At 45.8% G+C, this 288,358-nt stretch overlaps 2 protein-coding genes across 5 annotated transcripts; one reads left to right on the top strand and one right to left on the bottom strand.

Annotated features, from left to right (window-relative positions):
* Positions 1–62,244: 62,244 nt before the first annotated feature.
* Positions 62,245–265,235, bottom strand: LOC308359310 (S-adenosyl-L-methionine-dependent tRNA 4-demethylwyosine synthase TYW1-like). Of its 4 annotated transcripts, none has more exons than XM_080830285.1 (16): positions 264,981–265,231; positions 263,294–263,421; positions 262,555–262,692; positions 256,399–256,500; positions 254,506–254,700; positions 252,455–252,676; positions 246,503–246,625; positions 230,504–230,618; positions 225,994–226,046; positions 185,932–186,050; positions 167,894–168,003; positions 156,103–156,280; positions 139,625–139,760; positions 94,380–94,490; positions 85,573–85,740; positions 62,245–63,219 (listed from the first exon to the last, which is right to left on the bottom strand). In XM_080830285.1, exons 1-16 carry the CDS (start codon positions 264,982–264,984, stop codon positions 62,998–63,000), a joined length of 2,124 nt encoding a protein of 707 aa, XP_080686411.1. In that variant the 5' UTR covers positions 264,985–265,231; the 3' UTR covers positions 62,245–62,997. The 4 variants fall into 4 exon arrangements, with proteins under 4 accessions (XP_080686411.1, XP_080686413.1, XP_080686414.1 ...); XM_080830286.1 differs by lacking the exon at positions 62,245–63,219 and adding an exon at positions 84,511–85,501 and having other exon boundaries at positions 264,981–265,235; XM_080830287.1 differs by lacking the exons at positions 185,932–186,050; positions 225,994–226,046; positions 230,504–230,618; ... (5 more) ...; positions 263,294–263,421; positions 264,981–265,231 and adding an exon at positions 181,650–181,765.
* Positions 265,236–265,354: 119 nt separating this feature from the next.
* SBDS (SBDS ribosome maturation factor) lies at positions 265,355–273,413 on the top strand. The gene is made up of 5 exons (XM_080831108.1): positions 265,355–266,211; positions 266,686–266,815; positions 268,664–268,864; positions 270,833–270,997; positions 272,679–273,413. Exons 1-5 carry the CDS (start codon positions 266,084–266,086, stop codon positions 272,805–272,807), a joined length of 753 nt encoding a protein of 250 aa, XP_080687234.1. The 5' UTR covers positions 265,355–266,083; the 3' UTR covers positions 272,808–273,413.
* The last annotated feature ends 14,945 nt before the right edge of the window (positions 273,414–288,358 follow it).

The raw sequence follows: 288,358 nt of genomic DNA, 5'->3' as shown, positions 1-288,358 counted from the left end.
CTGTATGTTAATTATACCTCAATTAAAAATAAATTAAATAAGTAAAGAAATAGAAAAAATAAAAAATAAATAAAAATGACATAGATAGTTATCACTTAAGAGAACTGGAATGAAATTCCACAGTCAAATATCACAGATGATGTGTCACAAACCACTTTAAAACCAACTGACTGAAAACAATGATAGTCATTTTTCTCTCTCATACTATCCATGAGTCGGGAATTCAGGAGTGGCTCAGTTGAATGTGTCTGGATCAGGGTCTCTTGTGGGGTCGTAATCAAATGTCTGCTGGGCCTGCGATCATCTGAAGGTTTGACTGGGGCTGGACAGTTACAAGCTCAGGCTGGCCAGCCTGTTCCTCTCCACGTGCTCTCCCACAGGATCATCTGAGAGTCCTTAGCACATGGGGCTGGCTTCTCCCAGAGTGAATAATGCAGGACACCCAGCTGTAAACTGCAATGCCTTCTATGACCCGGTCCCAGCAGTCACCTGCCACGACTTGCATCTCAGTACGTCGGTCGCACAGCCAGTCCCGGTTCAGCGTGGGAGGGCCCTACACGAGGACTTGAATGCCAGGAGGCAGGAATCATTGAGGCCCATCTTGGAGGCTGGCTACCCTGTCACTCTTCAGTTTTTCTTCCACTTACCAACCTGAAGGTCAAAACCCAAATTCCCGGCTGTTGTTTGAGTCACATTTTTCAACCTCTGCCAGGTGTCCATCCAGCCTCTGCCTGACTCCTTGTGTGCGGGAGCTCAAGAACCTCAGATGGTGCCGACCCTGTGAGAGCTCCGAACCTCAGATGGTGCCGACCCTGTGAGAGCTCCTTCGCAGACTGTCACTTCCTCCTCCGTGCCTGACCTGCAAATATTTAAAAATAACAACCGCGTTCCTCTGGGGAACATTGATTGAGACCTACTCCGCACTAGAGCCATTGTGTTAGCAGCCGGGAATACTGCAGTGAACAAGACACAGTCTTTGCCTCCAGAGAGCTCATTGTGCTTTAGCTTCCTCGGTCTGTTCCAGCAAGCACGTGCCGCACCCCATGAGCAAGGGGTCCCTTGTCTTCTCTATACCTGGTCTCAGAGAAATCTCTTCTTTTTTAGCCAAAGTTCTTCTGGAGGAGATAATAAATAAGAGAGAACAAAACTCAAATTGTTTCAAGATACCAGATAAATGTGAATAAGAATTAGGATGGCAAAGTTTTTCTGAATCAAGACAAATATTTATTGTTCTCAAATCATTGAACAGTACATCAAAAACGGAACATAATTAAAAAGTGAAAAAAATAAAATAAAAAAATAAAAGACTGGAAGCTAATATGTAGAACACAACAGATTTCTGGCATCCTTCCTTAAGTCTTATTATAATTCAAGTTTTTTTCTGTAGATTACTTTCAATTTCCATATCATCTGCAAATAATTCAAGTTTTGTTTCTTGTTTTCCATTTCAAGTACCTCATCTTTTCCTGTTGTTTTGTTGCGTTTGTTAGGACCTCTAGTCTGTGGATAGAAGTAATGATAGTGGACGTCACTACTTTATTTCTTAATTCTCTTTTCTTCCAGCTCTAAATAATGGCAGGGTGCCTTCTATCAGACAAAACCCACTTGCTCATAACAATTATAAATTATGAAGAAAATATTAAAACACTTGCATAATATCCTTAGAAAGTCACCGAAAGCATGCAGAAATTAGGGGGATAAAGGCTTGGGAGAATGGAAGTAAACTTTGTGAGATTCACCTCTGACTAGCTTTTCTCCTGAAGGCACTCGCTGGTCTGCCCGAGGAATGAGAACTGGAATTCAAGTAAAAAGCAACAGTCTTCATGCTGAAGAGTCAAATTTGAAAGCTGGGAGCCGCCAGAGAAGCTTGCAATTGAGAGGGGAGGGAGAGATGGAAAGGAGGGAGCTGTAAAATCTCCACATAAACACTCCACAAGTTCTTGCTGGATTTGAAAATGCAGATGCAAAGGGAAAACTGCACCGAGACCAGAAGAAAAGAAGAGCTCGAAGGTGGAAAATGCTGAGCAGGAATTTCGGGTAGAAAGATAGACGTCGGGGCTCAACTCTCCCCAAATTAGAGGAGTGTGGCGAACACTTTAGACTCCTAAAAGAATTCTAAAAGGATCATGCCCTGGGGTTAAGAAGCATAACCCAGGACTAAGAGCAAAATTAAAACGAATCCACCGTAACAAAGCCTAGAGCCAAGCCGCCGCAAAATCCAGGTGACCTGCCCGCGGATCTGCTAGACGTCCTAGGACAACACGTCAACAGTCTTCAGGAGAAGATAACAGAATCCAGGTTCTCTATAATGTGTCAATATACGGGCATACCTCACAGACATTGCAGGCTTTGTTCTAGACTGTTTAAAGTTAATATCATGAGAACGCAAATATCATGATAAACTGAGTCAAATTAATTTTTTTATTTTTCAGTGCATATAAAAGTTATGTTACATTAAGCTGAAGTCTATTAAGTGTGCAAAGGCATTATGTCTTTAAAAAAGTGAGTACTTTAGTTGAAGAATGTTTTATTGTTGGGACACCTGGGTGGCTCCATGGCTTAAGCCTCTGCCTTCAGCTCAGGTCGTGGTCTCAGGGTCCTGGGATCGAGCCCCACATCGGGCTCTCTGCTCAGCGGGGAGCCTGCTTCCCCTGCCCCCGCCTGCCTCTCTGCCTACTTGTGATCTCTGTCTGTCAAATAAATGAATAAAATCTTTTTTAAAAAAAAAGAATACTTTATTGTTAAAAATGTTAATCATCTGAGCTTTCAGCACGTCAAAATCGCTGATCACAGATCACTATAACAAATATGATAATAATGAAAAAGTTTGAAATATGGTGCAATAACCAAAATATGATGCAGAGACATGAAGTGAGAAAATGCTGTTGGAAAAATGACACCAATAGACTTGCTTTGTATGGGATTACCACAATCCCTCATTTTGTAAAAAATGCAGGATCTGCAAAGTGTAATAAAGCAAAGCTCAATAAAATAAAGTGTGCCTGTGCAATAAAAAATAGTATACATGTGAAAGAGTAAGAAAATATGAAGACAAGTCAAGAGAAGGAAAAAGTCAATAAAAAGATCCACATTTAGGATTCAGGATGAAAAGACTTTAAATAAGTGATAAAGGCTAAAGGATTTTACAAGAAAAAAAACGGATATAATAAGTGAGGAGATGAAGAATCTCGGAAAAGATATGGAAACTCAAAAAGTACCAAGTAGAAGGACGCCTGCGTGGCTCAGTCAGTTAAGCGTCTGCCTTCGGCTCAGGTCGTGATCCCAGCGTCCTGGGATTTAGTCCCTTCTGGGGCTCCCTGCTCAGCGGGATGTCTGCTTCTCCCTCTGCCTGCCGTTCCCCCTGCTTGTATGCTCTCTCTCTGCCAAACAAATGAATAAAATCTTTTTTTAAAAGTACCAAGTAAAAACCTTAGAACTGAAAGATTTAATATATGAAATTTTTAAAAATTCATAGAATGAGATTAACAGAAAATTGGATGGGGGAGGAAGAATAAAGATTACTGATTTAAAGACAAACAAGTAGAAATGACCCAAAAATGAATCAGAGACAGTATTTAAAAAGAGAGATAAGGGGCACCTGGGTGGCTCAGTGGGTTAAAGCCTCTGCCTTTGGCTCAGGTCATGATCCCAGGGTCCTGGGATCGAGAGCCGCATTGGGCTCCTTGCCCAGCAGAGTCTGCTTCCCCTCTCTCTCTCTGACCCTCTTCTCCGCTTGTTCGTTCTCTTTCTCCCTCTCTCTCTCTCTCAAAAAAATTTCCTTAATTCAAAAAAATAAAAAGAGATAAATAGAACCTTGATATCAATATTACCAAATACAGCGACAATATCCAACAACCTGATGTATGTGTAATTGGAGTGTCAGAAGAAGGAAAGAGAATAAGAAATACAAAATACTTGAAAGAAATAGTAGCAAAATTTTTCCAAATTTAATTATCAGCATCGAATGTTGTATATAAGAAGCTTAACAAGCCTGCAAAAAGAATCAACACCAAAAACAAACAAAACCAACCTACACTTAGCCACACCATAGATAAAAATTTAGGTTAAATAGAAAATCTTGAAAGCAGACAGACAGAGAGGACAAATTACATCCAGGGAAACAATAATACAAACACTTTACTTCTCACCCAATAAACGGCTCCGTCCCTCCCCACTCTCTCTCTTTAAAATAAATGAATAAAAATCTTTTTTTTAAAAAAAAGGCAAAAGAGCAATATCCACTAAGTTCTAAGAAAAAAAAAAGTGTGCCTCATCCAATAAACAGAGCCCAGAAGACAATGAAATAACATCTCTGACCTGTGGGAAGAAAAACTGTCCACTTAGATGTCTATACCCAGTAGAACTATTTTTCAAAACTGAAAGCAAATAAAGATACTTTCAGATAAATTAAGAGATGGTTTGTTGGGGCGCCTGGGTTGTGGCTCAGTGGGTTAAGCCTCTGCCTTCAGCTCAGGTCATGATCCCAGGGTCCTGGATCGAGCCCCGCATCGGGCTCTCTGCTCAGCAGAGAGCCTGCTTCCTCTCTCTCTGCCTGCTCTCTGCCTACTTGTGATCTCTCTCTTGTGTCAAATAAATAAATAAAATCTTAAAAAAAAAAAAAAGAGATGGTTTGTTGTCAGCCGACCCGTATCACAAACAGTGCTAGAAAATGTTCTTTAAGCTGGAGGGAGATAATCCTATTGGGAATCTGAATCTACCGAAAGGAATGAGACATACTGGAAATGGTTAATAAGTAGGCAAATATACAAGGATAGTTGTTTCTATAAGGAAGGATTTTTTAACAGTCCAGCATTAACTATAATTTTTGCTATAAATTTCCAGCTATAATTTTTTGTACTTCTCTTTTATCGACTTCACGGAGCCACTCTCAGAACACGTCTGCCCTTCCCTGCCAATCTGCCCTTGCTAGATAGATAACCTCCAAATCCTGTGACCCCTGGTCCCTATGTATTTAATTTAATTTTTAACACGTTGTTTAATTTAACATTTAACATCTTGTTTCTTAAAATAAAAAATGCCTAAAGCAAACATGAAAACCTGTTAGTATCTACTAATTTTGGGTGGCGAGGCACTGGTTTTACTATTTATTATTTGTGCATTTCTATATTTAAAAACTACCTGTTAAAAATTTCTAGTTATTTCCATTTCAGAGTCACTATGTATGAGTTAATTTATCTTAAACTTTTTTCTCAAAATAACAACTTATAAGAATGTTCATAGGAAAACATTCAAAAGAACACCCGAATTATCATTTCATTTATTTGTGATAATGAGGAATTAGTTAAAAATAATTTTTTTGCGTTGGTGATGAAAACAAAATTCATTAATAAATATTCTCAGGACTTCTCTCTTCTTTTTTACCTGCTGAAGACAATGCTGTCTTTCCTCTCTGCCCACACCTTACGACAAGAGCTTTGGTGATATAAAACCAGGAGAATGGGTAGAAAGACGCCAGAACAGGACAGATAAGATGCTTGGAGATTAGTCCGGGGAAGAGTGAAGAATTGAGTGGTTTACTTCGGAGTAGTCAGCGGTGTCAGGAAACTGAAGCACAAAGAAAAGGATATTCTAGAAACTGTGGCTGTGGGTTATGAGTGGCTCCATTACAATATTGTTAAATGATGTTAGTAAACATCGAAATTACTTTTTAATTGCTGACTCTGCTTCTTTGTCAGTACTTAGGGCCTCAAGATTTATTTGCATTACATGTTCATAAATTATTGAAATTTATTTCCCTGCTGTTTCCTGAAGAAACGTTGGGAGGGAGAGTCAAAATATTACATTCTCATTGCTGAGTTGCTTAGTGATGGGGGAAGTGATGAGATTCAGAATCTTCAGAACATACTATAATCGAAGTCTAAAAGTACAAGGTTTCTTAAACACGCAAGCGCTTTGACATATCTTTCAAACTGTGACATCCTCCGTACTTACTACAAATATGTGTGCGCATACATATACCCATGTATGATGTTTAATGTATTTTATATATATTCGTAGTGCAAACACTTTACCGTATCTCTGTTAACTACTATAAAAAAAATTCTATGGTGAAAAAATTTATATTTAGATTTACCAGCTGGACTCCGGGTAGATGATCCCAATTTTGTTGGCAACATCCAAAGCATCACAGTCTGGAGCCTGCTGAACATATGCCTTCTTTTCTCCACCAGACCTGATCAGGGTGTTGACCTTGGCCATGTCAATGTCATAAGGCTTCGTCACAACCTGTTAGATCTGGCGCTGGTAGGCCTTGACATCTAAAATGAGCACAAGTGTACTGTTGTCTCCTACTTTCTTCATGGCTGACTTGGTAGTTAGGGGGGCCTTGATGACGGCACAGTGGTCAAGCTTGTTTCTCTTAGGGATGCTCTTTTGAGGATATCTGGGCTGCCTTTGGAGACGCAGGGTCTTGCGCCATCGGAGGGTAGGTGACACACAGATCTTCTTTCTGCGTGTGTGTGACAGTGGAAGCCTTTCAGCGCTGCCTTCTTGACCGTCAGAGCTTTGGTTGGGCTTTAGCTTTGGGGGAAGAGGGGCTTCCTTCTTCACCTTTGGCACCATCTTCATGAAAACGTACACATTCAAAAATTCAAAATAAATCTCCCATCCCCAATCCTTGCTCTACACAGTAAATGCTTTCACCATTTTGTAGCTGTGTGTGTACATGTATTTACCTACTATTGCTTGATTTTTCATTCAGGTATTAAACATAGACTTCCTAATACAGAAGATGAGAATTTAACATTCTTACAAATCTTCCCTCATCCTCCTAATAGAGTTACAGTTTTGGGTTAAATCAATATTCAATGCCAATATGAAAGTTATTCATGGCGGAGTGGTGTACTACAGAAACAATTTCTCTCTTATGTAACATTTTCTCTACCTCAGAGTTAAAAATGATTGTCTCATTAGTTCATTTGCTTATTTTCTATACCGTCAATCACTGTATATAATTATATAACCACAACTATGGGTTATTCTATGTGGCAAATGGGGGGCACCAGCACCATTCAATGCATTCATTAAAGCCTGCTGTTTTCCTTTTTTAAATTAATATATAACGCAGTATTTGTTTCAGGGGTACAGATCTGTGACTCCTCAGTCTTACATAATTCACAGCACTCACCATAGCACATACCTTCCCCAATGTCCATAACCCATGCACCCTATGCCTCCCACCCACCCCCAGGAACCCTCAGTTTGTTTCCTGAGATTAAGAGTCTCTTATGGTTTGTCTTCCTCCCAATCCCATCTTGTTTCATTTTTTCCCTCCCCACCCCCCATGACCCCCCTTGTTGCCTCTCAAATTCCTCATATCAGAGAGATCATATGATAATTGTCTTTCTCTGATTGACTTGCTTCACTTAGCATAATACCTTCTAGTTCCAACCCATCATTGCAAATGGAAAGATTTCATTTTTGATGGCTGCATAGTATTCCAGTGTATATATACACCACTCTTCTTTATCCATTCATCTGTTGATGGACATCTAAATTCTTTCCATAGTTTGAGTATTGTGGACATTGTTGCTATAAACATTTGGGTGCACGTGCCCCTTTGGATCACTATATTTGTATCTTTATGGTAAATACCCAGTAGTGTGATTGCTGAGTCATAGGGTAGCTTTATTTTCAACTTTTTGAGGAACCTCCATGCTGTTTTCCAGAGTGGCTGCACCAGCTTGCATTCCCACCAACAGTGTAGGAGGGTTGCCCTTTCTCCACATCCTCTCCAGCATCTGTCATTTCCTGACTCGTTAATTTTAGCCATTCTGACTGGTGTGAGGTAGTATCTCACTGTGATTTTGATTTGTATTTCCCTGATGCCGAGTGATGTGGAGCACTTTTTCATGTGTCTGTTGGCCATTTGGATGTCTTCTTTGCAGAAATGTCTGTTCATGTCCTCTGCCCATTTCTTGACTGGACTATTTGTTCTTTGGGTGTTGAGTTTGATAAGTTCTTTACAGATTTTGGATACTAGCCCTTTATCTGATATATCATTTGCAAATATCTTTTCTCATTCTGTCAATTGTCTTTTGGTTTTGTTGACTGTTTCCTTTGCTGTGCAAAAGCTTTTGATCGTGATGAAATCCCAATAGTTCATTTTTGCCCTTGCTTCTGTTGCCTTTGGTGATGTTCCTAGGAAGAAGTTGCTGCGGTTGAGGTCAAAGAGGTTGCTGCCTGTGTTCTCCTCAAGGATTTGGATGAATTCCTGTCTCAAATTGAGGTCTTTCATCCATTTTTAGTCTATTTTCATATGTGGTGTGAGGAAATAGTCCAGTTTCATTCTTCTGCATGTGGCTGTCCGATTTTCCCAACACCATTTGTTGAAGAGACTGTCTTTTTTCCATTGGACATTCTTTCCTGCTTTGTCAAAAATTAGTTGACCATAGAGTTGAAGGTCCATTTCTGGGCTCTCTGTTCTGTTCCACTGATCTGTGTGTCTGTTTTTGTGCCAGCACCATACTGTCTTGATGATGACAGCTTTGTAATGGATCTTGAAGTCTGGAATTGTGATGCTGCTAACTTTGGTTTTCTTTTATAATATTCCTCTGGCTATTTTGTGTCTATTCTGATTCCATATAAATTTGAGGATTAATTGTTTCATTTCCTTGAGAAAAGTTGATGGTATTTTGATAGGGATTGCATTAAACATATAGATTGCTCTAGGTAGGGGTGCCTGGATGGCTCAGTCATTAAGCATCTGCCTTCAGCTCAGGTCATGATCCCAGGGTCCTGGGATCAAGCCCCACATTGGGCTCCTAGCTCAGCAGGGAGCCTGCTTCTCCTTCTCCCACTCCCTCTGATTGTGTTTCCTCTCTCACTTTGTCTCTCTTTCTGTGAAATAAATAAATAAAATCTTCAAAAAAAAAAAAAAAAGATTACTCTAGGTAGCATAGACATTTTCACAATATTTGTTCTTCTGATCCATGAGCATGAAATGTTTTTCCATTTCTTTGTGCCTTCCTCAATTTCTTTCATTAGTACCTTATAGTTTCCTGAGTACAGATTCTTAGCCTCTTTGGTTAGGTTTATTCCTATGTATCTTATGGTTTTGTGTGCAATTATAAATGGGATTGACTCCTTAATTTCTCTTTCTTCTGTCTTTATATTGGTGTATAGAAATGCAACTGATTTCTGTGCATTGATTTTATATCCTGACACTTTACTGAATTCCTGTATGAATTCTAGCAATTTTGGAGTGGAGTCCTTTGGGTTTTCCACAGAAAGTATCATATCATCTGCAAAGAGTGAGAATTTGACTTCTTCTTTGTTGATTCAGATGCTTTTTCTTTCTTTTTGTTGTCTGATTACTGAGGCTAGGACTTCTAGTACTATGTAGAATAGCAGCAGTGAGAGTGTACAGTCCTGCCATGTTCCTGACCTTAGGGGAAAAGCTCTCAGTTTTTCTCCATTCAGAATGATATTTGCTGCGGGTTTTTCATAGATGGCTTTGATGATATTGAGGTGTGTAGCCTCTATCCCTACACTTTGAAGAGTTTTGATCAAGAAAGGGTGCTGTACTTTGTCAAATGCTTTTTCAGCATCTATTTAGAGTATCATATGGTTCTTGTTCTTTCTTTTATTAATGTATTGTATCACATTGATTGATTTGTAGATATGGAACCAACCTTGCAGCCCAGGAATAAATCCCACTTGGTCGTGGTGAATAATCCTTTTAATATACTGTTGGATCCTATTGACTAATATTTTGGTGAGAATTTTCACATCTGTGTTCATCAAGGAATTTGGTCTGTAGTTCTCCTTTTTGATAGGGTTTTTGTCTAGTTTTGGGATCAAGGTAATGCTGGCCTCATAAAATGAGTTTGGAAGTTTTCCTTCCATTTCTATTTTTGGAACAATTTCAGGAGAATAGGTATTAATTCTTCTTTAAATATTTTGTAGAATTCCCCTGGAAAGCCATCTGACCCTGGTCCCTTGTAAGTTGGGAGATTTTTGATGACTGCTTCAATCTCCTTACTGGTTATGGGTCTGTTCGGGTTTTCTATTTCTTCCTGTTAATATATATGTCTCTAAGAATGCATCCATTTCTTCCAGATCGTCAAATTTGCTGGTGTATAGTTGCTTGTAATATGTTCTTATAATTCTTTGTATTTCTTTGGTGTTGGTTGTGATCTCTCCTCTTTCATCCATGATTTTATTTGGGTCCTTTCTCTTTTCTTTTTGGTAAGTCTGGCCGGGGGTTATCAATCTTATTAATTCTTTCAAAGAACCAGCTCCTAGTTTTGTTGATCTATCCTACTGTTCTTTGGTTTCTATTTCATTGGTTTCTGCTCTGATATTTATTATTTCTCTTCCCCTGCTGGGTTTAGGCTTCCTTTGCTCTTCTTTCTCCAGCTCTTTGGGTGTAGGGTGAGGTTGTGTATTTGAGACATTTCTTGTTTCTTGCAAAAGACTTGTATTGCTATAAACTTTCCTCTCGGGACCACTTTTGCTGTGTCCCAAAGATTTTGAACAGTTGTGTTTTCATTTTCATTTGTTTCCATGATTTTTAAAAATTCTTCTTTAATTTCCTGGTTGACCCATTCATTCTTTAGTAAGATGCTCTTAGCCTCCATGTATTTGAGGTCTTTCCAACTTTCCTCTTGTGATGGAGTTCTAGCTTCAGAGTATATTTCTACCATTGTAGTTTATAGATTTCTTGTCCCAAACTGCTTTTAGGATTTTCTCTTTGTCACTGAGAATTGTAAATTTTACTATTAGATTATGGGGTATTGACCTATTTTTGGTGATTTTGAGGGGGGTTCTCCGTGCCTCCTGTATTTTGATGCTTGTTCCCTACCCCAAATTAGGGAAATTCTTTGCTACAATTTGCTCCAATATACCTTCTGCCCCCCCCTTTCTTCTTCTGCTGGGATCCCAATTATTCTAATATTGTTTCATCTTATGGTGTCACTTATCTCTCGAATTCTCCCCTTGTGGTCCAGTGGTTGTTTATCTCTTTTTTTTTCAGCTTCTTTATTCTCTGTCATTTGGTCTTCTAGATCACTAATTCTCTCTTCTGCCTCATTTATCCTAGCAAGGAGAGCCTCCTTGCTAGGAATGAAGATGGCGGCTGCCCAGTTTCCGGCCAGGAGTAGCCAAGAGCTGAGGCCACTCCTCAGTGCGCCCTCGGAGAAAAGCGGTCCATCACTCCCGGCTCCCTGGTCTCCGCCACACTCCGAGCTCTCGGGCCTGGGACCGCGCGGTCTCCGTCTCCGGCGCGGCCCCGTCTGGAGTCCGCAAACCCGCAGCTTCCCGCGGCGCAGTCCTGCCCGCTCCTCCCGGAGAAGGACGGTGAGTGTCCCCGGGTCCGCCGCATGCGGGGTCCCTGCGTGGAGAGCCATGGCCCGACTGTGCCTCAGATCACGGTTTAAGGTGACCCCGAGCTGGGAGCCCACTGGTTGGCTCCATCTCTGCCACTGGCTTCCCTCCTCTGGTACCTGGGGATCTGCCATACTCAGACACCCTTGGTCTTTCTGTGACCCCGTGGGTCCTAAGACCACTCTGTCTCCATGAGGGCTCCACACCTTAGCCTCTGCAGCGATGTCCCTCCTTGGAGCTGACTTCTAAAAGTTCTGATTTTGTGCTCTGCCGCCTGCTGGGAGCCAGCCCCTCCCCCCAGGTCTGTCTTCCCCTCGCTTCAGATTCACTTCTCCGCATGTCCCGCCTTCCAGAAAGTGGTCACTTTTCTGTTCCTAGAATTGCTGCTGCTCTTCTCCCCTCCGATCTCCTGTCGGGTTTGTGTTCAGAACGGCTGGATAACCATGTAGCTGAACTCCCGGGACGCCATGACATTTAGGTCTCCTACTGCTCCACCATCTTGCTCCTCCTCTTTAACCTCCTCCTTTCATGGCAGCACCCGGCCCAGTGTTTCTGAGCCCAGATTCCATTTTGATCAACCTCTTCAAGGAGCAACTCTTCAATGTTCTGCAAAGGTAAGCAGTCACCAAAGCTGGGGGGTTTGGGAGGGAATATGGAGATCCAAATTCTTCCTGTAGACTTTCCACCAATCCTCCTATTTCGAACCGGAGCTGAACCCCATCTTCAGAGACACCTACCGCCTTCTGAAGGTTGAGTCGAGCCTCTGTAAGCTTGAGTTTCATTTTTTCCCCTTAATTTGCCAAATTCCTTTCCATTCATTCTTCTATCCAGATTCCCAAATTTTGTTCCTATCGTGACTTTTCTTGAAAACTGACTAACCTCGTCCCAGTAACCTTCTCTGACTCTGTTTCCCAATCTATTAAACGTGTCACACTCTCCCTTACAGCGCCCAGGCACAGGTCCTGCTGCGTCCTTGCTCTCCACAGTCATCTCAGCCACCATGTCTGTAAGAGTCTCTGAGGGCCATGGCCAGAGCCGGGGGTGTTCTGGAAAAGCTAGTGCTTCACCGGAGCTGTCAGTCAAGGCAGAAACACATTGGTCTATTAATGACCCACAGAGAATTTCACAGAAAAAAAAAAGGGTTTCCTTTTTTTTTTTATTACTGCTCTTTTCCCCAAGAGTTCTAGGAACAAATTCAGTCACCCACAGAGGGGATGAAGGAGGGAGAAGAGAAGAGGGTGATAAACAAAAGGGAGAAAGGGAAATGGGGTGTGGGGGGGACACAAGGCAAGCTGCCTATTGTCCTGCTGTGTCCTTGTCCTTGTTCTCCATTGGGGCGCCTTCTTCTGTCATAGAGGTGCCAAGTCCCAGGTGGGTAGCCCCACGTCAAGGTCAACTCCCTGGGTGTTCCTTTCAGGCTCAAGAAACTCCACAACACAAAGGTAAAGATTATGACAGCAAACTAATTACTCCCCTTGACTTGGTGGGACATAAATCTCTTTTGTCTTTGATTCTTCTTACCCTCTCCCTGATGAGTCTATTTTCATGATGAAGTATCATTCCATAGGCTCAGTTGGCTGATGGATTATGAAACTCACAAGACTAACCCCAGTGAGTTCTTTGAAGTGGATCAAAACACAGCCTTTGTAAAAATTGATGTCTTCTGGGTTCCCTGTTTCAAGGTTGGCAGCATAATTTACCTCCATAATATAGGTCTTCACTTGGTAGTTCAAATTGCTTCACCTCTGTCTGCAAATCAATTTCCTGCTCCCTTCCAGAACAGCTCACAGCACTCCCTTGTCCCACTATCTCTTTCCACACATACATGGAACTTGTGGGAGCTGGCCCTATGGCTCTCAGGTCATGGAAGGAAAGTGGGGGGTGAGGCCAGTCATTCCAGCCTACCCCAATATGGAGATTCAAGGAAAAATACTTTGGAGAGGAAAATGGGTTATAAAGGGGTAGCAATTGGGAGCTGAGAATAGGGAATAGGGTCATATCTTCTGTCTTCTGGGGCATTAAGAAAAGTCAGTCTTGTTTATCACCAGTTGCCAGACTCTGCTGATGGCTGAGTGGAGAGATTTTAGAGGGTTTGAGGATTGGGATGAAAATCCACTCAAATAGCCATGTTGGAGTTTATTACCCTCCTAGCATGCCTTTGAGAGGTCTCCCTGGGAGTCAGATATGCTAAGGCAAATCTTGAGAAACAGAATGGGGCTGGTATGAAGTTAATCTCACTTCTGTCAAGCTCCTTCAGAATTTGTCCAACATTTTACAGGTGAAACCTCAGTACCGCATCCCAAGATACTCCATCTTCCCCAGATCCAGGGGATCTGATATCAGGAAATGATAAAAATAGCTTTAAACCATCACTTGGTATCACCACAAATTTTTTCCAGAAAAATAAGCTTATGAGCATGTGGGAGGAAGGAGAAGCCAAGCATCATACTTGTTAATCTAAGAAAATTTGCAAGAACAGCAGGTAGCTCCACGAACAGTATATGTAGGTGAAGTTCTAAAAAACACAGCATGAACCAACAAACTCTCTCACTAATGGAACAAAAAACAAAAGCCCAAAGTCATCAGGATTGAAGTATCCCTTGATAAGTCTCACCTCAGTGGTATTGAATAAGTAGACAAAAATAAGTAAGGATATAAAAAATTAACATTGTAATTTTTTAAAAATCATGTACTTTTGGGGTATGAATTAAATTTAACCCCAATAATAGAATATCCATTTTCTCGAGCACACAAGGAGTATTCACAAGAATAGATCATATTGTGTAACAAAAAAAATCAGTAAATAATAATAAACTTCAAATGGAAAAATAATTTCCACAAAACCACCAGAAAATAAAAACTATGAGAGGCAACTAGCCCTACCAAATATTAAAATATACCACAAAGTTTTGGTAATTCAAATAGTGTAGTATTGGTACCTGAATAGAAAAACAGACCTGTGAGCTAGAACAGAATATCCAGAAATAGATACAAGTACATGTGGAATTTCAGTGTAAGATAAAAGTGACATCTCAAATCACTGGAGCGAATATGGACTTTTTCTTGAGTGTTTTTATCAGGAGAGGTTAATTTGTTTAAGGTCTTTTCAGTGTTTATGGAGATAATCACATGAAACTTTTTGTTTACATTTCTTTTTTAAAAAGATTTTATTTATTTGACAGAGAGAGACACAGTGAGAGAGGGAACACAAGCAGGGGGAGTGGGAGAGGGAGAAACAGGCTTCCTGCTGAGCAGGGAGTCCAATGTGGGGCTTGATCCCAGGACCCAGGACCCCAGGATCATGACCCAAGCCGAAGGCAGATGCTTAATGGCTGAGCCACCCGGGCACCCCTTTGTTTACATTTCTTAATGTTGTATATTACACCATGAATTTTTAAATATTGAACCAACCTTGCATTCCTGAAATAAATCTCACGTGGCCATGGTATGTCCTTTTCTTAGTGTGGTATTGGATCCTTTATGCTAGTATTTTGTAGAGAGCATTCAAATAAGTATTCGTAAGTTATTTAGGCCTTTAATTTTAAAATTTATATTATCTTTACCAAGTTTTGGTATCAATGTTATACTTCATGCAAATAATTAGCAGAAAAAATTTTAAAGGCAAATTTACTCCCTAGATTTCTCTTTTATCTTTGTAGAATATTCAATATTGAAATATATAGGACTTTCCTGGATTGCCTCTTTATATCTGAAATAGATCTTACCTTATTTATTCTCTAATTCCTTGTCTGGGTCTTAAGGTCTTATTCTGCATAATATCTGGCCTCTCTTATGGTATTAATTTAGAATTATATAATTTATCTTTTCACTAAATTACCTATTTTTTCTGGGTTTTCTTGTTCCATTTATTTATCTCGGTCTTGGTCTTATATTCAAAGATCCTGAATCGTCATTCGCAGCTATGAAAAAGAGATTACGTTACTTGAGAAGGAAAGCTGATCTTATTTCTTCTGATGCTGGTTGGTTTATATCTCTGGGCTACCTTTCCCCTACTACTCTAGAAATGTGGACAAAGGAATAACACACACCCTTCACTTTTCGTGCATGGGTGCTGCTCAGACAGTCTGCACCTTCAGAAGAGCCTCCATGAGGAGAGTTTCACACCAGGACTGTGACTCCAAGCTAGTTTGATCATACAGCCTTATCAGTAAAAGCTTTAAAATCTGCACACAACTTCAACCTATGCATATTTATTCCATTTTAAATTCCATGTACAACTGTACTAGGTTATTATGCACGTAAAAATGCATAAATAGAAATTGTAAAAGGATCTGCCAGAGATTCAGCAAATATGATACATAATTTAAAAAATGTATTTGTAATGCTACAAAAGTGTTTTTCTTTGCTACCTGCAATAAAAGATCGCAGCAAAGAAGCTTCCATGTGGAAATCTGACATGATTATTATTATTTTCCCCTGGTGAAAAGTGCTGGCTTTGCTATCTTCTTGTGGTGGATCGTCCTTTTTGATTAGGGTTATCTTTGATCTGTGGTGTCTTTGAAGAAAATATTTGAGGACCGTTGTCCATTTTGTGAGGGTTTTGTGAGCTTTAACTAGATAATGTAATCCATGTATCCATCCGACAAGCCAATAGTAGATTGCAATAGGCCACAATGTTCTGAAAGTGAATAATTGAGGGCACTGAGGACTTCTGCTGTCCTTATTCCCAGATTTTCTTCAGGAGTCCTCGTGTGGCACCCATGACCCAGGACCCATGACGGCCAGACGCAGGCAGAACTTGAGGGTCCTGGACTCAATGGCAAATATTCGCAGAGCTTAATTTTTTTTAATTTTCATAAAAGTGGATATAAATGAAAGTCCTAATACTTCCCTCTCCCAGGGTGGTGGATTGCCTCGAACGTCAGCTGGGATGCATGTTTTCCTCTTTGGAGACTGGACTCTAGGATGCAGACACCCTCAGGAGGGACCTTACTGTTCTCAAGCAGGTTATTAAGTTTCCTTTCACCTTTGGTCAAAGTCTGTTTCTTCTCCCTCTAGCTGCCCTCTTCCCATTCAGCAAGATTCAACCACAAATATTCTTTAGGAAACGATAACAACAGGGACCCTGACACGGGGCTGGTACTTTCCGGTTTTTCACAGACTTCACTACTCCCTACTGTCCGAGGCTTAGTCCCAGGTTTGCATTTCCCACCCCTGCTTCCAAGTTCAGTTCTTCTGGTTTTAACCAGGCGGCAAGCGTCATTGTTTCCGTGGGCTGGTGCATCCAATCATTTATTCATTTATTCTGCAAACCCTGATTGAGTACCTGCTACGTGTCGGTCATTCTAAGCACAAGGTAATGAACCAGACGAAGTCTCTGCTCTTCCAGATCTTCCGTTCCAGATAAGGAAGGAGGTGATGGAGGTGTGGGTGGTAAAATGAAAAATTAAGAGAGAAAGAAGAAAGAGCGATCGTAGAGGGATTCTTCTAGACCAGTTGGGCAAGAAGGCCTTTCTGAGAGGCGACATTTGAGCAGAGACTGAGAAGTAAGGGATTGAGTTATGTGAGTGTCTTGGGGAGAACGTTCCAGGCAGGGGAAGCCGCGAGTGCGATATCCCTGAAATGGGAATATGCCTGACGTGTCTCAGCAGTGTCGAGGAGGCCAGTGTGGCCGAGGTGGAGCAGTCAGTCAGAGCTGTAAGAAATGCCATCCAAGAGGCTGACTGTTTAAGGGAAGAGATCCCATAAAGTCCTAAACACAGTGGTAGAAAGTTCGTATTTTATGGTGACTGATATGGAACGTCATTCAAAAGGTCTTCAGCCAAAAAGTTGATATGGTCAACTTACTTGCTAAAAAGTTCACTCCAGGGGCGCCTGGGTGGCTCAGCAGGTTAAAGCCTCTGCCTTCGGCTCAGGTCATGATCTCAGGGTCCTGGGATCGAGCCCTGAATCGGACTCTCTGCTCAGCAGGGATCCTGCTTCTCCGTCTCTCTCTGCCTGCCTCTCTGCCTACTGGTGATCTCTGTCAAATAAATAAATAAAATCTTTTAAAAAAAATAAAAAGTTCACTCTGATTGCTCTGCAGAAAAGTACGCTTTGGGGCACAGATGGGAAAAGGAAACCAAGTACCATATTTTTTCAACTCGAAGACACACGTTGTTTTCACATTTAAACTTTTTTCAAATCAATGTATATCTTCAGTTGAAGACTCACAACCTGTCTTGGCCAAAGGTACAGATCGCATAGTTGCCCTGTCCCAAACACACACAGATATTGGAAGTGTCTGCATCGATACCTCTCAAACAAGTGTCAATATCTTATAAGAAAAATGTGACAGCACAAGCCATGGAAAGCAAAGGATCGAGGGAAAGGGGATGAGATGAACGAGAGACGCCGAACGGCATTCTCGAATGAGAAGAAAAGGTGGGCTAGCTCAACTGCCTTTTTTGCAGAAATTGATAAACTGATTTTAAAATTCGTATGAAAATTCCAGAAGACCCAGAATAGGCTAAACAATCTTTAAAAAGAACAATTGGCGGAACTATATCTCCTGATTTAAAAAACTTATTACAATGTTGGCATCGTAAGTTTTTCCAGTAAGTGGCCTGGAATTGAGAGTAGACAGATCAATGGAAGAGAATTGAGATACGCCCCCCCCGCCCCACCCCCAAATCTCTACATTTACAGTCAATTGATTTTCAACAAAGATGTCGAGAAAATTCAATGAAAAAGAGTAGTTTTTTCAACAAATGGTGCTGGGAGAATTTTCTATTACATTAAAAAAAAAGATAAATTTGGAGCCCTTCCTAACACTGTATACACAAATCAAATGAAGCATATCTGAATATAGGAGCTAAAACTCTAAAATTCTTAAAAGATATAAGAGAAAATCCTCATGATCTTGGGTTATGCAATGTTTTTCTTAGGTAAATGACACCAAAAGTACAAGCAACTAAGTAAAAGTAGGTAAATTGGCTTTCGTCAAAATGAAAAACTCGAGTTACAAATGGGACCATTAGTAAGGTAAACAATGGAGTGGCAGGAAATGTTTGCTAATCCCATAGCTCGTTAAAACTTGTGTCTAGAATATTTATTATTGATTTTATTTTTCATTCCAGTATAGTTAACACGCAGTGCTATACTAGTTTCAGGTGTCCAATGTGGTGATGCAGCAATCTGACCCACTACTCAGTGTTCATCACCATCAAGTGCACCATCGCCTATTTGACCCCTCCCTCCCCCACCCCCCCTCTGGTAACCGTCAGTGTGTTCTCTATAGTCTGTGTGGTTTTTTTTCTTGATTTGTTTCGCTTTCTTTTTTTTTCCCCCCTTTGCTCATTTGTTTCTGAGTGGAGGTACCTGGGTGGCTCAGTCGGTTAAGCCTCTGCCTTCAGCTCAGGTCATGATCCCAGAGTCCTCGGACCAGCCAGAGGCCAGGCTCCCTGTTCCGAGGGAGATTCTCCTTCTCCTTCTCCCTCTGCTCCCTCCCTCCCCCACTTGAGCTACCTCTCAAATAAATAAATCTTTTTTTTAAAAAATTCCACATATGCGGCACCTGTGTGGCTCAGTTAGCTGGGATCAAGTCGTGATCGCAGGGTTCTGGGATCGAGCCCCACGGTCAGGCTCCCTGCTCCATGGGGAGCGGCTTCTCCCTCTCCTTCTGCCTCTCCTCCTGCTTGTGCTCTCTTGTTCTATCTCTCAAATAGGTAAATAAATCTTTTTTAAAATAAAATAAAATAAAAATTCCACATATGAGTAAAATCATACGGTATTGGTCTTTGACTAACTCATCTCACTTAGCATGATACCCTCTGGCTCCATCCATGTCATTGCAAATGGCAAGAGCTCGTTCTTTTTCATGGCTGAGTCATATTCCACTGGGTGTGCACCACATCTTCATCATGCAGTCATTCATCGATAGACCCTTGGGAGGTCTCCATCGTCCGGCTGTTATAAATCGTGCTGCAATAAACCCAGGGGTGCGTGTGTCCCTTTGAGTTAGTGTTCGTGTATGCTTCGGGCAAATTCCTAGGAGTGTCATCGTTGGATCATAGGGTCGTTCTATTTTTAATTTTTTGAGGATTCTTCCTACTGTTTTCCGCAGTGGCTACACCAGTTTGCATCCCCACCAACAGTGCAGGAGGGCTCCTTTTTCCCCACATCCTCACCAAAACATGTCGTTTCTTGTGTTGTTGATTTTAGCTGTTCTGACAGGTGTGAGGTGATGCCTCATTGATGTTTGGGTTCGCATTTCCCTGATGGTGATGACGATGAACATCTTCTCATGTGTCCATTGGCCATTGGTATGTTTTCTTTGAAGAAATGTCTGTCCCTGTCTTGTGCCCACTTTTTAAAAAAAGATTTAATTAACTTGTCAGTCTTCTGTCCACTTTTTAATTGCACTATTTGTTTTTGATGTTGAGTTTTTAAGTTATTTATGTATTTTGGATATGAAGCCTTAATCAGGTATTCATTTGTAAACATCTTATTGATTTTTTTTCCTACGCTGCGCAAAAGCTTTCTATTTTGATAGAGTTCCAATACTTTATTTTTGCTTCTGTTTCCCTCACCTCAGGAGACATATCTAGGAAGAAGTTGCTGTAGCTGATGTCAAAGAAGTTTCTGTCTGTGTTCTCTCTTAGGATTTTTATGGTTTATGTCTCACATTTAGTTCTTTAATTTATTTTGAATTTATTTTTGCATATCATGTCAAAAAGGGATCCATTTTCTTTCTTTCGCATGTTGCTATCCATTGGTTGGGAAAATGGGAAAAGGGACTGTCTTTTTTCCCATTGGATATTATTTCCTATTTTGTCAAAGATTCATTGACCACAGAGGTGCGGGTTTATTTCCCAGTTTTCTATTCTGTTCCACTTATCTGTGTGTCTGTTTTTTGTGCTAGTGCCATAGTGTTTTGGCTGCTACAACTTTGTCATACAATTTGAAGTCCGGAATTGTGGTGCTTCCAGCTTTGGGTTTCTTTTTCAAGATTGGTTTGGCTATTCAGGGTCTTTTGCAGTTTCATACAAATTTTAGGATTGTTCCAGCTCTGTGAAAAATGCTGGTGGTATTTTGATAGGGATTGCATTAAATGTGCCGATTGCTTTAGATAATTTAGACACGTTAACAACATCTGTTCTTCCAATCTATGAGCATCAAGGGTTTTTGCATGTCTTCGTGTCTTCCTCAATTTCTTACATCAGTGTTTTGTAGTTTTCAGGATACATGTCTTTCACCTCCATGGTTAGGTTAATTCCTAGGTATCTTACCATTTTTCATGCAGTTGTAAATGGGACTGTTTTCTTGATTTCTTTTTTTGCTACTTTATTATTACTGTATAAAAATGCAACAGATTTCCGTACACGGATTTTGTGTCCTGTGACTTTACTGAATTTGAGTATCAGTTTTACCAGGTTTTTGGTGGAGTCTTTCAGGTTCTCTGTATAGAGCATCAAGTCATCTGCAAATAATGGAAGTTTTATTTCGTCCTTACTGATTTGGATGCCTTCTGTTGTCTGACTGCTGAGGCAAGGACTTCAGTTTTCTGTTGAACAAAAATGACAAGAGTCTTGATCCCGATCTTTGGGGAAAGGCTCTCAGGTTTTCCCTGTTAAGGATGATGTTAGCTGTGGGTTTTTCACAGAGAGCCTGCATTATGTTGAGGTACGTTCCCTCTAAACCTACTTTGTTGAGGGTTTTTATCGTGAATGGATGATGTACTCTGTCAGACGCTTTTTCTACATCTACTGAAACGATCATATGGTTCTTCTCCTTTCTCTCATTGATGGGATGTATCACTTCGACTGAAGCATCAGTACTGAAGTGCCCTTGCAACACAGTCCCAGGGCAACCCAGGAATAAATCCCACTTGATCGTGAATGATTTTTTTTTTTTAATGTATTGTTGGACTCAGTTTGCTGGTATTTTGTTGAGGATTTTTGCACCCTTGTTCATCAGGGATATTGTCGAGTAGTTCTCTTACGGCGGTGTCTTGGTCTGGTTTGGGTATCAGAGGAATGCTGGCCTTAGAGAGTGAATTTGGAAGTCTTTGTGCCTTGTTTATGTTTTGGAAAGTTTGAGAAGAATAGGGATAAACTCTTCCTTAAATGTTAGAAATCCCCCTGAGAAGGCGTCTGGTCCTGAACTTTTGTTTACAGTTTTTTCATTACTGATTCAGTCTCATTGCAGGTCATCAGTCTGTTCAAATTTCCTGTCTTCCTGTTTCAGCTTTGGTAGTTTGTATGTTTCTAGGAATTTGTCTATTTCTTCTAGGTTGTCCCACTTGCTGGCATATAGTTTTCCATAATGTTCTTTCATAACCGTTTGTGTCCCTGTGGTGCGGGACGTTATTTCTCCTCTCTGATTTGTGATTTTACTTACTTGAGTCCTTTCTCTTTTTTTCTTGATAAATCTGGTTGGAGATTTATTGATTTTATTAATTTTTTTCAAAGTCCTGATTTCACTGATCGATTCTATTGTTATTTTGTTTCTATGTGTATTTCTGCTCTAATCTTTATTAATTCCTTCCTTCTGCTGATTTTAGATTTTGTTTGTTCCTTTTCTAGCTCCTTTAAGGTGTAAAGTAAGGTTGTTTAATTGAGATTTTTCTTGCTTCTTGAGGGAGGTCTGTATTGCTATAAATTTTCCTCTTAGAACCACTTTTACAGCACCTGAGAGGTTTGGGACTATTGTGTTCTCACAATCATTTGTTTCCATGTGTGTTTTATTTCTTCTTTTATTTCCTAATTGACCTATTCATTGTTTAGTAGCAGGTTATCTAAACTCCATGTATTTATGGTCTTTCCAGAGTTTTTCTTGTGGTTCACTTCTAGTTTCATTGTGTTCTGGCCAGAGGAGATACATGGTATGATTTCATCCTTCTTGAATCTGGTGAGGCTTGTTATGTGGGCTACTATTATGTGATCCATTCTGGAGAATGTTCCATGTGCACGTGAGAAGAATGTGTATTCTGCTCTTTTAGGATGGAATGTTCTGAACATATCTGTGATGTCTATCTGGTCCAGTGTGCCATTTTCTATATTTGGTTACTCCTATGTTGGATGCATAAATACTTACAATTGTTCTATCTTCTTGTTGTTGTTATGTATCTTCTTCTTCTTTATTATTAATTATATAGGGTTCTTCTTTGTCTATTGTTAATCTTTGTGTTAAAGTCTATTTTGTCCAACATAAGTACTGTTACTCTGGATTTCTTTTGACACCTGTATAATACGTGTTTTTCCATGCCATCACTTTCAACCTGCAGGTGTTTATAGGTCTGAAGTGAGTCCCTTGTAGGCAGCATATGGATGGGTCTTGTCTTTTTATCCATTCTGTCACCCTGTTTCTTTTTATTGGAATGTTTAGTTCAATTACAAAGTAATTATTGATAGATATATATTTACTGTCATTTTATTATTTGTTCTGTGGTTGTTTCTAAAGATTTTCTCGGATCCTTTCTTATCTTTCTCTCTTTCATGGTTTGCTGGTTTTCTTTAGTGATATATTTGGATTTCTTTCTCTTTGTTCTTTGTATATTCATTCATGGTTTTTGATATGTGGTTACCATTAGGTTTTATATATAACATCTTCTGCATGTAACAGTCTATATTTTTTTAAAGATTTATTTTATTTATTTATTTGAGAGAGAGAGAGAGAGAGAAGAGAGAGAGAGCTGGGAGAGGGGCAGAGGAAGAGGATTTCAGGTAGACACTGCACTGAGCCCAAAATGGGGCTTGATCTCATGACCCTGAGTTCATGACCTGAGTCGAAATCAAGACTTGGACACTTACATGACTAGGCCACCCAGGCATCTCTACAGCCGTCTATATTAAGCTGATGGTTATTTAGGTTTGAATCTTTACTCAGCTCTGCTCCATGTTTTAGGTATATGGTGTTATATTCTATATCATTTCACTTTGTGAGTTCCTCGACTGTTTTTTTTTTTTTAACAGAAATATTCATTTTTACTGCCTTTGTGTTTTCTACCTTCATACTATCACTTTTGGACTCTACTTTCCACTCAAAAACTCCTCTTTAATATTTCTTGCAGAACTGGTTTGGTAGTCATGAATCCCTTTAACTTTCGTTTGTCTCGGACGCTCCTTATGTCTCCTTCTACTCTAAATGATAGCCTCGCTGGATAGAGTATTCTTGTTTGCAGACTTTTCCCATTCAGCACTTTGAATATATATCATGTCACTGTTTTCTGGATTGGAAAGTTACCACTGAAAAATCTGGTGATAACCTAATGGAGTTCCCTTTGTATGTAACTCTCTTCTTTTGTCTTACTGATTTTTTTTTATTATTATATTATGTTAGTCACCATATGGTACTTTATTAGTTTTTGATGTAGTGTTCATGATTCATTGTTTGCGTGTAACACCCAGTGCTCCATTCAATATGTTCCCTCCTTAATATCCATCACTGGACTTACCCATCCCTCACCCCACTCCCCTCTAAAAACCTCAGTTTGTTTCCTGGATTCCATAGCCTTTCACGGTTCATCTCCCCCTCTGAATCCCCTCTTCTTCTTTCCCTTTTTTCTCCTAATGTCCTCCATGCTATTCCTTATGTTCCACAAATATGTGAAACCATAATTGACTTTCTCTGCTTGACTTATTTCACTCAGTATAATCTCCTCTAGGCTCATCCATGTTGATGCTAAAACTGGGTATTCATCCTTTCTGATGGCTGAGTAACACTCCATTGTATACATGGACCGTGTCTTCTTTATCCATTCATCTGTTGAAGGGCATCTTTGCTCTTTCCACAGTTTGGCTATTGTGGACATTGCCACTATAAACATTGGGGTGCATATGGCCCTTCTGTTCACTACCCAGTACTGCAATTGCAGGGTCATAGGGTAGCTCTATTTTTTACTTTTTGAGGAACCTCCATACTTTTTTCCAAAGTGGCTGTACCAGTTTGCATTCCCACCAACAGTGTAAGAGGGTTCCCCTTTCTCCACATCCTCTCCAACACATGTTGTTTCTTGCTTTGTCAATTTTTGCCATTCTAACTGGTGTAAGGTAGTATCTCAATGTGGTTTTGATTTGAATTGCCCTGATGGCTAATGATGATGAACATTTCTTCATGTTTCTTAACCATTTGTATCTCTTCATTGGAGAAGTGTCTGTTCATGGTTTCTGCCCATTTTTTGACATGATTATCTGGGGGGGTATGGGGGGCATGTTGAGTTTGAGAAGTTCTTTATGGATCTTGGATATCAGCTCTTTGTCTGTAGTGGGCATTTGCAAGTATCTTCTCCCATTCCGTGGGTTGCCTCTTTGTTTTGTTGACTGTTTCCTTTGCTGTGCAGAAGCTTTTTATCTTGATTAAGTCCCTAAAGTTCATTTTTACTTTTGATTCCCTTGCCTTTGGAGACGTGTCTTGAAAGAAGTTGCTACGGCCAATGTCAAAGAGGTTACTGCCTATGTTCTCCTCTAGGATTCTGAAGGATTCCTGTCTCATGTTAAGGTCTTTTATCCATTTGGAGTTTATCTTTGTGTATGGTATAAGCGAATGGTCGAGTTTCATTCTTCTATATATAGCTGTCCAATTTTCCCAGCATCATTTATTGAAGAGACTGTCTTTTGTCCATTGGATATTTTTTCCTGCTTTGTCAAATATTATTTGACAATAGAGTTGAGGGTCCATGTCTGGGCCCCCTATTCTGTTCCATTGATCTATGTGTCTGTTCTTGTGCCAGTGCCATGCTGTCTTGGTGATCACAGCTTTGTAATATAGCTAAAAATCAGGCAATGTGATTCCCCAGCTTTGTTTTTCTTTTTCAACATTTCCTTGGGATTCAGGGTCTTTTCTGGTTCCACACAAATTTTAGGATTGTTTGTTCCAACTCTTTGAAAAATGCTGATGGCATTTTGATCAGGATGGCATTGAAAGTATAGATTGCTCTGGGCAGTGTAGACATTTTAACAATGTTTATTCTTCCAATCCATGAGCATGGAATATTTTTCCATCTTTTTGTGTCTTCTTTGATTTGTTTCATGAGTGTTCTGAAGTTTCTCGAGTATGGATCATTTGCCTCTTTGGTTAAGTTTATTCCAAGGTATCCTATGGGTTTTCGTGCTTTTATAAATGGAATCAATTCTCTAATTTCTCTTTCTACAGTTTCATTGTTACTGTATAAGAAAGCAACTGATTTTTATGCATTGATTTTGTATCCTGCCACATTACTGAATTGCTGTATGAGTTCTAGTAATTTGGGGGTGGAGTCTTTTGGGTTTTCTGCATAAAGTATCATGTCATCTGCGAAGAGAAAGAGTTTGACTTCTTCTTTGCCAATTTGAATACCTTTTATTTCTTTTCATTGTCTGATTGCGGTTCCTAGGATTTCCAGTACTATGTTGAACAAAAGTGGTGGAGTGGTTATCCTTGTGTTCCTGATCTTAAGGGAAAGGCTCTCAGCTTTCCCCCATTAGAATGATATTTGCTGTGGGTTCTTCATGGATGGAATTTATGGAGTAAATTTATGGAGTACTATCCCTGTACTCCAAAGAGTTTTAACTGGAAAAGGATGAAGTATTTTGTCAAATGTATTTTTCTGCATCAATTGAGAGGACCATGTGGTTCTTCTCTCTTCTCTTATTAATTTTTTTATTACATTGATTTGCAAATGTTGACCCACCCTTGTATCCCAGGGATAAATCCCACCTGGTCATGGTGGATAAACTTTTTAAGGTGCTGTTGGATCCTATTAGCAAGGAGCTTGTTGAGAATTTTGGCATCCATAGCCATCAGGGTTATTGGTCTGAAATTGTCCTTTTTGCCTGGTCTTTGCCTGGTCTTTGCCTGGTTTGGGGATCAAGGTAATGCTGGCCTCATAGAAAGAGTCTGGAAGTTTTCCTTCTGTTTCTATTTTTTGAAACAGCCTCAAGAGAATAGGTATTACTTCTTTTTCAACTGTTTGGTAGAATTTCTCAGGAATCCATCAGATCCTGGACTCTTGTTTTTTGGGAGGTCTTTGATCACTACTTCAATCTTGTTACTGGTTATTGGTCTGTTCAGATTGTCAATTTCTTCCTGTTTTAGTCTTGGAAGTTTATGGGTTTCCAGGAATGTATCCATTTCTTCTAGGTTGCTTAACTTATTAGCATATAGTTGTTGATAATAATTTCTGATGATTGTTTCTGTTTCCTTGGTGGTAGTCATGATGGTAGTCATGATCTCTCCCTTTCATTCATGATTTTATTAATTTGGTTCCTTCCTCTTTTCTTTTGGATAAGTCTAGCCAGTGGTTTATTGATCTTATTAATTATTTCAAAGAACCAGCTTCTAGTTTTGTTGATGTGTTCTACTGCATTTCTGATTTCTAGTTCATTGTTCTCTGCTCTAATCTTAATTATTTCCCTTCTCGTGCAGGGGTTAACCTTAATTTGTTGTTGACCCTCACGTTCTTTAGGGTGTAAAGATAGTTAGTGTATTTGGGATTTTTAAATTTTTTTGAGTGAGGCTTGGATGGTTATGTATTTCCTCCTTAGGACCACCTTTGCCATATCCTATAGGTTTTGGACTGATGTGTTTTTGTTCTCATTGGCTTCCATGAATTGTTTAAGTTCTTCTTTGATTTTCTGGTTGATCCAAACATTCTTTAGCAGGATGCCCTTTAACTTCCAAGTGTCTGAATTCCTTCTAAACTTCTTCTTATGATTGAATTCCAGTTTCAAAGATTGTGGTCTGAGAATATGCAGGGAATAATCTCAGTCTTTTGGTATCAGTTGAGACCTGATTTGTGACCCAGTATGAGGTCTGTTCTGGAGAAACCCCATGTGCACTCAAGAACAATGAGTATTCTGTTGTTTGAGGGCACTTTTTTCCTGCTGGTTGTAAGAACTCATGAGATTTGGCTCCTCTTGCTTTCAAAGCCAAATGTTATGGAGATTCACCTTCTCCATCTGGGGTCTCTGGTATAATACCCTGTTTTTTGCCTTTCTCCACACACCAGCTCTCTCCCCCACCATGGATGGCCACAGTCCGTTTGCTCCCAAACTGTGTCCTTCCTTTCCTACCTTCTTCAAAGGGGCTTCTTCTCTACCATTAGTTGTGGAGTTTGTTCTGCCAGTCTTCCAGTCTTCGGGTCATTTTCTGGGTTGTTTACACTGATGTGAGTGCTATCTAGTTGTGTCTCTGCAATGAGGTGAGCTTAGGGTTTTCCTATTCTGCCATCTTCCCAGGCTTTGTGTATAGATTTAAAAAAAAAAAAAATCTCCACACTCAGTGTGGAGCCCAGTGAAGGGCTTGAATTTATAATCAAGACCAGAGCTGAGATCAAGAGTCAGATGCTTAACCAACTGAGCCACAAGGCACGCTTATTTCCAGAATATTTTAAGAATTCGTACAACTCAATAGTAGAAAGATAAACGATTCAATTAAAAATAGGCAAAGGATCTCTTCTTTCCCCAAAGAAATGGAAAAATGGCCAATAAGCACACAAAACGATGCTGAATATCATTTGTTATCAGGGAAATTCAAATCACAACCACAGTGAGATATTACTTCATATCCATTGGGATGACTATAATCGAAAAGACTGTTAACAACTGTTGACTTGGATGTGGAGAAATCAGAACCCTCATAAATGGCTACTGAGAATACAAGTGGCGCAACCACTTTAACAGTCTAGCAGTTCCTCAAAATACTAAACATACAGTTACCATTTGACCCAGCAATTCTACCCCTAAATGTATGTCAAAGAGAAATGAGCGGGTCTACACTGATTTGAGCTTGAATGTTCATAGCAGTGTTATTCTTAATTATTTTATCAATATACTGTCAAAAAGTGAAGGGAAAACCCAAATGTCTCGACTGGTGAATGAATAAACAAAATATGGCATGAAATACTATTCAGCATTTACTTTTATTGAAATACTACTCAGTAATAAGAGGCAACAAAGTACTGATAAATGTTACAATGTGAATGAACCTCAAAAACATTATGCTCAGGGGTGCCTGGGTGGCTCAGTTGGTTAAGTGTCCAACTCTTGATTTTGGCTCAGGTCATGATCTCAGGGTCAGGAGATCCAACCCCACATCGGGTTCCATGCTGGGTGTGGAGCCTGTTTGAGGCTCTGCTCTATCTCCCTCTTGCCCTCTCTTCCCGCTGGAGCTCTCTCTCTTTCTAAAAAAACAAAGAAAAAACCCCTCACATTATGCTCAATGAAAAAAAAAATCCAGACATATAAAGAATACATATTGTCTAACTCCACTTATACTGAATGTCCAGAAAAAAAACAAATCTATTGAGACAGAAATCAGGAGCTGCCCATAACAGAGGGTAGGAGTCAGGAGTGGATGTAAATAAGCATGAGATTTATTTTGGAGTGATGGGAATGTCCTAAAATTAGAGTATGGCAATGGTTGCACAATTCTGTAAATATACTAAACATCATTTAATTATACATTTGAAATAGATAGGTTTTATATTATGTAAATTACATTTCAAGAAAGCTATTTTTTAAAGTAGATACAATCTATATAATTGCAAAGCCAGTCAAAGAGCCCAGCGCCAATGGCCCTTATACTTTTATGGATTCTTGTTAAAAATGCTGCATCACCTACACTCGTAATGTTTCCCAAAATTGTGGAAAAATCATGCACGTTAATGACTTCTAGTTAAAATGTGATTCAGAAGAGTGGACTCTGATTATGATGAAGTCATATCTGAATCCAATGGTTCTCAAAGTGTGAGACAGCAGCGTCAACTTTGACTGGGAGCTTTACCTTATAACAATGCAGATTTTTGAGCCCCACTGAATCAGACGTCCTAAATCAGGAACTCTGGGGGTGGAGCCCAGGAATCTGTATTTTAACAAACCCTCCAGCTGATACTGATGCAGGCTCAGGTTTGAGAATCAATGTCTTATTGAATTATTTCATTTATATTTTTCTTTCCATGTCTCTGTAAGAGAGAGGACTAAAAATCTATTTCTAAAAATTATTTTGAAAATCATTGTGTGTATATAAACATAAGACTTCTACGTCTTAATAAAGCATTGCATCACCATTTCATTAGGGCTGCCCAAAGAGCCGGTGGCCATGACAGAGAGTGACGTCTCGGGCGGATGAAATCTATAAGCAGGTTATTGCAGTTGGCATTCCGGAGGCGCGGGCACGGCAGGAGGCTGGTCAGCTATGCTGCAGCCGCTCCGCAGCCTGACCTGGAGGTTCTATCTCTCCTCCTTTTCTTGTCCCCCTTCGCGCTGGGCTTGAGACTGCTCTGAGACCCCAGTGAGGACAAGGGCTCCCCATTTTAGCATCTCTTGGACCAAGGCTGCAGAATCTTCCAGCAGTTTCTCCACATCTCTGGTCAGGTTCGTCTCCACCTCTAAAAGCCCACACGACACACACGTCCCCTTGTACTTCTTTAGGCTTGTTTCAGAGGGACTCAAGGGACAAGAAAGACAAATGGGGGTTTAGTCTGACGTCTTGAACAAGAACAGCCGGTCCTTTTCAAGGAATAAATGGGTTTGATGCTATATCAAAACCAAAACAAAACAAGAAAGCAAAAACAAAAAACAGAACTCTGATACCAAATCTGGAAAAGAAAAAAAAAGGAAAAAATCAGAAGGAAGGAAAAATGCTGCCCCAAACTCACCAACAAATGTGGAGTTGAAGAAGTGGCAAACTAATTCCAGCAACACAGTGAGAGTCATGGCCACCTACAGTTTACCCCCGTGATGCAAGACAGTTGAGTTATGATGTTTAATATTGTGAAATGTCACAAAAACTAGGCCCAATAAGAAAAATCACCACGTTTTTCAGAGGAAGGCTCAAGGGGCGCCTGACTGGCTCAGTTGAAAAACCATGTGACTCGATATCCGGGTTGTGTGTTTGAGCCCCATATGGGGTGTAGAGATCACTTTAAAAAAAAAAAAAAAAAAAAAACTTCAAAAAAAGGAGGCCTCAAAGGGCCTGTGCTATTTGATACTTATTCTTGATTAAATACAATAACTAGAATTAAAAGCATTCTCCTTTCGTACGATAACAATTTTAAATCTTAATTAAACACCCAGCTTACAGCATAGAACACTTTTGACTGGGCCATTTCCATAAAAGCAAGAATAATACAAGAGAAGCATGATTACTGTTTTACAGTGTTGTAGGAATTATGCCTGATGCAAAGATATTTGACGCAGGCACAAGTGCATAGCGATAGTAAATATTATCACATATTGTCAAGAGAAGTATTAGCACACATGATCAAATACCTAAAAAACCCAAGTGTGTCAAAAACAAACTGAAAGTTAACAAAAGAATTCACTCAAGGAGGAAGAACTTTTAGAATTAATAATTTTTTATTTAGAAAAAAGTAGAGGGTAGGGAGAGAATCAATTCAAAGCGATAACAAGAAAATATCTAAAATAAATCTAATGGAACTCTTCTCAGAGATATTTAACAGTGTTGAGGTTGGATATATTTTTTTAAAGATTTTATTTATTTATTTATTTGAGAAACAGAGAGAGAGCACAGAGGGAGAGCCAGAGGGGGAAGGGGACTCCCTGCTGAGCAGACCTCGATAGGGGACTCGATCCCAGGACCCTGAGATCATGATCTGAGCTGAAGGCAGATGCTCAACAAATTGACCCACCCGGGTGCCCTGAGGCTGAATGTATTTTTGATGTTGAATTGTATTTGAAAGTTTGTTTTTTACTAAAAAGTGTTATGTATACTCTTAAATAAAAGTCACATAGTTCTACGAGGCTCACCCCAACCCCGATCTCCAAAATCCTGGCACGCGGCTCCCTCTTGGCTTGTCCGTTCCCAGTGTTTCTGTGGACTTCCCACTGCAGAAGACTAGGGTGAGCTCTCGGTCGCGCCCCACACCCACTGCTCCCACACAGCCCTCCCATCCCCCAGGATCACGATGTGCTTCTATCAGACTTGAGGGTAACACCATTCCGTTTACACGGATATTCCCTGTCATGTATTATGAATCCTCTTCCTCTTAGAAACAACTTCTCCTTCCCCTGGAGTTAATACATTTCTTGATTTTTTCATTTCACTTTTCTTATTAGCAGACTTTATTTATTGGAGAAGTTTTAGGTTCTCAGGAAAAAATGAATGGAAAGTACAGAGTTCCCACCTACCCCTACTCTGCACACACAAAGTTTCCCCTATTATTAACATCTTACATTACTGTGGTACATTTGTTAAAATTGATGAGTCAATGCTGATACATTAGTATTATCTAAAGTCCACGGCTTATATTAGACTTCATTCTCATATTGTATAATCAATGGATTTGACATAATGATAGGTGTTCCGCCATCGTAATACTGTACAGAATAGTTTCGCTGCCCCCAACCTGTTCCGCTGCCCCCCACCTGTCCGTCCTTCCTCCTTCCCTCCGAATCCCTGGCAAACACTGATCTTTCTACTCTTCCAGGACAAGGACTTTGCTTGGTGTCTACACTGTTGCGTCCCCAAAGATAGACCAATGCTTGCATCTGCTGGTAGATGAGTGAACGAGAGACCGTGGTGTGGGCCTATTTGCTTTTGTCTCTTCAGTTCTGGGAAATTTTCTGGGACTGTTTCTTTCATTATAGTCACCCCTTTCCCCCTCTATTTATTTCTCTATTTTCTACCTCCAGAACTTCCATCACTGGGATCTTGGACTTCTTCGGGTAATCCTTGAATTTTCTTATCTTATCTTTCCTATTTTCAGACTCTTTTTGCTCTATTTTATGGCAAGTTTCTTAATTTTATCTTCCAAACATTCTACTGAGTTTATCGTGACTTCTATTTTGCTCTTAATTTCCAAGTGTTCCTTTTTGTTCTGAGTGTTCTTTTTTTTAAAATAGCATCCTGTTCTATTCCTGCTTAATGAATGTATTGTGCTCTCTTACCTCTTGGAGATTATTCATGATTGTTCTTTTCAAAGTTTTCTTTTTCCTGAATTGTCTCTGTTTCCTCTGAGGCGCTTGCTGCCTGTTTGTTTGCATTATAATTTTTCAGGTGAGAGCACATTTCCTTAGCCATTAGGTGGGTCTTGGTGTCCTACTCACGTCTAGAAGGTGGGGGCTAAGAAGCCGGTTGGAACCTAGGAATCCCGAGGCCCTGGCCAGGCGTGGAAGGTGGTCTGGCTGGGCTAGTTCACTGGCGATAAGCCTGATGTCAGGATCTTAAGTCTTTCCCCTGGAACGGTCAGGATTCTTAGCAGGACGTTGCCTGTAATACTGGGGCATTGTTAGTAACGCGAGTAAGAGAGGAAGGCTGGCGATGGGTCTCTGCGTTCGGAATATAAATGTTCATTTTGTTTCAGTACCGTTCACCTGCCTCAGTTGAACTAGCGTCTCCCACCCACCACAACACACTTCTCAGGTAGTAAACCCGCAGTTGTGTGCGCGGCTGGGCGGGGCTGGGGGAGAAGCTGTGGGCTACACAGCAGGGTGGGGGCGGGGAGCTGAGCATGCACTTGGCTTTGCTTTCTTCTTTTCTTTTCTTTTTTACTTAACCGCTTAACCAATTGAGCCACCCAGGCATCCCTGATATACTAATATTTTGTTTGTATTTTTATGCCCTTGTTTATGAGGGCTATTGTTCTGTGTGTTTTTTTTTTTCCTCTGTACTGTTTTATCTGGTTTTCCTACTAAGATAATGTTGGCCTTATAAAATGAGTTGGAGAAGGATTTTCTTTCTATTTTCTAGGAAAATGTATATAGAATTGGTGTTTTTTCTTTAAATATTTGGTATAATTCACAACTGAAATCATCTGGACTGGTGCCATGGGCTATGTCCCCTAAAGGTTTATATGTTGATGTCCTAACCCCCAGTACCTCACACCGTGATTTTATTTTGAGACAGGATCTTTAAAGAGGTAATTAAGTTAAAATGAACTCATTAGAGTGTGCCTAATCCAATATGATTGGTATCCTTATAAAAAGAGATTAAGACACAGACATGTATAGGGGGAAGACTGTATTAAGACAGAGGGGGGAGACAGCCATCAGCAAGTCAAGGTGACAGACCCCAGAGGAAACCAACTCCACTAACATCTTGATCTCAGTCTTCTAGCAGCCAGAATTTTAGGAAAATAAATTTGTTTTTTCAGCCACCAGGTCCATGATTCTTTTTATGGTGACCCTAGCATGGGGATTTATTTTTTGGAAGGTTTTAAACTATAAATTCAATGTCTTTAATAGCTATGGGACTATTCAAAGTATCTATTTCATCTTGAATAAGTTTTAGTTGTCTGTAGTTTTTTAAAGAATTGGCCCATTTATCAATAAAATGTATATGTGTATGGATTTTTATGGTGTTTCCTTTTAATTTTTCTAAGTTTGGTTGGGGTGTGGAGTGACGTCTCCACTTTCATTTATAACATTAGTCATTTGTGTCTCTGTCATCTCTGTCAGCCTTGCTAGAAGTTTATTCATTTTACTTATCGTTTCAGAAAACAAGTTACTAGTTTCATTGATTTTTTTCTATTTCTTTATAATTTTATTGATCTCTACTCTTATCTTTATTATTTTCTTCCTTCTGCTTGATTTGGGTTTATTTGGATTTTCTTTTCCCAGTTTCTTGATGTGGAACATTATGCGATTGGTTTGAGATACTTCTTCTCATTCAGTTGAAAAGTACTTTCTCATTTATCTTCTGATTTCTTCTTTGACCCCTGGGTTTTTCAGAAGTATGATATTTAGTTTCCAGATATTTAGAGTTTTCTTTTCTTTCTTTTTTTTTAATTTATTTGACAGACAGAGATCACAAGTAGGCAGAGAGGCAGGCCGAGAGAGAGGAGGAAGCAGGCTCCCCGCTGAGCAGAGAGCCTGACGTGGGCCTCGATCCCAGGACCCTGGGATCATGACCCGAGCCGAAGGCAGAGGCTTTAACCCACTGAGCCACCCAGGCGCCCCTCCAGATATTTAGAGTTTTCTATATCTTTTTCTGTAATTCATTTCTAATTTAATTCCATTGTAATCAGATACTACACGTTGTCTCACTTGTATCTTCCTAAATTTATCAAAACTTCTGGTCCAGAACATGGTTTATCCTAAAAATAATGTGTATTTTATTATTGCAAGGGTCCAGAACATGCCATCTCCAAACATGCCATTCTGGCCAATTGATTATTTTAGGCTAAAGGCACTTGAGAAACTACAGATGACAAGGGCTCTCTGACATTCTCCTTTTCACGTAAAAACAGATCATAAAATTTCCCACGAGAAAGGTACCTTCCATGTACCATGAAGAGAAGAGAATTCTTATCACCAGAGACCTGTACCAACTTAATAAAATAACTTTTATCTTCTGCCAGTTTTCCATCTATTTCCCAGTCACTTGTCCCACAACTTATTGCCCCTGGCCCAAGCCCTTTTTGCCTTGTTACGCTCTCTCTCAATTTATCGTTCTTTGTGTAGAAAGGTACGTAAGCTTTGGGGTCTCACAGCTTTTCCAGGTCTCTATTTTCCATCTGAAGACTCCTGTCTACATGTAAAAGTAGTAATTACATCTGTGTACTTTTTTTCCTGTTAATCTTTCTTATGTCAGTTTAATTCTTAGGTCGGCCACAGAACCCAAGAGGGTAGAAGAGAGTTTTTTCTTCTCGACGCTGTCGTTGGGTCGAGTATTCTATAAATATTAGTTAAGTCAAGTTGATTGATAGTGTTTTCTAAGTTCTTGTACATTCTTACTGATTTTCTGTCTACTCGTTTATCAGTTATTGAGAGGTTGTTGAAGTATCCAACTATAATTGTGGTTATAGCTATTTCTGCCTGCATTGCTATTAGTTTTTGCTTCATAAATTTCAAAGCTCTCTTTTCTAACGCATGGTGCTTAGGATTGTCGTGTCCTGGTCACTGAACTCTTAGTCATTATGAAATGACCTTTTTATCTTTGGTAATATGCTTTGCTCTGAAATCTACTTTGTTTTATACCAATATAATCGTGCTGGGTTTTTTTCATTGGAGTTGGCATGAACTATTTCTTTCATTCTTTTTACTTTTTACTCTTTATTTGTGTCTTTATATTTAAATTTGGTCTCTGGAAGCCACCATTTAGGTAGGTAGAACTAATAGATTATGATTTTTTGTGCAATCTGATCATTCTGCCTTTTAACATGACTTTTATTTAATTGGAGTTTATACTGTTTATATTTACTGTTATTAATGTTCTGGTAGAATTTGATTCATCTGGCTACTTGTTATCTATTTATCTCACATGTTCTCTGTTCTGTTCTCTTCACCCCTGAGGCAAAACCCTTCTTAGCTCTCTACCTGATGCTTTTGTAACTCGTGGGAACAGGAACTACTCCTGGTCCTGTCTGAACTGAGGTTTGCTCTAGCTAAATTCTCAGAGGATCCTTTCCCAATATTAGGTAGTTCCTTACACATACACATCGATCAGAACTCACTGGAGACTGAGTTCCTCTGCCAATCTCTAGCAATTCTCTATCCATGCAGCTCTCTTCTCTCCACTACTTTGCCCCAAAAACTCTGCACATCTTGGTCTCCCTGGATTCCCATCCCTGTAACAAGTCAGGGAGACTGTTGGGGTCCCGATGGGTTCCCCCTCAATGCACCATGGCCTGGAAACTCGCCTTAGACTGCATGCTGGGGTAAGCATAGGGTTTATCTCATTGTTTCTTATCCTTCAAGGATCATCATTCTTCCTTGTCTTATGTCCACTGTCTTGAGAGTCATATCTTATATTTTGTCTGATATTTTGCCAAATTTTTGGTTTTTCAAGTGAGTGGGTGAATCCAATCCCTGCTACTCCCTGCTGACCAATAGCAAAAGTCTGAAAATCAGACACATACAAATGTTATACATAATAAAGGAATCAATAGTAAGGGATAATTATGACATGAATGGTTTTAGAGAAAGCAGGTAAATATATGAGAAAACATCAAATCAGATCTTGATTTATTACGTAACACTAAAATAAACTACAGATAGACAAAAAAGAGTGAAATAAGATTGTTTTTTTAAAAAGATTTTAAAATTTATTTGAGAGAGAGAGCGTGCATGCATGAGCAGGAGGAGGGGCCAACGGGGAAGGAGAGGAAGAGGGAATCTCCAGCAGACTCTGCGCCCAGCGTGGAGCCCAATGGAGGATCCAACCTCCACCCTGCGATCATGACCAAAGCCAAAACCGAGTCGGATGCTTAAACACCTGAGCCACCCAGGCATCCCAAGAGTGAAATAAAATTCTAAACCTCAAAACATGAAATCTTTAAAGGAAACTGTGGATGGCTATGCTCATGATCTCACGTAAGCAAGAACTTCTCAAGTCTAAAGTAATGAAAAGAAGTAGAAGTTATAAAGAAGTTGAAGTATTGAATTTCTTGTTTTTAATAAACTTGCACTTTGGAATAATTTTAGATTTGTAGAAAAGTTGCTAAGATAATCCAAAGAGTTTCCATATACCCATCACCCATTTCCCCCCAAGGTCATCATCATACACTATCATAGTGCTTTGGTCAAAACTGAGAAACTGGGGCGCCTGGGTGGCTCAGTGGGTTAAGCATCTGACTTTGGCTCAGGTCACGATCTCGAGGTCCTGGGATTAAGCCCCGTGTCAGGCTCCCTGCTCAGCTGGAAGCCTGCTTCTCCCTCTCCCTCTGCCCCACCGCCGCCCCCACTTATGCGCACTCGCTCTCTCTCTCTCTCGCAAATAAATATAAAATTTTTTAAAGTGAGAAATTGACATTGGCACATTTCTGTTGACTAAACTCTACATTTTATTTCAACTACAGTTTTTTTACTAACGCTTTTTTTTTTCTATTCAGGATCCAATATATCCAAGTGAAAGCATGTTGCTTTTAAAAGAGTCATATTTTGACTATGTAAAAATCGTCCAGTTCCTTGCTTTAAAATGCATAAACAAAATAGGAAACTGACAAACTACTGAAAAAAAAAGATTTCTAAGGAAACAAAATGTCAATAGCCTTCAAAATGAATTGGTTCTTAAAGTCAATATGTAAAATGCTAACCCGCCAATAAAAAATAGGCGAAGAACACACGCAGATGATTCAAACAGGAAGGACTGCTATATATACTATGTGTAACATAATACAAACAAATAAATATACATAAATATTTTACATATTTTATACATAATGCAGTTATTAAAATTAGGTTTGGGAAGAATATTTGATTGCATGCAAAAAGTGTTCATAATAAATTTAAGTGAAAAACATAGACTCCAAGTTATCATTTCAAATTTTTAAGTTAAAAAGTACATGTTTGGGGGCACCTGGTTGGTTCAGTGGATTGAGTATCTGACTCTTGATTTTGGCTCAGGTCAAGATCTCAGGGTTGTGAGATGGAGCCCTTAAGATCCTGTCTTTCTGGGCACCGGGTGGCTCAGTGGGTTAAGCCTCTGCCTTCGGCTCAGGTCATGATCTCAGGGTCCTGGGATCGAGCCCCGCATCGGGCTCTCTGCTCAGCAGGGAGCCTGCTTCCTCCTCTCTCTCTGCCTGTCTCTCTACCTACTTGTGATCGCTCTCTGTCAAATAAATAAATAAAATCTTTAAAAAAAAAAAAAAAAGACCCCTCTTTCCTTCTCCCTCCGCTTCCCCCTGCTCATGTGCAGGTGCTCTCTCTTCTCTCTAAGAAAAAAAAGGTGCACATCTGTACAAGCATAGAAACTCTGGCCATAGTTATAGCTGGGTTATTGAATTATAAATAGTAACATTTATTGTCATCTTTGTGTTTTTCTATTTTGTATAAATATTGTACAATAAATACGATTTTTTAAAACCTGAATATTTCCTTTTAAAAAGTCCTAATTTCTGCATAACTTTCATGTGGCTTATGGGATTGAAAATACGTTTCTCTTGTTCCAATATCATTTTTGGTCCCAGCGTTCTTGTCTGTTGGGAGCCTTCCTGCTGTGCAAATGATTAAGTGCATAGATTTTCTTTTGAACCAAAAGGAAATGTTTTCAAAAGTTCTTAGGAGATCAGTCCAGAAGAAATGAATTAATTCTCTAAGGAATTACAGGGCCATCTGTGTTTGATGATTTCTCTCTCTCTCCTGCATTTCTCTCTCTTTCCCTATCTCTTTCTCTCCCTCTCTCTCTCATCATCACACTTGGAGCAAAGATCCAAGCCAGACTAGCAGACTAACCTGTTTGGTAGGAAAGAGAACATGTAGTGTGAAGGAGGACGAGGGAAGCCAGGGAGAAATTTCTGAGCCATGAAAAAAGCAGGACTTCAAAGGACCATCTGAGGACAGCTACTGTCCCAGGAATCGGACTGGACTGAGCTGGGCCGAATCCTTACAATATCCTGGAAGAATGATTTTGCCCCACATCATTTAAAAACACATCAAGAGCCAGGTAATTTGGTCAGTGGCTGCAAAACTTAACCTTCCAAATTTGGGGAAATCCCCATGTATATATTGTAGCAGTCCTTGGTTCTCTACATCAGTGTTTCTCAAAGTAGCCTGCAGATCACCAGCGTTAGAATATTCTAGAATTCTGGTTCAGAACACTCCAGAGCCCCACCCTAGACCTACCAAAGGTGAATCTCTGGGCAGTGAAACCTGAGAATCTGGGTTTTAATACACACCAAAAAGTCTAACACACATCAGACTCTGATGGTCCTTTCTTCATTTTCTCCTATTATCCATAAATGAAGGACAACGGGCAAGGCTGGTCGTATGTATAGAGAATTTCATTTTTCATGCATCATTCCATATGTATTTATATTCCATACTATGGGTCAGGCAATGAGCCTAGTCTCATGAGATCACAGTCTGGGAAGTAAAGACGTATCTGCCCATAGTGGGGAGAAATGATTTTCCTTGGGAAGGCTGCATTAGTGAAGATCCATTCAGCCGCAAGCTACAGCATATCCGGCCAAAACCAGCTTTAAATCACAGACATCAATTATCTCTTAAGTCAAAAAGTATAAAGGAAAGGGATTCTGACTTTGGTGAGCAGATCAACAGTATCATCAAGACTCTTGCCCTCTTCGCAGGCAGCCAGAGTGGAGCAAACGTCACCTCCTTTGCCCTAGACATTATATGCCTTTTAACTGAACCCGAGGTCACATTAGCCTTTTTTTTTTTTTTTTTCTGGCAGGCATCTCAACGCCGACTCATTATGATGTCAACTAATGCTCAGGTTTTTTGCGTGTGCTATTTCTTAACCGTTTCACCCTAATGTTTCTTTTGCACAGATTTGGTTTTATTTTGTTGTCTTTTTAAAATTTTAAACTTAATTTAAAAATTAACTTTTCCAAGACGGATCCCCTGCAGGATAGACTTTTTAAAAAAGGAGTCCTCTTCCTACAGAGCTGCACAAAAACTTGAGGCCATCAATCCCGTTCAGCCATACAGCTGAGACCTCAACCTTCGCATCATGTAGTGAGGGAAGAGGGTGCTTCCCCTCTGAACTCGTATGTAGTGAATCCTGCCACCGGCAACAGCAAAGGCTAATCCCCAGCCTCCTGGTCATGTCAGGGCAGAGGCCGATGCCCATTCACCTCAACACAGATCTTGAGCTAGTAGGATGGGGTCAAACCCAAGATTCTATCTGTCCTATGGTTATTTTATCCCGACCTCTGATATGTGAAGTGTGTGTTGCGCCTAATGCTTTTCTCATCATGCTGCTTTAAAAATACATCCACTTGAGAGTGTCATGAGATGAAGATACAGTTTGCAAAACAGAGTACAGGAGAGGAGAGGAGACAGCTACACAGGGAGAGAGCCTCAGAGACCCACAGAAGTTTCCCCTAGAGAATTTAGTCAAATATTGACAAGCCCATCAGCGTGAGCAAAATTACCCAAGGCCAGGGAAGGGAACCACGGAAAGGACCAGAGTGAGCGGCGTCTCGTGCTGACACAGGCCCAGGAATAGGGCCTGTTCCACTAGTCACACTGGAAAAAATTCATCATCTCAGGGGTGTTGGGCAGGGAGTTCAAGAAGGTCTTGCCTCATTATCCTGGACGGAACACTGCTCTGGCTCCACTTAATAAATCTTAAAAGCAAGACCCTAAAGGATCAAAGTGTTTCCAAGTTTCTTAGTTGCATAGCAGAACAAAAGTAAAAAATATAGGAATATAAAAATACCCAGCACTCAATAAGGTAAAATTTACAATATCTTGCATCCAATCAAAGATTACAAAATAAAGATCACAAAAATAAGTAGGAAAACAGGACCCAGACGGATGAGAAAAGGTTAATCAATTAAAAATGATGCAAATGGATGTAACATTGTGTGTTGATTATATTTCAATTTAAAAAACAGCAGATTTTTGGGGGTGCCTGGGTGGCTTGGTGGGTTGAGCCTCTGCCTTCAGCTCAGGTCATGATCTCAGGGTCCTGGGATCGAGCCCCACATTGGGCTCTCTGCTCCGCGGGGAGCCTGCTTCCCCCTCTCTCTGCCTGCCTCTCTGCCTACTTGTGATCCCTCTCTCTCTGTCAAATAAATAAATAAAATCTTAAAAAAAAAAAAAAGCAGACTTTTAAAAAAGAAAAGGAAAGGGGAACCTGGTTGGCTCAGTGGGTTAAAGCATCTGCTTTTGGCTCGGGTCGTGATCCCAGGGTCCTGGGATCGAGTCCCGCATCGGGCTCTCTGCTCGGCGGGGAGCCTGCTTCCTCCTCTCTCTCTCTCTGCCTGCCTCTCTGCCTACCTGTGATCTCTGTCTGTCAAATAAATAAAGAAAATCTTTTAAAAAAAATAAAATAAAAAAGAAAAGGAAAATGACCCAGAACTGACAAAGACATTAGATTTATCAGACAAAGACATTAAAACAGTCATTATAGTTGTATTCTGTAAGTTCAAAAAGTCAAGCAGAGAGATGGGATATATTTTTTTAAAATCCTAGATATGAAAACTATAATGTCTAAGATGAAAAATGCAATGGATGCATTAATGGCAGATTAGAGGTAGTAAAAGAACAGGATACACCTTGCAGACTTAGCAAGAGAGATTATCCAAAATGAAACACACAGAGGAAAAAAAAGAATTTTAAAAAATGAATAGTGCCTCAGTAAGTTGTGCGACAAATTCAAGTGACTAATAATACATGTAACTGTCGTCCCCAAACTGGAGGAAGGGACAGAAAAAATGTTACAGTTTTGGAGATTTAATAGCTGAAAATTAAATTGATTGAAAAAAAACAACTATTAACAAGAAACATGAAGCAAATGGGCAGGTAATCAGAAATGACATTTTTCCAAGGAAGACACACAGATGCTGAACGGGTGCATGAAGAAGTTAACTTCATGTTATTACTAGTCATCTGGGAAGTGCAATTCAGAATCATAATGATGTGTCACCTCAAGGTGTTAGCATGTGTCTCATCACAGACAAACCATAACAAGCGCTGGTAAGGGTGTGGAGAAAAGGCAACGCTATGCGCACCGCAGGCGGCAACGTGGATGGCGCAGCCACTACAGAAAACAGCGCGGGTGGCGGGGCGTCTGGGTGGCTCCGGGGGTTAAAGCCTCAGGTCATGATCTCAGGGTCCTGCATGAGCCCCGAGTCAGGCTCCCTGCTTAGCAGGAAAAGTCTGCTTCTCCCCTCCTCCTGCTCATGCTCTCTCTCTCTCTCACTCTCTTTCAAATAAATAAATAAAAATCTTAAAAAAAATAATAATAATTAATTTTTTTAAAAAGCAAAAAAAAAAAAAAAAAGCAAAAAACCTCGATGACCTAATATTAGGCAGAAATTTCTTAAGTATACCCCGAATGCATAGCCATAAGAGGATAAAATGGATAAATTAAAATTAAAAATTAAAATCTTCTGTTCTTCAGAAGACGCTTAACAAAAAATAAAAAATATTCCACAGACTAAAAAGAAGGTATTCACAGAGCATATGTTTACAAAGTGCTTGTATCCGGAACATTCAATAATAAGCAAACAACCCACTTTTTAAAGTTGGGTAAACGGCTCTGGGGCGCCTGGGTGGCTCAGTGGGTTAAGCCTCTGCCTTCAGCTCAGGTCGTGATCCCGGGGTCCTGGGATCGAGCCCCGCGTCGGGCTCTCTGCTCCGCGGGGAGCCCGCTTCTCCCTCCGCCGCCGCTGCTCCCCCTGCTTGGGCGCTCGCTGTCAAATACAAAAATAAAATCTTAAAAAAAAACAAAAAACAAACTTGAACGTCATCGGAGAAGGCGCGCGTGAGGCGTGTGGCTGGCTCGGTCCGCAGAGCAAGCAACTCAGTGTCCGGTCATGAGTCGAGCCCTGTGGTGGGTGCAGCGATGACTTAAATAAATTTTAAAACTTTTTTAAGAAAGACGTGGGAACGGCCAAAAGGCCGACGGGAGCCCGCTCGGCACCGCCCGTCCCGCCCGCAGCGCAGGCGCGCACCGGGGAGGCGCCGCCACGTGCCCACCGGACGGCAGCGCGCGCGCAGGCGCAGACGCGGAGGCGCGAGGACGGCCGCGCGCAGGCGCAGACGCGGAGGCGCGAGGACGGCCGCGCGCAGGCGCAGACGCGGAGGCGCGAGGACGGCCGCGCGCCGGCGACCGAGGTGGACGAGCGGCCCCCGCGAGGCACCGGGGCTCTGAGGCGGAGGTTTCGTGAACGGACACGACCTCCTCCCCAGACTCTGCACCGTCAAGACGTGCCGCGCGCCCTGGGCCAGCCACAGCCCCGTCGGCGCAGTCACAGCAGGTTCCGGGGCCCCGGGTCAGGGCCCCGCGGACACAACCAGGACTGGCTGGGAACGGGGCTCCAGCACCTCCAGGGTCCCTTTCCTTTGGCCTCACTGTTGGGCTGGGATTTCTCGTCTTCTGATTCCCACCATAAGCCCCCTTGGTTCTCGGGCCTTCGGACTAGGACTGAATTATACCACCAGCTGCCCTGGGTCTCCGGTTTGCACACACAAGATCCCGCACCAGCTCAGCCCCCACAATTGCACGACCTTGTTCCTCTTCTGTAATATAGAGTCTCCTGTTGGCTCTCTTCCTCTTGCGAACCCGACGGTACACCTAGCCTGTGGGCCCACATTGCTTTGCTCCTCCCCTGCTGCCTCAAACCCAAGATCTCTGGCCCAGGGTGCACACACGCAGCAGCAGTCATCGCTCCCATCTGCCCTGGTTTTATTTTGAGTCAGGGGTGAGCACGGAATGTTATCAGGGCATTTCTTTCCAAAGTCCAGTGTTGAAACTTCTCTTTTAAAAAAATCCGGGCATATCTCTTGGGTGATGCAAGTCGACACCAAAAATGAAGTCTCCTGTGCAAGAAGGAAAGGAGGCCCTTGCCAGATCCTTCCCGACAGAAATAGAAGTGGTTTGTCCTGGTTTAGATTCAACAACCTCAAAATACATCTATCAGAGCATCTGGGGCTGCTGGTCCCAAGATGTGAGCGATTCTAGTGACACTCAGGGCAGACCCCTTACCAAGTCACATGTCCAACAAGTGCTACCCAGAAGCTGTGCTCTGTGCGGATCTGGGGGAGCTCTCTAGAGCCCCACATATACGCGAGCTCCTTGGAATCGAACCTTCTCTGAGCAACCTTCTCTCCCCTTTGCCTCCAGCAAGCGGCAGGCCCCCACAACGTTTCCTCATAAATAAGCAGAGTCCCTGGTCTCTGCTCCCTTATGTCTTAGAACATTTTACCATCATTTTCACCGTAGATAGTGAAGCTACAGAAAATACAGTGAGGTTTCCGAGGTCAGAGAAGGAAGTGAAAATTCTCCCTCTGTGCCTCTCCTGTCCCAGGTTGTGTGTTGCTATAGTAATGCAGGGCAAAGACACCAAAGCTGGAGACGGTGACATGATCCAACAGGAAATGGCGTTTTGAAGGTTTCATGCGTCTTCTTTAAGGTGGACTTTTTTCAGAAAGCGAGCGGGGGTCCCATGAACCCAAGGGCTAGGGAGAAAATCTTCGCAGAGTTTCAAATATGTGAATCTGCATCTACTCTCCAGGACAATAAGCACGTGTATCAGTCAGGTTCTGCCGCGGTAGGCCGCAGCGATGGGCACCTCCAGAACTGGAGGAGTCCTGACATACGCACTTTTGTGTCTAATCATGTTACGTGTTGACTTGACTGTGGCTCTGGTCCAAGTGCCTTCATCATTCTAGGGAGACAAGCCAAAGGGGCAGCTCTAGTCTGGGATGGGCCACTTTCTTGGCAAAGCAGGAGAAGGAAAAGAGCTGGAAGAAACTCATCAGTTCTCAAAGCTTCTGCTAGGATAGGCCGTACGTCCTGTTGGCTCGCACGCCATTGACCAAAGTAAGTCCAATAGCCAAGCCTGAAGCCAGGGGGGTGGAGGCAAGTCTACTCCTCCCACAGGGGCAGCTCCAGGGAGGGAGCTGACCTGAGGTGCCCAGAGAGGGGCGGTGAACGTGCCCAATGAATAATATGAAGTCCTGATGACCCCCAGGAGCCATGGTCACTTGACAGGGGACCCTCATCTGCAGACACCACATTTCAGGACAAAAATATCACAGATACTAAAACATTTGGAGGAAAACTGCAATATAGATATTATGACTCATTTAGAATGTTCTCATTCCCGATTGGCATAACTCAAAGGGATAAATTGGTCTGTTCAAACTCAGAAAAACCATTTAGGGCCTTTCAAAATCAAAAGAGGTGCCAAGAAGGCATTTTGAAAGAGGCCATTAATAAAGGACGTGGCAAGTTACCCCTGACTTATTAAAGAAGAGAATGATTTTATAAATGAGTCCATTAAAAAGTATTCATGAGATATTAGGGCTCCGAGAACTGGTTGAATAGGAGGGAATGGAAGATAATTAGGGCAGTTAGAAATCTGTTACTTTGTGAGCTTGCCAAAAGGAAGAATTCCTACAGCCGTTCTCCAACGGGTAGCTCTTCGGCTTTGTAAGAGGCACTGCGAAGTGGAGGGGGGGAAGGCACAGTCCCTGCAGGGGGAGGGGCGGCTCTCGTCTGGTTTATTCCAGTAAAGACCAATACCTGTGCAGTGCACAAAGAAAGGGGCGGCCCCCTCGGATGGCGGCACGCAGGGCCTCTGAGGGGCCATACGTCTCAGCCCGGACCTGAAAGGCAGTCGAGCAAGGGGGAAAGTGAGAGAGTGCTCAAGGCGAAGGCACAGCCAGTGCAAAGGCAGGGATAAAACTGCTCCGCGTTTGGGGGCAGGGCTGCCCGTAGCTGTCCAATGCCTATGTATGAATTAGAAAAGACACCTCCATTAGATAATTTAAGAGTCAGTTAGGGATTTTACTGTGAGCTCCCCTGAGTGTGTACCTGTGACGGTTCACAGGGGAGGGAAGTTTTGGTGGGAAGGCCTCTGTTCTGTGAAAACTAGTACACGTGCATGATGTGAACCTCCTGAATAAGCAGTGGCTTACTCAGTGTGCAACCTGAGCATCTGTACATGCAGGGCCTTGTTGGAAGGACTCAAGCCGGTGGTATGGCTAGACCATAAAGTATATTCATGGGTGGCTGGGCCCTGGGTGTTAGGGGGTGAAGAAGGAAGGAGGAAGTAGTGGTGGGAGATGTGGTTTAAAAGGTGCCTAGAGCCAGACCTGAAAGGCCTTCCACGCCTTCCTGCAGTGGTGGGCCAGGGAAAAGGGGTGTGGCAGCGGCATGTTCAGAAGCTCACTGGGGCTGCAGGGAGGGTGTGAGAGGCTCAGTATGGACCCCCGAATATCCAGGTCCTAATCCCGGGAGCCTGTGAATGTTCCCTTATGTGGCCAGAGGAGCCTTGCAGCTGTGATTAGGGTAAGGATCTTGGAGATAGTCCTGGATCATCCGTGTCATCACGAGCGAGCAAGGGGCAGAGAGAGATTACACTGCAGACGACCGGGGGAGTGTGGGGAGGGGGGGCGGTGGTGACGATGCTGCCACACTGCTTGCCGGCTTCGAAGATGGAGGCAGGGGCCGGGAGCCCAGGGCTGCAGCTCTAGAAATCGGAAAAGACCAAGAAACGGTGCTTCCCGAAGCCTCCAGAAGGACCTAGGTTCCGGCCCCGCGCGGCTGTTTCAGACTTCTGAGCCGCAGAAGGGCAAGGGGATAAACGTGAGACCCCCCGGTTCGTGGCCCCTCGTTGCAACAGCCCCAGAGCATGTCACAGAGGGCAGGTCCCGGAGCAGCCTGGACCAGAGGACTCCGGCTGGGGTAGGAATTCCTGGGCTGCCAGAGAAAATACTAGAACTTGCATTTTTATCTACTTTGTATTTCATCCTTCAAAATGTCTCTGTTGGTGAATGTATTGCAGTTTGCTAGCAATCCGGGCACGCGCACGACTGCAAATGCACACGCGCGTCCGGGTGTGCCCGCTGGAACCGCTTTCTGATAGGGAGGCGCGATCCGTGCCGGCGCGGGGACCCCCCGCCCAGGGGCAGGGAAGGCGGCGGGAGACTTGCAAAGTCCAAACCCAGGGAGAGAAGGGCCTGACCGCAGGCGGTGGCAGCAGCCGTGAGCGACGGCGGAGCGAGCGAGGGTACGGCCGGGCTCTGGAGTCGTAACTAGAGGCAAACCCTTCCAGAGGCCCCCAGGAGCCGACTGGCCGAGCGGGGGCCGGCGGGCACCTCGGGCTGGACAAACGGGCTGGAGCTTCCAAGGAGAAAGCGGGGTGCGCAAGCCCCGCGGGGGCCAGGCTGGAGCCCTGAGGCCACCGTGGGTCGGGGACGGAGAGGGAGAGAGAAGGGGAAGGGCGTCCTCACGGGCTGGAGGAGAGGCAGCGGGGCGGGGGGGGGGTCACTGCAGGTGACAAAGGGGGTTTCTTCCCCTGGCCTTTTTGCTCATCGGAATGGGAACAACGAATCTCCCTTCTGGAGAACCACACGCAGCTGTTATCTGGGGGAAACCGAGGCAGCGAGGCTGGCATCGGGGCTCCCCAAGTGGAGAAATTTCTCTGACGGCTTTTTTCAGCAGAGGGACTGGCGAGAAACACAGCACCCCCGGGAGGCACGGCCGGCCCACCCCTGGGGCTCCGAGGAGCGCGTCGGGATCCCATCGGTCCCGGTCCCGGGAATGGTCCTTACGGGCGGGGCTGACGCCGACCAGCCTCATGCACACACACTGGGTTTTCTTTTTGGGTGTGTTTGTGTGGGGCAAAGCCGCTTGATCTTGTCTTGTTTTCCCATAAAAGTAAACGAACACACGTGAGCTTTAGTGACCAGAACAGTCAAGTGAGTGCATGGGGATGAGGAAGTGATTTCTCTTGGGTTTTTTTTTTTTAAATATTTTTATTTATTTATTTGACAGACAGAGACGACAAGTAGGCAGAGAGGCAGGCAGAGAGAGAGGGAGAAGCAGACTCCCCACTGAGCAGAGAGCCCGATGCGGGGCTCGATCCCAGGACCCTGAGATCAGGACCTGAGCTGAAGGCAGAGACTTAACCCACTGAGCCACTCAGGCGCCCCTTCTCCTGGTCTTTAATGAAACATGTTTTATCCCCCCCACTCTGCCCTACTGCAAACACCATTAATATTCCAGACCCACCCCCACAGCAAGGGTTGTAATTTGATGCCTTACATCAGTATCCGCCCCCCCTTTGGGGGGGGGCGCGGGGAAGAGTGGCCCAAGAAATGACCGATTTGAGATTCTGAGGCACGAACTGCCGTAATTAGGAGGCAGACAGGGTGCACTGCTGCCCATTCCCTGTAAAGGCTTCGGGAATTAAAATCATGGGCTTTTAAAACGAGAGACCGGTGGGGCTCGACTTCGTGGCTGGCGCATTCGTTACAGACAGACCCAGACAGACTCGTGGCCAACGGGTCCCGGAGAGGCCGGATCGAACGTCCCCTCCTGCGGTCCCCTCCGGGCACTCCAGAAGAGGGGCCCCTCGTTACTCGCGGGGACGGGCCCGGGAAGGAGTTCCAGGCACGAGTGTCCCAGCTGTAAACAGCTGGTCCCGTGCGGTGCACGAGCAGGTGTCGTCCCGTCGAACAATGACACGTCCCAGGAGCGCGGGGGGCGGCTGGGCTCGTCTTCTAGCAAAATCCGTCCCCGCTGACCTATCCTCCAAGCTAATCTGCCTTCAAGTAATTCATGCGAGAAAAGTACTCCCGGTTAAACCGTTCTAGACTTCGAGGAACGTGAACCATTCCTTGGACATTGTGTTTGGGTTTTCAAAACAAAAGCCCCGTTTTAGAAACCAGAAAAGAAAGAAAGAGTCCAGGAGCTGCCGGCCATGAGCAGAGGGTCAGGACCAGGAGGACCAGGAGGACCAGGAGGACTGGGAGAGGTTGACTGGGCAGTGACCAAGGAGCTCGTTCAAGGGCCCACAGCTGACCCCTGACCACCGCCCTGCGTCCTGCCAGAGAGGGGCCCCTGAGAGCAGGTGTGGGTGGGACGGGGGGCCCCAGAGCAGGGGACACTGCTGGGGGCAGGGGACGCCTGCTCTGAAAGCCAGATGACGTGTCAACGGACAGCCTTGTGGGTGAGCGACTCCAGCAACCTCCGGCAGCCACACGCCGGTAGGGGCTTCCCCGTACCAAGCGCCGCGTCTCCTACTTGGGTGACCCGGGAGGGGGCAGGGGAGGTGGGGGGAGAAGGGAGGCCCCAAACCTCCCTGCCTCTCGGGCCTGCGGACGGGTGAGCAGCCAGCAATCGTGCGACATCACCTGCGGGCGACCTCGCCATCTCGGCCTTGGAGGGGGTCGCCGGGGCTCCCAGCTCTGTGGCCCACATGTCCCGGCCGCGCAGCGAGCTCTGTCCTCCCCCCGAGTCTGACACATGCACGGGCCCCGCTCCCCGCTCCGCACCAGCTGCTCCTCCCGCACCTTCTCCAGGGCATGACTCCCCGACAGAGGATGGACGGGCCAACCTCTCGCTGGGCCAGAAATGTCCTGGCGGCCCTTCTCCTGTGTCGCTCCCAGGAGGCGGCAGCCGCCGTCGTCCTGCAGCACGAGCCTGGTCTGGGGGGCCTGAGCCTGCGGGTGGGCACCGGGCACAGGCCCAGCCAGGGGGGTGCGAGGACGTCCGTGGGGGCTTCTGGGCTGGGCATCCGCCCCGGAGAGAAGGCCAGAGAGAGCCTGATGCCTTCCTGCCGCGAGCGCGGCTGTCACGCCTGCCCTGTGGTGGCCACGTGGGCGGACAGTCCCACGGGAGGACGGCGGGGACCCCGGACGGGGCAGAGCCGCGGGGCGAGTGCCCGACGCCCCGGCCAGGCCTCCCAGCAGCGACGTGACAAGACGGCTTTGGTGCTCAGGCCCTGGGATGCGGGGTCACTCGCTGCCTGTGCCGGCCACGGAGCCACGCGACCTACCCCCACGACCCCAACCCGGCGGGGACACCTCCGCGCGGCCACCTCCAGCGCCGAGGCCCCCGGGGCCGCCCGCCTCCCGCGCCGTGGGAACTCGGGTCCCACGCGCAGAGTTCACAGGCGCCAGGCTCGCCGGCCTCAGGGACCTCGTGGCTCAAGGTCCCAGGCAGTTCCCGGATCCTCGCAGCGGGGGACACGGCAGCTGGCCCGGGGAAGGGGAGAATCGGGGTTTCACTGACCCAGATGGAACCCGGGAGGCCGGCGCGGAGGCAGAGGAATGTCGCGGAGCAGCAGCAGCCCTGTGGCTGGCCCAGCGCCCCCCCCCCCCGCCCCGGGCTCTGACGCATGTCCTGACCCGTGTTGTCACAAGGGGCAGGGGAGGCCCAGCGACCCGTCGGAAGCCCGCGAGTCCCCCCAGAGGTCGGGAATGTCAGCGCGAGGAGAGGTTTCTCTGGTGCGGGGCCGTCAGAGCAGAAGCGAGCCTCTTTGATGTCCCTCGTAAGCACCGAGTCCCCACGGACCAGCGGCACGAGTGTCCCTTTCTCTGGGAGATCTGGGTGGACCCGAAGTCCCCAGGATGCCGAAGGGACAGGACAGGGCAGGGCAGCCACTCTTTCTGTGACCGGTAAGTGACTTGGGCTTTGAAGGGCCCTATGGTCCCTGTCACAAGCACTCGCGCTGGGACACGCGGCCACAGACAACGCCGAGGGGGCAGGCGCGGCACGGTCCCGCACAGCTTCACTCACGGACACAGATGTGAACGTCATATAATTTTCACATGTCATGGAATAGTTTTCCGGGTTTTCCCCCAACCATGTAAAAACAGAAACCATTCCCGGCTGCAGCCGGACCCAAGTAGGTCACAGGCTGGACTCGGCTCGTGGGCCGACCCCGGGGGTGGAACCCAGGAGGGCATCGCACTCAGGGACGAGGACGTGGAGCAGAGCCGGGGTCTCTCTGATTACGGGGGACTCTGGCCGGGGAAGCTTGAGACGCCCCGGCTGGGGGTGTCACCCGGGGAGGGGAGCGCCGGACCCCGCCGAGTCTGGCCTGGCCCCGTGCCAGCAGCTCTCGGGCCCCCCCGGGCCACATGCCCCCAGCACGGGAAGGTGCGGCCACTCCTCGCCAAGGGAAAGAAGGTGGGGCGGCTTTGTCACCTGCAGCGGGCCCTGCCAGGCCCCGGGGGGATTTCCACGGGTGACCTGGAGTCCCCACGGGGCTAGGAGTGACCCTTCCCTGCGGCAAACAGCCCAGCCTGCGGGGCCCACAGGAGCCTTTCGAGGGCTTGACGTGGACGCGGCCACAGAGGGAAGGTCCCCGAGAACGGGGAGCAGAGACGCTGTGGGGGGCCTCACGGGACAGCGTCCCCTGCAGCAGCCGCAGCAGGCGGGAGACGGCGTCGGGGGTCCGAGACCCTGACTCCCAGGAGAGGCGGCGGCCGGGCGGCGGACTGAGGCTCACACGGATGATGCACCGTTTGTCAGTCCAGACGACTGCAAATGACAGAAGCAGCCCCGAGGAGCCCGAGTCGAAGCCGGTGACCTGTCGGCCCCATAGCTGGGGTGCACGGGAACCCCGGACATGGGGATCCGGCCCGGACCACCCACGTGCCTCTCAGACCCGCTCTGCACGCTGCCGGGACCACGGAGCTGGCGGCTCTGACCTTTCAGGCTCATCGGTTCCGCCCAAAGAGCGAAACGCCTCCTTCCTTCTACTCGAGGCGCAGAAACCCCGGGGGTCCTCCAGCAGGCTCGGCCCGTCCTGCTCACTTCTGGACCCATCGGCGGCCCGCGGAGGCCATCCGTGCCCACCGGGTCACATGGCCAATCTCGGGGCTGAGACGGGGGCAGGTTGAGTGCAGACCCCCTGCTGCAGTGGGTGGGGGCGTCACCGTGGACTGTGCAAGGAAGGGATGCCCCACACGGGCGCCCGGGCCGCTCCCTGCAGGCCCGCAGGGCTTCGTGTGCCTCTGAGTGCAGAGTCGGCGCGGTGGGCGCAGCAGCCAGGGGGCCATCGAGTCCGCTCCGGGGAAGGGCGGAGCCTTCAGAGCCAGGACGCGGGGCGGTGGGTGAACCCCGGGCCGACACGGCTGCCGTCCGTAGACCAAAAGCAAGTGTTTGCAGCCCCAGAAATGGCCTCTGCTTGTGTTCTGGTAAACTCCTATTCATCCCTCAAGACACGGCTCAAAGGCCACGTCCCCTGGGAAGCTCTTCATTCTCTAAGGCCAGGCTGGGGTCTCAGCCCTAGTCCCCGGTTCCCAGAGTGTTTTGGTCTTTACTTTGCCGAATGTTCATCTCTGGTTCATGGGAACCGCTTCTGCCCTCCGCTGAGCAAGGTGGGGGCCGGGTCCTACACAGGGAAGCTCCTCTTCCAGCCCCGGCCCTGAGCAGGTGCCCCACGCCTCTTTGCTGGGTGGAGGAACCGCACAGGCAAGAATAAATCCTCCGCGGCAAATGGAGTCGTTGTGCGCGCTCTTCTCTCCTGACAGACCCCACCTCCCTTCATAGAGGCTGAAAGTGCCGGACGTGCTCTCAGCCTTTTTTGTCACTGGGCTTTGCGGGGTGACGCATTTATGGTTAATAAGACCTAAGGAGAAGTCTGAGGAATCCCCCCCCTTGATTTGTAGAGCAACTGGAGAGAAGAGCCTCTCTTCCTTGTCCTTTTCCTTCCCGTCTTCGAACACGACGGAGCGTGTGATGTCTGGAGCTGTGGCAGCCATCTTGAGCCCATGAGGCAAACAGTCTGGAGATAAAAGCCAACATGCTCAGATGATGCAGTGGGAGGACTGGAATGTGTCTTGGTCTTTGAGTCTTCGTGTTTATTTTCTTATTTATTTTTTAAAGATTTTATTTATTGGGCCACCTGGATGCCTTGGTCAGTTAAGCATCTGCCTTCGGCTCAGGTCATGATGCTTCTCTCACTCCCTCTGCCTGCTGCCCCCCTGCTTGTGTGCTCTCCCTCTCTCTCTCTGTCAAATAAATAAATAAATCTTTAAAAAATGTATTTTATTTGCTTAATTATTTTTGGAGAAAGAGCGTGAGAGAGAGAGTGTGGGTGGAGGGGGCAGAGGGAGAGGGACAGAGACTCTCCAGCGGACTCCCTGCTGGGCGGGGAGTAGGAATCGGGGCGGATCTCATGAGCCCAAGGTCATGACCTGAGCCCAAACCAAGATCAGACGCTGGGCGGACTGAGCCACCCCCGTGCCCCTGATCCTGCCTCTACAGAGGCACCGGCAGCTTCCAGGCTGTTGGGATGAGCTTGTGAGAATGCTCACTGGTAAAGCTGCATCCGGCGGGTGACTCTGCTTCTGTGTGGGGAGCCGGCCGGGGAGCGCGGCGGTGCCGATGGCTGCGGTGCCGCACTCCTCGGTGAACAAGGCCTTTTCCCGCCTAGCCCTCGCCTGGAGAAATGAACAGACCAAACCACCTCAAACTTGAAAATTATTAAAATACAGCCCGTGTTTCGTTTCCAACCATCAGTCACTTCAAGTCAAGTACGAAGTGGATAAAAACGTTCTGTGGCTTGAACATAAACCCAGAGGCGGGCATGCCGGCCTTGCCCCTCTGCTCCCGGGGGCATCGCCCGCTTCCCCAAGGCTCGGCCCGAGGGAGAAACGGGAACAAGGACGCCCCGCCCCAGGCCGGCCGCTCCGTAGTCCACCCCAGTTAGGAATTGCGCAGGGATGTTGGAAAGCTCTGGGCTTAGTTGCCTAAGGTGGAAAAAAAATCAAGGCAAATGTGTACTTTCCGCAGCAATGACGTCATCTGAATCGGTTAATCACGAGCTACAAGGTCAAAAGTTGGGGTTTAGAAACCGAGTAGGAGCTGGCGGGGGGTGAAGGCGAGGGTGGGCATGAGCGGCACAAGCCGCAGCTGGAGCCAAGTTCGCAGAGCCGCAAGCCGCTCCTCGGGACCCGGGGGAGGCGCGGGGGAGAGCAGAGCTAGAGCACGGGCAGCCCCCGCGTGGGTCAGGCTGAGGGGTCTGGATGTGCCTATGGCTTGAAGGAGCCGTAGACGGGTTTAGGTGGAAGGGACGTGGATTCTAGAACCTTCTAGATAAGCATTCTAGAACCTTCCCTTGGGCAGCCTGTTTAGTGGCTGGACAGAAGGAGGGGATGGAAGTTGAGGTGAGGCACAGCGTTGCGGTTCTGACCAGTGCCCATCAATTAAAGCCCGAGTCTGGACAGCGTGGGTCATGCACAGGCCTGGTATACAGGTGGGGCTCAACGAATGAGCACTGTTATAAATTCTGTTTGCAAACTGATGGCTAAACAGAGCACCATGTGCTACCGTGGCCTATCCACGGCCGTGCCTTCCCTCCGGGCTTACCTCCCCGGCTCTCACCTCCAGGTTCTGCCCAACTCAGACGGCCTGGCTTCCCGTACTGAACCCCAGCCCCCATCCCGGCGCGGGGAGCGGAGGCGAACTGTGCCACAGCAGGAGCACGGGTTTCTGGTCACGGGGACAGTCCAGTCAGACCAAGTCAGAGCGAGCCATGTCCGACGTCCCAGGGGCCTTGGGGCCTTCCCCCAGGAGCTGGCATTCCGTGAGACTCAGTAAGTGACAAGGCGTCCAAGGCCACATCCCGTGGGGCTGCAGACGTCACCCCCCACCCCTGCTCAGCCCAGATGTGCCTGAATATACCAGAAGGATGCCCCTGGCCCCCTCTGTGCGCCCTCACTTACCCCTTGGCTGGTGAGACTTGCTAACCCCCTTCTGAGCAGCGGTGCCCGGTCCAGGGCCAGCCCGGGCAGGTCAGAGGATGCCGGGTCTTCCTTGTAGGAGAGGGGAGGGGGTCCAGTCGTTGGAAAGAGCATGTCGACCTTTCAACAGACGGAGTTATTTTATCCCACTTCTCCGGAGCCCATGATCAGAGAATACATTTAGCTTCCTCAATTAGCAGGAGCCGGAAGGCCTTATCTGGGCTTCACGGCGTCCTGATAAGAGTTTGCAAAACCTGGAGCGGGGCTTGCAGAATGATGGCGCGCGCGCATCGCCCCGTCTCGCCAGAAGTGAGTCCGTCTCGCTCCCAGCACATCGCAAGCATCGGGCCTTCTATGAGGTCCGAGGCCCCCACGGGTTTTTCTTTTTCTCCCACGTCGAGACCAGCATCCCCGAAATCCGGGAGAAGAAACCTAATGTCCCGAGGGTCCTTCTACATGAGACGATTCTCTTAGTCCAGAAAACGCAGCGGGTTTACAGCCTTGTTCCGAGCGTCCTCAGAACCGAGGCACGAAATCGCGGGCTCGATCCCGCCGCTCGAAGCGAAATGGTGAAAGACAAAAGCGCTCCCTGTCCGGTCCCGGCGAGATTAGCTCCCGCCGACTTGTATTACGTCACTCGTGCCGGGAGGAGCTCAGCAATTTGTATTTCAGTAAAAAGGGAGAGAAGCCACGGGGCACCCGGAAACAGGGAGAAGGTGAAATCATCGCCGACAAACACGCTGCTCGGAATGTACATTTAACGCCGGCTGAAGGACAGTTTCGATCTCAAGATCTTATTTAAGGGAAACGCTTAGCGGTTTACCCCACAAAGAAGTAGAAAACACGTTTTCCCCAACCCTCGACTGTGTTATTCTCTTAAAGTAACGAGCTCAGTCGTGCGCGGCTTCAGGCGATTCTTGTGTCATTAAGACGACCGGGATTTTGTGTTCTGGGTGTCAGACGTCACGCTGTGTCATAAGCTTCTCGCTGTCAGAAGCCCCTCGGAACCTTCCCCTTGGGGACAGCACCGTCCGCAGAGCAGTGACGGGACATGATGGCCCCGTCCAAAGGGCGTCGTCTGTGATGCTCCTTGGTCGCTGCTCCCTGGCCTGGCCACGGTCAACCACTGTTGTCTTGACCTGCGACCCCCAGCCCCGGCCCCAGGGTGTCTGCGCCTTCCCCTGCCGGTTTGTCCCCTGCCCCCCCTAGCGGACGGACCCGTCTCCGTCCCACCACCACCCGCCGGACCTCCCTGAGGGCCTTTCCCTTCTCCTCGTGTCGTCTCTGCAGCTGACCTCGGCTCTCCTGGAGGCCTTGAGTACAAGCTACGATGACGATTTGCACATTCCACCCCCCCTCCGCCCCCCAAGACTATGCCTGACGCCGCCTCCGCCCTCCCCAGGCAAGTGCTGGGAGACGAAACCCGACAGGAGACGTGAAGGTCTCCCGGGCGTGCGAGATGCTCCGGGAGCCGCCGCACCCGTCCGGCCCGTCGGGCTCACAGCGGAGCTGCAGCGCGGGCGCCGCGGGGCAGGTTTTAGAAAGGGGTGGGGGGGCGAGGAAGTGTAAGCACGAGAGAGAGGGTTGTTCCAGGCAAGACCAGCTTCCCTCGCGGGGACATGCAGGGCGGCTCGCTAGAGGCCACGACCTCCTCTTCCTCTGGGGGGTGGAGAAGCCCGTGACGGAGGCTTCCCGGTGTCAACCAGAAAGTTCCCGACGGAGACGGGAAGATTCACGTTTCTGGGGGAGGCTGGACTGCGGCTGGGTTGAGCATTAAACCCTGGTTTGGTGACTTGGCCTGGCCCCATTTGGGGCCCGCGGTTTGTTCTTTCTTTCTCTCTTTCTTTCTTTTTCTTTCTTTCTTTCCTTCTTTGTTAGAGCGAGCGGGCGAGCACAGGCAGACAGAGTGGGTGGCAGAGGCGGAGGGAGAAGCAGGCTCCCCACCGAGCAAGGAGCCGGATGTGGGACTCGATCCCAGGACACTGGGATCATGACCTGAGCCGAAGGCAGCTGCTTAACCCACTGAGCCACCCAGGCGTCCCCGGCGGTTTTCTTTTTAACAGAAGTCCCGGCCCTGCGTCCACAAACGACCCAGGACGTTCCCCTGGGCCTCCGCCAGGATCACGCGGCCTGAATGACGCTGTCACCCAGCCCGTCTGCCGGCTGGAGACTCAGGAGTCGTCCTGGATGTTCCTTCCCTCCTCCCCACCCTGAACTAACCAATCTGTGCCCAAGCCCTGTCACCTTCCGGGGTCTTGTCCCAATCTCTCCACGGCCCTCCCTACCCACCACCAGGGGCCGCGTGGAAGGGCGAGCCCTGCACAGAGGCCGCAACCCAGGGACCCACCCCCAGCCCCTGTCCCCTAGGTCTCTCCCAGCCGTTCCGCACCGGCGGCTGGGGTGCTTGCTAAAATGCAGATGTGATCACCTCGTTCCTTTGTGTAATTGCTCTTAGGGCCGGGCCTGGCCGACATCTCCCCGAGTCACACCCCACCGTTTCCTGAGTGTCCTGGCCTCTCCCACACCCTCTCCCACACCTCCAGGCACGGTGGCCTTCCCATGGCTACTCGGACCGTGGTCCTCTGCCACCCACAGCCCTCGACGGCGCGCAGTGCTCTACCGCAGCGTCCTGCCCTGCGCCCTCCAGCATCGGGACCCCGCCCGTCCCAGCGCGCTCAGGGCGCGCCGCCCCGACTGGGACCTCCCTCCACCGTCACACTCAGATCGGGACCGGCCCCTCCACAGCACGTGCCGCAGGCTGAAGACTGACATTTATTGTCTGAGTCTCTGTCTTTGACGGCGTCAGCGTCGTAAGGGTAAGAGTTCGTCCCCCTCCTTCTCTCTAACTTGCCGACATCCGCGACCCCTCGGCCGCTGGAGCATGGTCAGGGCTCACTGAGCGTTCGCTGGAGGAATGAGACCCCACCAGCACGGTGTAATGCAACTGGTGTCCTTTCAGGGACCAGTAAATGCAGCCCATTTTACGTTTAGGTTTCCCAGGTTTTGCTATTATGAAATGCTCTAATAAATACCTTTAAACATAAAACTGTTTTTCTCTTTAAATCAGTTTTTCAAAAATAAAGGCTTTTGTGATCTACTGCCGAACTGCTTTTGCAATACTCGTATTCTGCCTTAATGTGATATGGGCATTTTGCTAATTTGATTAAAAAAAAAGATGAGCTTTTCTTCGCAGAAAGTGAAGAGCTGTTCACAGTTTGGAGCTCTGTTTCCTCATCAGTGACAATTCATGTTCTGTAGCCCCTGTTTATTTAACCGGTCAAGTCTTAACATCTGTTTAAGGTTTTATTTATTTATTTCAGAGAGGGAGAGAGAGAGCAAGCGTGAGTGGGGGGCGGGCAGGAGAGGGAGAGGCGGACGCCCCGCTGAGCAGGGAGCCCCCATGTGGGACTTGATCCCGGGACCCCGGGATCCCCGGGATCAGGATCTGAGCCGAAGGCAGACATTTAACAAACTGAGCCAAGTCTTAACATTTTTTAAATGAAACGATGAGATTTTAGCATTAAGGGTTGGTCAGTCTTTTTTTTTTTTTTAATATTTTATTTATTTGACAGAGAGAAATCACAACTAGGCAGAGAGACAGACAGAGAGAGGGGGAAGCAGGTTCCCTGCTGAGCAGAGAGCCCGATGCGGGGCTCGATCCCAGGACCCTGAGATCATGACCTGAGCCGAAGCCAGAGGCTTTAACCCACTGAGCCACCCAGGTGCCCCTGGTCAGTCCTATTTTATGCAAACTGTTTTTCCCAGTTTGTCTTTCTGTGATGTCCTTCTGACCAGTTTTTGTGATGTTTGGTATTATTAGATACGTGAACATATTCTGTAAAGTTTTTGGCCTTTTGAAACTTTGTGAGTTCTTGCATTGTTTTTACATCTGCAAGTTGTTCCGAAAGTGTGTGCTTTCTTAGTGTTCGTATCACCACGAACGTGTTAGGAAACACACTGCTCTCCACCGCACACCTACCGTATCAGGAACCGTGGGGTGTGACCCGAAATCTGTTTTAACAAGGCGTCCAAGTGACTCTCCTGCAGGAGAAAGTTTGGGAGCCCTGGTCAAGAACGGCCTTTTTCACCCAAGGTTTCTCTGGAGCTTTTTGTTTCATTTAAGTCTTCCTAGTATTTAGTATAAAGAACAGAACTGAATTATTTTTCTTCCAAATTCCCATTGATCTATGATGCTTCTCTTATGCTATATTGGTTTTAATACACATTCAGGGTTGGCTATTTTTTTGCAGCTTTATTGATATATATTGATATATGCATGTATTAAAGAATTCGCCCCTGTGAAATGTATAGTAAATGCTCAGTATTTACCCAAAGAAAATGCAAACACTAATTTGGAAAGATATATAGATGCTGTGTGTATTGTAGCTTTATTTACAACAGCCAAGATAATGGAAGCAGCCCAAGCATCCATCAGTAGAAGAATGGATAGAGATGGGAGAGAGAGGGAGATGCCATGGGATAGTACAGAGCCATACACAGGACGAGATCTTGCCTTTTGCAACAACATGGAAGGAACTAGAAGGTATTATGCTGAGTGAGATAAGCCAGAGACAGACAAAGACCACATGACTCATTCATACGTGGAATCGAAAAGAAAATGAATCAACAAAAAGCCGAGTCAGACCTAGAAATGGGGAGAACTAATGGTTGCCAGAGGGAGGGGAGGGGAGATACAGGCTTCTGGCTCCCGAGTGAGTAAGTCACCAGCGTAAGCCGTACAGGGCGGGGAGCGCCGCCGATGGGGCCGTGGTGCAGCCTTGTGTGGCGGCGGCGGGTACCACACCTGCAGGGAGCGGTGCCCTGTGTGCTGTTGTTCGAGGCGTGGACGCCTATAATCATCACAGCTTTCTAGGAAGATAAAATTATAACTCCATTATAACTTAGCATTATAAAATGTCCTTTTTCATCCCCAGTAACTTTTTTTTTTTTGCCTTAAAGTCTGGTTTTTTGATATTAGTGATGAAGTTCTAGTATATAGATGAGGTTTGCTGGGGTGAGGTCCTGAGCCGATGACCAAGAAAGAATTCTTGAGGCATCTTTGGTGCAAAATTATGGTTTATTAAAGCGCCGGACAGGACCCGTGGGCAGGAAGAGCTGCTGCCCGGGGCTGTGAGGGGCGGCAGGTTGTGTACCATGGGGTTGGGGGGAGGTAAGGGAAAGGTTTCAGTAAAACTTTCATATGCTAAAGAGGACCTACAAGATACAGAGGCCAGAGGCCTAGCCATCGCCAAGGTCGTACTGCCCTCTAGCAAGGTATTAACATTAAGATGGGTGGGAGGTTCCTAAAGAATGTCACGTGTGTCCCACCCAGGAGTGGGGGTGGGGGAGGTTGCAAGGGGTCAGCCTTTTGCTTTGTCCTCAGCTGCCTTCTGCTTCCTCGTCATTAGCATAACCATTCTAGCTCTCTGGGTTCTTGCGTCCATGATAAATCTTTTTCCATCTTCTTCAGTCACTGCATCAAAAGTGAATTTTTTTTTTTTTGAAGATTTTATTGGAGAGAGGAGAGAGCATTAGAGTGAGCACGAGCAAATGAGCACGAGGGGGGCAAGAGGCAGAGAGAAAGGGAGCAGGGAGCCCGATGCGGGGCTGGATCCCAGGACCCTGAGATCATGACCTGAGCTGAAGGCAGACAGATGCTTAATGGACTGAGCCACCCAGGCGCCCCTAAAGTGAGTTTCTTATAGACAACGTACAATCTTTGATTTAAAAAAAAATCCGTTTTGCCATTTCTCTTTGGTTGGAGGCATTTAATCCATTTACATAATATATTTACCCATAGGCAGGATGTATGCTTGACAGCTCTGCTATCTGCGTTTTGGATGTCTTAGGTCTTCGTTTTTTTATGCCCCCACCGCCTTCGTGTTAAACAGATACTCTCCAGGACACCGTTTAAGTTCCCTTGCTTGTGATACTGTGATTTATAATAAATACTTGGTCTTTGTCCCTGTTCCTGACACAGAGCTCCTAAAACCCTTGGAATTTCCTAAGTGCTGAGAGCAGAAAAGGCATCTTTTGTTATGTTAATGAAAAACCAGGGGTTTTTGGAAAACCCCTGGGCAACCTACGGATGGGGGCTGGCTGCCAGGGGAACCAACCAGGTGATGAGAGGGTTGGGGCTTTTAATCCAGCCCCCAGAACCTCTGGGGAGGGGAGGAGAGTTCAGTCCCAAAGGCCAACGGCTTAAATCCATCGAGCCTACAAAATAAAGCCTCTGCAGAAACTCAAAAAGCCAGGGTTCAGAGAGCTTTGGGGTTGGTGAACACAAAGTGGCGTTTCAGAGCAGGCGCGGGAAGTCTGGACCCGTTCCCCATCGCCTTGCCCTGTTCTCCAGTTACATCCTTTTACAATTAACCAGTAACCTCGTAAGGAAAACATGCCTCCGAGTCCCGCGAGCTGCTCCGGCAAACGAATCAAACCCAAGGGGAGGATTTGGGAACACGATTTATAGCCAAGGCTCAGAAGCCTTAGCCAACCCGGGCTGGCGACTGGCATCCGAGGGGGGGAGAGGCAGCCTTGTGGGGCCGAGCCCCTAACCCGTGGTGATCTCACCTTGTCTCTGCGCAGACCGCGTCAGGATCTAACGGTGGGAGATGCGCTTGGTGTGGGGGGAAAAGCCCACACAGAGGAATCGGTTAGAGAATCATACTCTTCTCCCATGTTTTTAAAAATTTATTATCTTAGGGGCTGCCCTTGGGATTACAATTAACATCTCAACTTGAAACAATCGACTTTGCATTCCTACTAACTTAATCTCTCCCGCAGGCAGTCAGGGGTTCCTCCAACATGCCTACATCCTCCATACCCGCTGCGCTGTCCCTGTCCTACAAATTACATCCTTACACAGGGAGTCCATCAACACGGCCCCGGAATTCTTGCTTTACAACAGGAGTTACCAAAATACGGTTATACGGTCTTTCACAAAACCTGTGTAGGCACTTTTACGGGTGCTCCTTACTTCCCGTGGTTTTGAGTTCGTGCCCAGGGTCCTTTTCCTCAGAGCCTGAAGGAATCCCACCGTGTTCCCGTGGGGCAGGTTTGCAGGTGAATTCTCTCACTTTTGGTTTACCTGGAAATGTCTTGATTTCTCCTTTATTTTTGAAGGAGGATTTAGACAAAGGATGGTTGGTTGAAAGCCTTTTCTTTTGGCCCTGAAGACGCCACCCCACTGTCTTTTGGCTTCTATGGTTTCTGGTGAGACGTCAACAGTTAATTTTTATTGATTTGTCTCTTAACAGATGATATTCAATTCATTGTGAAGGTCTGGTTCAACATCAAAATCCTTTTTTTAATTTTAAAGATTTTATTTATTTATTTGACAGAGATCACAAGTAGGCAGAGAGGCAGGCAGAGGGAGAGGGGGAAGCAGGCTCCCTGTGGAGCAGAGAGCCCGATGCGGGGCTCGATCCCGGGACCCCGAAATCATGACCTGAGCCGAAGGCAGAGGCTTAACCCACGGAGCCACCCAAGCGCCCTAAATGTCAAAATTCTAAAATTCACTGATTTTAGTCACCTTGCCTATATTTTCTATGTTTGAGAGGGAAAATGGGTCCGCAAGGGTCCTGGCCGTGGTTGAAGGAGGTCGCGGATGGTGCAAGGCCCGGCCTGTTGCGCGGCGGCCCCCGGCTCAGCCCCAGCACTTGCTTTTCTAACCGTCCTGGCACCCGGTGCTCTCGCATCTCCGGTCACTGGACTCCGGCCCCTCTGGTGTCGCGGGATCTCGCCTCAGCGGCCCGCACCGGGGCCGTCTCGGCTGTGTCCTGTGACCGCAACGGGAGCCACACGGAGCGCGGAGGCGCGTCCGAGCAGGACGAGGGGTTCCCGGGACGCGCTGCCCCCGGCCCCGCCGCGCCGCTCGGTACCGACCCGGGCCCGGTTTCCCGCCGAGCGAGCCGGTTCCCTTCTCCGGGACTTTCTCTTCCGCAGGACACGGCGGGCTTCCGAGCCGAGGGGACCGCCACCAAGAGGCCGACCGGGGCAGGGCTGCGAACCCGCGGCGAGGAGCACCTTTAAAATAAACACTCGAGGCAATTCTAGTCTTTAGGAAAGATTTTATTAATTCAATTTTTAGGACAGAGAATTCCTTTAAATAACGAGGACGTTTTAAAAAACTATTCAGTATTTAATGACGTTTTCAATGAGAAAAACCTCGAACCCTAAAAACAGAGTGTGCGCCGCGGGGGCCGCAGGAGGCAAGGGCGGGGCCGAGACCGACTCCCCGAACGCGAACGCGCCCCGTCCAAAGCCCGTCTGGGGGCCCCACGGCTGCGGGCAGCACCGGCAGCGCCCGGGGAAGCGGCGCGACGCCCCGGCCCCCGCTGAGGCGATGCGGTGCGCGCGGGGACGGGGCGGTCAGACCCAGTCCCTGTCCCAGGGGCTGCGACGAGCGGGGACGTCGCGTCCGCCCGGCGGCCCCGAAGCGCGCCCGAGAACCACCGCGGTCTGAGCCACCCCGGGCGTCGGTCCAGAGACCAAGAAGGGCGGGGCGGGGCGGGGCGGGTCCGCTCGCCGGGGGAGGGGCGGGGCGGGTCCGCTCGCGGGGGAGGGGCGGGGCGGGGCGGGTCCGCTCGCGGGGGGGGAGGGGCGGGTCCGCTCGCGGGGGGGGGGGGGGGAAGGGCAGGGGGGGAAGGGCAGGGGGGGAAGGGCGGGGCGGGTCCGCTCGCGGGGGAGGGGCGGGGCGGGGCTTTGGGAAGCAAAGGCGGAGCGGCCGCCCCTCAGCCCCTCAGCCCCGGCCCCGGCCGCGCCCCCGGAGCCGGGCTCCTCCGACGGACCTGGCGGCGCGTCCTCGGAAGGGCCGCGGCCGGGGGGGTGGGGGGGGAGGGGAGAAGCCCCGGGGCCGCCAGCGCCCGCCGTCTCAGCAGCCGGACCCGTCCCGGGGCTTGTTCCTTCTCCGGTGCCGCGCGTCCGCGGGATCAAAGCCTCTTTCGCGCGCCCCGAAGACGGCCCAGGGCGGGGTCCGGGCCGTGTAGTCCCCCGCGCCGAAGCCGGCCGCGCCGCCGCTGTCCTCGTCCCGCCGCACCAGCTCCTGGAAGCGGCCGAAGTCGATCCACGTCCGCCACTCGCCGCCGACCTTAAACTGGAAGGGCCACGGCGGCCGCGTCAGAGGAGAAACCGCCGCGGGACGCAACACCGGCGCCCGGAAAGTTCCGCGAGACGCCGGGACGGCGCCGCCCCCGCCCCCGCCCCCGCCAGAGGACGTGCCCCGGCTCGGACGCCGCGGCGCCGCACCCCAGCCGGGGCGGCCGTCGGGGCGCCCCCCCCACCCCCCCCGGGCCGCGGAGAGAACAAGCCCGGGGCCCCCGTCAGGTTCGCCCCCCGCAGCAGGTTAATTCAGCGGTTTGGGCGGGACCGGGCGTTAACGGAGGCGCCACTTGTCATCGCGGCGAATTCTCTCGGCTGCGTCGGCAGCACGTCGCGGCCCGCTGCGCTGCTAAACGGGGCGGGGTCGCGCGGGAAGCTTGAACCGGTGACGTCCAGTTCTGACCCGCGGCGAAGGCTCCGACCGGCCTAACCTCGTGAACACGGTACCTCGGCAGCGGAAGCCTCGTTAAGAATGTCGATCCACGAAGGGGGAATAACCCAAGTTGCACTCTTTAAAGAAAACTGCTTCTCAAAAGTCACTGTCGAATAATGACCAGGAATGAAGGAAACAGAAAATAAGTCGAGGAAGCTCCGAAGGAACCAGTCATGGACCGGTGAAGGCTTCGGACTCCAAGCCTCCATTCTGGAACTCGTGTGTGTGAATACGTAAGACCCAGAACCCGATTTATAACCAGAAAACTCATTCTGGAAGCCGCTGTCTTCTAAAAACCCTGATGATGAACCAAGTGAAGGAACAATTTCGTGTTCTCGCTGAGAAAAACACGGAAAATGTATAGCTTCCTGGATTCGGAATATTAAAATATGCTGAATTTCAATAACATCTGATTTTTTTACGCAACAGCTAAGAGGTTTCTAGTGGGAAAAAAGCACCAAGTAAATGGCAAAGTTTAGTCTGTCCACGAATCATGACAAATTACCTTCTGATAAGACCGTTCTCTGAGATGCACCCCAGGGGCCTCCGTGAACTCTACACCCCGAGATACAAAACCCACGTCTCCCCGCCGCTTTCCTCCGGGGACAGGCCGCTCTCCTGTCCTCGGCTGCCACCAACGCAAGCGGTCAGCCCTGGTACGGAGCCGCCGAGCTCCGGAGGTAAAGGAGCCGCACCCCGCCCGGACCCCTCACACCCAAACACCGTCCGGTGCCACGACTCCTCGTGAGCAGCGTTTCTGTGGTCCTGACACAGGCCTTGGAACTCAGGCCCTCGTTTCCGGGACCCGGCGACAGTGACCCTGCTGACGGGTCTCCTGATGCCCCGTCTGGCCGGCCCCACCTCCTGCAGACGGAGACTCTGAGCTCGCGCCGCCCAAGCAGAACGAGCCCCGTGACTGGGAGCCTCCAGCGTAAACACCAAACCTCCGTCTGAGGCTCTCCAGGAGCCGACACCCCTCCCACGGGACTCCTGTCCTACTCCCTCCGTCTCACGAACACCCCCTTGTGCCTCACGGCCCCTCACACACGCCCTCTGCTCTGGGAAGTCTTCCCGAATCCCCTAGACGGCGACGGTTCACCTGGCGCAGGACCTCACTCCCGACCTTGGCCAACAACGTACTAGAACTGCTTCTGTAGTGACCTCCCCAGCCCACCCACCCAACACGACTATGGTTGCCTCTGTGACTGTAGCTGACTCATCATTTATGAATTCATGCTGGCACTGCGGGGACACAAGGGCCCAGCCCCTTTCCCCTCACGTCTAACAAATCCAGAAGACCATGTGATGAAGAAAACTTCCACCTACACTACTGATACCTCAAGGGTGCAATTCTGCTGCTGTTGGCACCGTGGCACAGAAAGTGTGGTTTTCGCAGTAGTCACAAGAGGAGGCACCACACTCACACCTTACTGCAACCGGGTGACGCTCCAGCTAGCATAGGAGTAGACGTTGTCACTCCTGTGTGATGGTAAAGGGAGGCCAGTAATGACGGCTACCTTCTCTTCCTCCTGCCTGAGACAGTTATGGAGTGTTAACGATGGCCTTGGCCCAGTCACGGACATTTAAAAAATAACTATAATCTAACGTGGTGTGTTCAGCGAAGTGAGGTTATGCGAGTGCAGAGGAAGATGTGGTAAGTCACTCCCATGCCCCCAGGAGCTTGGCCCTACTAGAAAGGTCCTCGTAGGGGCTCCCTGCTTTGCTTGCTGGGTGAGACAGATAACTGAATTCTCCTCCCATGCCTCTCCCTTCGGACTTTAGATCTTAGGTCCCTTTTTGGATTCTAAAGGCTGACGTTGCAGGGTCCATCGTCCTCGTCTTCCTTTTCCCTCAAACTCCAACCAGCATCATGTGCCACGGGTGTTCCAACAGGGACTAAAAGATTAGCTTAATCTAGAGCAGCAGACTTAAAATCTTTTTTCACCACAACTTACAACAAGAAATGTATTTTGTATCTCAGTCTAGTACACACACACACACACACACGTTCTGGAAACACAACTTTCACAAACCAATGGCAATGATTCATTTAAAAAAAGAAAGACAGACACTTGCAGGAGGCGGCTACGTTCCCTGACCCCTGGTGCGGTGACGATCCGGTCCCCTCTGACCCCTGATGCGGTGACGATCCGGTCCCCTCTGCCGGTGGGATTCTACTCTGGCTTAAAACGGAGGACGCCAGCTGTGCAGACGCAGCAACCGCAAGCTGACGTCTGACCGCGACTGCTAACCTCTAAGAAAAGTGGGTGTATTAGCTGTTCGGTATCTACCGTAACCGGATACCACCGACTGGGTGGCTGACACGGCAGATACTAGTTTTCCAACAGTCCGGAGGCTGGAAGTTGAAGATGAAGCTCCCGGCAGAAGCTGTGGCTTCACTGGTTCCCTCCTCAGTGCGTGTGTGCGGGGGTGTCTCTTCTTAGGAGGATGCCGACCCCACCAGACCAGGGCCCCACCTTTATGACCTTCATTTAACCTTAATTATCTCCTGAGAGCCCTTGTCTTAAATACACACCTGCTGGGGGGTCAGGCCTTCAGCATGTGAGTTCTGAACGGACCGAAATACTCAGTCTAGAACAGTGGGTGACTCTCAACTTAACACCAAGCCACCAGACTCCTAAGACAAAATGAATCTGTTTATGCCCCCTCCGAAGACAATCAGAATAATTTTAAATAATAACTCAGAAAAAGTCAAACTGTTTCCGGAAAAAGGCAGAAGCTGAAAGGGCGAGCGCTGACGCGCCGGTAGAGAGTCGCGCTGAAAGGCAGAGAGGCATAAACAAGAGTAAAACCCCAAATCACAAAATCTGAGGTTCAGTATGCCGAGACGGGAGGTCACCCTGCTTCAGGAACTCCTCAAACCCAACAGTAAGGGAAGAGGCAACTCTACGCAGAATTACAGATAAACTCAGAAGCTCACAGATGATCTCAAAAACACACACAAGCGCAATGAGGTATGGATAAAGTCGGCCCTGGCTGAAAGAGCCGGGCTCCGCGGCCTTGCGGGGCAGGCGGGCCGGTGCTACGGGTCCCACTGTCCACAACAAACGGCAGCTCCCGGGGGTCTTGTTCTCATTATTTTCTCTTTCACAGAGGGAAAATGTCACTGAACAGAAGAATGGCAAATAGATTCTTTACTACTTTAGTGTCTAAAAAGATTCTATCCAAGATGACAGATTAAACAGATTTCACTTCTTGAAATCCCACTAGAGTGACACCGAAGGTGTATCTGAAAGATACATAGACCTGTAAACGTAGAGATCAGGAGAGGAGAAAACAGTATCAAACTTTTAGAAGCTGCAAGGATGACGGATGGGCGGTAACTGGCTTAGCAGACCTGGGGCACTGCATCTTAAGCCAGCAAACAGAAAAATCCTGGATTCGACCTGACTTATGCCTCAGAATTCCCCACAGGCCTGGGAACTGGTGGCACAGTCACCTCGGGAAGTAGGGGCAGAAGAAGCGCCAACCTCAACCCACACCCTCAAAAAAGCCCCAAGACAGAATCCCAAGTTCCCTCCATACCCTGCATATACATACAGCTGAACAGCTGCCCAACCACCCTCCCCAGCAGAAGACAGGAGGCTTATTCTCGTAAGACAGTAAGAGGGAAAACCCATGGACTATGGGATAGCAGGTAGAACTGAGAACAGGGCTATCCTATCAGAAACAAGAGTTCAGAACAGCCCTGCTCCCTGCCCGCTTCCCCACCCCCAATGGTCATGCAGCCTGGGGGAAAAAGGTGACCCTTATGGCCAGCCCAAGAGGACTGACTGAAAAGTACTATTTAGGTTTTCCCAAGGCAATGACTCCGCTAGATTTCTCTAAGATAAAGTCAAGCCCAGTCCATACACTTAGGACTTTCAATACGTTTTTTAGTTTCCCACTTAAATATGAGCAGAGAACTAACAAGAGAACTAAAAGTAAGCCAAAGGGAAAAAGTTAACAGAGTGAAAAGAGCATAGGCAAGGAGAAAACAGCAGACTAAACAAGATAAAAACCCAAACAACTGAACTAAAACAGTTGTCCTCAGAAAAATGAGACAATACCGTATCTACAAAAGAGCACTCAAGGAATGAAAAGAGACTTAGACTTTAAAACTATAGGAGCAAAGATGAAAGATTCACAGTAAAGGAAAGAAAAAAAAATTTAGAGAATTTCCTAGAATATAGAGTAAAAAGAAAACAGGAGAGGAGTTACTAAAAAAATAAATAAAAAAATAAAAGACTTGCCCAAGTGACCTAACTTTATTTTTTTTTAAAGATTTATTTATTTATTTATTTGTCAGAGAGAGCGAGAGAGCAAGAGTGAGCACAGGCAGACAGAGTGAGAAGAAGGCTCCCCGCCGAGCAAGGAGCCCGATGTGGGACTTGATCCCAGGACGCTGGAATCATGACCTGAGCCAAAGGCAGCTGCTTAACCAACTGAGCCACCCAGGTGTCCCAAGAGACCTAACTTTAAAATAACACCAGTTTTTGAAAGAAAGGAGAAAAAACAGCAAGGAGGAAATCCTCAGTGAAATAATCCTGGAAAAACATTTTATGAAGTGAAGGCCCTGAGCTTCCAGATTAAAGGCGGTAGACGAAGGATAAGAACAGTCACACTGCCTGAGGCACATCGCAGTGAAATTTCTAAACAAGGGAGACAAAAGGGGATCCCAGCAAGGGAAATATGGTTATACACAAAGGATTCAGGATCAGAATGCCTGTAGGGTCTCAGAAACCACACGGAGAGCTCCGTGGCGCTGATGCACAGGGGCCAGTGCGTGACAGAGAATTCCATACCCAGCTGAACTATCAATCAAGTGTGTAAGGAGAATACGAACACTGTTAGGAATTTAAGTTCTCAATAAATCGGGCCTTCCGCACACCTTCTCCGGACTCCTCTGGAGCGTGTTTCACCGGAATGAGACAGGGATCCCCAAAATAAGACACCCCACACGGGAGAGAGCTCCAGGAAGGCCCCGTATGGCAGCTGTGTATCCAAAGCAGGTGGGCCAGAAAGCGCCTCTGGGGAGACTCTTCGACATCACTCGGCATCAGGGAAATACAAATCAAAACCACATTGCGATTACCACCTCCCACCAGTCAGAATGGCTAAAATTAACAAGTCAGCAAACGAAAGATCTTGGCGAGGATGCGGAGAAAGGGGAACCCTCCTACGCTGTTGGGAATGCAAGCTGGTGCAGCCACTCTGGGCAACAGTAAGGAGGTTCCTCAAAAAGCTGAAAATAGATATGACCAAGCGATTGCACTACTGGGTATTTACCCCAAAGATAAAAATGTAGTGATCCAAAGGGGCATGTGCACCCCAATGTTTACAGCAGTAACTTCCACGATAGCGAAACCATGGAAAGATCCCAGCTGTCCATGGACAGATGAATGGGATGAAGAGGATGTGGTACACACACACACACACACACACACACACACACACACACAGGAATATTACACAGCCATCAAAAAACGAAAGCCTGCCATTTACAACGACGTAGATAAAACAAGAGGGCATTATGCTGAGTGAAACAAGCCAATCGGAGAAAGACAACTATCATACGATCTCAGTAATGTGGAGTCTGAGAAGCAAAACAGCAGATCATCGGGGAAGAGAGGAACAAACAAAACAGGACAAAACCGGAGAGGGAGACAAACTGTAAGAGACTCAATCATAGGGAACAAACAGGGTTGCTGGAGGGGAGGGGAGTGGAGGGATGGGGTGACTGGGTGATGGACATTAAGGAGGACACGTGATATAATGAGCACTGGGTGTTATGTAAGACTGATGAATCACAGACCTGTACCTCTGAAACCGATAATATACGTTAATTTAACTATTTTATTATTTATTATTTATTTAATATAAACTATTTTAATTGAGTTAAAAGTTTAAAAAATTTTTAAATAAATAAACAGATGAACATGACAGAGAACGCAGCCCATCTGAGAGGAGCTACAGGTGGCAGAGAATTTGAGGGTTCACTTAGCTAAAGAATACAGAAATCTAGACAAAGAAAAAACAAGTAAATATTAACTCTAAGGAAACCAGAAGGCACGCTGGAAACAAACAGCAACCACAGATGACTGCACTGCTCCACAGTGAACAGTGTCCGTCTGGTCCTGTAACGCGGAAGACTCCGGTGCGCGCACAGGGAAGGTGTGGTGAGCAAGGGCAGGGGACGCCTCATCTCGTCTTCCACAGTACGAAGAGACAATGAGAAAAAAAGAGTGAACAGCAGCAATATTAAGCATGTTACTTAGAGACGTAAAGACAAATACCAAAATAATCCCCCAAAAGTTGAAGGTGGTTGTTGCTTGAGAGGAGAAGGAGCTACGTTTGAGGAAAATACGAGGAACTGCTGATTTTTGTAATAAACTTTGACTTTTTAAACTGTCTCTGTAGAATTCTGATAAAACTAAAAAGCAAAATTTTAAGTAGTAACGACCAATCTCTCAATGCCAAGGAAGAGTATTAGCAACCGAACCAACAAACACGGCGGGGAGGAAAGGGGAGGCCCGCACGACAACGGTAGTGGCCACCACGTGTGAAGCGTCCTACTGAGCACGCGGCACTACGTCTGGTTCTCTAGCTTGTGTAACCCCCTTAAACCAAACTCATGTGGTTGGACTCTCATCTTTAATACAAGGGCAAAAGTCCAAAACAGCCAAGTAACAAACATGCCAAGGTCCTATCCTGTGTGTGGAAGAGCCAAGATTCCAATCTGTGGGTGTCCAAGCCCTGTGGTCGTTACGCTATCACACGCCGTTAGCTGTCAAGCCGGAAAAACGACAGAACTCGTCATCACCAGGGGGTCTCTCAAATAGCTCGGAGGGCAAAGAGATTTTTCTCACCCCTGGATCTATTTAAGTGTAATATTCCTAAGTTAACTCCTTTTGCTTAACTGGTCTAAAAGCTACAGGAAATAATCCGTGTGCTCCAAGTTCTTCACGTCCCTCAACCTTCCTCAACATAAAGCGTGCGCGGCGAGCGCCGTGCGGAGAAGCGGTCCACGACTTCTCTACCCACGGACAGCCCAGCAGACTGTCTGCTCCAAGGCAAATGCAGGGAGACGAAAGACTTACATGCAGACCTCAAGCGCTAGCCGGCTCTGCCTTTGAGTGTTCTGTGTTATGTACACAGCTTTCGTCCCTTCTGGCAAAATAATAATTTAAAAAATACAAGTGCCACAGGGAGAGCTATTCCTCCCATTATCTTAACTGGCTCCTAATAGCACAGCAGTCTAGGCGAGCTCACTTCTTGTTTCTGTAGGTGAAGAACTAACCTCCCACTAGTATCAACAGCATCGTCCATACGCAGACGTCTATGCGGAATAGCCACAGCCACATCAAACTCAAAATGCCACAAACAAAAATTCTTACCGTCTGGCCTGTCCATCTTGTGCCTCAACCACGCTGTGCTGAAGTTATACTGGCTCCTACATGATAAATACTGTGTAGCTTCTGGAAAAGCTCTAATCATTCAAAGGCATCTACGTCTACCCAGCCAAGAGTGCAGGAAATCCTGCATCTGAGCCAAAAAGAGCAAATCAAGAGCTACTGATTAATATCACCAGTGGCGACAGTTTGTGCAAATATCCCCGCACATGATACTGTGGTATTCTCTGCTGAAAAGTCAAATCATCAGCACCTTAGGGAAGACCCTTTATTACAGCCCCATTACAGGCAAGGCACTAGTCTAGCTGCCCCGTACCCGTCACTTTATTTAGCCATCACTGTAACCCTGGAAACAGAGTTAACCTCTTCTTCAGATAAGAAACATGAGAAACGGGGAGTCTCGGATTTGAAAATAGACCCAGCGCTTCGCAGTTCAGGAGCTCCCAAGGCCACCTTCACTTCTGTTACCAACCGTAAACTCAGGGGTTCCCGAGACCATCTTCAGTTTGACAAAATCACTAGGAGGACCCACAGAATCCAGTGAAAGCTGTTATAGTCAGTACGGCTCATGACAGCATAAGGACATGGATCAAAATCAGCCAAGGGAAGAGCCGCACGGGGCAGACTTCAGGAGAGCTCCATCCACGGGGTTTCCAGTCGTCCTCTGGAAGAGTGGTCGGAGCTCATCTCAGCCATCAGCGATGTGCAAGAAGTGGCGTGGAGTGTTGCCAGCCTAGGAAGCTCACCTGCACCTTGATGTCCAGAGTTCGTTGTTGTTTTTTAAAGGGGAGGAGGGCAGGAGCGCCTGGAGGGCTCAGTGGGTTAAGCTCTGCCTTCGGCTCAGGTCATGATCTCAGGGTCCTGGGATCGAGCCCCGCATTGGGCTCTCTGCTCAGCGGGGAGTCTGCTTCCCCCCTCTCTCTGCCTGCCTCTCTGCCTACTTCTGATCTGACAAATAAATAAGTAAAATCTTAAAAAAAAAAAAAAAAGGTGGGGGAGGTGGGTGGAGGGGCAGAGGGTGAGGGAGAGAGAATTTAAGCAGCTCCACGCCCAGCAAGGAGCCCTACGTGGGGCTCGATCTCAACCCTGAGATTATGACCCGAGCCAAAACCAAGACTGGGATGCTCAGGCAACTAAGCCATCCAGACACCCTAATGTCCAGAGTTTTGCCTGGGACTTGGTCACCTAGACGTAGTTGATTGTGGCGTGGCTGACAAGGTGCCAGCTCTTGCGAAGGTCAAACAAATACTGTGTCATCTAAAGCCCTAATTTACTTGCTTGGTGGAGACCACCAGGTGTGGTCCAGGGCTCCCCAGTAAACAAAGACACTCTTCACAGGCAGGACATTCCAAAAGCTTGGGAATCACCTCCTAGAAGCTGAGGGCAAAATTCTGCCTTTTCTTTGGGTAAAATTGCAACCAAAACTCAAAGTCCAGGGCACCTGGGTGGCTCAGTTGGTTAAGCGACTGCCTTTAGCTCAGGTCATGATCCCGGAGTCCTGGGATCGAGTCCCACATCAGGCTCCCAGCTCCATGGGGAGTCTGCTTCTCCCTCTGACCTCTCCTCTCATGCTCTCTCACTCTGTCTCTCTCTCGAATAAAACAAAAAAAAACCAAAAAAACAAAAAAAACCCTCAAAGTCCACATACAATGGACAAAGTAGAATAATACAAAAATAAAAAAGAAACCAAACAAAAGAGACTCATACATTTCATTTGAATTTTCACACTCTTGAGAAGTTAAGACCTTAGTGTCAGTTATTTCCCAAGTCTGCTCCCCCAGACATAGTTAACACTTACAAACCAAACCCTGGAAAGTACCGGTTAGAGGATGGCCGAGGGGCCGCCAGGGCTTCCCATAACTCAGAAGTAGATGCGGACTGGGAAGGAGTAGAGGAAATCCCAGGGTAGCTGGAGGGAGAAGTGATTTCGGAACACAAAAAAATAGTGCCATGGTAGTACCTGAATTGCCCAGATACATGAATTTTGTGCTTGACTCCGCAGCTACGACTGTGTTGTTGTTCTCTGGGTGAAAGGAGAGATCACACAGACCGCACAGGGAACCTGACGGCCTGCGACAGTGGAGCGCCGAGCAGAGTCACACCTTTTTCTGAGGAACCACATTCAGAAGCAAAACTACAATACACTTGAATTCTAGATACATATCCAAGTGCAATTAAAAAGTTTTTAACTCTGGAAACTCAGTTTCTGGAATATTAACCTTCCTCTATAATTTTGTTGGAGTTGAGCTAAGTCCTCTCAGCAATGTCACCAAAGTCACCAAAATGCCAATCTTCTCTGACATTTTTCCAAAAGTAATTACTGGAAGCAACCAGGCCTCTGATAAGCATGAGTTCCACACGTATCACAGAAGGTAAAATATTCTGTCATTGGCTTTTGTTAGGAGGAAACTGCATAAGCCCTGAATGGAGACAGACAATTCCCTTCCTACTCCAAGAAAGGAGGGCTCCGGGAAGTGACAGGCCTTCCTTCCCTCCCTCTACAGACTGCAAATTTATATGTCCAAGAGGGAGGAGTCTGTGCGCCTCAAATGCAGCAAAAACTATCTCAGAGCTGACCTTGAAGGCGATCCTTGAAACTGCTTCTTGGTGAGTGGGGTGGGGACCTACGCCGTCTCATCAGACACCTACCTCCGCTTCCCTATCTTGTCTGACTGCTCGTAGCACCTGAGAGACAGTATGCTGTCATGGTCATCGTGTCATTTGTATTTCAAAATATCTGGGATTGAATTCTAATTGTGCTTGTGCTTTCTTAGCCTGAGATATCTCCCTTAGACTATGAAGAAGAATAATATTTATGACTCATAGGATTTTTCCAAAAATTAAATGAATTAATGCATACACAGCATTATCGAAGTGACCTTAATAAATGTTATTGATTGTTGAGTTTATCAGCAGACACGAAACTAAGGAATAATACCAGACAACTCATTAATGGTGAAAGATTCTAGAAGATTATGCTGGAAGACAACAGAATAATATCTGCAAAATGCTAGGAGGAGTTGACAAAGAAGCTATACGGCACATGAAGAACAAAGAGCAAAATGACAGAAGTCCCTTTTGTTTTTAAGTCAGTAATTACTTTAAATGTAAATGGGTAAACTCTCCACTCAAAAAAATCAGAGATTGGCAGAATGGATTCACACACACACATACACACACACACACACACACACACACACACACTCCAACAATATGCTTTCTGTAAGAGCCTTACTTTATATCCAAAGACACACGCAGGTTGAAAATGAAAGGACGGAAAAAGAAATTCTATGCAAACAGCAGCCAAAAGAGAGTAGGAGTGGCAACAGTAATACCACACAAAAGAGGTTTCAAATTAAAAAGATTATAAAACAGAAAGAAGGACAATTTATATTAATTAAAGGTTCAATACAGCAAGACACAATGATTACAAACATTTCCATATCTAGTACCAGATCATCAAAATATACGAAGCAGATACTGGCTGAATTGAAGGGAGGAATAGACAGTTCTACGATAGTAACTGGAGAAGTCAGTATCCCATTCTCAATAAAGGATAAAACAATCAGACAGAAGTATGGAAACAAAGGACTTGAACAACACAATAAATTGGCTGGAACTGAGAAAACAGTCTGCCCAATAACACAAAATACACATTCTTCTCAAGTTTTAATGGGACATTTTCCAGGACAGACCACAATAGTTAGGCCACAAATTAAATCCAAACGGATTTTAAGAGATAAATGTCATATAAAGTATCCCTTTAACCACAATGAAATGAAGTTAAATATCGGTAACAGAAAGAAAACTGGAAAATGCACAAATTTGTGGAGATTAAACAACACGTTCCTAAACAACCAGTCCATCAAAGAAGAAGTCATAAGGGAAATTAACAAATACTTAAGAGACTAAGTGAAAAGGAAAACACAACATACCAAAACTTACGGGACACAGCAAAAGCAATACTAAGAAGGAAATTTATCGCTATAAATGTTTTCTTTAAAAAGTAAGATCTCAAAAAAAAAAAAAAAAAAAAAAAAAAAAAAAAAGTAAGATCTCAAATGAACAATGTATCTTTACAACTTAAGGAATGAGGAAAAAAAAAAACTAAACTAAACCAAACCAAAAGCTAGCAAAAGGATGTAAATAATAATGGTTAGTGCAGAGATGTAATAGAGAATAGAAAAATAGGAAAAAAACAAAAAATAAAACAAGGCACTGAAACCAAAAGCTGGTTCTTCAAAGATATCAACAAAATTGACAAACCTCTGGCCTGACTGAGAAAAAAAGAGAAAAGACTCAAATAACTAAAATCAGAAATGTAGGCAGGGACATTACTACTGATTCTACTGATATAAAAAGGATTATAAAAGATTATTACGAATGTACACCAACAAATTAGATAATCTAGATGAAATGGGCAAATTCCTAGAAACACAAAACCTAATAAGACTAAAGCACAAAGATACAGAAAATACAAGTAGACCAAAACAAGATAAAGACATTACAAGAAAGGAAAACTACAAAACAGTAACTGTCATGAACACATGAAAAAAAAAATCCACAAAATATTAGAAAGTCAAATCCAACAATGCATTAAAACAAATTAAACACCGTGACCAAGTGGGATTTCTTCCAGGTATGCCAAGGCTGGTTCAACATCTGAAAATCAATTAATGTGACCCATCGCACCAACAGCTACAGAAGGAAAACACGATCATACCGATAACTGCAGGAAAAGTCTAGAACAAAAATCCAGACTGATTTATGATTAAAAATTCTCCGCAAACTAGAAACAGAGGTAAATGTCCTCAACCTGATACACATCTACCAGAACCCTACAGAGAACATCATACTTAATGGTTACAAACCAGCTGCTTTCCCACTAAAATCAGAATCAAAGCAGAAATGCCCCCTTTTACCATTTCTTTCTTTCTTTTTTTTTACAACCCCACAGGCGCCCAGGGGGTTCACCTTTTACCATTTCTAATCAACATCAGACTTGAAGTTCTGGCTTAACACAGTAAGATACGAAATGGAAACAAAAGATGCACAGATTGGGAACAGATGCATGGATAACCCCATTAACTGATGTAGAAAAATCCAGAGGGGCGCCTGGGGGGCTCAGTTGGTTAAGAAACTGCCCTTGGCTCAGGTCATGATCCCAGAGTCCCGGGAATAAGTCCCACATCGGGCTCCCAGCCCAGCAGGGAGTCTGCTTCTCCCTCTAACCTCTCCCCTCTCATGTTCTCTCCCATTCTCACTCTCTCTCAAATAAACAAATTATTAAAAAAAAGAAGAAGAAAAATCCAAAGAATCAACAGTAACAAAACATCCTGTGGAACTCAGGTTATTATAGCATGGGTGCAAAATAGGAGGTAATATTCTGAGAAATATTAGCTAATTGCTTTTTCATATACCAGGAATGAACAACTGGAATTTGAAGTTAAAAATACAGTACCATTTACATTAACATCAAAAAATTGAAACACTTACGTATATATCTAACAAGATGTGTATAGGATCTATACACAGGAAAAAAAGGTGAAAGAAGTCATGGAAGATGTAAACAGGAGATATTTCTCATTCACAGATCAGAAGACTGAACTTGTTAGGATGTCAATTTTTCCTAGCTTCAACTGTAGATTCAACTCCATCCCAAACAAGATACTAGCAAGCTAGTTTATAGGTATTAACAAACTGATTGTAAAGTTTACATGAAAAGGCAAAAGACCTAGAATAGCCAACCCAACAGCCAAGATGAACAAGTTGGAGAACTGATACCACCCAATTTCAATAAAGCTAACCAAAGTCACGATTGCATAGTATTGGTGAAAGAACAGACACACAGATCAATGGAACGATACAAAGACCAGAAATAAACCCACACAAGTATAGTCGACGGATACTTGAAAACGTATAATCCAGCATAATGCAGGAAGAACAGTCTTTCCAACAACTTGACATCCACATGCAAAAATCAAACAAACAAACAAAAATCTCAATATAAATCTTACAGCTTTCAGAACAGATCTTAGACCTAAACATATAAAAAAACTACAAAACTTCTAGAAGGTAACATAGGATGAGGTCTAGGTGACCCTGAGTTTAGAATCCTAGCATCATCCATGAAAGAGAAAGTTGATAAGTCAGATTTTATTATAAATGTTTGCTCTGAGAAAGGCAGTTAAGAGAATGAAGAGTCAAATCACAGACTGGAAGGAAATCTTTGCAAAACACATCTGATAAATGGCATGTATCCAAAATATGTAAAGAATACTTAAACCTCAACAATGAGAAAATAATAAACCCCATGAAAAAATAAGCAAAAGATCTGAACAGACACCTCGCTGCAGAAGATGTCCAGGCAGTAAGTAAGCATATGAAAAGATGTTCATTCATCTTTTCACATTATGCACTTTTCAAAACCTTTACAACTTTATAGTACAAATACTGAGCCTTAAAATATGGAATATTTTACATTTGAAATACATACATAAAAATATATGTGAAATATATATAAAATACAAAAATCACTTAGGAGAGGTCGGGGAATCCCAGGGAAAGGTGCGGACTGTGAGAATCTACGTTACAAATGTATGAAGTAACTTCACGAGGGGAGGAAGAGGAAAAGGTGCTGACCTAAGTAATTCTGGAAATAAGCGGAGCTTCCAAGAAGAAAGCCAAAGGACCCCCACACGAGCACTGTGCTCTGGGTTAAAAGTTCTGACACTGCTGTACTCGTATCTTGGAACTGCGCGATTAAGGAAACAGATGGCTGCTATAAGGAGCCAAGTTTCTCACTGTTAGAGGGGGATTTATAAATAAGCAAGAAGCAGCTAGAGTGAGTCCTGCTGGCAATGGATTAGCGTTTGAGACGTTAGCATGTTTAGCTTCATACAGATACAACTGGATGCACGCAGAAATACTCACAGCCATGTGTGTATACAAAGGCTGGAATACACACACAATTTCTTTGCTGTCGTACACCTTTCCGAGGGCATAAAAGAAGAAACAACACCCCAGCAGCACCAAGCACACCTTCGCCCAGACCTTGGCTTCTAACACCACTCTTCGATAAAGGACCCAGGGCTGCGGAGAGAAATGACCGCTTCTGGGACTGGAGCAGAAAATGTGCAGGATGAGCCTGGAACACCTTGTAGAGCCAGAAAGGAAAAGTGCTCAAGACCAAAGACAAAGAAAGCCCTGAGCCCTGATGGGAGCACGGCCAAGGAGCACAAGAGCCCACTGGAAGAGATCCTAGCAGCCAGAGCTAGAATAATTTGAGCGACGAAAGAAATGAAGTCGAACTGGATTATAACCCAAGGTACAAAGTAAATACCATGAGTCCGTACTGCTACAAAAAATGAGTGAATAAATTAAAAACTGGGAAAAAGAGATAAACCATCGAGGATGTGGAACATAACTCCCAGTTCTTACACGTGGGCTGCAGAGAGCAACATCTTTCCGAAGAGTAAATGTACAGAGAAGGGAGGGGAAGAGTAATTTTACAGTGAGAAACCGAACAAACACTACTTCAGTTTGCTGGCCAAGGTCAACATCACTACTTGTAGGTCATGTTGGCAGTATGCATCCCTGATACAAGATGACGAAACTGGCACTTGACCTCTGTGGCTTTCCTCCTAAAAACCCACAACCCAGGTCTTATGAGAAAAACACTGGACAAATTTCAGTAGTGGTGCATCCTACAGAATAGTTCGTGAGTACCCCTCCCCTCAAAGCTGTCAGAGTTATCAAAAACAAGGAAAGTCTGAGAAACTGCCGTAGCCAAGAGGAGCCTGAAGGGACATGCCATTAAATACAACATATTCTTCTGGATGGAACAGAACAGAAAAAGGACATTGGGTAAAACCTAACAAAATCCAAACTGTGGGCTCTGGCGAATCACGGAGCAGCACTGGTCCGCTAGTTGTAACACACGTACTACACCAATGCGAGATGTTCGTAACGAGGCAAATCTAGAGTACAGAGGAACTCTTGGTACTATCTTCTCAATTTTTCCATAAATCCCAAACTGTATGTACTAAGACATGAAATCTATTTTTTAAGTAAGCAATTAAGTTTTAAAACAGTGCTTCGTGGATTTGCGAGCCGCACATGTAACCTACTACTTGGTTTCCGCTGGCAGGGCTCGACTTTAACAGGATATCGCCGATCCGCACAGGGGAAGGACCTCACTGTTTCTACAGTAAAATCATCAAGTGTATTGTATTCATCAAGGTCTCACTCAAGCTTCAGACTGACAGGCCCAAGGTTACCTCTGAACTGCTACTGGAGAGCACAGAGGCAGAGGGGTGACTATCTCCTTATCCCGGCGTTCCTTCCACAGTGGACGGACGGGCCCTCCCCCTGTAGACAGTCTCCCGTGGGCAACTGTACTTATCTCTTTGTCCCTCGAGCTCAACCTTGGAACTAAAACATGCTGACTTACTTACCTTGAGTCTGTGTCTGTTTTCCCTTTGTTCAAAGTCAAAGAAAATCATCGAACTTTCTACTCCCACCCACGAAAGAAACTCCCTCTTATCCAGAAACTCCTTTATCTAGAGTCTAAACATCACTTCCAAATGACAAAACTGTTGTGAAAAAAATAACCATCCATTAAAAAAAAATCCAAGAATTAAGAAATGCTTTGCATGTGACATACTACATGGCAATAACGAGATCACTGTAAATGATGCAAATGACCACCGAGTGTTCTGGGGATGGACAGGGTAATGCGGATTGTAATGGATTCTCCAGAGGCTGGTCCATGTTGTGAAATCTTACTAATTTAACGTAGAATCTTAAAAGGTCATCTGAATGTAAATATTCAACCAATGCTTGAAATCTCTAGAATCTTTTTTTTTTCTTTGAAAGAATTCATCTTACGCTTTGGGCTACATGGTATCCTAGAGAGAATTTAAAATTTTTGAAATGGATAAAGAAAGAAATGCCACAATGGAGGGATTTTCAGTGCTGCACTTGATGGCAATGTTCTTATTTCTGCTAGCCAGCTTTACTAAAATCAGAAAAGTACAGCACCGCAGAGAGGAGAAACTTTCAAAAAGCTTGGACTGGCATCAGATTCCTGCTGCAGAAAAACAGGGAGGAGATGGTGAGCAGGAAAACAAGCGGATTTAACAACCAGCAGGTCAATGATGACCTAAAAAATAGCAAACTCCATAGAATAAATATTTATTGAATAAATGAATGAATGAATAAATAATAAGGAAGTAAAAATGGATCAGAATCAGGAAGGATGATGGAACACTGTCTCTGCTCTCTGAAGCTCAGACAGTGAACAAGGGACGGAGAGGACGGCGACGGGGCCGTCAGTTCTCTACGCGAACACGGAGAACCCGCGGTGTCCCAGGGACTCTGGGAAGTGCTGGGGATGACGCCCTTCGTTCCATGAACCCACAGCTCTTAAAAAGGCAGCCTTATCTCCGCGCACATGGATCCCAGAGAGGTAGCCCCCGAGGAGATCTGTTTTACTGTTTTAAGGAGCAGAAATTCAGCAGGTGAACTGCGGTGGGACAGGTGTGAGTGTCTTTCTGGCAGAAGGGGCATCTTGGGCAAAGGCGGAGGGAAAAAGCAACATGGCGGGACCTTGCAGAGGCCCAGAGAGGGGGCCTGAGACAAAGCTGAAAAGGCCCTGATTGTGAAAGCCATTAAGAATCAAGTCCTTAGGTTTTTCTTTTGCGTTCACTGCGAGATGTCCTGTTTCAAAAATATAGCAGAGAAACAGTAAGCTTGGAATTGGCAGTGTAAACAATGAGGTCGTTAAACAGTCAATACCCACGCTGTTATTTATGAACTAAATGGTTTGTTTTATGGATTCTTCTAGTCTTTGGTTTCATTTTTCTCTTTTTCTGTTTCTTTCCTTGATTTGGTTTTCAGTTATAGCTCTGTTTTTTGTGACCTTAAAAAGGCATCCGTCGGTAACTGCCGGCCTCCTTATTAAGTGGGATCTGATAGGCCCCGACGAGGATCAGACAGGGATGTCTTCATTTAAGTTTCAGGAAAATCTTCCCGGTAACCCTGCAGGGGCAGCCTTGTAACATACTAGGTGACACTTCTAACATTAGCAAAGAAAACCAACTTATATGGAAGTATTGTCCTAAATAATCTGGAATCCACGGTGTACCCAGTGGACTGGTGCTATTGCTCACTGAGGAGACATGAAGCCACAATCTATAAATGTCAACACTGTGGTCACAGACCTCTGCTTCTGGACAACATGGAGGATATGCACGTCTTCCTACTTCTCCCACTATGTGGCTAAAATCCCTGGGTATCATATGCAAAACAAACATAAGACGACTTCAAAGGTAGATAAAAGAAGCCAGACTGGCTATGCATTCCCTGGGCTCTGTCTGTGGCTCTTAATAAGAATCCCGCACTGGGTGCCGGAGCCTAGAAGCCTGGCTGAAGCCCGCAATCCAGAAATACCAAAGGGCACAAACAGTAAACAAACAAACACATCTTAGAGCTCCATGAAAAACCTGCTTTTCTCAGCCGGAGGACCAGGAAAAGGGCACCCTAGCTAGCAGGACAGAAAACTTAAGCAATAACCAACCTAGGCCATGAGAAAAATGCCGGATTCTCACCCCAAGTCAGTCAGCATCTATGGGGGACCCTAGACCTTCGCACCCACCCAGCCACGCTGGGCCGCGCCCTCCCTCCTCGCCACTGGGGAGCTCTCAGAGGAGGTGGAGTGGAGGGTCGGGCCATCCCCCCCCACCCCCGCCCCGTGGTCCCAGGAGCACTGGCCTCACCTGGCTGTAGCGAGGTACCTCACCCCACCCACGCCAGAGTGGGGACGGAGGAAGCTTAGCAGGGAGCCAAGACCCCCCCCCCCCCCGCTGCCTAGGGGCAACGAGGCCCCCACATCCAGTCCGTACTGTCCCTGGGGAGCGGCAACAACGTGGTCCTCCCTTCCTAGTCAGAGTGGGGCAGAGGTTCTGCGGGGACAGCCCAAACCTTCACCCCCGAATTAGCCGTAAGGAGGCACTCCTCCCCCAACAGGTCAATGGAGGCCGAGCGGGGACCCGAACCTTGACATCTGCTTGGTTGAGGTGACACCTGCCCACGACTCACCGAGGAAGACAGAGAGCAGCCTGCACTGAGTGTCTGACCGAGTCCACCATTCTCCCTTCTCTCCCGTCACAGCCTCTGTTTCAGACCCTCGTCACGTCCCCCTTGGACTGCTGGACGATCACAACAGTTTTTAACTGGCTTCTCTGTCTTTTAGTCTTACAGTTCATGCCCCCTAATGTTGCTAAACAAATTTTTCTGAGACCCAAATCTGATTGTGTCACCGTCCGACTTCAAACCCTACAGCGCTGCCCGAGCCGTACAGGAAACGGCACGACTAGGCTTCCACTCGGCACCACCAGCGCCCTTGCCCCTGACCCATCACCCCCCATCCTTTCCCTTCAACCCTTCTTCTGAACTCCGGCCGTAACGAACTACTCGTTGTTCTCCCGACAGGTTAGGCCTCTACACCTCTCCAAGGACCTTTCCTTGTACATTTTTCTGCCTTCATGTCCGTCCTCACTGGGCAGTCACTGGACATCCAGTCAAACAGCAACTCCTCTGGGAAGCCTCTCGTGATGGTACCATATTGTCCCCAGCACACCCCCACCCCCGGTTCTACTCTACTCTTCCGTCATTGCTCTGATTTGTTTTGATAGTTGCCTTTTTTCTTTTTTCTGTTAGATCACTATCGAAGGCAAGGACTGTTTGCTTAACTCATCTTTGCATCCCTAGTACCCAGCACCGTGCCTGACACACCTTGGGTGCTCAAGAAACATTAGCTAACGAGTGTCAGTCTCAGACTGTCTCTTCGTGCTGGTGTGTACCTGGTGGCTCTGCCTGTTACTGCATTTATCACACTGAATTCAGTTGCTTGGTGCCTTCTGGGAACTCCCTGTGGATATGGGCACAACCAAAAGAGAAGCCAGAAGCGTAGAAACGGCAGATTATCTGAAAACGAGTGACAAACCAACAGCTGACTTGTTATCCATGGAATTTAAAAGATAAGAGATTATCTCTATTGTGTTGAAAGGCAACAAATGTCAACCTAGAATTTCATCCCCAGCCAAAATGTTCATTTCCAGACAAACAAGAACGGGATGTCCCATCAGCAGACTCCCACCAAAGCGTATGTTAAAAAGTGTCTTCTGGGGAGAAGGAAAACAGCCCCGTGTGGGGGCCAGAAATGCAGAAAGGAACAGAGAGCAAAACCAAGTTAAAGACGCACGTCCGTCCGACGGCGTCCGGACTCTGTGAGGCAGTCAACGACACTGCTCCTGCCCACTCACAGCTACCGTGCACAACAGCAACAGCACCTGCGCTGGGAAGGGAAACGGGGGTTGATAAGGTGTTCTCAGGTCCCTGCTTTGCAGTCAGAATGCAAAAGTATCCTCCAGCGTCAGACTGCGATTAGTCGAGGACGCACACAGCCATTCCTAGTGCGTCACTACAACAGAAAAGAGTACGTAATTCCAGCCTCTTTAAAGTGAAAGTAAGACCTAACGGTAAGAAGCTGGAGAGGTGCACAGCCCGATCACACTGGGTCCTGAGGTCACACTAAGGATTCTGACTTTGAAGTTAAAAGCAAAGGGAGGTCACTGAAGCGTCTGAGCACGAGAGACCCGTACTCTCTAGCCTCGTACCTACGAAAACACTGAACGAAGAACCAGAAAATAAAATTCAGAGTTTGGCTTTAATTTTTAAGATTTGCTTTGTAAGTTAATTAGCTTTGAAGCTACTTTAATTAACATTTCAAATACCAGGTGGCCTTTATTTCTCTGTTCCTCGACATCCCAGAACATACTCTTCTGTCTAAATATTTAAGTCTGACAGACCACAGGTCAGCTGCATACACTCTCAGCGCAACCAACGCACGCGGGCCTTTTAACCTGGCGTTTGTGAGACTAGAGGAGGTGAAATTTTAATTGAGCAAATCTTGTATTATTAAGTGCTGTTCGGCTAAGAAGCCGTTTGGGAAGCCATGGAAGGTTTCGGGGGAGGATAAGAGGTTCTTTCATGTTCAGATTAAGCCTGACTTTAGTCGCATAAAAAGCACTTATATAAGAAGAGGTACTCCGCTCTTGGCCTTTATTATCTTTTTGGTATTAATTTATCTTGATTGTGATATGACTCACATGCCACGAAACTCAGCATTTTAAAGGGAACAATTCAGGGACTTTGGTATAGTCACAGAGATGGGCAACCGACACCACTCGATAATTCTTGAATATTTCCATCACCCCCGAAGCACACCTGTGCCCGGCGGTGCTCACTTCCCAGCCTGCTCCTCCTCAGTCTCTGGCAACCACCGATCTACTTTCTGTCGCTACGGATTTACCTGGTTTGGACATTTTAGACAAATGGAATCATACGATAGTGCCGTTTCTTTTTTTTTTTTAACCTAGAATAATGTTTTCAGGGTTCATCCATGTCCCCCTTTTTAAAAAAAGCACTTGTTGTGTGGGGCGCCTGGGTGGCTCACTGGGTTAAAGCCTCTGCCTTCGGCTCAGGTCATGATCTCAGGGTCCTGGGATCGAGTCCCGCATCGAGCTCTCTGCTCAGCGGGGAGCCTGCTTCCTCCTCTCTCTCTGCCTGCCTCTCTGCCTACTTGTGATCTCTCTCTGTCAAATAAATAAATAAAATCTTTAAAAAAAAATTTAAAAAGCACTTGTTAATGCAGAACTTGAATAGAAAAGGAGGCAGAGTCATCAAGCAAACCTGACTGTGCTATCATCCCGTCTCAACAGTCATCCTGTCTGATGTGAAATGCTGGCATCTAGCAGCCAACAGCAGGAAAGAATTCTCAAGATATCTTCGTGCAAAAAGGATGGTTTCATTAAGGCAGGCAGACAGGACCTGTGGGCAGAGAGAGCTGCCCTGGGGTTGTGAGCAGTGACTGATCACATATTTTCAAGCTGGGAGGGGGTCAGGGATAGCGTAAATCTCCGAGAAAGTGGGAAGCCAGGTTTCCAGGACCTTGAGGGGCTAGCTGCTGTTAGGATAATGTCATTTAGTCAAGAGAGCCTTCAGCTAGGTACCAGGGGACCGTGTTTGGAAGATGATTACTAACATATATCTCGGGGGCGGAGGGACAGAGAAAAGATGTTTCCAAGGGGATTTTCGATGTTTAAGAAGATTCACAGGACCCTGGAGGTCGGGCTAATGTCAAGCAAAGGCTGCCTCTTGCCTTTAGCAAGGTATTAACATGGAGGCAGTTGAGTTCCTGGAGGACGGTCACCCTGCCTGTCCCAAGGACCTGTCGACGGGCTCTAAGCTGTAAGGCAGTTTAGTGTCTTCCTCTATTTCTTTGGCCTCTGCTCTCCACATCATTACGCACACACCCACTGAGGGCCTCCTGCAGTCGTCTCAGGAAAGGAAGCAAACAGGCGGACGCCCTACAACGAAGGGAGGCGACGCTGAGGAGGAGAAGGAGCGGCTGGAAGAACACGAGCTGGGCTCTGCTTACCCTTTTGTGAGCTATGAGGAGGCAGTTGGAATGTTCGTGCTCACAAGCAATTTCGTAGTCGGGGATCAGATCCACCAAGTCCTGGACAAAGTGCACCACCTCCTCATGCCAGGGCACGTTGGCCATGGTGAGACTGCTGGCTGAGCTCTCTCCACAGTAGGTGACACCCTGCAGAAGCAGCACAACAGTCAGAGGTAAGTACGACCTACGCAACGTCACGGAGCAAGTGCCAGAGCCAGAAAGGCGTCTGGAGATCATCCACCCGACCCCACACCCCAACCCAATCCAATCCAATGCGAAGGTGAAGAACGTAACAGTGACTCAGAGATGATAAACTCTGCTTAGCAGCTCACGCAAGTCGGCGGGAGCTCCCAGGCCGATGCCCTCCCTGCCCCGCGACTGCAGTGCTTGGGTGCCCAGCTTCATGCGGTCACACGCTCTGCTGTCTGGCAACAGCACTGTATTTGAACCAATAACGCATCTTTTCATTCAGATTCCTTGTGCACCATAATAACTTGATTCTCAAGGAACTCTAATCTCCTAGACCAATAACGGAGGCGTGGCCGGCACCCACAGAACTTCAGTAAACACCTTGCACACAATAAGGTGAGGTCCAGTTTCCCAGCCCAGTTTAGGCTTGACGAGGCCGGGACGGCTTCCCTGTGAAGGGCCAGCTGCGGGTCTCTTTGAAATTGTTCCTTAAGGAGATCACTTTGTAACACATTTTGTAAATGGATACACTTACACACAGATTCGTGCCAAACAGGAAATACATTTGGGGCTATGCATACACCCCTTCCACACACTTGCATGTGTAAGCGGGTCTCACCTCTGCAGAAATTCCTGAGTCACACAAATGGAGGAAAATTGCCTTCCTGGTCTTGTGAACGCTCCCCGACAGCCCAGGCATATAGGACCCCAAAGCTCCACAACTAAGTTTCCTGTTTGGTAAGTTACATAATGATACACTTCCTAATGATGAGGGGTATCTTAACTTTGTGGGCTCTTTTTATTCCAGGATCAAACTTTCTTGACAAGTGTTTTGAGTATTCTAGATCTGCTACGACTAAGGAGGGAGTGACTGAAATAAAAAGACATCCACTCACACACTCTCACATATACATGGATACAGATGTGTGCGCGCGCACACACACTCACGTGTACATGGATACAGATGTGCGTGCACACACACACATACATGGATACAAATGTGCACGCACACACGGATACACATGTGCACACACGCGTACACACACATACATGGATACAGATGTGCACACACACACATGGATACAGAGGTGCACATGCATGCACACACATGGATACAGATCTTCGCACACACATATACATGGATACAGATGTGCGCGCACACACACACGCTCTCCCTCACACATACACGGATACAGATGTGCGTGCACACACACACTCTCTCACACATACATGGATACGGACACACACACGCACGCACACACGGAGACTGGAGGAGGTAGGGTGCCACGTTACGAAGAGCCCACGGGTGAGCACTGCAGAGGGCCCCTGACCCTGCAGACAGAGCAGCTGGGAGTTGGCCGGAGACTCCGATGAGCTCTGCAAAATGCGCGACTCCAGATGGCCGTTCAGAAAGGTCACTGGTGCGCTAAACCGAGATGACCTTTGCTGAACACAGACTGGAGGCGACCCAGCTTCGTTGTACTAAACAAGAGCGTCCTCTACCAGCCGATGATTTACAGAATTCATTAAACTGAGCTTGAGATTTAGGTGAATTTTAAAAAGCAAATAATATGTCAGTTTTCAAAGCCTTTAGGTATGGCTGAAAAATTGTACTAAATTTCCCGAAATTTATACAAAACACAGAAATGATTTGCTGGTAGGTCAAATTAGTCAGAAAAATGACTTTATTTCAATTTAAATATGGTTGATGATACGTGAATTATACGAGCAAGCATGTACATAGTAGCAACACAAAGGAGTTCACTTTTCATATTTCAAAAGTTCCTTGAAACAGATTTTAGATTAGATCTTACATTTAGGACAAGGGCTTTGGAAAATATCCGAATATTTCCTGTTCAGCAATAAATCACGAGACGTTAAGCACGGACTTGGCCCGGAACGGCAAGGAGAGAACGAAGGCCACAGCTGCGGTATCGCGCCTTCACGTGACGTCGTCCCGTTCGTCCGCGTGAGGCTTCCCACTTAGCCGAATTCTTGCACCTAGAAGTTCTCACTGTAGCCAGACAAAACCCTCTGGGGTGGCCGTGCGAGCAACTGTCTGAGCCCACCACGGAGCCCCAGAGCTCTCTGTGACAGAAGTGCTACGCGCAGAAACCAGTCCCAGTGAATTGGTCTGTGGGGTCCCCTCTGGGAAGTCCAGCCCCCCCGTCAGTCAGGCCCCCCACGCCCCCACCCCACCGTGCCCCCTTCTCTGCTCTGGCTGCTTCACTCCATCCTGCACTCCAGTCCAACCGACGACTTGCCCCAACGTTGCTCCTGATCACACTTTAGCTAAATTCTAAAAATGCTTCATTTTCTATATCGTAGCTGTCTGCCACCTTCTCACCCCACCACCACCCTGTGCCCACCCCCTCTAGCACCAGCACCAACTCTGTCCCTCACTGCTTTGAGAGAAGAGTGAACTCAAGCAAACGACTGATGGGCACAATGTGGCAACTGAAAAGCCCTCACTTCAGAACCCACAGGCTGAGGAGGAACAAGCAGACCCAAAGAAAGTTCCTGAAGAACAGGTCAACTTGCCCATCTCTGGGTCTGCAGCGAAAAGAATGACCCGCACCCTTGCGCCGCTGCCTCTCAGCTGGATCGCTCTGCTCTAGGACTCGGTCTCCTACTGGCTGCGTGGACGGTTTCCTTGGGGACTCGAGGTCCGTCCGAAGAGCCGTGTTGTGCCAGTCTGACTGTCTGACACTTCAGTTAAGCTGACCGGGTGTCGAAAGGTTTCTGATACTGTCGGTCTCCTTCGGTCTGATGAGAAATGCTGCTTCCTGACTTTTTGCACAATATACTCAAAACATGACACTCTATCCTAAAAAGGTTTCAGCAGCTCTTCCCACAAGAAAACCGGGCCCAGCGTCTCAGCGTGGCACGAGGCCTTCCTACGGGACTGCCCCGCCTCGCATCCAGTCTTTACCGGGCGAAATTTCCCACCACGTCTTCGATCTGTGTTGAGGAACCCTTACTGCATCTGATCCCAAACTCACAGCCTGCACACAGCTCTTACCGATGTATATACTGTATATATACATATATAATACATACACCTAGTAGACATACATCTAATATACATATGTAATGTATAATTACAATTCTCTCTAAATTCCGAGCTTCTGGGGCAAGGGCTACGCCTTGTTCTTCTCTGTACCCCAACCGATCTATACTCCGTGGCCTAAAGATCAAGTCACGTATTCTTTTATATGACGTTAAACTCCAGAACCCTCTTTTGATCTAATAAAAGTTTCATTCCCATTATTCAATCCTTGACGACAGGACATGAAGGAACTGATGAACTCTGGTTCGGGGCCGCTACCGGAGTAAGTGGGTATACTCTTTACCTTTGTGCAAAGAAAGGGAGTGAGGTCAGGCTACGGCATTTGCTTTACAAAATGCATTCTGCAAGGACTGAGCTCTGCAGACAGATCCAGTGCCAAGAGTGTGAAGGAGGTTTAAATCATCTGACAACAAATAATTACTGAGCACTGACTGTTTTCAAGGTGTAATGCAAGGCTGAGGGTAGAAAGACAGTATTTCATTTACAAATGGACTGTGCTAGGAAGTTTCTCGATACAGCAGATGTTTATAACAAGAAACACATTTTCACAAACAAGCAAGCAAATAATGATCACTAAGATTCTTAGGCTAGCAAATAAAGGCCTATTTAAGTCTAATGAAGCTAAAATATATGTTCATTTACAGGGAATAAAACAGAAAAATGTTTCACAAGACTAGCAGTGGCAGAAAAGAGGGAACCAGTATAATAAAGAAATAGCGTCTATTGGTTTAGTTTAAATAAATGTGCTTAATGAAAAGGGATCTAAACATTTACTGAACCCAGGCATATATTATCCCACTGAATTCTCAACACAAACCTATTAAAGTGATACTACCATTCTAATTTTGAGGAAATTTAGGCTCAGAGAGGATCAGTAACCTGCCCCAGGCTACATCAGTACTTTTCAGGAGCGTTATCGAAGTATCAGAGCCTGCTCCTCCCCACTCCCCAGAAGACTCTAGCATGTGGGTGGGGGGGGGACCTCATCTTCCTTATTCATTCATCCGCTGAAGGGTGTCTTGGCTCTTTCCACAGTTTGGCGACTGTGGCCATGGCTGCTATGAACACTGGGGTACAGATGGTCTTTCTTCTCACTACATCTGTATCTTTGGGGTAAATACCCAGCAGTGCAATTGCAGGGTTGTAGGGTATGACGCCTCCATCAGAAAGGATGAACACCCAACTTTTGTATCAACATGGACGGGACTGGAGGAGATTATGCTGAGTGAAATAAGTCAAGCAGAGAGAGTCAATTATCATATGGTTTTGCTTATTTGTGGAGAATAAGGAACAACACAGAGGACACTGGGAGATGGAGAGGAGAAGGGAGGTGGGGGAAATTGGAAGGGGAGATGAACCGTGAGAGACTGTGGAGTCTGAGAAATAAACAGGGTTTGGGAGGAAGGAGAGGGGGTGGGTCCTTAGGTGAGCCTGGTGGTGGGTACTAAGGAGGGCACGTACTGCGTGGAGCACTGGATGTGATGCATAAACAGTGAATCCTGGAACACTGGGGAAAAAAGAAAAAAGACTCCAGCGCGTGCAGACTAGGACAGAGCCCGTACGTGCGCGCACGCCCGCACACACCTGGAAAATACGAGACACGAACAAGTACCGTGGCTGCTTCTACAGGGAGCCCCAGGCCTATCGCTGGCCGAGGGTCAGTCTGTATAACCAATCTCACACCTTCAGGGCATTAGGTGACCCTGAGGTACTGTTAAGGTGTTCATGCCAAGCCCGTGTGAGGGCCAGGCTCTGGGAGACTCCTCGTCTCACGCCAGTGCAGGCGAAGGACAAGCTCCCAGGCACCACCGTGGACCGGCGGGCGGAGTCCGTCCCGATCCGTGCCTTCCCCGAAGCGCGAGGGCTGGTGTCTGGGCTTTAGACCCGACCCGGCGGTGCCGGAGCCACGAAGGACCACCAGGGCGGCCTCTCTCTGTCGAGCCCCCAAGGGACTTCCTTACGGACCGCACAGGTGGCTGTGCTCCCAAAAGTATGTTTAGTTTAACACAGAGACTTCTAAGTGTTTCCGGAGGAATCTGAGGTTACTTAGCCTACCACACCGCTGGCTCCCATCAGATGCTTCTCGGACAGCGCTTGTTTTAAAAACCGCCATTTTAGGAAACTTTTCACTTTAACTAAATAAGATGACAACAATAATGAAAATGTTTTGTCAGACGTTAAACAGTTTAACTCGACTGAACAGGAAAGACCGCCTTCTCCTCTCCTGACTTCATTTCAATCACTGGGATTACAGAAGTAACGCGCGCTCACTGCCCATTCGCAGAGCAAGGACGCGTGAACAATAAAGTCCCTCAGCCTTTCCCTGTCCTTCTTCTAAATACAACCCTGGGAAGAGACTTATATCCTTCCACACTTATCTTATATATAAATATGTCCAAACGTATATGGTTAAAAATCCAATCAAGTATTATTCTAGAACTTGTTCTGCTTCCTCAGCACACTAGACTCTGCAAACATCCGTTTTGCTACTTCAGTTTAAAAGGAAGATCATTAACCTGCGGGACAAACGAGGGCTGAATTTAACAAAGCACGCGATCCAGTCCTCAGCGGCGCAGCTACTGCAACACAGGCCATTTCTGCCTTGGGCCTCCTACAAAGAACGAGCTGATCGCCCCCAGGCTTTCCCCCGATTCAACTGTTACCTGTTAGGGTATATTTTATCATTTACATAAGGCAGTTAAAACTGAGAACAGATGACACGTTTCTCCAAAATTTTTAAGTCAGATCTGTTCAAGTGCCTGATTTTACCTCTGTGGCCTCTGCCTTACTTAATAAGACCATCCATGTCCCAAACAACGTCTCCATGTCGAATGTCGTCCTGTCTCTGGTGCTTTGACCAGGCCCTGCACATGGAGGGAGCTGACAAGTATCTGCCGGATGCGAGGGTCAAACAGCAAAAAGGAACTCTTGTTTGAAAGCAACCATGTCATTACAACATCTCAGCTGTAGCCAAGAGGCTTTATTTCTGAGTTCCAAACTAAAACATCCATCAGAGAATTTCACTATTTACAAAGTAGCCATCTTTCTTTTAAAAAATAATACTGGGTGACTCTTCTCTGTAAACAAGGAAGGAGGGAGAGGAGGAGGGAGGCGGGGAGAAGCGATCGGCCAACTTGCTTTGTAACAGAAGTTTTACCGCAGCCTCACTGGGGGCAGCATTCTCGAATAGCTAAGTCATAAATTAAAACCTCATTAATCCCCGGTGCGGGCCAGGTTTTCCTAGGCTGACACATACACCGCAGATGTAGTCCGCTTCTCCGCATCACCGGGGCTCTTGCCAAGAGCAGCCTTTTAAAATTAAGAGCAATTTCAAAAGAAAAGGGTGTCTCCGACCTGACGAGAGCTGGAGCGCCGCACACTCAGCAACATTTCATGTCTTCCCAGCTCCCCGGCCCCCCGGAATACGGCACCCCAGAACACGGGACTCACTAAAAGAGCCGCGGAACTCAAACACCCCCTCAAATGACGCCGGGTACAGCCGCTTCATGCACACGCGCTGAGGACGGAGCTTTCGGAGACTGGGTGAATTTTCCGGTCACCTTTTGTCATTACGCGGATTCTTAGTTGTCCAAAAAACCCATCTGCCTCGTAGCACTGCACGGCTTTAACACCAGGGCATGCTGACGACCTCCCAATTCCCGCGGCCAGCCCCGCCTCATCCCCGGAGCGGCAGGCTTCTGTAAACGACGGCCTACGGGACCCGCACCTGTGTGCTGGAAAGATCTCTCCAACGACTGCGGCCAACACAGAACTCGTGAAATGACCCGCGCACCCCCGTCCTCCCCCACTGGTCTCTTCCAGCTCAGTAAACTGTTCCACAGCCACACGATCGCTTCGGCCAAAACCCAGGTGCTGTCCTGATTCTGTCTGTTCCTTCACTCCTGCATCTCAGCTGGCAACAAGCTCGGCCGGTTCTACTTCCAGAATCCATCCCAAGGGCACGCACCGCTCTCCAGCGGTATCTCCGACGACCTTCCCAAGCCGCCCCATCTCTTGCTTTATAACTAGTCTAGCTACTCCGACTCTGAACCTCTAATCCATTCAGGACAGCAGCAGGGTGACCTTTTAAAATCACAAATCACATCACATCCCCTCCAGCTTAACATCTTTGCCCAGTACATCTACTATTCAAAAAGCTGACCATGAAATTTAGTATAAAACCCAGTTCTTTTCTTGCTTGGAAGTTCTAACAGAATCCGGCCCCATCCCACCTCTGCGGCTCACCTTGTGTCTCCGCCGACTCAGCTGCCCCACTGAGATCACACGGGACCTCTGGACACTACCTGTGCCAGTGGCCCGGGATGCCCTGACCCCAGGCCTCTGTGTACCGCACTGCTTCTTACTATTTAGGAATCAGTTGTAAAAAAGTCCTCTTCTCCTCAGCAAAACCCCCTTACGAAATCTAAAACAGCCATTCACAATATCTAGCAAAATAGTATCTGCCCTTTGGCACAGAAATCCACTTACAGGAATCCATCCCAAAGAAACACTGGCAAAAGCAGGCCAGAGACAACCAGACATGACTGCCTCCTGCTGAAAGTATAAATACCACCAACCAAATCATCGTGAAATGCAGACACACACACACCTGACCAATCTTCTCTCGATCTAACTGCCAATTTACAGGGAGTACAGGGGGCACAGGAACATGCAGTCAGCAAAATGTGAAATACAGACACAGGAACTAGCCAGGGTAAATAAACCAGATTACTGGTGTGGGAGGTGGGACGGAGGGAAGGAAACACGTGGAGGAGGAACTAACAGGTTAAAAGAAATTTAAGAGAGATAATCCAATTTCAGTCAATGACCCTTATTGGGACCCAGATTCACGAATTCTGTTTAAATAAGAAGAAATAATCGGTCAAGTTTAAAACCTTCTATTTGCGACACTTGCATGACCGTTGTGAACACCGTGCACCGTGAGAACGGTATTCTGAGTAAGTGTTTGAAACGAGTGTCTGTCTTTTAGAGACATCTCCTCAAACAGTTACGGGTGAGTCATACAATGTGGGGCTCTGCTTCCCAGCAACAGGGTAAGGCAGAGAACATGGGTCGGGGTAGAGCCGAACAGGACCGGGGAGGAGCTGACCGCTTCTGGAGCCCGGTGATGACTGGCGGAGGGTCACTGGACCAGTCTCTCTACTTCTGTTTATGTTTGAAATTCTCCATGATAAAAGTCTATTTTAAAGCCAACCAGTTCCTCACTGTAACGCTATTTTATTTCTCAGGACATTCATGTTACGATATAGTTTTTAATTATTCATTTTGTGTTGACTGTCTACCTCTCCATAAACATAAAACCATAAACATAAGCTTTCTAAGAACAAAAGCTTAGTCTTTACTGTTATTATCCCCAATGCCTAGAACAGTGCCAGGCTCTCGATTAATATTCCTGAATGAATAAATAAAACATCTGGGGCCGCCCGTTGAGTTTTAAAAGATGCTAACCTCACGGCGGCCAGCACGGCACCAGGGGCGATACGATGACCGGCCGGCAGGAGCTTACCTTCACCTCGATGAAGTCGGGATTCCCCAGGGACACCAGCTCGGCGTAGGCCTGGAGCTCGTCCGCGTTCCACGCTTTCACCAGAGTCAGTCTGTACACAGTGCGCTGTCGCTACAACAGAGGAAAAGCCAACTTTGTTTTTATCTTGGTGGAAGTCACACCTAGGATGATTTTCATATTACTTCAATGAGGACCCAGCGTATGCAAAACTCAGCACTAACTTCTGTTAAGTCTCCAAGTTATATTTTGTAGGAAGATGAAAAAAATGTATACAATACAGTAAGATTCCTATAAGCCCTTTACAGGCACAGATGCTAGCGTGTATCTTCTCTCACTCTAACCTCGGACACTGCATTAGGCACCCGAATGTTTCCCGACGACGACACACTGATCTAGATTTAGTAAGAAACCGTAAATTGACCGAATGGTTTGAGACGCTGAAAATCAATTCAAATAACCTTCAGGCTCTCAATCACTCAAGTGATTATGGTAAGAATTTCTAATTACTCTGGTCTTCTCTCCTGCCTTCTCGTCCTTTAATGACCTCGCTGGCAGAAAAGGCACATTTCTGAACTGTCAGCGCTGTCACCTGTCAACCACTTAAACAAAAGAGGTGCTGGTTCTCTGAAAGCAAGTAGACAACAGACATCAAAAGCTTTAAAAAGTTTATGCCTCTGACTTTGTAATTCCCTTCCAGGACCCCAGACCAATGTTCAAAGCCTTATTTCAACATCTCAGAACATTCCGTGTAATGGTTTGAAACCTAAAGCAAGCGTGGGGGCATGAGCTAAGACTTGCCTCCAACCCACAGTGTACGGCAAAGGTGCTGTGAAGTACGTGCTTATGTGCCCGTGATTACGTCCGCCTGCAGCAAGTTCCCAGGCAATATCCATGCTTTAAGCAGCAAGGTCTAACATACTTCAGAGAAAAACAAAGTGAGGTGAGAAATGAACAAAATGGTATCAACCTCTCTACTTATGTCTATGTTTGAAGATGTCCGTAATTAGTGAAAAAGAAGAGACACTTGAGATCTTTAATGAAAAAAATCGAATGAACAGTATTAGGCAGCCATACCACAAAACGTTCTCAAAAATTATTTTAAAATACAGTATGTAATAAAGCTTGAAATCAGGCAACGTGATGCCGCCAGTTTTATTTTTGTTTTCCAACATTTCCTTAGCGATTCGGGGTCTCTTCTGATTCCGTACGAATTTTAGGATTATTTGCTCCAGCTCTTTGAAGAATCCCGGTGGAATTCTGATCGGAATGGCATCGAAAAGTATAGATTGCTCTAGGCAGCATAGACGTTTTAACAATGTTTATTCTTCCGATCCAAGAGCATGGAATGGTCTTCCATCTTTTTGTGTCTCCTTCAGTTTCTTTCATGAGTGTTCTGTAGTTCCTCGAGTACAGATCCTTTACCTCTTTGGTTAGGTTTATTCCCAGGTATCTTATGGTTCTTGGTGCTACAGTAAATGGAATCGATTCTCTAATTTCCCTTTCTGTATTTTCATTGTTAGTGTATAAGAAAGCCACTGATTTCTGTACATGGACTTTGTATCCTGCCACGTTACTGAACTGCTGTATCAATGTGTGTTGGAGAGGATGTGGAGACAGGGGAACCCTCTTACACTGTTGGTGGGAATGCAAGTTGGTGCAGCCACTTTGGAAAACACTGTGGAGATTCCTCAAGAAATTAAAAATTGAGCTTCCCTAGGACCCTGCAATTGCACTACTGGGTATTTACCCCAAAGATACAGATGTAGTGAAAAGAAGGACCATCTGTACCCCAATGTTCATAGCAGCCATGGCCACAGTCGCCAAACTGTGGAAAGAACCAAGATGAATGGATAAAGAAGATGTGGTCCATATACACTATGGAGTATGATGCCTCCATCAGAAAGGATGAACACCCAACTTTTGTATCAACAGACGGGACTGGAAGAGATTATGCTGAGTGAAATAAGTCAAGCAGAGAGAGTCAATTATCATACGGTTGCACTTATTTGTGAAGCATAACAAATAACAGGGAGGACATGGGGAGATGGAGAGGAGAAGGGAGTTGAGGGAAATTGGAAGGGGAGATGAACCATGAGAGACTGTGGACTCTGAAAACAACCTGAGGGTTTTGAAGGGGAGGGGGTGGGAGGTTGGGGGAACCAGGTGGTGGGTATTAGGGAGGGCACGGATTGCATGGAGCACTGGGTGTGGTGAAAAAACAATGAATACTGTTACGCTGAAAATAAAATAAAATAAAAAATACAGTATGTGATGCAAGAAAAGACAGGAATCTTCCAGATTCCTCCTACATTGCTAGGATTCACCTAACAAAAATGGCAGAGAACTGCAGACCACGCTCATTTGTACTTCTTACATACATAAAAATCTCACAGAAATTTTAGCAATTAAGATTTGGCACTATGTTAAAAACTCTAGGAAAGCAGGGCGCCTGGGTGGCTTAGTCAGTTGAGTGTCCTGCTCCTGATTTCGGGTTAGGTCAGGATCTCGGGGTCGCAGGATTGAGCCCCACGTCGGGCTCTGTGCTCAGCGAGGAGTCTGCTGGAGATTCTCGCCCTCCCTCTCCCCCTCCCCAGGATCACGCTCTTTCTCTAAAATAAATAAATAAAATCTTGAAAAAAATTCTAGGAAGGTAGGGATGAGTCGTTACATGGTTTAACACAGAAAAATCCACGTGGTCTTCTTCAAGGATACACAAAGATACTTGATGTAACTTAAAAGCCATCCCTAATTTTAAAACAAAACAGAATAAACAAATCAAAGACCATTTGTAACTCAAAAAACCATATTCTTAACACAAAGAAAACACTCCCACAGTCAACAGTCAATGTCACTCGCAGTCATTTAGAAAATACAGGTGTTCGCCCTCAGTCGGACTAACGGGAGGGCGCCCACTCCGTCACGTTTAGCGACGCTTCCCCTGAACATTGAAATCAAAGCAGTACGGCAGGGGAACCAGAATTATTGGGTACTACACAAAAAATAATTACTTGCAAATGAAATAACTGGCCTCCTGGAAACCTGAGAAAGTCAACTAAAAAATTATGCTAAGGAAAAGTGGCCATTTACTAAATAAAAGCATAAAACGAACAGCTCTCCTGGCACAGATTAGTGGAGTAAATATGGGTGCTGGGGCCAGACCGAATCCCAGACCACATACTTAGTTTGCTACCTTTACACCCTGTTCTCAGTTTCTTTTTTTTTTTTTTTTAAGATGTTATGTAATTACTTGAGAGACAGCACAGAGGGAGAGGGAGAAGCAGGCTCCCCGCTGAGCAGGGAGCCCGACGCGGGGCTCGATCCCAGCACCCTGGGACCATGACCTGAGCTGAAGGCAGACGCTCAACCGACTGAGCCACCCAGGCGCCCTGTTCTCAGTTTCGATTCTATGTAAACCGCGGGTCCTGCACAGGAGAAAAAGCGTGAGTCCGCATAGACCTGAGAACCCAGCCTGACAGCGGTAAGTCCTCAACAGTATTAGCTGTTAGACGCCAGCAAAGACCAATTATGAAACGCAAGCAAGGAAAATTTTACTGACACCTGTAAAACACACGTATAAAACACCTCGTAACTAGTTTGTGAAATAACACGGACACTCAAGAAAATAAACTTTTCCGAGAGACCTAAACAAAAACTCACCTACACGGAGAGCCATGATAGATTTATAAACACAACGTTAACTTAGTGGGAGTTTAACATTCCCCTGAACAGACAAAGCGGCGAGAGCACCAGCAGCAGCAGCAGGGGTGAGCAGTTACTCAGCGCTTACCACGAGCCAGCTGCTGTTGCGCGGGCCTAATATCAGAGCGAAGACTCCGGTATTTTCTAATCTTTACCACCGATCATACAAAATCGGTTTATTATCTTCACGTGACAGTTTTGAAATCGAGGCCTAGAGCCGTTGAATCAATTTCCCGAAGTTACACAGCTGGAAAGCAGCAAGGCCGGGACGTGGACCCAAGCAGTCCGGCTCTCTCTCGCTCTGCTGAGCCTTTTCAGAATCATGAAATGAAACATACAAAGAGAAGGGTGTATGGAACCCGCATGTGCGGCGGAGGGGCTGACATAAAGAACACACCCCTTCGGCCACCATTGTTCCCTCTGTCCCCAAGATACCTAATACCCCAGAGGCACATCACAGTTGTAGATTCCCGCCTGTCTGAAATCCACATAAAGGGAACCATGTTCTTTTGTGTCTTGCTTCTGTCACTGAACATGTCTAGGAAACTCCTCCACGTCACCGGAAGTTCACATCTGCTCGTTTTCTTTGTTATCCAGCGTTCCGTTATTTGAATATACAATAATTTACTCACCCTTCCCCCACGGATAGACATCTGGACCATTTCCACTTTTCAGCTGTTACACCTTTATGGCACTGGAGTTTAACTCTGCCTGTTTCGGGAACCTGTATCAAATGCTATGATGTATGTATCTTCTTTTAGGTGTGGCTTCTCCCACAGAAACTGACCTCTGTCATACTGTGCAACGTAGCCGTCCAGATGTCTTCATTCCCGTGTGGTGGTCCATTACATGAATATACTACTGGGGAAAGTTGTCTGTCTGTTCCCAGTTTGGGTCCCTTACAAAATAACATTGCCACCAGCGCTGTTATGCTTAACTCCCGAGATGCACGAGAGCACGTATTTTTCTGGGATGCACCTCGGAGCAGAAATGCTCGGTCTCTGGATAGGCACTCACGCAATTCCGGACCCTGCCAGCCCGGCTTCCAAAGTCACTCCACTTAACTTTCTCCCACAGGGTCTCAGAGTCTCAGCCGTCTCTCTTAGTCACAACACTTGGTGGTGTTAGTCTTTAAACTTTGCCACCCTTGTATTGTTTGATTTTGTATTTGCCTGGTTACTAAAGAAGTTGATTATGTTTCTGGCCACTTGGATGTTAGCTTTTGTGAAGTAGCTGTTCTAGTGTATTAAATATTTCTTTATTGGGCTGTCTTTTTCCTACTGATTTTTTTCCCCAATTCTTTATATATTCTGGCTACAAGAAGGCTATTATAAATGTCTTGGGAATATTTCCACACACTTTATGGCTCTCCTTTTCACTTTCTTCATATCTTTGGATCAGCAGAAGTAACTAATTTTCATACCTTTTTATCTATAACTTACTTACAATCAAATTGCTACAGACAAAGAGAAGCATTATGGGGTTACTGGAAAAGGAGTATTATTGGACTTGATTAGATTAGTTTGTTTCAAATTATCAACTTCACATTCTGGGTTTTGCTGTGTCTATGGGGAGCGTACTCAATGGCATCATTTCAGAGACTTTATTTAAAGTGTTTAAAATTAGTTAAAATAGTTCCTAAGGTCTCTAAAAGAACAAAAGGGTGTTAGACTAGTTAGATTAGATTAAAACAAAAACTATGTGCAGACGTTGCTTGAAAGGTGAAAGCTGGAATTTCCTTTGCAAAGGAAATACTTAAACTTATTTTATTCTTCTTTGTTAAAAAAGAAAAAAGAGTGTAAACTGGATTGTATCCATTTAATTTGAATTAAACTTTTTTTTCAGTTTGGGGATTTAGTACTTTCAATTTGCACAGACTCTAGAATGGTCATTACTACAGAATTCTCTGAATGTGGCATGTTATCTGGTAGGGACAGGTACAGTGTGGTACCATGGAATATAAAAATGAGGATGAAGGTATTTAATTCAGGCAAACAGCTTAGCTACTTGCTGTTTAGTGTTCAATGTTATTTGTAAAATGTCACAATGTGATTTGTCGAAAATGTCAAGAAGTTGGCTTGTTATAATTACACGTATTTTCTGTTAACTTTAAGGGTCTAAGATCCCCCTGACCTGCCCCAGTGGTGCACACAGACACAGCAATATAGGGGGGGCAGGGAGATATCTGAATGTAATAGCACATCAAATGTGGCTGGTCTCTAGCAAGAGACCTCGATGTTCACCTCTAAAATTTAGACCAGATCTTTGTGACAGATTTTAAATTTGTGTTTTAACTTACGATGTTTCCTGGAGGGATGCAATACATCAACTGAAAATACATGGATGAAAAACCGAGGTCAAGATACCAAAGGTAAATGTTAAATGCTTATCCAAGGGGACCGAGGGAGAAAAGGATTAAGTACAAAGCAGAAAAGGCCTGAGTAGTCAGGAAGGACGCGGGAAAGGAGCAGAAGTATAAGATGAAAAAAGAAACATGGTCTGGCACAAGGAAGGGTCTGAGTCCATTTCAGCTACCGTCACCACCACTAGCACCAGCTGCGGCACAAGTCCCCCCGTGTACACGGGTATCCACCAACAGACACTGGGTCCCTCTCTATGCCAGGCGTAATTCTAGCAGCTGGAGATACAGCAGTGAGCAAAGCAAACAAAGTGTGGCTTGTTGTATGACTTACATTCTATTCTGGTAAGTGAACAAAACCAGAGTCAGAAAAAATAGGCCACAGTAGTAATATCAAGAGAGCAGAGGAGCCAGGAGACCAGCAGAGGCAAGCGTCCACCACCACGGCCTTCTGCACCATCTCCTCAATCTACAAAAACCAAAGTGAACGTGGACCAAGTGCATGCTTGTCAAAAAATTAATTCTGAACCGAATGACTTAAAGCAAACAAAACAAAACAAAAATCCTCAAAATTAAAACAATTCCTCAATGATGACTATTGTTTCTAAAAACAAAGGAATATTTTAAAAAATATTTTAAAACCTCTACTAGAAACTGGGCACTCTATCAAACTCCTTAGGAGCCATAACTATTATTGAAATGGTTTTAAACTAAGTTTTGTACTATTTGTGGGAGACAAAACAGAACGTGTCAATCTGATAAGTCAAATAAACAAAGAATGAGAAAATAAATTCAAAGATACAACTCATAAACCGAATGAAATATTCTTTACATTCAAGGCAAACTATTACAGAATTACTCTGAAAATAAATTAAGTAACCAAACAATTTTAACCTTAATGAACAACTAAAAATGCAGATCAAGGAAAGAGGGTAAAGGCATGGTTATAAGACCCAGTGAAGGGGCGCCTGGGTGGCTCAGTGGGTTAAACGTCTGCCTTCGGCTCAGGTCATGATCTCAGGGTCCTGGGATGGAGCCCCACATCGGGCTCTCTGCTCAGTGGGGAGCCTGCTTCCTCCTCTCTCTGCCTGCCTCTCTGCCTGCTTGTGATCTCTATCAAATAAATAAATTAAATATTTAAAAAAAAATTTAAAAAGACTCAGTGAAGAAAATCTGATCCAACAGGAAATCATTAAAGGAACTTAAAGGAACACTCATCAAGCCACTAATAATGTTTACTTCCCAAAAAAGGAGGACAATTGTAGGCTTCTTATATACATTTCTTCTTAAAGATCCAAACACCATGAAGTGTACTAACACACACATTACAAAAGTCTCAGGAGAGCAAAGAAAAAATGGCAAAAGGAATATTTGAAAAAAGAATGCCAATAACTTCAAAAACTTGGTGAAAAACATAAATTCACACATCCAAGAAGCTCAACAAATTCCAAGAAGGATGAACTCAGAGACCCACACTAGGATGCATGATAATGAAACTGTCAAAAGACAAAGAGAACCCTGAAAGCAGCAAGACAGTTATTTATCACGTATGAGACTCCTGACAAGGTCCAGAGCCCACTTCTCACATTTCTCATCGCCAACCATAGCAGTCGGGATGCAACTGGGGAGGTAGTGGGGGGGGGGGTTGTCAATCAGGAATATTTTACCTGGCAAAACTATCCTTCAAAAAATAAAGGAGAAACCAAGCCACTCCCAGAGAAGAAAAGCTGAGGGAGTGCACTGGGAGCAGACCTGCCCGAGGAGAAAGGAAAGGGAGTCAGTCCTTCAGGACAACCGGAAAGGACACCAGACTGTAAATGGAAAGCAAATGAAGAAATACAACTCCAATAAAGGTAACTGCATTGATAAATAGAAAAGCCAGTATTACTCTATTTTTGGTCTGCAACTCCTCTTTTTGTTTCCAAATGTGATCTGAAAGACATGTACATAAAAGAATAACTACAGGGTACCTGGGTGGCTCAGTCATTAAGCGTCTGCCTTCGGCTCAGGTCACGGTCTCAGGGTCCTGGGATCCAGACCTTCACCGGGCTTCCTGCTCTGTGGGGAGCCTGCTTTTCCCTCTCCCCTGGCCTGTGTTCCCTATCTTGCTGTTCCCCTCTCTCTCTCTCTCTCTCTCTCTGTCAAATAAATAAATCTAAAAAAAATCTAAATAAAATCTAAAAAAAAAAAGTCATTACAAATCTATGTTAAATGGGCACACGGTGTATAAAAATGTAAGGTATGAAATTAACAACATAAACGAGGAAGACGGAGTTGTATAGGATCAGTTTTTGTATGTAATTGAAGTTAACCTAGTAGGAATTCAAACTAAACTTAAAAATTAAAGGTCTTTTCTACTATTAAGAAAATAACTGAAAAATATGCAAAAAGGAAAATGAAGAGGGAATCAAAAGGCACACTGGGAAAAAAACCAATCAAACTAAAAAGGGCAGCACTGGAAGAAACGACAAACAAAAGGATGCAAGACATACAGAAAACAAAAGTCATACAAGTCTTCATCATAATCACCTTAAATGTAAGTTGACTAAATTCACCTATTAAAAGACACAATGGATTTTTCTTAAAAAAAACTTAAAGCCTTCTACACTGCCCACAAAATAGGTTCACTTCAGATCCAAAGATACATATTTCTTGAAAGTGAGAGGATGGAAAAATTAGATTCCATGAAAGCAGTAGACAAGAGAGAGCTGGGTGGCTATCCTCCTAACAAACCAAACAGATTTTAAGTAAAGGTTGGTGTAGGAGACAAGAAAGGCCCTTACATATCGATAAGACGGCTAACTCATCCAGCCATAACAATTATAAACATATATGCACCAAGCAACAAGCACACCCAGAGGATCCGCCACAAGATTAACAGCCAGCCTCTCATCAGGAGTATGAACCTTTGGGGTCCAGAGTTCTTCCTGGCGCTCCATCACACTGCTCACATGGCTGATCTTGGGTTTCCAGAACCTCCTGGAGGTTCAGGGTCGTACTTTTAGTTATCAGTTCCTCTGGAGATTGGAACTAATAATGGAATTAGTTAAGAAACTAATAAGGCGCCAAAGCCTCCACCATAAATCATATTTCTAGACTGTCCAGTGGCCAAAGCTCCCATGCAAACAAAGATATTTCTGTCAGGTAGGACATTCCAAGAATCAAGAGATCATCTCCCAGCAGTTGAGGGCAAAAGCCATACATCTGGGCGCATGGGTGGCTCAGTGGGTTAAGCCGCTGCCTTCGGCTCAGGTCATGATCTCAGGGTCCTGGGATCGAGTCCCGCATGGGGCTCTCTGCTCAGCAGGGAGCCTGCTTCCCTCTCTCTCTCTCTCTGCCTGCCTCTCTGTCTACTGTGATCTCTCTCTGTCAAATAAATAAATAAAATCTTTAAAAAAAAAAAAAAGCCATACATCTTAGGTAAAGTTAATTTTTCACTATACGCTAATGGGTCAGAGGAAAAATGAAAAGGGAAAATACTTTGAGATAAATAAAACAAAACTACAACATACCAAAACGTAGAGAAACGGAAAAAGCAGTGCTTGGAGAAAAATTAATAGCTCTAAACACCTACATTAAAAATAAAAAAATCTTAAACATTAACCTAAGTTCACACCTCAAGTACCTAGAAGAGTAAATTAAAACAAAAGCAAAAAGAAAGAAAGAAATACTAGAGAAGAGAACAGAGTAAAAGAGAGAAGGGAGAAATTCTGGAGAAGAAAGAAACCCCAAGCTGGTTCTACGAAAATATCAGCACAATTGACAAACCTGTAACTAGACTGAAAAAGAGAGAAGACACAACTAACACAGAAATGAAGGCGGAGACAATGCTGCCAACCTTGCAGAAATATAAAGGGGTACAAGAGAAGACTGTGAACAACTGTATGCCAACAAATTAGATATAACCTAAATTAAGTGGACAAATTCCTAGAAACACACAAATTGCCAAAAATGACTCACAGAGAAATGGAAAATCTGAACAGACCTGTAACAAGCAAAGAGATTAGATCAGTAATCAAAAAACTCCCAACCAAAAAAAGTCCAGAAACAGATGGCTTCACTGGTGAATTCTGCCAAACATTTCAAGAATAATTCTCCAACTCTTCCCATTAGCAGGAGAAAAGGGAACACTTTTGAACTCCTCTGAGACCACGTTACCTTTGAACCAAAGATATCACAAGAAAAATATCAAGTATCCCTTATGAACATAAATGCCGAAATCCTCAGTAAAATGCTATCACACCAAATCTCACAACGTATTAAAATATTACGCAGCATGAATAAGTGGGATTTATTCCAGGAATGAAAAAGAAACAGACTGCATGAATTCATTTGTATGAAATATCCAGAACAGGTGTATCCTTAGACATAGAAAGCAGATCTGTGGTTGTCAGCAACTGGGTAAGGAGGGTGGCTTACTGGATATAAGACTTTGTTTTGGAATGATGAAATGTTTAGGAACTAGGTAGAGGTACTAACAACATCGTGAATATACTAAGTGCCAGTGAGTTCTTCACTTTAGAATGGCTAACTTTATGTTATTTGAATTTCACCTCAATAAAAAATAAAAAGTTCTTGTCAAAATTCCAGCTGCCCATTTTTCAGCGGGGGGTGGGGGTGGGGGGGCGCGGGTGTCTGGGTGGGGTGATTTTCAAGATGCGTACAGAAATGCATATGGACTCAAAAAGCCAAAATAACTTTGAAAAAGAACAAATCTGGGGGACTCATACTTCCCGATTTCAAGACTCACTCAAAGCTCTAATAACCAAGACTGTGTGACAGTGACATGAGAACGGACACGTGGATCAAGGCAACGGAACTGAGTCCAGAAGGGAACTCACACAGTTACAGACAACTGATCGGACAACCATGTCAAGGCCATTCAATGGAGGAAGAATAGTCCTGAGACAACTGGACATTCACACACAAATGCATGAGGTGGAACCTCTACTTCATACCGTACATGAAAACTAAGTCCAAATTGATCAAAGATCTATACGTAAGAGTTAAGGAAATGAATCTCTTTCAAAAGCACAAGCAACAAATGAAAAAAATAAGTTGAACTTCATCAAAATGAAAAACTTTGGTGCTTCGGCCTGGCGGTTCCTCAGAAAGTGAAACATACAATTACCATAAGACCTAACAATTCCGCTCCTAGGCAGATACACTTGAAAGAACTGGAAACACAGATTCACATGAAAACTTGAACATGAATATTCACAGCCTGTTATTTGTAAGAGCCAAAAGGCGAAACCATCCAATGTCTGTCAGCGGAAGGATGGACAAACAAAATGTACCGTATCCGTACAATGGAGTATGACTCAGCTAGAAACACAAAGGGTGGGGTCCTGATGCAGGCAATTACATGAATGACTCTTGAAAACAATTACGCTGACTAAAAGGAGCCAGACACCATTAAAATGGCATGGAAATAAATAGTGCTAACAGCTGCACAATTTTGTGACTACACTAAAGGCCAGTGAATTTATATACTTTAAAAAGGTAAATTTATGCTCTGTGAATTATATCTCAACTTTTAAAATAAGAAAAAGATTGAACATCTAAGAGCATCTCAGGAAGTCAGAAAGTGGATGGTAATCTAAATATAGGGAAGAAAAAAGGGGTAATAAAAGCAGAAATTAATGTAAGATAAAATACCTATAAAATATGGTGAACTATCAGAAGAACTAATATTGTTAAAATGTCCATAATACCCATAGACACCTACAGTTTCAATACAATCCCTACCAAAATCCCAATGGGATTTCACCAAATCAGAAAAAGCAATCTGAAAATTTGTACGAAACCCCAACAGATCCTCAATAGCCGAAGCCATCTTAAAAAAGAACAAAGCTGGAGGCCTCACATTTCCGCTTTCAAAGTCGACTACAAAGTTACTGTAATCAAACCAGCACGGCACTGGCACAAAGACAGACACATCACCCGATGGAACAAAGAGCCCAGAGTAAACCCCCGCATGGACCGTCAACTAACATTTGACCAGGGAACCAAGAATACTCAACGGGGAAAGGACCGTCTCTCCAGTCAACGGTGGCAGGAAAACTGGATAATCCCGTACAGAGCAATGATCATGGGCCCTTACCTGACAACACTCATAAACATTAACCTGAGACGGATGAAAGACTTAGACATACGACCTGAGACCACAGAACTCCCAGAGGAAAACCCAGAGGAAAAGTTCTCTGACGCTAATCTTAGCAATGACTGTTCGGATATGACAACAAAAGCCCCGGCGGCAGAAGCTAAAACGGATGAATGGGCCTACCTCCAACTAAAAAGCTTCTACAGAATAAAGGAGACCATCCACAAAATGAAAAGACAATCTGCCGAATGGGAGAAGATATTTTACCAACACTTTTCTGATAAGGAGCTAATATCTAAAGAACTCCTACAACTCAGTAACAAAAAACACAATCAGATTTTAGAATGGGCGGAGGAACTGAACAGACATTTTTCCAAAGAAGACGTCCAAATGGCCCACGGATACACGAAAAGATGCTCAACATGAGAGAAATGTACGTCAGACCCACAGCGAGACATCTGCTCGTACGTGTCAGAACAGCTGTCCTAGAGACGGGAAAGGGGACCCTGTTTAGACTGTGGGTTCCGGGAACCGCTAGCGGGAACGTGAACTGGTAGAGTCCCTGTGGAGAGCAGCATGAAGGATTCTCAGGAAATATAAACTACAACTGGCGTACGGCCCAGCAACCCCAGCTCCGGTACATATCCAAAGGAAAGGAAGCAGGATATTCACTATAGTCAACATACAGAAACAACGAAAGCATCCATCAACAGAGGAGCAGTTTACGAACACGTGGTGTCCACACACACACACACACACACACACACACACTGGAGTATCACTCAGCCAGGAGAAAGAAGAAAATACTCCCGTTTGTGAGTAAATGGACAAACAGGGGCCTCAAAGGCATGGTAAGAGATGTAAATTGGAGAAATACAAATACAATTTGTCAACCCTTGGATGACATGGTTTTGAACTGTATGGGTCCACTTACACGTGGATTTTCAGTAAATATATATATACACACAAACACACACACAGTACTATAAATGTATTTTCCCTTCCTTAACATTCTTAGTAATGTTTTCTTTTCTCTAGCTTGCTTTATTGTAAGAATATAATAGAATATATAGAACATTCAAAATACGTATTGGGGGAATTGAAAGTTAATATGCAGATTTCCCACTGCACAGGGAGATGGTACCCTAAACCCCTATGATGTTTAACAGCCAACGGTATGATATCACTTACATGTGGAATTTACAAAAGCTGACTCAAGGAAACAGAGTAGAACGGTGGTTACTAGAGGCCGTAGGGTGGGGAAATTGGAGAGGTATTGGCCAAAGGGTATAAACTTGCAGCTGTAAGATGAATGAGGCTCTGGAGATCTAATGAACAGCGCCGTGATTAATGGTCAACAATATTCTATGTCATACACTTCCAAGTTGCTAAGAGACTAATCTTAAATATTCTCACCATAAAGAAAAAGATAATTATTGGACGTGATGGAAGTGTGAGCTTACACTGCCATGGTTACCATATCATACTATATAAGTGTACCAAATGAACACACCTTAAACGTACAAAATGTCACATGTCAATCATCAAGTATAACTCAACAAAAAAACAGAAATGAGCCACAAGTATGGATATTTGATCTATTACCAAATTGCTACTACAGAACAAGGTAGAAAAGGATATTTTAAATCAACAGTGCTGGTGCAAGGGATGTTCGTGTAGGGGGTTAGAAGCACCGACTTAATGGATTATAGACTTAAATGTGAAAGAGAAACAGAATATTTAGACGACAAGAATCTCATGACTTTCTTGACACAGTTCGAGACACACTCAACAGAAAAGCACGCCTCACGAAGCTGCACTGCATTAAAATTTGCAACTTCTCCTTATCAAGATAGGATAAAAGAGACAAGCCATAGAGTGAAAAAAGATATTTCCTCATATCTACCACATGAAAATAACTTCTACAAACCAATAAGAAAAAAGATAAATGCAAAAGAAATATTGACAAAAGCCATGAATGCCCCTGTATACCCTTGAGTAAGGATGGTTTTTATGATTGAGTGGCAGAGAACACTAACTTGGAAGTAAGCAACCTTCACAAAAGAGGGTATCAAATGACCAGTGAATAGAAATGCAAATAAAATCCACAGGAAAACAGTTTCACAACCACCACTACGACTGACAAAACCAGTTGGTGGCAAGGATGCAAAACAGCCAGTACACACGACCGTTCGGAGAGTGAATTCACACATTACCTTAGAAACTGTTCGGCGTTATTTACTGAAGGTGAATGCACGCACGCCCCACGATGCGGCAAGTGTGCTCCCAGATGCACAGCCGACGCTACTGAGCAGATATACACACCGAAACACCTGTACGGGAGTGTCACTAGTAGATGATTCACGATGGCCACACACTGGAACAGTGTGATGATGCTTCAACAGTGACACAGATAAGGGGCGCCTGGGTGGCTCAGTGGGTTAAGCCTCTGCCTTCGGCTCAGGTCATGATCCCAGGGTCCTGGGATCGAGCCCCACATTAGGCTCTCTGCTTGCAGGGAGCTGCATCCCCCCACCCCCCGCCTGCCTCTCTGCCTACTTGTAATCTCTGTCTGTGTCAAATAAATAAATAAAATCTTTTAAAAAAAAAAAACAGTAACACAGATTAACTGTAGCACGTTCGTATAATGAAACAGAACAATGAAGATGAACGGACTAGAGCTACACACAGCACCATGGGTAAGTCTAACACACACGTGAAGTGAAACATAGTTGATCCTCGAACAACATGGGTTTGTGCCAGGCCGCCTGCTTGTGAATTATTTATGACGTGGCGCTATAAATGTGTTTTCTCTTACGACTTTCCTAATGTTTGCCTTCCCCTAGCTTACTTTGTTATAAGAACACAACACATAATAGCTATCCAAAATATGTGTGAATCGACTGTGTTATCAATAAGGCTTCTGGCCAACAGCAGGCTTTAGTAGCTGGTTTTTGAGGGTAAAGTTATACATGGATTTTCAGCTGCACAAAGGTCAGCGCACCCACCGCAGCACGGCTCAAGGGCCAGCGCTGTACCGTGATTCCATCTCCATAAAGTTCAGAAACAGGGCAAACCGTCTGACAGTGTTAGAAGCCAGTGATTACTGTTAGACAGAAGAGGGCTAATGAGCAGGAGGAGAGATGAACGGTGCCAGAGGGGGGACTCCGACGGTGCTCTTAACACTGCCGCGGCAGTCAGAGGTGCGTTCGTTTCGTAATAATTCACCACGCTGTCCCCTTAAGCTCTGTGCACTTTTCTGTAAGTGTGATAGTGTGATATACTCTAATAATAAATCCTATGAGAAGGACGCCTGGGTGGCTCAGTTGGTTAAGCATCTGCCTTCGGCCCAGGTCATGATCCTGGGGTCCTGGGATCGAGTCCTGCATTGGGCTCCTTGCTCGGCGAGGAGCCTGCTTCTCCCTCTGCCTGCTCTGCCTGTTAAGCCTGCAGCTCTCCGTGCTTCTGCTCTCCCTCTGACAAACAAATAAATAAAAACCTTAAAAAAAAGAACCACCAAAAATAAAATAAAAAATAAATAAATCCTACGAGAGATGAAATAAATACAGAATGCTGGGAAAAGACACTCATTTTTTTAAAGCCCTTATATATTATATACACGAGTGTTCATGGATAAAGTCACATATTTATTTGACTTGAAATATTCCAATGCCTCCTCCACCCCCCAAACACAGCGGGGACAGATGAAACGAGAAATGAAGAGTGCCGACAGTTGTCAAATGAACATGACAGTCACACGGGAATTCATTCGATTATTCTCTTTTCTCTTACGTGTTTTAAAAATCTATAATAAAAAGTTTAAAAATACATAACTATGAGTTAGACAGAATTCTGTTGTTTCTAATTAGGCAGCTTTCAGGGCTACACATTCTGGATAAGGTTATTATATCCCAGGACTACGGTGCTTAATTTCCACGATTTATCTTGACAGTTGCAATTCAAGGCGAACTCGAGTTGAAGCTGTGTCAAAACAAGATAAAACGGTCTCCTAAAATATGGTACTGAGTTACTAGTAATCAAAGAAATGCAAATTGAAGCAGTAATGAGGTACCATTTTGGGTTATCAAATTGGCAAAGATTTTTTAAAATAGCAATATCCAATGCTACAGTTTAGCAAGACAGGCGTACTTGCTCACGGACGGTAAAAGTAGAATCCAGTAAAAACATTTCGGAAAGTAACACAGCAACACGATTAAAGAACCAGAAAAATACTCCAATCTGTTGACCCAATAATTGCACTTCTAAAATTTTCACCTTTGGAAATGATAAAAATTGTGGATAAATACTGATCAATAGCAATGTTCATTCCAGCTTTATTTATAGTTACAAACTCTTAAGCACTTCAATCCCAAGAAAGAGCACGATGATCCATGACACAGCTACTTAACGTCAAAGGCGACGTTTCAGAGCCGCGGTTACGAACCCTGACATAGCACAGAAGCACACTCCTGACAGAAGGAGACGCTCCACGGAGGCGTGATTTTCAGAAAGGGGCAGCAAATGGGAGAGGAACTTGTGTTTTCATACTTATTCCTGTGGAGGGTAACTGGTTTTAGAAGAAAGTTAACGATGAGGGAAATTTTTATGTAATAGTGTTAGATTTTTAAAAGGCTAAAATAAAACAACACTGTACAGGTTTGGAAGGAAATGTAACAAAAGTTGTGGGATCAGAAAACACGTACACACACACATAACCACACACACACACACACACACACACACACACTTTTTAATAGTCCTGAGTCTTGAGACGAGACTGAATCAGCTTAACAGTCTCTTGACATTCCTGATCTCGACTATCCGTAGAGCAGATGCCTTAAACCACAGTCTCCCGGCCAAAGACCAGAAACGTAGTACAGGATCTAGAAGAAGATCTGCCTTAGTTCAGCAGAGCCTCAGGAGACCAGGCCTACCCACCGGGATGCGAGCCGGAGCACCCAGAGTTGAAGGCCCACGTGCCTGCACGAGTCGCCGGCAACAGCAACAAGGAAGGAAGGGCTGGACGTCCTCCGGGCAACAGGGCTAAACAGCAGGACGCTGCTGCCTGCGTGAAGGGGCAGGAGGAGGGGGCAACCGTGCACGTGAGCCACGTGTGCACACGGAACAGACCGCACACGCGGCCACGAGCTGTAGCGCATAAACACGCATACAGGCAAAGGGGCTCATCTCTTGAGAAGCCACAAGAAGAGAAAGCTCAGAAGTGCCAATAAATACGTGAGAGCGGGAAAAAATTCCCATTGCAGGATAAAAAAATTGTAAAAAGGCGGCAATATTTACACTTCAGAAAAGCCTAGGAGTAACACGGAGCTCCACTCTCGGGGGCTTGGGGGCAAGTGGAAGGCGTGGCTCCGGCGGCACGTTAACAGGGGAGTGAGTCCTCACTGCGTGGAAACGGCCCGTGCCGAGACCACGGACACAGAAATTTACAACATGGCAATGCACGGGAAAGGAAGGAGAACAGTAATTTTTTTAAGGATTTTATTTAAGTATTTGACAGAGAGAGATCACAAGCAGGCAGAGAGGCAGGCAGAGAGAGAGGGGGAAGCAGGCTCCCTGCTGAGCAGAGAGCCCGACGCGGGGCTCGATCCCAGGACCCTGAGATCCTGACCTGAGCCGAAGGCAGAGGCTTAAACCCACTGAGCCACCAAGGTGCCCTGAGAATAATAATTTTTTAAAAAAGATAAATAAGGGAGAGAGAATGTAAAGAATAAAGACAAAACAAAAATAAATGAAAGAGAATGAATAAATGGTAAGGTTTCTAGAGGAAGAGAGAGCTGAGCACAGAAATCACAGGGCCACTCTCTGCTTTCCACGAGAGAGAACATCTAGTCTAAAGCCTCCGCCACGAGGCGAAGGAGAGCCATAGCCCATCTACAGAACAGTAAATACAAGTCAGATAAACAACGTCATAAAACTCGGTAAGTAGATCATGTCACTGCCTACACCTGGGAGAACACGCAGACTCCGATCACCGAAGCAACAACATCGACCTGCATGAAGGCGGATACTGACAAAAACGTACGATCTCGTCCCCACAGGCAAGGTCCGTCAACCACCCTGCGGCAGCCGTAAACAGAAGCGCCCGAATCCAGAGGGAACAGGAGACGGTAGGAGGAGGCTCTCAACAGAACCAAAACACATCCTGCAGAACTACTGGAAGTAAGTTTGAAAGGATTATGGAACGGCCAGAAACCACACGTCCTTACATTCAATAAACCCTACAGATCTGCTTCTCCAGAAACATTGCTTGTAACAACTCATGAATTTAAGTCCCCAGTGGTATACACTAAAGGCTCCCTTCCTGGGGAATTAACTGTCCAAATGCAAACACTGCCTAGTTGAGAAAGGTTCAGATCGTGCTAGCCCACCAATTAACCTCCCCGTGCCTAAACTCGGCTGGGGTGGGGGGATGACTCATTAGAAGGTGACTGAGTCTGTGAAGTAAGCCTATAAAATTTCCTCCCTGGAAAGCTTCACAGTGACAAGATGTGCCTGTGTATACAGAACTCTGGCTCATGTCTGACTCATAGGAGAGTGGGTCTGGAACGACAGCACCACGGGCCTGGAAGAAGGGCAGACAGCACTTGCTATACAGATACTAAAATGCCAAAAATCAAGCCTTTCATCCGAAATCCTTACTTATCTAATTCATGTTATTTACCAAATAGTACATATAATGGACATAGGGCCAAAAGGACACTTCAAGTTCATCTCTTGAGCCATCGCACGGCAAAACAGAGGAAACGAAGATCACTGAGTCCCCAGACAGAGCCAGCGGAGAAAACACACGGGAAGCCTTGCGACCAGGGACCGGACCTGGCAGCCTGACAGAGCACCCCGCGAGCAAAAATAACCCCTACTCAAGAAGAGCCTGCAAACAATTTCAGAAGATATGTGGAAACACGACATTCCCCAGAGACAGCCAACATAGCCCACAATTAGAAAATAAATCCCAGCAGAAGAAAATTAAAGTGATAGTGCAGGCAACTTTAACAAGCGATAAATGGAAGATACGACTCCATAAAGACGGCAACTTTCTCAAGTTAGACTACAAATTCAATGCAATTCCAATCAACACCCCAAAGCTGTGTGTGTGTGCGTGGTTGTGCGCGTGAACATGGACAATCTGGCTCTAACATACATATGAAAACGTATCATAAAGGTGCTAAGAATCAGCAATACAATTTTGAAGAAAAGACTGATGAAGGAAGAAGGGTCTTTGGAGCTAAATATCAAGTCTTACAAAGTTACAGTAACCGCGCGGCAGTGGACAGGAAGGAAAAATCCATATAACACAGTAGAAAGTTCAGAAACATCCATGAATATACGAACACATGATTACCACAGGCAGCCACCGCAAATCATGGGGCAGGGAATGAACTACTTAAACAATGGATGCTGCTTCAATCAATTATCAACACAGGGAAAAAGAAACCCTGTTTCATACGATAAACAGCTAGATATGCACACATACACGTGTGTGTGTGTGCGCACGCACGCACACACACAAAGAGATCTTCAGTCCTTAATAAAAAGCATTTGCAAGTTAATGAAAATCACAAACATCTCAAAAGAATGGTTAAGAGCCACAACATGATTTCACAAAAAAATACATACAAATGGTCAAAAAAATATAGCAAATTGTCTTAATACCACAAATAATTAAGTACATATTAACACAATGGACACTGGTTAAAAAAAAGTTCAGGGGCGCCTTGGTGGCTCAGTGGGTTAAGCATCTGCCTTCGGCTCAGGTCATGATCTCAGGGTCCTGGGATCGAGCCCCGCATCGGGCTCTCTGCTCAGCGGGGAGCCTGCTTCCTCCTCTCTCTCTGCCTCTCTGCCTACTTGTGATCTCTGTCTGACAAATAAATAAATAAAATCTTTAAAAAAAAGTTCAAAGCAGCAATGTTCGTAACAGACACAAATTGGAAACAACCTTGATGTTCATCAAAGTTGAATAAATTCAGGAAGTTCTGTGACCTATTTACAGTGAAATTCTACAGGTCAATGATAAAAATTAATTACTGCCACACACAATACCATGGATGAGTTTGATGGGTAAAATGCTACTAAGGAAACTAGGCCAAATAAAGTACATATTTAATGATTCAGAATAGAGGTTTCTAGTGGGGAAGGGCCATGAAGAGACCTTGAGAGTATTAATTATCCAGGTGGATTGACTTCATTTCAAGACTCATCAAGCTGTACACTTAATTAGGACTTGTGTACTTTAGTGATACAGGTTACACTTCAACCAAAAGAAAATTAACATTAAAAATAAGATTTATCAGGGGCACATGGGTGGCTCAGTGGGTTGAGTGTCTGCCTTCGGCTCAGGTCATGACCCCGGGGTCCTGGGACCGAGCCCCGCGTCGGGCTCCTGCTCAGCGGGGAGCCTGCTTCCCTCTTCCTCTGCCCCTGGCTTGTGTTCTCTCTCTCTCTCTCTCAAATAAATAAGTATCTTTAAAAAAAAAAAAAAAAGACTTATCAGAATCCACATAAGACAAGTTTTTTAATAAAGCTGAGTAATGAGAGTATTAATATCTGAAGTTGGTAAAAATGTGCAGAAATGACAAGACCATGTGATACAAACTTACCACAGGGCAAATTTGGCAATATCTATTTAAAATCTCTGTAATTGTAATTTCTTATCCCAAGAATGTCCTTTGTAGAATTTATTCTAAGTAAGTAATCAGAAATGTGAGCAAAGATGTACATAGGTTTTCACAGCAGTATTTAATAGTAGTGGTATTTAATAGTAGATACTATTAAATAGTAGTATTTAATAGTAAAAAAAAACTAATAGCAAACCCACTTGATGAACAACTATGCAGCAAATAAACTCAGTGTAATAGAATATTTACACAAAGGGTCATGACATAGTCTTAAGTGAAAAAAATCAATAACCCAGGCCTTCACTTTAGTAGAGAAGGATGAGCAATTTAACCCTAAGCCAAGTAGAAGAAATAATAAAAATTAGAGCAGAAATCAATGACAGTGAAAAAGAAAACCAATAGAGAAAAAAATCAACAAAACCAAAACACAGTTCTCTGAAGGGACAAAAAAAATAAACTAAAATGGATAAGCCTCTGCTTAGGCTAACCAAGAAAAATGACAGAAAACATAATTTACTAAGATCAAAAATAAAAAGAGGGATCATCACTACTGATCCCATGGACAATAAAATAATAATAAAGGAATACTCAAATAACACTATGCCCACAAATTTGATAACATGGATAAAATGGACAAAATCCTTGAAGATCAAATGCACACAGGAAGAAATCATTTGATTAGGGCTACATATATTAAAGAAATTGAATGAATAATTGATAACCTTCCAGAAAGCGGCAAGCCCAGCTGGGTCCTACCAAACACTGAAGACAGAAATGATATCAATTTACTACAGTCTCTTCTAGAAAACAGAAGCAGAGGCACGACTTCTCAGAATTCTGAGGCCAGTATTACCCTAAAATTAGAACCAGATAAAGGCATTATAAAAAAGGAAAACTGAGGTCAGTATCTCTCCTGAGCATAGATTTAAAAAGAAAACATTAGCAAAGTGAATCTAACAATGTATAAAAATAATTACACACATGCTGAGCAGCTGGGACCTATTTCATGTATCCAAGGCTGGTTCAGTATCCAAAAAGTTCAACATCACACATCAACAGGCTAGTGCAGAAAAACAGTAGTGTAGAGAACCAATGAGTGCAGTAAAGTATCTGACAAAAGCCAGCATTCATTCATGATATAATTCTCAGCAAACTAGGAATAAAGGGGAATTTCCTCAATAACAATAAAGAATATCTATCTACAAAGAGCCCACAGCTAAGACAACACCTCACTGCGGGAAACAGGACACCTTCCCCCAAGACTGGGAGTACAGCAAGGATGTCCCGTCTTGCCGTTCCCATCCAACAAGGTGCCAAAAGACTCAACAAAAGAGAAGAAAAAGAAGTAAAAGGTGTATAAATTGGAAAGAAAGAAATAAAACTATTTTTATGTGCAGATGACATGACTGTCTACGCAGAAAATCTGAAAACAAAAAACAAAACAAAAAAAACCCAAAAACAAAAAAAACACAAAAACCCCCTCCTAGAACTACTAAGTGAGAATGGCAGGACCACAGGGTACAAGATGAACAGACAAGTCAAGTGCTTTCCTAGATACCAGCAATGAGCAACTGGGATTTGAAATTAAAAAAAAATTTTTTAAACAGTATGAAAAAAATTTATTATATAATATATATTTAAAAATTTATTATATAAACCTATATATATAATTATATAAATTATATAAATATATATAAAATTATATAAATCTAATAAAACTATATTCAAGATCAACATCTGATTAAATAAATCAAAGAAAATCTCAATAAAAGGGGAAATGGTCTGTGTTCATGAACTGGAGGACTCAATTCCATTGGGATGTCACTTCCTCCCAGCTTGATGTACAGAGTCAATACAATCTCAACGAAACTCTCAGCAAGCTGCTTCACAAACTGACAAACTGACTGCAGTACACGGGACGGTAAAAGACTTACAACAACTTACACAATTCTAAAGAAGAACAAAGTCGGAGAACTCACACGATCCATTTTCAGGATTTACTAAGAAGCTACAATAGATAAGACAGCATAATATTGGTGAAAGAAGATGAACAGGTCATCAGAACAGCTGAGAAATGGACCCAGACAAATAGAGTCAACTGATCTCTAGCAAAGGAAGAACACAGGCAATTCAACTGAGAAAAGACAGTCTTTTCAACAAAATGGTGCTAGGATATTTGGACGTCCACTGATTGAATGAATGAATGAAAACCTTACACCTTTCACACACACACACAAACACACACACACACACACACACACACAGCCCTAAATGTAGGGGCGCCTGGGTGGCTCAGTCGTTAAGTATCTGCCTCCAGCTCAGGTCATGATACCAGGGTCCTGGGATGGAGCCCCGCATCAGGCTCCCTGCTCGGTGGGACACCTGCTTCTCCCTCTCTTGCTGCCACGTCCCCTACCTGTGCTCAATCTCTCTCTCCTCTCTCTCAAATAAACAAATATATTTTTTAAAAAACCCTAAATGTAGAACACAAATCTACAAAACTTCTAGAAGAAAACACAAGAGAAAATCAACGTGACCTTGGGCTTGGTAAGGAGTTTATAGATTCAATACTAAAAGCATAATCTCAGTAAAAAACTCAGTAAGTTTGACTTTATTAATACTAAAAATTTCTGTTGAGAAAGATGCTGTTAAGGGAATGAGAGACAAACCAGACTGAGAGAAAGTATGCACAAAGCACATATCTGATAAATATTTCATATCCAAAATATACAAGGAACTCTTCATACTCAACAATAAAAAGAACAACTAAGAAATGGGCAAAAGATCTGAACAAACAACCCAAGAAAAAAGACATACAGATGGCAAACAGGCATACTGAAAGACGCTCAACACAATTTACCACTGGAGAACCACAACTTAAAACAACGAGACATAACTACGTGGCTACCGAAAGTTCCCAAACCAAACAACTGATAAGACCAAACGCTGATGAGAACGCCCCGCAACGGGAACTCTCCATTGCTAGGGGAAATGCAAAATGGTACGGCCCCTTTGGAGGACAGCATGAGCAGTTCATTAGAGCACTGAACACAGACTTACCAACCAGCAATGGAGCGCCAAGATACTTACTCAACTAACAGAAACCTGCACGCAAATGTTTATAGCATCTTTATCCATAACCACCAAAGCCTGGAAGCAACCCAGATGTCCCGCAAAGGAGGGTCAGATAATCTGTGGAATATCCACATCATGAAGTACTGCTGATAAAAAGAAATGAGTTACCAGCCATGAAAAGACATGGAGGAATCTTAAATGTATAAATATAAGTGAAAAAAGCCAGTAGGAGAGGGCTCCGTACCATATGATGCCAATTATATGGCACACAGGAAGACACAACTATAGAGTTCAAAGATCAGTGGTCGCCAGGGACTTGGGGGGAGGTGGAGAATTCTGGAGACGTGACACACAGGCGAATTCTGGAGGAGGGAACTTGTTTTATCTGACACTCTAACGGTGGGTCCATGACGATGTGCGGTGATCAAAACCACAGAACTTCACAGCTCGAAGAGAGAATCTTTATTAAGTAGGCTCCATACCCAGCATGGAGCCCAACACGGGGCTGGAACTCATGACCCTGACGTCAAGACCTGAATGCTCAACCAACCGAGCCACCCAAGAACCCCCAGAGAGAATCCTAGTGTATACAAAATTTGGCTCAGTCATCTTCTTCCCAAAAACATCAGACACATTCCAATCAAGGGACTTCTACAGAATACCTGACCAGTGTTCCTAAAAACTTCCAACGCAACGAAAACAAGGGAAGTCTGAAGACAGGCCAGCCAAGAGAAGTCCATGGGGACAAGACTACTAAGTGCAATGTGGGACCCGGGACAGAAAAGGGAAACTGGAATAAAATGTGAATTTGGTGCATCAGTATTAGTTCATGAATTATGACAAATGTACCATCCAACGTAGCACGCGGAGAACAGAGAAACAGTAACAGGGGTGCATGGGAACTGTCCGTGTCGTCTTTGCAACTCTTCGACAGCTCTGAAACTGTTCTGAAGTACAAGTTCGTTAAAAAATAAAAACCTACTCAAGTGCTTCTAACAACAAACAGAAATAATCATCCATCAGCAAACAGTTAAATAACAGCCACACGGGTACAGCTATAAAAGAAGGAGGTAAAATTATCTGTATTCAGACCGAGGTACAAAATGTATTGATAAAAAAGGCAAGCTACAGGCACTGTGGAGAGCGAGATCTGATCTGTATTTTTAAAATTCAAGTAAAGCTTACACGCGCTACATATGTGGATGAAGATGTTCTTTTTGTAAGTAGGCTCCACACCCAATGTGGGGCTCAAACTCACAACGCTGAGGTCAAGTCGGTGGCCTCCACCTAATGAGCCGGGCGGGCACCCCAAAGACGCTTCTACAGTCAACAGAAATGTCTCCGGGAAATGAGATTTAAGGCGTGAAGGGAGTGGGGCTCAAGCAGGGAGGTTTTGGTTTTTATCCTTTTGTATCTTTTATGAGAGTAAATTTGACAAAGTAATTTTTCATCTTAAAAAACACAAAACAGTACATACAATACGATGCCTAAAAAATGCTGGTACGTAAGTGCATATATAACCCTAAGCCGAAAAGGGCGTATACTCCGCAAGTACGGCTTTGGGAGTTTTGGGGAAGCCCAAGAAGTAGAAGACGCGCACCTCCACCACGGTAAGTGTGGATTAAGAGTCAAACTGACTTCTTCCCGGTGAAAAGGGACTGCAGGACAGCCCTGCTGACAGGAAGACGGGAGACAAGGAGGAACGGAGGCTTGAGAACACAGACGGGACGGGCTTCGGGCACCCGGGGTCCCGGGAGCCAGCAGAGAGCAACAGGGGCGCGTGGCTGGAGGCACATTGGGTGAGAAAACAGGGAACAGAGCTCAGGAGGGGAGCGGGGCTGGGGTTGGGGTGCGGGGGGCACAGACAGATATGCTCGAGCAAGATCACGAGACACAAAGCGAGCCCGAGACGGAAGCTTGCGGAACACCCCGAAGACAGGGTCCGAAGAGAGGCCATCGGCGGAGAAGGCGGCGAGGAACAGAAGGAAAATGAGACGCGCGACCCGTCCCAGGACACCAGGGAAGAGAGTTTCAGGACGCGAACGGCAGGCGGGTGAGCAAAGCCGGGCTCAGGAGGACGGAGGGCAGCAGCTGTGGGCGGGACAGCCGGCCAGGCCCCGGCCCCCCAGGGGTAAGTCCAGCCCAGGGCTCGCACACGCGTCCCGCTTGAGGCTTTGGGAATCGAATGGCAACTACTCTCCTCCGCCACCGTAGCAGGAAAGCAGCCACGGACGGGACGGAACCAGCCGCCCGGCTGTGCTCCAGCAAGACTTCATCACGAAAGCAGGTGCGAGGCACGGTTGGGCCAAGAGCTGCACCCACCCCCCCCCACACCCCCCCATACCAGTCTCTCCCATGCTTGCCGGGAAATAACTGCTTTCAGACGCTGCCTCTAGACACAGTAGTCCCCCCCACCCAATCACTAGTTCCCTGTTTGTAAAATTCTACCGCCTGCAGACTCGTATCCTCCTCAACTGTGAACACTCCACGGAGAACGCAGGGGAATTTCTGAACCACTAATAAGGAGGGGGTCACAAAAAAGAGATCTAGGTGTTAGAGAAAAAAGGACAGAAAATAAAAGGTAGAGCAGTGGAGGTTTTTGGATTATAGTCAGGAAAAAGAGTTACAAGGACAAAACAAACCCAGGCCTTAAAATAAACTTTGGAACCTATTAAGAAACAGGAAATTCTAGTTTCGATAAATTCGGGTGAGATCTGGGATAAAGTTAAGCAAAAGTAGCTAACTCTGTGTTAAGGAGAACATTTTAAAATCTGATCAACTAAATGAATTAAATAAAATTTATCCCCAGGCTTTTAATTTCAAGCACCCTACTTATTCTCTGGGTTTCTTAAACCAGATTGAAACCTGAAAGTCAACAATTTAGCCATAAGTCAAAGAGGAAGAAAAAAGCAAAGGCATTATTTACTATGCATGAACACAGAACAAAATAAATTTGCGATTATCATGTGGGTACTGTAGGGGAGTCTGAAAATACTACTGCAAGCAAAGAAGAGAGAAGCAGAAATTAATTTAACAGTACCCATTACTAATTAAAGATTTAGAAAATGTTATTAATATTCTCTATGAACACAGTATTTATAAGGGATTTCACTGATTCACTATAATTTCTGACTTCAATCTAAATTTTGCTTTAAGCGCTAAAGTCTTCAAATGTGACTTTTCCTACTATGTGGACTTTTTAGGATATAATCTTTATACTTTCGGTAAAGAACCCAATGTATTTCAAGTGCGACTCCACTAAGTGGAACCATCTAAAAAAGACGGGCAGGAGGTGGCCTGTGCACTCCTGTCCTCCATCCTGTCCTCAGCCCTACATGCCAACATCCCCAGAAACTGCTGAGCAGAAACCTTGAAACAAGCACTGCTTTTCTCCTGGGAAAGACAGAGAGGCCCCTTCGCTGTGATGGGCTGCAAGTACACAAACGCACCTACATCTGAGGCGTTCTCCGGTGCCTTCAGTGTCTGCCAGATGTTTTCGAAGTACATAAAGTCAAAAGAGGATCATTTTCCACCCGGGGCCAGGACCAGGGGAAAAGAGAAAGGAACAGGGGTCTTGTGAAGGCACTGCGCCAGGTCGGTGTCTCCCGCGGTCTTGAGATGGGACCCCAGGCTCCAAAGCTAGAAGCTATGTCAGAAAGACTCTTAAAACTGGTGGAGATGAAGCTAATAAACTTGAAGGGCTGCTCAAATTCTATTTATGTGGTTTTTAACATTTCAAACTTGTCACAGGCAAAACACCTTTTTCCCCACTGTGTGGCTGGATGACGTGAAGGTGCAAATGACGGGATATAAGTGGTATTTATTCCAGTCCAATATCTCAGGCTAGGAAGAAACTAATGGCATCATTTTTCGTTCCTCCTCTGAAGGTGGCGATTGAGTTTCTGCCACATGTACCGGCTTCTCACGGGCCATGTCCGAGGAGCAGGTTAGCTTCCCGTTGCCATAAATCAAACCGAACTGAGTCTCCACTATCTTCATTTCCCAAATGCACTAATAAAGGTCTTCAAATGTCAGTTTGAGAAAGCACTTCCCTCTCTTGAGTTTCAATAAGCAGAAGAAATTTAGCTTCTGACCATTCTTTTAATTTCCCTTTCCTCCTAACTCTTCTCATAAATCAAACACAATGATTCTCATAAAAAGGTTCAACTCTAATATCCAAGACGGCAATACCTAAGTTAAAATTTTTAAAATGAGCTTTGAGATGAACGGCTTTGAATTATCCCGCGTGAAAGAAATGAGAGGGGATGCAGGCCACAAAGTGGCAGGAAAGAATGCCCACTGGCCTCAGTGACAGAGGACTGATGACTGCTGTGATACCCGTCGGTGGCAGTGGATCACAACCATTTCTAACCCCAGACCACCTCTGACTAACAAGCAAATGTTCCCTTAATATTATCTGAAAATTCAAAATAAATACCAGTAAAAACAAACTGAAAGTGACGGTCATCGTTTCACATGTCTGGGTGCCCTTGTTGTGTCCCCCCCATTTGGCAGGTGAAAATCCATAATATATGCACACTAGGACAAATAACTTTAACCCCCAAATAAGCATCATTAAGTGACCTTAGTTCCAATGTGATGTCCAGGACTATCACTAAAAAAAAAAAAAAAGAATCTTACTAAATACACTGTGCTGAATGAGGATAAACAGTATTACTTGTCTTAACACATACGTCGCAGTAAAGCAAGAATCCTAGACGCCGACGAAACCACTGGTCTAGAAATTACAAATCAAACACACCTCTATTTGAGACGCATAAGATCACGTCTGTCTGCATCTTCCCCTCTACCTCCATGTGCATGCCCAGGCCTCCTCCACTTCAAACCAAGCAACAAATAACACGCCCCGTCCCGAAGAAATCCCAGTTTTGTCTCCTTCGCCTCCCGAGGTACCATTTGCTCTTTGTTCTTCCTACAAACATTAGGCGATCTGCCTTCCGCCTCTACCAAACCACGGAGAATACTCTGGTAATGGGTATTAATAATCTTCCATATGCAAATATTGGGGGACTTTTCCTCCAAATTAGTTGACTTCTTTAATCTTAAATATTTTCTTCTTAAGAAGTTCACTTTGCTGGCACCCGTCTAACATTTGAACGTCACGCTTCAGTGACGTAGACTGCTAGTCACCTGTAACCCCATTCTCCGCGTCCTCCTTACCCAGCAGAATGCCTCCACTATTTAAGGACAACAGTACACTCCCTCAAAGATGGTATTTCCCAACCTCCCTTAGCAGGACGTGCTAAGGGGCCAAGTTTTGGCCAACAAGATGTAAATGCAAGAGTTATACGAATCATCTTAAGAAGGAGATGTGCCCCTTCTTGTATCTGTCCTCACACTGCCCGCTCAGAATGAAGGCCGATGTGATGCCTGGCGCTCTAGGAAGCATTTTTTTTTTAAGAGATTTTATTTATTTATTTGTCTGAGAGAGAGAAGACACAAGCAGGGGGAGCGGCAGGCGGGGGGGGGGGGGGGGAAGCAGGCTCTCCGCTGAGCACAGAGCCCGAGGTGGGACTCAATCCCAGGACCCTGGGATCATCACCTGAGCTGAAGGCAGATGCTTAACTGACTGAGCCACCCAGGCGTCCCTAAATAAATAAAATCTTAAAAAAAAAGAGGGGGGGATGAAATCTTGCCATTTGCAAGGACATGGATGGAGGTAGAGTATTATGCTAAGTGAAAAGTCAGAGAAAGACAAATAACATAGGATTTCACTTTTATGTGGAATTTAAGAAACAAAACAAAGGAGCAAAGGACAAAAAGAAGAAAACCAAGAAAGAGACTCTTAACTAAAGAGCACAAACTGATGGTCACTGGAGGGGGTGAGTGAAACAGGTGACAAGGACAGAGGAGGGCACTTGTCCTGATGACCACTGGGTGTGTACGCACCTGCTCAATCACTGAACTGTAAACCCGAAACTGATAGCACACTGTTAACTAACTGGGATGGAAGTAAAGCCTTAAAAAAAAAAAGTGGCCACAGGAAACACACACCCAAACACACCAAGAACCATCCTTTCCCGGGGCGCCTGGGTGGCTCAACAGGGTAAGCGTCTGCCATCGGCTCAGGTCACGGTCCTGAGGTCCTGGGATCAAGCCCCGCATCAGGCTCCCTGCTCAGCGGGGAGTCAGCAGGGAGTCTGCTTGTCCCTCGTCCTCTCCTACTCCCTCTCCCCATCTCTCTCAAACAAATAAGTGAAATCTTAAAAAACAATGCTTTAGTCAGGCCATTGGTTAATTAAACATCGTGAAACATCCGTAATACAGTCGTCTCCCAGCTAACAGCAGGGACCCGTTCCTGAAACCTAACATCACAGATAAACATGCCAAGGGAGGCATATTTCCCATTGTCTGAAGTGAGAAAAATTAAAATGTTACACATAAAAATCTCCACAGACTTTCTTAAAATGAAAATAAAAGAAGGTCAAATGTCCATAAACATTAATAACTATTGTATCAGTCTGTCATATGCGTTAAACACTAATTCCCGACTTAACAACTGAAAACAAACAAGGTTGGGTGCGCAGCGGAGCGGCCTCCCGCCGGGTGGGCGCCGAGAAGCCAAGCCCCCCGCAGCCACCGGGTGAGCTTTTCAAAGCGTCCGCGCCGGACTCTGGGGAGCTTCCGGCTGCGCCCGGAATGTCCTTCAGGGCTGTCCTTGCATCACCGTTTTGTTTCGAATGCTGTGGTATGTTTTGAAAAAAAAAAACATATAAATTTTGCCCTTGTAAATATCAATTAAAAACACTGTAGCGGAGACTCCTGCGCTCCAGGAAGTGTAGATATTAGAAAGACGTTGTACTGCGAAACCCACGCCCTACGGGGAGACGGTCTATAGGGTGTTCCTGGATTTGGAAGAGGTGTCTCTTCCTATAGCCCTCAAGTGATCTGACGATACAGGAGCCGGAGGTCAAAGGGTGGATAAAATTCTATCAACCTGTAGACAGCTAGATCTTTAAAGCCACTTAATCATTTTTTGAGCCGCAGTCTGTCACTACTGTTCACCATCATTCAAGCCACCATCTACTCAGGGCTGACCTTAATGTACCCCAGGCTTCAGTGAAAGACACTTTCTCAAGTGGAAAACAGCTTTGGCCCGGAAAGTCCTCTGCCCAAGATGCATATTACTCTGTGTATTGGTTACTTAGACCGTCAAATTCTAGAAATTTCTACTGAATACATTATCCACTGCCACGGTGACGACCTATATAAAATTACAGCAAACTTGAAAGACAAAATATAAACTGTTCTTCTCTAATTTTATCATAGATTTTATTTTTAACGAAAACTGGAAAACTTGTTAAAATATCACCCACAACCCCAGAGTGACACAACTATTATGAATGTCTTTGTTCAACATCATTTTTTGGTCAAAAAATTATTTAATTGGAATTTACATTAAAAAATGCTTTTTCACTTTCAAATGACTGGGAGTGGTTTTAGGACCACCAATTTTAACACATTTTTTAAACTCTGGGTATGCCAGGCGCTATAAAGGTGCAGACAGTGAGATCTCTAAGTCCACTTTGCATTTTTTGAGTCAGCACAGATCCGTTGTTGTTTTTTTAAACCACAGTTAAAGAATGCCCAACACTGCCCTTACCTCCTGTCATTCCTCTCTTCGCGCCCCCCCCCCCCGCCCCCGTGCACTCCTGCAGGATGGAGCCTGCGAAGAAGCCTGCAAAGGAGCATCTCCAAGCTCTGCTCTCCTTTCCCACTGGGAATGCACCTTCGCAGGAGTGGGGGCTCTCCGGGAGCGCTGGGCAGCCGGGAGACCAGGGCTGGAGCGAAGCCCACTTGTAACTCTGTTACCCACCTGTGGTCTCTACAGATTAATGCCTTAAGTCCTAACCGGTGGTTAAAGCTCAGACTCCGTTCCCGCCACCTCCTGATCCCAGGGACTCCTTATGGCCTTACGGTCCCTGCGCATCTTCCCAGCACTCGCCACCTCCTGCTGAAACTGTCCGTCCGTCCCCAGAGGACTGCAATTCCTCCATATGGACCATATCCAACTACATCCCCCGGCCTCGCACGGGACAGGAAACAAAGTAAACTCAAAGAAAGAGTCGGCGGAAAGGAGCCCCGTAAAAACAAGCCTGTGAAACGCCGACAATCATTTACAACCAAAAATTATTCTAAGAGGCCCATGACCACTGTTCAAGCCTGAGCTAATCTCATTAGGAAGAGCAGTGCCGTATGGAGCCCGCCCGCACACCCACCGCTGTACTCAGAGTTTCACAAGCGCGGGGTCACTCACTCCCTAAACGCCGGCTGGCGCGCACCGACACCTGTTACCCCCACCCGACCGGTGGGAAGCAAAGGCTCTCCTGGGGCTCGGTGGTTTACCAAGGCCACAGAGCTGGCGTGCGCCCTGGTACAACCAGACACCTCCCTCACGCTCACCTCCTGAAGACGGGAAAGACCCCCCCGCCACGGGGTCCCACCGAATACTCTGCCTAGACACGATGCAGAAACAAGCGCTGTCAGAAAGCCTCAAAAGGGTAAAAACCAAAAAAGCAACAACAAAAGCTGGTGATGGAATCTGAAAGAAAAGTCTCCGTTTCTCCGTAAACACCGCACCGAACGGTAATGAAATAACAAGCTCACGACTGCGGGTGACGAGTGTGAGTCTCGGGGGTATTTTATGTGTTGGGTAGACTGTGTAGGAAGAGCAAATATACACAGTGTCGAACAGTGCTTAAGAGGAAAATACGCGTACATGAGACAACGAACGTCCTCCGTTCTCGAACCCACTATTACCTACAATCGAATCTCTGCTGTCAGGAGCATTTCATTTCCTACAACGCCTTCTCTGCTTGAGCCGAGCCTCAGTAAGGACTGAGAACACTAGAAAGAAAAGGCATGCAAAATAGTATTTATGATCCTTTTCTCTAGAAAAATTGTCTTCCTGGGGCAGCGTCCCCTGGTTCTCCTTTTAAAATAAGCAGGAACACTCTGAAAAGGTACAAACAGGAAAACAGCCGAAGATCTCCCTCCTCCTCAGACACTCGGGTCAAAAAGCAGAAACACTTTTTGTATACAGAACGCCGCACAGTATTTAACTTAACTGGTTCTCTGCCGACGGACATAGAGTTTGCTTCCAATCTTTTGCTGTTGTAAATAATGTCACAATGAATGATCCTGCATATAATCTACTTCATGTGGATGTAACTATGTCTCGGGGTAAATTACCAGATTCGAACCACTCACTCAAAGGGCACATGCATTTTTTATTTTAATAGACAGCATAAAAGCATCCTTCCGAGATGAGGTTGTACCAATTTATGTTCTCACCAGAGATGCAGGAGAGCACTTGCTTCCTCACTGACATTTTTATCTATATTTATGTGCCATTTGTATCTCACTTTCCATGAAGGGTGTGTATCTTTGGCTTATCTCCCTATGGGGTTTATCACTCCTTTACTTAATGATTGGTAATAGCATTTTCATTAAGTTTAAAATACTCTGGTATTTTAAAGTTTCCTAACTTTATTTACTTTATTTTAAACTTTGATTTAGAAATCTTTTTTTAAAAAATATCCCCATCCCAAAACACACTGTCATACAGCTGAGAAATATTCAAGGAAAGAAACGAGAGGGTGGACTAGTATTTTATAAGTTCTAAAGGCAAAAGACAAGGGATCGCTCCCTTCGTACACTAACAGGTCAGGGAAGAATATAATGATTCACAAAGAAAATAATCCTTAAGAGAGAAACAGAACTTCCTTTTCATACGTGATCTTTACAGTTTCTCGTGTTTTGAGACTTAAATTTTTTATTTGGAGATACTGCAAAATACATATGTATGTATTTTATATACATGTAAATAAACATGGAGATAGCACACAAATGTATGCCCACGCATGTTTATAAACGTACGTGTATGTATATGTCTAAATATACTTGCTCCAAGTGTTACAGACGCGTGTTCCACTTTAAAACTCAAGACCAAAAAGGATCCACAGACAATACACACGAAGTAAAGCAACAGAGAAGGTTATGTTCTGAAGACGTCTGCATCAAAACTCTTTTCCGAATTTCCCTCTTGTACTGAATTTCTCCTGCCTCTAAAGAGTTACAGTGCTTTTTCTTTAAAAAAAAAAAAAAAAAGTCATTTCTGGTCTAAACACTGCAAAGCACCCTTCCCCACCTTGAGCGGGTGCCGTAGCACGGAGCACCTGGAGGGCGCTCTGCCAGGCGCGGGATGGCCAGGGTCCCCACATACCTACTCCTGTGGCTTTTGATCCTGGCTGCGGACAACTGTACACACGCCACTGACCTTACCCTTGTCAAATTTTCCTGATCACTTTCAACTGATACTCAGTGGCTAGAAATCAGACCTTCTTTAGGTCTACCAGAGAGTTTGGTGCGGGTGCACAAGGGATGATCTGCCGGCAGTTCCCGCGGATTCTCAGAAATCACTACCTGTCCTTGATGGGCCAGGAGGGCCACCAACTCAGTGCCCCACATTTCCTGTTTGGCACCATACAGACGCCTCGGCTAGACACGACATTTCCCAGGGTTCCCACAGGGCAGGGAGCCCCAGCTGGCCTAAGGCGGCCTGAAGTAGGGGCCCAGAGAATAAATACAGAGGGGTACTGACGGGTACATGGTGATGTCCTGGCCTAGAAGGTCACGCAGGACTTTGTCACCCTCTTGTGACCCACGAAAGCCAAGAGAGCTGCCCAGAGGGTTTCTCAAAAGCCACCTCAACTACGCACGAGAACATGGGCCGATTCCCGATGAGCAGCCGTCTCACGGGTTTCTTGGTCTAAACCGATTTCTCAGTGCCCTGATGACGGATCAAGAAGAGGGACCTGGGGCAGGGGGTGGGGCTCTCCCTGCGGCTGAGATCAGGGCGTCTCAACCCGGGCTGTGACGCCTCTTCAGGGAGGCACTGACCAAGCACACAGTGAGGAAGGCACAGGCCCACCTGGCAAGACGCTGGTGCGGGGGGCTTCATGCCGTCCCCCCACAGGCCGCCTCAGAGGGCTTTTTTAATCCTGGGTCTCAGCGCCCACCTCGAGACACACAGATCTATCCAAGGGGGAGCCGCGATGTTCAGCTCCGCAGACCAAGTCACCGAGCCACCAGCAATGCCTCCCAGAGGCTTGTTTAAACCGGTGATGGTGACGGATGTGGGATTACTGCCCGCCCCCCCAGCTGGAATTCCTTTAATGCGGGCTTAGGAGCATTTTACCCCAGAGAAACAGCAAAGAGCGCTTCCCCATCTCCTGTGAGGTAGGGCGGTCCAGTACACGCTTAAAGAAGTACCGTTCAGAACACTCTGTAACCCGGCACTCAGCATGGGATGAAGAGAAAGTATGAGTCTTAGAAGCAAATACAAAAAAGAAGGGGTGATTGCAGGAGAGGAGGGGTCTGGAGGACTTGATTAGCATCGTCTTTAGTCCCAGCACCTTCCTTTCTAAAACTGGTGGAGGAAGGAGGTCACTGGAACCAACCAATTCTCAACTAAAATCACCTCTAAGAAAACAGGAAAACCTGTAACTCGTCTACCCGCTAAAAGACGTTAGCTTCTGCAGTCAGTCGTGTCTACCTTTTCGTGCTGACCTCACGGTGACGTACGGACACAGCACCCGACCCTCCCTTTCGTCGAAGTGCAGACGACTGCCAGTCGTCCTCGCTCATCGAGCAGCACCCCGAATTACACGTGGTGATGTTGGCTAAATCCAAAAATATTTCCTTCCCAGGTGAAACAACAGGGAACTTATAATTTAATTCGTTATTCAGATCAGATGAAATCTTCCCCCAGCACTAGTGTCTGGGCAAGAGACCATTACAGAACTCCGCAATGATAATGTTTTCACAAACTTTTGCAAACCCATGAAAATCTCCACCTTGTCACATCGTAGAATACAGAAATGCGTCTTACTGCCCCGGTTCACAGAATAAACCAGAGGGGAGAGGTGGTAAGTTTCGGCCGCGGGACTAACTCCTGGCTTCTGGATATGGAGGAGCGGCTTGCGCTCTTTCTGTCTGTCTCCTACTTTCTCAAAAGAATAAACAAAAAACTTTTTTTTTTAGATTTTATTTATTTATTTGACAGAGACACAGCGAGAGAGGGAACACAAGCAGGGGGAGTGGGAGAGGGGGAAGCAGGCTTCCCATCAAGCAGGGAGCCTGATGCGGGGCTCGATCCCAGGACCCTGGGATCACGACCTGAGCCGAAGGCAGATGCTTAATGACTGAGACACCCAGGCGCCCCAATAAATAAGATCTTTTTTTTAAAAAGGGGAGGTTTACAAAAGGAATACCAAGAAGCCAAACAACTTCACAAGCCTCCATTTTATCTGTCTCTACCTCATAACAAATGATCGAAGACAAAGCACAGTGATGCACATGAAGGATTAGCAGTTCTAGAACTCAGCAAGCCGTCATTTCATAAATGTTAGCCATCGGAACTTTATTATTAAACATACAAACTTACAGCAATAATGCTCTCTGCGAGGTCCAATGTCTGCCTTACACGTACTTCAATGCTGAACCTAGCCTCCAGTCTCGCCAGCAGGGCTGGGGAGGTGTAGACGGGGCTGGCCGGGCTGAACACCCCGGGAACTGCTCGGCGATGCCGGACAGAGCCTGTGTGGGCTTTCTGGGCAGACCCCGAGGAGCAAGAGCCCTGGAAGGCAGGACACACTCTACAGAGACACACGGGGAGTTGAAGACCTAAGCACAAACCATAAAGGCTTAAAAATGTTTTAACATTTTAAATAAAAGGCTGGGCGGATGAAGATGTTCGGAAATGACACAGGAGGGAGGGCCGCCCAGCATCGCGAATGTACTAAAAATCACCAGCTTGCGCACTCCGGAATGGAGAATTTCATGGTACACCAATACGTGTCACGTAGAACGGCAACATGAACGGAGAGCATGTGCGTGTCCGTTTCGTCGGATCGGAGAGCTGTTACCCAGCGGCTGCAGGCACCGAGGGGAGATGGCAGACTTAGGTGTGGTTACCCGCATCTTTGTCACCTGGGGGTTTTCTGGACCGGCAGAAACCTGAGCATTTCCCTAGGTTCCCTGACAAACCGGAGGCACCCCCTGCTGGGGCTCACGAAGCGGGACCCATGGGGTCTTTCATTAACCCTGAGCATCTGTTCAACTCTACACAGCCCAAGGTGGTGGTCCCTTCTGGGAACCTGAAAGCCGCACACGTGTGTTCTTATCTTCGTTCCATAAATACTTATTAAATGCGCACGACAGGCCAAGTCTGGTCGGAGGCCCTGAGGGTGCAGCAGGAAACAAGACCATGTCCCTGCTCTCGCGGCTCCTGTCGAACTGGGGAAGAGCCGGACGCAGGCGCCCGCGTCGGGCGGTGACCTGCTCTACGAGAAAGATCGGCGGGAAGAGGGACCGGAGCGCTGCTGAGGGCACCGCCGGCCCGCGGGCGGTCCGCCGAGCGCTCTGACAAGGTGATGTTCGAACGGAGTCTCAAGGAGGTGAGAAAACAAACCCCACCCGTGCCAGGGAGGGAGCATTACTGAAAGAAACACTCCTAAGAACCCCCAAAGCTTGTCTAAACCAGCAGTGGGGAAGTAAGCAAGGCCCGTGAAGGCGGTTACGGAAACGGACCAAAACACGGGACGACGCGCACCCGCTCTAGAGGGACGCGCGGTAAAACCACAGCAGACACCGAGTCAGTTTAAAAAGCCGGCAGTGTCATCTGTTCGTGAGGACAGACCAGGGCAAGTCTCCTACGCCAGTCCCCGAAGCACAGCCGCGTCCGGAGCACGGAGAGGAAAGAAATCCGGCTGCAGACGTGAGCACCTGCAGCGACGCTGCCCGCGGCCGGCCACGGGCCCTGCAGAAACTGCGCCTGCACAGGCGCGCGAGACCCTTCCGTCTACACTCGCGGAGAGCTGGAGACCTCAGAAAACCGAAACGCCCAGCCCCGGGAGAACGAGGGCGACACTGCGTACGGACGGCTACGCAGCCGTTGCAGTGTCTGAGGAAACCTCGGAGCAGATTATTAAACCAACGCGCAGAAGCTGCGGTGCGGCGGACGGGGAGTTACCGCTTCGTGGGCAGTTTGTCTGGGAAGACGGCTCCGGAGATGGACAGCGGTGATGGGCACACAACCATGTGGATGTACTTAGTGCCACTGAACTGTTCGTGTAAGAATGGGTGAAACAGGGAATTTTATTTTTTTCAAATGGTCCCAAGAAAGGACAAGTTGCAGAATGGTATTTATAGGATGATACTATTATGTACAGTTTTAAAATACGGAAAACAGCTGTTCGTGAAGTTGTAAATACGGAGGGAAGAATAGAAACAGCACAGAATGATAAACACGAAATAGGTACTGATCACCCCTGAGAGAGAGGGAAGGAAGCATAACAGAAACGAGGCCCACCGGGACTGCAGCTGAACTTATGGTAGTTTTGCTTCTCAAACTAGATGGCAGTTACGTTGGTCTTTACCGTCTTACTTGCGGTCTCTTCTTCAATGTCCCAAATCAATCTTATACACAAGACTGGTGACAGAGGGCATTATATTTTAAAATACAGACGCGAGCACTCCATGATGTTTTGGATGTTTCTATCTAGATCTTAGGAGGTAGGGACGGTCATGAACCCTATCTCACAGATGAGAAAGCTGAGCCCTGTGTCCGCTACTACACAGCCAGGAGGTGGTAGGAGACAGGATTCAAACCTAGGCGTGTACTGGAATCCCAAGCTCACAACTACCACACCAAGACTCATCACTGGGAAACAACGAAACACACACCAAGAGGGGAGTGGGTCAACGCATTCTGATAGTGTGGCAATTGCGTGTCACAGCGTGATGGGAGCTGGGAGTACCGTGGTGGGCAAGAAGACGTAGACCTTCCACTCCTGAGTGCCGGATGGAGGCCCTGTGGGACATAAACCAGGGAAGGGGAAGGAGGGAGTCATGGAAGGCTGCCAACAGCAAAATTAAACTGTTATATCCATAAAGTAGGCAAAATTAATCTATGGTGACAGAAGTTGATATTTTCAATAAATATTTTAATTGTGGCATTATAAATAAAGAGTACAGTTGTAGAAGTACGTAGGTATGCTCTCATTTTGTAAGTAAAATGCACGCGCGCACGCACACACACGAGTTAGCGCCCCGGAAGACACAACAGTAAGTGTTTTTTATCTTTAGCGTCTGGCGGCATACGAGTCACCTTCTTCCTTCATTACAGTAATATCTATTTGCAAATTGGATTTTAGCAGATATGCTTGGACAATTATCTGATGAAAGGGAACACCTTTAATTTCTTCATTAAATGCTGCCGCGGCTCTTGGTTCAGAAGGTTCACATTCGTTACGGGAGGATCTAGAGTTCGCTCCCCGCGCTTCATCCTCCCCATCCGACCCACTGCACAGTGGCATCTGCACAACTCACTGCCGTCGACTTCCTTGCGACATCGTCGTTGGAGACCAACTGATAAAGCAAGTTTCTTTTTCCTCGTACCTTAACCTTCTCCTTCTCTCTCTCCGGAGCCCGACTGCTTCTCTGAACTGGAGGTAACCTACGTGCTTGTACGGAGCTGCACCAGACCCTACCAAATGCTTCCCAGACTCGCTCTCTCCACGCTCATTTCGAAAGCTTCGACATTGGTTCTCCCCAAGGCTCCTTCTTCGCTCCTCTCTAGACGCTCCTGAACAAGCCCACGCCCTGCTGCCTTCGACCTACCAACCTACTGCCACAGGGAGTCTGTCCCGTGGACGTGCTCGCACGCTAACGCGGCTGAGGCCCCAGCCGTCTGGGCAGTGACCCGACGACCGGATGACCGACGCCGCGACATGAACCCAAGACCCACCACGCTCGTCTTTCCCTGACACAAGCTTGGGTAGAGGTTGGGGCTGGAGGAAACGTGTTTACTACACTTCCAGCCCCCGAGGGAGCCCGTCGGTCTGTGGACACTGGCTTCGGAGGCCACTCCTGGAGAGATCGGGCACGGAAGTCGTGGTCTGACCGCAAAAAGGGCTCCAACCAGGGCATCCTTCCCGTCAAGCGAGGAGAGTGAAACGGCATCAACCCAGGCCACCTGGAATCAACACCCCCGGAGGCCCGTGGAGAGGGCGCGAGGGTTAGAAGGAGGTGGACAGCAAGATAAGGCCTACGAGAGGATGACAAGGAAGAACAGACCAGGCCACAGTCAGACGGACTAAGGCTCAAGGCGGACTTCGGCATCAGTGACGGAGGCGGACGTCAACCAGCTCAGTCCGCGGGGGAACAAGTCGGAACGACGGGGGGACACTCGCTCATCCGAAAGGGGGGGAAGGAGGACGATACGCGATGCCACCGCATCCCAGATCCCCCAGAGGGTAAGACACAATTACGTTCTCCCTCCGTCACGAAGGTAACGAGAACGCCCGCTGAGCACGGCGCGCCCTCTCCGGCTGGGCCTGCCCGAGAAATGACCCAGCGTGTACGTGGCGTCTCCAGGGCAGCAGAGGCCCCGAGGCTGCCTCCCAAGGGCGACGAAGACGGGGACCCGGGGCGCCTGCGTGCCTCAGGCGGCTCCGCGGCCGATTCTCGATTTCGGCTCCGGCCATGACTCAGCGTCCTGAGGCCGAGCCCTGCGCAGGGCGCGGAGAGGTCGACGGGGGCTTCTCTTCCTCCTCCTCTCCCCCCACCCTCCCCTGCTCTGGCGTTCCTAAAAACAAACAAACCTTTATTTAAAAAAAAAAAAAAGACAGGAACCTGACTTACTGTTGGGTCCCCATCATTAAACAAGCGCGAACACGACACACTCTTGGGGCCCCACTGGCCAACGATCAGGAAGCGGAGTGACCAGGGGACACCTCGGTGCTGTCTCCTGCGCGTGTCCCTCGCCGGTAACACACACAGAACACTCTGGTCACCACGTGTGAGGGGCTTCCCCCAGCTGGGCGTCCTACAATTTAACTCATTTCTGTCACTACGGCACACTGTACATGCCCGTGACAAATCCCGGCTGTCACCTATGCTTCTGACCAATGGGCCACAGAAATCAGAGGTTCCCATGACCCTCCCCCACAGATTCAGTTAACTTGCTAAAGCAGCTTACAGAACTCAGGGAAACACTTATGCATACTTGCCAGTTTATTAATGGATACAGAGGAGCAACCAGGTGAGGAGATAGGTGAGACCTGGGGACCAGCCCAGGAACTTCTGTCCCCACAGAGCTGGGGTGTGTTACCCTCCTGGTGTGAATCTGTTCACCAGCCAGGGAGCTCCCCAGGCCCCCGACTAGGATTTTTACGGAGGCTTCTCACAAAGGTCCGATCAATCATTTACTCCATTTCCAGCCCCTCTCCCCTCTCTAGAGAAGTGGGGAGAATTAGCAGAAAATTCCACCCTTCTCATCAGCTCGGTCTGTCTGGTGACCGCCCTCAATCTAGGAGCCACCCAGGAGCCCACCCAGAGTTCCCTCATTAGAACAACGATGGTGCTCGTGGCCTTACCACTCAGGGTCTACCAGGGTTTGAAGAGCCCTATGTTAGGTCTGGGGTCAAAGATGAAATACTAATGCCCCTTGTGTTCTTGCCACTTAGAAAATTGCAAACGTTCTAGGAGTTCTGTGCCAGGAACTGGGTGCAGAAACCAACGTATAAACAGTTTCTAGCATCGCACACCGAGATGGAAGACTAAGCTGTCCTTGACGGGAAGGTCACACAGAAGTATCCATAGCACGGAAACACGCTACGACCTGAGTTTAGCAACAAAAGCAACATATTAAATTGAACGATATATATAAAAAAGCACTCCCCAAAGGATTAAATGTTAGGAGTAGTTGTCTCAAGGTCCTCGATTTACAGGTAACTTCTTTCCTTGCCTCTTTATATTTCTCTTTACTTTCCCCAAATTTCCATAATGAACACATAATGTTCTTATGATCAGGGATAAGGAAGTCAAATATTCAATGTTTGTTTTTTAATCTGCAAATTGTGGGCCACACGGATACCTTGATATCTAAATATTAGACACAAAGCTATGTCAACGTGTAATAAGCCCTTCTTAACCACGAAGCAGTATCGACTCCAATAACACCAGGTCAGAGCACATTCAGATCCGCAGAAAGAGTGGTAATGTTCACGTCTGAGATCCAAGAAAGTGTAATGCAGAAAACTGTTTTTGTTTTTCTTTTCAAACACGAGGTTTCAAGCATACCGCTATTATCGCTTGTCCTACTGGATCTTCACGCTGGCGTAACAGCGTGCCGGCAGAAACACGTCTGGTCACACCGCTGACAAAAGTCTACTGCGAAAGGCAGGCAGTGTTGTCCTGTACAAGATGGATTTCTCTTTTTTCAAAAAAGGACTGTTTGACAAGCAGCTATCGTGGATGGAAATTGAAGCTAACACATTTTTGCTGTGTTATCTTGATGGAATTGCTTTTTAGCTCCCCATACTCAAGTACTAATATATTTGTCTCCTCATATTTGAAACGGAACATTCTGACAAAGGATAAAGATATGGAAGTGTAAACACTATACTTGCCAAGAGTTTAAAAAAAAAAAAAATCCTCCTACCTTCTTCTACTTTGGGTTACATTAGCTCATAAACAGGCTGAAAATCTTGGGACAAATCAAATTTTTCTGTTTAAAACAAGTAACAAGTAACAAAAAGTACACAAGCACTAAAAGCCTAAACAAGTACAAAAGATAATAGTACAGATGTACAGACGTTCTAATTAAAACATCTGAGGGGCGCCTGGGTGGCTCAGTGGGTAAAGCCTCTGCCTTTGGCTCGGGTCATGAACCCAGGGTCCTGGGATCGAGCCCCGCATCGGGCTCTCTGCTCAGCGGGGAGCCTGCTTCCCCCCTCTCTCTGCCTGCCTCTCTGCCTGCTGGTGATCTCTGTCTGTCAAATAAATAAATAAACTCTGTGTTAAAAAAAAAAAATCTGAAAAGTCACTCTTATTTAAAAGTTTTTATTTAAAAACTCAGTGATAACAGATTATAGTCTGACCCTACCTAGTAAGAACAGTTGCAACGTAAGTGTTCTATTTTTGAGTGTTAAGCAGCAGTAAAACAGACCTTTCTTGATAGTATCTACTGTATCAATGATATTAGATATTCAGAAGGAAATAAGAGAGCTATAATTAATTTAAGAAAAGTGTTCAGAGCAGCTTCCTGCCACAGATAACAGATATTCTTTCTTAAATGGCGACGTAAACAATACAATAAGAAACAGGGACTCTAATTGCTACAAAATGCTTAGAATGTGGCCGCCCTGATCTGCCAGCAGACAGTTTCACATTTTTTTCGGCAGGCTCCACACCCAGCACGGAGCCCCACACCAGGCTCGAATTCACGACCCACGAGATCATGACCTGAGCTGAGATCCAGAGTCACGGATGCTGAACCGACGGAGCCACCGAGTGCTCATCTGCGGGCGGATCGTTTCAACAGCCCAAGGAAACCTTTCCAACCAGAGTTACACGGACGCAATAATGATGTTGTGTGTAAAAAGCTCACAGCTTAGAAAATACTGCAGAACTTCAAGTTACTGCGTTACTCTCAGTGAGTCAATCCAAAGTACTCAGAATGAAATGGACATGCAAAGGCTTGTGACTTCGAGATAAGAATGCGTTTTGTGGAAAATTCTGGCCCAAAGAGAAAAGAAGCTATTAAGCCAATCTAGTAAAGCGCACTTCTGGTCTTCCGCAACTGACTCGGAACAGCGCGGCCGACAATCGCAGCCGCGTCCTACGATGCCGGCTCCTGCCTATGCGCATTCCCACTCGCAGGCCACGCAGCTCCCGTCTCGGCCGCAGGTAAAGGCCACAGAGCTAAGCGTGGAGTCCGGAGACAGAGATTTTAGGAGCCCACGAAGCACCCAGCCTGCCCGCCTCATAAATCACCCACCCAGCTTCGTCATTTACAAAGAGTCCAAGACAGATCGGAAACCAAGTGCTGATTCCGTGCTGCCTACAGAACGTCAGCCTTGATCACCAAATCACCAAACACAGGTACGGATTTAACTTCTCAGCACAAAAGTGGGGGAGGGGGAGCTTTCAACATCTGAACGGTCCCGGAAACATGTATGTGCATCTCAGCACTGCGGAGTCCGCTGCGTTTCCACCCATTCGTGCCTCTAAGGATCCCTGTTAAATACCCTGAGGTGTGCTGCGCTAGACCTCGTGGGCAGCTCAGACAGGAGCGAGGAACCCAGCTGAGGAGAAAAGCAGCGAAGGTGAAACAAAAGAAATGATGTGTGTTCACCGAAACAAAACCCAAGGAGAGAGACGGGGACGGCGACCGGCCCCCGGGGAAGGCTTCGAACCTGAGGCGCTCGGGACACCAAGCCCTGTGGGTCACGAAGAACTTCTGCAGGTCAAAGACACGGAAAGAGAGGGTGACCAGGCTCCGGGGAGGGAACCCCAGACTCCAGAAGTGGTGGGCCCATCGGCACGAAGTACGGCCTTCTGAGGCCGGACAGACAAGGGTAAAGGACGTGCCGCGCAAAGGAGAGAGGACGGATGTTCAAAACGCAGATTCTCAAATCCCACTAGGAATGAGAGACTCATTTTTGAAGGTCCTGCGGGTCTCCCCGGTATCTGTTGTGTTTGGGTAAAGGGTCGAGAACTGCGGGGCCAAAGCGAGAGAACAGGAAGGGGGACTGCTACGAGAGAACAACAGAGGGAGAACTAGCGGGAAATACCAACTATCGAGATACGAGGTTAATGGAAAAGAAGAATCAGAGGGCGGCGTGAGGTCTGAAAGAAGAGGAAAGTAAGTATGACGTAAGAGAAGACGTAAGAAAGGGCAAATGCGGGCGCCTGGGTGGCTCAGTCAGTTAAAGCGTCCGCCTTCCGCTCGGGTCACGATCTCCGGGTCCCGGTGGGAAGTCTGCCTCTCGCGCTCTTCTGCTTCCCCTGCTCTCTGTGTCAACGAGCCCTAACCCTGAATCTTTTAAAATAAAATTAAAAAACAAAAGAAAGAAAGGGCAAATGTTGGCAGAGAAAGCCAAAATCTGGACATTCTGAGGTTGCATTCCCTACTGGGTAGGAAATTTGGTCTTAGAAATTCAAGAAAATTAACCTCATATTTGAACATATACAATATTTGCTGGCACATCTTCTAGGGCTGCTACGAGCTGGCTACTTTGCAACATTTTATTAATTAACTTTGGGACCGTGTCTCTGTCTCCCCAAATACGTGAAGGGCAAATTATACATATAAGGCAGAGCGCTACAAACTTAAGAGGAACTCAATAAATATTTATTGAATAATGAAAGTAGAAGGCTAAACAAAGGCTGAAGGTTTTCTTCTTTTTGTATGATTATTATTTTAAAAAGAAAAGGGAAAAAACCCTCTTCTCCACTTCTTTCCTCTCTCTCGCTCTTTTAAAGATGTCACAATTCTTACCTTTGCTGCCAAAGCTTTTAAGCTGTCGAGGAATCTCTGCCAGAAATCCTTGAAGAGTGGGCGGTCGATTTTCTTCAGGCTATCTTTGGTGCTAGCATCCACACTGACATACAGCTGGGTAACTGGTTTGAGGTTCCTTTGTAATTTAAGAAAACAAAAAACGGGAAAAATTATGCCCGTGTCAGGCTTTTTGTGATGTAGAATTTACAGCCTACAGGAGATGGGGTAATGAAACACTGCACAGGTCCACAGGCTTCTGCCTCTCCCAAAGGACGGAAGAAACGATTTTCATAATGTGACAGAATGGGCTGCCCGTTGATTATGTCTAACAGTGACTGGACGCCATTCTTAAGAAACTGAAAGCATTCAATTACTTAAAATTGGCCCCTCTTCAAACACTAGCTTTTAGTGGAAAACAAACAAAATGAGATCTAGCTTCAGGTCAGGCATCATGAGCCCAGGGCAATTCGAAGGGGTCTCAGACTTGGGATTTGCCACGAACTCTGCCACTCGAGCTTTACACGGCGGAAACGCCGCAGCCGGGTGGGGTCTGTGCTGACAGACCACCTCCCACTCTCAGTTCACTGAGGGAGAAGTTTTCAAAGGACCAAGAAACAACCCAAAAAGCTCAAACCTTCTTTGAGCCTCACCTATGCCTTGGAGAGCCAGAGTGGGTTTAAAGTTCAGCCTTGTGGAGGCGAACGATGAACCTAGTCAGGGAGCTTTAAGCAATGTGGAGCTAAAAGAGCAACCAAGCCTTATAAGGGACCAATACCCCCAAGAAGAATGTGTGCGGCAGGTCAGGCTTCTGTGCCTTCTTGGTCGGTCTCCTGAACACCACTCACTCTCCACTACTCAACCTCATGGACTCATTTCATTAAAGTCATTCATCCTTATCTAGTCTACTTGGGAGTTAAAGTCCAGACCGCACGCTTTCCAAAACCTTCCTGTTCTCTCTTCAAATGGGTCCCAGAGGGGCTCTTGGGTGGCTCAGTCAGTTAGGCATCTGCCTTCGGCTCAGGTCATGATCCTAGAGTCCCGGGATCAAGCCCCACATGGGGCTCCCCACTCAGTGAGGAGTCTGCTTCACCCTCTGACTGCCCCCTCTCATGCTCTCTCTCTCTCTTTCTAATAAATTAAAAACAAAAAACAAAAAAGAGTCTCATAATTCACCTTCTTCGATAAATTTGCAACTAGAAAGAAATTTCCCTTTAATAATGCTTTGACCAAATTCTTCACTTAGCTTTCCAGAATTTGTATTTACCCCCAGAATTTATTTATGCATTTTTTGCTTCAAAGTCTATGCACTTTTAAAAACTGAAATATAATTCACATGCCATAAAATTCACCACCAAAGGGGTTTATGGTTTTGTATTTATCAGTATCAGCCTAATCCGTCTCTGAATGTTAAGACCTCGAAGGGCAAGAACCGAATCTCTTTAAAACCAGCCATGCAGGCAGGTCCGTGAAGCTCCTTTGTACTCGACCTTGTTGACTTGAGCTAAACTAACTTTTTAGGGCATGCAGGCCAAACCAATATTTATAACGATCTGGTTAGTAACATATGGAAAAATCAGGAAAAAAACCAAAGTTATTAAGAGTGGAGAAGCTCTGACTGAAATTAAGAAGTGATTAAAATTAAAATACTGGCAGACTCGTTGCTTTAATCTGTCTCCGACACTGGCATACAAAGGGAATCCTTAAAGGTTCAACCCTGTGTCACCACTGAGCAAAGGACATCCATTACTGCAAAGAGAAACAGGAGCGTCCTGCTAATGGCACACTCGGTCCCATCACCCCTCTTGCTGGGGGCCTCCTTAGCAACAGGCAGGCTATGCTACCTTAACTGGACTTTATGTTGTACAGAAAATAAAAGTAGAAGAGACTGTTTTAACGGATACTGCTGGCTATCATTATCTGACACTTACAGGACTTTGTCATAAAGCTGCCTAATGCAAAGTGGGAACCGGCTTGACCTTTTCACTACGCCTTCATAACTACTTAAGATTATGAACAGTAAATTCCAAAGGCCACAGTTATTTTACAAACGTACCTCACTTGCAAAAAAGGAAGCCCTGGACATTAACAGTACCAGTAAGAAATTTTAGTCGGTACTAAAATCTGAGATGCTACGATCAAGGAAGTTTGTACATCTCTTACCAAAGAGCAGAGGAAGCATGAAGAGGAGGAAAAGTCCCCGGGAATTACAGAGCTTATTCCTAAGGGACCCAGAACATGAAAAGTACCTTGGAGAAATATTCTGAGCCTCAAGGATCTTATGTCTGCCTCAGATTGGCCTCTACTCCCCAGGACAAGCAAGAGGTTCTGGGCACAGCCATTTATCTATCACTATTCTATATAGAGATTACATCGTTTTCGTTCCCAAAAAGCAAGAGAATGTTACAACCTTAAAATAATAATAATAATTTGTGTGTGAGAGTCTCACAATGCTGCTGAGAACAATTAAAAAGGACAACAAAATAAAAGGGAAATACAATCCTAAACCCCATCCCCAGTGAAAATACCCAATGAATCTTGGTAAGATTATTGTGACGATCCTTCCTCCTGCTTATTTTAAATCTAATTAAGAACAATCATAAATACAAATGCGCTGACAACTGGACATAAAAATCCCTCTCCCTTTTTTGCCTTTCCATAGAGATTAGCAGACCACTGGCTTGGAAGGTAGAATGAGAACCAATCTCTACAGCAAGGAAAAAAGGAAGAGATTTATGTTTGCAAGAAATCAAACGGCTTAGAGACTAAGTTTGATGCTCCTACTGAACAAAACATATAAAAAAATAACCGAAGTGGTCCAAACATCAACGGCATTAAGACCAGAATGTGGGCTGTTAGTTGCGGCCGAATAATGCAGGAGGAGAAGAGGAAGAGGACGAAGGGGAAGGATTTACCGAGTATTCATCAGGTGCTGGGTGCTCTGTGCTTCACCCTTCTCTTTAGTTCATGAAACCTTCACAGTAAAACAACACGGTAGTCGCTATTTCTTCCAAGTTTAGACACGATGAAACTGAGACTCAAAAGGCTAAGTAGCTTGTTCGAGAATCCCCAAGTATCAATACTGACACCCAAGCTGAGATGGGACCCCAGAGCCTTCTCCCGCAGCCCCGCACCGCAACGCCTCCCTCAGAATGGTCAGTTCACAGACAGTACTGGCTGGCCCTTTGTCAAGGAAAGCCTCACAGCAGTGTTTCTCCAAGTGTGGTCAGGACCACCCGTATCAGAAGCACCTGCAAACTCAGGTTCTGGGGCCTCTCTCAAGAATGAATCCTCTTCTAGGAATGGAGCCTTAGAAAGTGTATTGTTGTATTAGTTTCAAGAACTTCTCCACATCGATCAAGTAAGTTGAAAACACAAATAAATGGGAAGATATCCCATGTTCATGGATCAGAAGAATTAATATGGTGATAATGAAAATGTCTGTTAACACCCAAAGCCATCTACAGATTCAGGGCAATCCCTACTAAATTCCAATGACCCTTTTCACAGAAAGAGAAAAAACAATCCTAAACTTCCTACAGAACCACAAAAGGCTCTGAATAGCCAGAGCAATCCTAATGAAAAAAAAGAACAAAGCAGGAAGCATCGTACTTCCTGATCTGAAACTACAGCACAGAGATACAGTAATAAAAACAGTATGATGTTAACACTCGCATGAAAACACGAACGACATTAAAGCAAACAGACAAATGGAAGAGAATCAGGAATCCCGAGATAAACCCATGTGTATATATAGTCAACAAATATTTGATGAGGGAGCCAAGATCACTCAACGTGGAAAGGGCAGTCTCTTCACCAAATGGTGCTGGGAAAACTGGATATTCACATACAAAAAATGAAACTGGATCCCCGTATCACTCACAAAAGCTAAGTCAAAATGAAGTAAAGACTGAAATATAAGACCCCAAACTGCAAAATTCCTAGACGAAAACACAGGGAAAAGGTCTTTCACCTTGGTCTTGGCGACAGTTTTTGGGTATGACACCAAAAGTGCAGGCAACAACAACAACCAAACCCAAACAAGTGGAAATACACCAGATTAAAGAGCTTCTGCACAGCAAAGTCGGAGAGGCAACCTCCAGAATGGAAGAAAATCTCTGCAAATCGTACGTCTGAATCAGGTTTCATATCCAAAATATGTAAAGAACTCCTACAATTGAAAAGCAAAAAACCTAATCTGATGTTTAAAAATGGGCAAAGGACTAGCACAGACATTTTTCCAAAGGAGACATGCAAGTGGCCAACGGGCGCTTGAAAAGGACCTCAACGTCGCTCGTAAGCAAGGAAATGTCAATCCAAGTACCAGTCCCATAGGGGATTGGCTCTTCTTGAGAAGACAAGAGATGACACGAGCAATGAGGATGTATAGAGGAAAGGGAACCCTGTGCACTGCTGGTGGGAATGTAAATTGGTACAGTCACTATGGAGGCTCCTCAAAAACACTAAAAACAGAACTACCATATGATGCAGCAATCCCACTTCTGGGTGTTTATCCAAAAGAACGAAATCAGTATCTTGAAAAGACATCTGCATCCCCACGTGTACCGTAGCATTATTCACAACAGCCGAGACATGGACACGTGTCTGTCAACAGATGAACGGATAAAGAAAATGCCACATTATTCAGCCATGAGGAAAAGGGAAATTCTGTCATTTGCAACATGACGGATGAACCTGGAGGACATTATGTAAAGTGAGATGAGCCAAATACAGAAAGACAAATGCTGCACGGAACTTACCTGTATTTGGAATCTTTAAAAAGAAAGAGAAAGAAGACATTTTCAATTAGCTGTTTTCTTCCCTGTGTATGGGCCACCACACTCTCACTTCTTTGTCTATTTCATGATTTTTTAAATAAACATTTAACATTTTAAATTATATTATGCACGACTCTGTGTATCAGATACCTCCCAATGCAGGGTTGCCGTTTTTTATTTGTTTGTCGCTGTTTTTGTTGTTATTGAACTACTCTGGTAAATTCTGTAATTCTTTCTTGCGTTTAGCCTGCTTGGTTAGCTCAGTAGTCTGCTAGTGACTGGCCAGAGACAGCCCTAAGTGCCTTCAACCAGTAAGGCTCCCACCTCTGCTGAGGCTTCTGTGTGTCGGGGCAAGCGGAGGTGGGCGGCTGACAAGTCTGCCTCGGTTTGCTTAAGACATCAACATCAGGCAGGGGTGAGAGCATAAAGCCTTGTCATGTCTCCCTGGCAGGCCGGCTTCTAGCTTCCCAGGAATACACAGGAGCTTTTCAAAGTTCCCTATGAATATCTCATTCCCCAGCTTTTCCTTTAATCTCTTCAATCGGTGTCTCGCTTGCCCCAACCATTACCACTGCCTCGGGCAGCTGCGAAGTTGAACAGTTGACGATAACTGGTCCCTAACGAGAACCGCCCCCACCCCTGAGAAAAGCTTCTTCCCTGGACAGGATGAGTGACTTCAATAAAGACAAGCCCCGTGCATGGGCTTCCAGGGGACGGCCACAGAACCGTGTAACGACAGTTCTCTGCAGACGGGACTCTGAAGGAGTCCCCGCTCGGTTCCGCCTCCCCTCCCCCCGCTGCCAGGTGGCTGGTGTTTCCTGGGGCTACAAGCTATTGGGTTTAGGCTACTGCAGCGCTGGGGGAGTGGGAATGGACTAGACATCATGAAGCTTAGGACACGAAACAGGTATTAACGTATCACAAGACTTACTGTCCCCATTGAGATTCAACCATTTTTCTAGAATAAATGCTCCTCAGACTGTTGTGTGTCTTTGGTTAAGAAAAAGTTGATTCTGACCATTTTTGCTAGTGTTCTCACTGCTTTTACGGAGCAGCAGGTTCTGAAGGTCTGTACTCTGTTAATCGGGCTGACATCTATCCCGTAAGCTTCGTATCTATCCCCTCACTACCCATCACAGTATTTCTGACATCCACTGTGACTTCTTGAACCCATAAGTGAATCAGAAGTACACTGATAAATTACAAATATACTAGAATATTCTATTAATCTCTCCGTGTTGATTTATAGTGTGATTCCAGGATGTTCAGGTATCATGCGCTATACGAGTTCAATACTTTGTTGAAACTTGCTATAATGCCCAGCATATGGCCATTAGGTGATTAGTCTACAAGCAAATTCCATGCTCTTGAAAAAAATTATATGCCAAAGTTCCTGGCTCCAATGCTCAATTTCTGTTACACAGGCTAAATGTGTTGCTTTAGGTGTTCAAATCTTCACTACTGCTATTGATTTTAATTTGCTTCTTTTAACAGTTGAAGAGAATTATGTTAAAAACCTACCATCTCTCCTCATAGTTCTTTCAATATTGAGATCATGTTATTGTGTTTACAAGTTTTAAATTGTTAAATTCTTTTATGTTCCCAGTGGGTTTCAAATTTTATTATTAAGAAACATCTACCTTATCTCGAGTAATGATGCCTGTCTTAAAGTACGCTTTGACCAAATTATTACTTAGCCTACCTTTCCAAGAGCGAAACTTCTAAGTGTTTTCATGTATTATCTTGTATACTCACAATGCCACTCTAAGATGGTCACAATTATAAAATCCGTTCACAGGTTAGGAAGCTGGGCCCCGAGAAGTTATTTTCTTGGTGTCACTAAGACAGCAAGAGATTCAGTTAGGATTTGAACCAGATCTCTTCTAGACCAGAGCCCAGCTCTTAACACCTGACTGTATTTCCTCTTTTTTTAGCCTATCTAGACCTGCATATTTATTGTTTTTTAACGATCTTATTTATTTATTTATTTATTAGAAAAAAGGAGAGCATGAGCGGGGGAAGTGGTAGAGGGAGAGGGGGAGGCAGGCTCCCCACTGAGCAGAGAGCCCGATGCGGGGCTCGATCGCAGGACCCTGAGATCATGACCTGAGCCAAAGGCAGACACTTCACCAACCAAGCCACCCAGGCGCCCCTAGACCAGCATATTTCTGAAAGGTACTCTATCAATTCACAGACACAAGAGAAGACTATATTTTAAACTTAACATATTTACTACAAACAAAACAGGCTGGGAGGGGGAGAAAAGCTTCTACTGAAAGGATCAGGTGATATTTATAATCCTCATTTCATTGGAAGCTATTTTCTGTAACCTAAAAAATACAAGAATACTATTTGAGCTAAAAAATACACGAAAACTATTTTTATTAAAATTCATGCATTTCTTCAAACATTCACTAAGCATCTAGTATGGGAAGAGCTATCCAATTTCCAGAGGTTCTCTGACACATATGGTAAATGTCTTAGCAAAAACTAAAAACAAAACATACAGCAAACAAAATCACAGAAATACTGATGGGAGAAGCAAAACAAAGAGCATGCAGTTCACACGCGGCTCCAGAAGAAAGTGCCCAACAGTAAACGAGCAAAGGGCAGCTCCTCTGACAAGTGGCCAGTGACACTCAGCCTTATGGCGGAGACAGCAAAACGGGGAACAGTCTGGCAAACCGAAAACCACAGCTTCATCGCAGGAATAACCATTACCTGGTGTGATATTGTATAGTAAGATATGCTTCCTCATGCTTAGCTCCTGGCATAGAGTTCCTAAAACCCTTGGCATTTCCTGAGTGACAGAGGTGAGAGAAGCATCTCTTGTTACCCATACTAGTCCCCTTCAACCATGAAGACTTACTTTGCTAATGAGGTGACTCCTGCGGGGCCCCTAGATAGCTTCCGGATGGGGCTGGCCGCCCGAAGAACCAACCACGTGACTATAGGGCTGGAACTTTCAGAGCCACCCCCCAACCTCCGGGGAGGGAGGCAGGCTGGGGGTTGAGCTAATCACCAACTGACAAAGACTGACTCAGTCCTGTCCGTGTAACGGAGCCGCCACAAGCCCTCTAACATGACGGGGTTCCCAAGCTTCAGGCTGGTGAACACACTGAGGTACTGGGGGGAGGGGGGAGGACGGGGGTTACTGTGCCTGGAGATGGGATGGAAGTGTAGTGCCCCCCATACCGGGTCCCTTGATCTCTTCCATGTGGCTATTCCTGATCTGTATACTTTGTAATAAACCAATAATGGTCATAAATGGTTGTCCCTGATTTCTGTAAGCGGTTCTAGCCCATCACTGAACTTGAGGAAGGAGTCATGGGAAGCCCCGATCTACAGCTCGTTGGTCAGAAGAACCGGTGCGATCTGGGACGGTGCCCGGTGCCGGAAGTGGGGCACTCTTACCAGACTGAGCCCCTAAGCTACGCAGTCTGCCCGGACACCAGGTAGTGTCATAACCGGACTGGGTCGCAAGACACCCAGCTGGTGTCCGCAGAGAACCGGAGAGCTGCTGGTGTGGAAAAACCCGCACATCCGGTGTCAGAGGGCAGTGAGTGATAAAACCGGCTAAGAGTGAAGTGTTCTGGTATTGGAAAAGCAGCACTTTTTACTTGGCTTCTAATAATTTTTGCCAGAACGTCTTTTCCAAAAGTCAGAAATTCAGATTCTATGCGAAATCTCTGGATGTTAACTGTTGGCCTTAAACAACAAACAAAAAGCTTTTAAACATGGTTCAGGACAAATAAAACCTACTTCTGACCAACTGCCCATCTGAAACCTCTGGGCCTCTCCAGCCATCCCATAAAATTATCTTTTTTTTTTCAATTGAGTTCCTAAAAAATAGGGAATCCCAGCGGTTCAAGGTTAACCTCCTTGACCACTACAGCCCGTTGTGCCATACACTGCACGACAAACACGGCCCTAAACTCCTCCTCTCCCTGTATCCACACCCCTTGCCCCGCAGCTGGGAGTGCCCTCTCAGCTGGGACTTGCTTTGGCCAACGGAAGTGAGTGAGTATGACACGAGCAGAGGCTCACGAGACGCGTACCCTGCCCCCATGTGAGCACGTTCAGACGAGCTTACCGGGAGGTGAGCAGCTACACGAATAGAGGCCATGGCCGCGTAGACCAGCCAGCCCGGCGATCCGCCAACGGACCCACGAACAACACTGAGACCAGCAAAGCCAGCGCACCCAGAATCATGAGCTAAATAAATGGTGGTTACGTTGAGTGACTTGGTTTTAAGATGAGTGACTGTAAGAAAAGGCAACTGACAAGACGCCACGCCCGCTAACGACAGCACTGTAAAACCTCTTGCTTTGCTGCAATTAAGAGAGCCTTTCCTCGAGAGAAAAGGCTTTCATGGTCCAATCACTCCCAGCGCTACTATTAATACTAAGCGTCTCAACGATAAAAGCCCGTGTTGACAAAATCATAAAGCCGCAGGGTCTAACAGCCTTCTCCGCTGCCCAAGGTGGTAGCGTCCGTCCTCCACGTCCTTGAGGACCGCCGCCTGGAGAACGGCCCTCGGCGGGAGAACCGCCGGCACGAAGCCACACGCTCGGGAGCCGGGGCCGGACTGAAATTCTCTTAAGGAAAAGCGTCATGAAAAGGGACGTGGCCTGAACTACACCTGCGTGGGGGTCGAGGGAAGGCCAACGGACAAAGTCAAGAACCTCCTCAGAAGGTAGTACGGTGTGGTGGCACGGCAGTAACTCAGGGGAAAAAAATTTTAATTAAAAAAACAACTTAGCAAACCGCCGATTACCGAGAGCGCATCATTATCGCCCAGAGCGCGCTCAGTGGTAAAACGGCCGCGAGGGGTTCGCTGGCCGGCTCGGCTGCCCGGGCTGACCCGCTGTACGGAAGCGGCGCTACAAACGCTACGGGCAACTTCCCGAAGTCATGGCCGTGAGTCCACAGCCTTGTGGTCCCGAAGAGACGAAGACACCGGAGACAACCGGCATGGGGCGTCCTCCCAACTCGAGGACTAGAACAGGACGATCTGGACTCAAGTACTCCTCCTTCCACGCCCTCCCGGGCCAGGGGGTGAAGTGAGAGGAGGGCACTCAGCTCACAGGTCTGAGAGGCCTCAGGTCGGCAAAGTGTCAGTTGAAAAGGGGGGCGCCTCAGGCCCGTTTTGTTTCACTACTCTATAGCCCAGAGTATCTGAAACTCGTCGTTTCAAATACTGAGTATCGATACTTAGCTAATACTTAGTTACAATACTAGTTGTAACACTTAGTTAATACTCAGTATTAACACATCGTAGTATCTGGCCTGTCAAATCTCAGTGCTCTTCTAACTTTTTCTGAACTACTCACATCACTCTGGGGAAGAGCAGGGGTAGGACAGTCCCCTCCTGTTTCGGGCCCCTAACGCCGGGCACAGACGTCACCGCCACGCCAGCAGGACTGCTGTGCGTCCGAGAAGGCAGCCCCGAACGTCACGCTCTCCGATCCATCTCTGCTGGGGTGTCGTTAACAGAAATTCTCCTCGGATCCTAGCAGTAGCATGCGGAGCCCAGCCATAACTGTGGATCTCAGCTTTGGGTTTTGCCTCCGTCCACACTGGTATTTCAATAAATAACCAGATACGCCAACTCTTTGAGCTCCAAACCTAAAACGGCTCCTTCCCACACATTCTCTCCTTCGCCCAGTAAGGACGTAAGTCAAGAAGGGACGCACGCCCCTGGACCCCGGCACCCTTGATATAGGAGCTTCAAGAGCGCTTTCCAAATCCACACAAAGGAACTTTCCTTCTCTGAGCACTTTCTTTCTTTCTTATTACTCACAGGGTATACCCTTCCGTTTTCTAAAAACTCTTGGGTTCAGCGTCCGAGAAATCTGCTGACTTCTCATGCCCTTGCCCCTGCTACTTCACTTCGTCCTTGCCTCCCTCCCAGTTTACCAGTGCCCACACTGAGCGACTGGTTGAATCAACGCCTTTGTGTCCCATTTTTCACTGACGGCAGTCAAGGCTAGCGTGGACGCTGTGTCGCATCGCGATCCCCGGGCTCCAAGAGGAGGCTCACCAGCAAGAGAGGGGAAGAGAGACCCAAGGACACGTTCTGAGCGCTCGCGACGTGCCAGGCGTTTTGCTGGACACGTGCAAGCACACAGCTTATGTACCGCTCTGTAATCTTCTTCAGTTTGTGACCACTCGCAAGGAGTGCTGTGTGTGCAAACAATGAATCATCTTCTCTGATTACCATTTTGCAGAGAATTACCTACATCCCACTTCTAGCAGATTTATTCTTTTTACATATATATGCCTCAAATTTGGGATAAACTCCCTTTTTGTTGTGTGTATATAAATCCCAACACCTATATCAACTCCTCCCTCATGAGCCATCTAAAAACCCAGGGGTTTTAAACCTAAAAAAATGTTTAAAAAGGAATGGTAACCCACACAAAATTTATACATTGACATTTTAAAAACATTTCCCTTTTAACTTTACCTTTTTATACGACTTCAAAAAGTATTGTTTTAGCTATCCTTGTGACAATGTCACTGGTTTTCTTATTACTTCCCATTAGTCAATTTTAGCCAACTCTGATTTCCTAGGATGCTAAATTTTAGACTCACTTTGTGCGTGCCTGTGTATGATCATTCTTTTTACAAACAATAATGTCTTCTTTATTGAATAAATTGAGCACGTGACACTGTAAGTTTAAGGTGTATAACGCGTTACATTTGTATATTGTCATATGATTGTCAGTAAGATTTATAACGTTACATAATTTAGTACACTATTATTATCTCTATTCATTATACTATGCATTACGTCTCTATGGCTTAGTTACTACTTGTTACAAGTTTGTACCCTTAAACACCACCAATCTTACACCCTCCATCATTCCCTGGTAACCATCATTTACCTTTTTTTTTAACAAATTTAACCTTTTGAGATTCCGCATATAAATGGTATCATACAGTACTTGTCTTTCTCTGACTTGCATTACCATAATGTGCTCAAGGTCCATCCAAGTTGTTGCAAATGGCAGGATATCCTCCTTTCTTATCGGTCAATAATATTTCGTGGTGTATATGTACCACACGGTTTTTACCTGTTCATCTTTTGATGGGCAGTTGGGGTGTCTCCATAGCTTGGCTATTGTGAATGATGCTGCAATAAACATGGAAATACTTATCTCATCAAAATCCTGTTTTCATTTCCTTTGGGTATATATCCAAAAGTGGAGCTGCTGGATCATATGGTAGATCTATTTTTAATTTTTTGAGAAACCTCCATATTCCTCCACATTCTTTTCCATGGTGGCTGCACCAACTTACATTCCCACCAACAAAGTATAAAGGTTCCCTTGTCACCACATCCTCGCCAGCACCTCGCCAGCCTCGTCAGTGACGGCCATTTTAACAAGTGTGAGGTGGCACCTCACTGTGGTTTCGATTTGCATCACCCTGATGATGTGTGATGTTGCGCATTTTTCATGCACCTGTTGGCCATTTTGATGTCCTCTTTGCAAAAATGCCTATTTAGTTCTTCTGCTCACTTTCTGATCAGGTTGTTTTTTGTTGCTAAATCAACCAAGTTCTGGACTTACTTTGGAATGTTCCACATTTGTCCATGAAGTCCGTTTGCTCTGAAGTGTGGTTCAATTCTGCTGTTTCCTTATCGACTCCCTGATCCGTCCACTGCTGAGATTAGGGTATCTGGGTCCTTTACTGCCATCGCATTATTGAGTTGTACCTCAGGATCTCTTAGTATTTGTTTAATGTACTTCGGTGCTTGGGCGCTGGAACTGTACACACAAGTGTTCTATCTTCTTGACGTGCAGATTCACTTACCGTTGTGTGATGACCTTCCTTGTCCCCTGTGACCCTTTGCGACTTGGAGAGAGGGATGCCCCACCTACATTCTTTTGATTCCCACCGCCTGGGTGGTCACCTTCCATCCTCTCACTCTGTGCCTGCTGGTGTCTTCAGAGCTGGAGAAGAGTCTCCTATAGGCAGCATATAGCGGAGTCCTGTGTGGTTTTTGTTGCTGTTGTTTTAAATCCATTCAGCCACTGAATCCATTTAAATCCATTGAGCCCTTGATTGCTGGGTTCAATTTTGGGCGGTTATTGATATGTAATGATTTACTAGTGCCATTTTATCTTCTGCTTTCCCACTGTTTCTCTTTCGTTCTGTTTCTACCTTTGTAAGTTGGTGGTTTCCATGGTGATTTGCTCAGTCTCCCCTCTTCTTTATGTTTCGTGTCTATGCTCTACATTTTTTGCTTGGTGGTTACCGTGAGGATTACGAAAAACACCTCTAGATGAAATAGCCATTTTTTCTGCTGATAGCAATTTATCTTGATTTGCCTATAATTCCATCCTTTTGATTCTTCAGTATTTATTTTAACTATTATGTTCAATTAGCCAACATATAGCACACCGCTAGTTTCTGACGTAGTGTTCAACAATTCACTAGTTGCGTACCCAGTGCTCATCACAACACGTGCCCTCCTTAATACCCAACACCCAGTTACCCCATTCCCCCACCCCCTCCCTTCTGTAGCCCTAAGTTTGGGTCCTGGAGTTCAGCATCTCTCATAGGTTTTCCCTCCCTTTCCCTTATAGTCCTCTGCGCTGTTACATTCCACATATGAGTGAATCCATATGATGATTGTTATTCTTCAACATTTTTGATGTGACAAATTACCTTTTCATGCTGTGATTTTGTTACCAAATGGTGGCAGGTACAATTATTTTTAATATTTTTCCTTTAAACTTTATGCTATAATTAAGGGTTTAATATACTACTGTAAAAAAGAGTTACAGTCTTCTAATTGTCCATTTACCACCTTAATCAGCATTTTGTGTATTTTCACCTTCCCATTTCAGCTTGAAGAGCTCCCTGCAACATATCTTGTAAGGCAGGTCTATTGGTGGTGGACTCCCCTCAGTTGTGGTTTGTCTGGGAAAGCCTTTATCTTTACTTCATATCTGAAGGATAACTTTGCCACATATTCTTGGGAGGCAGTTTTTATCTTTCACTATTTTGAAAAAAATCATTCCACTCTTCACAAGGCTGTAGGGTTTCTGCAGAGAAATCTGCTGAAAGCCTAATGCAGGTTCCTTTGTAAGTTATTGTCTTTTTCCCCCAGGTTGCCTTTTAAATTCTTTACCATTGACTTTTGACAGTTTCAATATAATGTGTCTTAAAGAAGGTCTTTTCACATTGAGATAAGTGTTTTATTAGCTTTGTAGACTTCTCTGTCCAGTTCCTTCCCCGGGTTTGAGAAGTTCTCAGCTCTTATTTCCTTAAATATGCTCTCTGCTCCTTTCTCTCTCTCTTATCCCTCTGGTAAATTCCCTTTCATCTAATGTTGACTCTCCTGATGGAGTCTGATAGTTCTCACAGGGTTTCTTTACTTTCTTAAAATCTTAGTTCTCTCTCCTCTTCCACCTGAATCATTTCTAGATCCCTACCTTCCAGCTCGTGAATTCTCTCTTCCATCTGATCTGCTCTATTTCTAATGCTTTCAAAATGCATTCTTCCTTTCATTTTTTGAGTTTTCCAGCTCCAGAATTTCTGTTTGGTTCTTCATTAGAATTTCAATCTCTTTGGTAAAGTATTTCTTCTATTCACTAATTTTATTCCTGAGGTCATAGTATTGCCTTCATAAGTTTTCTTATAGTTTGCTGAAGTCCATCATAATAGCTAGCTTTGAATTATGTATCATATTGCAATAGTCCGTGTTTTGTGGTTCTGTTACTAGAAAATTGTCATTTTCCTTTTGTGATACCATATTACCATGATTTTTCATAGTATTTCATGACAAGTGCCTCTGCCACCGCATCTAAAGCAGCAAACACCTTTCTTATTTAGGTAAAAGCCTTGTTTAGTTTGATTCTAATAGTTTTAACAGGTTGGTGATTGGAAGCCTTCCTCTTCTCTTCCAGAAGGTGGTGCTGCAGCACAAGCCTTTGGTTTCTCTTAGCAGCGCTGACTCCCCACTAAGGCTGGGAGAGCTCTGCATTTAAAATAAAAGGGGGGAGGGTGGCAGCACAGTGGAAGGTGGGGTGTGCTTAGCACCTAGGCCTTTGGGTGTGCCCCATGATCCTCAAGTAGGGGGTTCCCAGAGCTCCATGGGCACTTTCATCTAAACCCCCTGGGGCAGACAGCAGGGAACATACTGTCCTTCAGTTCTGCGTCTGCCTTCCTCCCTTCCCTTTCATTCCCCCACCTCCCACCCCTCAAGTCACTGCGGTTTCGCAGAGAGAGCAACAGGTTCCCCAGGTCTGTAGCAACCGCTGGCAGCCTCTACCTCCTCTGCCAGAAAGGTGGTGCCGGCTCCCTACCAGACCTGTCCCTGCAGCCTCTGCTGCCTCCCCTCACTCCACTGCCCAATCCACTCACTTTTGGGTGCACACGCGAATGCCTCCCTTGGGTGTTCTGGTGTGCTGTACAGAGGTGCTTTTTTTTTGTTTGGTTACGGGTATCTGATTAGTTGTAAATGGAAGGCAAGAGAAAAGGGGAATGAGGCAGGCCTCCGTGACTCTGACATCACTCCAATACTGTCTTTCTTAAATTTGAAAATTATTTTCTCCTTTTTTTCATGTTATACTTTATTGGTCAGTATTTACAAAACAACTTTGAATTTTAAAAGATCACTGTCTTTTATCCCTCTGTGGAAATTTCCCCAACATTTCACTAGCCATCTCCCGAGAACTTATAGGCACTACACTAGTGACGTGAAGACAAATAAGCAGGGGTCACCGGTCTCAAGCAACTCAGTCTTATGGGGAAAACACAGGAAACTAAGTAAAATTTAATGTTTTTTGGTGTTATAATACGTGCACAGTTCAAGTATAATGCAAAACAAGTCATTTCCAGGCCAGAGAAGATGGTCATCTGCATCTGGAAAGCTTTCCCTCTAAGTCACCCAAACCAACTCAACATCTTACATGTTCAACCTATTCTTTATGGGATCCTCTACCGCTCCAGGGCCCCATAATCCCAGCAGTCAACATGGCCGGAACCCCTCCAGTCATTAACTGGTCCTCGTCTATGCGGGGCTCTCAGAGCCACGCAGCCTGCCAAGCTGATATCTACATCTCCATAATGTCTTTTTTAGGGCTCCTCATTCTCACTGTCTTACTTTCATCTTTATGACTCTTACCTAAACAAACACTCTCCTGTCTAGTTGCCTGCGTTTTGGCTCTCCTGTTTTATATCATGCTAGCAGAATGCTCTGCAGGAAGCAAGATCTTTCCAAAGAACAGCGCTGAAGTCCTCTCCAATCTACCCCCTACCTTTTCAACTTGGTTTCCAGCTGCCAGTCTCTTTCACACACTCTGTGGTCCCGATGAACTATATTTACATAATGGTATCACAAACACCCTAACTTCCTACCTCTCTCAGGAGGTTCTTATTAAAAACTACAGCTTCCTACCTTTTAGATTCCAATTAAACAGTGGCTTCTTTGAGAAGTTTCACCCTTCTGGAAAAAACACTGCATTCTCTTTTGAATTCCCCCAGGAATTAATTTGTGCCTCTATTCTTTTTACTAATGTTACCTTCCCTAATAGAGTGAATTTTTAAGAGTAGGCCCATCTCTCACCCCCTAAAAAACCAACATGTGTATGTAATTAGTAATCAATAAGCCCTTTATGAATACATTAATGCCTTTCCGCCAAACACAGATCCTAGCAGAGTATCTTAATAAGCTGGATGGCTCACCTGATTTCCACAGGGAATTGTGCATTTGTGACCAGGAAACTAGAGATTTTACGCTCGTGGAGTAGAGTCAAAAACCTGTTGATTTCCGGGTACATGATGGGTTCTCCCACCAGGGACAACGCACAGTGCTTTACCCTCATTCCTTCTTCAAAACGTTCTTCTTTGACACCCGGTACTCCTGGAGAACACAGTGAAAAAGAACAAGCTCTAGAAAACATGGGGAAAGAATATCACTTTCACTTTTCTTAATTAAAGATTTTTAATTTTTCTTTTTTTTTTAAAGATTTTATTTATTTATTTGACAGAGAGATCACAAGTAGGCAGAGCAGCAGGCAGAGAGAGGGGGGAAGCAGGCTCCCCGCTGAGCAGAGAGCCTGATGCGGGGCCCGATCCCAGGACTCTAGGATCATGACCTGAGCCAAAGGCAGAGGCTTCACCCACTGAGCCACCCAGATGCCCCAAAGATTTTTAATTTTTCTTAATGGTTCTTTGGTTACAGAAGGCAATTTCATTTTTTAAACCATCCAAATAATACAAAGCAAGGGCCAGGGGAAAGGGCTAGAATTAGTAAATCAGAAAGATCAGGAATCTCACCTTCAGTTCAACCCTAACTAAACTACACGAATATGAGCAGGCGAAGCGAACTCCGTTAGCTAACGATCTGGAATGCGGAACACATCACTTTTCATAATTTGCTTAGCTCTGTATTCTTTCATGTTGGTTTAAGAAAATGAGCTCGAATGTTTATCAACAGCTAAGTGGATAAACAAAATTTAGTGTAAACGTGCAATGAAATATTATTCAGCCTTGCAAAAGGAATGTGGTGCTGACAGGTGACAACACGGACAAGTCTATGCTAAGTGAAAAGAGCCAACACATAGGGATGAACTTAGGATTCCACTTATCTGAGGTCCCCAGAATAGGCTAATTCAGACAGACAGAAAGTGCAAGGTTACCAGAGGCTGGGAAGAGGGAGAAACGAGTGGTTATTTTTTCTTGGGTACAGAACTTCTGTTCTGGATGATGACAAAGTTCTGAAAATTGACAGTGGTCACAGCTGCACAATATCAAGAAAATACCTAATGACACGAACCGTACACTTTACAATGACTGCACTCGTAAATATTGTGTTTTGTATATTTTACGACAATAAAAATATGAGGGGAGGAAGCTGAACTCAGTATAAGGAAAAGTGTCTTCTAGACCCATCATTTCTCCCTTTATTCCACAAGTATTCTGAATTGTGAAACTAAATGGGAGTTGGTCCAAAAGTATACAGGAGAGAAAATGAAGAATCCTGAACTTCCCTTTGGCTGCATGCCGGAATCACCAGGAGTGTCAAAAACTAGATCCACTGCCAAAGACTGTATTTAATCGGGGTGGGTGTAAACCAGGATTACGGGAGTTTTTAAAATTCTTCAAGTGATACTAATATGCAGCCAAGGTCCAAAACCACTGCCTAAACCAGAAGGCCCCACATCTGCTTGCACACTAGACTCACCTGGGAAATCTTAACACTTCCAAACTCCAGACCCCAGCACAGACCAATTAAATCCCAATCCTGGGGGAGAAGAGTTGGCTGCAGGGGCTTTGGAAGCTCCCCAGGTGACTCCACAGTGCAATCAACCTTGGGGACCGCTGGCACACACCACGGGGCCTCAGCCCTCGCTGGACACTGAACTACCTACCCAAAGCACTTCTAAAAATCCCAATGTCAGGGTGCCTGGGTGGCTCAGTGGGTTAAAGCCTCTGCCTTCGGCTCAGGTCACAATCCCAGGGTCCTGAGATCGAGCCCCGCATCAGGCTCTCTGCTCAGCGGGGAGCCTGCTTCCTCCTCTCTCTCTGCCTGCCTCTCTGCCTACTTGTGATCTCTCTCTCTGACAAATAAATAAATAAAATCTTTAAAATTAAAAAAAAAAAATCCCAATGTCCCGATGGTATCCCAAACCAATTAAATCAAAACCTATGGGGATGGGACTCGGGCATTTTTAAAAAACACTCCCCATCCGATCCCCGTGTACACAGTGGGTTGAGAAGAACTGTTCTCCATTCGAATGCAGAAGGCACTCATGACAGTCCCTCAATCTAAGAGAGAATTTGGAAGACTTAAGAGTATAAAAAAGTAAATAAAAATGTATCACCTTTACTTCAGATATTTCTATCAATTAACTCTAGGTTTTTTCCAAAGCATATAGTCTCTGAAGGATAGAGATTCTTCGGGGAGACGAGGGTGGGGGAACCATGTTCATAGTCCCTCTCAGTCACTTACCAGCCACCTTGGAAACATAATTGCCTGAACTGTAACAAGTCCCTACCTCCAAGAACTTTTGTTGCCATTAATTGAGATAATGCATGTCAAAGGCTTTAGCAGAGTGCCTGGTACACCAGAAACATTCACTGAAAATTTATTCCAGTCGTTGTCCTGGTTTCTTACAATGACTGAATCCCAGTCAACATCACCTTAACAACAACAAACCTGGAGAAAATAAATTCAGATTTCACTGCTCATTTGTACCTTAGTTTCCAGGAAGTGATTTTCTTTTACACACACACACACACACACACACACACACTCTCTCTCTCTCTACGTGGAAATAAGCAACTGCAACTAAATATCCAAGAGATCAAGCTAACACAACACAGGCTAAAATCAGAGTAACCTAAATGTGGCAGCTGATGTCTGCTGAGAACGTATTTCACATCAGTATTTTTAAATGAATAATTGATAACTGAAATCTAAGATCTTAAGAATCAAGTTTTTTTAAAAACCTGATTAACTCACTGTATGTTGTCAAAACAACTCAACCATAAGCATAACATTTCCTTTTTATAAAAAACATCATTAACTTTAATTCCCTCAATGAGCAGAAAGCAGAAAGACAGATTTAACCTGCACTGCAAAACTGACCTGAAACTCAGGAACTAGATAACTGAGCACTGGCTAAGCCCTCAGCACGGGAAATCCTGTGTAGCAGGTCTCAATTCTGGCTGTACCACTCGACTGGTTTGCGTTCCTTGGTCAAGCCATTCAACCTCTCTATGCCTGTTCCCTGATCTGCAGTTGGGAATTTTACACACACACACACCCCTCTTTAAAAGAAAAAAAAAAATATATATATATATATATATATATATTCATTCATTCATTTATTTATAGAAAGGGAGAGTATACAAGCAAGGGGAGGGCAAAGGAAGAGGGAGAGAGAGAATCTCAAGCACACCCCATACTGGACGGAGAGCCTGACAGAAGGCTCGATCTCATGACACCGAGATCATGACCTCAGCTAAATCAAGAGCTGGACGCCAACCAACTCAACCACCCGGGCGCCCCCATACGCAACTTCTATAAGAAGTCAATGAAATAAATCCCGAGGACAGCGCCAGGCCCAGCACATAAGCATTCTAAAAATGGCAGCTATATTTAATTTAACAAAATTATGAAAATATTTTTATTTTAATAATTATTTTGTGAATGAAATAAATTCAATCCTTTATTTCAAATACAATGGTAATTCCACTCAACTCAACATACATTTATTGATCACCTGCTATGGGTCAACTAGTGTTCTAGGTAACTTTTCTAAAGTCAATAATTTTATAAGTAATTTCTCTATTTAGAGAAAAAAACCTCTGCCTTTATGAAGTTTATATTCTTATGAGAGAAAGAAAGGAAATATCAAACATAATAAATCTGTAAATTCTACACCACTGTAGTCCAGTAATATGTTCTGAGATGCTGTAAATGTTCTCTGTACAATCTAACACAGCAGCCACCAGCCACATGTGCCTCTTTTTTTTTTAAGATTTTATTTATTTATTTGACAGGGAGAGGGATCACAAGTAGGCAGAGAGGTAGGGAGAGGGCGGGGGCGGGGGGGGAAGCAGGCTCCCCACCGAGCAGAGAGCCCAATGCGGGGCTCGATCCCAGGACCCTGGGATCATGACCTGAGCCGAAGGCAGAGGCTCAACCCACTGAGCCACCCAGGCGCCCCCTCAGGTGACTCTTGAGCACTTAAAATGTGGCCAGTGTGACTGATGATGAACCAGATTTTTTATGTTATTTAATTTTCATTAACTAAAATGTAAAGGGCCATACGTGGCTACTGGCTACCATACAGGATATGCTCATCTTTACTATGCTAGCAGGAGAGAAGCGTGTGGGACAGGAAAGGTGGAGCCGCGTGAAGAAGGTCAAGGGCCCAAAGAAGAGGCGGCCGCCTCCAAGCCAGGGCGGTCTGGAGAAGCTCCCCGGGAAGCTGAGATCTGACCTGAAGAGCTGAGGCTCAGGCCCAGAGAGTAAGAAAGGGCAGAGCACTGTCGGCCGTGGACGGCAGAGCAAAGGCCCTGGGGTGGGAGCAGGCTGGTATGTCCAAGCAACCTGAGAAACACAGGGAGCACTGCAGGCTTTGGAGGAAGGTGCCACGATCTAAATTTCCTTCTGCGTGTTTGGATCGGATTGGCAGCGAAGCTGAGGACAAAGGGGCAAAGAGGCTCATCTGGCAAAAGGCTATTGCGCAACCTCAGCAAGAAATGACGGCGGCTTCCACAGCGATGGTGACAGCCGAGGCCGCAGGAGGAGATCGACCAATGGGATAGCATCAGTAGGACTTTCTAACGGACTGGAGGGAGGATATGAGAGAAGGAGAGGTAATTAATGATCTCTACAAGCTTTTGGCCAGAGCAACAGAGCTGCCACCACCCGGGACAAAGTCTCTAAGGGTAACGGGTTTCACAAGTCAGGAATAACCTCTGTTCAACTGTAGAAGGGTGAAGTTCGATGTGTCTGTTCCCTACGTGTGAAAGAGCGTCCAACGTTCAAGCCTGGAGTCTGGAAGGATGGACTGCATGGAAATAAACATTTCGGCAAACAGATGGTACTTCTATTCCGGGTCTGAGCTAGGGCAGTGAGCGCAGACAGAGAAGTGAACCGGGAGCCAGAAGCCGCGCGTGTCTAGGGCAAGGAAGAGGGGTCATCAGAGGACACAACCGAGGAGCAGCTGGGGAAGGAGGAAAGCGTAAAGCACGGGATCGGCTGTCGCTGTCTCCGAGAGCCTGGACGAAAAAATCAACCTGCCCACTTAGACAGCGACAAAAACAAAAACCAAGACCAAAAAAAAGTCCCCTAAGTAAATCTCCTACAAGAGTAATGATCTTGGGATTTAAAAATTATCTTAATTTTCTCAAAAGTAAAGTGTTGAGAAGAACACGTAAACCCGTGGGTCTCTCCTTCGCAACGGCACGCTTCCATTTCACGGTCACGGCCGGAGGCTATTACGGGGATCTTTCCCAAAACAAGGCCCTCAGGGACTCAGTCACCTGGTTCCTTCACTGTCCTCAAGGAAGTAGGTCAGAAAACAAGACACCCTCTAAATTTCTAATAGCAAAAAGCCCCGGAGCAGGAAGACAGACCACGGAACAGCAAACACTTCATTTCAGTAACAAAGTCAAAGAAGTATTTTTCACATGGGGAGTGTCTGTCTGTCTCTCTCACATACACTCTCTCTCTCTCTCCATTCTCATGTTTCCCTAAGCCTTTCTTCACAACTAAACTCTGCTTTCTTATTCTGATTTTTTCTTTCCTTAGGCAAGTTTCTGACATTTCCCTTATCCTGAACAGCTTCCTGATCCCGGACAAACACGACCGCCGCCAGATTAACTAGGAAGCCTACTTTATCTCCCTCAAAGGTGCCAAAGCAGACACTTAAGACGCCAGAAGTGTCATCCTTCTGTCACAGCAATAAAACCAAGTAACACAAAATTAACACGATATATTGCTCAGCAAAGGGTATCCGTGCCTAATTCTAAAGTGTGGGGCACTTAGACATAAAATACTCTCTTTCTTTGCATAACAATAGTCCCAGGCCAAAGATCTTCCTAGAACCCTCCCAGGTAAATGCCACAGAAGACTTCGATAGAGTCACTTCCACCGTGAGGTTCTCATAAATCACCTTCAGGAACAACTAGCAGGTGGTGCTCTCGTCCTCACCACCCGCACGGCTCTTCGGGACATGCGCTTCAGCATACCCTGTTTGCGAAAACCGTCCGGCGGAGACCCTTACTCATTTATTTATTTCTTCTGCATCACTTCACGTCTAAGTTAAACTGCAGATAAGAGAACATGCCTGCACCTCCCGCGCTGCGGACGAGCCTGACAAGGACTCGACCGCCGCACCGGAGGCGACCTGACGAAGGGCACCTCCAGCCCACTCCGGGACGCTTCTCCTGCTCTGGGAGCGTCTGGGGGGACAGGCGGCCTTCCGAGCAGATGCTGAGCCGCCCTGAAACTCTGACCCACTTGTGATCAATATGAAGTTAATTCTGCATGTGTCTGAAGGGAAAGCTAGTAAAGGTCATGAGAGAAAGCTATTTTAACGATTCAATTACATAACTGAAGAGACAATAATTGCCCTCAGAATTGAGAACAGACGCACAAAAGGGAAACATTTAAAAAAAAATCAGAGTATCGTCAAAATCTGTTCAAGGCTGGCCCCTTCGCTAAAGCTTGACGCTCAGAGGGAAAAAGCAGCAACACGCACAGCAAGTCTCCTGCTCCACAACAACAAAGTCACAAAACGACCAAACCAGACCCGTGGAGAAAGAAGGTAGAAAAGCAGAGAGAACCAAAGGTTTCCGAGCCGGAGCAAGGGGAATCATGAAGGAGTTAAAGCTGAACCTCTAAAGAGACGATGAACGTAGAATATCCAGAATATAACCAACTAAGAAGGAAATAATTGGCTCTGATTCTCTGAAAACTGCCTATAATGTTCCTAGAACATCTCTGTTTAAACCTAAAATCTGTATTCCCACGGATAAAATACCGTTAAAATGGAGATTGAGTTACTGTTCAAACCCCACCACCGAATTCATCAGCAACAACCCTAAGCTACGGTACTACTGAATCTATTTCAGTGGTAACTAGTCAAACTGAATTTTTTTCTCCTATAGGATAGTACAACCCAAATTCTAACCGAGGAAACCAGTAATACTCCATTCCTCATTTTGTTTTGCTTTTCTCAAGCCACCAGAGGGCACAAGGTAAGAGCACCGGCTCTAATGGGGAAACTAATGTGGAGTGGGAGAAAGGGGAACTTTGCTGCAGGGCCTCAGTGAGAACTGTACCCCGAGTAAAGCCACGTCTCCAGACCCACCTCTACTGAGGAGTTCAGGGGCTCACCATTCAGAAAGGACGGGACCTGTTTTACTTATACCCTATCCCCTACGGAAGAATAAAAGACAGAACACAGAGATTTCACTTAATGCAGGAGGCATTCAGGTTTATAAAAAAAAGAGAAAACTTTAGACTAGAACCATTGATAAAGACTGAGCGAAGTTACAAAATCTCATTGCCTGATGACTGTCTACCATAAAGTGAACCACCAAGCATTTGAATGGTTTAGCTTCTGCCAAGAAGAGAGAAAACATAACGAATATTCTGAAATACTAAAATTTCCTAATTTTGCCCACTGTGGGTTTTTTGTTTTTTTTGTTTTTGACAGATCACAAGTAGGCAGAGAGAGAGGGGGGAAGCAGGCTCCCCGCAGAGCAGAGAGCCCGATTCAGGGCTCGATCCCAGGACCCTGGGCTGTGACCTGAGCCAAAGGCAGAGGCTTTAACCCACTGAGCCACCCAGGCGCTCCCATTGTGGTATTTTTTAAAAGAAAACAATTCACATGCTTGTTGAGGGCTGCAGACTACCACTAATTTTGCAGAAGAGCTCTGAATTTTTACAAATTATGTATCTCATCCTTTAATAATTAGAGTTTTTTCTCTTTTAATACTATAGATCACACCCAGGTTTACTATAATTATTACAGCAATAAGACAGATTTTCAAAAAAGTAATGTTTTATTTAAGCTTGGAATGAAATTTGAAAAAGCATTAACAAAGTTACCGTGATCCAAACACTGAAGACCAAGAGAGCTCTCACCCTTCGTGAAAACATAAAATACAATGAATGAAAGTTCCTCTATGCCCACGTGCCTACACGCAGCACACCTTCCAACAGAAACCCGTTTTCTACAACTACTACTACTTTAAAGAAGACCTGCTCGGGCACTTTGAAGAGTGTTGGTGTACAAAGGTCAATCAGTTCCAACTTGAAAACCCTTGTAGAAAATTTATTGTTGATTAAATGAATAGTTGTGCTGACGTGGTAACACTATGTCAAGTAATTAAGATACGAAAAAAGACTCCTTTGGGGAAATTACTAGGGCAAAGTAAATACTCTAGAAAAGGTTTTTTAAGAACGAAGTTGACAGGGGCGCCTGGGTGGCTCAGTGGGTTAAAGACAGCCTGCTTCCTCCTCTCTCTCTGCCTGCCTCTTTGCGAGCTCTCTGTCAAATAAATAAATAAAATCTTAAAAAAAAAAAAAAAAAAAGAATGAAGTTGACAGTCATGGTTGAATTGGGGGGGGGTCGTTCCCTCCTCCTTAGGCATTTTAACCCCAATTCAGGATTCACTTGTCCACAGACAGGCTCTATTCTCTCTCTCTCTCTCCAATCCTTTATCTATCTTCCCTGCTATAAGACAACATGTATTTTTTAAAGCTCTTCTGTTCCTTATCACATGGGAACCGAACGACGAACTGTGAGAGATGCCTACAGACTCAAGTAAGTACGAGGCTGCCAATCAGATACACCTTCTGCACAGGACAAGCCCTTCAAACAGGCGAGGCAGACAACAAAGAACAAGGGCTCCCTGCGTTCGCCTCACACATGCTACTAACATGAGTAAAGTCCGCCCTATGACTTATTCATCACTGATTTCCATTTAAAGTGAATTTGCAAAAATGTTCCTGTCAGAAAAATAACTACCAAAACTCAATTGTCACCCTGCATCAAGGACATCTCCGAATGCAAGAGTGAATGCCTCCTCCTCAGGCTGCTTCGTCCCCACACAAACTGCCTGGGACACAAATCACGCAGGGAGGTCACCAGCTGCCAGCGAATCACGCGCTGTCAGACACCTCGTCCAGCCTCTAAAGGGTACAGCGGGCTCCTTAAGCACTAAAACAACACAAACTTACTAGAATATGAAGATAAATTACTGGCATTTGCCTGGTTCTGATATCAAGATCTGTGATAATTAATTTTATCTGTCAATTTGGCTGAACCACAGTGGCCAGATATTTGGTCCAATATTCTGGATATTTCTGAGATGGTGTCTTTTGGATGATTAACATTTAAATCAGTGAACCTGGAATAAAAGCAGACTGCCCTCTGTAAGGCAGGTGATCCTCATCCTGTCGGTTGAAGGCTTTAATAAAACAGAGGCGACCTTGACCAAGCAAGAAAGGATTCTGCCAGCGGACTGACTCTGGAGCTGAACGCTTCCCTAAGTCTCCAGCATCCGGTCTACTCCAAACCGACATCATCCCGTGAGCCTGTTCCCCAAATCATCTCTCTCTCAATCTCTATACACACACACACACGCACGCACGCACGCACGCACACGCACGCACCCCATTCTGCTGTTTCTCCAGGGAACTCTGACCAACACATTATCCAAAAGAAAACAAGACTTTGCCTTGAAGTTTTTAAGAAGGCACATGATTTGTCTGAAGATCAATAATCAGTATTAACCAAATCAACAACGAGTGCTGCTAGTCAGATACCAGAACGTGGAAACTTGGTTCTTCACCAGTGTCATGTAATTTTCCTAAACACTGATAAGAGACACTGCTTTATCCACAAAAGAGAAAGTAATTTGTTTAAAAAAAAAAAAGTGCTTGAGACTAAAAGTCAAGATTCACATTTAAATATTTATTAGCATCTTCGCAGATGTACAAAAGTAAGTCCGCACGTACACAGACACACACGAATATGTACAGGTCCACATTCCTTAGAAAACTCATGAAGAATAAAATAAAGGTGTAATTATTGACTGATTATCCTTAATAAATCATTACTGATTAATCTGCATTTGCATTACCTTTCTCAATTTCTCGTAAGAAATAACGGAGCTATAATAAGCTATATACTTGGTCTGCAGCCCCGGTTCCTGGCACAACGCTCCTAAAACCCTTGGGATCTCCTGAGTGAAAGCGGTGTCTTTAGTCATTCAGAAGGAGCCCCTGTGGAGCACACCCGAGCTAATGAGGTGACTCAGGGCCCCTAAATGGCCTCAGGACAGGGCTGGTCCCCAGAGACACAAGCGATTGATTAGAGGGCTGGAATCTTCAACCACAGACACCGAGCTCCGGGAAGGGGAGAAGCGCTCCATATGAGGCTCCATACAAACTCCTGAGCAGTAGGAGTTGAGCTTCCAGGCTGGTGAGCGCCTCCGTGTGCCGGGAGGGTGATGCACGCCAGGTCCCCTGAGACAGAAGCTCCTGCACTTGCAGACTCTGCCCGACGCTACCTCTTCCTCTGGCCGTCCCTCTGAATCCTCCGTAAAACCCTCTATAAGAAATTGGTGAGTCCGCTAAGTGTAAATAAATGTTTCTCTGCATCCCGTGAGCCGCTCCAGTAAATTAACCCTATCTGAACAGGAGGTAGCAGGAACCTGCCGTTTACAGCCAGTCACTCAGAAGCGCAGGGAACAACCCGGGCTGGACATCGGGGTCTGACGTGGGGCAGTCTTACAGGACCGAACCCTCACCTGTGCGGTCGGGTGCTACCTCCAGAGTGTTACAACTGAATTAAATTTATAGGCCACCCAGCCAGGGTCTACTGAGAACTGAAGACACTAGCTCAGTGGCCTAGAAACTTAAACACACACACACACACACACTTACCAGAAGTACTTTAATCTCAAGGAGTGACCTGACAAATTTCTTCACATAAGAGAATCATCTGATCTTCAAAATGATAATTACTGGGGTTTATAAGGACTCCCACATATGAAGTTAGCACCACAAAAGTGTCTCTATCAACACAACCTTGGTTAAGATTCGTGTTTTATTGTGGCATAGCGAAGGAAAAGGAACATAGAGGAGAGAAGGACTTCCAAGTGGTAGCTGGAGACAGACACACGGATTTCTCAGGGAACCTAACAAATTTCAGCGCAGCATAGGCAGCTATCACTCTACGAAGCCAACACTTTGCAAGTCCACCATATCTATCTACAGCAACGGGCCTCAAAGTGGGGTCTCCAGTTCACAACATCAACACCACCTGCAAAGGTTCAGAAGTGCACACCCTTGGGCCCCACCTCCAGACCTACTGAACCAATCTCTGGAAAAGGAAGCCAGGAATCTGTTTTAACAAGCTTTCCAGCTAATTCTGATGCTCACTAAAGCCTGAGAACCAGTAACCTCCAGTAAAGTATATACCTCTTAGTATAAAACAGAACTGAATCAGGAAATACTAGAAATCCTGAGTGGCAGAATTTTCACATTACTATGAATCACATGATATTAATAGAATCCCTCCTTTTTATAAGTCATTTAATCAAAAATGCTTTCCCAATACTACATTACTGATAATATTTAAGATTCTTCCAATGATCTAAACTTTCCATTCATTAAGCTGCTTTGTGCTTACCAAGACAGAACAGTATCAAGAATTTTTAGGAAGGATGACGATACGCTCCCAGGAAAACTTACAGGCTGAGTGTGCAATATTTTAAATTGTTAAGCTCTGAATGAAATTTTTTTAGTTCTTCCATCATATGGGACATAAAAGTTGTCAGTAAAAACCAAAAAAGCCAAAATGCATGTAATATTTCTACGAAGTTTTCACTTCCCTATATGAAAATTTGCCAGTGGGAACAAAATCCTGTGAAAGAGGCAACTCCTCAGCCAATTTAATTCACATTAATTAGCATTCCTTTGTAGAGGGCAGATAAATACCTTTAAACTGCTTGATCATGTTCTGATGGTTTTCAATGGCTTCCTGTAGGATCATTTCAGGCTGGTCCATCTTCCACCGCCACTCGGTGCCCACCGGATTGGTGTGGTGCCTGAGAAGAGGAGGCAAGAGTTCTAAAGGACTCTGGAGTGACATCTCAGCGCGTCATCTACTACGCGGTAGCAGTAAAACCATAAAGTCACAGTAGTGAAACCATAAAGTCACAACATCAGGGTTGGTTTCCCCCTAAGAGTTTAGCTGTTTATAGCAGTATTTTCTGGCTTAGCCCATGAGATCTAGCGGAGAAGGCTGGTTGGAGAAGTGCCTGGCTGAGACTGGGGTTCAACAGGACAGTCAGAAACGCGCAACCCTTCCTTCCACTCACCGCCACCAGGCTAACGAGCATCCATTAAATGCTAACAGAATGTTCCTGGAAGAGGTCCAAAACCACAGTAATTGACCCTCTCTGAGAGGCAGCCCAGCTGAACACCTAACGCTTAGGATGGACGAGGCGTGAGGAGAAAACTGTCACAGCAGCCCCAGGCCACACGTCCAGCATCGCCTAATGGGATGGTAAAGCCAGTGGTAGGACGAGGTTAGCACAGAAACACAAGTCTCAGCTCGAGCCCAGCTCCTGACCCGATGAACCTCAACTCCGAAGAGAGAGGCCAAGCAGAAGGGAAAGGTGAACCGATTTCCAGACGCAGAATCGCCGCGCACCTCAGTCTCTGACGTGATAGATAAGAAGTCTGACTTTAAACAACAGAAAACAGGAGGCACAGAAAAACAACACATTTCCAACAAAGCAGTCGGCAGAACCAAAGTCCCGACGCAAGTGCTTGAAGTATGTGACGGGGAGTTTTTACAACAATCACTACTGTGTTAAAAGCCCTAACAGAAAAGGTGGGTAACATGGAAGATCAGATGCGTAAATTCAGCAGAGACGGAAACTGTAACAAAGAAAATGTTAAATATGAAAAAACGGGCTACTGACAGGTTCAGCAGTGACTAGTAACAGCTGAGGACCAAGAGTAAAAAAAAAACAAACTTGGAGACTGGTGCAAATAAGCCAACAAAAACACAACGTTTTCTTTCTTAAGTGGGAAAAAAGGGACACAGCGCCCGAGAGCTGGGGGACAACAAGAATGGGCCCGAGATACACATACTTGGAATCCCAGAAGGAAAGCAGAGATAACGAAGCAGAGAAATAGTCGAAAAATAATCGCTCACCGTTTTTCACAGATAATGAAAAACCACCACAGATCCAAGAAGCTCACAGAACCACCAGGACATTTTAAAAATAAAAAACAACCTAAAAATACCAATCCAAATGATGAAAACAAAAGATATTGATATCTTTATATCTTTAAGTTAGAGGGGAAAAAGACACATTACATGAGAGCGGAGATTAAAAATTACATGTGACAACTCATCAGAAAACAGCTGAAACCACAACGACGCATCCGAGAAGCCAACAGAGACAACACTCACCAACCAGAATTCTAAACCCAGAGAGAGTATCTTTCAGAAACGGAAAAGTTTGCACACAAAATCTAAGAGATTTCCTTCTCAACAACCTACGTTACAAGAGATGTTAAAGGGAATTGCTCAGACTAAAGAAACATACAGTAGACAGAAACCTGAATCTGTACAAAGAAATAATGAGCCCTGGGAAAGGGGGAGGAAAAGGAACAAATATTTACCTTTTTTACCTTTAATTGCCCTAAAAATAACTGACAGTGTAAGTAAAAAAGAGTAATGACGTACTGTGTGTTTATAACTTACGTAAAAGTTATGCCAACAAAAGCCAAAGATGGTCGAGGGGAAGAATACACACTGTTGTAAAATCCTGAAACTACACATGCCATGGTGTGTCATCTGAAGGTAGACTCGGGTTGACTGAAGATGTGCACTGTAAACCCCAGGAGAATCTCTAAAATACTTTCAAGGTTTATAAAGAACAAATCAATACTGGGCATAAAATAAAATAAAACAAAATAAAATAAAATAAAACAGTGACTAGTGACTAGTAACATATATTGAGTATTTAAAATACTCAATTAACAAGAGAGCAGGCAGGACAATGAAAAACAACACAGAGACTAGAAAACAACAAATGTAAAATTTCACCGAACCATACTGACAATCAGTCTCAACACCAGTTAAAGGATATTATCAGGTTAAAATATAAGACCTGAAGGAAAAAAAAATAGGAGTGCCTGGGTGCTCTGTCAGTTAAGCGTCTGACTCTTGGTTTTGGCTCAGGTCATGATCTCAGCGTTGTGAGATCAAGCCCCACGTCAGGCTCGGTGCTCAGCCTGGAGTTGGCTTGGGGATTCTCTCTCTTGCTCCTTCCCCCACTCTCTCTTTCTCTTTCTCTCTCTCTAATAAATAAATAAATCTGAACACACACACACACACACACCTTAGACCTTACTATATGGGGCCAGCATCACTCAAATACAAAAACCATATTAAGATGTTATAAAGAAAACTACAGATCCACACCTTCCATGAACAGAGACAGAAACCTAAAAAAGTAAAACAAATGAAGACCCTAGGCAAACTGAATGCAGGAACACGTGAAAAGGAAAATGCGTCACAACCAAGTAATTTATCCCAGCAATAGCAAGGTTGGTTCAGCAAAAATCAATCACTCGATAGAAGCATCTAATAAAATTCAACATCCATTCATGACAAAAACTCGCAGCAAATTAAAAATAAAAGGGGATTTCCTTAATTTTATGAAGGGGATTAAAAAAAAAATCCTCACAGCTAATGTCAGACTTAATGGTGAAAGAATGAATGTTTTCCTCTTAATATCTGAAACATTGTAAAAACGTCCTTTCTACTACTCCTAGACAACATGTAAACCCTAGTCAGTGAAATGAAGCCAGAAAAGGGAATAAAACTTTCTCTTCACAAATGACATGTTTGTCCACATAAAAATTCAAAAGAATCTACAAAAAACAGACTGGACCTAATGAGAACTAGTAAGGGAGCCTAACAAGTGCCTAAGATATGTGATCAACACACAAAAATCAACTGTCTTTATTACACATAAGAATGTGTGGAATTGGCCAAAGAGAGACTCACAGATCAACAAGGCAAATGAAACCAGAAACGCAACCAACATATGTTATCAACTGAGTTTTGACAAAGGCGCAAAGGCCATTCAAGGGAGAAAGAATAATCCGTCCGATAAATGGTGCTAGAACAACCGATATCCAAAAGGTAGAACAAAAACAAAACAAAAACAAACCACTTCTGTCCCTACCTTGAACGTCCTCAGGAATAAGACAAACTGACAGCGTGCACGCCCCGGTAGGTCTGATGTACTGAGAACACTACTGCTTCACACAAAATACCCATAATCTCATTCTAATTATGAAAAGATATCAAATAGATAATGAAATGATATACTGAAAATATATCAAATATATAATGAAAGTATATCAAGGAGGAACCTTCTCCAAATACCTGACCAGTATTTTTCAAAAGTGTCAAAACCATAAGGGACTGTCACAGGCTGGAGAAGACAGACACAGAGCAACTAGAGGCAACGTAGGGTACTAGAGTAGATCCTCGAACGGTTTAGAAAGAACAGTAACGGCAAATCTGGCAAAATCTCAACAGTTTCCAGTTTCATTAATAGTATTTTATCTATTGTAACTGACAAGAAATGTTAATTTCCTGGTTGTCGTAACTGTCCCATCATCAGGGAAGATACTAGCATTACAGGAAGGCGAATGAAGGGTATACCAGAACTCTCTACACAACCTGTCGCATAAGGAAAGGTTTTCTTCCCTTGCAACTCTAACCCTCGTTGAAAACACAGGAAGGAAGTACTCATACTCAATACTGATTCACAACTTGATATAACTTGTGTCCAAAATAATAAAAATAAAAATGCAAAACATATGTACAGTGGAGTACTAATCACACAGCCAGCTATAATAACAAAAAAAGACACCTATCTCGACAAGCACTGAGTAATGTATAAAATTGCTGAATCACTTGGGGCACCTGGTGACTGTCGGTTAAGCCTCTGACTCTTGATTTTGGCTCAGGTCATAATCTCAGTGTTGTGAGATCAAGCCCCACTACAGGCTCCATGCTGGGTATAGTGGCCTCCTTAAATTCTCTCACTCCTTCTCCCTCTGCCCCCTCCCCCCATGATCACACTCCAAAAAAAATATCATTGAATCATTATACTGTACACATGAAACTCATACAATACTATACGTTCATTATACTTCAATTTTGAAAAAGAAAAAATTATATTTAAAAAAATTAAACCCCCCAAAAAAATAAAAATTAAAAAAATTAAAAAATTAAACCCAACTTGACTATGGTCTTTTGTCATTTTTTGATGCATTGTTGTTTCATTGTTTTTTGATGCTGGGCTCTGGGTTTTTTGTTTGTTTCTTTGTTTGTCTGTTTGTTTGTTTTGTTTTAGGAGGGAGAGGGCAAGTGCCTGGAGTGGGGGCCGGCCGTGTAGCGCAGGGAGAAGGAGAGACAGAATCTTAAGGAGGCTCCTCCTCAGCACGGAGCCCCACACAGGGCTCGATCTCACCACCCTGACATCATGATCTGAGCTGAAATCAGGAGTCAGACACTTAACCAACTGAGCCACTCCGGTGCCCCAGACTCCGTATTTTAATGTACTGTTCAGGATTTTACGCCCATACTAATGAGTGAAACTGCACTGCAATTTTTGTTCTCCACGCTGTTCTCTGGGCTGGTATCAAGGTTACATTAGTTTCTTAAAATTATTTTACAAGGGTTCCTTTTTCCTTTGCTTTCTGGAGAACTCCTTTTCCTTGAGTGTTTGCTAGAACTTACTTATAAAACCATCTACGTCTGGCTTCTTTCTGATAATGGTTTGTAACGACTGATTCCATTACTTTAGTGATTACGGAAGTACTCAAAATGACACTCTTCTTGAATTACTTTTGAAAATCTAAATTTACAAGGAATTTAGAAAATGGGAACAGGCTAATGATTTCCAGGGATTAGGAGCTGGGAGGACAAAGGAGTAGGTATAGCTATCAAGAGGTAACAAAAAGGAAAAGGTCTGTGTTTTGATTGTGGTTTTAGATATGCAATTCTAAACAGATGATACAATTGTATTGAACTACACACATACACCCATCACACAAATGAGTGCATTTAAAACTGGTAAAATCTGAATAAACTCCATAGATGTATTAAAATAAATAAATTTACAAGGAATTTTATATTTCCAAATTTTCAAGTATTGATTAATTAGTTAATAAATCAATGAATATTAACTAATTAAAAGACTAAATCCTTGAGACATCTATAATTACAAATATCATCTTTCATTAGTTAATATTATTTATTCCCTCTCTCCTTTTTTGATCTTATACATATAATTTTAGATAAAACTTCTACCAATTTCAATTATATCTGATTGATAATATTGCCACACACAATACCACCTAATCACCAGTTCTTTAAGATTTTGTTCTTCAGATCTATTTATTTACTGTTTATCTTCTACCAGAGCAAAAAGAGAACATCAAAAAATTAAGGGGAACAGTTTAAGTTCATTTGCCTTAAAACAAACAACAAAGCATATCCAGATCAAAAAAATAAAAAAACAACAGAGTGAAAAGGTAACCTGTGAAAGGTGCAGATATTTACAAACTAGATAAGGGGTTAATATCCAAAATATATATAGGATCCCATTAACGCAACAGCAAATAATATTAATAATAACTCAATTTTAAAATGGGCAAAGGAGGGGCACCTGGGCTCAGTGGGTTAAGGCCTGTGCCTTCGGCTCAGGTCATGATCTCAGGGTCCTGGGATCAAGCCCCGCATCGGGCTCTCTGCTCAGCGGGGAGCCTGCTTCCCTTCCTTTCTCTCTGTCTGCCTTTCTGCCTACTTGTGATCTCTGTCTGTCAAATAAATAAATAAAATTTTTAAAATTAAAAAAAAAATCTTTAAAGTAAATAAAATTAAAATAAAATGGGCAAAGGACTTGACATTTCTCCAAAGAAGACCTACAAATGACCAACAGGTATATCAAAAGATGCTCAGTATCACGAATCACCAGGGAAATACAAAGCAAAATCACAGTAAGATATCACCTCATACCCACTGCTATGGCCATTATCAGAAAAAATAATAAAAATAAAATAAAATAAAATAATACACATTGGCAAGCATATGGAGAAATTAGAATCCTTATGCACTATTAGAATGAAAAATGGTGTTACCACTATGGAAAGCAGTCTGGAAGTTTCTAAAAATAATTAAAAAGAGAAAAAATATGATACAGCAATCCCACTTCTGTGTCTTTGTACAAAAGATTTAAAAACAGAATCTCAAAGAGAGACGTTCACTCCCATGTTTATTGCAGTAGATGTGTGACTGAAGAAAATGTGCCACGTACATGCAATGGAATACTATTCAGCCTTGAAAAAGAAGGAAATCCTGCCATACGTATGTGACATATGGATTAACCTAGGGACATCATGCTAAAACGAAATAAGCTAGCCGCAGGAGGACAAACACCGCATGATACCACCTAGACGGAGCCTACAGAAGAGTCGAACACACAGAGGCAGGGAGCAAGATGGTGGCTGCCAGGGGCTAGAGGAGGCGCAAAAGGGAAATTGCTGTTTAACAAATACAAAGTTTCAGTTACATTAGATTCAAGTTCTGGAGAGCTGCTAGACCATATTATGACGAACCATACTGTATTGTACGAACCATACTGTATTGTACACTTAAAATTCTGTGACGAGAGCAGATCTCATGTTAGGTGTTCTTACCACAGCAATAATAATGATAAAATACTACTTCCGAGTAAAATTATATGACAATCCTATTACACAGAAAGAAGGAGGAAATTTTTGTGGAAGACACAGACCTTAGTGATTACTTTAAAGACAAAGGCCCTTTACACATATTTCTTTCCTGCTTTCCAGTGATTTAATTTGGCAGATTAAGAGCTGGTTCTGAACCCACACGCACGTTGATATGAGTAGATCTCTCAAAGTGGGAGCAAAAGAAGCGAGACACAGAATTCTGTAAAGCATCCCGCCACTTGTGTGTGCGTGTAAACAAAGACACGTACACACCCACAAATCCATTCACAGGTGTGTGGCATATCTCTGAAAACCTAAGTAACGAGAAGATAAGAATGAAAAGAGGACAATTTTCACGGTATTATACATTTTGCATTTTCACTATATGCAAGGGTGACCTTTCAAACTACATTTAAAATATATTTTTAAAACTTATGTTTACTACTCAAGGAAAACTTTTTTTTTTAACTTCCTACGATGAGTGGAAATGTCACTTTCTTTTTTTTTTAATTAATTAATTTGTCAGCGAGAGAGCGAGCGAGCGAGCACAAGCAGGGAGAGCAGCAGGCAGAGGCAGAGGGATGCGGGACCGGATCCCAGGACCCTGGAATCATGACCTGAGCTGAAGGCAGATGTTTAACCAACTGAGCCACCCTGGTGTCCCTCAAGCAAAATTTTTTTAACAGCCTTTTTGAAATATAATTTACATACCATAAAATTTAATTTAAAGTGTACAATCCAATAGCTTTCAGTATATCCACAGAGCTGTGCATCCATCGCTACGAGTCAATGTTAGAGTATTTTTGTCATTCCCCAAAAGAAATCCTGCTCCCCTCAGCTGTCACTTTTCAATCCACACATCCACCCAGGCCCTAAGCAACCACTGACCTACTTTCTGTCTCTACAGGTTTCTCTAGTCTAGGTATTTTAAAGAAATACAACCATACTATTTATGTTTTTTGTGATGGGCTTCTTTGACTTAACGGCCCGTTTTCAAGGTTCATCATGTCATACTATGCATCGCTATTTCATTCCTTTTTATTTCCAAATAGTATTCCACTGGATGGATAGTCTGTTCATTCATTCATCAGTTGATGAGTATTTCACTTATTTCCAACTTGGGACTACTATTATTGTTTTTAAAGATTTTATTTATTTATTTGACACAGAGAGAGAGATCACAAGTAGGCAGAGAGTCAGGCAGAGGGGGAAGGGGAAGCAGGCCCCCTGCTGAGCAGAGAGCCTGATGCAGGGCTCGATCCCAGGACCCCGAGATCATGACCTGAGCTGAAGGCAGAGGCTTTAACCCACTGAGCCACCCAGGCACCTCCCAACTTGGGACTACTATTACCTTCTCATGTGTTTATTGGACATCTGTAACTTCTCTGGAAAACTCTGTTCAGATCCTTTGCCCATTTTTGTAATCAGGTTATTTGTTCAAGACACATAAAACTCTGAATTTGAAATTTCAAAGTACAAAATTTTCACTTACATGAACAGAAAACAGGAGACAAACTGGTAAATCTGGGCTATCTATACACATAGCACTCAACAACTCCTGAAAATTAATAGAGCAATAATATTTTATCTATCTATAACCATCTGCTACCCATATTATCCAAATAAAGCTACAGAAATTCATTAGGGAAAACTCACATCTGCACATCACACGGCAGTTTGAAGAGCTTTCACATGCATCATCTCCCCCAAGCAATTAAGCCTCAGAGCAACCTTGAAAGGAAGGTGTTATTGATTTATTTTACAGTTAGGAAACTGAGGATCAGAGGCTATTTTTAAGAACCTGTAAAATGAAATAAAGATAAATAAAACATTCACATAAGCATCTAAGTCTATTTCTCTAGGCCTTTCCTAATGTGTATTAAATTATTTGTAACTGAGACAGATGGTGAATTCTAATCTTAAAGTTAGTGTATTAGTACTTCTTTGTCAGAAGCTACGGTTAGTGAAATCTCTCCATTAACTTTCCTCTAAAGTCTCATTCATGACTTCATTAAGTACATCATTTGCTTTTTTAAAAACTGGGTAGGGGTACCTGGGTGGTCAGTCAGTTAAATGTCTGAGTCTTGGTTTTGGCTCGGGTCACACAGAATCTGCTTGAGATTTTTCTCTCCCTCTCCCTTTTGCCTCTCCTGCTCATTCCCCCCACCCCACCTCTCTCTCTCTCAAATAAATAAATAAATTTTCAAAAAGTTAAAATTAAAATTAACACCTGGGTAAACTCCGAGCCTCAGGAACCGGAGGTCTGTGCTACTGGCTATAAACAGGTACCAGGGCAAGGGTACCACCCGCTAAATGCCATTATTCCTGTTGAATCTTGGCCTTCAAAACAACAGAAACAAAAGCAAACACACACACAGAACTACTCTGTCAAGAATCTTAGGGAGGGTTTAGAGGAGACTGTAAAATGTGATGCAGCGAGGACTGGGACACAAAGCCCATGACTCCTTCTCCTACGAGCTAAGTACTACGTGATCCGATACTTCAGTCCGCATGCTCACACGGCTTTTGTCTGGCAAATGTTCATCCTACGATATTTTAAGTTTCATAAGCACAGACTCTATGACTAACGACATCACATCGCCGCAGTCCTTTTGACTGGAAAAGTCCCTCCGGCCCACTGCACACAGGACTTTTCAGCGGCCGCACAACGGACACTTCGGACTGGATAATTCTTTGTTGTACAGGTTTTCCTGTGCATTCTAAGATGCTTAAGAGCATCGCTGACCTCTGCCCACTTGATGCCAGAAATACCGCCCTCAGCTTTAACAATCAAAAATGCTTCCAGACATTGTCAAATGGCCAAGGTTTCCCCACAGAGTGAAAAATAGCAATTTTGCTCCAGTTGAAAACCACTGATTTAACAGGATGTCCAAAGAGATATTTTTCAGGTCTGCTTGTTTGTTTTTTCCTATAGCCCTGGATAACTAGAAAAGGAAATACATGCATTCCCTTTAATAGGAGATGAAGATAATTTAATATGAGATGATGGTATTATGGCTATATTCTTTCTTAAAAGGTCATTTTTTTAATATTATCTGTCAACTTAAGTATGTACAGACAGAACAATATCATGGTTGGGATCTGCATCAAAATAGTGAGAACTGGGGTAGACAAACGGAACATGACTGGCTTTGTTCATTATACTATTCATCCATCTATATTCAAAAAAACTCCGTAGTCATAGTTTTAAAAAAAAGGAACTCCACACAGATCGCAGTAGATAAGTAAACAACCTGCTGCTGACTACACCAAGGCCTTACAGTTCAAGAAAACCACAGTTAGCTGAACGCCTGGAAAGAAATGCTCGGAGAAAGAGCGCCGGGTGAGTCAAAGCACTGAAAAGCATCTCATACACCGGGGAATAAAGAAAGCCTACTGCACACCAGACAGAATCCATGCTAAGAAAAGCCCTGAGAAGGGACGCCTGAGTGGCTCAGGTGGTTAAGCAGCTGCCTTCGGCTCAGGTCATGATCCCTGGGTCCTGGGATCGAGTCCCATATCGGGCTCCTTGCTCGGCGGGGAGCCTGCTTCTCCCTCTGCCTCTGCCTGCCTCTCTGTCTGCCTGTGCTCACTCTCTCCAACAAATAAATAAATAAAATCTTTAAAAAAAAAAAAAAAAGAAAGAAAAGCCCTGAGAAGACACTCAACCTTCACCCACAACTGATTTTCAAGCTCAGCACGAACAGGAAGTGAAGACAAAAGCAGAGGCGGCTGCAGCCTGGCCACGTTTCGAAGGAATGCCCCCAACACCCAGTCAACCTGCGAAGACCAGGAAAGGGCCTCTTTTTTTCTTTCACTCCAGGTGCTCAAGGAGATCTCTATCAACACATTCCCTGGCCGCAAAAACACAGGCTTCACAGGTAATACCCAAGACCGTACAGGGTCTGTACAAAAATGGTCTCGAAAACTCACTGAGCAAACAAACAACTAAAACCCAGAGCAAGCAACAAAAACAAACCTGAACAATGGGAAGAACCTGATTTCCAGAGTTAACACATCATAATCTCCCAGATGTGCAGTGCTCAAGAAAACGTCACAAAGCATAAGAACAAGAAAGGAAAGTATGGCCTGTTCACAGGAGAAAATAATAAAAACGGTCCCTGAAGAAGCACAAACATCACACTTAAATTGCTAGAAAAAGACTAAGTCAACTGTCTTAAACATGGTCAAAGAGCTGAAGGAAACCAAGCAAAATGTCTGAACAAACACAGAATGTCAAGTAAGAGGTAAAAACAATTTAAAAAAAAAAAAAAGAAACCAAATTTCAGAACTAAAAAGTCAAAGAACTGAAATGAACAATTCACCCGAGGGTTGCAACAGCAGACTGAGCAGGCTTTGAGAAGAATCAGAAAACTTGAAGATGTGTCCGTCACCCAGTCTGAGGGGCAGGAAAAGGAAAAGCGCACGTGGCCTTACAGACCTGAGCGACACCATCTAAGAATACCCACATACGTTTATGGAAGTCCCAGGAGGAAACAGAGAAAGGAGAACAAAGAATACACGAAGAAATAATGGTTAAAAACTTTAAAAACTTCCCAAATTAGATAAAAGACATTAATTTACACATCCAACAAGCTCAAGGAACTCAAGCAGAATAAATTCAAAGAGATCCAAACCAAGACACATTATAGCCAAACTGCTAAAAGACAAAGCGTTCAAGAATCCTGAAGGAAGCAAGAGAAGAATTCATCACATACCAGGGATCCTCAGTAAGATTAACAGCCAATTTCTCGGCAGAAACCATGTAGGTCAAGAAGTAGTGAGATAATATATTTAAAATACTAAGAGGAAAAACAATGTCAACCAAGAATTCCATATCTAGCAAAACTATTCGTCAAAACTGAAGGAAATATAAGGCATTTCCAGAGGCAAAGCTGAGGGAGTTCATCACTAACAGACCTGCACTACAAGAAGTGCTAAAAGCAGCCCTTTTAAGCGGAAAAGAAGGGACACTAGATAGACTTGCACCACACAAAGAAATATAGAACATAAAGCTTGTTACAAATACAAAAGAGTCTGTATAACTGAACTTTTTGGACTGTAGCACCTCTTTTTTCCTATACAATTTAAAAAATAAATGTATAAAACAATAATCATAAATCTCTGTTAATAAGCCTACAATGCATAAAGCTGTAACCTGTGACAACATAAAGAAGGAATGAAGCTTTGTATGAGCAAAGTTTTGAACACTGTTGAACCAAAGGTGGTATTTGTTCAAAATAAAGTCAATCCTCATTATTTGCTTATGCCATATTTGCCAAATTACCTACTTCCTAAAATTTATCTGTAACCCCAAAATCAATACTTGAGGTCAATATTTATGGTCATTCATGGTCATTCACAGAGCAGCAAAAAAATGTGAGTCTAGTACATACATCCCAAATGAGGTCAAACAACACAATGTTCTCTTCGCCTTCTTGTTTAAGCTTTTATACTGCAAACAATGTTCCTGTGGCAGTCAACTTAATGTCCCACTTTCTGCATTCTGTGCTTTTTCTTAGCAATGTTGCTATTTAAAATAGCTCCCAAGCACAGGGCCAAAGTGCGGTGTAGTGTTCTGAATCACAAGAAACTACCATGTGCCTTGAGGGAAAATGTCTGTGTTAGATAAGCTTCATTCAGGCAAGAATTATAATGCTGTTGGCCACAAGTTCAATGTTAATGAATCAAAAGTATATGTAAAATAAGGCATCTTTACACAGAAACACACAGAGAACAAAGTTACATACTGAGAAGATGGCAAACACGTTGTGACAAGAGGACTCCAAGAACTTAATCCTTTATTTCCCCTAAAAGTCAGTTTAGTATTTGCTAATGCACCATTCGTGCCACTTCACAGAACTTAACTGCCACAGATAAAGAAAATTAAATGTAGACAGTTGTAAATTTAAGAGGTTAGTTTTAATCCCCAGAGGAATAACCACCAAGAAAATAACTAAAACATGTATAGAAAGGGAAACAATAATAGAGTCAAACTGTACATAACCAAAAAACAAACACTAAAAGAAGACAGTAATAAGGTGTACAACATAAAAGATATAAAATTTACAAAAACAAAGAGCAAAATGTGAATGGATTAAATTATCTACATTAAAAGCCAGAGATTGGCAGAATGAATTTAAAAAAATCCAACAATATACTGCCTAAGAGATTCACTTTAGATCCAAAGACACAGACAGAAATGAAAGGAAGAAAAACATTTAATGCAAATAGTAATCAAAAAAGACTTTAGGGAGCTATACTCATATAACACAAAATAGACATTAAGTCAAAAAACATTAAAAAAGAAAAAGAAGAACATTATATATTGATAAACAGATCAATCCATCAAGAAGATATTAACAATTATAAGTATCTACATACTTAATAAAAGAGCACCAAAATATATGAAACAAAAATATATAAGCTAAAAGAAAAATATAGTTCTATATTAATAATTATAAAATTCAAAAACCATATTTTAAATAACAGAACTGGGCAGAAGATCAAAAAAGGAATAGTGCATTTGAACAATATGATAAACCAATAATACCTATGACATATACAAAACAAAACACCCAAAAAAAACCAATCTACACTATTTTTTCAATTGTACACAGAACATTTTCTAGGATGCACCCTATGTTAGGCCATAAAACAAGTGTCAATAAATTCTCAAAGACTGAAATCATACAAAATATCTTCTTCAACCACAATGGAATAAAAGCAGAAATAAAAAACAGAAAGAAAACTGAAAAATCAACAGATAAGTGGAAATTAAGCAACAGTTTTAAACAAGCAGAGGATCACAGGGAAATTACAAAATACTACAGATGAACAGAATTTTGCTAAAACAGTGCTCGGAGAGAAATCTGTACTTGTAAACACTCACATGAAAAAAAAACCAGTAACCTACCTACACACCATAAATCCTAGAAAATGAGCAGGAAACTGGGCTCAAGGCCGCAGAAGGATATAACAAAAGTCAGAACAGAAACAAATGAAACCTGAGAACAGAAAAACGTAAGAGAAAAATAATGAACCCAAAAGCTGGTTCTTGCAAAGATCAACACCAGTAAACATTTACCTAGATTGAGCAAAAAAAAAAAAAGACTCAAATCAGTAAACTCAGAAATTAAACAGTACACCACTACCAATCTTACAGAAATAAAGGCTCATGATAATACCATAAACAACTATATGCCGACAAATTAAATAAACTAGATGAAATGAACAAATTCCTAGAAACATACAAATTCCCAAACTGACTCAAGTAGAAATGGAAAATCTTAACCAAATTATGACAAGTAATTGAATCAGTATTCAAAAACCTCTCTACAAAGAAAAGCCCCAAAACAGGTTTCACTGGTGAATTCCTCTAATCATTTTAAGAATCAAGACCAATTCTTCCCAAACTTCCAAAAACGTAAGAGAAGGGAACACTTCCTAACTCATTCTATAAGATTGGCATTATCCTAATGCCAAAGCCAGAAAAATCCACCCTACGATAAATTTATTTCTCACAAAGGTGTGAGTTTGTAATTCTAAAGTCCTTCACATGCATATAACTAAGGTTGAAGTTACTATGTTGTAGATGATGAGGGCCAGGCTGGGTTCCTGACTGTCCAAGAAAAAAGTTACAAAAAAGCACAAAAGGAATAACAGAATGAACTCTATGATGCTGATGGGAGTTGAAGATACTAGTAAAAACTCGTAGTTGTGTATTTTAATATACACCAAGAGATACACATACATTTTCTACTTCTATCTGCTGAGAGGCCCTGGAAGCACTAATACCTCAATATAAAGGAGCATATCAAGCATCCAAATTTTGGAGTCTAAGTATCATTCTTCAGTAAGAAGAACTAGAGTTCCTTAGAAAAGTGGCTGACCCCAAAGCTGGGCAGGAAAAACACAAGCTAGACCTGGAGCCTCTTCTGGAATCAGATAATATGCAAGTGTTTGTTGTAAATGCAAGAAAAGACACAGAAGCCAACCCAACAGAGCTACTAATGGCCAAAGCTAGAAAAATATGAGCAATGAAGTAAATAAACAACAGTATTGGATTTTCTTGAGTCCAAACTAATATAATAATAAATTTTAAAATGAGGGAGAAATCAGTCTTCCTTACAGAAGCAGTCCAATTATTAAATGTAAAAAAAAATAATCAGTGGAACACCAAAGTAATAATTTGTAATAATCCACCAATGAACGAAAAATTTAGTGGGCAAATGCTTAAAGAGAAACAGCATATTTGCATAGACTCAAAGTATCTTCCCAAAATATTTATTAATTACACAAAGGGGAAAAATGTTAAGGTGTAACTTCACACTTGAAAGCCTAGCAGACACCCTCTTAATCCAATGATAAAGGCTAACACCACCGGAATAGGACAGAATGTTATCATGTATCCCTTGAATAGGACCTGCTGAGAAGGTCACATCGCTCCTATGGTAGTTTCCCCCAAATCCGTAACTTCACTCTAACCACGAGAAAACATTCGACGAGATTTGTGACCAGCAGTCTTCCAAGGAGTTGAGGTTATGAACAAGAAGGACGGACTGACGAACTGTGACAGACGACAGAAAACGAAAGAGATATAACGACTATATGTGATGAGGGATCCCAAACCACATCCTGAAAGGAAAAGGGCATTAGTGGGAAAACTGATGAAACTCAAAGTTTCTAGTTTAATTAGTAGCACTGCATCAATGTCAATTTCTTTTTGATTATTTTTGATAATTGTTTTGATAACTGTTCCATAGTTAAGTAAGGTCTTACTTAATATTGGGGAAAGTTAGGTGAAAAATATACAGAAACTCTACTATCTTTCTAAGTCTTCTGTATATCCAGAATTATTTCAAAACAAAAAGTTTATGCCTGTAAGAATTTAATGACAGAGCAAGAGTCTTATATTTTAAAAAATAAAAACAGGATAAAAAACAGAAAGTAGAGAATGATTTCAACATGTTTTTGAAAACATAAGACGACTCGGGGGGATAAAAGAGAAAGAAAGCAAATGCTCCAAGGCATCAACAGTTGTCTGGATTCTGGAATGACAAAGACTTGTTTCTCTTTATATTTTATACCTTCTGTAATTTTCTAAAAGTTTCTATAGTAAGCATGGATTACTTTTATGATCAATGATATAAAACCATTTTTAAAAAAAGAATTACAGCTCTTGTACCAATATGATAAATGAAGAAATGGCATAGACTGGCAAGTATTAAATCATTTTGTTTGCTAAAGGATGAAACATTAAGAATGTAAAACAGGGGTGCCTGGGTGGCTCAGTGGGTTAAAAACCTCTGCCTTCAGCTCAGGTCATGATCCCAGGGTCCTGGGATTGAGTCCCGCATCAGGCTCTCTGCGCAGCGGGGAGCCTGCTTCCCCCCCTCTCTCTGCCTGCCTCTCCGCCTACTTGTGATCTCTCTCTGTCAAATAAATAAATAAAATCTTTTAAAAAAAAAAAAAAAGAATGTAAAACAGAATTCGGCATACAAGTGGATACAGTGAGTTAGAGAAAGAAGAGCTTTTCAGCCTAAGCCACTGGACAGCCCCACCCCACCGACCCAGCACCCAGCTTGCAAGTTCTCTCTCTTAAAAAAACAAAACAAAACAAAAAACAAGAATATAAAGGTGTCAAACCACAGGTATTTAATGAACACAGAGATGGTTCACTTCTCCTACCACTACCATGCAGAGCAATAAAAGAAAGCCAAGGACGAAATCAGAGAGAATGAATCAAGAGAAAATTAAAAAGTAACTGACAAAGGACTGGGAGAAAATACTTACAGAGACTGGTGTGTCTGATAAGGGGTTACTACCCAAAATAATTAAAGAATTCATACAACTCAACACCAGGAAGCAAATAATCTGATTTAAAATGGGCAAAGAACCTAAACAGACACTTTTCAGAAGAAGACATCCAGATGGCCAACAGACACATGAAAAGATGCTCAGCATCACCAGTCAGGAAGGAAACGCACATCAAAACCACAGGAGCTATCACCTAACACCTGTCAGAATAGAACAAAAAAGACAAGAAATAACAAGTGTTGGCAAGGGTATGGAGAAAAAGAACCCCTTGTGCACAGCTGATGGGACTGTAAGTTGGTACAGTCACAGTGGAAAACAGTATGGAGGTTACCCGAAAAATTATAAATAGAATTACCATATGATCCAATAATTCCATTACTGGGTATTTATTTACACAAAGAAAACAAAAAGATGTATGTATCGCTGTTTACTGCAGCATTATTTATAATAACCGTGATATGGAAGCAGCCCACATGTCCCCTGATAGAGGAACGGATAAAGAAGATGTGGGACACGTGTGATGGACTATTACTCAGCCACAAAAAGAACGAGTCACTACCGTATGTGACTATTTGGTTGGACCTACAGGGTATTATGCTACATGAAATAAGGCAGACAGACACAGACAAATACACCATATGATTCCACTTATATTTGTAATCTAAAAACAAATGAATAAACAAAGAAACAAAGAGAATCGGAACTATAAACACAGAGAAATGATGGTTACCAGACGGGGACAGGGATGGGAGATGGGCAAAATGCGTGAGGGGGCGTGAGAGATACAGGTTTCCAGTTACTGAATAAATACGTCATAAGAATAAAAGGCAGAGAATAGGGAATACAGTCCAGTGTATTGTCATAGTGTTGTATGGTAACAGATGAGAGCTGCCGTCGTGGTGCGCACAGCACAGGGCATAAACTTGTTGAATCACTATGCTGCACATCTGAAACTATCATGTATGTCAACTATATTCAAATTTAAGAAAATTTTGAAAATAATTAACTAATCAAAATCTATGGAATGTAGCTGAAGAAGTACTTAGATGAAAATTTTTGATTAAAGACTTATAGAAGACTAGTATTAATGAGTTAATGATCTAAGTTACAAAAAGAACAGGGGGCAAAAAAAAATAGTAGTAGATTATGAACAAGAAAACAAAGATATAATGTAGAGGATTCATGAAAGACAAAAAATTGGCAAACCCCTGATAAAACTAATCAAGGAAAACCACCAAACGCATGAATATATTAGGAATGAAAAAGATTAATTATAGAAACAGGAGAGCTTTAGGTAAATTTGCGTGCAATGCTGAACAGAAATTGATTATTACAGATGGTTATATATTTGGTCACCACAGCCATTCATTTTTACTTACCGCCAACAGAAGACACATTTATTTGCACAAGCCAAGCTTGGGGTAGTTTCCATGCAACGATGGCTTTCAATGCCATAGAATGTATGTTTATAGCAACCTCCTCTCCCTCGGAGCATCGACTGTGAAAGTGAAAAAACAAATGATAATCTGGATAAAATCCTCAAGGCAAGGAAACAGAACACCAAGTACATCATATTTAAGAAAAAAATGTGCATTTCATAACCATAAATACTGGTATCAGCATGATGCAGAAAATTAACATTATAGTGTTTTGATGGTGCTTTGGGTTTTGATGGTCCTTTAAGCTTTCTAAAACCCAGTGAAATAAACCTATGATTCATTAACTCTGAAAGATCTATAGAGAAGGCCACTGATGCTTGCACTTTCAAATCCATTCAACTGCCTCAAATAATATTAGTCCAATAATACAGAAAACTAAGGGATAGGTACGATAGGCTCCAAGAAGAGGGCGCAGCACTCACACGAAAGGGTATCTCTGCTTTGAGTGAGGGAGGAGTGAGGGAGGGTGGGTAAGGGCATGCATCCTGAAAGACAGTCTGTGTCAACTGAAGGGCAGAACTTGAACATACTGAGACTGTTAAGGGGACATGAACGTAAATGACATTTTTCCCAAAAAGGACACTATTTAATATATGAGTCGTAAAACCATGGTGAGTGTAGTAAGAATGAAAAGTTGAAGAAATAGTGCAGATCAACTTAGGGTTGGAATCCCGAGACATTATCAAGCTGTCTGAGGTCTCATCAGAAAGATCCATCCAGAAATTCTGCAAGACAGGCTGGATTTCAGAAAGAGCAAAATCTGGGGGGAAGCTATGCAAATAAGGTTATGGTGGCTTGGCTCCTATTAGTGGAGAAAAGAGGAAGGGTGCTAAGGAGGCGTGCTCAAAGGCACTCCCCACTGGAGGGTCAAAACAGAGCTACCCAAGGTAACTGATGTTGACTCATCTCAGCTGCGACCGAAGTATGACTGAATTATCAACAGGAACAAAGGAGGAGATGCGAGGAGCCCGTGTGTGTGCGTGTGTGTGTGCGTGCGCACGTGTGTGTGATATATATATATATCAGTGCGTTAACATTATAACGCTACCCACAATGAAAGAAAATAACCAAAAAATCTACCAACTTGATTACTATGTTGGTTGATCACAAAGTCTTATTTTTTGCCCTGATAAAAAAGGTTCCCTTGTTCATCTCACTTGGGACTTGCATAAAGAAAACTAAGAAAAAATACTGTTCAAGGTAACTACAAATTCTCTTTCAACTTCCCAATAAAATATCCAAAAGGCAAACAAAACATTCAAATCCTGCAAACAGCACCGGAAACTAAAAATAAAAGCCTTCCAAATGCCAAAGTCAGAGGGAAACCAACACTAAAGGAGAAACGAAGTAGAAGACCTGAAGATTCCATTATGTACTGATAAGGTAATGAACCTCCAGGACGGATGTTGAATGTACAAGAATGAGTAAGACAGAGCCCCCAACCATGATTCAGTATGAGGAAATATCAAGTAAAGAGGCAAAATGGGGAGCGCCTGGGTGGCTCAGTGGGTTAAGCCTCTGCCTTCGGCTCAGGTCATGATCCCAGGGTCCTGGGATCGAGCCCCGCATCGGGCTCTCTGCTCCTCGGGGAGTCTGCTTCCCCTCTCTCTCTGCCTGCCTCTCTGCCTCCTTGTGATCTCTGTCTGCCAAATACATAAATAAAAAATCTTAAAAAAAAAAAAAAGAGGCAAAATGGGTAATGCTGTTACAATAGGGTATTTGAATCAATCAAGAGTCTCCTGCAAGCAACAGAAACTGACGATGGCTGAAAAGAAAAGGGATTTATTAAAAGGACCCCACAGCTCACAGACTCTTTAGAAAGGCAGGAACGAAGGCCGGCTGGCAGCAGGACCAGCCCTCAATCCCTCCGATGCCATCACTCTCGGGACACCATCGCCGGCACCTGCCCTGAGAAGCAGAGGCTGCTGCCATGAGCCCAGGAGGAGGTGTCCATGTCCCAGGTCCTGTTCCTCGCTCACCTCACACTCCCAGTCTCAGGCAAAGGCAAGCACCGCCCTCAATGACAGTGCTACACCCGCGGCCAGCCCGAGATACCAGGCAACAGTATCTCTCCTCCTCGGCTTCCGAAGCAGGCAGTGGGTCCTTGCGCTCAACAAAGCTAATGTCACAGGGAATTCCCCAAACACGAAAAGGCCCAGATGCTGGGCAAGCAGAGAAAAGCCAAGTGTCCGTCATGGCGTTACCGGAGCCCGTGAGATGGACACCGAGCCAGCCGGCCTTGCAGGAGCGGAGAGGACTTCCCAGAGGGGTGCCGCGCACACTGAATCCGGAGGGCTAAAAGGATAAAGGGACAGAGGCATTTGAGAAGAAGGACGACACGCTGCTCTTTTTAAAACTGTTTTTTCAGGCGCCTGGGTGGCTCGGTTGGTTAAGCCTCTGCCTTCGGCTCAGGTCATGATCTCAGGGTCCCGGGATTGAGCCCCACATCGGGCTCGCTGCTCAGTGGGGAGCCTGCTTCCTCCTCTCTCTCTGCCTGCCTCTCTGCCTACTTGTGATCTCTGCCTGTCAAGTAAATAAATAAAATCTTTTAAAAATAAAATAACTATTTTTTGTAAGTTTTATAGCTTTAGTTTAGTTCATGATCCATTTTCAGTTAATTTTCATGTAAGATGTGAAGTTTATTTTTTCAAAGATTTTATTTTTATTTATTTGACACAGAGGGAGAGAGAGACGGAGAGCACAAGCAGGGGGAGGAGCAAAGGGAGAGGGAGAAGCAGGCTCCCGCTGAGCAGGCGGCACAGTACGCTTTAATATCAAGGTATATGATTCCTCCCACTTTATTTCTCTTCCTCAACACTGTTTAAGCTATTTTAGGGCCAGGACCACTCCCTGCGAATTTGAGAGTAAGCCTGTCTATTTCTACAGAACCCTCACGGGGACTCTAGTAGGAACTGCATGGAACGTACACATCAGTCTGGGGGAAAGTGACAGTTTCCTGTACTGTGTCTTCTAACCTATCAACATTTACTGAGATTTACATTTAGATTTCCATTCACATGTACACGCATTCAGATTTTCATCGATTTCTGCTTTGTTCTCTTTCCGCATTTCCGGCATAAGCACTTGCCGCTATACACCTCCCTCGGACCCCTGCCTGACTCACCCCCCACATCTGGTTTCTCCGTACTGTCGTTCGCTTGTATGTATTTTTTCATTTCCTTTGCAAGTTCTTCTGTGGCCCAGGGCTTTCAGAAATGCACCGTTTAATTTCCATACAGAGATTTTCTTTTTGTTTCTATTACTCATTTGTAGCTTGATTCCATTACGGTCAAAGAACAACCTAATGATTTCAGCTCTTGTAAATCCACTGAGATTTGTTCTTTGGCCGAGGACACGGTCTGTCTTGGCCGGTGTCCCACAGGCACTCGAAAACGTGTATATTCTGCTGTTGCTGGGTAAGATGCTCTTTATCTGTCAACCAGATCTATTAGTTACTAGGGTTGCTCAGATTTTCTATATCCTTGTGATTTTCAGTCAAGTAGTTCCAGCAGATGCTGAAAGGGTTGCAAAGTCCCCAACTACAGGGGCACCTGGGTGGCTCAGCCAGTAAGAATCTGACTCCTGATCAAGCTCAGGTCATGATCTCGGGGTCGTCAGCCTCCGCACTCAGCAGGGAGTCTGCTTGAGGTTCTCTTCTCTCCCTTGCCCGCCCCCTCCCCCCCCACATGTGTGCTCTTTAAAAAAGAGTCCCCAGCTGTAACGGTGCATTTTTATTTTTCTAAGGTTTTTCCATTCACCTACATCAGTTCTAAGCCTCCAGTGTCTGACGTAACCTCATTTAGTGTGGATTATCCTTTTACTATGATGAAACGTCATTCTCCGTCTCTAGTAAGTTTCCCGGCTTAATCTGCTTGATCTGACCCGACCGAGGCAGTCCGGCTCTCTGGGTTACTGGTGGCTGTGAGTCTTTCGACCCTTTTACTCGACCGACCCATGTCACTGGATCTGAAGTGAGTTTCTTGTCAAGGTATTCTGGGGTCCTTTGTTTTTCACCCGCTCTGCCAGTTATCTGCCAGTTCATATATTTAGAATAGTTACATTGGAGGGGCGCCTGGGTGGCTCCGTAGGTTAAGCGTCTGCCTTCGGCTCCGGTCATGATCTCAGGCTCCTGGGATCGAGTCCCGTATCGGGCTCCCTGCTCAGCGGGAAGCTTCTCCATCGCGTCCTGCTGCTCCCCCATTTGTGCTCTCTCTCTCTCTCAAATAAATAAATAAAATCTTCAGAATATTTACATTTGAAGCAATCACTAATTTATTAGTCCTCGGGTCTGGTATTCTGTTATTTGTTTCCTGCTTGTTTCCTTTTTGTTCTCAGACCCACTACTCTTTCTTGATTTCCTGCAGGTTACCTAAACACTTTTAGTATTCCATCTGAATTTACCTTGAGGGTTTTTTTTTTCTTTTCGTGTATCCCTTTGTAAACTTTTGTCAGAGTTGTTGGCAGCTCTTTGCACAGTTTTTGTAGCAGTTACTCTGAGTCTTGCATATATACAGGACTTTTGTATATACTGCATATGTATGTGTGCGTGTGCGTGTGTACACTTACATATATACGTGACTCTCAGAGTCGGCTGCTACTAACATTTTATACCGCATGTGAAGTGTGGAAATATCACTTCCATTCCCTTTAACTTTTCCTCTTTTAAATGAAGTATCATTGCCCTGAGTATTACGTGGTATTTTAATTTGTTTCATCATCAAATATGATTTCTAAAAATCATGAGGAAAATGATCATCTCCTGCACATACTCATATTTCTTTTTTTTTTTAAGATTTATTTATTTATTTATTTGACAGAGAGATCACAAGTAGGCAGAGAGGCAGGCAGAGAGAGAGGAGGAACAGGCTCCCTGCTGAGGAGAGAGCCCGATGCAGGACTCGATCTCAGGAACCTTAGATCATGACCTCAGCCGAAGGCAGAGGCTTAACCCACTGAGCCACCCAGGCGCCCCATACCCATATTTCTGATCTTTCCATCATTCTTCCTGACTTTCTTTGTGCTCCAATAATCTGTATCATTTCATTAGAAGAACTTCCTTTAGCCAGTTTTTAAGGGCAGATTAGCAAACAACAAATTCTTTGTTCTCAATCATGTATGTCTTTATTTAATCTTCATTCTGGAAGGACAGTTTTGCCAGATACAGAATTAATGCTCATAACGTATTTTCTTTCGACATTTGAAAAATGTGTACCACTTCCCTCTGGCCTCCATGATTTCAGATGAGAAATCTGATGTCAAATAAATACTAATACATCATTTTTCTCTAACCTCTTTCAAGATCTTTTCTTTTTTACTTTTCAGATCATTAATTCTAAGGTATTATGATGTGGATTTCTTTTGTTTTATCCTGTTTGTGGTTTGCTCTGTTGTTCAGATCAGGTAAATTCTATCGAGCTATGCTGTTTATAGATCATACTTCTGATGTGGTAAGACCCGATTCTATCCTCTGTCATCTCCACTCCATTAATGAGCCCATTCGGTTGAGTTTTTTTTATTTCTGTTACTGTATTCTTCAATTTTATAACTCCCCCTTGGTTCTTTTTATAACTTCCATTTCTTTGCTGAGATTTTTATTCTTTCAATTGTTTCGAGAGAATTTGTAACTGATTGCTGAAGCATTTTTATGACAACTGCTTTAAAATCCTTGTCAGGATTCTAAATTCTGTCATCTCATTCTATCATCCTGATATGATGATAGATGAAGAATGAGAATCATCATGAGAGTCTATGATCTCATTCATTGGTACTGGTATCAGTTCACTATCTTTTCCTGTTCAAGTTGTGATTTTCTTGGTTCTTGGGGTGACAGGTGATTTTCACTGCATCCCAGACATTCCATCTACTGTTAGGGGACTCTAGGTCCTATTTAATTCTCCTGTTCTAGCGGGCAGTCACTTCATTTAGGTCGAGCACGCAGGTCCGGGACCAGTTTTGTGTGCTGTGGTTCCAAAGGCAACTTAATTTTCAGAACCTCTGCAATGTAATTGGATCCTACTGGTCTCTGCTGCTACCATCTGAGGAAGTAGAAGGGGCTCCTCTAGGATGGCTCCCTGAGCGGGGCTCTCAGTGGAAGAGGAAAGTGTCACGCCAGCCGGCTTCCCTGGGTAGGCTGCTTGTGTGGCACAGTGCCTCTGGCCGACTGCCCCAGACAGCCCCAGTAACTAAGTGGGACAGGGGAGTCTCAGGCCACAGGGCAAAGAGGCATCCTCAGCTGGACTGCTGACCACTGACCCATCTTGCCAGTGACACTCAGCCACTATGGTATCTCTCAGCTGGGAAAGGAAGCCCAGCAGGGATGGAGAGCATTTCACAAGTCAGGTCACTTGTTGGAAAAGGAGGTGGTGGGAAGGGATCTCTCTCCTTCCACTTTCACCTGGCCACCCTGGTATCTCCTGACAGCGGAGGAGAATTTCAGGTCCAGCAGGGAAGGAGACCTGTTGTCCTGGCTGCTTACTGTCATGGGGCTCCCAACTGATCCCCTCGGCCATGGTCCTGGACTTGCCTGATCCCGCTGAAGGGACTCTCGTTCCGTACCAGGAGTTAATGAGCCTCCTTAGGTGGTTTTCTGTTGCTAAATTAAGGATTAGGAAACGTGGGGTCTCAGCCTTCCTCCTTAGACAGACGTAGAACATCCTACTGCCCTATTTTCTTCCACTCCTGGAGTCCCAAACCAGTTAGCCTTCCTCTTACCATATTTCAAAGTTCTCATCTGGTGCCTCTTGTGTTTTCCCAGGTTCAGAGTTATGCATAGTAGGAAGGAAGAGGGAGAAAGGGGTGTATGCCCCCTTGTCCATACCACAAATCCTCAGATAACATATTCTGAAAGGAAGCACCCTCCCATCTGAAAATTCGTAAATAACAAGGGTGGAAAAGGAAAGGACCTGAGGGTAATACACACTGAGAATTAAATCTACGTTATATACCTGGGGGGGGGGGGGGTGGTTACAGACAGCCTCAGAGTCATGAATCCAAGAATTCCTGGCCTCAAGGCAAATGAGAGCCCAAGGACATACAGCTGCAGCCCAGCCGAGCCACACTGAATGAATGCAAGACACCACCACCGGGCAGGCTTTATGCACATCAATTTGGGGACGGGGGTGCAGGGGGAGGAGACGGGGTGTTGGGAGACAGAACTCCATGGGTCTCTCTCTGAATTCATGCAAGCAGCACTGACTGCCTTTATTCTAGACTATCTTTTCAAAAAGGTTTGTATAGTCAATGGCCTTAGAAGATATAGTGTCTCTCTCTGGAGCCAATGATATGTGTGTTTATTGTCCAGTAAAATAAGGAGATGTCCCTCTAGGACAAAGGTCAGGCAGGATTACTGTCAACTCTAAGAGCTTCATTTTCCCTAAACTTGGGGTTCCTCTCCTATAGCACATACAGAGATGTTACTGGCCCTTCCAGAGCTGCCCCGGGGGCACCAGCGACTCCGGAACCAAAGTAAATGATGACATCCCGGCCACAGCTATTATTATCATAAACTGCCTGTGCCTTCTGCCAGCATCCATGACCCTGTGGCCAGCTAACCAGCTATACACAAGTGGGTAAAATTTCAGACTCAAATTTTTGACAGAGGACGGAGAATGCAACACAGAGGTCAATGAACGCCAGCGATGGGACAAAACCAGTCTACTGCCGGCTTCTGCAAATACAGGACCGCTGGAATACTGCCACCCCCATTTGTGTACTTACTGCCCACGGCTGCTTTTCTGCTATAGCAGAGCGGAGGAGCTGCCGCACAGATCGTGTGACCCACAGAAGTTAAAAAGTCACTATCTGGCCCTTTAAGAAAAAGTCTATTGACCCCTAACTCAGGTATTTCTTTCCTACTCTAGAGCAAAATAAATTCCAACTGATCAAACCTTAAAAAGTACAAACAGGAGGTGAATTCAGGGAAGACGGAGGAGGAGGACCCACCAGGAATCCGTCGCCCCACCTGGACCACTGCACTGGCAGAATCTGTCCAACGCAACTACTCTGAAACTCAAGTCGGTTGAAGGGTTGCAACTTCCAGGAAAAGGCTTGGACGGTTCATTTCAGCTCTTAGCACAGCGGGAGCTACCCAGACCCAGCCATGTGGCAGACAGCGATGCGTGCGTTCCTGAGACAGCTCGCACACCCTCTGCGGCAGCTAGGGTAGGCAAAAAGGACCCTGTCCTGCAAAACACTGGGCACCTGTGCCGTGACTGCTAACTGTAGCTTCTGCTCACAGAGGTGCGGAAAGGCGTGGAGCCAATGTTGTTGCACGCTCCCCATCCGGATTTTGGCAAGGCCTTACCCCTCTAGCTGAAGTGACTTCCAGGAGACTGAAAGGGCCTCTACCTACTCTTACCCCCTCCACTTTACACTCTCACCTTTCATGGAATCAGACATTAAAGACTAGAATATTCACATACAGCGGAACATTCAGGGAAAAACAGAAAGTTACCCTGCATGCCCAGGGAAAGGCTCAGAAAAAGATGTAAGTTTACACCTCAGCCTGATCCTTACAGAGAAAGCCCACAAAACTCAATAAAACAAAAACAATAATAAAAAACAGCAAACCCTGCGGAAGGGAGAATCTGATTTCCAGAGTTACCACATGACTAGATTCAAATGCCAAAGGGCATACAAAGACATAGGAAAGTATGTCCCATTGGAAAGGAAAAAAATAATTCAACAGAACCTATTCCTGAAAAATACTTTACGGCAGATATATTAGACAGGCCTTAAAAACATGGTCTTAGGGGCGCCTGGGTGGCTCGGTGGGTTAAGGCCTCTGCCTTCGGCTCGGGTCATGATCCCAGGGTCCTGGGATCGAGCCCCTCATTGGGCTCTCTGCTCAGCGGGGAGCCTGCTTCCCCCTCTCTCTCTGCCTGCCTCTCTGCCTACTTGTGATCTCAGTCTGTCAAATAAGTAAATAAAATCTTTAAAAAAAAAAAAGGTCCTAAAGTTTCTCAAAGAACTAAGGCAAGATGTGAAAACAAAACAATGTGTGAACAATATGGAAATAGTAATAAAGAGCTAAGAAGCCTAGAGAGAAACCAAAAAGAAATTCTGAAGCTGCAAAGTTTGATAATGGAAATGAAAAATTCACTAGAGGGATTCAAGGGCAGATTTAAACGGCCAAAGAATCAGCGAACCTGAAGATAAAACGGTAGAACTTACCCAGGCTGAGGAGCAAAAAAAGAAAAATGAAGAAAAGCAGAGAGAGCTCAAAGGACCTGTGGGATACGTCAAGTGGAACAACATGCACACTGTACATGTCCCAAAAGAAAGGGCAGAGAGAATATATAAAGAAACGATACGTGGAAACTCCACAAATTTGATGACAGACATGAATGTAATCCAACAAGCTCAACAAACTCCAGTAAGATGAACTCAAAGAGACCCACACCAAGACACATCACACTCAAGCTTTCAAAAGACAAAGAATAAACCTTAGAAGTGGCCAGAGAAAAGTGAATCATCGCATACAAGGGATCATTCATAAAATATAGGCAGATCGCTCGTCTGAAACTTCGGAGGTCAGAAGGCAGTGGGCCAAGATATTGAAAGTGTGAAAAGAAAAAAAACCGTCAACCAAGAATTCCATATCTGGCAAAACCATCCTTCAGAACAGAGGGAGAAACCAAGACATCCCCAGATGAACACAACCTGAAGCAGCTCGTGACCACTAGGCCTGCTCCGAAAGAGATATTTGAGGGGTTCCTGCAGGGAAGTGAAAGGGGACAACGTAGTACCTCCAAGCCATACGGAGAAGATCCCAATAAAGGTAAATATGGGGACAACTGTGAAAACTACTGTTACTGTGTCAATAGTTTGTAACTTTTATTTTCTACATGATTTAAGAGACTAATACAGTTAAAGAAAAAAAATTATTAGTATAAAACTAGTATTTTCCAACTTTGGTTTGTAATTCCAAATCTTGTTCCCTACATAATTTAGGAGATAACTGCATTAAAGGAATTACTAGTTTACGTTCTTCTGCTCACAAGGTATAAATATGTAGTTCTGTGCCATCAATTAACTGAAAGGGGTGGGGACCGAGCTGTAATGGTGGAATTTTTGCACGTTACTGAAGTTAAGCTGCGGTAACTTTAAAATAAAATGTTACATCAATGTTAAATGTAATCCCCATGGTAACCACAAAAAAAGTAGCTATACAATATACACAAAAGGAAACTAAGAAGGAATTTATACATTTCACTACTAAAATCAACTAAAAAAGACAAAAATGTAGGGAATGAGGGACAAAAAAGCAATAGGGGATATAGGGGAAAAAAGAATAATGACAGAAGTAAGCCCTTCCTTACCAGTAATTACTTTAAATTGAAATGGATTAAACTCTTTAATCAAAAGACAGACCTTAGCAGAATGGATAAAAAGACATGATCCAACTCTATGTTGTCTACAAGAGACTCACTTTACCTCCAAAGACATAGATAGGTTGAAAGTTAAAGGTCAGAAAGATATTCCATGGAAACAGTAATCAAAGGAGAGCAGGAATGGCTATACTATTAGCAGACAAAATAGATTTTGGTTACAAGGGACAAAAGACAAATCAAATAAAAAAAGATTACAAGGGACAAAAGACATTATATATTAATAAAAGGTTCAAAATAGCAAGAATATATAATAATTATAAACATTTACACACCAAATGACCTATCTTCAAAATATATGAAGCAGAAATGAGGGGAGAAATAGCTCCACAATACAGTTGGAGACTTTAACATCCCACCACTCACAATGAAAAGAACCACCAGAGAGAAGACAAGGAAGAAGCCAGGACCTCACGCAGCAGACCAACTAGATCTAAGACATACACGTAGACCACTCCAGCCAACAGCACTAGCATACACAATCTTCTCAAATGCACACAGGACATTTCTAGGATAGACCGCAAATTAGGCCAAAAATTAAGTGGAATGGATCTTAAGAGACAGAGATCATACAAAGTATCTTCTCTGACCACAATGGGAGAAAGTTAGAAATCAGTATATAAAGAAACTTGGGAAGTTCACAAAATTGTGGAAATTAAACCACACACTTTTAAACAATCAATGCATCAAAGAAGAAATCACAAGAGAAGTTAGAAAATACTCAGAGATTAATGAAAATGAAAAAACACACACACACACAAAACCAAAATTTAGCAGTGCTGAGGAGGAAATTTATAGCTACAAATGTTTATATTACAAAGAAAGAAAGAGAATTCAAATAAACAAGCTAACTCTACAACTTAAATAATTAGAAAAAGAATGAACAAATCCAAAGCTAGCAGAGGGAAATGAAATAACGAAGATGAGATCAATAAAATGACAATAGAAAAATGAGAGAAAAATGAAACAAAAAGTTGGTTCTTCAAAAAGATCATCAAAAATCAACAAACCATTAGCTAGATAGGACTAAAAAAAGAAGACTCAAATTACTAAAATCAGAAATGGAGTGGGGACATTACCACCAATTTTACAAAAATAAAATAGATCTGAGTACTATGAACCAATGCACCCGGAGAAACTGGGGACACGAGTTGAAATGGACACAAAATCTACCAGGAAGTCACAAAGAAACAGGAAGCCTGAATAGACCTATCACCAGTAAGGAGACTGAATCATAAACACCAATCTCCCAGCAACGACAAAAAAGCCTCATATCTGATTCCTTTACTGGATGAATTCTAGCAAATATTTAAAGAAGAACTAATACCAATCAAAAATGGGCAAAGGACCTGAATAGACATTTCTCCAAAGAAAGTATACAGATGTCCAATAAGCAATGAAAAGATGCCTGACAACACTAACAGGCAGTGAAATGCAAACCAGAACCACAGGGAGACGCACCCGTTAGGACGGCTACTCTCAAAGAGCAAAAACAAAACAAGTGTTGGTGAGGACACGGCAAAACTGGAATCCTGTGTACTGCTGGTGGGAATGAAAGATGGTACAGCTCCAGTTTAAAATGATATGGCCGCTCCTCAAAAAATTAAAACTGGAATTACCGTAAACCCAGAAATTCCACTTTGGAGTCTGTACCCAAAAGACTGGAAAACAGGCTCTCAAAGGGCTACCCACACACCTACCTTCATAGCAGCATTATTCACAACAGCTAAAACACGGAAGGAACCCAAGTGTTGATCAACAGATAAACGGATCATGGCACCTGGGTGGCTCAGTTGTTAAGCGTCTGCCTTCGGCTCAGGTCATGACCCCACGGTCCTGGGATCCAGTCCCGGATCAGGCTCCCTGCTTTGCGGGAAGCCTGCTTCTCCCTTTCCCACTCACCCTGCTTGTGTTCCCACTCTTACTGGCATTCTCTCTCTGTCAAATAAATAAATAAAACCTCTAAAACAAAACAAAACAAAACAAAACAAATGAATGGCTAAAGAAAAATGTGGTATATTTGTACAGTGGAATATTATTCAGCCTTAAAAAGGAAATTCTGACACATGCGACATGATGAACCTTGAGGGCATAATGCTAAGTGAAATAAGCCAGTCACTAAAGGATCTGCATTCTACGATTTCACTAATATGAGATACTCAGAGAAGTTGAAATCATAGAGAAAGAAAGTGTAACTTAGGTAGTTACTAGGAGCTATAGGGAGGGAAGAGTGGGGAGTTACTGTTTAAAAGGTACAAAGTTTCAGTTTTGCAAGATCGAGAGTTATGGGAATGGATGGTAGTGACAGCTGCATTCGGAAAAAGTATTTAACATGACTGAACTGTTTAACAGGATGAGGATGGCAAACGTTGCGTAACAGAATTTTTAAAATTAGCTTTAAAAAGTAGCATAAAGAAGTGATTATTTTCTAAATCTCTGGGTGAGAAAGAATTCCATAAGTTAAAAAAAGAAGAAGAAGAAGAAGAGGGGAGGAGCAAGAGAGCGGAGGAGGAGGAGACCTGACTTCCGTCTGGTCCCAGGAGTTCAGCTAGACACGCCTCAAACCATTCTGAACACCTACGAACTCAACAGAAGATCGAACAGAAGAACAGCAGCAATTCTATGCATAGGAAAGGAACCACTTTCTGGAAGGCAGGACACGTGAAGTGAACCCAAGGCGGTATCTGAGAAGACAGACCACTGGGGGAAGGAGCCTCTGTCAGCCGGCCCCCAGTACACGGTAGAGCACCAGAGCACAAAATCAGAACTTTTAGAAGTTCGGCTGAGGGACATCGCTCCTGTGGTTAAGCCGGGGGTGGAATCCTCGCTGGGACACGTGTGGTCTCAGGACCCTTGGGGTCACAGAATGACCAGGTGTCTGAGTGTGGCGGAGCTCCCAAGTATCAGAGCGGGGAAGCGGCTACAGAGACAGAACCCAGGAGGGGGCTCTCAGGTAGGGGTTGCCATAAACCATGACTCCCTGTACAGTCGGGCCACTGCTCTTTGAGCAGGGACCCCACAAGTGGCAGATGCAGGGAGGCCCCCCTTTCCTCCACCAGGAAGAGCAGCACAGGGGCGCGCTGCAGCAACCTGCTGGGTTCGGAGACTCCAAACAGGGTGTGCGCCAAAGACAGAAATGCTCGGTCACGGGCCGGGTGAGCTCAGAGTGCGGCCGGAGACCAGAGAGATGGGGGATTGATTGCTTTTCTCTGAGGAGGCACCGAGGAGGGGGACCCAGAGTTCTCAGCTCCTCCGGAGCTGGAGATTGGGAGGCTGCATCTCCATTCTCCTCCTCCAAAGTTGTAGGGAAAGCATTCAGGGAACAAAAGCTACCAAGAGCAAACCGGAGCAGATGACTTAGCCCGGCCCCTGGCAAAGGGCGGTGCAATTCCGCCTCAGGCAAAGTCACTTGAGAATCACTGCAACAGGTCCCTCCCTGAGAAGATCAGCAAAAACATCCAGCGAAGACCAAGTTTACCAATCAATGAGAATTGCAAAACTCCAGTGCTGGGGGAATACAGCATAGAGAATTATGACTTTTTCCCCCCCATGATTCAAAGTTAAATTTTCTTAATTTTCGTTTTCTTTTCCTATTTTTTAAAAATTTTCCTCTTTTCTATTTTAACCATCTTATCAATACCTTTTTTTTCTTTTTATTTATCCATTTGAGAGAGAGAGACTGAGAGAGAGCACGAGAGGGGAGACAGTCAGAGGGCGAAGCAGACTCCCCGTGGAGCTGGGAGCCTGATGTGGGACTTGATCCTGGGACTCCAGGATCACGACCTGAGCCGAAGGCAGTCACTTAACCAACTGAGCCACCACCCAGGCACCTTTATCAATACCTTTTTTAAAATCTTTCTTAATTTTCATTTTTATAAACATATTCTATCCCTTCATTGTATTATTGTATTTAACCTTATTTTATACACACACACACACACACACACACATACATATACACACACACATATATAAGTTTTTCATTCTTTAAAATTTTGGGACACAATTTCTTCTAAAAGACCAAAATATACCCTAAATCTAATGTATGGCTTTATTCTAGCCTCCTGCCTGATTACATTCTCTTCATTTTTTTTTAACTTTTTTCTTTCTTTTTTCAACAAACTTATCAATCCCTTCTTTAAAATATTTTTAAATTTTCATCTTTGCAGTCATACTCCACCCTTCATCGTATTTACCTTTATTTTTGTATATATAAGTATGTTTTCCTTTCTTTAAAACTCTGAGAGGCAGTTTCTGCTAACAGACCAAAATATACCCAAAATCAAGTGTGTGGCTCTGTGCTCTTCACCAGCCGGACCATATTTTTTTTTCCTTTCTCCCCCCACCCCAGGTTTCAGGTCTCTTCTGATTTGTTTATTCTAGGGTCATTGTTACCCTTTTAGCATTTTGTTCTCTCATTCACCTATTCTTCTCTGGATAAAATGACAAAGTGGGAGAAACCACCTAAAAAAAAAGAACAAGAGTCACTATCGACTGCTAGGGAAAATAATCAATACGGACATTAGTAAGATACCAAAACTGGAGTTCAGAATGACGATTATAAAGATACGAGTTGGACTTGAAAAAAGCATAGAAGATAACAGAGAATCCCTTTCTGCAGAACTAAAAGAACTAAAATCTAACCAAGTTGAAATACAAAAAGCTATTAATGAGGTGCAATAAAAAATGGAGGCTCTTACTGCTAGGATAAATGAGGCAGAAGAGAGAATTAGTGACACAGAATAACAAATGAGAATAAAGAAACTGAGAAAAAGCGAGATAAAACAACTATTGGATCACAAGGAGAGAATTCAAGAGATAAGTGATACCGTAAGATGAAACAATATTGAAATAACTGGGATCCCAGAAGAAGAAAGAGGGGGGGAAGAAGGTATATTGGACCAAATTATAGAAGAGAATTTCCCTAATTTGGAGAAGGAAACATGCATCAAAATCCAGGAGGCACAGAAAACCCCCCTCAAAATCAATAAAAATAGGTCCATACTCCCATCATCTAATAGTATAACTTACAGGTCTCAGAGACAAAGAGAAAATCCTGAAAGCAGCTGGGGGCAAGAGGTCTGTAATCTACAATGGCAGAAATATTAGATTGCCAGTAAACCTATCCACAGAGACCTAGCAGGCCAGAAAGAACTGACATGATATATTCAGAGCACTAAACGAGAAAAATATAAAGCCAAGAATACTACATCCAGCTAGGCTATCAATGAAAATAGAAGAAGAGATAAAACGTTTCCAGGACAAACAAAAACTAAAAGAATTTGCAAACGCAAAAGCAGCCCTACAGGAAATATTGAAAGGGGTCCCCTAAGCAAAGAGAGAGCCTAAAAGTAACAGACCAGAAAGGAACAGAGACAATATACAGTAACAGTCACCTTACAGACAATACCATGGTACTAAATTCTTACCTTTCAATAGTTACCCTGAATGTAAATGGGCTAAACGCCCCAATCAAAAGACACAAAGTATCAGAATGGATTAAAAAAAAACAAAAACAAAAACAAGACTCATTGATATGCTGTCTGCAAGAGACTCATTTTGGACCCAAAGACACTTCCAGATTTAAAGTGAGGGGGTGGAAAACAATTTACCATGCTCGTGGACATGAAAAGAAAGCTGGGGTGGCAATCCTTGTATCAGACAAATTACATTTTAAACCAAAGACTATGATAAGAGATGAAGAAGGACACTATATCATACATAAAGAGTCTGTTCAACAAGAAGATCTAACAATTTTAAATATCTATGCCCCAACATGGGAGTAGCCAATTATATAAACCAATTAATGACAAAACCAAAGAAACACATTGACAATAATACAATAATAGTAGGGGACTTTAACACCCCCCTTCACTGAAATGGACAGATCATCTAAGCAAAAGATTAACAAAGAAATAAAGGCTTTAAATGGCATACTGGACCAGATGGACATCACAGATATATTCAGAACATTCCATTCCAAAGCAACACAATACACATTCTTCTCTAGTGCACATAAACATTCTCCAGAATAGATGACATCCTAGGTCACAAATCAGGTCTCAACCAACACCAAAGACTGGGATCATTCCCTACATATTTAGAGACCACAATGCTTTGAAACTAGAACTCAACCAAAAGAGGAAAATTGAAAGAACTCAAATACATGGAGGCTAAAGAGCATCCTACTAAAGAATGAATGGGTCAACCAGGAAATTAAAGAATTTAAAAAATTCACAGAAACAAATGAAAATGAAAACAACAGTTCAAAATCTTTGGGATGCAGCAAAGGTGGTCTTGAGAGGAAAGTATATAGCAATACAAGCCTTTCACCACAAGAAACAAGAAAGGTCTCAAATATACAACCTAACCCTACACCTAAAGGAGCTAGAGAAAGAACAGCAAAAAAAAGCCTAAACCAAGCAGGAGAAGAGAAATAATAAAGATCAGAGCGGAAATCAATGAAATAGAAACCAAAAGAGCAGAGGAACAGATCAATGAAACTAGGAGCTGGTTCACTGAAAGAATTAATAAGATGATAAACCCCAGGCCAGACTTACCAAAAAGAAAAGGAAAAGGACCCAAATTAATAAAATCATGAAGGAAAGAGGAGAGATCACAACCAACACCAAAGAAATAAAATTATAAGAATATATTCTAAGCAACTATACACCAGCAAATTAGACAAAAGAAATGGATGCATTCCTAGAGATGTATAAACGACCAAAACTGAACCAGGAAGAAATAGAAAACCTAAACAGGCCTATAACCAGTAAGGAGATTGAAGGAGTCATCAAAAATTTCCAAACAAACAAGAGCCCAGGGCCAGATGGCCCCCCAAGGGAATACCAAACATTTAAAGAAGAACTTAACACCTATTCTACTGAAACTGTTCCAAAAAATAGAAATGGAAGGAAAACTTCCAAACTCATTTTATGAGGCCAGCATTACCTTGATCCCAAAACCAGACAAAGACCCCATCAAAAAAGAGAATTACAGACCAAAATCCTTGATGAACACAGATGCAAAAATTCTCACCAAAATACTAGCCAATAGGATCCAACAGTACGTTAAAAGGATTATTCACCAAAACCAAGTGGGATTTATTGCTGGGCTGCAAGGTTGGTCCCACATCTACAAATCAATCAATGTGATACAATACATTAATAAAAGAAAGAACAAGAACCATATGATACTCTCAATAGATACTGAAAAAGCATTTGACCAAGTACAGCATCCTTTGTTGTTCAAAACTCTCCACAGTGTAGGGATAGAGGGCACATACCTCAATATCATCAAAGCCATCTATGAAAAATCCACAGCGAATATCATTCTCAACGGGGAAAAACTGAGAGCTTTTCCCCTAAGGTCAGGAACATGACAGGGCTGTCACTATCACCACTGCTATTCAATATAGTACTAGAAGTCCTAGCCTCAGCAATCAGACAACAAAAAGAAAGAAAAGGCATCTGAATCAGCAAATAAGAAGTAAAACTCTCACTCTCTGCAGATGATACGATACTTTATGTGGAAAACTCAAAAGACTCCACTCGAAAATTGCTAGAACTCATACAGGAATTCAGTGAAGTGTCAGGATACAAAATCAATGCACAAAAATTAGTTGCATTTCTACACACCAAGAATAAGACAAAACAATACGAAATTAAGGAGTCAATCCCATTTACAATTACACCAAAAACCATAAGATACCTAGAAATAAATCCAACCAAAGACGCAAAGAATCTGTACTCAGAAAACTACAGAATACTCATGAAAGAAATTGAAGAAGACAAAAAGAAATGGAAAACTGTTCCATGCTCACGGATTGGAACAACAAATACTGTGAAAATGTCTATACTACCTAGAGCAATCTACACATTTAACTCAATCCCTACCAAAATGCCATCAACTTTTTTCAATGAAATGGAACAAAAAATCCTAAAATTTATATGGAACCAGAAAAGACCTGAATAGCCAGAGGAAGTTGAAAAAAAAAAGCAAAGTTGGCGGCATTACAATTCCAGACTTCAAGCTCTATTACAAATCTGTAATCATCATGAAAATACGGTACAGGCACAACAAAAGACACATAAATTAATGGAACAGAATAAAGAGCCCAGAAATGGACCCTCAACCTATGGTCAACTATCTTCAACAAAGCCAGAATGAACATCCAATGGAAAAAAGAGTCCCTTCAACGAATGGTGTTGGGAAAATTGGACAGCCACATGCAGAAGAATAAAAATGCACCATTTCCTTACACCACACACAAAAATAGACTCAAAATGGATGAAAGACCTCAATTTGAGACAGGAATCCATGAAAAACCTTGAGAAGAACACAGGCAGCAACCTCCTTGACCTCAGTCGCAGCAACTTCCTCCTAGAAACAACTTCAAAGGCAAGGGAAGCAAGGGCAAAAATGAACTACCAGGACTTCAAAGGAAACAGTCAACAAAACGAAAAGACAACTGACAGAATGGGAGAAGATATTTGTAAATGACAGATCAGATAAAGGGCTAGTATCCAAAATCTGTAAAGAATTTATCAAACTCAACTCCCAAAGAACAAATAATCCAACCAAGAAATGGGCAGAAGACATGAACAGACATTTCTGCAAAGACGACATCCAGATGGCCAACAGACCCATGAAAAAGTGCTCCACATCACTTGGCATCAGGGAAATACAAATCAAAACCACAATGAGATCCCACCTCACACCAGTCAGAATGGCTAAAATTAACGAGTCAGGAAATGACAAATGTTGAAGAAGATGCAGAGAAAGGAAACCCTCCTACACTGTTGGTGGGAATGCAAGGTGGTGCAGCCACTCTGGAAAACAGCATGGAGGTTCCTCAAAAAGTTGAAAATAGAGCTACCCTATGACCCAACAATTGCAGTACTGGGTATTTACCCTAAAGATACAAATGTAGTGATCTGAAGGAGCACATGCACTCGAATGTTTATATCAGCAATGTCCACAATGGCCAAACTATGGAAAGAACTTAGATGTCCATCAATAGATGAATGGGAAAAGATGATGTGGTATATATCTACAATGGAATACTATGCAGCCATCAAAAAAACCATGAAATCTTGCCATTTACAACGACATGGATGGAACTAGAGGCTATTATGCTAAATGAAATAAGTCAATCAGAGAAAGACAACTATCATATGATCTTACTGATATAAGGAATTTGAGAAACAAGACAGAGGATCATAGGTGAAGGGAGGGAAAAATGAAACAAGATGAAACCAGAGAGGGAGATAAACAATAAGAGACTCTTAATCTCAGGAAACAAACTAAGGGTTGCTAGAGGGGAGGGGGGTGGGATGGATGCGGTGGTGGCGGATGGACACTGGGGAGGGCATGTGCTATGGTGAGTGCTGTGAATTGGGTGAGACTGACAAATTACAGACCTGTATCCCTGAAACAAATAATACATTAATGTTAATTTTTTAAAAAGTAAAATAAAATTTAGATCTTATTTTTTTCCTGTTTTAAAAAAAAGAGAGAGAAGAAAACACAAAGGCAACATTAAATGGATAAAAATAAATAAAAATGTAAAAGTAAAGCACATCAACAACAGTAACAACTGAAGAAGCAAAGAGACTAGGAAGAATATTCTCAATAATGACAGATCCAGACTTCATTAATAGTTTTACAAACAGTTCATAGGAAATTACAAGAAAAGATAGTAAACCTTTTCAGTTGGTAGTGTCATTTCTAGGACTCTAAGGAAATAATGTAAATGCTTCATACAAAAACACATTCTTCACACAATTCATTATATTAGTGGGGAAAAAACCCCCATCATCATCAGATAAATGGCAAATTAAATTATGGCACTTTTATTTATAATTATGTAGTCTCTATGCTTAGAAAAGACTTCAACAGGAAAAAGCTTGTTACAATGTTCGGTGAGAAAAACTGATACAAAACTTCATATACAATATGATTTCAAACATGTAAAAATATACATAAAGGTGAATAGTAGAAAAGGCTGAAAGAAAATACACTTTAAGATTTCTAAGGTGGAATATAAGTTTTATTTTATTTCTATATTCTTCTTGTTTTTTTTACAAAGACACCTTTTACAAAAAACACCTTTTTTACAAAGGTGTTATTAAAAAGTAGTTTTGTTAAGGACAAATGATTTGAATAATAAATATGAAAAGCATCATCCACAAAGCCTGTGCACCTTTTCACTAAGTATAAGATCACGAGTTTAAGCACTGATTATGTTTTTTCCCCAGAATGTGACAGCTTTCGGAATGGCTATCTGCATAACTCATCACCGTGCATCCTGCTTCACACTATTCTCGAGGCTGAGACTGTGCTTTTTCATCACTTACTTGTGGCTCAGCATTTCAGTAAGACTCACAGACACTCCTGTCCCACAACTTACTGTGTTCGGCAGAACTCACCGCGGGGAACAATCATGTGAATTACTGGGAATTTTTCATCGGAAACCATGAAACCAGAAGACAATGGGGCAGTATCTTTGAAGCGCTCAAAGAAAGGCCGTCAATCCACAATTCTATAGGCTTGCAAACAAAGCATGAAAGCAAAACAGGACATCCTCAGGTAAAGAAAAACTAAGAGAATTCATTGCCAGCTCACCTGCTCTGAGCCAAAGACTCAAGGAGATTACAGCAGAAAGAGGGGAAAGGATAGTCTGCAAGCAGAAAGCTGGGATTTCTAAGCCAACACCAGACAACTGAACTTCTAGACAAGAGCCCTCACTAAAGAAAATGAGGGACATCACATACGCTCAAAGGGCAGATTCACAAGACATAACCATCCTAAACGTATTTGCGCCGAACATCAGAGCTGCAACGTACGTGAAGCAAAACCTGACAGAACTGAAATGAGAAAGGCGAGTCCACAATTCGAGCTGGAGTTTCGAGCACTCCTTCCTCTCTAAGAAATAGAAAATGACACCAAAACCCAGCAAGGATATAAAGACTATCACCAAGTCAACTTCTGATCTGGGCTGGGGTTTACTGGTGTTACTTGGGGCTGGTGGGAGGGAAACCGGAAAAGACAGACAAAGGAAGAGACAGGAGACGACCCTTTCACCAAGCTGAATCACAGAACCGGCGAGAGCAGGCCTCTCACATCCCTATGGCCTGCACGTCTCTCAGCACAGACCCTGTCTGCTGAGTGACCGACCGTGGTACAGCAGTGTCACACTGTCATTTCTCCTACTCCCGGGACGCGCGACGTGTGATTTTTCTATACTACCACTGTTTTAACAGTAATAAAGCCACATTCACAATGAAAAGTGGAAGTGCTATGATCCAGGACATACGGCACATACGATGTATACATTTATGTATACACTTGTGACAAATACATACACCTTTCCCGGACTGCAGCGGTAAAGACGGGGAAAGACACTGTCAATTAAAGTGACCGCCAAACGGGCCCGCCCTCCTCCTCCACCGGCACCCTCACGGAGTCACGCCAGGACTCCACGCAGGTGACAGAGGCTTAGAAAACGAAAATGGCAAAGCCACAGAGCACTCGACAGAGTGCTGGCCAGGCCTTTCGGCTTTCAAGCAAATGCTCCCTGACACGGAACTGAGAAAAGAATCAATCACATTTCCTGTGCTTTTCTCAGCATTCCCAGCTACGCGCCTGTCTGCAGGATGACAGATGCCACAAAGGTATCTAACACCCGCCAGATCAGCAGCAAACCACGCCTACTTGCTTCTCAGTAGCCAGGACACCTGGCTCCGGTACGTCCTGTTGCTTCACACGCTGGTGCACAATTCAGCGGCTTAGCACGACGCCGATCTATTACTGCCTCTGTTAATTCTGTGGGGCAGGTGGGGGCTCTTCCCACCGCCTACGGTGCGTGCTGGAGTCACTCGTGCAGCCGCAGCGAGAGGTGGTCCAGCGGGGGCCCACGGCCAGGAAGACCTCTCGCAGACGTCTGGCGCGCGCTGTGGCGCACAGGCCTCGCGCGTTCGCTCCGCTGGTCCAGACGGGACTCTCTGAGCACGGCGGCTGGGCGCTCAGAGGAGGCCTCCCAAAAGGACAAGCCTCGATGTCCGCGCACTTCCCAAGCCTCTGCTGGCGTTGTGCGCGCTAACGGCTCATCAGCCCAAGCGGGTCACGCAACGGCCCCCAGAGCCCTGTGAGAAAGGACTACGAGAGTGCGGACACTGAGTCACGGTTCGCTGAGGGCTCTCCGGTCAGCAGACCCCGACATCGTTTATACTAATTACGTTCACGCCTAGTCTGAAGGCAGAAATGCCACACATCACAATTCATTAGTTTTCAAAGAGCTTTCACACTCAATATAGCGGCTAATAGCTCTAGATCAATTTTTGGCTTATTATAACAAAATCCTTTTAATATATGGTGATTACTGCAGCTCTCTGGGTAGACAGGCAAATATACTGATTTTAGATATTTAATATATGTTTACTTAATATATGATTACCATATTCTGTGCTAAGTGATCCAGAGGAAAACTGAATGATTCTGACTTCAACGTATATATATATACTTTTTTAAGATTTGACAGAGAGTGCACACACACAGGGGGAAGTGCAAAGGGAGATAGAGAAGAGATGATCTCAGGCAGACTCCCTACTGAGCACCGAGGCTGCTACAGGACTCAATCTCACGACCCTGAGATCATGACCTGAGCCAAAATCAAGAGTCGGGGGCGCCTAGGTGGCTCAGTGGGTTAAAGCCTCTGCCTTCGGCTCAGGTCATGATCCCAGGGTCCTGGGATCGAGCCCCGCATCGGGCTCTCTGCCCAGCATGGAGCCTGCTTCCCCCTCTCTCTCTCTGCCTACCTTTCCGCCTACTTGTGATCTACCAAATAAATAAATAAAATCTTTAAAAAAAAAAAAAAATCAAGAGTCAGATGCTTAACCGACTAAGCCATCCAGGCACCCCTGTATATACGTTTTTAATATAATCCTAAAGTTTTTACCTTGAAAAACATAAAAGCTTATTAACCTACTTAAAAAAATGTTTTTTAAAAATTTTACACTGAAATCTAATTGATATATATTAACAAAGATCGAATTACTACCATAGTCACACAGATATACAATTTATTACAAAGAACTTTAGAATACATATTTGGAATGTACGCTCTTAATGAGATGAATTCTACTGACAGAAGGAGCTACTATGAATTTTTTTCTCCTCGTCAAAATTACGGAGGATCCCAAAGAACTTTCATATATGTGGTTTGTATCAATCAATCTTAACATAATAGAAATCAGAACCAAGAAATGTTTAAATTATCTTTACATTATTTCATTTAAGATAATAACAAGCCTATTACATGCTCACAAAAAGTCACGGTTTTATGACCAAAAAATTTTTTTCAAGACAAAATAAGAAAAAACAGTTGGATTCTTATATGTATCTACATTCCAACTATTGTGATACGTTGTTTTGGTTACAGTATATGAACAAAATCCAGACCCACGAAGACATGCAGCTGGAAAGAAAACTGTGAAGGTTCTACTTTGATACTATACCAAAAGTCCACAAGTTTCATTAAAAAAACTAACTGCATTATGGAATCTGGAAACTATTAATGAACTTCTCATATTTTGTTACAGTAAAATCTATTTGTCTATCTTGCACTTTGAATTTGCTTTTATAGCATCAGCACTGGAAAACAAAGGTTCACAAAGTTAGGCAGATCTTCCAAATATTGGCACATTTCATTACATAGTATTTAAAAATCCACTTTTTAATATCAGAATTGATCTCATCATTAGACCCTGTAAGTATTGGGAAACTGCCAAACTTAAGACATTAATACAAGTTTTCCAAAATTCTAGTTTTCATGTAAAGGCTCAAATTTATTACTGGAGATAAATACTTATAATGGCTTTCCTTGAAATGTCAGGATCATTTTGATTATTTAAAAAAATAAAAAACAAAAACCGCTGGCCAAATACCTAAGCCTGAATAACCATTCTTCGTTGTTTTTGCACGTTAAAATGGCATTCCATGAAACAGCAACCTGCAGCCTACCTGTGACACTGCTTTCCTGAAGACAACTGTAACTCTGGTGCGCAACCCAAGTGCTCTATGCATCTTTCCATTTCTTCATACACAACACTAAACAGACGGGTATTCAAAGGTAGAGATCTTAAATAAAAAGTTCTAGTTTCTACTTTATCAAGGTAATTCTTAAATATAATCGACAAATTTTTTTTTTTAAAAGAGTGACTGTACATGGGGCACCTGGGTGGCTCAGTCGTTAAGCATCTGCCTTCGGCTTAGGTCATGATCCCGGGGTCCTGGGACCTAGCCCCACATCAGGCTCCCTGCTCCATGGGAGGCCTGCTTCTCCCTCTCCTACTCCCTCTGCTGTGTTCTCTCTCTTGCTGTGTCTCTGACAAATAAATAAATAAAATCTTTTAAAAAAAAAAAGTGATTGTACCTTGACTACCAGTACAGTTTGGTTTGCTGCCTTGATTCACACTGAGAAGTCCACTTTCTTAACCACCACTGCTCTTGTACCATCAGTTCAAATGTCCACACAGCAAAAAAGACAAGTAACATCATAGCGTTATTATGACGAAAACAGTTTTGATCTCTGGGACCCCACAGGATCTGCAGATCACGCTTTAAGAAACACCACTGTAGCTTTAACAGTAAGAAATCATGTCAGTACCAAAACCCAAGATTTTTGTTGAGGGGGAAAAAGTGTTACAATTATAAAATCAAATCAACTGAAAACGAACGTTAAAATTGAAATGAGAGTTCAACTACTTTGGAAAACTACCCATGATACTTACTAAATCTCGACATACACTTAAGCAATTCCATGCCAAGGTGTACACCCAAGAAAAGTGAGTGTTATGTCCAAAGACTGTACAGGAGGCTCACAGCACTGACTTCATAGGAGCAAAAACAATAGCAAAAAAATTAGAAACAGTCCATATGTCCATTGACAAGTGAAAGAATAAATAGTGACCTATCTATATAACGGAAAAGATCCAGGAAGAAATGAAATATTGATTCACACAAAAACATGGAAGAACCCCAATAATTATGCCAAATCAATGAAGCCAGATCAAAAGAAGAACACAATGCATAACTATATTAAATTCTAGAAAATACATACTTATATACACAGAAAGCAAATCAATGGTCTCCCAGAGATAGGAATAAAGAGGCAGACGGATTACAAACAAGAACAAGGGAATTTGGGGGTGTTCATTACCTTCATTTTGATGATGGTTTCACTAGTACATACATATGTCAAAACTCATCAAAATTTATATGTCATATACAATTTCTTGTATGCCGATTATAATTCAATAACGTCGAAAATATTTTAACTTAAAGGGGAGGGGCACCTGGGTGGCTCAGTGGGCAGGGCCTCTGCCTTCAGCTCAGGTCATGATCTCCGGGTCCTGGGATCGAGCCCCGCATCGGGCTCTCTGCTCGGCGGGAAGCCTGCTTCCCCCTCTCTCTCTGCCTGCCTCTCTGCCTACTTGTGATCTCTGTCTGTCAAATAAATAAATAAAATCTTTTAAAAAAATAAATAAATAAAGGAGAGTGGGGAGGGAGAGAAGAGAGACCCAGGAGTCAGCTAGAAAAGTTCCCACCAGACAAACTGTGAAAATTTAGGTCCAACAAAGAAAATGACTGTGATGGGCTGAATTGAAGAAAATAACATAATAGTATTCCAAAACAGAAGAAAATTTGTTACCATTTGAGGCAGCTAGTAAAATAACATTGACTTTGAGAACTGGTACCTAAAGTAAATTAAGCATTTATCCTTACTTGCCAATAGGAACTATATTTCCAAGTAACCAAATATCCACAGCTAATAATAAGAAAAACAAATTCTTCTTTACAGAATAATGTTAGCCAATTAACACAAAAGAAATAACAAAATTGAAAATATTATTATATAAAGCCTAAATATATATAAACAGTAGTTTAATGAAGTTGAGAGAAGGCTAGAGAAATGTATCTCCAATACGTATATATATTTTCACTAAAATTAGCAAAACTGTGCTATATTAGTTTCAGGTGTACACTACTGTGATTCGACAGTGATTACTCAGTGCTCATCACAGTAAGTACTTTTAATCCCCTTCTCCTGTGTCACCCACCTCCCCTCTAGCACCCAATTCATTCTCTGTATTTAAGTGTCTGTTTTGTTGTTTACCTCGTTGTTCTGCTTCTTAAATTCTATATGAATGAAATCCTATGGTATTTGTCTTTCTCTGACTCACTTATCTGACTTGCATGTTGTTGCAAACGGCAAGATTTCATCCTTTTTATGGCTGGGTAATAGTCCATAGTGGATATACATCACAATCTTTACCCATTCATCAGTGGATGGACACTTGGGCTGTTTGCATAATCTGGCTATAGTAAATAATGCTGCAATAAACATAAGGTGAATACATCTTTTCAAATTACTTTTCAAATTAGAGTTTTTGTATTCTTCGGGTAAATACCCAGTAGTTCCATTACTGGATCATATGGTAGCTCTATTTTTACCTTTTCGAGGAACCTCAATACTGTCTTCCACAGTGGCTGCCCCACTTTGCATTACCACCAAACCTGCACAAGGGTTCCCTTTTTCTCCACATCCTTGCCAACATTTGTTGTTTCTTGTATTTTTTATTTTAACCATTTTGACATGTATGAAGTGATATCTCATTGTGGTTTTGATTATGTTTCCCTGGTAAGTGATGTTGAGCATCTTTTCATGGATCTGTTGGCCATCTGGATGTCTTCTTTGCAGAAATGTCTGTGCATGTCTTCTGCCTAATTTTTAATTGGATTATTTGGGGGTTTTTTGGTGTTTAGTTCTTTAAGTTCTCTATATATTTAGGATAGTAATGCTTTAGCAGGTATGTTATTTGCAAATATCCTCTTCCATTCAGTAAGCTGTCTTTTAATTTTGTTGATTGCTTCCTTTGCTGTGCAGAAACTTTTTATTTTTTAAAAAATATTGTTTATTTATTTGACAAAGAGACCGAGAACACAAGCAGGGGGAGCAGCAGTGGGAGAGGGAGAAGCAGGCTCCCCGCTGAGCAGACAGCCTGATGCAGTTCTCGGTCCCAGGACCCTAGGATCACGACCTGAGCTGAAGGCAGAGGCTTAACAACTGAGCCACCCAGGCGCCCCCATACAAACTAATTTTTAAACCAAAGACTATAGTAAGAGATGAAAGACACTATATTATGATAAAAGGGTCTATCTAGCAAGATCATCTAACAATTGTAAATATTTATGTCCCTAACTTGGGAGCAGCCAAATATATAAACCAATTAATAACAAAATTAAAGAAACCCACTGATAATACAGTAATAGTAGGGGACTTTAACACCCCACTCACAGCAATGGACAGATCACGTAAGCAGAAGATCAATAAAGAAACAAGGGCTTTGAATGACACACTGGACAGATGGATTCAACAGATATGTTCAGAGCACTTCACCCTAAAGCAGCAAAATATACATTCTTCTCAAGTGCTCATGGAACATTCTCCAGAACAGATCACATGCTGGGTCACAAATCAGGTCTCAACTGGTACAAAAAGACTGAGATCATACCATGCATATTTTCCAAGCACAGTGCTATAAATTTTGAAGCCAATCACAAGAAAAAAATTGGAAGTACCACAAATACATGGAGGTTAAAGAACATCCTATGGAAGAATGAATGGGTCAACCAGGGAATTAAAGAAAACTTTCAAAAATACCTGGAAGCAAGTGAGAATGAAAACACGGCAAGTTCAAAACCTTTGGGATGCAGCAAAGGCAATCCAAAGAGGTAAGGATACAGCAATACAAGCCTTTCTCAAGAAACAAGGAAAGTCTTAAATACACAACCTAACCCTAAACCTAAAAGAGCTGGAAAAAGAACAGCAAATAAAACCTAAATCCAACAGGAGAGGAGAAATAATAAAGATGAAAGCAATAATTAATTATATAGAAACAATACAAAACAAAACAAAACAGTAGAACAGATCAACAAACCTAGGGGCCAGTTCTTTAAAACAGTAAGACTGATAAACCCCTAACCAGCCTCATTAAAAAGAAAAGAGAAAGGACCCAAATAAATAAAATCATAAATGAAAGACGAGGGATCACAACCAATGCCAAAGAAATACAAAAAATTCTAAAAGAATATTATGAGCAATTTTATACCAACAAATTGGGCAATCTGGAAGAAACGGATAAATTCCTATAAACATATAAACTACCAAAACTGAAAGGAAAGAGGAAGAAACAAAAAATTTGAAAAGACCCACAACCAGCAAAGAAGTTGAATCAGTAATTAAAAATCTCCCAACAGGGGCGCCTGGGTGGCTCAGTGGGTTAAAGCCTCTGCCTTCGGCTCAGGTCATGATCTCAGGGTCCTGGGATCGAGCCCTGCATCGGGCTCTCAGCTCAGCAGGGAGCCTGCTTCCCCCCCTCTCTCTGCCTGCCTCTCTGCCTACTTGTGATCTCTGTCTGTCAAATAAATAAATAAAATCTTAAAAAAAAAAAAAAGGAATAAACTATTTTTTAAAAATAAATAAATAAAAAATAAAAATCTCCCAACAAACAAGAGTGTAGGGCCAGATGGCTTCCCAGGGGAATTTTACCAAACATTTAAAGAATTAATACCTTTTCTTCTGAAGCTGTTCCAAAAAATAGGAATGGAAGCATAACTTCCAAACTCACTCTATGAAGCCAGTGTCACCTTGATTCCAAAACCAGACACAGACCCCACTAAAAAGGAGAATTAGAGACCAATATCGCTGATGAAATGGATGCAAAAATTCTCACCCAAATACCAGCCAATAGGATCTGATAGCACATTAAAAGGATTATTCACCATGACCAAGTGGGATTTATTCCCAGGCTGCAGGGATGATTCAACATCCACAAATCAATATGACATACCACATAAATAAAAGAAAGAACAAGAACCATATGATCCTCTTGATGGATGCAAGAAAGCATTGGACAAAATACAGTGTCCTTTCTTGATAAAAACTCTCCACCATGTAGGGATAGAGGGAACATACGTCAATATCACAAAAGCCATATATAAAAGACTCACAGAGAATAGCATCCTCAATGGGGAAAAAAATCCTGGAGGAGAACTCAGGTAGCAACCTCTTTGACCTCAGCCACAGCAACTTCTTGTTAGACGTAGCAAAGGAAAAGCAAAAATGAACTATTGGGACTTCATTGGGACAAAAAGGTTCTGCACAACAATGGAAATAGTCAGTACCACTAGAACACAACCTATGGAACGGAGGAACATATTTGCAAATGTCTTATCAGATAAAGGGCTGGTATCCAAAATCTATAAAGAATTTATTAGACTCAAGACCCCAAAAACAAAGAATCCAGTCAAGAAACAGGCAGAAGACATGAACAGACATTTCTGCAAAGAAGACATACAAATGGCCAACAGACCACTGCTGAGAAAAAGTGCTCCACATCACTCAGCATCAGGGAAATACAAATCAAAACCACAATGAGATAACATCTCACACCTGTCAGAACGGCTAAAATTAACTCAGAAAATAACAGATGTTGGTGAGGATGTAGAGAAAGAGGGGCCCTCTTACACTACTGGTGGGAATGCCAGCTGGTGTAGCCGCTCTGGAAAACAGTATGGAGATTCCTCAAAAAGTTAAACAGAGCTACTCTACAATTGCACTAGTAGGTATTTATCCAAAGGATACAAAAATGCTGGTTCAAAAGGGCACCTGCACCCCAATGTTTATAGCAGCAGTGCCCACAATAAGCAAATGTCCACAAAAGAGCCCAGATGTCCATCAACAGATGAATGGATAAAGAAGATGTGGTATATATATGTGCGGCACTCGCGCGCGCGCACACGCGCGCGCACACACACACACACACACCCCGGAATATTACACAGCCATCAAAATGAATGAATCTTGCCATTTGCATGCAATGATGTGGATACAACTAGACAGTAGTATTACGCTACGTGAAATAAGTCAGTCAGAGAAAGACTACTACCATATGATTTCAGTCACATGTGGAATGTAAGAAACAAAGCAGGTGAACACAGGGGAAGGGAAGGAAAAATTAAATGAAAACAGAGAGGGAGGCAAACCATAAGAGACTCTTAACTCTAGGAAACAAACAGTGGGTTGCTCGAGGGGGGAAGGGTGGGGGATGGGGAAGTTGGGTGATGAGCATTAAGGAGAGCACTTGGATGTGACGAGCACTGGGTGTTCTACGCAACTGACGAATCACTAAATTCTACCCCTGAAACTAATAATAATAGTATATGTTACCTAAATTGTATTTAAATAAAATTTTTTTAAAAATATACCCCCAAAACAAAGAAACAACCAGATAAATCTGGAAGGTTAGATATTGTGCAAAACTAGCCTAATTAAACAAGCCAGCGCCATTTAAATAGAAAACGTCGTAGACAAAACCAGATCAAGCGGGAGGACTCGCAGGTGTAACTGTCGTCTGGGGGCGAACTCAGGAAACAAGAGTGTGTTCTGGGTGTCGGATCAGATGAAGATTTACTGTAAACTAGAGATTCTCCGCCAGGAAAAAACAGGTCACAAAACGCTATGATTTCATCGTATGTATACTATGAGCTCATGCAGGCTAAAACGAACACATGTACACGGAAAGCTTATGTATTAAGGTGTATTAATGTATTACATAGTGCTGAGCCTATGGTGAAAGGATGTTTTACTTTGTTTTCATCCCTCCCCAATTTTCCCATTTTCTACAACACATGGACAGTGTCTCTATAATAGTAAATGACGATGTTTGAAATGAATCTGAACATACATTTCAGCGGGGCGGTAAGTCCTATGCACACCGTTTGTGTTACGTATTAGAAACGGAGAGCTGCTTTCAGAGAGAGGCAAAGAACCGGCTTTGGAATCAGAGTAGTCAGAGCTACTTCCCCTTTATTAGAGAAACAAGGAACGCTCCTTCAGGGCATTAGGAAGGACGATGGAAAGGTCTAGAACTGCACTACCCAATGTAGTAGCTATGAGCCCCGTGTGGCTATTTAAGTTTAAATGAATTCAGAGTCAATAAAATTTAAGATTCAATTCTTTAGTCATACCAGCCACATTACAAAAGTTCGAAAGCCCCAGGGGGGTGGCGGCTGTGTTGGGCACGCGGCCAGGCATCAGGAATGAGTTAGGTGCGGGATATGCGGCCGCTGTGCCGTACCGTGCGGCGCGGATACTGAACTGGCGGGGCGGAGAAGTCCCACTGGAGAGAGCTACAGAGGTGGGTGCAGCTGTGTCTCCTCTCCCTGCTCCCCAGGCCCCACTCACTCCACTGCGGCCTCGCACCCCTCGGACGCGGACGGCAGCTCACCAGTTCCCGGGGAAGAACGCTCCCACCCGGTCCCAGAGGAGTATCGGCCGGCACTGCACGCCGGTTCTGCAGCTCTCCCATCAGCTCGCGTTGCAGGCTGTGTTTTCAAGGATGTCTGTAGAGCAAACAGCCTTGGAAGACAGGTATCTCCCTCGGGGCAGAAGGCAGATTGGGCTCCTGTCCAGCATAATAAATCTGTGTCTACCCCCAGCTAATGGATGGGCGGGTTTGCAAACAACGCTCTCGGGGCGCTGGGGATTTCCTAACTCGGGGTTCCTCAGCTCTAGCGAATCCACTGTGCACCCCGCACTCCCTTGGGCCCACTTCCACGTCACCCCCACGGTATCTGGGGAACAAGGAACCAACACGAACATGACGTTCAAGCTGCCGCTGTGCTTTGCCTTGACCCAAGGGTCGTCTGCCAGGCTCACTTGTTAGCTTGCAGGTGAGACCGAGGAGCACACGCGCCACAGGTCTTAAAAGTTCACACAACCTCCCGGCTCCTTTGAGCTCCTCGTGCCATATCAACAAGTTGTGTCAGGAACCAAGGGGATCTCTGGGGCATCTCTTGGGACGCATGGACAACAGGTCAAAGTTAAGAGAAGAGAGCAGGAGGGGCAACGGCCCAAATGCTTCCCGGCACGCTGGACCCCACTTGGTCAGGAAGCGGCCTCTCGGGCATTCACTGAGCACAAGGGAAATGCGACCGGCCCAGTCGAGGAAGAAAATTATAAATACTAACCACAGTGGGTGACCAGGAGCAAACGAGGACGGTTGTATCCAGGCAGACTATCCTCCCCGCCTCCTCCAGCTACTTCCAGAAGACAGGCCGGCGAAAGGTGACCCCGTAATTGCATGCTCAGGTCCACGATCTCGGAACGGTGCTCCCCCTTCTCGAGGAGCAGGTGAGTGAACGCAGCCTCCCTTCCGGGAGCAGCAGCTTCGCAACACACCAGGCAGAAGCAAGCGTCTGTCCGCGTTGCTGCTCGAGAGCAAGCAGGGGCCCGAAGCCCCGCACCGCACTTCTCACTCCCTGGCCTGAAGGAACGCACCAGGGAGACACCTCGTCTGTGGCAGCCGCCGGCAGGCACGAGGGCAGACCGCACACACCAAGCCTGCATCGGCTCCCCAGCGGGCTCCCGGGGAACATCCGCTTCAGTGCGGCGGCGCTCAGGTCACAAGCAGTGTCCTCTGAGGCCAGCGCCTTCCGACCTCCTCAAAGCCGGAAGCAATTCTCTCTGACCTTCACCCCCGCGGGCCTCTCCACGGCTCTGTAAGCATTTAGTTCATTTCCTTTATTAAATCTGTTCTCGCTACAATCCCCAGGGCGGGTCCGTTTTCCTGACCAACACAGACGGGCAGGATCCGGGCGGGTGGAGATCACCGGGGAGAGCAGCGGCCCACCGTGCACGAGTGAAGGAAAAAGTTGAGCAAGTGGGTCAAAGCGATACTAAGCAGCCTCCTTCTCGGGTTCGGGGCTTTATTCTACTACCCTCTGATCTAACAAACGTTGACCACGCGACTATCACACACCAGGCCCCACTCCCGCCATCGTAAAGAAAAACAGACTCGGAGGTTGGGGGGGCTGCGAGGCTGAGCGGGGAGAAGGCTCGTGAACAAAGGTTCAATCTAGTAAATGGCAGGGAGCGCCCCGGGGAACCGCAAGCAGCACAGACCGCTCTGACAGCCTCTCCGAGCCGAGATCTAGGGGCACAGCCCGAGAGCGGAGCCGGGAGGAGCCAGGAGGAGGCCCAGCTCGTGCGTTCGGGGGACAGCGGGGAGGCGAGCGTGGCGGGACTGAAGCTCTGAAGACCAGATCGCACGGGGCCTGGGAGGCCACGGCAAGGACTCGGGCTTTTATTCCGAGGGAGACGGGAACCCCTGGAAATTCTGAGTAAAAAGTGACAGGATCTGATCTATCTGGGAACAGAAGAGAGTGAAAGCAGGAAGGGCACTGACATCACTGAAACAGTATAAGGAACCCAGGACAGTGGCTCGCACCAAGGCACAGCAGGACGAGCGGTGAAAAGCAGTCACGTTCCGGATATATCCGAAAAGAAAATTTGCTTGGGGACGAGAAGTGGGACGGGGGAAAAAATGGGAGGAAAAATGACCCCCACATTTCCGACCCGAGCAAACAATAGAACCACCATTAACTGACAATAAAGACTGAGGGAAACAGAGTCGGGGGTGAAAATCAGAATTCAGTATCTGATACGCTAAGCTCAAGATGCCTGTTACACACCCGGATTGGTAACGGAGAGCAACCGTAACCCCCCGAGAAGGGAGCCGCTAGAAGAGAAGCCCGCTCCGGACACCCACCTGGTTAATGTCCGGCAAGTGGACGGGCAAGGCAGAGCAGGGGGCCTCCCTGGAAGCTGTACCAGAGGAGAGAAAAACTAGATGCAGTCCGTGCTCGAGGAAGCCGGAACCTGGGACAGAGGTTCCCAGTGGAGCCGACGCCACCTGATGGGGGTGTGGAAACTGGCGGAAACACGGTTGTTACTGACGTGTTTGGGAGGCACGAACAATAAGCACGCGGAGCCACTGCTCAGGATAAATCCCATAGAAAACAGGGGGTTCTACTTCCTTTCAAATGACTCACCAGACCTCCATAATTGTGAAAAATCTGATCATAATTATCTGAACCTAGATTCCAACTTCATTTTGCTAATAAAATATTTTCTGTACAATTTTAACAGATACTGAATTTTCCAGAAACGCAGCTACCATGCAAATGTTTTAAAAATTTAAAAAAAAAAAAAGAACACTCTTGGAACACCTGGGTGGCTCAGTCAGTTAAGCGGCTGCCTTCAGCTCAGGTCATGATCCCAGGGTCCTGGGATCAAGTCCCACATCAGGCTCCCTGCTCAGTGGGGAGTCTGCCTCTCCTCTGCCTCCTGCTCCCACTGCTTGCACCTTCTCTCTCTGTCAGGTAAATAAAATTGGAAAAAAGGAAGAGAAGAGAGCACTCTCTTTTATGCAAAATTTTCTCCAAGAAATTTCACCATTTTGAAAAACTGTGGCATAGAAAATCATGCAGTTTTCTAATATTTAAGTCACCAGCAAAACACCTGCATCTGTGTTATCTGTAGGTGTCACCTACAGGTACATTACAGGAGAGACTCAAGATGCTCTTGGTAGACCTAGCACCAAGTATTAAATAACAGACACATGAAATGCAGGATTCTCCGAATCAAAGCTGTTTTAAAATTATGACAGTCATCTTACACATTGTTAGTTTTTATGGCATCAGGACAGGTATCTATCTTGCAATAATTATTTGAAATTGAACTTATTTTGGGGGGGGGGGGTTGCCTGCCATTTTAAAATCTTACTCTGAGCCTGTCACCACAGGTCCAGCAGTTTTCTCGGCCGCTCTTACTACATTTTCTGCTTCCAAGTCACCCTCTGTTCCTACTGACACTTAAAGGATTTTATTACAAATTGGACACAGGCTGTGGCTCTCGACAAGATGTAGAATTTCAAGGCAGGAATTTTCTACGACAATTTGTCTCCACTCCTCCCAAATGACAACACAGAAAACGTTTCTTTCTCAACACTCACAAATGAGATACCACTCATTTACAAGTACATCTTAATTTTTCATTTTCCTAATTTGATAGTCTACAATTGATGGGTATGTAGCCCTATTTCAATTAGGGTTATTTTCCTCTTTCTGTTACTATACTTAATAGTTCTGGCTGGCTATTACCTCTTATACAGAGTAACTTCTGTTTATCTCTCTTCATTATAAACTTGTCCATTATAAGCAGGTACAAGTAGCTCCTATTTTACTATGCCTCTAACAAAGTAGTGCCTAAGCATCTTGTAAGAAATACAAACTATTTTATTTTATTTATTTTTTTTGAAATACAAACTATTTTAATATAAAGTACTTCCTTTTTCTGTCCTTACATCACAGCTAGAACAGAACACGGACTTTTTCAATTAGGTCCGTGAAATTACATTTGTAAATCTGTGAATTTAATCTAGAATAGTAAAAGGGAATTATAAAACACTGTTTATAAGCAGAAAGCACTGAGTCTGACATTACTGAAAATCACTGGATTGGAAGAGACAAACACTGGATGTTAAAAGGGCTTAAAAAAAGAAAAAAGACAGTTGAGCACAAGAATACGCTGAATGACAGAGTGTCAGAAGTGGCCTCAGAACGCTCCTGCCCCTAAGGGTGAAGGCAGGAGAGCAGCACCGAAGAAAAGGAAGAGAGTTTCTCAACTACTCACAGGCAGTAGCAACAGGACTAAGGAGCAGACAGCACTAAAATACGGCTCAGAGGAATGCTGAGAAGATACAATATTCCAAAGACAACAGGGGCTGGGGCGGCAGGCTCCTTATTAAGGGGCGCCATCAGCGCACTGACGCACCAAGCAAAGGTCAAATACAGACTATGACATCGAGGGCAGGGCCATTCTGGGAGAAAGGTGAAGACAGAAGGTTGTCTCCTCGCCAGGTCCAAGAGGAGGCAGGAGTCATGAAGGACAGGACACACAAAAATGCAAAGTAAAAGACAGACATCAGGAGGCAGTAGTGTGAACTGAGGGTAGAAATTTTTAAGAACAGGAACAGAGAACATATAAAGGCAAACAAGCCTGGAGAAGAAAGTCTGGTTTTATTCAAAACGGCCAGGTGTGGGCTAACCAGAACCGCAAGCACAGATCTTTGTGGGCAGTACTCTTTATGAGGACAAGACAGGTTGAGAGAAGCCCCGGACGACGGCAGTGGAGGTCCTGTGACACCGGAAGCCCAGCCACCGGAGCCTGCGGCACCTGCGCTCCTGGCGACGCGGCCGCCAACAGCCGTGGGAGAGTTAAACCATACCTGCGATAAAGAACTAGTATCCTGGGGCCCCTGGGTGGCTCAGTGGCTTAGGCGACCACCTTCAGATCAGGTCCATGATTCCAGGGTCCTGGGATGAAGCCAGCATGCTGTGGGCTCCCTGCACCGTGGAGAGTCGGCTCCCCCCCTGCCCTTCCCCTGCTCATACTCTCACACTCTCTCTTGCTCTCTCTCAAATAAAATCTTAGAAAAAAAGAGAAAAGAACTAGCATCCAGAAGACAGAAACGACTCTTACAGCCCAACAATATAAAGGCAAAGAACCTAACGTTAAAATGGCCAGGGATCCGAACAGACATTTCTCCAAAGAAGATTCACAAATGTCCAGTAAGTACACATAAACAGAGTCAACGACATTTGTCATTAAGGGAAAAGCAAATGCAAATCAAAATCACTGAGACAACCATTTCACACCCACGAGGACGACTATAATCAAAAAGATGGAAAAGAACAAGCGTTAGCAGGTTGTAGAGAAACTGGGACCCTCGTACAAGGCGGGTGGGAATGTAAAATATAATGGTACAGCCACTTTAGAGAACAGTTTTGCAGTCCCTCAAATGATTTAAACATAGTAACCATGACCCACCACGTCCACTTGTAGGTATACAACCAAAGCACAAAAAAAAGTCCACATAAAAACTTGTACATATCATGATGTTCACAGAAACATCATAATATCCAAAAAGTGGAAGCAAACCAAATGTCCACCAACAGACGGACAACAACGAAACGGGCTACAGCTACACATAGACTATTACTGGCCATAAAAGGGAACGGAATACCGATATATATTACCACACGCATGCACCTTGAAAACACGATGCTAAATGGGAGAAGCCAGACAGAGAAGGCCACATTATGTGCGAACGTCCAGGTGAGGGGATTTTATGAAGACAGTAAGCAGATTAATGGGGCTTCGAGGCTGGGAGGAGAAGGGAGAATGAAGACGGACGGTTACTGGGTGCATGAGTTCTTTCAGAGGGGACAAAAATGTTCTCAAGTCAGACTGTGATAATATTTGCACAGCCCCGTGAATATACTAAAACCCATTCAGCTGTGCACTTTAAATGCGGGAGCTGGATGATAGGTAAATTATATTTCAATAAAGCTGTTTAAAAATGCCCTCTTACTTGGACCCATAGGATTTGAATGTATGGAAGTGACCGAGTGCCAGCCGACCTGGAGAGGCCCATGCCAACGAAAGAAGACACGACTTACATCTCTCAAGACGAGGGGGGCGCGCACACCACACAGGGTGACAGAGAAGCAGCAGGTTTGCTCAGGAGGCGGAGAGAGGAGCGAGGGGAGAGCCTGGGCCAGAACTTTTACTGGGGTTTCTGCAGGAAAGGCAAGCCAGGACGGCGTAAACAATGCAGGACTGGCTTATTTGAATAATTCAGGCTGTAGCGTGTAGCGCTCTCTCTAGTCGACCGGCCAGTACCTACCTGGCCCTGGGATAATGCAGCACAGGGAAAATACTGGCCCGGTGTAGGAGTTAGATAAGGAGGTAACGAAGGCTGAAGATTCCGGATTGGGTGATTTGCACATGAAAGGCATACTCCAGGCAGGCTGCTGTTATCTTTAGGAATTAGCTAGCTAGCCCTGGGAGGGACAGTTTGTCCCCAGGTCTGTAAGGCCCCTGAAAGCCGGAGCATCAAGGATACACAAAATAAGAAAATATAGTTAATCTAACTGGCCCTGTGGTGAATGGATGCCAAAGAGACAAATACAGCATCTGAGGAGACAGAATAAATGCATACAACAGAAATTCACGGGGTGATTCTAGAATTTATATGGAAACGCAAAAGACCCAGAGGGGTGGAAACTATATTGGAAATTAACAAAAAAAAACAAAAAACCAGGACGGAGAACTTACACTGCGTAATTTCAGACTTATTACAAAGCCACGGTTATTAAGACAATGTGGTATTGGCAAAAGGATAGACAAAGACACCAATGACCAGAATAAGGAGCCCAGAAATGGGCCTACCCATAGACAATGACTGATATTTTACAAAGGCCTAAAGTAATGCAATGGTTAAAGGAAATTCTTTTCAACAAATGGCACTACAACACCTGAATATCCGCATGGGGGCAGGTAAAGGAGTAAGTCTTGACCTTTGTCCCAAACCACTCATAAAAATCAATTCAAGGTGAAATCAAAGACCTAAAACATAACAGTTTAAATTATATATGAAGGTTCCACAAAAAAAAAAAAGATACAGTATCTTTGTGACTTTGAAGTTGGCAAAGATTCCTTAATATATAAAAAACACTAAACAAAAAACTAAAAGAAACAAAATGCAATAACCATTAAAAAAAAAAAAAGACAAATTGGACTCTATTCAAATTTAAGACTTCAAAAGATACCATTTGGGAAATGTAAAAAGGGAGCCGCAGATTAGGAGAAAATGTTCACAATGCATATTGGGGGAAACGACTCATTTCCACAACAGGAAGGACTCCTACAAATCAACAATATGATGTTAAACAACCTAATTTGGACAACAGACACTTCACAAATAGAACAGCCCATGTGCACATGAAAAAAGGCACGTCTCGTCATCAGTAGTCATCTGCAACATGCAAATTAAAGCCACAATGATAGCACTTTACACTCACTAGAATGGCTAAAATTAAAAAGACTTTCAATACCACAGGCTGGTGAGATCATGTTCCAACTGGAACTTTCAGAAATTGCCAATCCAAGTACGAAACAGTACAGCCACACTGAAAATAGACTGTGAGTTTCTTACGAAGGTAAAACATATACCTACCCTACGACCTAGCAGCTCCCACTGTGGGGTGTGGACCCAAAGGAAACCAAAATATACGTTCGTAACAAAGTGTTGTATAAGAAGATTCATGGCAGTGTTAGTCATAATAGCCAAACACTGAAAGCAAGCCACTGCCTTTCAACAGATTAAACACTGCGGTACTTCCACATTATTGAGCAGTACCCAGCAATAAAAACGGATAAATTACTGACATGTACTACAACACGGACGACCCTCAGAAACATTACGTTGATTTTAAGAATCCACTTGCCAAAAAATACACATTATAATTCCATTCGTATGAAATTCTAGAACAGGCAAAACTAAACTAGCGACAGCAACTAAAACAACTGTTTCCTGGCTGTGGGGGGCACTGCTGGCTAGACACGGACACGGTGAACTCATCAGGGTGAGGAACATGGCCGGTATGTATCTTAATTTGGGTGGTGGAGAAGGGTTTTTTTTTTAACATCCATCAATGCGCGCTAAACTCATTTAGCAAATTTGTTCAAAATCATTACATTAAACGTAAATCATCCTTTAAAATGGTAAAATTCATTGGCTGCGTATCATAGCCGTACAAAAGTTGCATGAAACAGAAATAACATTTAAATAAAAATAAATACCTTTGTCCATCTACAAAGCTTCACCCCGGAGTGGCTCCCAATCAACTTATACCCTAAACAGAAAAACAAAGAACACAACATTGAATTGATTCAAAGCCTCATATTAAAAAGTGATTAAAAAACTGTAACAAAATCATTTTTCTTTCCTTAAATGACGGCAGGCAACAACCCAGTGGCAAAAAAACAGGTAAACAGGTTTAAAGGTTTACTTCACCAGGATGATCAAATACCTTAAAATGTATATGCATCTAATAACACAAACTAGAAATACATAAGGAAACAAGAGGCTAATCCAAAATCGTAATAACTTTTCACATCTTTCAGTATCTAACAGATCCCACAGACAAAAACTCACTGGAGTTCTAAGACCTAAACAGCACAGTAAAGGTGACAAAGAACACAGAGTACTACACGCGACACCTACAGAATGCACACGCTTTTGGAGGACCCAGGGAAACTTTTTAAAAACAAAAACAAAAAACACATGCTGGGCCGTAAAGCGAAAGCAAGAACGACAGACTGGGGAACTCTCATCAGTGATCTTTGAAAAAAGATGAAGCATCAGACGGGCAAAAGAAGATCGAAATAAGGAAACACTGGCCCAGGAAGTGGAAGGTAAAGTTCTAGGAACCACAACCTAACATGAACTCTCAGCACCACTCCGTAACCCAGCATTTAGAATTCGTGAGCCACGGAAGACACAAAAAGCGTGGAAAGGCCGTGCCGAAGCGACCACATTTCCTTCTGTAATGAACCAGAAGAGCAGACAAGAACACTGTGATTTCAGGAAGTGCTGAATGAAGCTTCTCACGGGGCTTCAAGTAATAAGCCACGATCAGGAGTCTCTTACACAAAAGACTCTGGACTTGCAGACGAATGAGGCAAAAGGAGAAATCTAGTCTGGATGGTGGCATAAGTGGCTCCGTGGCTGGTTAAACACCCATATTCACAGGGTGATCATTCACGGGACAGCGTCAATGTGGATTACAAGTCTCTAGCGGCAATGTCACACGGCCTCGTCTTTTACCCTCTTCCACATTCACGTTAACATCCTGCACATTAAAAAGCTCTCCGTATCTATCTGAAGACAGAACTGAGTCCAACGGAGTGAGTAAGCTCAGACACAGAACGAGCATTTAAAAGATTCCCGGAGAAAATTCTAGTTCTTCTTTTGGATTTCTACACTCTATGTTCTTGAGACCATTACCATAGAAATCACAGTCTATTATGTTAGTGCTTCATATTCTTCTCTTCCAAGATACACAGGGTTTTACAAAATTTCCATTTAGACAGGTATGAAGAAGACCGCAAAGCACAGGACGGACAGGCCTGCGGCTGACCACCGTGCCAAGATAAGCCGGAGGTCTGCAGCCGCTAAAAACCACAGTGCACGATTCTGTTCTAACCAGGATTAAGTGACAGAAGATTCACTCTCCCACCTGAAATGCCAAAAATGGGACAAAATATATGAACCAACGGTTTCCAAGACATGAAACATCAGGCAACAAGGGACAGTAACAGCGAGACGGGAAACACCCAAGATGAGCCCTACCGTTCCCAGAGCTCGCTGCCTCGCAAGTTCCCAGGTCGTGCCGCGGGAAGGGACAGTCCGCGAACGGCTCGGTACTCTCTGAGGTGAGGACATGAAAGCCAAGGGTCCGGGGAGCCCGCGTGGCTAGAGACTGCGGAATGGATACCACAGAATCAAGAGCTACGCAGAGATTCAACCCAAGAATCCGGGGAGGATTCCCAGGAATCTCTAGCCGAGGACTGCCTAGTGCGACAGTGAGAGAAGAACTCATGGAGAATGAGAAAGAATCATCTGAAAGGCCTAGAGGTACGCCTGGCGCTCAGCTGGCTGGGAACCGTGCCTGGTCGTACCAGTCGGAAGCTTAAGATTCACAAGGCACTGACGCCCCGATAATCAGAAGTAATTAGCCTTACAGTGGGTAAGCTCTGGTCTCACTTGACAAGTCATAAAAGCCAGATTAAAAGGCTCAAACTGTTTCCAAGTAACTGCTCTTCATCTTAGAACTAAGCTTAAGAATGTTTATAGGAATACAAAAATATCTAGCACCCAATAAGGTAAAATTAGATCTGGCATGCCCTCAAAGATTACCAAGCATGCAACACGACCAATGAAGAAATAACCCAGCAACCAAACTGATCCAGAAATGACACAGGGGTTGAAGTACATTAAAAGAGTTGTAACGGGGCACCTGGTAGCCCAGCGGGTTAAAGCCTCTGCCTTCGGCTCAGGTCATGGTCTCAGGGTCCTGGGATCGAGCCCCGCATCGGGCTCTCTGCTCGGCAGGGAGCCTGCTTCCTTCTCTCTCTCTGCCTGCCTCTCTGCCTACTTGTGATCTCTGTCAAATAAATAAAATCTTAAAAAAAAATAGTTGTTAATTATAATTTGTAGGCTCAAAAAGTTAAGGAGAGACATGGAGACTATAAAAAGACCCAAATTCAACTTCCACAGATGAAAACAATAAACCCGGAAGCTGAAAACCGCACTAGATAGAATTAATGGGAGAGCAGACATCAGAGAAAAAAGATTACTACATCAGACCCAAAGACACAGCAACAGAAGCTACGCAAAAATGAAAGCTAGAACAGAAAAAAGAATTTTAAATGAAAAGAGTATCCGTGAGCTATAGGTCAGATTCATGAAACTGAAGTCCCCAAGGAAAAGGAGAGGGAGGCAGTGACGGAAAAATATTTGAAGAAATAATGGCCAAAATTTGTCCAAATTTGATTACAACTATAAAATCCACAGAACCAGGAAGCTCAACAAATCCCAAGTAAAAGCAACATGAAGAAGACTCCGTTGAAACACACTGTAACTGAAATGCTCAGGATCAGTAATCAAGAGAAGATCTCAGAGGTAGCCCAAGGGTGAAAACATCACATGGAAAGGAACAAACGAAAGACGGGAACGGAAGCTTCATCCGAGGCAACGGGCGCAAGTTGACACCTAGAAGGCGCCCAAAGAGAAAAAGGCGTCAACCGACGAGTCCACACCCATCAAACAACAGCCTTCAAAAATGAAGGCAAAATAAAGCCTCTTTCAGAGACACAAAAGCTGAAATGATTAATCACCAAAAAGCCCACACGACACAAAATGCCAAACGCAGCCCATGAGGCAGGAAGAAAGGGCGGCCGGGCAAACACCGACCTACGCAAAGGAACGAGAAGCCCCAAGAGTGGTACCTACCTGCGTCAGTTCTGTAAGATTGTCACCAATTATTTTAATTAATTCAATAAATTTACATAAATAATTATGTAAGATTGTTACTAATTATTTTAATTTAATTGAATCCATGACTGACTATTCAAACCAAAATAACAACAGCGTAGTGTAGGTTCATAACACGCATGAAAGTTATAACACGCGTGAAAGTTATAACACGCGTGAAAGTTATAACACGCGTGAAAGTTATAACACGCGTGAAAGTCAAACGCGTAGCAACTGCTTAGAGGCTGGCAAGGGGCAAGAGATGTTATTCCTGAAGCCGCTTCTCCCGCAGGAAGCGGTGTATCATCTCAAAGATACACTGGGACAGGATACAGAGACACAGTGTAAAACCACCAACAACCACCAAATGACAAGACAGTGCTGCAACTAACGAGCCAACAAGGCTATAAAACCGAATCATAAAAAAGTAATGTAAGGAAGGCAGAAAACAGGAAAGAAGGAAATCAAAGAACACACGAAACAAGTAGAAAACAAACAACTAGAGGAAAGATTTGACCCCATCACAAAATCACTCTAAATAGTAAATCATCTCAATGTCCTTATTAAAAAGCATATTACTTACATCTATTATATATATAAGCACAAACATTATACAAATATATGCACATGACCTGAATATTCCTGTCTGACTCCTCTAAGAGGCTGATGGTTCCTTGAAGGGGATACTGTATGTTTGTCTGCATTGCCACAACTATTACACAAAAGCTTCTCAATAAATACAGAAAGACTCGAGTGAGGGGAGGAAGTCAGTCTACTGACTCCCAACTGACCACTCTTTCTTTACAAGAAATCAAAACTATTATTTGATCTCACATTATAGCTTCCTTAGTAAGTGATGACCACAGAACCCCAGACATATGCTACAGAAAACACTTCTAATCGGTCCAGCCTCATAGCAACACGAGCTTTTTCCTGCATTTAATAACTTCCACTTAATAAACGACGATACATAAAGAAGCCCGCGACGGCATCTTCCGTCTGCATACCCGAGCCACACTGACGCAACGACCCAATAAACCAAGCAGAGGGGAAACGTGCTGGCCCGGCAGCCCACACACCAGTGATCCGCGGGAACAAGACGGGGCTCCCTTGACAGCGACAGTGACGCGCTGACACAGCTGCTGGGCTGACCCCAGAAGGACCTCCTAACCCTTCTGCCCCCGTGGCAGTCCCAAGTTAGGCTTCCTCGTCGAGCTATGAAATCGGAAGGCTTGCGAGGGTCGTCCTGGGACGGCCCCGCCCGAGGATCCGCACCTTGCTTCGTGAGGGCTTCCCGGAGAGCGGGGGTTATCATAGCTCTTGGCTCGCCGGGGTCGTTCCTCCCCGAGCTCCTGACCAAGCCGCTCTTCTCTTGCTGCTCCTTCTCTCTCTGCACGAAAATTAAAAGAACAAGTCAGCACGGGCAAGGGCACGAGAGTAACAGCATAGCACTCGCGACCACACAGCGGCGAGGACACGGCTCTCGCGAACCCCGGCCCCCAGACCCGGGCTCCTCCAAAGCGATCATGTCCCCAGCCAGACGGCGATCGAAGAACTGTCGGCCTCACTTTTCTTTTTTCTTTCCAAAAAAGTAACTGCGCACTCAAACACATACACCCACCAAATGTAAATCAACAATCCACTCATCGAGCTGCCAATTATCCTTAGCAATCTGAGGGCAGACAGCTGCCAAAATTCATCAAGTCATTTCTCTGAATTTCAATCTCCTCACCTGAAAAGGGAGGAAGGTAGCATCTGGGGAGCAGGGATGTGTTAAGATTAAAAGAAATAAATCACCAGGCACTAAGCCTGATACATAACAGACTTCAGTGAGATGTAAGGCTGCTGGTTATTATATCTGCAAAGCCCCCAAACAAGTCAAAATAGTACTCTGAGCCATTTGCTCGGAGACCAAATTACTCCTCCACCTGTCGCCCTGATGGCTCCTTCTAGAAGATCCTGTGGGGAAAATGTGTCTTCAGTGAAAAAAAGAAATCTGAAGGATAACACGAGACTGACTGTGTCTCGTTGTGACTGCGGCCCCCAGAAAGTTCAGCAGCACAATGACAACCGCGTAAAGCCTTGCCGTGGATTCTCTGTACGTGGCTTCTCACTGCACAAAGACCTTCACCATTTAAACTCATTTCTTCCTCTTTTTAAATCTTACCATATACACGTAATTTTAAGTTCTCTCAATGTCTTTTCGCAAGGTGGTGCAATGCTAATCAGTAATTCCGAGGAAACACACAACATCTGTGTTACCCTTCAAAGGAGACACTTAGCAGGTCTTACTAGGAGATGCAGAAATTCAACATAATTCACCCTGGCAGCGGCCCCACCACCAAACCCATTTCCAGTGCCCAGTCCCTAGCAATCAGTAAGCAAACCTAACAGTAATACCCTTTCTGCCTAAAAGTGGAAACACCTCAGAGACCACAGGGTGACTGACATCTGCAGCCAACTGAGACAGACAGAAGGGTGGTCCGTGTTTGAAGCTGACGGGGACTCACTGTATCATTCTGTCGACTTCTGTGAACATGCAAAGTTCTCTGTACAAAAAATGTAAAACAGATTATAAATTTTTTAGAAAGAAACAGAAAGGCTTGTAAGCCAAATAAATTTGGAGTTGATTTCTCTACCTTCCCTGTTACTTCAAGGATTTGCTCCAAAAAGGAAGTCAGTGAAAAAGCACTTTAGAGAATCAAAGGGATCAAATGAGAAACAACGAACCCAAGTTAGCTCTACCTGTCCTAAGTCAGCGCTCCCAGTTACTAAATATAATCCAAATGCAAAGCTAATGAACAATTTTGCTTCTGTTAATACAGTTCTCAACTACACATTTTCAGATAAAGCTGAAAAAATTTATAAATAAGCATCAATGATTTTCTCATCCATCATAAAATCCGTTTCATGCTGGGTATTTTATTTAAAAAATTCAGAAGTTTCAGTTAGTCTTTTAAAATATTTAAAATCGGGGCACCTGGGTGGCTCAGTTGGTTCAACACCTGACTCCTGATTTTGGCTCAGGTCACAGTCTCAGGGTTGTGGGATCCAGTCCTGCGCTGGGCTCAGCACTGAGCACGAAGACTGCTTGGGCTTCTGTGTCCCTTTCCCTCTGGCCCCCCCTCTACTCTCATGCTCTTCCTTGCTCGCTCTCTCTCAAAAAAATAAAAATAAAAATACAGTATTTTAAATCTATTTCCGATCCAAAAGCAAAGATGTGAGCTTAAAAAGGAAGTGTGTGGTACAGCAAGATGAGCGGACCTTGACAGCGAGTCAGGGTCTCTGGGGTCACGGCACGGCAAGTTACTAGAACTCCCCACCAACCACGCGAGAAGGGCCGGGAGGTGGCAGCATCTGCTCTCCAAAACCTCTGTCTCCACAAAACATCACCAGCTTGGCTGCTCCCCCACGGGCCACATCGATCCAAAGCTGGACTCAGAGCTCCAGGGACACCCACTCGTGGTTAAAAAGACACACTCTGACCCCCATGAAATGCAGACTCCTAAAACGGTGGTCACGGAATACCATCCACGCCCCACTACTAGAGAAGCTGTCCAGGAGAAAATATGAGTGTAGCTACTGCATTTCAACCATTTACATACAAAATGTCGATGGGAAGCGATCAGAGCCCATGATGAAAGGTCTTGAGCGTTCAGGACAAACACGCCCCGCTCGTTCTCTGCGGCAGTTCAGTCCCCTGCCTTCCGCGCGCGGCAGTTACGCTTTATTTCTGAAAAGGCAATGGTTCAGAACAGTCCCCAGGGAAAGGCAAAGCGCCATTCACATTCTAATCCTAATCTCCTGGGTGAGGACACTGTTCACTGTTTGCCCAGAATACAGTAACGAACAAACAGACGTCTGTACGGCGGTGACACAGCCTAAGCCGGAGTAAGTGAAAATTCCATGGCTGGCCACCCTGGATTCCTCCCTCCCCCGGACGCCCCGCTGGACAATGAGTGACCAGTTCTGAAGCTTCACTTCCCACAGGTTGGCTCAGTCCATCCACAAGGCCCTGGTTTCTCCAAAGGACAGGACAACTGTAAAAGCTAGCCTATCTCCCCGTCTCCAAGCTGTAATTCCATCCCTTTCCAACCCCCACACCCACCACACCTGCCCTGAAAGAAAATGCACGTCCCCTCCAAGCTGCTGCACCCCACAAGCAAAGAGGAAAGCTGCTTAGAAGCTGACTTCTAGGCATTTAGGAAAATGACTATAAATAAGTGAAAAGTCCTTGAAAAACAGACAGGACTATATTAATCTTACACAATCTTGGGAGCAAAAGTGGTACTAACTCCCTTTTAAGAAAGAAGATACTAACAATATCAGCTAATTCACTTCCATACTGTCATCCCAGAAACCGCAGTCCCATCCCAATTATCAACTAGGAAATAAACAAGGCAAAAAAGAAAGTCATCCGTTAAAAATTTGAAGGTAAAATTCCACCCAGCCAGGGGCCAAACAGGTGTTTTGCCACAAACAAGGTTTTCATTACCAAAGTATACAGACGTTTCTTCTGGGAAAAACAATCTGTTTAAATCTGTTTATTTTATTGATCCTTGCTTTACCATCCAGTGACTCCCTCCCTCAACAAGCCACGCAGGAAGCCGTCGCCAGGCTCTCCGGAGAGGTCGTTCTCCTTTACAGTCAGTTGGCTCGAGCCTGGGGCCTTGCTGGCCCAGGGTGGCACGCAGCCAATGTCTGGCCGAACAAATGAATGCCTCAAAACGTGCGCACAGCTACTCCCAGCTCGGGAAATGCCCATCTCACTTCTCTCCACAATGATTCTAGATCTGGCAACCTTCAATATTAAAAACTCTCCTTCGGGTACTGAAACTAAAACTCCTTCTCCTGCAATTTAACCCCACTTCTGCGGGGTCCTATTTCTTTAAGAAAGGAACCCCCGTGGGGCGCCTGGGTGTGCCAGCCCTTATGCGTCTGTCCTGCACTGTCCTGGGATCAAGCTCACTCTGGGCTCCCTGCTCAGGGGGGAGCCTGCTTCTCCCTCTGCCTCTGCTGCTCCCCCTGCTTGTGCGCTCTATTTCTCTCTCTTCCTAACAAATAAATCTTTCACAAAAAAAAAAAAAAAAAAGAATTCCAGAACTCACTGTAACAGCGCTCCTGGCTACAAAGGCCATGGGTAAGACAGGCTGGTTTAAAGGCAGTGTCTTGGGGTTGAAGGCCTGTGTCACCTGTGTTTCTGGGTGAATTAAATACCCAAATCCTTAAAAATAGTAACGAAAGGAGAACAGCTGCACGTTATTCCGCTGCAGTACTATGCAACTTTGTAATCAGAACCGGACACACCGAGATACCTCTGTAAATTGAAATGCTTCTCTGGTGAGTAATTACCAAGCATTCACCATTTATTTCCAAAACGAACGATACTAATATCACTGTCTGTCTGCTTAACCGGAACATGCTGTGGGGAGTATTTAACAACATTAATTTACTGCAGGGAAAAAAAGGAACATTCTGCTCTACATTTATAAATCGCAACCAAGAGAAAAACAAAAAAATAAACAACCTAAGAACGGCCGGGCTCTGGCTAACTCCTTGGGCCCTACCCAAACTCTTCAGATTCTCTTCTAAAAACCACTACTCCGGGGCGCCTGGGTGGCTCAGTGGGTTAAAGCCGCTGCCTTCGGCTCAGGTTATGATCCCAGTGTCCTGGGATCAAGCCCCGCATCGGGCTCTCTGCTCAGCGGGAAGCCTGCTTCCTCCCTTCTCTCTCTGCCTGCCTCTCTGCCTACTTGTGATCTGTCAAATAAATAAATAAAATCTTTAAAAAAAAAAAAAAAAACCACTGCTCCCCTGGAGGGTGAAACAGAGACAGAGTCTAGCCTTGACCCCACTTTGGACAAATTGCTGTACTTCTCTACACCTGCTTCCTGCCCTGTAAAACGGTAAAACAGCGACGGTAACAGTATGGATATCAGGGTCCGTGTGGGGACCAAATGAGACAATCCAATGTGTACTTCGATCTCTCCTAATATCCTGAACCTGTACTGGACCTACCCTCTTTCCCCACAGCCCTAAACTCCCCATCCTATTCGATCGAATCGCACTGCTTCCCAACGCCTATAGGTTAAAGGTCACAGCCCCACGACAGAGAACGAAAAGGCCTCCCGCATCTTGCCCCTGCCTCGCCTTCCTTCCCTCTTTCACTGCACACCTGCCCACCCCCCACTCGAAACTCTGGACACATCACACTGTTTAGGAGTTCCCCAAACATGCCGTGCTCCCCGGCACGCCAGCCCTCTGCTTCTGCATCTACCTTCCTGCCTTCCAACGTGTCACACGTTGGCTCTCTGGTTCGCGGACATCGCTGCGACCCCTCGAACTCTCTTCAGCCCTGGAACTACCGTCTTGGATCCTGCTCCGGAAGACGGGAGGCAGAACACCATGGTGGTGCACCAGGCCACCAGACTCATGCTGCTCGAAGACATCTCATACGAAAATGGCTCACGGTTACCACGTGCACACCACAAGGCAGGCAGCGGAACACAGTGCGCACGTGAGTGAGCTCCGCCTCCCCAACTTCACAAGCAGCTACTTCTGTCCTCTCCCACTTGAGACGGGAAAACAAAATGACAGAGTAAAGTGACATGCCAACAGACACACAGGCTGAGACAGCGTGACTCCGTGGGAATCGGGGACGCTACTCAAAAAAAGGTCCTACAGCAGGAGTTCTGCGGCCCAACACTCGCAAGCGCTCGCGCTCGTCTGCAGCAACAGCTCGGGCGAGTCCGTGCACCCGGGACAAGAATCAGGCGGAACTAGCACCTCGGGAGTGCGCAGGCACGGACGCCGAAGGAAATGCCAAAACATACACGAAAAAGAAAAGCCGGCAGTCGTACCACCCTCCACTGAGTTTACGACACTATGTCCGGTACAAAATGAAAACACAAGACACGCGCGGAAACCCTGCCACAGCTGAAATGAACAAAAACTGCTTATTTTCACGTCACACGGAAGCTGGGAAAACATTTATACTTATTTTTGCCCCAAATCTAATGACTTCATGAGGAACGTCTTATGAGAAACCTAAAATATCATAAATCAATGGCTTAAAGTTCATAAAATCCAAAATCATGTCATTTCAAAGAATCTTTTACAGAGCTGGCCAAAACGTCCATTTGCTCTCTCCAGTGCCCTCTAATGGACAGAAGATGAAAAGCCCAGGAAAAGTGAGCCCACGAATCACTCCGCTCTTGACCGGACACTTGGAATCTGCTGAATTCGATCTTCAGTGTTCTCAGTACACACACACACGCGCACACGCACACACGAGGTAACTGTGAAGGAAGGACTTGTTAACTTGTCTGTGGTAATCACTTCACAACGTATACATATATCATCACATAATATACCTTAAAAAAATCAGTGTGCAACATGAACATATAAAGTTTTTATTTATCAATCATACCTCAATAAAGCTAGAGAAAAACTCATTCCAAACTCTTCACTCACTACAAATAAAGTTTAAATATCTCCTCTTAGCCTTACGGAAAAATCCAGAAATCTATCTAAACCAGGGATCTCATACACAGCAATCTACCGTGTTTTAAGACAGTTCCGCCACTGAGAAATTACTTGGATTCTTCATTAAGAGTCATAAAATTGGGGCGCCTGGGTGGCTCAGCGGGTTGAGCCTCTGCCTTCGGCTCAGGTCATGATCTCAGGGTCCTGCCCTGCATCGGGCTCTCTGCTCAGCGGGGAGCCTGCTTCCTCCTCTCTCTCTGCCTGCCTCTCTGCTTACTCGTGATCTCTGTCTCTCAAATAAATAAATAAATTCTTTCAAAAAAAAAAGAGTCATAAAATTATACATTTGCTTTGACCCGGTGTACCAATGTGGGGAAAATATAACCTAAGATAATATCAATACATTTTTTAAAGTAAAAAAGGTCTCGGACCAGTGCTAATTTTAACAGCAGAAAGCCTGAAAGGGACTGGCCGGCCAGCTGTAGGAAAACGTACCAAAAGTCTAAGCAATCTCGCTTCTCACTTTGACGTGCGTCAGGCTGGGATTGTGACGCGCGGTCACGTGTGTTCTCATCTGACTCACACGGGTGAGGAAGGCGGAGGGCGCGGGCCCTTCTCTGCAGACAAGGCGATTAAGGCTGGGAGGGTTAAGCTGTGCCCTCGGATCACTGAGTTACACACTCACTGGGCCAAGGCCTGAACCCCCGCTGCACACACCTGTCATTCCCCACAGGCCCTCTGCCCGGGCTTCCGAAACACAGAGCTTCTAAAAACGACAGAAGCAACCGCGACACAGGCAAGTATTTAAAAACAAGCAACAAGAACGTCCAGCAATCTTAAATCGAGACAATAATTCTAGATACTACAGCTTGGGGTTGTACACTCAACAAGAATTCTTTTTGGTTCTGAGCTTTACAGAAGAAGCCGAATGAGCCAATATAAAAATGGATACAGGACGGCATGTACTAAAAATTGTGGCCCCGCCGAAAGAGAAGTCTGGCCTTTGCCCCCAGTTCCTGGAAAGTAACTTCTAAACTCCTGGAATTTCCTGCGTGAGAGCATGTCTGCTATTCACGGAGGGCCCCTCGGACCACACCAGACTGCAAGGGGTTTCGGGGGAGGCAGTGGAGACAGAGTTCAGACACACGGGGGCAGGGAGCCGGTCACGGCTACGTACTGAAGCCCCAGCAGAAACCCGACGGTGATGCTCAGATAAGCCTCCCGAGTTGGCAACACCCAGGTTCGCCGTCACATTATCGATGCTGAGGGCCGCACATCCTGGAGAATGAGTGAGTTCTTCCCAGACTCTGCTCTGTGCATCTCTCCCTTTGGCCAATTTTTCTGTTCCCCTTCCCAGCAACAGACCACAACCACGAGGATAACAGCTTTCGGGGAGTTCTCTGAGTCCTTCCTGCAAATTAGCAAACCTGAGGGTGGTTTTTCAGCCCCCCCCCAACAGCAAAACTTGCAGTTGGTGTCAGAAGTGAAAGCAGTCATGGGGACGATGCCCTCAGACCTTGTGGTTTATCGAATACCAGGCAGACCCAGAAAGAAATCGTCCACAGGAAAATAAAACAGTTCAATCTGACTCACAATGAAAGAAATACACATTAAATCAGGTTATTATTTTTCACCTGTCAGGCTGGCAAGCTAACACCTGTGGGTTGGCAAAGATATAGAGAAATCTCATCTCTCCTATAATAATAAATATAAATAACTTCAATTATTTATAAGACAATTTGGAAATATCCATTAAAACTACAAAATCCCCTTTGATCCAGAAATTTCAACTTTATGGGCGGCAAAAACTGTAAGAGCAACAATATTCAAACACCTACGTGTGGACCAGCAGGAGCCAAATACACTACGGGACACGGTCCTGGGCCACGACGCAAACGTGAAGGCGAGGTGGGCAGGTCCCTGTGCCGGCCCCGGAGAGCTGTCCCGTGAGAGGGAAGAAGGGGTCCGTAGACCCGAGAGTACAGAAAGATCCCAGCTGTGTAGCCAGAAACACAAAGTCGGGCCACACGCAGGTGTGTTCGTCGAGCCAGTGAAGCGCTTGGAAAAACACCGCCGACCTGTAAACCTCGGCCTCCCCCGCAAAGGAGACGGAGGAAGAAAGGGCCAGGGAGCCGCTCTTCAGATTTTCTAACACACGTAAACGGGGTATTAAGTTAAACCCAACTCCAAAGGGAGGGTCAGATCAAGTTACTGTTGGCAAAGGGACGATCTAAGAACCAGCGACTTGGGATGGGGACGGGCGTTAAGCCTCACACCGCACGCGCCGAGCGCTGGGTGTTGGATGCGACGGACGGATCGCCAAGCTCTACCCCCGAAACCGGTGATACGCTGTACGTTAACTAGACTGAATTTAAATTAAAAAAAAATTTTTAGAAGCCTCCTTCACGTCATCAATGTGAAAGGGTAGGGCACGAGGAGGTAAGGACAGAGGACTTTTGAAAACTTCTTCAGGGAGTTTTGGGAAGGTGTTCTGAGCCCCCCCCCCACCCCGCCTCATTCGGAGAGAGGCTGGGGTAGGTGCCTACCTCCTGCCCCAAGCCCCAGGACAGAGGCTCCGGCGCGGCCCCTCCGGGAAGCTGCCGCGTATGCCCTGCACTCGGAGGGCATCACTGAGCAGTGCAGGGCTCCTGCCCCGAAGTCCAGACACCAAGGGACTGGCCAGCTTTCTCAGCAAGTGAGCACGGCTGCCGGGGGGAATCGGCCCGTCCTCCTAGAAGGAAGAACTCAGGAGTCTTGCGCGGGAGCGGACAGGGGTGCGGTGGCGAAGGACTTCCATGCACACCGAGTGGGAACTACAGAGAACGGAGACGGGCCTCCGAGAGACGAAGACAGAGCCACGGGGCGCGGAGGAAGGAGTAAGCCACCGTCGGAAGCACCCGCCTCGGAGGACGCCTGGTCCGTGCAAGGAACCTGGTCGGGGGCCGCCACGGACAATGTCCCCGAAGAAGCAATGACAGTGCTGCCGGGAGAAGAGTCAACTGTAAACCCGAGGACGGGGAGGGCACAGAGGCACCTCGTGCCCGAGGACGGGGAGGGCACAGAGGCGTCTTGGGCCAGCGCCACGGAAGAACTTTCTCCTGCTCCCTCTCCTGCCTCCCCATCCGTTCCCCAGACCCCAGGCAGATCCAAAACAGCAGCAGCAACAGAGCAGAGAGCACACGAGATGGAAGGAGTTCCACCTGTGAACTAAATTAGACACTCTGTTTCGTTAGTAAGACTAGGTATGTATTGCACAAACTGGGCATTGCACTGCCAAATTAAGACTTGGTATCTTAGGGGCCCCTGGGTGGCTCAGTGGGTTAAAGCCTCTGCCGTCGGCTCAGGTCATGATCTCAGGGTCCTGGGATGGAGAGCATCACACCCCCTCTCAGCAGGGCGCCTGCTTCTCCCTCCCCCTCTGCTCATGGGCGCATGCGCATGCACACTCTCCCTCCCTCCCTCTCTCTCTGTCAAATAAATCAGTAAATTTTTTTAAAAATAAAATCTTTTTTAAAAAATTTGTTATAATGGAGATTTAGGTGCATATGAAACAAAATTAAAATAAACACTCCAAAGACTAACTGATTTTTCTGGAGCAACAGAATTATTGGTAGAATTTTGCCCTTTCTCTATTTCCTAAATTCTATTATTATAGATATGTTCTTTTATAGTGAAAAAGTTTAATAGGCAAAATTAAACGTTAAATTTGGTTTTTTTTCAATTACCATTTGTTATAGCATGGGACCACCCTGCATAAAATTGGAGTCCTCATGTTTTACAGAAGAATTAAATTCTTAATCCTTATATAATTCAAAACTAGCAAAAAATGGGAGATAGGGGACGCCTGGATGGCTCAGTCCTTAAGCATCTGCCTTTGGCTCAGGTCATGATCCCAGGGTCTGGGATCCAGTCCCACATCCGGCTCCTTGCTCAGCGGGGAGCCTGCTTCTCCCTCTGCCTGCCGCTCCCCCTGCTTGTGCTCTCTCTCTCGATCTCTGGCAAATAAATAACAAAATCTTTAAAAAAAAAAATGGGAAACAGTCTTATATGGCAATATCACAAATAGTTCATAAATCATTTGATAATTAGATTTTTCTTGTTTTGTTTGGGAGCATGGAGGGAAAGCAGGTCCTCGTACCTTCCATCTCAAATCCTAAGAAAAGGTGAAGGGACAAGGAAGACCCACAGCCCCCACCCAGATCCACCACCTTCGCTCCACCATTACCTGGCTATCCATCCATGTGCCTGCACGCGAGCGCAGGCGCACACACACGCCCTACAAGACACACACGTGTGCAGGATGAACCACTTGCATGTGGTAGGCACCGTGACACTTTACCCTTAAATACTGTGAATGCATCTCCTAAAAAAGGCAAGACAGAACGGCAGAACTGTAATACCATTATCACAACAAAGGGAATTAATGAAGAGCCGGTATTATCTACTTCAAAAAATCCATTTCAAATACTCTCAAGTGTCCAGACAATGGCTTTTTCTCTTCAAGATCAAAGATTGTACGATGCACCTGATTATGTTTGTCTTTATAAACCTCAGAACTGTCCCCACTTCACATTTTGTTGTGTTTACGATGCTGACTCTATTTATTTCTGGGGGCACCTCGTTGGCTCAGTCAGTTAAACATCTGCCTCTGGCTCAGGTCAGGATCCCGGGGTTCTGTGATCAAGCCCTGCATCGGGCTCCCTGATCAGGGGGGAGCCTTCTCTCCCTCTCCCTCTGTTGCTCCCTCTGCTTGTTCTCCCGCTGTCAAAGAAATAAGTAAAATCATATATTTTTTTTATTTAATTTTTTTTTTAATGTAGGTTCCACACCCAACATGGGGCTTGAACTCACGACCCTGGGATCAAGAGTCACATGCTCTACACACTGAGCCAGACAGCCACCTCAGACGTTGACTCTTTCTAAAGTCCGGCCAGTTGTCTCCAAGACTATCCCGCATTCTGGGTCTGACTGTTTCCCCACGATTAAATTCAGGCTCAGCATTTCTGACACAGAAGTATACAGACGATACTATATACATCTTACCATACCCTTCCTATCAGGAGGCACACGAGGCTGATTTAACACAGATGACGAAGCTGAACTTGACTGTGTGTGGAATCCAGGCACATCATCTCTTCCCGCCACATCCCTGTGTTCACTAACTGGGAAGCTACACTGAGCTTTCACATCCAAACATTTACTGGGATTTCCTTCACTCCATTTGTAAAGGTACATTTTATCCTTTGTAAAGAACAAAACATCTGAAAGGGTATGTTCCCCCCACTGGTTTATTTATTTTTGGCGCATCTAAGTGGGTTCGTTTGGGGGATGGTATTTTGAAAGTATGTGACTATCCGTTCCCCAAAGGCATTTCACCCAATCCTTGCTTCAATCAATTATTACACAGGATTGAAAACAAGTGATTTTCTAATTCGATCATGGCTTCTGTATTTATTACCTGAAAACCTCCTACAAAGACTTTCTCCTGTACCTCCTCTTTGTTCAGTAGCACGACGACTGATTTTTTTTTTAATCTGATACACTAGAATCCACATGCTCATTAGATCATCACTGCGCTCATCTTTGATGCCCAAACTGTCCCCGATTTGGCCTGCAGGAAACTCTCTGAGCTGGTTCTTACGTCCTCCTGACGTATCTCCGTCAGTCACTGAGGATCTACCTGCCCAACGAGATGTCCCAGGCCCATGTGACTCTCCTTTCCTCAACCCTGGAAGAAGTCATCTCTCCAAGAAGCCCTGGTTCCTTTAAGTGAAGGAGGACATTTAGAAAACCAGACTCGAGCGCTCACTACCTTGGTTTCTAGGCCTGCGGCATAACACAGCATACATCTGTTCTTTGTCCCCAGTTCCTGGCAGGGAGCGTCAGAAAACCTTGGCATTTTCTAAGTGCCAGAAGGGTCATTGTTATGCAAATGAGGTGCCGGGAGGGGGGGTCCCTAAATAGCTTCAGGATGGGGGCTGGTCATCGGAAAGACCAACCACTCGGTGCAACTTAGGGCCAGCTGGATCTGCAGGGCAAGAAACAGGAAGGGAGGTCAGCTGGAGAACGAGTTCAGTCCACGGCCAATGATCGACTCAGCCGGGCCTCTGCAATGAGACCCCAGTAAGAGTTCCGGGCGTGAAAGCTCAGCACAGCTCCGCCAGTGAACACGGGGTGCGGCGGGAAGGGGCGATGTGCCTGGATTCCCAGAAACTCTTGAGTCTCTTCCCCATCCCTCTGCTCTCAGACCTTCCTTGCTCTATGTGTCTTTTCCACTGGTCGTTTCTAATTTGTATCCTTTAAAACTGTCATGGTGAGTGCTTTTGGTGAGTTCTGGGTCATTCCAGCAAGCTACCGAAACAGGGGGGATCACGACACCCCCAAATTTATAACCAGTTGATCCGAAGTGTAGGGGGCCCCCAACTGAGAGCTGCCAACGGAAGTGGAGGCAGCCTCGTGCAAGACCGTGACCTACGCCCACAGCGTCTGAGGCTGACTCCAGGTGGTGTCGGAGTCAGACCCAACAGCAGGCCGTTTGAACTGAACTGGTGTTAGCTGGTGTCAGAGCATGAAGGGCTCTGGGGCACATGGCTGGTGCAGTCGATTAAGCATCTGACTCTAGGTTTTGGCTCAGTCGTGATCTCACTATCATGAGCTCAAGCGAGCCCATGGCAGCCCCGTGTCAGGCTCTACACCCGGCACGGAGTCTACTTGAGATTCTCTCCCTGTCCCTCTGCCCCTCCCGCTCGTGCTCTCTTTCTCAAATAAACAAATATATCTTTAAGGGAAAAAAAAAGAATATGAAAGGTTCTTTCTGCAAACACAGCTACAAAATACTATTTACACACACACACTCAAATTATAAATGTGCAAATGTGCCATGACAATAAACACATTTTTTTAAAAAAATCGGATGTTCAGGTCAACTCCCAAATCAAATCCAACACCACATGAAAATCACATTAATACACGTGGATCCACCTTATTAATTTTTTTTAAGTAGGCTCCGTGCCCAGTGTGGAGCTCAACACAGGGCTCAAGCTCACGACCCCGAGATTAAGACCTGAGCTGAAATCAAGAGTCGGATGCGTAACCAACTGAGCCACATGGGCGGCCCCCGCCTTACTGCTTTCCACAGCTGCACAGCAGTATCTACACAGTGTGGATAATTCATGCTTTTCCGACCAAGATCTGGCAGTTGTTTGCTACACATGCTTACAGCTAGCCCTGAGTTTGCTGTTTTGTACTTATAAACCCGGATCTGCAAGGCAAATCACACACCTGGGCCTGCTGGGTCGTGCGCACATGCACGAGAATTTGGTAGACTTTAAAAGCCCCCCGCACAGGTTACGCCTCTCCAGACTCCCGTCACCAAGCTGCGCATACCTGTTCTCCCCGAGCCTCACCAGCTACCTGCACTGTCCAGTTTCTGAACATCTGCTGTTTGGGCAGGTGAGAAATCTAGGTCAGTGTGGTTTTAATGTGCACGTCCTTCATTTTAAGTGAATCTGAGCATTTTTTCATATGCTTAAAGACTATCAGTGGAACTTTATTTTAGAGACTTGCCTATTCGGGGGTTTTGGACAGTTTTTTCCATGAGGTTTCAGGTCTTTTTTTCTTTCAACTTCTAAGAGCAATTTGTAGAGTAGAAAAATTAACTCCTTCTTTATTATATAAAAGGCAAATATTTTCCCCTCTTTATCATTTGTCTTTTGACTTGCAAAAATTTTTTTAAAAACCATTGGTAAATTCAATCTTTTATGGCTTCTAGATTTTTTAATTTATTTTAATTAACATATAATGTATTATCCGTTTCGGGGTACAGGCCTGTGAGTCATCACTTACACACTTCACAGCATTCACCATAGCACATACCTTCCCCAGTGTCCATCCCCCAGCCACCCTACTGCTTATAGATTTTGAATCATACAGAAAACCTTCCTCCAAGTTCAAAATAATGGCATCTAACTCAACTCTGTTATTTATATATTTTTTCAACACTGAGATCTCTGACCCAATGTAATTTATTCTGACATACATAAGAGGCAGAGCCAATTTTAAATTTTCACAAGTAGCTATCTAGTTGCCAATATCACCTCTCTTAAAAGTGTGTTCTTCCCTCAGGGAAAAGAGACACCACCTTTTTATATATGAAATTCCCATATATTTTGGGGTCTATTCCTGAAATTTTACTCTGTTGCGTGGATCTGTCTCAAAAGGAGCCAAAACAGTTTTAATTAGATACCTTGTAGTAAGTTTTAATATCTAGTAGGACTGGTTTTTCTCTTTCCTATACCAAGGCTTTCCTCACCACTCTCGCATGTTTATTTTTCCATATGAATCAATAAGGCTGGCTCCAGGGGAAAAAAAAAAAAAGAAGTTATTGAAACTTAATTTTTTAATGGGATTTCATCAAATTTGTGTATTAGCGAGAAACAGCATCTTTAGAACAGAGTCACCGTATCTAAAAACCGTATCTAAAAAATGCCTGTTCAGGGGCGCCTGGGTGGCTCAGTCGTTAAGCGTCTGCCCTCGGCCCAGGTCATGATCCCAGGGTCCTGGGATCGGGCCCCGCATCGGGCTCTCTGCTCAGCGGGGAGCCTGCTTCTCCCTCTCCCGCTCCCCCTGCTTGTGTTCCCTCTCTCACTGTGTCTCTCTCTGTCAAATAAATAAAATCTTTAAAAAATAAAAATAAATAAAAATAAAAAAATAAAAAATAAAAAATGCCTGTTCAAGGTATTTTTATATCTTTCAGGAATGTTTTCAGTTTTCATCAGAGATTTAGGACATTACTTTTTAGATTTTCTTCTACATACTTATTTACCTTTTATATAGCTGCTGTAGAGGGATTTTTCCCTTCTGCCAGGGCTTCTAACTGGTTATTGTTTGGAAATATATTATTATATCCTGTTACTTTACTGATTTCTTTCATTTGAGGTTGTGCTAATTTTATCATTGATTTTCTGGGATTTTTCCATGGTTTTACCTCTCTTGTTTCTAAAACTTATGCACTTGCTACATTTGTAGTAGGACATTCTCACTTCCCAAAACTCATACATAAATCGAGTCTATGTAATTTTATGCTCTTGTGCACATTACACTACTTCAATCTCGGATCCCTGGAATGTGTGTCAAATCCTACCGCACCGTCCATTCTCACGTTCATCTTGTCACGGCGACAATGACAAGCCAAACTAACATCTCCCGAACTCCTAGGGCCTCCACCTACGCTGATCTTAGCCCTACAAACCAAGGTGCTGTCCCTAAACCCACCACGGCTCAGTGTCTGTGACAGGGAAGCAACTGCAAGAGAGGTCCCCCCGGGATCCCAACACGACCTCTTCACGCGGCTCAACCCGTCTCTTCAGCCACAGCACAGAACGAAGCCCCTTTAACCATCTACCCTTCCCTCAGCTCCTGCCCTGGGATCCGCCCGTCCTCCTACGAGCGCACATAAACATGGCAAAGAGCGGGGCAGCTGAGCCGGGTCAGCGTCCGACTCTTGGTCCAGGCTCGGCTCACGCTCCCAGGTCCTGAGCTCAGCCCTGCGTCGGGCTCTGCCGGGGGCCTGGAGCCTGCTCGACAGCCTCTCTCTCCGCCCATCCTCTTCCCCCGGCCCCGCTCCCACTCTCTCCTCTAAAAAACTTAAAATTTTTTTCAAAACTGTTAAAAGATGGCAAAGAAGTGTAACGCTCTCAGGAAAGAGACAAGAAAGACGACTCAGACGGAGTCTGAGCGAGGTGGCAGCCAGCTGCAGGGTCCACGCCGCCTCTCCCAGGGCTACACTACCTTTTCTCTCTTCACGCAGCTCACGATCCTGCCGAGGTCCTCAACGTCAACGAGAGGATTCGGATTCGGACGGTCTTCGGCACCAGACTCGTCCTCGCTGGTGCTCTCAAAGGGCTCTTCCTCCTGGAACATCAACGTGTCAGAAACACACTGTTCAAAGTAGCAAAGCTCCCAAACTGTGAGTCCCTGGAGACATGTGAGATACTTTAGGCTAGAGGTCAGCAAACCCTGGCCCGAAAGCCGAATGCAGCTAGCCTCAGGCCAAATCCAAAGACAGCCGTCACTTTACACATCATCTGTAGCTACTTTCACGACATGGTGGCAGGATTAACAGCTGCAACAGAAACCATCTGACCCATAAAGACGGAATATTTACCAGCGGGCCCTTTACAGAAAAAGTTTCCTGACCTCGGTCTGAGACACAGAAGCAGCCAGGCTTGGTGAGGAACTAAATGCAGGAATGAGGAAAAGGAAGGACTGAACCATGGCTTTCAAGTTTCTTCTAGAAGTAATTGAGATGGTGGTGCCGTTCACTGAAATGAGAGAGATGTGGGGAGAAACAGACCAGGAGTAGAAAGGAAAAGCTCCATTTTGAATGTGTAAAGTATGAGATGCCTCAGACATTCAAGCAGAGATTTTTAAAGAGGATGCACAGACGGGAACAAAATTCAGGGTAAACCTCAGAGCTGGAAATATAAACCTGGGACTAGCCAGCACACAGACAGAACACAAGGCCACGAAACTGGATAAGCCCATCCAGGAAGAAAGTACCAACAAAGAACCGCACACCAAGCCCTGGAACATTCCACCACATAGAGGTTGGATAAGGGAGGACGATCCCAAGTGAAAAAGAAAGCAAAGCATGAGAATGGTATCGAGGGTCAGGACGAGAGTGATTCAAAGAAGGAGTCAGTACCAAACACTGCTGAGAAGTCAAGTAAAATGAAGACACAGAAATATCCCCAGGGCCTGACAACACCATGTCCTGGGGCCTAGGAAAGAGCAGTGGCTGTGGGGCAGAGAGCCAGTCCGGAGTGGGTGGGTGTGCCCTGGGACTTCTGCTCCCAGATGCCGGGTGGAGGACACTGAACACCCCCACTCTGGAAAATAACACGGGGGCGCCTGATGGCTCAGCTGGTGGGGAGTCTGCCTTCGGCTCAGGTCATGGTCTGGAACCCTGGGATCGAGCCCCGCATCAGGCTCCCTGCTTGGCGGGGAGTCTGCTTCTCCCTCTGCCTGCTGTTCCCAGAGCCTGTGCACTCTCTCTCTCTCTTCCACTCTCGTTCCATATCAAATAAATAAATAAAATATTAAAAAGAAAAGAACACTAAATAACTAATACTAATACTAGTAACACTAAATAACATAATATTTTAATAGCACAATTTTAAACGGCAAACATAGGATGAATTCAAAGAGGACAAATATGAACTAAAAAGGGTAAGAGGTAAGCGAGAGACGGAGCTGAGAGTATCCGCCGGCCTCTAGAGACAGGACCAGGGAAAAGCAGCCGAAGTTGAGGCGGTGGTACAGGGAGGAGAGACGAACACAGAAGCCCAAAGTCAAAGCTGGCACCCCACAAGGCTGCATTTCTCATACACGCATAAATTAGAAATAAATATTCTGCGCAAGAGGAGAAAGCAGAGAAGATAGGCAGAAAATTAGGGGGAAAAAACAGAGCAAAGAAAAGATAAAAGGATTTTTCAAAGCTTCTAAAGTTTCTGGGAGGGGTAGAAGAGAATCTTATAATAAAAATTCAGAATCAAATTAAACTGAAGTTCCTAAAAGCAATACTCTGACTACAAGACAGTTGATCAATGTGGTCAATTTTCTGGGGGAAAAAATGAAATTTACTCTGAGCTAGAACTCTACTCAGTGAAGCATCAGTCAATTCCAAGGGCACAATAAAGACATGCAGACATGAAAATTCTGAAAATTTCCTTCTAAAACAACCCTTGCCACACCCTAGAGAATGTGCTCCAAAACGAGAGTCAACCAAGAAATAAGAAGACAGAAGATACCAGAACCAGGGACTCCAACCCAGGAAGCCAGTCAACGGAAGGACTTCATCCGCACCAAGTCTTGGAGAACAGCCATGCATCCAAAACCGTGCAGGAGAAAGGACTCGTGAGAACCCTCCCAGAAATGAATAAAAACTACAGGATACTGAAAAATAACTTTCAGTCCCACTAGAATTTTGGAATGAATCAGTGACAGTCATAGGGAGAGCAAAGCAGACGCAGCCACTATCTAAGGGAAGTAAGTGTCCAGGAAAGAACACGGGACACCACAATACGGACGGGAGGGAGCACGTGCACAGTCAACACATACGGTCTGGCCAGAAAGTGTGATCCAACCGCACAAAGAAAATGAGAGGAAGGGAAGTGATACCGTGTGTGTGTCCATGTGAGACGGAGACAGAGATTTTGAACTGCTTTAAAAATCAAGAAACAGCAAGAAGAGCCTATTATTTAGGAGTACAGAGGTAGATATCTGACGGAAAGCCAGAATTAAAAATGATTGCCCTGGGAAAGTAAGAATGAGAATAAGGCAAGGGAGCAGAGCTTTTAATTATAAGTCTAGAAGCACTATTTGAAGGTTTAAATGTGCAAGTGTTACTTTTGATTAAAAAAAAATTTTTTTTATCTAAGTTTGTTTAAATGTTAAGACCCGAGGCTGATATCAGCAAAAATGGCAGAGTAGGTAATTCCACGGGCCTGTCCTCCCACAGAAACAACTAAAAGTTAAGATTTAACTCTGACTAATTCCCAGAGATCTGACAAAGGTTTACAAGAACCAAGTAAACACTGAACCGAGGAAAAGGAAACTTGCGGTGCCTGGGTGGCTCAGTCGGTTGAGCGTCCAACTCTTGATTTGGGCTCAGGTCACGATCTCAGGGTCCTGGGATCGAGTCTCACATCAGGCTCCGCACTCAGCAGGGAATCTGTTTGAAATCCTCTCTCCCTCTCCCTCTGCCCCTCCCCCTCCTCGAGCCCTCGCACATATGCTCTCTCTCTAAAATGAATAAATAAATCTTAAAGAAAATTATCATGTGAGCTCTCTGATATGAGGAATCTGAGACGCAGGGCAGGAGGTTGTGGGGGGGGTAGGGAAGGAAAAAGTGAAACAAGATGGGATCGAGGGGGAGACAAACCGTAAGACTCTCTAAATCTCACAAAACGAACTGAAGGCTGCTGGCAGGTGGGGGGGTAAGGATGGGGTGGCTGGGGGATGGGTACTGGGGAGGGTGTGTGCTACGGCGAGTGCTGCGAAGTGTGCAAGCCTGATGACTCACAGACCCGTACCCCTGAAACAGATAATACATGCGTTAATAGAAATAAATAAATAAATCCAGCTATCTTTTTTTAAAAAAGGAAACTTAAAAACACCACCCAAGGAAATCTGTCACAACACTAGCTGAACACAAACTGAAGAAACAGATTTCAGAAACCATGCACAATAGACAGTTTTCACAAAGACGGTTTTCAAGTCACTAAACAAACAATTACAACCCAGCAAACTACAAAAATAAACCCTGAGCAGGGGAAAGAATCTGATTTCCAGAGTTAACATATTACAATATTCAAAACTTGGAGCTTTCAACACAACCAGCACAAAGAAGGAATAAAACGGTCTGGCCCACCCAAAGGAGAAATCGACCGAAACCACCCCTGAGGAAACGCAGACTTCCCCGATAAAGACTTCAAGTCAATGGTCTTAAAAATGCTCCAAGAGGGGTGCCTGGGTGGCTCAGTGGGTTAAAGCTTCTGCCTTCAGCTCGGGTCATGATCTCAGGGTCCTGGGATCGAGCCCCACATCAGGCTCTCTGCTTAGCGGGGAGCCTGCTTCCTCCTCTCTCTCTGCCTGCCTTTCTGACTACTTGTGATCTCTGTCTGTCAAATAAATAAATAAATAAAATCTTTTAAAAAAAAAAATGTTCCAAGAGCTGAAGGAACCCAGAATGACGTCCCAATAGAGAACATCAACACAGAGACAGAAATTATAGAAAGGAAACAAAGAAATTCTTGCTCTAATAACCGAGCTAAAAATGTCATTAGAGGTTTCAGTAGCAGATCTGAGCGGGCAGAAGAAAAGCAAACATGATCACGGATCAGCTAGAAACGGGCCGATCTAAAAACAAGTGTACCAGCACCTAGAAAAGGGGCATTCTGAAACAAGCAGTGCCTGCACGGAACCGAGAATGTACTAAACACCAATGCACCGTATCCTTTACAACAGCTAATCGGTTCATCGTATGTACGTGCATTTTACCTCAATTTTCTTAAACAGTGTAAAAACATATTAAGGACCAATGGGAGGGACGATAAGCAAACCAAAGCAAAAAGACTAGCTAGAAAAGAGAAGAGAAAATACAAACAGCAGCTGAAACATACAGAACGAAGGAAACATTTGTTTCTTACTTGCTTTTCCTATTCCTTTGAACAGGATGATTCCAAGGCATGTTCGTTAATCTACAGGACAATATAATGGTGGGGAAGAGACGAACGAGAGACAGAAAGAGACCCAGAAAACACAGAGAAAAGGCCCTCGACCCCAGAGCGCACGGAGTGGCTTTGACAGGAGTCGGTCGGTTGGGCCCACGTGTCCTGCGGCACAAGAGACGGGGAGGGAAGCGTTACGGGAGATCTCCGGCAGCCTCTCGTGAGAGCTGGAGGAACGAGCAGGCAGAAAAAGTACTGAACAGCCAGTCACCGGGGAGAGCAAGAAAGGGAACTTTTTTTTTTAACATTTTATTTATCTGACAGAGAGAAATCACAAGTAGGCAGAGAGGCAGGCAGAGAGAGAGGAAGGGAAGCAGGCTCCCTGCTGAGCAGAGAGCCCGACGTGGGGCTCGATCCCAGGACCCTGAGATCATGACCCGAGCTGAAGGCAGAGGCTTTAACCCACTGAGCCACCAGGCGCCCCAAGAAAGGGAACTTGAACAAGAGCGCTGGACGCTGCTGGGCAGGTCCGAGAGCACACGTGGGCCTAGAACCGGGGTCAGGGAGCAAGCAGCAGGCAAACAGGCGGGCAAGTGGTAGGTTTCAACCTGGTCTGGGGTTTGACCGGTAGGGTTAGAAGACGGGAAGGCAAGACAACCGGGGATCGCTCGTGAAAGAACGAGCACAAAACCCAAACTGGGTGAGGACAGAAGCGGCGTAAGTAAGCAGTTTTCATTATCCAGTGAAAAAGATATGGAACCAGAAGAATTTTAAAGTAGGACACGTGAGAGATCAGAGGCGAGGTCACGGGAACATGAAATTTCAGAGGTGACCGCGGAAGTGAGCAGCCAAGGTCAGCGAAGACAGCGGCTGCTGGAGGCGTGAAGGCACCTGGCAGACGGGGCCACCGGATCAGCCACCGGCACGACCGGCTCTTCCCCAGAGGCAAATGACAGGAACAGGGTGGAGAGAAAGTGAGTCAGGAAGTAAAGTGGTTCCTGAATGACGCAAGTGAGCAGGTGACCACAGGAAGACAGACAGCCGTGACGACAGCGGCAGTGGAACCGTAGGGTGGCGTGAGCTTCCGAGGCACGAGGGTCCCCGAACAAGGACCAGAGACATGTTTAGAAAGTGAGGGACAAAAAGAGAGGAATCTAGGGTGACAGGCAGCCTCCCGGTCCAAGGGACTAAGGCGGCCGTCCAGCGAGAGGTCGGGAGGAAGACGTGCTTAGGGGGTACAAGGACGGGACACGCGAAACCTCAGCCTCGCCTCCCACCCGCCAGCTACGGGAGGCCCCCACGCCGGCCGCGCCACCGCTGAAGCGAGAACCGGAGGGCGCGGCGCCCACGCTGGCCGCCCCGGGAAGGCCCGCGCCCTCGCACACGCCGCCGCGAGCCGCACCTTCCCTCCAACCAGAAGCCGGGGAAGGTGTTCCTCGGGGCAGAGGCGAGGCCCAGCGAGCGTCCCCCCGCCCAGGACAGCAGCGGCCCGGACCCCGGGGCTGCGTACCGCGGACGACTCGCACTGGCCCCTCTTGCAGCCGCCGTCACAGGGCGGCCTCTCTCCTTTCTCCAGTGCGCGCAGCCGAGCGAGGAACTTGGTCTTCCAGGCTCTGAAGTCCGCTTCGATGCTGCCGTGTTTGCTGTTCGCCACGTCGCAGTCCCCCTCCCCTCTCGCCACCACGCGGTGGGCACCAAGCATCCAGAGCCACTTGTCCACATTCTTGCCAACCTGCAAGAAGACAGAGGAGCTGAGACGCCGTCCTCGAAATCACGGGCGGGGAGCTGGCCCTGCAAAAGGCCGGTCGCCGACCCAGTCACCGACCTCGTCACCGACCCCGTCACGGCCGCTGCCGGAAGAGGGAACTTGGCCTAACTGGGCCCCCCGCCCCAGCCGCAACCTACAAACACGACACTGGCTACAGCTGACAGAACCCGCAGAAGACTGTACTTACACAGAGGGACAAACCCTTTTACTAGGGTAAGGGCTGCTGCCTCAAGACTGAAAACTACTATTCTAAGTCATGGTCAGAATAAAGTAACACGTTAGCAAAAACACTTTGTTCCAAAAGGCAGCAAAGCCCATTTTACTAACAAAGGGCAACGCAGTCCGTCGGGCCAGACTCAGACCTCACCCGCCCGGAGCTCCGACGCGCTGCAGGCGGCAGGGGCTGAGCTGACCCGGGGCTACCGAGCAGCACAGTGAGGGGTTCAAAACCCGAACAGGCTTCCTGAGGGGCCGGGCATTACGCAGAACACGTACATGCCTGAACTGAACCGGTGTGGGGTCTACTTCCTTCGAAAATGATCAGAAATACACATCTTGATACAACAACTGAACAAAAGCTTAACGAAAGATCTCCACGTCCCCCTTCGCTCACGTTCCATCGAAGACAGGTGGGCCATGCGGGGCCCATGTTGGGAAGAGGTACATGTACAAAAGTTCTAGTAACTGTTAAGAACCATAAGAAACAGAGATGCTCTGTATTTTTTTTTCTTAATTATTTAAAGCATAGAGAACAGGGCGCCTGGGTGGCTCAGTAGGTTAAGCCTCCGCCTTCGGCTCAGGTCATGATCTCAGGGTCCTGGGATCGAGCCCCGCATCAGGCTCTCTGCGCAGTGGGGAGCCTGCTTCCCCCTCTCTCTCTGCCTGCCTCTCTGCCTACTTGTGATCCCGCTCTCTCTGTCAAATAAATAAATAAAATCTTTTTATAAATAAATAAATAAATAAAAATATAGAAAACAGACTGCAAAAGAAAAGGAGCCAAATTAACTTCATTTAGAAAAAAGATCTAGGAAAACAAAACAATGTTTTATTACTTAAAAGACAGTGAATATCTTTCTTCTACTTCCCTTTAAAAATTAATGACTAAAGCGAAATAAGTCAATCGGAGAAAGACAATTATCATATGATCTCCCTGATATGAGGAAGTTGAGAGGCAGGGTAGGGAGTTGGGAGGGGAAAAATGAAACAAGATGGGATCGGGAGGGAGACAAACCATAAGAGACTCTTAATCTCACAAAACAAACTGAGGGTGGCCGGGGGGAAGGGGGTAGGAGAGGGTGGTTGGGTTATGGACATTGGGGAAGGTATGTCCTATGGTGAGTGCTGTGAAGTGTGTAAACCTGGCGGCGATTCACAGACCTGTACCCCTGGGGTTAATGATACATTATATGTTAATTAAAAAAGAGAGAAAAAAAATCAATGACTAAAAGACAATGAGCTCAACTGTATTCAGGGTTAGCTTGAGCCATAAAGGTTGTTCAACAATAGAACAGGCAGCTGAGAAAGTCCAGAGAATCAGTGATCTTCATCCCCAGGGTCCTGCCTGGGGACAGCACACTGAATACAATGGCCATGAACCCAGGCCACTATGACACCAGACAACAGGAGATAGAAGCATTTTATTCAATAAAAATTTACTTGAGAACCTACTACACCCCAAGCATGGATACATATACGTTTGGGGACAACGTCACATACACATGTGAATGTGTGTGCGTGTGAATTTTTTTAAATCATAACAGAGAATTTATCCCCATATTTCAACACACACCTACCTTGTTGAAGTGGCTCGCATAGGCAGAATTTCCCAGGCCAAACACAGCGTACCTCATACCCTTCAGGTAAGTTTTGCCAAATCGAAAATCACTGGATGCTTCCTCCAACCACCTGCAGAACCACTCTGCACTTTCAGTGGGTCGACCGTCAGTGTATGTAGCAACCACAAAGGCACAAACGTTTTTACTAGTAACCTAACAAGAAAGTGATTATTTCAGAAGAATATTTAACATACAACTTATCGGTAAAGAAAATCCCTTTTTGAAATGCTGACAACCATGCGTGCCTGGGTGGCTCAATCGTTAAGTGTCTGCCTTTGGCTCAGGTCATGATCCCAGGATCCCGGGATCGAGCCCCGCATCAGGCTCCCTACTCAGCGGGGAACCTGCTTCTCCCTCTCCCACTCCCCCTGCGTGTGTCCCCTCCGTCACTGTGTCTCTCTGTCAAATAAACAAATAAAATCTTTTAAAAATAAATAAAGTTAAATTAAATTAAAATTAAAAATGCTGACATCCACATGAATACTAATCTCTAAGGACAAAGGTGCTTTCAAAACATTATTCATTTTCAAAAGTAAAAGAAAACAAAGCAAGGACACCTTGCATGGGGAGAAAACCCAGTCTCCTGCTCCTGCCAATATACTCCCCGGGGCCCCTAACTATATATTCCATTCCAATTCCCAAGCAGTAGTTCCTATGGTCTCCAGTTGTCATACAGGAACAAAATCCAAATCAGGAAAAAACCTAAAATTACCTAAAAAATTAAAAATTACCTAAAAATTATCTAAAAATTAAAACTACCTAAAAAATTAAAGGAACAAAGCTTTTTAAATGTCGAGTAACTTATTCACTTGGTACCGTAATCTACGTGGGGAAACAAAATACCCTCCGTCCTGCCAGCCACGGTTTCCATCTCTTTGAATGCACCTTAGAAATTCCAAGTCATGAGGTATGTCGTAAGCAACCCATTATAAATAATAAAGTCTCAAAGGCTGCTAATAATTTTTCACAAGTAATTCTGAGCAGATTCAAGCTCGCTCATTTGCACTCCACTATTCTCTTACGGGAGAAAGAAATGGTCACAGCTGGGCTATCCACAGTTGGCAAACGATGTCCCACCGGCCCGGTCCGGCTCACGGCTTGTTCTGTTCTGTTTTCAAACAGCGTTATCAGGACACAGCCACACTCATCATACGTAATGACGTATTGCCCACGGCTGCACAAAAGCTGATGTTTACCATCTGGTCCGTTCTAAGAGAGGTTCATCGACCCCTGCTCTACGAGCTTCAGAATCATCTGGAGCACCTGTCAAATTACCGTCCCACATCCAGGGCTGGGCTGCATTTCTAGCAAGTTCCCAGGAGATGCTGATACTGCCCATTCAAGGACCACACCCTGAGAACCCCTACTGTAAGGAAACTCCCCTGAGCCCAGCTAAAAGGAAGGGGATTTCTCAGGTGAAGAAATTATCCCCACGTAGATGTTAAGTAACGCACAGACGTCACACAGGTAATAAGAGACTTCTCTGACTTCAAAATCCACACTCCTTCTGCTACCCAAGCGGCTCCCGACCTCTTAGCTCACACGAGGTTCATAGGCCCAGCACATGCCACCAATCACCTTCGCTCGACTATGAGGTCGGTAGCAGGAGGGTGGAGGGAACATCAAATCACCACCCTTTCCCACCCTTACTCCCGCCACAGGAAAGACCGCACGCCAGAGGGACGGGTCCCACACCACATACTCAGTACCTCTGACACTGCAAACTCAACCAACTCAAATTCCTTAGCATGAAAATTAAATTTATTCTGAAGATTCTATTTATCCCAGAACGCAGGAGGTCAATCCCATTTGAGAGTCTGGACTGAAGGGAAACATGACCCAATCACCGACCTCCTCCACTAGATGATCATCTGGGTCACAGTCTTTCAGATCGACAACGGCCACAGGCAGATCTAGGGAGGTAACTGCTTCAGCGAGACTTGCTGCAAATCCCTAGTAGAGAAAAAAAAGAAAAAAAATCACATAAAGTCCTCAAGAGGCTAAATAAGCAAACACAGTCTTCGCTTACGCCAGCTGCCAAAGAACGAGGCATTTATCGTGAGGAACCTTTCCACTGACAAACGTGTAGCATCATAAACCCAAACGGTACTCTCACTTCTTCCACTTCCACGGTCAGCCGTTCGGCGACACGGGTCTCACTCTGCACGGACACACCCGGGGCGAAACCTAAACGGGCTTTTGGCGCTGCAGCGCCCTGCGCCGCTAGAACAGACATCAGGTGATGAGAAATCCTGAAGAGGGAAGGGAAGGCGACACAGGAGAAACGTGACACACGCTGGAAGACGGAAAGCAAACAGAAGCAGGTTGACAGGGAGCAGAAAGCCCTAGGGGAGCGTCCATACGCCTGACAGAACCCCGGAGAGACTCCGGGCTCACAAACAGCCACGACGGTGGAGCCGGGGGAACAGAGGGAACAGCCGCCCAGGGAACAGAGGAACCGAGCAGCAGACAGTGTGGAGACGGGCCAAACGCACCCCAAGCCCAGACAGCACCCGCCCTTCAGCCCCGACAAAACACCCGCTGGCTCTTCTCCAGACCGAATGAGCCAAGTGTTTGGGAAAAGCCAAAACTTGCAGCCACGTGGCTAACTTCTAGGCACCCTGAAAAACACAATCGTACTTTTCACGAAAGTAGGCTAACGGTCGGCTCCGCGCCTCCCAGGACGAAAGCGAGGCCCACGGAGCGTCCATTGCGTTAATGGGCACCTACCGTGCAGACGCCGTTCCGGGCGGCGTCACCCAACAGCGACAACACGCGCACAGTCCCTGCGGCGGGGAGCTCGCGTTCTAGCGGACAGAGGCTGAGCAGACGTGGAAATGAGAAGAGACACAGCTGCTCAGGTGATGACGAGTGCTGCGGAAGGAAGGAAGTCGGGGGAAGGGGGAAACACGGGGAAGGACCGCATGGGGACAACTGTCACTTTACACAGGGGGGTCAGGACGGGTGTGTAAGACAAAAAATAAATAACTATTCAGTCTTTCTCCCTAGCTCCTGGCACAAAGCTCCTACAACACTTGGCGCTTCCTGGCTTTGGAAAGCTAATGAGAGAACTCACGGGGAGGCAGGCCCCAGGTAGCCTCAGGATAGGGGCCGGTCACCACAAAACCAACTACGTGACTAAAGGCTTAGACCTTTCAGCACCGTTGCTCCCAGTGAGTTCAATCGTCCATGGCCTAGGATTTGGAATGTCCAGGACACCCCTAAACGACAGGACTCAGGGGGTCTGTGGGTGCTGCTGTGCTGAAGCGACGGCGGGCACGAGGGCGCACGGAAGCTCCAAGCCACCCTCCCCGCCCGCCTTGCCCTATGCGTGTCTACCACCGCCTGTGTCTGCCTCGGGTCCTTTCTAAAACTGGGAAGCACAGTTAGTCGGGCGATTTCCCGATTCTGTGAATCCTTCTAGGAAACGATCAAACCTAAGGAGAGGACTGCGGGGTCCACTTTATAGCTGGTCCAGTCACAAGCACAGGTGGCCCCCGGGACTTGGGACCGGCATCTGAAGTGGAGACAACCATGCAGACTGCGTCCTCACACCTGTGGAGTCTGACGAAAACTCTGCGTAGTTCATGTCACAACTGGACGGCCAGTGTGGACAAACGACACGTACGTGGTGCGACAGACTTGAGCCGAGCCTGAAGCATGCGGGAGACAAGCCACGAGGCTACCCCACGCAGAACAACGGGTAAGTGAACAGGCCCACAGGAGGGAGCAGGCTTGGCAAGGAGGTCAACAGGATGGAGACATGAGGACCAAAGACAAGAGGTAAAAGAGACGGTGGACAATCGGAGGCGAGGGCCTCCGGCCACCGGGAGGGCTCGGATTCACTCTAAGTGAACGAGGAGGTCATTACTGGGTTTTAAGCTGAAGGGAACGTGACTTCACTTAAGTTTTCGAAGTCCCCGAGGCTGCTGAGCTGAGAGGACACTGAAGCCAGGGGAGGGGCTGAGCAGCACTGAATGAAGGGGACCGACCAGCAGGGAGGTGACCGCAGTGATCCAGACAAAAGCAGAGGCTGCCGTGAGCCAGAGTGCTGAGAAGCGACTGGCATCTGGATCCATTCTGAAAGCAGAACGAACAGCATTTGCTACAAACAGCATGGGGGTAGCAGGAAAAAGAAGAGAATTCAAAGATTTGTTGTTGTTTTAACTAGTCAGCTGGAAACAGCTGGAAATTTGAAGTTGCCGTTTACTAAAATGGTAAGGGTTCCACGTGGAAAAAAAAAACAGGAGTTCACTGGGACACCTGGGCGGCTCAATCGGTTAAGCCTGTGCCTTCGGCTCAGGTCATGATCCCAGGACCCCGGGACAGAGCCCCGAGTCCTTGCTCAGCAGGGAGCCTGCTTCTCCCTCTGCCAGCTGCTCCCCTACCTGCGCTCCCTCCCTCCCTCTCTCTGACAAATAAATTTTTTTAAAAAGGGGGGGGGTTCAGTTGAGATGCCTACCGGACGTCACATGGAGATCTATGAGAGCCCACTGGACAGGAGAGACGAGTTGAGGGGAACAGTTCAGATTCGAAACGGACACAAACTAAGGCGTGCAGCTCAGATCCAGTCCTCCATTTGTGTCCGTGGGTAAAAGCTCCCCCCAGCTGTGCCGTTCATTTACCCGCGGTCTGTGGCCACTTCCACACGACAGCGCAGAGCTAAGTAGACGCAACGAGGCATACGGCCCACAAAAACTACAAACTAAAAACATGACATATAAAATAAAATACCTTGCTCTTTACAGAAAAAGTTTGCCAAATTACATCTAATGAATAAGAATGTGAAGCTGAGCGGGGAGCCTGCTCCCCTTCCTCTCTCTCTGCCTGCCTCTCTCCTTGCTTGTCATCTCTGTCAAATAAATAAATTAAAAAAAAAAAAGAATGTGAAGCTGATGACAAGATCCCTTAGAGTGAGTGCCAATAAAAACAGGGTCTCAGGGATCGTGCCTTGGGACACTCCTGTCTTTCAAGGTCATGAAGATGAGGAGGAATCTGCAAATGGTGAGGAAGACCGGCCTTGGCCGAGGGGGAGAGAACGGCGTCACGGCAGACGACGAGCGAGAATTACTGAGCAACAGGGAAGTCCCCGGGAACACGTCGGGATGTGCAAGCCTCGCAAGAGCGGCCCAAGGCGAACAGGCGCAGGGAAATCAGAGAGGCGGAGTCAGGGACGCAGACGCTTTCAAGGAGCTTTATTCTTAAAAAACAAAAACAAAAAAAACTGACGTGGTAGTAGGAGGGAGATGTGAGACCAACAGGGAACGTGGCTTGCCCCGACCCACGATGCACAGAAAATCTCTAATTAGAGAACACGAATCCGTGCACACAGTACCAGAGAAACTCCACAACAGCTACCCCATCGGTCTCTCTCCTATATTAACAGAAAACCGCGGCTCACTAAGAAGATCGTAAGAACAAGCAGCAGGAAGGAGAAATGGCAGCAATAGAAAAAGTGACACAAATCAGGGGCAGGGGGCGCCTGGGTGGCTCAGTGGGTTAAAGCCTCTGCCTTCGGCTCGGGTCATGATCCCAGGGTCCTGGGATCGAGCCCCGCATCGGGCTCTCTGCTCAGCAGGGAGCCTGCTTCCTCCTCTCTCTCTGCCTCCCTCTCTGCCTACTTGTGATCTCTCTCTCTCTCTCTCTCTCTCTGTCAAATAAATAAATAAATAAAAATATTAAAAAAAAAAAAACAAATCAGGGGCAGGAAAATCGAAGTCACTGAAATACACTCTTTTTTTTAAGATCTTATTTGAGAGGGAGAGAAAGAGCGAGCGCACAAGCAGGGGGAGCCCCAAGGCAGAGGGAGCAGCAGACTCCCCGCTGAGCAGGGAGCCCAATGCTGGACTCGATCCCAGGACCCTGGGATCACGACCTGAGCCAAAGACAGATCCTTAACCAACGGAGTCACTCAGGTGCCCCTACGGGGATAGATTCTCAAGTTACTAATAAGATAATATAAAAACTGAAAAAAAGTGGTGTTTTTGCAACTAAAAACATTTAAGCCAAAATTAAACATTCAAAAAAGAAGGTTTGGGGTTGAAATCTCACAATCCACAGAAGAAAGAAAAACTTACAAAAGAGGAAAGATTTGAGACAAAGAAGCCATCCAAAAGCTCTAGCATTCAACCAACAAGAGTTCCAGAAAGAAAAAAAATTAAATAAAATGGAGGGAGAAAAAATTTTCCCAAGAAATCTTAACAGAAACACTCACAAATCTTCAAAAGAGCCCAAGTGTCCAGCACAACAGCTAAAAAAAAAAAGCCAATTTAGACACAGCCTCAAAAAAGTTCCAAACATAGGGGTGCTTGGGTCAGTCCGTCGGCTAAGCGTCTGCCTTGGGGCTTGGGTCATGATCCTGGGGTCCTGGGACTGAGCCTCACATTGGGCTCCTTGCTCAGAGGGGAGCGTGCTTCTCCTCTCCCTCTGCTTGTGCGTGCACTCTCTCTCTCAAGAAAACAAATAAAACCTTAAAATAAAAAAGTTCGAAATGTCAAGGACAAAGAAATGATTCTAAAAGCTTCCAGAAACAAAAAAAATTAAGTCATCGACAAAGGAATGAGAAGACTAGCTCTGACAGTGAAGTGACACCTTCAAAGTTATAAGGAAAAGCTGATCTCCCCTACCCAGACATGAACCCGTTCAGTGTGAAAGCAGAGTAAAGAAACTCCAATGGCACAGCTTCAAGGAGGGTCGTCTAACCCATATCAGCAAAGAGGTGGCCCACGATAAAGCTAGTGAGATCTGAGGAATGTCTACGTTGATTACTATACAGAGTCAGTAACTTCAACATCAATAATCTAGAAACACAGCACACACAGGTTAAAAAAACAGCTATCAGAGGAACCAAAAATACGGAACAGCTCAAAGGAGATTCACTAGAGAGCACTTTTCATTATGAACCCTCCTCAGACCTGGACTTGGGACAACCTGCAAGTGCTGACCTGATCTTCTAGAAAACATTAAAAACACACATAGAGGGGCGCCTGCGTGGCTCAGTGGGTTAAGGCCTCTGCCTTCGGCTCGGGTCATGGTCCCAGGGTCCTGGGATCAAGCCCCGCCTCGGGCTCTCTGCTCAGTGGGGAGCCTGCTTCCCTCCTCTCCTTCTGCCTGCCTCTCTGCCTACTTGTGGTCTCTGTCTGTCAAATAAATAAACAAAATCTTTAAAAAAACAAAAAACAAAAAACAAAAAAGAACACATATGAGAGAGACTAAGAATGAGATCTTCTATAAATAACATAAAAAGACTTTGTTTTTTGGCTGCTCAGATGCCTTTTTCACATTTCTGCCGGTTTCCCACCTCTGTTGCTTACAGCTGAACTTGGCATTATGAGACCCTCAACTAAGAAGTGGAGTACCGAACCTTCCCTGCACTTCCGGAAAACCAAGAAATATTATTCTGCAAATGCCCACAGGAGGGCAGTGCACCCCTTTTCAGTCCGACACAAAAATAACTGGACACTGACTTTTTTCTTAAGCTTCATTTTCACGGTCACCTTAGAATCCTCTTCTAGAAAGCACTGAACAGTTGTGGCCCTCATAACGAAGAAGCCTGCAGCGTATACGTCTGCAGCACGTATCTACTTTAAACACTATTCAATATCTACAGTCAATCATTCAACGCTATTAAACAAAATACACTTTACTAAGTGGACGCGTGAAGTTATGAAAGTCAGGCCACACCCGGGACACCACTGCAGACATTGTCTTTTCACCGTCCCCTACTTCTACGCACACCATCAGTAACAGGCTCAGAACTCTGTTCTGTGGAGGCAGAGGTAAGCTTCAGAACAGAGACCCTTCATGACAGTGACCACCCGACACCACCAACCCTCTGGAACTGGGCCCAAGGAATAAAAACCCACCGGGCATCCCAGAAAGGAAAGCTGTAAGCTGGAAAAAGGAAAAAAGAAGATGAAAAAAAATTAAAAGACCGATTCCGCTCGTGGTTAGTGGACACTTTCAAGATCAGGAAACTCAAGGAAAAGCACCGCATGAAGTTCTCACCTTGGCGGTTCCGGTCTGGGAACCATAGAAAATCTTCACTCCGGACACGGAGACCTCCTTCCTTTGAAGAGAGATAGGACCATCTGTCCCCAAATCCTGGCTTGCTTTTGGAACAGATTTCTCCTGGGGGCTTTTGTCCTTGAAATAAACAAGTGCACAAAGTCCATCAGGTCCGAATCCTCTCCCAACTTCAGCAGGGATGAAAACTAGCAGATACCGACTGACTTTACTCTTCTCCTGATCCCTCTGGTGTCCTCCTCAAATAATGACCCGTGGGTATACAGTTGGGTCCCTGAAAGGCCGGACCCAGGCTCCTTGAGACCATGAAGACCCCACTCCCTCCAGGAAAAGCCGCGCATATAACCCATGCGAGCCGGGCTTCAGCCAAGCGGCAGCAGGAACTACGCACTGATCCTGAGTTAGTGACGGGAAGGAGGACATCCCTGCCCTTTGGAGACGGGGAGGAGATTCTTTTTTTACAAGTTTACTTTTCCACTACGGAGTCTTCCTGTAACTTAAGAGGGAAACACCCACAGCCCCTCAAAACATACCTATTTAGTTTCGTCCATAGTAACTTAGACTCTAAGAACGAGAATAAATTCTTTAGGTATAAAAAAAGTCTAGAGACCACACAGAAAGTGCAGGCTCCTCTTACCTCTTCCGAAACCCCAGAAATCCGGCCCTTACGCCCTGCACGAATCCGGCCCCTCTGCGCTCCCCATAGGAAGGAACCGCTTACCCGCCTCCTGACGACGATCTGGAAGCAAATCCACAGGCTGATGCCACAGGCCAATCCCACGTACACGTAAAACCTGTTTGTCCACAGCGAGACCCAGGGCGACGCGGAGTCCCAGGCGCCAGCGGGATCTGCATCGGAGCGACACGCACGAGTGACCTGACTGGGAGCGCACAACGCGGCTCACCCGGCCGCAAGGACACAGACGGAACCCGACCTTCGCCTTCACGGACCGGGTCGGACACTGACAGAAGCGCCGCGGCCCGCACCGGGAGCAGCAGGACACCGCACGGACGGCGCGCACCGGGGACGGCAGGACACCGCACGGACCGCGCGCACCGGGAGCGACACGACACCGCACGGACCGCGCGCACCGGGGACGGCAGGACACCGCACGGACCGCGCGCACCAGGGGCGACACGACACCGCACGGACCGCGCGCACCGGGGGCGACACGACACCGCACGCACCGCGCGCACCGGGGGCGGCAGGACACCGCACGGACCGCACGCACTGGGAGCGACACGACACCGCACGGACGGCACGCACTGGGGGCGACACGACACCGCACGGACGGCACGCACCGGGAGCGACACGACACCGCACGGACCGCGCGCACCGGGGGCGGCAGGACACCGCACGCACCGCGCGCACCGGGAGCGACACGACACCGCACGGACCGCGCGCACCGGGGGCGACAGGACACCGCACGCACCGTGCGCACCGGGGGCGACACGACACCGCACGGACCGCGCGCACCGGGGGCGACACGACACCGCACGCACCGCACGCACCGGGGGCGGCAGGACACCGCACGCACCGCGCGCACCGGGAGCGACACGACACCGCACGGACCGCGCGCACCGGGGGCGACACGACACCGCACGGACCGCGCGCACCGGGGGCGACACGACACCGCACGGACCGCGCGCACCGGGGGCGACAAGACACCGCACGCACCGCACGCACCGGGGGCGACAGGACACCGCACGCACCGTGCGCACCGGGGGCGGCAGGACACCGCACGGACCGCACGCACTGGGGGCGACAGGACACCGCACGGACCGCGCGCACTGGGAGCGACACGACACCGCACGGACCGCGCGCACCGGGAGCGACAGGACACCGCACGCACCGCGCGCACCGGGGGCGACAGGACACCGCACGCACCGCGCGCACGCGGGACCCGGCGCTCGGAGCCCGCGACGCTGACCCCCCGCGCGCGGCCTGCGCGGCGCTGCCTCCGCGGAGCTTCCCGCCTCGGACACCCCGCGGCCCGCACGGGGTCCGCCGCCGCCGCCGCACCCCGCACCGCCCCTCCCGCAGCGCGGAAACAGACCGAGCCTCCCGGTGGGACCCGCACGCAGGTCAGAGGGCGGGCCCGGAAGGCGGGCGGCGGGGTCGGGGTCGGCGCGCCGCGCGGGAAGCACCGAGGGCCCGGCGCACGCGGGGAGGAGAGCCGGCGCATCGCCCGCGCGGGACTCGGGGCCGACGCTTGGTCCTCTCCGGGCCCGTCCTGAGCCCCGCGGGGGCAAGCCCGGCCCCCCACCCCCGCGGTCAGCGGCCCCCGCCGGCGGCAGCAAGCGCCGAAGCCCGGGCCCGAGCACCGCGCTCCGCGGGGAGACGCTCCGGGGACGCGGCTTCCTCCCTCCTCCCGCCGCACGCGTGCCGCCCGCCGGAGGGCCCTTACCCATGCTCCTCAGAGCCCGGCCCGCGGCGCACAGACCCCGGGACCGCAGACCGGGAGAGCCCGGCGCCGGCGCGCGCGCACGGAGGCCGCCGAACTACCCTGAAGATCCGCCAGCGCGCTCCGACGCCTGAGCGCTGGGGGCCGCCATGCCGGTCGCCCGCGCGTCCGGATTGGCTCCGACGGGAAGGGGCGGGCCGCGAGGGAAGCCTCTCCTACAGGTCCGCGCGAGGAAACCGGCCCTCCCGGTCGCGCTCCGATTGGCTCCGACGGGAAGGGGCGGGCCCCGGGGAAGCACCGCCCACGGCTCCGGATGAAGCTCCCGAATTGGTGCGGAGGCGCAAGGGGCGTGTCCAGAGGGGGCGGGCCAATGAGGCGTGGCGCCGGGGAGAGACGCCGGGGTTAGACGGGCTCCGGGAAAGAGCAGCGTCCGCCCGACACCGAGCCCGGCCGCGGCCAGTCCTCGGTGGGGACGCGGCGACCAGAGAAAGGGCTTGTTTCGGGGCCCGTGACTGTGCGCCGGCGATTCGCTGATCTTGCCGGGCGCGCCTGGAAGGAGTAGACTCGGACGCACTTAAAGCTAACGTAACTGGCTGTAATCTACCCCAACAAAAAAAGGGGGGAGGACACAAGGACGGCAGAGCGTTGATCGTTGTTGAAGCGGGGCGATGGGCTCGCGGGGGTTCGTCATCCTTTTTTCTCAACTTCATCTTAGTTTTCCCGCCAGAAAGAGTTAAGGTTGGGTGGCCCCGAGCTCTGCGGAACCAAGAGCGGCGGACGCTCCGTTTCCGCCCGGTTGCGGAAACAGCCCGTGCTCTACCCAATCAGGGCGGCTTAGCTCATTGGCGGAAGTGTATTACGTGCAGGAAGGGAGCCTCGCTTGTCGGCTGTGGAACGACGTCGTAAAAGCCGCAGCGCGCAGGCGTTGTTGCTCCCCTTTTCCTCTCCCGACTTCCGCCACACCCGACGCCTGCGCAGTAGGTCAGCCGGGTGTGGGGACGGCGGTGGCGCCGCGCGGCCCGGGTCGCCAAAGCGAGCGCGGGTGGTCCTCAGGCCGGCGGCGCGGGTGAGCCTCGGCGGCTCGGCCCCGTCTGCGCGCGGCGGCCATGTCCATCTTCACCCCCACCAACCAGATCCGCCTGACCAACGTGGCGGTGGTGCGCATGAAGCGCGCGGGGAAGCGCTTCGAGATCGCGTGCTACCGCAACAAAGTGGTCAGCTGGCGCAGCGGCGTGTGAGTGCCCGCGGGCGGCCGGCGGGGCGGGGCGGGGCGGGGGGCCGCGGGGGGCGCGGCGGGGCGGGGCGGGGCGGGGGGCCGCGGGCGGCCGGCGGGGCGGGGCGGGGCGGGGCGGGGGGCCGCGGGCGGCCGGCGGGGCGCGGCGGGGCGGGGCGGGGGGCCGCGGGCGGCCGGCGGGGCGGGGCGGGGCGGGGGGCCGCGGGGGGCGCGGCGGGGCGGGGTGCTTCCGCGCGGGGAGCGGGGGGCGGCGGGGACCCGGTTCCGAAGGCCTCGTGGAGCCGCTGGGGTCGCCCCTGGGGTCGGCGGGGTCGGCGGGGGGCCGCGGGCGCAGGGTCTCCGCCGCCGCCGTCGGGCATCGGGGCTCGCGCCCGGGGAGAGGCGGGGCGGCGGCCGCGGGGCGGGGTTCGGGGCGCGGCCGGGGCGGCCGGGTGGGTCGGGACGTTCACGCAGCGCGGGTCCCGCCGTCGGCAGCGAGAAGGACCTGGACGAGGTGCTGCAGACGCACTCGGTGTTCGTGAACGTGTCCAAGGGGCAGGTGGCCAGGAAGGAGGACCTGCTGAGCGCGTTCGGGACGGACGACCAGACCGAGGTCTGCAAGCAGGTGAGCCGCGGGCCGCCCCGACGTCCTTGCCGCGCGGGCTTCCCAGCGGGGCTTCCGCGGGTCCCGGGACTTTCCTTGGAGCGGGACGGGGCGGGGGGCCCTGAGCGGATCCGCGCCCGGAGCAGAGCCCAGCGCGGCGCCGTCTCAGCCTGAGGGCGTGACCCGAGATGAGACAGGGTCGGACCGCAGTGGACCGAGCCCCCAGGTGCCCCCGTCAGCGCTCTCCTAAGTGAAGCTTAGCTAACGTGCGCTGGCGTTAGTGTCCGGTGCGCATCGTGGTCGGCGCGGTCACTGTCCCGGTCATCAGCTGTCCGTGGTCACCGCCTGTCACGGTCACCGCCTGTCCATGGTCATCACATGTCATGGTCACTGCCTGTCCACGGTCACCACATGTCCTGGTCACCGCCTGTCCGTGGTCATCACATGGCCTGGTCACCGCCTGTCCGTGGTCACCGCCTGTCCGTGGTCATCACATGTCCTGGTCACTGCTTGTCATGGTCACTGCCTGTCCATGGTCACCACATGTCCTGGTCACCGCCTGTCCATGGTCACCACATGTCCTGGTCACCGCCTGTCCGCGGTCACTGCCTGTCCTGGTCACCACCTGCCCTGGTCACCGCCTGTCCTGGTCACCGCCTGTCCACCAGCAGTGCTGCTGCGGTCCTGCCGAACACGTGCACGGACGTCACTGTCGGCTCTGGGAGGTCTCCTCTACCTGGAAGTCAGACCTCTAACCCCCTTTCCCCATCTCACACGGTCCGTACTCCCCCGCCCCGGCACCCACCAACTCACTGTTGAGAGTCCGCTATGGTTTTCGTTGGTCCCTGTTCGTTGTTCCTATGTTACACCCGGAGTGAGGTCACACAGTGCTCGTCCTCCAACTTCGCTGAGCATCGTTCCTCCAGGTCTGTCCCTGTCACTGCAAGTGGCAAGACTCGGTCTTTCCTATGGCTGAGTCATATTCCTGCGTGTGTGTGTGCGTGTGTACACACGTCTGCACGCTTACATACGTACCGTGCCTTCCTTACCTGTCAGGACACGTGGGTCCCGTCAACAACGCAGCAGCGAACGGGTGCACACGTCTCTTCAAATGACTGTTTTCTGTGTTAACACTCCGTACTGCGAGTCTTGGGTCTCACGGTATTTCTGCATTTAACCTTGTGAGGAGCCTCATCCTGTCTTCCACGGTGGCTGCCCCAATTTTCATGCCCGCCAGCGGTGCGAGGGGCTCCCCTTCTGCCTGTCTCTGACAACACTTACCGTTTCTTGGCGTCTTGGTTTTTTTACTCCAGTAATTCTGACAGGTGTGCGGTGCTAACTGATTGTGGTTCTGATTTGCTTTCCCTCGGTGACAGGTGACGTGAGCATCGTCTCGTTTGTCTGTTGGCCCTCTGTATGTCTTCCTTGGGAAATGTCAGTTGAGGTTCTCTGCTCTTTTTAATCACATCATTTGGGTTTTTTTATTGTGTGGCATCATTTTTAATAATTCAGGACATGAACAATTTCGCCACGCCCCCCCAAATTAAATCTTCTACTGATCTGGTGTACTTTGTCTGTTTATATATTTTTAGCATAATATATCTGAAAGTAGAATTTCTTTTCAAGGTTTTCACCATTGACAATTTAGGCAACATTACCTTTTTCCCTGTCTCCACCTAAATAGGTTAAGGTCTGATGGCACAAGATAATCCATTGTCTCCTGTAGGTGCAGCTCAAACCCTTACTGGTGTATCAGTAGCTGAGGAGGATGGGATTTAATTTCTCCCCAAGTTGTTAATTCCTATGGTTACTTAACGAATCATGTACAGTGAGAACATTGTTTTTTTTTTAATCTGTTGGGTTTTCTAGATTTTGACTAAAGGAGAGGTTCAAGTGTCAGATAAAGAGCGGCAGACGCAGCTGGAGCAGATGTTCAGGGACATCGCAACCATCGTAGCCGACAAGTGTGTGAACCCTGAGACGAAGAGACCGTACACGGTTATCCTGATTGAGAGAGCCATGAAGGACATCCACTATTCAGTCAAAACCAATAAGAGTACAAAACAGCAGGTGAGTGGTTTTCAGTGTCAGAAAGAATCCAAATAAAAGTCCGTTTCCTTTGAAGAAAATATTAAAATGGTCTATAATACGATACTATTTAGAAGCAGGGGGGTAAGGGTTTTGGGGAGGGGGAAGGAAATGAGGGGGGTTATAGGGAGGAGTAGGGGATCTTTTTTAACAAAGCACAAATGTACTACAGCTCTCCTCTTTCTTTTCAAATCAGTTATTTAAAGATAAGACTTGGATTTTTTTAAAGATGTGTTTATTTATAGAAGAGAGAGTGTGTGCACGAGCTGGAGGATGGGCAGAGGAAGGGGGGAAAGTCTCTAGCGGACTCCACACTGAGCATGGAGCCCACCACAGGGCTGGATCCCACAAACGTGAAACCATGATCTTAGCCAAAGCCAAGAGTCAGACACTTAACGGACCGAGCCACCCAGGCACCCCAAAACTTGGATTTCTAAAGAGTCATTTCAGCTCTGTATTTTGTATTTTTTTATTTACACATATTTCACGTGGCACACAAAAACGTCATCTTTTTATAGGGCGTAATTCAATGGCATGCTCACAAAGTTTGTGCAGCCTTCTCTGTTACCTAATTTGAGAACATTCCTGTCACCACCCAGAAGAAACCCTGTCGCCATTAGCAGTCACTCCTTGTTTCCTTCTCTCACAAGTGTTTGGCAAATTTGTTTTTTGTCTCTACGGACTTTTCTGTTCCAGACATTTTGTAGAAATGGAATCAAGCGGCCTCTGAAGGTTCGTACCTGTTACAGTACGTCAGTACTCATTCCTTTTTAGGACTCAGTAGTAACCATCGTATGGAAATACCGTATTTTGTTGATGGATATTTGGGTGGTTTCTACTTTTTAGCTATCATGAATAACACTGCTACGAAATTCATTACGTTTTTGTGTGTACGTGTTTCCATTTCTCTGTATCCAGAAATGAAATTACTGGGTCGTGCGGTGGCTGTATTTAACTTTGAGGAACTGCCAAGCCATTTTCTGAAAGAACCAGGCGTTTTACGTTCCCACAGTCCGTGCTCAGGGGTTCTAGTTTCTCCACGTCTCTGATGATGTTTGTGATTAATCCGCCTTTTATACTAGAGCCATCCTGGGTGTATCCTTCTGGGTTTGGTTTGCGTTTCCCTAATACCTGTGATTTCAGCATATTCTCATGTGCTTATTGACCCTTCGTCCTCAGTGGAGAAAACACTGCATACATCCTTTGACCCTTTCTTAATGACCTGTGTCTTCATGATCCAATCATAAGCGTCCTGTACGTGTTCTAGATGCTGGTGCCTCATCAGACGTGCGACTTGCTTGTGTTTTCTCTTCACTGGGTTGTCTTTCCACTTTCTTTCTTTTTTTTTTATTTTTATTTTTTTAAAGATTTTGTTCATTTATTTGACACAGAGAGCGCTCAGGTAGGCAGAGCAGCAGGCTGAGGGGGGGGGCAGGCCCCCTGCTGAGCAGAGAGCCCAATGCAGGGCTTGATCCCAGGACCCTGAGATCATGACCTGAGTTGAAGGCAGAGGCTTAACCCACTGAGCCACCCAGGTGCCCCCCCCCTTTTTTTTTAAGATTTTTTTTTATTTATTTGACAAAGATCACAAGTAGGCAGAGAGGCAGGCAGAGAGAAAGGAGGAAGCAGGCTCCCTGCTGAGCAGAGCGGGATGCGGGGCTTGATCCCAGCACCCTGGGATCATGACCTGAGCCGAAGGCAGAGGCTTTAACCCACTGAGCCACCCAGTGCCCCGTCTTTCCACTTTCTTGACAGTTTTATGAAACACAAAGGTTTGTCTTCGTTAAGTCCCAGTTGATCACTTTTTTCCTATGGATGCTCGTGGTCTCTGTGTTCTAAGAACCATCGCCCAGTTCAGCCAGATAGAACCTGCTTGGGTTTGGATCCCTCACAAAGAAATGCAGCAGAAGCAGCAGCGAAATGGCCGTCGTTTTCCATTTTGTCTTCTAGGCTTTGGAGGTGATAAAGCAGTTAAAGGAGAAAATGCAGATCGAACGTGCTCACATGAGACTCCGGTTCCTTCTCCCAGTGAATGAAGGGAAGAAGCTGAAAGAGAAGCTCAAGCCCCTGATCAAGGTCACAGAGAGCGAGGACTACGGCCAGCAGTTAGAAATTGTGAGCTGAACACACTTATTCCTTTACTTCCGTGTTACCAGAGTCATCCGTTCTGTGGCCATAAACACGTAACAGACACTTAGAGGGTTTGAACGATGAGACATTTCCAAGACCTCTGACGTAGATTTAAGTAAGAATGTCGAGGTCTGAGTAAAACTAAATTGTAGTTAAGCACACTTGGGATTTTTTTGTTGTTGTTAAGTCCGCGCTCGTTTTGGATGAGAGACTATATTTTACAGGGAGTGTTCTGTTACGGAAAATTGGAAATAAGACTAAAAGTTGGACAGTCTTATTGACCACAGAATTTTTTTTTCTTTTTGAAGATGCATGTATTTGAGAGGGGTTGGGGGCAGAGGGAGAGGGAGAATCTCAAGCAGCCTCCCTTTTCGGTTCGGAGCCAGGCCCCGCGCTCAGTCCCACAGCCCTGAGTTCGCGATCGGACACAAAACCAAGGGTCGGATGCTCCACCGACTCAACCACCCAGGCACCCCCTACCACGGGACATTTTGTAGAAGCAGCAGAAACCTTGAGTCTTAGGTCCTCACCCCGCGGTGTCAGGCACAGTATAGGGTCCGTTGTCTGCAAATTCATGCCTTGAGATTCTGCAAGAGCTCCTGTGTAAATGAGCTCTAGACGGATCGTTGCTCATCCCCGCAACGTGGAGCAGCACAGCCGATGTTTTGAAGTTCTCAGATCTTTTCAGAACTTCACACGTGATTTCTAAATGGGCCTTCGAGCTTCTTTTTCTCTTTTAGATGTCCATAAAAAGTGGTGCTTTCACAGAACTTTAAATGTTCATGCTAAATTTTAGTGCAGAAGAACCATAGTATTCTAGCCCCATTCACTCTATAGCCAAAGAATCTAGAGACGTCCTCAGGCCGGGGCTTACACGCACACTTACAGACGAGGCTGCTCTGGCAAACAGTATGGCGGGTCCTCAAAAAGCTGAACATAGAGCTACCTGCATCCAGCGGTGGGAGTACTAGGAGTTTACCCAGAGGGTACAGAAACACCGATTTGGAGGGGTGCAGGCACCCCGATGTCTACAGCAGCAGCAGCCACAGCCACACTACGGAGAGAGCCCGAGTGTCCATCGGCTGCTCAAGGGAGAAAGAGGTTGTGGTCTACGTGTGCAGTAGACTGTGGTGCAGCCATCGAGAGAACGAGGTGGGCCATCTGCAGCAGCGTGGCTGGAGCCAGAGACCGTCACGCTGAGCGAGATGAGTCCAAGAAGTCAGATACCTGTGATTTCACGCACGTGTGGAATTCAGGAAACAAAACATGAACATAAGAGGGGGGGAGACAACAGTGGAGGGAAGCAAACCATAAGGGACTTCTCGTGAGGATAGAAAACAAACAGGGATGATGGGGGGGTGGCTGCATGGGGGCGGTGGGTACCGAGGGCGCTCGTTATGATGAGCGCGAGATGTTACTGTGTCAGCCATGAATCCCCGAATTCTCCCGAAACCAGCAGTGCACTGTGCTGACGAGAATTTAAATAAAAGTTGGGAGGGGTGGGAAAGGCTGGATTCGAACCCGGTCCGGAGCCCGCTGCATTGTCTGGGCTCTTGCGCTGCAGAGCTCGCGCGGTAGGCACGCTCGGAAAGTGCGTTTTTCCCCGGGGACGGTGGTGCTGCGTCGCTCTGCCTTCACGAGGTGAGCAGCTGTGTTCGCGTTCCAGGTGTGTCTGGTTGACCCGGGCTGCTTCAGGGAGATCGACGAGCTGATAAAAAAGGAGACGAAGGGCAGAGGTTCCTTGGAAGTGCTCAGCCTGAAAGACGTGGAGGAAGGAGATGAGAAGCTGGAGTGACGTCGACGGGCTCCGCAGCTCAACACTACAGCGCGCTCGTCCCCAAAGTCCCCTCCTCTCTGGTCCGCCGGAGCTGACATTATCCGTCCTTGTGCTCATGTGTACACAAACACACTCTTCTGATAGGTAGTACACTGTGGGGCTCGCTCAGTTTTAGTCATAAAGTGGGGTTTCGGGCAAAACTGAAAAATGCAAGATGGTGAGGGCAGAGAAGCATTTTGCTGCTGTCTCGGGCCCCGGACTTTCCAGCCTGCAGGTGATCCGAGGCAAGTCCGTGGGGAAACGGTTAGACTTTGTACATTGTAACAGGAGACATACTGGAGGTTATGACAAAAAGGAAGTGTTTGTTGAAGAAAACATAATGTCCTGTTTTGACTTAATGAGACACGTGATCTAATCCATAGCTTGGACGATGACCCTGAGTATCCGGAAGTAGCTCTGGGGCGACCCAGGACTGAAGCGGTTCTCACTGAACGTGCGGCCGTAACCTTCGTGATTCCCAGTAAAGAATAACGTCATCGGTTTCTGACCCTTAAAGTTTATAATATATGTTAACAGAGTGGAATTATACATAATCAATAAAAGCAGTCTTTATTTTTTATTGGACGATGGCGTGTGTTTCTAGACCGCTCCCAGGCTCCCTTCCTTTCTCTGCCGCTGTCTAGTGCTCTGGGGGGTTCTCAGCAGGATGAGAGAAATCCCTGAGGGGTGCTTAGAACAGGGCCTGTTCCAACGGACACCAGATAAGTCTTCGTGATTTGGGAAGTAATCGAATACAATTATTTTGGTACATAAACACTTAAATGGACAATGTGCGAGTTTTCTAAAATCTACTTATCTTCAGAAGAGATGTAGAATACAAATTGGGGCTTCACTCAAAATTAACATGTGGTTGTATTTTGTGGACGGAAGTTTTTAACTGAAGGAGTTTTGTATTTGAACAGGCCCAGATGGGTTTTATAAGCACACACAATTCACTGCTTCTCAGAAATGGCCCATTTAAAAATAATTAATGGAAATTGCAAAGTCAGATTGTTTCTCACAGTGTCAGAAGAAGTGTTCCTGCTGGATGTCCTGGGAACACACGCTTTGTCGCGCTGGAATGCGTTACCGCTCTGCTGCCAGTCCTTGAGGTGGCCTTCTCCCTGATTCCACCTTCCTGGTGAAGTTCGTTGTTTCATCAAGATGATCTAAACTTGAAAGCCCAGAAGATAATTTTTAGCCAATGAGGTTGACACTTTATCTCCAGCTTCGACAGTGTTTCAGGTTGAAAATCCTACTCCCTGGGAATGTTCGTTTAGCTGCGTCTTGAGTAGGAAGGTTCAGCGGTTAGATAGCCCCTTGAGTTTTTCTCATTATTCATCTAAAAAGCTGGAGTCTTAAGAAATGTGAAATGTAGATCACATAATGAGTCACACTTCTGAGCCTATAAAAAGTAAGTTTTTACCCCATATTAACCTCATTACTCAAAAGTAGTTACACAGTTGTGCTGTGTTACTTAAAACAACAACTTATTTGGGCGCCTGGGTGGCTCAGTTGGTTGAGCGGCTGCCTTCGGCTCAGGTCATGATCCTGGACTTCCAGGATTGAGTCCCGCATCGGGCTCCCAGCTCCATGGGGAGTCTGCTTCTCCCTCTGATCTCCTCTCTCATGCTCTCTCTCACTCATTCTCTCTCAAATAAATAAATAAAATTTTTTAAAAAAAGGAAAAAAAACAACTTGTTTATTGGAGAGAGAGGTGGGGGGAGACGGGGGGGCAAGGGAGAGGGGCAAGGGGACTCCACACCGAGTGCAGAGCCCAACGTGGGGCTCTATCCCAGGACCCCAAGTTCATGACCTGAGCTGAAGCCAAGAGTCAGGTGCTCCACTGAGCAACCCAGGCACCCCACACCGTGTAACTTTTGACCAGAAGTTATTACCAGGCGGTTGGTAGAAGGGAAGTGTCCTCAAGGTAGGCCACCATGTGAGACCCCGTTTCTGAGCAGGAGGCAGTGGAACACCCCAGAAGACGTTTTAATGTAAAAATGAGTTCTCCAGGAATAGCAAGTAAACAGTGTAGGGACAGAGTCTACCGCAAATCACGGAATTTCTAACGAATTCACTTCTAGGTTCTCGTGTCCTTGGCTTGTGTTTCCATTCGCTGCTTCTCGAGGCTCCACTCTGTCCTCGTAGATACTCTGATTTCCGGAACAGCTGCAGAATCCGTGAAATGCAAGTGCCCCGCAGCTCCCGACCCTCCAGCCTCCTGCCTCCAGCCCCCACGCTCACTCCACGCATTTCCAGACGCCGTCGTGAGCGGGGGCGGGCAGGGGGGCCGGGTAATTCGCCAAATTTCTGTTTACTCACACCGTAATACCCCCGCCCAGGGCTCCTGGGTGCCTCCCGTTCTCAAATGTGTTCGCAGGAAAACAGTTTCCTCTTCAAAGGACCAAAGAATGTCAAATGACAAACTTCTCTCTCTTATAGGTCTTCATTGTTTTACAAATTCATGACAGCTGTTGCATTTTCTGATGCCAGCTCTCTACGGTAAGAATTAATCCAGTTCCACCTCCAAGTTTTGCAGAAAAATTATGAGTGTACTCAGAGCTTTTCAGAGAATTCTGAGCAATTTCTCTACCAAATTTGCTCAAACAAAACAGTGACAATGGCTGAATTCTCCCTGCATGTTTGCTAATTCAGTCCTTCTGTATTACAGCTGACCCTTCAATGGCTCAGGGTTAGAAGTGCCGGCCCCTGCCCTGCTTCCCCCCCACCGGGGGGAGCAAGTAGTCCGAGATCCATATAACTGGACCCCCAAACACTCAACCACTGAGAGCGTACTGTTAACCAGAGCCCCCGTGACAGAAAGAGTCGATTAACACATAGTTTACATGTGTGTATCATATACTGTATGTTTATAACGAAGTCAGCTAGAAAAAGAAAATCATAAGGAAGAAAAACACATTTACAGCACTGTACTGTCTTTACCAGAAAAACCCACATATAAGTGGACCCACACGGGGCAACCCGAGAAGCTCAAGGGTCAACTAAACACACACAGAACTTTGTGTGGCTCCGTGTGTCGGGGGATCTGCTCGTGACTTGGGCTCTTCCAGTTCAGCAGTTGTGCAAGGGCGGTCCCCTGGCCGGCAGCATTAGAACCTCTTGGGAACTTGTTAAAAACACACATTCTTGAACTTCGCTCCAGACCTAATGAATCAGAGACCTGGGGGCAGGGCCCAGCCCTCTGTTGCAGTAATCTCTCCAAGTGATTCAGATGCGCACTGGAGTTTGTAAATCAATATTTTAAGCCAAGAACAAGCATTTAGATGGTTCAGAGCTCGGATGGGGACACGGGAAAGCCGAGAAGCCAAATGCGTATGAAGGAAAGACTTTCATTCCTGCGAGCTTTCTGCAACAGATTTTCTAGAAACTTGATGACCATCTGGGGAGGCTAAAGGAACTAAAAAGAAAGCATCAAACAGATTTGTTTTTAAGCATTATAGGAATAGAAGAAGCCCCGAGTCTGAAATGAATTCGGACAAACGGGAATTTAAATCTTACCAGTTGCGTCAACTTGGTATGCAGCGAGTGCATGTTCAGTGTTTGTCAAACCCGCGACCCTCCCATCGCTTGTCTAGAACCCGTCGCTCAGTCTCTCCGGAGCTGGGGCACAGGCGTGCGAGAGCATCTGGTTCCGAGGGTTCCAAACGGACCAGGCCCAGTCGCTCGCAGAGAGACAAGTGACAGTGAAACAAGAAAGTGTCACTGCCGGCACGACAACACGACCAGGGTCGAGAGGGTAAGAGGGTGGTGAAATGAAGACAAGACGCAAAGAGATGGGGACAGGAGGGGCAAAGTGGATGATGTCCAAGCAGTGCCAGTTTATTCAGCAGAGCGCTCTGATATACATATCGTACAGAGACAATCACAAGGAAGCAGGGATCCGTTACATTCTTAAAATAGTTTCCACAGGTTCCCCTTAGAAGGTGTCTTAAGGCTCCTGTGCAAACATCCTGACGCCAAGAGGGCTGCTTGAAGATGAGTTCCCTCTAGATAAGTAGACGGAGAAGGGCCAAAGGGCATCCGGTGCGGTTTGTGGCCCCTGCAGGGACAGCAAGTCAAGTCACTGATTCACGGCTCTAGGCCTGCGTGTCCTGTTCCAGATAAGCCCCAGAGGGTGGTCGCGCAGGAGAGCGTGAGACCCATGGCACGGGCCCATTCTCAAGCACCTCAACTTATAAACCACAGGATTGCTCTCACCCTTAGGTTTCAAGGAGGCGCGAGTCAGGGCCTGGTTTGGTTCTCTCTCAAGCTACTGCGCGGCCTCCCACATTTCCCCCTTTTTCGTTTTAAGCTCAAGAAAATGCATTTGAGCCTGCACATAAAATCGTTGTTGTCTTGCACGGGCCGCAAGGATGCACCATACTATTAAGACTATAAGCAATATTACAAATACTATGATAAATATCCAAAAGGAATGTCGCAAAATGTTTCCAGGATTAAATCCATGCAGCCCATCAAGGATTCGAGAAACTCTATCAGCAGGATTCTCTACATCCAGCTGAGAATGACTGATATCAGCAATATCCTTGTGTAACTCCAGTAAGTCAAGGCTGATATTGCTGTGAAACCATACTCCTTGCAAATGATGTTTCACCGCATCCCAAGAATAGTTTTGAGCCTTTAGAGGGGTGACGCATGTGCTGAAACCCTCCATGACACACCAAGGACATCTGTGTTCTAAGAATAGAAAGTTGGGCACCTACATATTCTCCTGCCTCTTCAAGTCCATTGAGACGGCTAAGGATCTTTTGATCTATATGCTCTTGAGTAGCTAGAGCGTGGGAGACATTCTTAGCCGAGGAATTAACATGATCAGCAGTCTGAACACTCTGAGAAAGGGCGACAGAGGACACGGTGGCTGTGGCAATCAAAGCCACTAAAGTAGATATACCAGCTATCAGTAGTCCTAAAAAGCGCTTAAATCTACGTACATGAGATTGTAATTCTAAAGCAAATTGATATCCATAACTAGCATACCAGGGTCCTTCTACCTCTACAGGTAATAGTACATAAGGGGGCTGCATAACTAGAAAAACTATCACAGGTCCCGTACCCCCAGCGGGTAGGGTAATGGGTACACAATTAGTTAGTACACACTCACCGCATTCAATCTGATACATTAAGTGACATCCCTGAGGCCCTACGTAAGTATGAGGCGTGACTGTCCCAGAACCGACAATCCACAAGAAGGGTCGAGGGACGCAAGCTCGCGCCGAAAAGTCAAACTGAGCAGCTCGTGCGAAGCTGTTCTCGCCAGTCTCGACAGTCACGGGTCCCACAGTGGCAGCGAGCTTCCGCAGCTCCGCATGAAACATTCCTCCAGGAGAGAAGCGTCCTGGGAGAGAGACGTTATGGAACGGTGGCCTCATCATTCTTCGTCCCGGAGGGCATGCAGCATGTGGCTCATGTTGATCACGAGAGAGCTTGGACCAGTCAGTGACGGGAAAACTGGGCGCGCCATGAGGAGAGATGATGTGAGGTTTGTCCTGCGCGCACTCGCTCCAGATGGGTCCTGGAAGAGAAAAGTTAAGTTTCTGGGGACAAGGGGGGGTGCCCGGGAGGGCACATACCTAGCTTAGGAAAGTCAGGGACATCATCTTCAGTTACTTCAAAGATGTCCCATTTCTCCAAATAGCTACTAAATGAGCCTGTCCGAGCAGCCTCTCGGACGTACGAAACTCTATGAGGAGCGTGTTTAACCGGCGCACGTCCAACTTCTAATGACTGCTCATTAGCGGGGGGTTGGAAGCAGATAGGCACCTGTGCCGCTACGCCCGTCTAGTTAATACGATGTTCGGCATGTACGGTACCATCCGCATCTATTCCTCCAAAATGATCAGTAGCATTAGTGTGTACCCTAGGGGACGGGTCATCCCAGGCAACAGGTCTTAGAGTGGGTGGACCGGGCAGATCTGCCTAACAGGCTGTGGCCTCGCTATGGGGGAGGCCAACCATAGCTAATAGTGTTAGTAATATAGTGATCAATGCTTCACTGGGTTGGGTCTGATTTACCATCTCTAGATCCCTCATCGGGCTCCGACTGTAAGGGGGGAGGCGTCTTCTGTTTCTCCGTCTGTTCCGGCCGTTCAGCGTGAGGCGAGCCGTCCCCTGCTGGAGACGCGAGGATTCGGCACCACCTTTCTGGAAGCCAGCGCGGGGTATCCTCATCCTGAGGAAAAACACAAACAAAACCGCCTCCTTGCGGAGGACAGGGTCGGGACCCTTCCAGGTGCCCATCAGGGGGTCCTTCCACGTAGCATGAGGAAGAGGAGAAAAGTCTGGATGCCAAAAGCGTTCCGCTGCTGCGCGACCTATATCGTCGACATTCAAAAAACTTAAAACACAAAGAGTTAAGGCTAAATCCATATGAGGAGAGTATTTCACTGTTCCCTGTAGTATCTCCCCCTCTTTTAATTTTTTGAGATAAGATTTAAGGATTCCGTTAGCCCTTTCGACAGTGGCTTGTCCTAGAGAATCATAGGGGATGCCCATTGAATGTTTCATCTGAAAGCTTTGGCAAAACTTTTGAAAGGCTTTTGAATTGTATGCGGAGCCATTTGTTTATTAGTGACATTGACTATGTATGCATGAGTGATCATACCTGCGACGTCATTACTTCTGGACAGAGGTCCCGGCGATTTGGTGTGAGCTCTTATATGAGAAGTAAATATTGGAGCTTGCCTAGACCTCAAGAGTTGCTGAATGCAAGAGAACAGGTGATACAATTCTTTATCATTGGTAAGTACATAAGCTTGGGGCAGAGAGGGGACCGCTCGTGCCATATAACGGCTGTCTGGGTATAGACTGCACGGTTCAGAATACATCTGCAGGGCTAATTGAACAGCTTTTAACTCAGCTCTGTACTGACTTTGTAGGGTAATATCCTTGGTAAGAGGCTTCTGCGTATGGAGATTCTTTATAAATTTCTATATGCCCAGTTTTGTCAGCATCTACAAATATAGTAATTGCATTAACCAAAGGTTTGTCAACCACAGTCACTGAATTGACAACGGATGTGGTGGAAAAAAAATTGCAGAAGTCTGTCTGCTGGTAGCTGATATTTGAGTTGTCTTGGGAAGCAAAACAAGGCTATTTGCCAATTTAAGTTTGTATTAATTAGGGCCTGTGCTTTTTCAGTAGTTAACACGGGCAATATGATATAGTCAGGTTTTTTGCCAACCATGTGGATAATTCGCTGATGGCCCTTTAAAATTAATTGAGTTAGTAGTTCAATATAGTCATTAATGACATGCAATTGGTATAAGGCCAGATGTAGCCATTCTAAAGGCCCCTGAGCCTGCCATATAACAGCAGCTGGCAATTGTGAAGGTATTAGTAAGATCAGATAAACAGGCTGTTCAGGGTCATACTGATTTCCATGAGTTTGGGAGAGTTTGTCCTTAACGAGCTGCAAAGCCTTTTGAGCTTCCTCAGATAGGGTATGAGTAGAAGAGGGTGCACTGTCTCCTTGCAAATCTTTTCCCTGTCCTTTTCCCGGGTGACAGCCCACTCGGACTCCGCAGCTGAGGCGGTAGAGCCATACAGACACATTCACGGAGTCAGGCCTGCTCCAGACTCAGACGGGTTGGACACCCCCCACCCCCAATCTGGGTATCCCTGGTTAGCGGGAGGGGATCAGTCTCCCCTTTCATTCTTTACGAATAAGAGTGAGTTTCTATGGTTACAGGCAATGGGGGATGGTAACGGGGTGTTTTCGCAGTCCCTCAAGGTCGGGCCGCTTTTTTAATCTCAAGGCCAAATGGCCCTTTCCCTTGGAAGTACAATCTATGTGGAGGTATGTTAGGAGAGTGTTAAATCACCTTGGGGGCTGTTTTATCTTTTTGTTTTGTTTTTTGTTTTTTGGGGTGTTTTTGGTTTTTTTTTTTGCATTCAGGTTTTGTCCCAAGTTATTTTCCTCCCAAATAACCATCTCCTTTAGGACAAAATCACCTTATTTTACCTTCAACAAAATGTACTCCCAGTTCTTAAATATTTCTTACATATCCTCTACTTTTCCACAGAGTTGTTTTCCTTATTTCCATCAGTTTTAGTGACACTAAGTAGAATTTTGTATTCTTAGAGACATCTTAATCTCTAGCGAAGACTAAATATAAACCAATCGTGAACTGTTACAACAGAATTCTTCAGATGGTGAATTTATCAATCAGTTAAGCACAAAACATGTTTACCAACAGATTTAAATATTCTTAGTTTCTTTGCCGTAAGAAGTCAAAAGCACAAACCTACATCCAGTAATTAACGACTTAGCATTTTATCCTGTTTGTTAAGACCTAGATGTCCATAATTGAATTCCATTTGTTATCCAAGCAAAACTTTAAACTTTCAGGTTACCAAAGACTTTGAAAGCTATCTCAACAATTACCCATTAAAACTTTGAGACAGATAATTAACCATTAGTTTAGTCAACTTTTTGCTAACAGAGTTTAACAAATAACATGAACTTATTTGACCTTCAGTAAACTTCGATAGAATAAAAGCTTCACATTTACTTCTGATAACTTAAAAGACATGTCTATCTTAATTAAACCAACAAACTTAACTTAGTTCCAATACTGATTTACGTTCCACCTGGGCCCACTCCACTTTTACTGTTTACCTGAGACACGGGTGGGACGATCTGGAGTGGGGGGTGTTGGGTCCAGGGGGTGCTCTTCTTGCTCCTTGACAGTGAAGAGAGGAGCCGTGGGGCACGGTCTAGAGGCTGGTCATGCAGGCCGCACGCACGTTGGTGCAGAAACATGAGAAGGGGAGACAGAAGAAACAAAGTGCTGCCAGGAGGCAGAGAAAGGGTTCCCAGGTTTAGAGCTCATCAGCCCCAACAGAGGAGCAGACGCCAGGCTTTCCCACCAGCGGGGGGGAGGGGTTAAGCAGTCCAAGTCGGGCCAGAGAAGACAGGGAAACTTCCCCGAAACAAAGAGAGTTTCGGCAGCTGCTTGGGAATATTCCTTACGATCCCTGTCTCGAGTCAGACTAACCCCAGTTGGCTCCAGTTATAGCCATTAACACGGGAAATGAGTGAGGGAGAAGCCCCCACATCTATTAGGAGGAACAGAGAGAGAGAAAGTCAGAGTCCCCTTTGGAAGATGTTTAGGGAAAGACTGCGGGTCGCATGCTATAGGAAACATTCAAGTTGAGTGGCTTGAGGAAGGACGAGAGTTCAAAGTCTGTTCTATAAGCTCTGTTGACGGCAAAGGTAGATCAGCCATCAAATCCTTTGCGTCCTCTGTCCCTTTAGGTAATATCATGGACTTCAAGCTCATCTGCAGGTTCTTGGGAGGCTATCGAGATGATCTCAGAGGAGGGTTGAGGGTCTAATGCCTCTCGAATATCTTCCCAAACCTGCATGGTACCTGGAGGGCAGGCGGTGGGACCACATATTTTAATTCGATTTTTAATTTCTTGTCCCACCTTCTGCCGTGCATCTAAACTAACTGTTCCTTCCTTCGGAAACCAAGGACACAATCCTGAAACCATACAAAAAAATTGTTGCAAGGCCTTTTTAGAGACCTTGGACCCCTTTGGCTTCCTAAGGGCCTGCAAAGCGGTCACAAAGAAGACCTGTTCCATAGACTGCAACGGCCCCATAATTTTTTTACTCCTGTTGTGGCCCTGAAAGGCCAGGCTCCTCTTACCTGAAATGCGGTAACTCCTCACGCAACTGCGCGCTCCGCTGGATCGTGCTCACGTCCCTGTTCGGGCGCCACTTGTCGCGGCCGGCGCCACAACACGATCAGGGGCGAGAGGGTAAGAGGATGGTGAAATGAAGACGAGACGCAAAGAGGTGGGGACAGGAGGGGCAAGGTGGATGATGTCCAAGCAGGGCCAGTTTATTCAGCAGAGCGCTCTGGTATATACATCGTACAGAGACAATCACAAGGGAGCAGGGATCCGCTGCATTCTTAGAATAGTTTCCACAGGTTCCCCTTAGAAGGTTTCTTAAGGCTCCTGTGCAAACATCCTGACGCCAAGAGGGCTGCTTGAAGATGAGTTCCCTCTAGATAAGTAGACGGAGAAGGGCCAAAGGGCATCCGGTGCGGTTTGTGGCCCCTGCAGGGACAGCAAGTCAAGTCACTGATGCACGGCTTGAGGCCTGCGTGTCCTGTTCCAGATAAGCCCCAGAGGGTGGTCGCGCAGGAGAGCGTGAGACCCATGGCACGGGCCCATTCTCAAGCACCTCAACTTATAAACCGCAGGATTGCTTTCACCCTTAGGTTTCAAGGAGGCGCGAGTCAGGGCCTGGTTTGGTTCTCTCTCAAGCTACTGCGCGGCCTCCCACAAGAAAGGAATTTATTCCGGTGAGGCCGACGCTGGGAAGGCAGTGGACTAGCCTCTCAAAGACTGTCTCCGAGATCCTGAAAATACTCCAGGTTGATAGGGAAAATGGGGGGTAAAGGTCGCTGGGCACCTGCAGGCGGGCCGTAAAGGTCAGGTCATCACTGTCTTGGGGTGAGTCACCGGCGGGGTCTGGCCGGCTCAGGGCCGTCTTCGCTGGAGCGGGTAGTTTCACTTCCCATCAAGGGATGCTTTGCCTGCAGGCTCTTTTGCTGAGTTCGGAAATAGCTGGACAGACCTTAATGCATTAGAAGGTTCGAAGTCAAAACGGAGGTGGTTGAAGTCCTTGGTTTCCGCACATGGAGAAACTTGCAACCGTATGTGTGGCCTGGCCGCAGACCCTACTAAGAAGACGCAGTCGTCCCTGTAAAAAGCTCAGAGTCGGGAGCGGTGGCCAGGTCTTCAGCAGGCGGCTGGCCCTGGAATACAGGGTTTCAGGAGCTGCGGGGCCGCCGTCCTTCTCTACAGGGACGAAGACCCGAGAGAAAGGAGCCATTCTGCCGTGGCCCGCAGGACGCGTCAGCAGTGTGTTTGCCAGGCTCCCGGCTCCTTCCCGATGCAAGTTCGAGGTCCTCCTGGCCCTGGCGGCAGGTCTGACCGTGGCTCCGCACGACCTCCCGGACCCTCCCTGCCCCTCCCTTTTCAATTCCTTTGCAAAACTGAGCTCTAGTTGGTTTCTGTGACTCACGACCAGGAAGGCTTTGCTCAGACATGTGCGCAATTACCCAGTGTCACCCAAGGTCAAGGTCTGCGTTTGCAGAAGGAGGCTCACAACCGCTGCCTCATCGATGGGCAATGACCTAAGTGCGATAACAGAAGAGTGTCTAGAACACCGTGGGCTCAGCGAACTGCCCCTTCGAGTCATGAGCCTGAAATCCGTACTCCCCCTCCCCCCCCCCGGCCGTCCAACACAGGAGGACCCGGTGGCTCCCCCCACTGACCCGAAGCTGGGGCGACCACAGACCACTCGTTCTCACTGGCAAGGACGTGCGGACAAGGTGCCTGCTGGGGATTCACTATCTGAAAACACTGCGTTTTTGAAAAGCTACTTTCCTTTTGTGTGATGACTTTGCCTGGGTCTTTCGGAACAAACCTTTAAGACGACACACACAGCGCTTTTGCTTCCTCGATCCACAACAAATCCGTAGACAATGCCGGGTGCTGGGGACACAGCGGCAAGTGAGACACAGTCTTTGCCCTCAAGGAGCTGCAGGTGATGAAGGAGAAACATCTGAAAACACATCAGGATACGTGCAACGGGACAGAGGCAGGTTGTACTCTGCTGTGCTCAAGTCTGTTCCACGGACTCTCAAAAAACACTGAGAAATCAGATGTGCCTGCTCCCCTCTCCCTGTAGGAAACACTGTAGATGCTGCTCCACTCAAGAGATTTACTGGGGACGGGCGGGGGGGGGGGGTACCTTGATGCTGCAAATGCGAATTCCATTTACGTCCACATCAAGTAAAGAGCTGTGTGGTTTGTATTTTCCTGTGAAATAATGAATTGTGGCAGATGTTAAAATACAATTTCTACCGAAATGGGAAGGCAGAGATGAAAAATACGAGGGAGATTTCTGGTTTTGCTTCCAGGCAAAGCATCGAGACGGACTTTCTTTACATTTTACTTACGTGTGTTTCCCCCAACAAGTCCTGGCAAGAGAGAGACAGTGGGAGGTGTTCTTGCAGCAGATGCCGGGTCTCTAGACTCATCCCTACCCAGATGCGCCCCAGCATCCCTCCGAGCTTGGAGGCGCAGAGCCCGCCCGTCTGCTCCGGGTGCCCTGGGCGCCTCGCAGACGGGGGAGCGAGTCGGTGCAGGTCGGTGCGCCCAGGCGGGGGCTGGACCACACGGGGCCCGGCGGACCCCGAACATCCAGACTCGGAACAGCTTCCGAGAAAACGAAACTTCCCGAAGGGAACCGCTCTGACGGTTCACCTTGACGGAAATAGGCATTTATTAGTAACGAAAGCCTTTGGGTTTTCTTGAGAAACCCTGGCTCAGGCTCTCTTCGTCCCACACGGCCCGGCGGGACCCGCGGTGAGAACCGTGCTGACGGGGGGCTCCGGCCCGTCCTCCGGAGGCGCCGCGGGTCCCCTGTGGCAAACGGGGTGGGCAGCCGTCGCCCAAGCCTCCGCCGTGCCCTGCAAGTCTGCCCCCCCTTGTTTTTTATCATGTCTGATGACTATTTCTGAAAAGACCTGATTTATGCATGTATTTGAGGGCGAGAGAGCACAAGCCGGGCGGGGCGCGCAGGGAGCGGGGACGCAGGCCCCCCGCTGAGCAGGGCGCCCGACGCGGGGCTCGAGTCCGGGACCCCAGGACCACGGCCCGAGCCGAGGCAGCCGCTCCACCGACGGAGCCCCCGGGCGCCCCCGGTCTGCTCCTTTCTAGAACGGCGGCGCCGGTCCTCACGCGCGGCGCAGCGGGGCTGGCGCGCGGGCGGCGAAGTCAGGGACGCGGGAGCGCACGGCCTGGTCTGGGCACCGGGGAGGCTGCGCTGCGGCGGCGACCGCGACGACGCTTCCCCACCCACGGGGGCGGCCTCCGCCTGAGCTGCGGAAGAGCCGGCGCGGGGGGACGGCGCGGGGGACGGCGCGGGGGGGACGGCGTGGGGGGACGGCGCGGGGGGGACGGCGCGGGAGACGCTGGTGGTGACGGCGCAGAGGATGATGGCGCGGGGAGGACGGCGCGGGGGGACGGCGCGGGGGGGGGACGGCGCGAGGGGTCGGCGCGGGGGGGGACGGCGCGAGGGGTCGGCGCGGGGGGGGACGGCGCGGGGGGACGGCGCGGGAGGCGCGGGGAGGACGGCACGGGGAGGACGGCACGGGAGACGCGGGAGGCTCGGGGGGACGGCGCGGGGGGACGGCGTGGGAGGACGGCGCGGGGAGGACGGCGCGGGGGGACGGCGCGGGGGGGGGGACGGCGCGAGGGGTCGGCGCGGGGGGGGGACGGCGCGGGGGGACGGCGCGGGAGGCGCGGGGAGGACGGCACGGGGAGGACGGCACGGGAGACGCGGGAGGCTCGGGGGGACGGCGCGGGGGGACGGCGTGGGAGGACGGCGCGGGGAGGACGGCGCGGGGGGACGGCGCGGGGGGACGGCGCGGGAGACGCGGGTGGTGACGGCGCAGAGGGATGATGGCGCGGGGAGGACGGCGCGGGGGGACGGCGCGGGGGGTACGGCGCGGGGAGGACGACACGGGAGGCGCGGGAGGCTCGGGGGGACGGCGCGGGGGGACGGCGCGGGAGGACGGCGGGGGGAGGACGGCGCGGGGGGACGGCGCGGGGGGGACGGCGCGGGGGAACGGCGCGGGAGGCGCGGGGAGGACGGCACGGGGAGGACGGCACGGGAGACGCGGGAGGCTCGGGGGGACGGCGCGGGGGGACGGCGTGGGAGGACGGCGCGGGGAGGACGGCGCGGGGGGACGGCGCGGGGGGACCGCGCGGAGAGGACGGCGCGGGGAGGACGGCGCGGGGGGGACGGCGCGGGGGGGACGGCGCAGGGGAACGGCGCGGGAGGCGCGGGGAGAACGGCACGGGGAGGACGGCGCGGGGGGACGGCGGGGGAGGCGCGGGGAGGACGGCGCGGGGGGACGGCGCGGGAGGCGCGGGAGGCTCAGGGGACAGCGCGGGGAGGACGGCGCGGGGAGGACGGCGCGGGAGGCGTGGGGAGGACGGCGCGGGGGAATGGCGCGGGAAGCGCGGGGAGGACGGCACGGGGAGGAGGCGCGGGGAGGACGGCGCGGGAGGCGTGGGGAGGACGGCGCGGGGGAACGGCGCGGGAGGCTCGGGGGGACGGCGCGGGGAGGACGGCGCGGGGAGGACGGCGCGGGGGAACGGCGCGGGAGGCTCGGGGGGACGGCGCGGGGAGGACGGCGCGGGGAGGACGGCGCGGGGGTACATTGGGGGAGGCGCGGGAGGCGCGGGGAGGACAGCGCGGGGGGACGGCGCGGGAGACGCGGGAGGCGCGGGAGGCCTGGGGGGACGGCACGGGAGGCGCGTGGAGGACGGCGCGGGGGGACCGCGCGGGAGGTGCGGGGGGGGGGGTGACGGCGCGGGGGACGGCGCGGGGGGACGGCGCGGGGGGACGGCGCGGGGGGACGGCGCGGGAGGTGCGGGGAGGGTGACGGCGCGGGGGACGGCGCAGGAGGCGCAGGAGGCACGGGGAGTGGCGCGGGAGGCGCGGGAAGGACAGCACGGGAGGCGCGAGGAGGACGGCGCGGGAGACGCGGGGTGGATGGCGCGGGAGACGCGGGGAGGACGGCGCGGGGGGACGGCGCGGGAGGCGCGGGAAGGACGGCGCGGGGGGACAGCGCGGGAGGTGCGGGGAGGGTGACGGCGCAGGAGGCGCAGGAGGCGCGGGGAGGACTGCGCGGGGGGGGGGGACGGCGCGGGGGGGGGGAAGGCGCGGGAGGACGGCGCAGGAGGCGCGGAGAGACGGCGCGGAAGGCGCGGGTAGGATGGCGCGGGGAGGACGGCGCGGGAGGCGCGGGGGGATGGCGCGGGAGGCGGGGGGGGGGACGGCGCGGGGGGACGGCCCGGGAGGCGCGGGAAGGACGGCGCGGGAGGCGCGGGGGGATGGCGCAGGAGGCGCGGGGAGGATGGCGCGGGAGGCGCGGGAAGAACGGCACGGAAGGCGCGGGGGGGGGGGGACGGCGCGGGGGGGGGTTACGGCGCGGGGAGGACGGCGCGGGGGGGGGGGGGGACGGCGCGGGGGGACGGCCCGGGAGGCGCGGGAAGGACGGCGCTGGGGTCGGCGGGGGGCGGGGGAGTGACAGCGCGGGGGGGGGGGACGGCGCGGGAGGGGGACGGCGCGGTGGGATGGCGCGGGGAGGACGGCGCGGGGGCGCAGGGGGGTGACGGCGCGGGGTGGGGGGTGACGGCGCTAAGGGATGGCACGGGGAGGACGGCGCGGGGGGAAGGCGCGGGGAGGACGGCGCAGGGGGACGGCGCGGGGGGCGCGGGGGGGGGGGTGACGGCGCGGAGGGATGGCGCGGGGAGGACGGCGCGGGGAGGACGGCGCGGGGGGAAGGCGCAGGGGGACGGCGCGAGGGCGCGGGGTGGGGGGTGACGGCGCGGAGGGATGGCGCGGGGAGGATGGCGCGGGGGGAAGGCGCGGGAGGCGCGGGTGGTGACGGCGCAGAGGGATGATGGCG

The sequence above is a fragment of the Martes martes genome (genome assembly GCF_963455335.1).
Source record: "Martes martes genome assembly, chromosome: 18".
Taxonomy (NCBI): Eukaryota; Metazoa; Chordata; class Mammalia; order Carnivora; family Mustelidae; genus Martes; species Martes martes.
Note: the sequence above shows the minus strand (reverse complement) of the source record. Positions and strands in the feature narration are given on the sequence as shown.

What these genes read in the sequence shown, in the direction of transcription:
- LOC308359310 (XM_080830285.1), bottom strand. An exon ending in GCCAGTGCGAGTCGTCCGCG is followed by an intron (nt 246,626 to 252,454) that starts GTACGCAGCCCC and finishes TTGATGTTCCAG; the next exon opens with GAGGAAGAGCCCTTTGAGAG. An exon ending in GCTGCGTGAAGAGAGAAAAG is followed by an intron (nt 230,619 to 246,502) that starts GTAGTGTAGCCC and finishes ATTTTCGTGCAG; the next exon opens with AGAGAGAAGGAGCAGCAAGA.
- SBDS (XM_080831108.1), top strand. Translation starts at nt 266,084, where the DNA reads ATGTCCATCTTCACCCCCACCAACCAGATCCGCCTGACCAACGTGGCG. An exon ending in ATAAGAGTACAAAACAGCAG is followed by an intron (nt 268,865 to 270,832) that starts GTGAGTGGTTTT and finishes TTTGTCTTCTAG; the next exon opens with GCTTTGGAGGTGATAAAGCA. An exon ending in ACGGCCAGCAGTTAGAAATT is followed by an intron (nt 270,998 to 272,678) that starts GTGAGCTGAACA and finishes TTCGCGTTCCAG; the next exon opens with GTGTGTCTGGTTGACCCGGG.